The 260,598-nt window shown below is 44.3% G+C and overlaps 1 protein-coding gene and 1 long non-coding RNA gene across 7 annotated transcripts; one reads left to right on the top strand and one right to left on the bottom strand.

The window, feature by feature from the left end:
• The first annotated feature begins 18,633 nt into the window (after positions 1-18,633).
• Positions 18,634-41,374, top strand: LOC128839976 (uncharacterized). Of its 2 annotated transcripts, XR_008445580.1 has the most exons (4): positions 18,634-18,800; positions 29,458-29,657; positions 33,654-33,752; positions 41,154-41,374. It is a non-coding gene; the product is annotated as an uncharacterized LOC128839976 (long non-coding RNA). The 2 variants fall into 2 exon arrangements; XR_008445581.1 differs by lacking the exon at positions 33,654-33,752.
• Positions 41,375-55,884: 14,510 nt separating this feature from the next.
• PRICKLE2 (prickle planar cell polarity protein 2) lies at positions 55,885-241,240 on the bottom strand. Of its 5 annotated transcripts, XM_054035701.1 has the most exons (9): positions 241,157-241,240; positions 240,707-240,792; positions 111,612-111,795; positions 94,807-94,920; positions 92,702-92,839; positions 91,145-91,348; positions 85,773-85,959; positions 81,255-82,118; positions 55,885-58,852 (listed from the first exon to the last, which is right to left on the bottom strand). In XM_054035701.1, exons 1-9 carry the CDS (start codon positions 241,196-241,198, stop codon positions 57,984-57,986), a joined length of 2,688 nt encoding a protein of 895 aa, XP_053891676.1. In that variant the 5' UTR covers positions 241,199-241,240; the 3' UTR covers positions 55,885-57,983. The 5 variants fall into 5 exon arrangements, with proteins under 5 accessions (XP_053891676.1, XP_053891678.1, XP_053891677.1 ...); XM_054035703.1 differs by lacking the exons at positions 240,707-240,792; positions 241,157-241,240 and adding an exon at positions 179,702-179,744; XM_054035702.1 differs by lacking the exons at positions 240,707-240,792; positions 241,157-241,240 and adding an exon at positions 161,839-162,075.
• Between the last annotated feature and the right edge of the window lie 19,358 nt (positions 241,241-260,598).

The raw sequence follows: 260,598 nt of genomic DNA on the forward strand, positions 1-260,598 counted from the left end.
TGCTCAGAGCTTTTGGTCAGGGCTGGTCCAATCTCCAAGGACTCAGATAAGCAGGGCAGATTTAAGTGATATGGGTTGTAGGCCTTCATGTTCCTGAAGCATATTGTTTGTTTGTTCAGCCTGGGGGAAGAGCATTCCTCATATCACTGCTTGGTGCATAGAGCCTCCACACCCCAGGCCCACCCAGACAGGTTGTGGAGGCTGTGGGCCTTCCTCGCCAGCAGCCTCATGTGCCAGGTTGCTGGATCCAATGTCAGATCAGTCATCTGTCTCTATGAAGGGACAGAGCAGTCCATCTTGGGCTTCAAAGTCAGGGACAGTCCTGAGGTCAAAGTCCACTGCAGATGGATCAGGTTCCAGGGCAGTAGTGTAGGACCCAAGTCTTCTGCAGGACCGAAATCTCATTGGCACTGAGAACATCCGCTTTAAGAAGTGAACCTGCCAATGCTAGAATTCCACCAGTGCCATGGCTGATTTTTCACTTATTAGGAACCCATCGATGTGGGTCCATCATTGGTGCCATTTGCTCTGCAGGTAGCTAAGAAATTGGATACTAAGGAAGCATTCGCAGTGACAAAGATTTCTCAGTGCCAAAAGCCAGTGTAGGTCCTCACTTAATCTGCAGGTATTCACTGATGCCAAGGAAATCGGTACAAGGTCCTTGTTGTTACCGTCATCTCAGTCTCAAGTAATCCTCATTTCAAGGACACTTCAGTGCCTCTCTTCACTGCCATCAAACTAAAAAAAGTTTTAAAAAAGGGTACCAAGAAATTTTTTCGTATTGGAGCTCTGGGCACCATCTCAAAAGGGTGGGAGGAAGAAACGTCGCTATAGGTATGTCTGTAATGCAATCCAAGGAGTGATTGCAGCTCGGGTAGACATACCTGCTCCAGCTTTGCCTGGACTAGCATTGCTAAAAATAGCAGTGTAAATGTGGTGGTCCAGGCTTCAACACAGGCTGTACAAGCCCTCCTGGAACATGGGTAGCTACTTGCATTGCCAAAGCCTGTGCCACCTCATCTAGGCTGCTATTTTTCGCAGTGCTAGTGCAGGTATGTCTACCTAGGCTGTAATCACAGCGTGGGTTGCAATAGAGACATACCCTGTGAGACTAGGGACGTTGTGGCTGAGATATCTACCATGGCGCCTTTAAGGCTGAGGACTCTTGCACCTCTTTCCTGCCCCAACATCTGTCTTTGGTGCAAATGTCAGAATGGATATTAGAGCATTGCTTTCTGAATCCAGGACCATCTGGAAGCATGGCATCCCTGGCCTTTGCATTGCAAATGCATACGTGTACATACCATGGACTAATTGTAGTATTTCAGCCATTGTAGTGTCTGATATTATGCTTAAGTATCCTTTGTACAGAATGACATTCTGGGATGATTTAGTTGGGAATTGGTTCTGCTTTGAGCAGGGGGTTGGACTAGATGACCTCTTGAGGTCCCTTCCAACCCTGAGATTCTATGATTCGATGATTCTATGACATTCCAAGCTGCAGTTTCTTCTCTCAAATGCCAGTTACGTTTTCTCAGACTGTTTGAAACCATGCTGCAATGCTGGGACAGCTTGTTTCCTTTTCCAGGCTGCCCTAACTTGACTTTGGAACTGATGATACTTGAGACGTTCGTTCTTTATCTTTCAGTTCACTGCTATGAACTGTTGAATGTAGCACTAAGATCTGTCCTAGATCTATGCTTCCTATCAAATTAATATATATCTCTGTATCTTTTTTGAAACCTAGGGGGGTGTTTTGCAGAGAGTGTCTCTGAATATGTCATCTAGAAGATTGTGATCTGCTTTAATAACTGATTATTGTTGACATTTTACAATCTGTGGAAATTCTCACATCCAAAAATAATAATCTTTGTGTTTAATAAATTAAAGATACAGGACCAAAATCTCTGCTGGTGTAACTCCATTATCTGAGTGGCATTAAGCCACCGGAGTATTTATCCCACATTCTCCCATGTACATTATTAAGTCAAATGATATCCAGAAAATGACCTTGTTTTGTAATCTTTCCATCTCAAGAATTTCTTGAATCTTTCTGGGGACTGGATGAATTCTTTTGTCACTGAGTGCCCGTTCCCGGCATCTCCGTGTTGCTAATTTCATTGAACCAATCAGACATTTGTTTCAATTTAATTGGTTTGGGTTTGGTTTGTAGCCTTTTTAGAAAAAATTAGCTGGATGTTTTCCGATCAGCAAGTCCCCTTCTGTTACTTCAGCATGATGCTTTGAGATACAACTTTTCACATAGTCCTAATAATAAGTCTCTTTAAACTTTTTTTTCTGTTATTCAGTATATACGAACAAATGGCCATTTTAAGGGATTTATTAGCATGGGAAGAAGCAAACTAAACTATCATAATTAATTACAAGTTAGAGAGACCTTTGGCCTCTGATGGTTAGGAGGTGTCAAAAACTAGCTATAGATCAAATGAGTGTGAAGGAGACCCATCCACCCCTTCCCTACTTTTGTCCCAGCCACACCCCCTCCACTGATAGCATGGAGGGGGAGGGTACAGAAGCTGCAACACTGTCTCTACTCCATTATAGGATCCCCCTACAAAACTGGGGTGAACCTTCCAGGGTCTGCTATTAATTATTATTATTTTGTTTTATCGTTCCCTTATTTGTGTGATAGTAAAACCTAAAGGTACCAACAAAGATCTGGACACATAGTAAGAGACAGTTCCTGCCGAAAATTGCTTACAATCTAACTAGACAAGAGAGAAGTTTGAGAGGGGAAACGGAGGTATAGCTAGGGGAAATGACATGGCCAGAGTCACGCAGCAGGTCAGTGTCATTGCCAAAAACAGAATCCAGATGTCCTGAGTCCCAGTCTGGTTCCCTATTCACTGGATTGTTAGCTGTGTGATACCTAAGTGCGCACAGTGCAGAATCTGGGGAAAATCTCATCACAATTCTGTCTCGTGGAAATTTAAAGCTGAATTTCCCACTCACCCAAAAGGTCAGTGAATACACTAGATGAAAGTTGATCTTTATATATGTTCCAGCCAGAGGTGACACATGGGGGGGTATGCGGGGTCACGTGCCCCTCCCCCCGATTTGCTGCTGGGCTTGTACTGAGCATGCTCACAGAGACTGAGCATGCTCGGTAACACTGCTGAAGCCAGCTGCCCTCACTCCGCCCCTCCCCCCCATCGGCAGGCAAGGGTCGTCTCTGGTTCCAGTATAAAATACGGTACTTCATCAGTATAGAGTTAAGATTGTCATAATATATATATTACCAAACCAAACTAATATTAAAATGCAGGGGAAATTGGCAAACACCATTCATAAATATATACATTAAAATAAGGAAATCTCCCACTTATGCTTTTGAAATGCAACTTAAAGATAATTTTACATTTTGGACATTATATGCCAGAGCCTCACCCCATCTGAAGTTCTGGCCACAGTTTTGTGGATGCAAACTCTGAACTGTTAGAACCAACTGTTATTAGCTAGAAGAATCCTAAGGAAATGCTAGATTGCAAGTCTAAATTTCAGAAGAAGGACATTTTAGCTTCTCCTTTCTCCTAAAGCACAGATTTACTTCTGGAAAGTAACTCTCTACTCAAAGTGTAAATGGATGAACTTTGGTGGGGATACAGATTATTTTTCATATATAACAAAAGAATCTGAGCCCAGATTTTTAAAGGTATTTAGGTGTTGCTGTACTCACTGTTGCAACACCTAACTGATTTAGGAGACTAAATCTCTCAAGTTTCAGAGTAGCAGCCGTGTTAGTCTGTATCCGCAAAAAGAACAGGAGTACTTGTGGCACCTTAGAGACTAACACATTTATTTGAGCATAAGCTTTCGTGGGCTACAGTCCACTTCTTCGGATGCATAGAATGGAACATATATTGAGGAGATATATATACACATGCAGAGAGCATGAAAAGGTGGGAGTTGTCTTACCAACTCTGAGAGGCCAATTAAGTAAGATATTAAAATTAATTACTTAATTGGCCTCTCAGAGTTGGTAAGACAACTCCCACTTTTTCATGCTCTCTGCATGTGTATATATATCTCCTCAATATATGTTCCATTCTATGCATCCGATGAAGTGGGCTGTAGCCCACGAAAGCTTATGCTCAAATAAATTCTGTTAGTCTCTAAGGTGCCACAAGTACTCCTAAATCTCTCAAAAGTGATTTAGGCACTTAGGAGTCGGCACACAGTAACACCCAAATACCTTAGAAGTCAACATCCACTGAAGTCAGTAGGAATATCTTTATTGGCTTTGACGGGCAATGGATTTGGGCTTTGGTTCCCTGCTATAATTGCAAATCCCAGTGTAACCTCTAGAACGCCTCTAGAATGAAGTAAATGAGACTTTGGCATGAGTAAAGTCTGCAGCATGAGGCCCATTATTTTCTTAAATAACTTAGAGTATGCAAAAATCCATGACTCTTCATTACCATTTGCCCTCCCCAGCTGTGTGCCTATATATTATGTCTTTTTATTTAAGTAATTTGTGCAGTACACTTTTACCAAATCATTGTTCGTATTGTACACAGTTCCTTCTGGACTTTTCTGTTGATTCTGATTACTACCACATCGACTGCATAAAAATGTTCCTTTACTGTATAATTAACTTTATCTGCTTTGCTACAATGACTCTCACTGTTAATTACACGCACTTCAGTTCTTTCACTGCATTTCTAAGACTTTAAGAAGTGCTGATTACCCTTGCCCTGTCTATGTCCAAACTGGAGGGTTTTCACATGTCTACAATTATATCTTTTTTTTCCTTGCAACATTCCTGCTGTAATTTGGATATTGATTATACCATGTACAACATGATCTTTAAATAAACCATCTGCTTGGAATTCATTGGATTTGGCATTATTACACGAGCTGGAGGCAGAATGATTGCTTGAATCACCAGGTTGCTGAATTATTAGTTTTACAGTTAAGCCTTTCCACTGAGATGATCTGGACTGGAGAATGGGATTTGTGAAATATTTCAATATTTTTGTCCCTTCTTTTGGTATTTTCCAATGCTTGATTTAGGTTAGCAAGCTCACATGCCTCTACTCTGATTTCATGGAACAGTGTAACCACCTTTGCCCTCTGAATATTTTTTCCTTACAGTGTGCTGCTTTATTCTAGATATCATTGAAAACGTTGTACCATATTTCCAATTCTCTGCAAGTAGGTTGCCTTCCGAGCTCAAGGACTCTGAGGGTTTAATTTGTTTCACTGTTCTCTTTGCAAAGAGTAAGTCCTTTTCACATCCTGTAATAAGAAAGGCTCCCAGCAAAGAAGTGTTACATACACTCTCCGTAGGCCTGATCCCTTATCAAATCACACACACACACTCGTCTCCAGAGGAAGTGATGCCAACTATGCTGCAATATAATATTATCCTTTAAAACAAGCAGAATTGTAGTAGTGTTTCAGAACATTGTATTACAATAGCTGAGGATCAGGCTTATCCTAACAGTTAGTGAATTTCAGCTCTGCTCATTGCTGCAGAATGTACATGTGCCTGGAAAGCAGTTTCATAATGCCCACTGATTTGAATAAAACATTAAGTGCCTTTGGTTTCACTGACTGAGCATTATTCCTGGATGAACTCTATCCAGTGAGGGTTTAAGGGTTGTAAATGTTAGCATATCACTCAGATATCGTGTTGTTTGTGGTTATGACAGTGTGTAAGGGCCTACAGGTTTCAAACATGGGCCCATAGCCTCCCAAGCAGCCCTCACACCCTGGCCACCCCCAGATATTTCATCCAGAACTATTGGAAGTGAGGGGCTAGCAGAACTCTGACCCCTCCCAGAGCCACCTCCCAGGAGGCTCCTGATTGGGGATGATGATCGGCACCACCGATTTGTCCAACCACACTATTGAAGCCAGAAGGAAGCACAGGAAGTTGTCTGAGCAAGTGAGAAACTTCATGGTGGGCTGCTGCACTGGACCTTGATCCCTGATTCTGCCTCTGACCCCTGGATTGGTTCCTGGACTCTGATTCTGGCTCTGACACCTGTCTTTGCCTCTGACCACTAGGCCTGACCACCCCTTCTCTGACCACTAGGTCTAAGCACCCATGTCTAAGTCCCGACAGACTGTCCTGGAACATATAAACGTTCATTTTTTTGAATAGTTTATCCATATTAAATTTGTGATATCACTTTCATGACAAATTACAGGTGTTCTATAGATGAAGAGAACCCAAGGTGGCTAGGCAGTAAACCTGTATCCCACCAAATGTGTATGGGATACAATACATCAGAATAAATACACAGGAGAGGAACTTTGGAAAGAACAGGACTGGGTTTCTGTTTCTTCCTGGAAAGGGGGAGAAATACAGATTTGGAGGGAGAACAACCCAGAGAGAGTCAGTGAGTTCCAATTAATGACTTTGAATGGAAATTCTGCTAATTACCAGCCTTTGGCCTGTGTACCATAAGACCCCAATCTTACAAGGTGCTGAGCATCTCAACTCAATGGTTGTTCAGGACGGCCACTGCCAAGCAAGATCAGACCCTACATTTCCAGAACTGTAGTAGTCCAACTTCCCATAACTACTTTACTTTAATCTGTTTTTCTCTTCCTTACATGCAGCTGTAACTGACGTTCCACTTGTGTCTCCCTGTGAACAAAAGATCCTATGCTCTTGTGGGGTGAAAAGGAACACGATGGAGGAGATGATCCTCTTGCAAACACCCATGGTCAGTGAATGAAATGATTGTATGATTTGACCCTTTGTAAGCGCTAAGTTAGTATTAGTTTAAGTTCTAGCATAGTTCCTGTAATGACTGGTACTCTGGAGTTTGTAGAGTTCTGTCTTTTATGTGGGGGGAGGTGAGGGTCAACCTGTGGTCACTCTTATTTGATCAGTTTGATTTGGATTTATGCAGTTTTCTTTTTTGTTAGTAATCATTTTAGTTGTCTATTTCATCTGAAATTTCTGCACCTGCATTTGCACGTGTCAGTGTAAATCTCAGCAATTAGTTCCTGGTGGGCTTCTTATGTCGTAACTGTGACTCAAGAATCCCTTTTTGACAACTGGCCAGAGGGTACAGGAATATCTTGATTCTGGTCTGTACCTCCTGGTTCACCAAACATAAGAGCATGAAAACGGCCATACTGGGTCAGACCAAAGGTCCATCTAGCCCAGTATCCTGTCTTTCAACAGTGGTCAATGCCAGGTGCCCCAGAGGGAATGAACAGAACAGGTAATCATCAAATGATCCATCCCCTGTCGGCCATTCCCAGCTTCTGGCAAACAGAGGCTAGGGACACCATCCCTGCCCATCCTGGCTAATAGCCATTGATGGACCTATTGACCATGAATTTATCTAGTTCTTTTTTTAACCCTGTTGTAGTTTTGGCCTTCACAACATCGTCTGGCAGGGAGTTCCATGGGTTGACTATGCATTGTGTGAAAAAATACTTCCTTTTATTTGTTTTAAACCTGCTGCCTATTAATTTCATTTGGTGACCCCTAGTTCTTGTGTTATGAGAAGGAGTAAATAACACTTCCTCATTTACTTTCTCCACATCAGTCATGATTTTATACACCTCTATCATATCTCCCTTTAGTTGTCTCTTTTCCAAGCTGACAAGTCCCAGTCTTATTAATCTCTCCTCATATGGCAGTTGTTCCATATGCCTAATATTTTTTGTTGCTCTTTTCTGAACCTTTTCCAATTCCAATATATCTTTTTGGAGATGGGGCGATGTGACAGGGAGCACTCGCCCCACACTGGACTGGGAAGGGTTAACCCTATATTGTGCGCTGAGGAAGCCACGCCCCCTCAACTCTTCTGAGCATGCTCCAAATGCACCAGTATAAAAGGGAGCAGCTCAGTTCAGTTGGGGCTGCCCGCCGGAGAGGAAGGTCACACGCTGCTGGCTCCAGCCAAGGATCAGCCGAAGCCAGAGACTGTGGGAGCCAGAGATGCTGCAACCAGGCAGATGCCAGGCTACCCGCAGAGGTCTTGCAGAGTCCAGAGTTGCCGGGGGACAGCACAGCCCGGGGAACCCAGTGACAGCCGAGATGCCCAGACTGCAACAGCGAGAAACACAGTAGGAAGCAGCCCAGGGGAAACAAATAGTGGCCCGGTTAGTGAACCAGAATATTGAGTCTGCATGTTTCTGTGTTCCCCCAACCGCCGCTGACTCAGTGACATGCGTTCCTGCCACTACCAGGGCCCTGGGCTGGAGCCTGGTGGAGAGGGAGGACCCAGGCTGCCACTACATCCCTTTCTGGGCATAGCAGCCTCCTTCCCCGACTGAGTCCACTTAACCACTAGGCCTTATTGCCCTGCGAACAGGGGTGAATCCGTTGACTATGGCCATTAGGCCTTATTGCCCTGCGGACAGGGATGAATCCGTAGACTTTGATCACTAGCCCTTACGGCCCTGAGAACTGGAACAGTTCTAATTGACTTCAGCCACAAGGCCCTACTACCCTGCTAAGAGGGATGAATCCATTGACCCTGGACGCTAGGCCTTACTGTCCTGCCAAGAGGGAGGATCTATTGACTCTGGCCATTGGGCCATACTGTCCTGCTAAGTGGGGCTAATACATTGACTTTGGCCATTGGGCCTCAATGCCCCACTAATAGAGGCAAGTATATTGACTCTGGTTACAGAGATATAGACGCTGGTGACATACACCCTGCGCCTACACCCTAAGGGAGATGCCCTTACTGGACAGGGTCCCCCCAATCCTGTCACAGGCAACCACATCTGCATGCAGTATTTAAGATGTGGGCGTACCATGGATTTATATAGAGGCAATATGATATTTTTTGTTTTATTATCTATTATCTATCCCTTTTTTAATTATTCCCAACATTCTGTTTGCTTTTTTGACTGCTACTGCACACTGAGTGGATGTTTTCAGAGAACTATCCACAATGACTCCAAGATCCCGTTCTTGAGTGGTAACAAGCTAATTTAGACCCCATCATTTTATATGTATAGTTGGGATTATGTTTTCCAATGTGCATTACTTTGCATTTGTCAACACTGAATTTCATCTGCCATTTTGTTGCCCAGTCACCCAGTTTTGTGAGATCCTTTTGTAGCTCTTCGCAGTCTGCTTGTGACTTAACTATCTTGAATAGTTTTGTACCATCTGCAAATTTTGCCACCTCATTGTTTACCCTTTCCAGATCATTTATGAATACGTTGAATGGGACTGGTCCCAGTATAGACCCCTGGGGGACACCACTATTTACCTCTCTCCATTGTGAAAACTGACTTGTGATGGTTTCCCCCGGGGTGCCACCTGGAACTGGGGTACCACTGAGCCCCCTGACCCACCAGCCTGGGCTCCCTCTCACACTTTACTGCTGTGACAAGCTGCAAAGCCCTCCAGCCTGCACTTTCACCAGCATGCATACAGGTAGGGACACACCCAGCTGCAGTTACATGCAGGCTCTCTGACCAGCCCCGGCATAGGAAGGCTACAGCCAAGGCAACTCCCAGCTCCCCAGGCATGGACCCCCTCTGGAGTATAAACCCAAAATTATACTATCTTGCACTGCACAGGGAACTGTACAGTGTAAGCTCATAAAGTTTGCCCCCTCTCTCATTGTGGAGAGGAATATGCAACAGCCTTTGCCCCTTGAGCTATGATTCTCATTCACTTCACTATGACTCACTGGTTTAGATAAAGCAAAAACAAGTTTATTAACTACAAAAGATAGATTTTAAGTGATTATAAGGGATAGCAAACAGATCAAAGCAGATTACCTAGCAAATAAACAAAAACACAAACTGATATACTAGATAGGTAGGATATGAATTAACAAATTCTTACCCTGAGTAATAAACAGGCTGGCATATTCTTAAGGCACAAGCTGCCTTTTCTTTGCAGCTTGGGTTTCCCAGGTTTTCATACACAGGCTAGAAATCCCTTTAGCCTGGGAACATCACTTCCCCCCTGTTCAGTCTTTGTTCCTCAGGTGTTTCCAGGTGTGTTGGTGTAGAGAGAGTAAGGTACCATCATGATGATATTATCACCCTTTTATATCTTCTCACTTGCTGGAAAGCTCTTCTGCTGTGACCTGGGTCAAACAGCACTACACAATGGGAACTATCTCTGAGAGGTTTCTATTGTACACAGTTCCTGGGGTAATCCTTGTGCTTGTGTGCCTTTCCTCAATAATCCATAAACATTGTGTGGCCTTTTTACTGTTATACCTGAAAGGCTGCTTGTGGTTGTTTTCAACCTCACAAGATGTTTCTGTAACAGATACATAGCCAAATGTCATAACTTCACATACGAGGATAGCACATACAATCCAATGAGATATTAATGTCTAGCAGATCAAGACTGCAGTAGACGGCAGTGGTGTCCAGAGCCCCGGGCCCTTTTAAATCACCGGCCCCAGGGCAGCTGCTCCCTTTAACATTGCTGCCCTGTCCCCTCACCAGTTGGCGGCCCTGCCGGTACTGACCCTACCGGCAGGGCCCCCGACAGGGGATGCAAAAGGGGCAGGGATGTGGGCTGGGTATAGGCCGGTGCGGGTTCTTACAGAGTACTGGCCTGTACTGGCTTACTTTCACCCCGGCTTTAAATCAGAGGTGGGCAAACTACAGCCTGCGGGACCCTCCTGCCTGGCCCCTGAGCTCCTGGCCTGGGAGGCTACCCCTGGCCCCTCCCCTACTGTTCCCCCTCCCCCGCAGCCTCAGCTCGCCCCGCCGCTGGCGCAATGCTCTGGACGGCGGGGCTGCGAGATCCTGGGGCAGCACAGCTGCAGAGCCCAGCCTGACCCAGTGCTCTGCGCTGCACGGTACGTGGCTGTAGCGCCGCCAGCCACTGGTGCTCCAGGCAGCGCAGTAAGGGGGCAGGGAGCAGGGGGCGTGGCTAGAGGGCAGGGGAATTCGGGGTGGTAGTTAGGGGGCAGGGGTGTGGATAGGGGGCAGGGCAGTCAGAGAGCAGGGAACAGAGAGGTTGAATGGGGACAGGGGTCCCGAGGGGGCAGTCAGGAAGGGGGGGGGTCAGATGGGGCAGTGGAGAGCAGTCAGGGTCGGGGGGATCCGGGGGCGGTCAGGGGACAGGGACGGGTGGATGTGGCAGGGGTCCTGGGGGGGCCATCAGGGGACGAGAAGCAGGGGAGGTCGGATAGGGGGTGGGGGCCAGGCCACGCCTGGTTGTTTGGGGAGACACAGCCTCCCCAAACCGGCCCTCCATACAATTTTGGAAACCCGATGTGGCCCTCTGGCCAAAAAGTTTGCCCACCCCTGCTTTAAATACTTGCTTTTAGCTGACTAGAATTTCCACTTGGATATTGCCATTTTCTCTTGATTTGATTCTTCCTTTCAGCCTCCCTACTAATTTCCCTCCCACTCCCACAATATTTATTGCCAGTAAACCTAAGTATTAATATGGCCCTTATTGCTGGCATTCCCTGTGCATAGTGGTTTGAGTTTCAAGAATTGATTCATAGTTATGATCCATCTTTTTTATTACCATTCCTGACAGTTTCCGGTTGGAATCAACATTTAGCTCTGGCCTCATTCATTGCCACCTCCCAGTTGATCCATATAATGGTTTCCATTTTGAAGTAGCAGTGGTCATCCCAGATACACATCTTTATTTTCACTTTGTAGTTTGTAATCAGACTTTGTATTTTGGGGTCCATCTGTCTGTCTTTTTGTCGTTGTAGCTAGGTATTCCGAGCGCACCCATCACTCCATTATCTGAGAAAGCTCTGGCCATAGGGGGATGCTGGAGCGCAAAATGAAGTCTGCACACCCCCGAGGGGCTGGACTGAAAGCTTTCATGGCGCTCCCTCCTCTTGCTCATCTGAGTAATTCAGAACGAGGTTAGAACTACCTGGAGACCCGGTGTATTGCACTACCAGGTCACTAGCTCTAGAAAATGTCAATACAACCGGGGATAACCTTTAATTCCTTTTATTCTGGTCACATTTCAGATTAGGCTCAATGTTCACTTTCTTACTGCAGGTTCATACAAAAAAAATTGGCTTTTGTTTCAACATCTTTTTGTTATTTCCTCATCTACTCTTCCCCTTCTCCCACTCACTTCATTCCACCCCGCTTTGCTCACGATGCTTCCTTCAAGTGCGGAGTGTTGATCCTTTGATACACTATCTTTTTCATTCTGGCACATATAATTCTTGGCTTTTTTTTCCTCCTACACCAAACCCTGCCAACTTGTAAAACCTCTTCCGCTTTACTGTGCTTGTGTTGTTTTTCCTTGAGTTGACTGTTTTTTTCCATTTTTCCATATGCTGGTTCCTTTCATTCTAATCTATTCCCTTTTTTTCTAGCTTTCTCTCTTGAATCCTTTTACATGTAATCTAAAACACACTGCGTGTGAATGGAGGCCCAGAGAAGTATTTGCTCTGGCTCTTAACAGCACCTAGCAATGCCAATGAACTCTGAGAGAACGGATTCTCAAACCTGCAGTAAAGTGAACCTTTCCTGTAAATCCCAAAATTTGTCTTTCTCACAAACTACAGTAAAGATGATTGTCTGCCTCAAACCAGACATTTTAATCGAATTCAGTGGAGCATATTTTGAGTTTAAGCCATGACGAAACATAACTAGGCTTGCAAGGATTAGATTTTTGTTGATAAATATCGGCAAGTACTGATTTCACCATACACACCCAAACTGACAAAGATATATTTCCATTGATAATAATCAAAATTTACAGATAGGCAAAGTAAGAAAAATGCTGTTTTAGAACTCATTAGAGTCAAAATCCAGTGATTTAGACTTTTGAGTTAGGCTTATTACAAATTAACTAGCGAATGAATAGTAAAAACATGTATGATTTGTTGATTTAAGGATATTGATTGTATGTTTTGACATGTGATGTTGAAAATTTGTGTTTTAACAGTTAGGAGGTTAGGGTAATGGCAGGGTGGCTAATAGAAATAAGGATATGAAAGTGGAAATTACCACATCCAAGGTGAAAGTCAAACTCAAACATAATAATGGGACTAAATCGGGGATAATCTCCATCCAAGAATATTAAAGGAATTGGCACATGAAATTACGAGCCCAATAGCAAGGTTTTTTAATGAATCTGTAAACTTGGGGGTCATACCCTATAATTGGATTGCTAATATAATACCTATTTTTAAGAAAGGGAAAAAAAGATCCAGGAAACTATAGGCTTTTTAGTTTAGCCTCAGCTCTATACAAAGTCTTAGAACAAATTTTGAAAGAGAAAGTAGTTAAGGACATAGTGGCAAATGATAATTGGGATAAAATACAACATGGTTTTACAAAAGGTAGATTGTGCCAGACCAACCGGATCTCTTTATCTGAGAAGATAACTGATTTTTTTAGACACAGGAAATGCAGTACATCTAATCTACCTGGATTTCAGTAAGGCATTTGATATGGTTTCACATGGGAAATTATTAGTTAAATTAGAGAAGATGAGAATTGAAAAGTGGATAAGGAACTGGTTAAAGGGAGATTACAGCGGGTCATATTGAAAGGTGAATTGGCAGGCTTAAGGGAGGTTATTAGTTGAGTTCCTCAGGGCTTGGTTTTGGGACCAATCTTATTTAACATTTTTTTTAATGACCTTGGCACAAGAAGTCAGAGTGTGCTAATAAAATCTGTGGATGACACAAAGTTGAGAGGTACAGAGGAGTACAGAGGAGGATTACAATATCATACAAGAAGATCTGGAAGACCTTGAAAACTGGAGTAATAGAAATGGAATGATAGTGCAAACTGCAAGGTCATGCACTTTAGGGACTAACAACAAGAATTTTTGCTAGAAGCTGGGGACTTATCCGTTGGAAGCAACAGAGAAGGAGAAAGACCTTGGTTGATCACAGGATGACTATGAATCGCCAATGTGATGTGGCCATGAAAAAGGTTAATGCAATCCTAGGATTCATCAGGCGAGGTATTTCCACTAGATATAGGGAAGTGTTATTACCATTATAAAAGGCACTGAAGAGACCTCATCTGGCTTGTTTAGCCTAACAAAACAAAGGCTGAGGGGAGATATGATTGCTCTCTATAAATACATCAGAGGGATAAATACCAGGGAGGGAGAGGAGTTATTTAAGTTAAGCACCAATGTTGACACAAGAACAAATGGATATAAACTGGCCATCAACAAGTTTAGGCTTGAAATTAGACGAAGGTTTTTAACTATCAGAGGAGTGAGGTTCTGGAACAGCCTTTCCAGGGGAGCAGTGGAGCAAAAAACCTAACTGGCTTCAAGATTGAGCTTGATAAATGTATGGAGGGGACGGTATGATGAGATTGCCTACAATCGTATGTCGCCAATCTGAGACTGCTAGTAGCAAATATCCCCAAAGGCCAGTGAAGGGACACTAGATGGGGAGGGCTGTGAGTTATTACAGAGAATTATTTCCTGGTGTATGGCTGTTGAGCTTTGCCAAAATGCTCAGGGTCTAAACTGATTGCCATATTTGAGATCAGGAAGGAATTTTCCCCCTGTTCAGATTGGCAAAGACACTAGGGTTTTTTTGCCTTCCTCTGTAGCATGGAACACGGGTCACTTGCAGGTTTAAACTAGAGTAAACAGGGGATTCTCTGTAACTTGAAGTCTTTAAATCATGATTTGAAGATGTCAGTAACTTAGCCAGAGGTTTATGGGTCTGTGACGGGGTGTGCATACTCTGCACTGGAGAAGAAAGGGTTAACCCTCACACTATGGGCGGCAGAAGTCCTGCCCCTCAGGCCGTGCTGGGCATGCTCCAACTCTACTGCCTCGGTATAAAAGGGAGCAGCCCGGCTCATTCTGGGTGGATGGCCGGAGGGGAAGGACCTTCAGCTGAAGCTCCAGCTAAAGAACTGCCGCAGCCCTTGCTTGCAAGAACCAGAGACCCCTCGAGCTGGTTTGGAGGCCTGGAGCCCAAGGAGCCCCAGAGGACCATCCACACTGAGGAGCAGCTTCTGGAAGTACGGTAGGAAGTGACCCAGGGAGAGTGAGCAAGTGGTATCTCCCACCTGAGTGAGGTCAGCGTGTTTCGGTGGGATTCCCCGCTGACCCAGTGACGGACCGCTCCGTCACTGTTAGGGCCCTGGGTTGGGGCCCGGTGGAGTTGGGTGGGCCCGGGCCCCCCCTACCTGGGCTGTCACCCGCCCCCGGTGGCAGCCCTCACCGTTCCCCGCCATATTGACTCTAGCCATTAGGCTATGTTGCCCTGTGTCTGAGGGCTACCATATTGACTCTAGCCATTAGGCTGTAACTCTGGCCATTGGGCCGCACCGCCCTGAACCTCAGGGTTGTTAGCTGAACACTGGCCGCTGAGCCACCCTGCCCTGCACCCGAGGGCGATTACATGGATTCTAGCCGCTGGGCCGCACTGTCCTACTGTTACTCACACCTTCTTGTCAACTGTCTGAAATGAGCCACTCTCATTACCACTTCAAAAGTTATTTTTCCTCCCTTGGTATCCTGCTGTCAATTGAATTGTCTCGTTAGACTGACCTCACACTTGGTAAGGCAAATCACATCTTTTCATGTATCTATACCTGCTCCTGTATTTTCCACTCCATGCATCTGGTGAAGTGGGTTCTCGCCTACGAAAGCTTATGCCCACATAAACTTGTTAGTCTCTAAGGTGCCACAAGGACTCCTCGTTGTTTTTGCTGATACAGACTAACACGGCTACCCCTCTGAAACCTGTTACTCTGTTCAGTAGTACCTAACTGTAACAAATGTGACTTCTGCATTTTCAGAGAATGACTTTGAATACTGATTTGCCTAAGTGCTAAGCAACCCACCAACCCCTGCCTAATAAATCAATTGACTCATGGGCTCATATGAGCACAAGGGAGACCAATAGATGCCATTTAGAGTAGTAACTGAATAATGAGTGTTACTACTTTGTGTAGACACTAGCTCTTCAAAGCTCCTTGAACATTTATTCATCCTTCTAGTTGCTCTGTAGTAGTTCTGTTAGACTAAAGATAAAAGTTTTACAGCCTTGTTGGAGGAATTTATCTTTCCAAATGAAAACAAATTGTCTGAGCTTTGTGACTTTCATATGACTCTCTAGACTGTAAGACCCTTACATCCTGGTTGTATTTGTAGTAAAATAACAGGCATTTCCAAGGAGAGCCAATCATTCTAAGAGGCTGGGATTCCATTTGCAAATTAGGGAAAGATCCAGGTTGGTGGTGGTCAGTGATGCTTCATGGAGGAAGTGGAGTGAGAACTTTACAGTGTCTGTGGAAAAAAAAAAAAAAAAGCCTTTTTCTTTCTCTTTTTTCCATCAGATAGCACAGTGCGTTTTATTAATGTTTTGTTTCCTGGTTAGCAGAATTTTTACGCTATCATTGTACTTTCTTAATAAGTTATTGGTTACGGGCCCCTTGTTTGATACAAACTTGGACACAGTCACCTGCGTCTGGTTTTTTAGGAATAGCAGACAGACACCACATAACCATTGTGTCACAGAGGTGACCTAATTACAGTGGTCCTCATAAAAGCACCACAGTATTGCCTGGCAGGTACTTCTGTACCAGATATGGACTGGTCACAGAGCAAGATACAAACCAGATGTGTTTAGGGTGACCAGACAGCAAATGTGGAAAAATCGTGACAGAGGGTGGGGGGTAATAGGCACCTATATAAGAAAAAGACCCCAAAAGTGGGACTGTCCCTATAAAATTGGGACATCTGGTCACCCTAGATGTGTTCATCATAGGATGCTTTAATGTTCTGCCTGGCATAGCGGAGTTCCAATAAGCTATTTTACATATAGCAGCACCTTGTGGCTGAACAGTAAAACACATTTAGCATTCCATTCCGTTGTCTTTCCCATGCTATAGCTGTATTCACAATGGGCCACATTAATGAATACAGTGCAGTTATACTGAGGCGCACTGTATTTCAGGCACATATTGCCGTTCCCTCAGATTCCAGCTGTGTCTGTCTCTGCAGAGGAGCGGTGGTAGGGATCACCAGCTGGTCCTTAGGGTCAGCACTGTTCATCATCAATGCTGGCAGCGTCCACAGGATGCTTTTGGGTGATAAACCCGACTTTTGTGCATCCCTGAGGCCTGGGGGGATTTCCCTAACTGAGCGCTATGAACCACTCAAAACAGAGAGTGTAAGGGAGGGGGGTTGGGCCTGCTCTGTGCTTGCCTGACTTCAAATGGAGAAGAGGCCCTCCCCACAAACTCCTTTGCTCACACGAGTCAAAACTTAAAGATGGAGGCTGCTGCTAGAGCTTGGTGGGATGATGGTTATTAAATCTCTGGTGGCAGCAAAAGAGAAGGCATCAGAAGAGGACCGTCTACTCCAGCTTAAACCAGGTTCCTGCTGTCATAGTCAGGAGCAGTTCTTGTGACAGTGACGATTTGTCTGGGGTGACCTGGATCTTGCAAACTACAGATAGGTCCATTGTATGCAGGTGTGAGAGAAAACCCTGCTGGAAAGTTTGCAGTGAAACAGCCACCATTTTCTGCTTCTGTCTTATTTAAAGGGAGAAGCAACACTCATGGAAAACCAACTGATAGGAGCCCAGTGTGGGGTTCCCGTAGCTTCTATCTGTCATGACTTGTTTTTTGTGTCATGTCTCAATTTAAATGGAAAGAAGAGTCTCCCTTCTGACTGCTTGTTTGCATGTCAGATGTAGCTTGTTGCAGATAGACGCTCGCTTGCTCGCTGGGCAATCCTGTGGAGATATTTCTGTTCTTGTTTTGCTGTTCTCCAGATAGAAAATAAAGGTCATTTAATCTGAAAGCTCCGTCTGCTCTTTCTTTATGGAAAAACACCCCAGCGTGTGAAAACAAAGCCTTTGTGAGAGCCTGTTTTCCAAAATGCCAGGTGCTCACTTTGTGTGCCTTTGTGCCCTCGGCTACGCTTCAGCCATTGCCTGCTAACTAGGGACAAATGCACAGAAATGGTCAATTTTGCACCTGATTGGCCACCGGTGCCTGATTTGCATATTTGTTCATGGAACGGCATGCCAAACGTTTCTGAGATCAGGCACACGGTGTGTAACATTTGCCATCGTATAACAAAACTAATGTATGCAGAGCCTATCAAACTGTTGTTTTCACAGAAATGAGAGCAGTCACTGCCTAGCTGGAGCTCCCAATCTACAAGCATTTGGTGTGTGAGTGACTGTTGTTGCCCACCAGTGGATACAGAACCTGCTACTTAACAGGACATTATGGAGTTCTTCAGCACCATGGCTTTTACTCTCTATCTGGGGTTTTGGCACTAAAGGACATGACTCTAGTCACAGCTGCTCTCCAGGTGTGATTTAGCTAGAAGAGTATGTCTGCAGCATATGGATTTGTTACAAGCTTCCTAGATAATGCTAGAAGTCATTTCTCTTTTTCCGGGTTAGAAGGACCCCATTAGAATTTACTGGAGACTGGACAGAGAGTGCCTGGCTACGCAAAAGCAACACATATCCTTGAGAAAGTAGGAAGGATTTTTTTCATTTGACAGTTAACTGCAGAGTGGGTTTTTTTTAATAAGCTCACAAAGCTTTCTTAAAAGAAAAGCTATTTTCCCATCTGAAATATTTTCATTTCATAACTGTGTGCGACGTCTAACATTCAGAAAGTCCTTTGCATGAAAATGTAGCTAAGATGTGTCAAAAAGTGAAGTGAGCAGTGCTGGGGGGGAAAAAAAACCCTGCCAAATTTGCTCTGTGCATAGAGATTGTGTACATTCTGACCTGTCTGAACCAGAGCAACAGATAATTATATATGTGCAAAGGCTCTTTTAGATCGGGGCGAACAACAGGGAGAGAAGCCATTTTCTGTGTCTCCATAGAGCTGAAAGAAATCTCAAATATTTCTGGTTGTCTGCAGAACAGCTGGTGAGTTCTCATCTATGAATCTAATTAAGCATATTCCTTGCCACAAACACTTTTAGTTCTATTTTTGAGATGCTGAATGTCTCTCCAAAATGTATCCTGGAGCATATTGCTTTCATACAGCATGCTTCTAATCCCCATTGGAAGGCTATTTTTCTGTAGCAAAATGAAATTGCACTCATAGGCTAAGTCAAAACTCACTCAAGTAAATAATATTGATTGATGTCTGGGTATCAATAAAGCATCATGAATTAACGATGGTTGAATTTAATGCACCGGACCATGGAAGCTCCTCTTCAGCCTTGCAAGAATGATGAGAGCCAAATCCCAACCTTAAAGCCACATTTTCAAAACTTGTCTTGGGTCAGTGGTTAAGGCACTAGCCTATGGTTTAGATTGGTCCCTGCTCTACCACATGCATGCTGCCTGATCTTGGGCAAGTCACTTAGTCTGCCAGTTCCCCACAGCACTTCCCTACCTCACCAGGGCATTATGAAGATAAGTACGGTACCATTTTGGAGTATTCAGATATTATGGTAACGGAGGCTATCTGAGTCCCTAAAAAGGATAAGAATTTTGCTCACAGGGTAGGTTGCAGATGCAGTGTTGTGGAGTTCTCAGTGGTGGGCTAGAATGTAAGTCCTTAGAGGCCATAAATAAGTAAGTAAATAAATAATTGAGTGCAGATATTCTAGTTCACTATTGTGCATGTGTGCAAAATGCAGCAAGTAAATTATCCGACTAGCATTCTTTGATCAGCTCTATTGCCTGCGTGGCTGAAGATCAGGTAGTTGGACGTCCCTTACCCTGTCTTTTCAGCAGTGCAACCTCACTGACTGGTGGGGCTACACTGACATAAAACTGGCCAGGCCCCTTCTGGGCTGAGGCCCTTTGGAAAATGTGGCCTCAAATGAAACCAGAACATAAGTACTTTACATCTCTGTCGCAGCTGGTATCAGAGGATCCCAAATCATTCATTTATTCTGCTGCTCATCACCATAGTGTTTATTATGCTCATCACCATAGTGTTTGTCTCATAACTTCAGACTAATCTTACCCCTGTGAGCAAAGTAAACTGCATGATCCCCATTACCAAAAAGTGAAACCAAGGTCTAGAGACAGGTAGGGCCTTACAGACACTGGCTTGCACTGGGAACAAGGCAGAGCCACTCTGCCTCCACAGATGCACCTGCCCATAGCTTCAGACCCTGTGAGGGATGAAACATGAGCTCCCGTCACCAGCCAGTCTGCTCGTCTGGCTGTGGTATAGCGGCAGGGCCATGGCCCCACCGCTTCCTGCTCTGTTTGAGGTGGCTAGCACCACTGTCCAATCATATTGAGAGAGTCTTTTGCCCTCTTTATGGTTTGGGATTTGAGCAGTTCTCATGGCATTTCGACACCTCACTAAGCTGTGGTGATGGGTTTTTTTTATCCCTTATCTCAGAAAACAAAATAAACCGCAAATTAAGGGCTACTGCTATGGGACATTTCTATTGCTGTGTAACGAGCTGGATTCGGTGCGCTGATTTTCCCCCTCCGGATGGTGGGCAGTGGTTCAGCAGAGCAGTCGCCCCTGTGTTCGGGCTGTGTGGTCAAAGGAGTTTCTTTTACCTGAGGGAGTCAGCTTAGGAGGCAAAAATAAATATTAAGGAGAATTTTCTCCCACATACTGCGCTTTGAACCCCAATATTTATTGTTCTGGCACAGAAGGGACTTTCAAGTCAAAGGGCTGGATTGTGCCTTTACAATCAGCCCTGAGTATTGGGTGGGGTGGCCTGGAGCTGCATTGGCCCAGGAGGAGACTAGAGAATGAATTGTGACTGAGGCACCACTGCTCCCCTGTTTCCCTCTTGCACTTTTCAGGGAGCAGCTTCCTCCTCTCTTTTTATGTTATGTTTTTAAACAGTTTCTTTGCAGCAGTTTCAATCGTGTAAATGTTCCTTTTAATTTCCATGTAACTACATTTCACATTTTTTTGCCGTTCCCTTTTTTGAAGTGAAATGCTATTGTGGTGGGTTTCTTTGGTATTTCTCCCCCTACAAGGAATTCAGGTACATTATGGTTGCTATTACTGAGTGGTTCAGCTATATTCACCTCTTGGACCAAATCCAGTGGGCCACTTAGGACTAAATCACGAATTGCCTCTCCCCCTGTGGATTCCAGGACTAGCTGCTCTAAGAGGCAGTCATTAATGGGGTCTAGAAATTTTACCTCTGCCTCCCATCCTGAGGTGACATGTTCCCAGTCAATATGGGGATAGTTGAAACCTCCCATTATTATTGGGTTTTCTGTTTTTGTAGCCTCTCTAATCTCATACCCCCATCTCAATTCCCTAAAGCAGTGGTTCCCAAACTTGTTCCGCCACTTGTGCAGGGAAAGCCCCTGGCGGGTCGGGCCGGTTTGTTTACCTGCCCCATCCGCAGGTTCGACCGATCACGGCTCCCAGTGGCTGCGGTTCGCTGCTCCAGGCCAATGGGAGCTGCTGGAAGCAGTGGCCAGTACGTCCCTCGGCCTGCGCTGCTTCCAGCAGCTCCCATTGGCCTGGAACAGTGAACCGTGGCCAGTGGGAGCCGCGATCAGCCGGACCTGTGGACGCGGCAGGTAAACAAACCGGCCCGGCCCGCCAGGGGCTTGCCCTACACAAGTGGCGGAATAAGTTTGGAAACCACTGCCCTAAAGAAAGGAAAGTAGCATCAGCCTAGACAATGGAACAGCAGTGCTCCAATGGAAGCTAGAACGCAGGAGAAGTCCTCTTTCACCAGAAGGATGTTGAGAAAGGACAAATGGATCCTCCCGGATCTTGACTCATGAAAGGAGTTTCACAGATACTAAATGATTAAATAGGGAGGTGAAGGTATCTTTTAGGTAGAGGGAAATGGATCAGACCAGGGAGTGGTTAAAAAAAGCTAGAGATGACACCTGGGAAGAGAGAGATGCCCTCTGTGACAGTGTACCCCATAAGGCTTTATGGGGGGGTGCTTATAAATGTATGTATGACATAACTGGAATATGTTTTGTGCTGCCTGTGCCATGTAACATATCTCCGTAAAGGCTATGGTCTACTGTATCTATTCATCCTATTTGTACATATATATCATTTTCTACTTGAGGTTAAGAATATGGGCTGTATGCTGGCTTGGTTTCCAAGTAAGCTTTGGGAGGCATTTGGTCAGCTTCTTTAGGAAGGAATTCGCCAAGTTAAGTACCTGATCAGGAAACACTTGGGGAACAATGCATCTTGGAATGCTCCAATCCACATAAGAAGTCTTCCTGGAGACATACAAGATACCATGTGGACAATGGCTTCGGCCTGTAAAGATTGAGTCATGCAGGGACATGTGACTTGCCCAGGTGACTCCAGAACTCCATCTTGGAGCTGGACTTTGCATAGGAGTGGGGGGGGGGGGGCGGATCTCCACCCACAAGAGAAAGTCTATTTCAACCTGTGGGAGACCCCTCCATTTTGTCTTCAGCTGGCTAAGGAAGGAGCCTCTCCACCCCCCCAGGATACTTGAAGGAAACTGGAACAAAGGACAGTAACTACAGGGAGTGTGAGTGATTGCTGGACCCAGGCTAAAAGGAGATTAGCCTGTAAAAGGGAGCATTCTGGAACTGGTGAGATTATCTGTATTTAGTTTGATTAGACATAGATTTGCGCATTTTATTTTATTTTGCTTGGTGACTTACTTTGTTCTGTCTACTTGGAACCACTTAAATCCTACTTTCTGAATTTAATAAAATCACTTTTTATTCATTAACTCAGAGTATGTATTAATACCTGGGGGAGCAAACAGCTGTGCATATCTCTCTATCAGTGTTACAGAGGGTGAACAATTTATGAGTGTGCCCTGCATAAGCTTTATGCCGGGTAAAACGGATTTATTTGTGTTTAGACCCCATTGGGAGTTGAGCATCTGAGTGCTAAAGACGAGCACACTTTTGTGAGCTGTTTTCAGGTAAACTTGCAGCTTTGGGACAAGTGATACAGACCCTGGGTCTGTGTTGGAGCAGACGGGAGTGCCTGGCTCAGCAAGACAGGGTGCTGGAGTCCTGAGCTGGCAGGGAAAACAGGGAAGTAGTCTTGGTACATTAGGTGGCAGCTCCCAAGGAGGTTTCTGTGATCCAACCCGTCACCCCCCCACACACACAAATAAAAGCTTTGACTGTTGTGGCTTTGGAGGTTTCTACAGGTTGGATGGGCTGGTTTCTCATTCTCCCCACTTCTGTCAATGTAGCTTTCATGGTATGAGTAGTTCATCAAGTTGTCTGAACTGCACAACCTGGCTTATTTCATTCTTTCCATGTGGCTTTCAGGGACAATACAATATGTCGCTGTTGTTTTCAACAGCAACATTTCTGACCTTTTTTTTCATGCACAACACTTTTTTCTCAGGCTGTGCATTGATTTCAACTTGTGTTACACCGGGCATGGTGGGCAGTCTTGACATTTCAGAGGATCACTTCACATTCCAACATTGAGGCGGGTTTTACATCCATGTATTTAATCATCAAGAACAGCAGCTTAGCTCTTTAGATTTAGGTGCCTTACCTATGTCTGAAAGCATTGGCTATTATCTATCTCACTGTAGGAGACAATGGATTTAAATTTCATTTTCACTTTGTTCCCATGTCATGCTGGCCCCGGAGCAGAGTGCAGAGTGTGAAGTGACAGCAGTGATTCTATTTGCAGATCATTTGAAGTTTCTTCTTGCCTAGATTTTACTTGTTGCTCATTTCCTGGCAGGGTATTTTACACTTTAAAAGACAGAACTGATTCCTACTTTTGGGTGCGGGTCCAAAATAGGGTCCTCCCCTCTCCTGTTTTTTAACTCACAAAGGATCCCTCTCTTCCATCGACATCCCTCTTTTTAAGAGCTTTGTCTGTTGAGCTGGTAGGTCTGATCCTGCACCATTCGACTTCAAAATGAACAGGATCAAATCCTTTATCTAAGTACAGCTGGGCTGTGTCTCTTTCTATTCTCTGTGAGCTTGCTTCTTTTCCCCTGATACATGTGAAATCAGCTGGAGTAACAGCAGGACTGTGCCGCAGGCAGGAAAGGGTCACAGAGCGGCAGAACATGGAAAATGGGTGGGAATTTGGTGTCGGGGCATGTGATCAAAAGGAATATTTGTGTGGTGCGCCTATGGCAAATTCATCAAGAGAAATATAAACGTACTTCACACTGGCCCGTTTCGCAAAAGCCAGTTTTAATAAAGTGCAGACTATTATTTCATGGTTTAAAGATTTTTCTGTAGAGTCCTGAGTTTTATTTCTCCCATGGTTGGGACTCACGTGCACTATTTCAGTGTAAATGCTAAACAATTATAACAGCATATTAGATGCCACAGCCCAGATTGCTGAGGAGTTCTTAGACCTTATATGAACTTATCTCTCCCACTCCTTTCCCTGCCCCATCAATTTGTGTGGGATCCTTTAGTCCCGTTGCATAGCACTGCCACAGTTGGTGCAAGAACCATTTTTATAGCTTCCACCATCTAGACCAGCCTGCTTTTGTTTCCTCGACTTGTGACAGTGCATCTCTTTTCAAACCCCATTGCCTTGCCTGTACCTCTTAATTTGGGTCTCATTCTGTGGTGGCTTAACTCTGTGAAGTTATGTGGGAAGCAATTTGTAATGAAGCTGTTGTTCAAAATTGAGTTGCATTGTAAACACCTGGTTAAAATCATGGCTGGTGTGGAGAAAGTAAATAAGGAAGTGTTATTTACTCCTTCTGATAACACAAGAACTAGAGGGCACCAAATGAAATTAATAGGCATCAGGTTTAAAACAAACAAAAACAATGCAGTCAACCTGTGGAACTCTTTGCCAGAGGATGTTGTGAAGGCCAAGACTATAATGGGGTTCAAAAAAGAACTAGATAAATTCATGGAGGATAGGTCCATCAATGGCTATTAGCCAGGATGGGCGGGGATGGTGTCCCTAGCCTCTGTTTGCCAGAAGCTCGGAATGGGCGACAGGGGATGGATCACTTAATGATTACCTGTTCTGTTCATTCCCTCTGGGGCACCTGGCATTGGCCACTGTCGGAAGACAGGATCCTGGGCTAGATGGACCTTTGGTCTGACCCAGCATGTCCGTTCTTATGTTCTTCTAAACATTGTGATTTGCCTGTGCACCTCAACTAGTTAAATGAAACTATGTTCACTTGCATGTACAAAGTAAAGCTAAAAACAATGAATTGCCACTGATCTGTTCTCTCTCGTATAGGAAGCATGATGGAGAATAAAATATATGAGCATTCATGGTATTTCCCTCTCCCCTGTCCCTCAGTGGCATCAGTAAATATCACACACATCAGATTTTTTTATATTTCTTTGACATTTTTCCAGCGGTGTGAAATTTGCTTGATGATGTCAGAGATGTGAAAGCAGGGCTCAGAATTGGAATGCAAATACATTAACCCTAAAACTGTAGTAAGAATAGTTCACTGTTCATGATTATAGAAACAGTAACAGATTATGAGGTAGCCCATAAGACAGAAGCATCTTATGTCCCAGAGGCTCTTGAAAAATGATGAAGGACCCGGATCTTCTTGAGTGCAACCGTGTGCTCATATAAAGCCCTATTGACTACAGTGGGCCATCATGTGATGTAAGGGTTTCCCTGTACTTCTAGGATCAGGGCCTGAACTTCTCCATCAGCTAGCATTGCTTTGTTATCTAAACAAAGCAACTCAATAGAATTTCAGGTGGGTGTAATATATGACCTGGAAAATTCTCAAGGATTACAAAGAATGTGATTACTGACCCTCAAAAGAAAGCCAGAAGTGGTGAAGCTTCATCTAAAGAAATTGGTCACTGGGCAGCTTTTAGCCACTGTGTGAATCTTTGGCCTAGCAGTTTAAGTCAGGTTTCTGAAACGTTTCTCTGAAATAAAGGTGAATCTTTACCCTTTTGAAAACTGCTTAACAAATCCCATCCAACTTCGAGCTGAGCAAATGCTATGGGAAACTATTTGAAACATTCACTTGAATAAAAATGTCAAGTTTGCTCCACGCCCTTTTGTGTTCACCTTGGTTGAAATCCACCCCTTGCAGTGGGCCAGCACAAGACCTGTGAATCAACCTCTCAGAAGAGCCCTCTCTGCAAATAATCAACATGGCCGTGAACAGAAGCGCTTATAGAAACACAATTTCAATGAATGTCCAATCTGAGCATTCGCACCAGAAATGTGAGTTGAAGAGTTATACAACCAAGAAATAGAAGCGATATCATGTAACCTATCTGTCCACTCAAAACTAACTGACTTCTCTTGAATGATGAAGATTGAGCACGCTTGATGGATAGCTCATAAACTATTAGCAGAACGAGGGCTATGCACTAGAGCAGGATTTAAAAAAAAAAAGTTTTAAAAAAGGTCAGTTCTTTACCCACACACTTTCTTTTTGCTTCCAAAATTTCAATAAAAATTTGGTCAGATTGTTGAAAATCAAAACATTTCAGCCCATTCCATTATTCACCGATGCTAGCTGGTGAATAATTTTGAATAACAAATGTATTCGCCCAAATCTCGAACTGCTCTAATATAATCTGCAACTAGGCAAAAAGAATCATCTATAAAATTACTTTCTAATAATTATTTGCTTGGCTCCATAAGTTACAAAGAAACAGATGACACTAAATGCATGTATTTGAAAATGTGGGGCCCAATCCAAAGCCCATTGAAGTAAATTGAAAGACCCCCATTGACTTTAGTGGGCTTTGCATCAGACCTACAGTTCTGAAGTCAATTGGAGTCAAGGGCAATTGCAGGTCTCTTGCTTGTGCAATAGAGAAATGCTACTTGGAGCCTTCAATAGAACCTCTCTGATGCGATTATTTAGGTCAATTTTGCTTGAATGTCCCTTTTATTAGGCAGAACAAGTGAACTCATCTCATTTCCCTCAGATACGCTTTGATAAATATACTTGATGTAGCTGGCGATTGAGGAATAGGATATGAAATGTTGTAACCTTTTGAAAGCACAGGTTGGTTTAGATTCATAGCAATAATGGCAAAAATTGTAGTGTCTGAGACAGTTCTGCTGCCTCTCATTAATTCCCCATGCATTATATTGTCGCCTATTTGGAGATGACCAAGGCAGAAACTCTATTATAACAGCTACTTGTGGGTGTGCACGGAGAAACTGCAGTTTCTTATGAGTGATTATAAGTGTCGCATCTGTTCAAGTTGCTATGGTAATGCCAAGGCTGATTATAAGCTAGGTTAACCACTTCAGTGCTTTTCAATGCACAGCCTCGTCTTGTGGATCAGTGCTCATCCATCCTCGGGAATGCATGCTGCACAGCCCATCCCTTTGGCAGGGAAAAAGTGGCCTCAAAATAGACAATATTGCAGTTTGGCCAGGTGAAATCAGAGCACATATGAGTTACTGGGAACCACTGAAGAGTGTCTTAGATACCCGAGTAATACAAATGACAATAACAAGCCATAAAGCTAAGTGTTTGCAAATGGAGATGACTAAAAGAGGGGAAATCAGATACACCAAACACCTCCCCAATGCCAAATATACTGACAGATCCTTGACTAGTGAAAGTCCACATAGTTCCATTTGAATTGTTCGACATTCTTTATCAGTGAATGCTCCAAATTGCTGTGCACTTACAATCAAAATGTGGTAGACGCTTCTTGGGATCATATTGCAGCACTGAACAATCTATTGTTTCAAAATGTGGCATGTACAGTGTAACCTTAAATACAGCATTCTCATAAATTAGCTTAGAAATTTATTCTGCTGTGCAGTAAAGGTTACTGTTTGGCAGCAGGTGGTTCTCTTTTATGTAACAGCTATTCTGTCATTACTAAATAAACATATATGTGATAAAAAGGCAACAGGGTTGACACACAGCTAATCTATTCTTAGATTTGGCATTTGCTTAGGTGGGTTTCACCACATTGTATCTGACTCGCCGCATGTTCCATTTCCCAGACAAGCAGATTTTCACTGCTAATAAATTCTGATTCTCATTTAAAATTCAAAACTACTGTGTAGCCTTCCTGCATGGCGCTCTGATGTAAAGCTTCCTCTCTTACCCTGGTGCTGGTGCACCTTACGCTATCAGCAGCCTGTCTATGGAATAGATCCTTCTAGCATTTGTACATTTAGAGGTGCCACAAAATAGTCTTTCAGGGCCCATTTTTTTCTAGCTTTGGCCAACGTTGGCTCCAGAGATGAGGATGCTCAACACCTGTCAGAATCAGACCTTTGGTGAGTGTGTATCACTGAAGTTCTTGGAGGTAATATTAAGTCCCACTGGGCTCTTCAGTGGCTACTACCAAACAGGCCTCATGGGTCCAGCTGGAGCTAGATCTATTTGGAAACCCTTAATCTGAAACAAAGGCTCTCTCCCTTGGATTACAAATTTAGTGTTGCTCTTCCAGATTTCAGTCATTTGACTGAAGGTCAAGAACACTCTTTTCTTTTGAGGACTGTAATGGAAACAGTGTTACTGCATATGGAAATGGGGTCAGGTGAGCTGCAGAGAGATGGGACAGAGATTCAAATGAAATGACAAGAGCTCTAATTATGGAACTGAAAATATGTACAGAAGTAGGTGAAAATCCCACAGGAGCTTTTGTCCTCTTTGAATTTCTTCAAGAAGTTTAAGCACTCTTTGTTCATCTTGCCTGGATATTTTAAATTATACAGTTGTAGCTGAAAGAGTGAGGTTAGGGGGCCAACTGCTCTAGGAAATCCACAAGTAGGAAGAGAAAAATGTAGCGGAAAAATAAGCAAATTAAGGTTGCTTAAGTCTAAAACCAGCTAGAAATGAGTCAGCATTTCACCTCTCACAATTTTGTTAAACCCCACTCTTTGAAAGGTTAGGTGGGTGACCTTGGCAATTTAGGCCAAGGGAAAAAAGAGACTCAAAGAAACGGTAGAGGTTTCTTTTTCCCCCTTTTTGCAAGCTGTAGTTTGTCATTGCCATCCCAGGCAGCTGACTATGAGCTTACTTCCTGCTGTCCACCCACCTCCTGTCCTTAGTTTAGAAGTGAAATACGATACCACTGCTGCAACAGTAAATTCCTCTTCAACTATTTTCTTAACGGATGCATAACCTTAGCCAGATTTTTAAAAGTAGCCTTTATATTTGCACACCTGAAGTTGTGCATCCAAGTGTCTGCTTAAGTTTTTGCCCTCCCAAAACTTGAATTTAGGGCCAGAAGGGACTACTGGTAGTCTGACCTCCTGTCTATCACAAGCTAGCTACCCACATACTGACTTCAGCATTGCTTGTGCCATTGGCACTCTTATGCACAAATTGAAAACTAACCAATCAACAGACATAAATACCAGGGCAAAATGGGACCCCGTTGTTTCATAGACTCCAAGGCCAGAAGGGACCATTGTGGTCGTCTAGTCTGGCTTTCTATGTAACATAGGCCAGAGAACTGGCCCAAAATAATTCCCTTTAAACTAGAGCATATCATACCCTCTCCCCTCCACCGACCCACAAATTGATTTTTTTTTTTTAATCTTGATTCAAGAGCAGTCATTGATGGAGAATCCACCACAACCCTTGTTAAATAAGAACTAGCTTTCTGGACCATGTGTTGGGCTTGGGGAAGCGGCCTGAAACTCTTGACCCACCTGCTGTGCATCACTTGTAGTATGTCTTTTCCTCCCTGTGCTCTGCAGGTAGGTGGAGAGGCTTTGGATGTAATCTTCCTGGCCATACACTGCTGCCTGCCGAAAATTGGCTTCCCTTGGGCCTAAGCTGAAGAAGTGGTGCTGAAGACCCTGTGAGAGCAGTAGAGTCTATTCAAGAGTGAATAAGCAACATAGGATGGCAATGGAGCCAGTGTGGTTATCGGGGCTATTTGAAGAAAGCACATCAGGTATGGAATTAGATCCTGAACTTTTCACTTGAGGTTCACAAAATGGAGATTGGGGAGATACTTGAAGAGGAAGAACATGATTGCAAAAGCAGCGGCGATGTCACACAGTACCAGAGACTTTGCTTTTTCTAGGGCTAACCATGTTGTGGTGCATTACTTTACATAGGTCTAGGGATTACTGTGATGTCCCCCTGGGGATTAATGGATATAGTCTCTCATTTAAAAATATTATTTTCTTGACAATTCTTCACTTAAAATGTGGCGTGTTATGAACAAACACTAGTGGGTGTGTTCATTTGTGTGTCTTAATTATTCCCCCCTCTTGGAATAAATGAGGGGGTGTGAATCCCTTCATATTTAGGGCTGGGGCTAGCTTCCCGTTTGAAACCGATTTTCATTTTGTTCTCCCTTTTCGTATAGATTACAAATCCCGAAAGTAAAAAGCAGTAGGGAAAAGAGAGCTACAATAATGCCATTCAGGTCCTTAGTGTTGTTCCTCTGGCAGCAAAGGTAAAGAAAAGGCTCTCTGTTCTTCATTGACTCAAGGCCAGTCCCCACTGGAGATGCACTGGAGGTGCTGTATCAGGCCCCCTGAGGATTTTCCCTGGTCCTACATCACCACCTGTTTCTGGCTTCCAGCATGGTGGCCAGGGGAGAGGGACCATTGGATCACTTGATGATTCCCTGTTCTTTTCATTCCCTCTGGGGCACCTGGCATTGGCCACTGCTGGAAGACAGGCTTCTGGGCTAGATGGACCTTTGGTCTGACCCAGTATGGCCGTTCTTATGGCTGGGACATTCCTATACCCTGGCAATCTGGGTCAGATGGAATAGCCTGTTGGAGCCATGGGTAAACTGGGGTAAATTAGAGCATCCCCAAGCCTGCACCAATCAGTCCCAGAACTGTGGGGGCATCAAGATGGCTTAAATTTACCTTCTCCCACACCACCCATCCACAAGTTGTGCAGCAAGCTCAGCTCAAGTTGTCCGGGATTCAGTCTCTGCACCAGTGTGCAATACTGGTTAAAGAAATAAACCTTAATCCAAATAGGCAGCAGATTTACTTGTGCTTTTTTAAAAAAAAAATAATAATAATGCCTGCAACTTGAAATACTTTCAAATCTCCACAGTTCTTGGCTGAATGCAAAACAGAAGCCTATACTAAAGCATGTTTTCTGCTGTACATTCTGCTGAAGGAATTCAGTCTTTAACTACTTCTTCAGCTGGAAAATCAATTACCAAGGCATTTCTTTAGCAAACTTTTTGGCTTCTCTGGCAATAGCAGAGTGAGGAATCTCCTCACGGAGAATTCTAGATGCTTTGCAAGTTATTCAACAGGGTGTTTGAATTACTAGTATTATTAAATGGAAATCCTGCTGATGACAAGGATTGCTTGATATAAGCCACACAATCAGATTTGGGATTGCTAATGAGTGCTCTCCACTTTTAACCAGCTTGTGTCACACCAGGGTTGTTCTGATTGTGTAATCTTTCATAAAGATGGATCCAGGTCACACAGAAGAAAAATGGTTTCTATGGGCAACAGACCCTTTAATTTTACCATGAACAAAACCTCAGTCCTGAAGAGATTTCATACACACAGTGACCACAGCGTGGTATTCTCCCTGGGTCTGGCAAATTTCCAGACAGAGGTCTTTACAAGTGGAAAGTTTTCCTTGGTTTAGCAATTTGGCGCTTACAAGAACCTTCTGTATTTCATCTCTCTGGGTTTAACTCGCTGCTTTGGCGTGGGCTCCTACTTAGCTCTCTATTGTCTTTGCCTGTTCTTTAGTTAATTTCATTCTTCCTCTTAGTTGCTTGAAAGTCATGTGGTTTAATCTAACAGTGTTCACCAGTGTCCATATGGCGAGTGGTATGTTGCCTTTGCCATGATGAGCTGGCAGCCGTTTTCATGAGGTTGGGATTTATCATGTCATGTTTTCTAAAGAATTAATTCTCTTGAGTTGTTTTACAATATTGACTCGTCCAGAAATGGGAGGCAGAAGTTGCTGAGTTCAGCGATGTATTTTTTCCCCATTTATCATGCACCTTATGGCCAAGTCCTGCCATACGTGCAGTTTGCCTGAGGACTGAATGAAATCTGAGCAGGGATCTCAGGAATCGGGCCCCATTGTGGTTATGACTCATTGTTCAGAGTGGCAGTTACTTTGAAAAGGGGCTATTGTGCCTGCATGCTGGATGCTTTCGTCTTTTGCACAATGTTGAAAGCGTGGTATGATTGTACAGAGGTTCAACAACCGCATTTCTTATCCACAGTGTCCATGGAAATGTGTTCCGTACAACACACAAAATCATGCACCGCTGCCCTCTGGTGAGTTTTTTCCTGAGTGAGAAGGCTCTGCAGACCATGCAAGATGTTGGAGGAAGTTTGGTTTAGACTTATGGGGCCAGATCCTTAGGTGCTGTGAACTGGTGTAGCTTCATTGACTTCAGTGGAGCTATACTAGCTGACACCAACTGGGGATCTGGCCCAAGTTCTGGAGCTGTTGTAATGATAATGATAATACCTCGCTTCTAGATAGCCCTTTTCAGGCTTACATCTCAAAGCACTTTACAAAAGCGGGAAAGGGTTAGGATCATTATTTCCATTTTACACATGAGGAAACTGAGGCACAGAGTAGAGAAGGGACTTGCCCAGCATCATCAGCCATTTTACACATGGGGAAACTGAGGCACAGAGTAGCAAAGTGACTTGCCCAGGGTCACCAGAAAGCTAGTGGCAGAGGCAGGGTTTGGAGACTGGTCTGCTAAGTCCCAATCCAGTGCCCTGCCCACTAGGTGTAATGGTGGTGCAGTCCTCATTACAATATAATTAGGAAATTTTAAAACGTGCTTTTCTTTTTCTTTTATTTTTTTGTACTCATTAGTAAGAAAGAAAGAAAGAGAATATATCAAACAATGTTAACTGGACAGTGTCGCCTTTACTAACCTGAAAGCAAGCTCCCCGTACAAGTAGTTTGTTGTTATGACTCCCATCAGGTTAGTCACCTGTGATTCTTTAATTAAGCCAACATGGCAAGTGATGCTGAATGCTTCCCCTTGTTTGCTAGCCCCTCACATGCTGTATATCAAAATTCATCTCCTGTCGTACCTTTTGCAATAAATCGCTCCATTCATCAATATCCAGTGAATTCTTTGCTGCAAGCAAAACCCTTAGCTCTCACAAAGGGGGCAGTTAGAGAGATAAGGTGGGTGAGGTCATATCTTTTATTGGACCGCCTTCTGCTGGTGAAAGAGACAAGCTTTTGAGTTCCACAAAGCTCTGCTTCAGGTCTGGGACAATGACAAGTCAGGCACAATAATACACTCAAGGAGGCAAAGTTACCCAAATAATTCTAAATGTCACACAAACTACTGGGAAAAGGACTTGAAGAAAAATGTAGGTTTTATATGAAGCAGCTGCACAACGCCACTGAGTTCTACAATACTCTGGCTAGACAGTATTTCCAGAGGCGCTCAAACAATGTGCATTGAACCACAACCCATCAGTGTCTCGCTCCGCAGCCAAGTGTGCTGCTTATTGGCCTGTCACTTGTGCTCAGGGCCTTGCACTCAGTGTTTCAGGAGGAGCAAAGGAACCTCTCAGCTACTGGGGAATTGATACATTTGACTTCAGATGAAGAAAAATGAAATCACCGGTCTGAGCACAAAATATTCAATGGTAGCAGTCAGAAAAATAAGCCATGGGGGGCCAGAACATGTTAGTTTTTGAGCACACTAGCTTTGTGGAAATGCAAAAGCGTTGGGTTTTTTCGCAATAGTAACTTGGCTGCTGTTGGGACATATCTGGGTCAGGTGTGTGAAGTTTTACTGTCTTGCAGCTATCCAAGCGCAAGATCCTCTTCTTGCAGGGCTTGAGGGAACGTTAGTCCAGTTTGGACTCTGAGGACATACATGTGAATACCATTTTACCCCTTAGGAAACCTCTTTACTTACATGTCTGAGTTACCACTGTTCTTCTCTCCTCCCTACCAGCAACAAAGGGGAGTGCTGACTGCCTCTCTGGTGGACAGCAGTGCTGGCTGGCAGCAGGCACTTCTGAAGAGCTAAAGCGTGCCTAGCCTGTTCATGTGTGTAAGTATAAGGAACCTTTCTTTCTTCCCCACTTATACTTCTGATGACAAGAACAGGTACATTTGCAGTATCTGTGTCCCGGGGGGAGCACCAGGACTGCTTCCTCCTTGTACCCCCAGTGGCACAACCCACCCCACCGAGGGCAAGGAACAACGTAGAGAGCTGGTCAGATCCCAAGAGGGTAGCACAATGCAATATCCAGAGGGATGTAACAGCATGTCCACGCTCCCTGCCGGCACACCGGGGATATCCTCTGAAGGCACCGTTTCTCCCAGAACTTCAGTGCTGCTCTGCACACCCTCCTCCCTGGGGCTAGCTATCAATGAGACATTCTGGCGTTCAGGGAAGAGCTGTTCTCCTTTCCTCCCAGCACACAGGACTGGGCCTGGGCTGGAATGGCACGTCTGAGGAGATTTCCTAGGTTACACTACAGTCCCCAAAATAGACCAGGTTAACTGAAAAGTTTGCAGAGATGGAAGCATAGCTTAAAGCAGAGTTGGGCCCGCTGAAGATTTTGATTCAGAAGAGGATGAAACTTGGGTTTTGATTGAGCTTCGGGCTGGTTTGGTGGTAGGCTGAAGGAACCTTGAATGCCAAGCAAACACTGGGTGAATCAAAACTGAAGAAAATGTTCACACAAGCTCTTACAAACTGAAACGACCATGTTTCACCCAGCTGTTCTCATAGCTCAACAGTGTAATTTAACATCGGTATATGGAAAAAAGCTCTCAGAGATGTCAAGTAGGCCTAGTGTTTGGGAGAATCAAAGGTGGAGTTCAGGTTCCAAGCTGATGGCAATGAAATCTTGCAAGGATTTGGCTCCAAATGATGGGAGTCTTGCGGTATCAGCAGTTCTTGCTAACTTTTGACCATTAGAGCTGGGTGAATAATGAAACGTAATTTGCAAGTATTTCACTCAACATTTTCAAAACATTTTTTTTTAAAAAACGTTGTGAATTTTGTTTAACTGCTTGAATATATAAAATACACACCAGTGGCATAAGTTGGATAAATAATGGGGGAACCTTGCTAAATCTGCACAAATCATGACAGACTTGGTTTGATGGCAGTAATTTGACCAAGTGTATTTACTATCTTGGACTAAAATCTCATAAGGCTTCTGCCTCGGAACTAGAACCAGAAATGTTACCCTTTCAGATTTTTGGCACTGACCCAGAATGAAATTGAAACTGCATGGATGGAATCAGATCAGGGGGATTTCACTTGGAATCCTTCACCCCAATTTTGGAGTGCTTGGATTGGCTGCTCTCTCCCAGGGTGTTGACACAGGCTACTCAAGATGGCTTTGCTTGAAGAAAAATGCTACTTGGTGTTTAAATTCATAAAAGAAAAACAATTCTATAAAAAAGAGATGGCAAAAATCCAGTCACCTGTTTTCAGATGACTGATGTTTTCATAAGACGTTGAAGCTAAAGTCACCAAATGTAAGTATTTCTGAAAATGTGCATCAGCTCTTGTTCCCCTTGATATCAATGTGAGTTTTGTGAAAACCACGGTCAGCCTTTATTTACCATGGTAGTTTGCTAACGTGTGTGCCAGAGTGTGACAATACAGAGTTCCCTGTTAGAAATTAACAAGACACGAAACATAATAGGCAGTATTTTAATATTCTTGCAAACAAACTAATGAGGTCGGTAAGTTGCTATGCAGCACTTTGTGGAACTGTTGTGCATTGCAGATGATAAATAGTAATCATATTCCCAGATGTTTGGTATATGTTCCAGGCTTTGTTTTGTGTGTTGAGTTACTTGGGAACTGAAAATGTAAATACAGTAGAACCTCAGAGTTCCGAACACCAGAGTTACGAACGGACCAGTCAGCCGCACCCCTCATTTGGAACCGGAGGTACGCAATCAGACAGCAGCAGAGACCAATAAAAGCCAATACAGTACAGCACTGTGTTAAACATAAACTACTAAAAAACCAAAGGGAAATTAAAAAAAAAAATTGTCAAAGTAAGAAATGGTTTCTGTGCTTGTTTCATTTAAATTAAGATGATTAAGAGCAGCATTTTTCTTCTGCATCGTAAAGTTTCAAAGCTGTATTAAGTCAATGTTCAGTTGTAAACATTTGAAAGAACAACCATAATGCTTTGTTCAGAATTACAAACAACATCCAGTCCTGAGGTGTTCATAAGTCTGAGGTTCTACTGTGATGAGCTGCAAGGATGAGGAACAAAACAAAAGAAAGCTAATTAAACCAAGCACCAAATAAAACAGTTTGCCCAATCCAGTGTCAGCTGCCCATAAACGAATATTTGTGAGCTAAAACTGGAGATTAAAGGCGTTGACTTCCAGAAAAAAAAATCCTTTATCCAGTTGAACCGAGTTTTTTAGGATTCTGAAGGTCTCAGTGAAGCGTATACATAAAGAAATGAATGGAGCTTTAAGGCACGTGTACAATCACTGAAGTGGGAACAATAGGTGGCTCAGATCTCAGCGCCTGCAACTGTTTTTCAACAGGCAGTTCAGTGCGATGTGGGTGCAACTGGAGCCGGCTGATCCTTTCAGTGGAGTGAAGTGATGCACCGGGCTGACAACAAACAGCTACAACAAATAAAATCCATTTTTATGTGGCACTGAGGAAGAGGCATACCCATTGTGATGGTTCTCGGGGTACTCCCTTCATCTAGCTTGAGGGAGTCCTGCCTGTCGTAGCGGGGGTGTCATCTCCCTAATATCATCAGCCTTTCAGCATTCAAGCCCTCTCCTCTGTGCTTTCCTAGCCCTGTGTTCACCTGGCAGGTGAACAATAGATTGCTCCCCAATCCCTTTGAATCATTCTGTGATATCCTGCCCCTGACTCTGGTTACTCACCGAAATCCCAGATCCTTTGCCCCCAAAAAGCAGAGTACCCCAATTTATCAGTTTCACATTACACCTCACTCCTGCTAGACACACAGCACTTGTAGTGAAACCAATGAAGGTTTATTTAAGAAAGGATAGAGATTCTACTAGAAACAAGAGGGAGGGGTGGAAACAAATGGTTGCAATACAAAACAAAACCATGAAACGCAAAACTGGGCCGACACTTATGAAGCGTCACCTTTCCCATCTAACAAAGCAGGATTTCCCGCCAAAGTTCAGCCTGTTGACTCCCTGTCTCCTGTCCTGATGGCTGGACCATAGTCTTACACTTAAAGGACCTCGCCTTATTTCTAAGGTACCAGTGATGTTTTTCATAGCGGAAGATTGTAATTCAAGATCACATTCAAGACTTAATGCATATTTTATTTTATGAATGATGTATATGTACTGTGATACAATGCACATTCTTCCGGGTTTATTTAGATTGAATTAACTTGTTACATTTGACCTTGTTTGCTTGTCAGTTCCATTTAGTCAGATCTTGCTTATGAAACTGACTGTATCTAAACACTTTAAAAAAAAAAAGTACAGCAGATATTCTTGAAACATTTGCCCCCACAACTTAAAAACATGCCTGGAAATTCTTTAGCAATTGATTACATGGTTTTGTTTAAAGTAGGGAAGCAGGTACCCTGCCACTATTTCATTAGCAGGAAGCCATGCAACAGGGAGGCAAAGTTGTGGGAAAGATCTTTACGTAACGTATGCTGAGTGGCCAGTGTTACATGATGGGCACTCTAGAGTTTGTGTGCCAGCAGTCTAGACTCAGCACCCTCCATTTCTGAACCCTCTGGTGCGATACTGAAGTAGGTCCCTCCTGAAATCTCACCTCTTGCTCCAGTTCCACTCATCATACTACACCTTTTTTAGCTGCATCTCAATTACTCTGTCTGTAGACGCAAAGGTCAGAAGTGCTTTGAGCTTTGTAAAAAACTATGCTATTGAGAAAGAGAATGTGGCGGGCCGGGCACACAGTAGATTATCGCAGTTTGAACCATGATGGAAGTGCATAGAAGTCAGCTTTCTCCTAAGGAAGACCCGGTGATGGGAGCTTGAGGCTTATCTCTTTACCAGCTGTGTTTGCTGCTTGCAGTGAAGGATGAAGAGACAATGAAGAATGCCTCAACCCAGGAGCAGCTTTCAGTGGAAGGGATGGTTGAGTCAAGCAAGTTAAAGTTTATGGCTTCCTCTTGTGCCTGAGAGAATTCAGGTGATCTAGACCAGTTTCCTTGCATTAAACACTAATTGTAGGATGGCCAGGTGCTGAACAAATATGTGAGCATCTGGGAATAACTGTCTGGGTTAAGGAGAAGAGAATTATTTTCTTCCACAGTGCAGAGGTAGAAAATCATTCTGTGAAAGACTAAAGCTCTTTCTTAAAAGACATTGGATTAGATTTTCAAAGGTATTTCAGTGCCTATATTATCAGATAGCTGTCTAGTGGGATTTTCAAATCACCTAACCAGGTTGGGTGCTTACCTCCTATTGAAATCAAGGATTAGTAAATCTTTACTACTAAACCTGCCAAGAGATTCAAATAGACAAGCTAAAGGAAGTGACTAGAGACTTACTTAAGACAGACAAAGAAAGGAATTTGTAAGGCACTTGGCCAACTGAGCTCATGATGGTGCAAGAAACGTCAACCTATCACTATAAGCCACACTAGAGTTGAGGGCATCTCTATTTCTTTAAAGCCAAGGCCACAAAACTCAATGGGTAAGTGGCAAGAAGAGCTTTCCAACATCAGGAACCAGTACACTGTTATAGTCCTCTCCATTGTCTCAGCATGGTTAGACAGATCCTGAAACTAAACGTTTGCAAGACAATCATCCTGTGACCCTTGGAAAAGAGTCAAAACCTCCGGCTTACTGAATTGGTTCAGGTTTTGGCAATAGCAGAGGCCAGCATGCTCAGGGACAACTTCCAAAGAAAGAAGGGAAAACATGGACCAGAGAGCCAAGCCCTTGTCGTCGTTACTGATATCACAGGACTGAGTTGCTACTTTGGCGGCTAGATTAGAGAAGTGCCCTACAAATTCTTTATTGATTAAAAACCTCTGGAAACTACCGGGAGAACGTTCTCATTGGGTAAAGTTTTCCAACGTACCTAAGTCCCATTTTTAAAGTCATTAGGGCTGAGGCTGCTAAAGGATTTAGGTGCTTTGCAAATGGGGCTTCGGTGCCTAAGTCACTCAGGTCTAGATCAGCAGGTCTCAGCTAAAGGGCAGGCCTCTGCTGTGTGCTCGATTGATGGGTTTTCTTTGGAAGAGCTCTGGCTCTGAGCCTCGGGTGGCTGGGCCTGGGCTCGTGCACAAGGGCCGTGCACACCCGAGTGGCGGGGATGGCTGGAGCCCCACCACCCTTTCGGAGGCCTTCCTTCCCCTCTGCCCCCATCCCTCACTGGAAGGCCGCCCAGGCTCAAGCTCTGCTCCCCCCACCCCCAATCCCCGGCGGCAGGGTGCCGGCTCTCAGCCCCGGGGCGGCAGCAGCAGCGCAGAAGTAAGGGTGGCAATTGGGCACTAAGGCCACTGTGAAAAGTGCTACTGACGACTACAGACACAAAGAAGGGGGAGGGGGGCATGAAATAAGTTTGAGAGCCACTGGCCTAGATCCTTCAAAGTCTTTAGGTGCTTAACTCTCATTGACGTGAATGGAAGTCAGGCCCGCAAGCACCTTCGAGGATCTGGCCCTTAGACACTTTCTTTCAGGTGTTTAAGGAGTGGTAGTGAATCAAATGGGAACAAAGAGAACAAATTGTCCTTCGAGATCTATGAAATTGCTTTCAGTTACTTACTGAATTATCCCCTGGTATGTTAGTCAAACGGCTCTAATAGGTGACAGACATTCTCACAGAGAATGAGGACACCCTAGATTTCAAGAATAGCACAATTGTACAACAGCACCGAGAAATATTTTCCTCTTCGCGACCTAAAAAAGAACAGTCGTTGTCAGATAACGGCAAGGCAAGCTGTGGTTATCCAGGCCAGACGCAAACTCTTCTACTAGGCAAGATAAATGGGGTTGGATACTTTTTTTCCTGGAGATTCAAGGGCGCATATAGCAAAAGAGTCACCTGAACTTCTCTTTACAGCGGTCGGCATTGTATGTACAGCTGTAGGTGTGACAGCACAGCTCCATCTGCAGAACACACCCCCTGCCAGTTGTCTGACCGAGGGTAAGCTGGGAAGGAGCTCCATTAGCGCGAGAGAAAAAAAATGAACTGTTCTCCTTATATTTCTCTTTCGTCATGCTGAATACTGATGAGGCACTATTTAGTACAACCCCCAGGCAGTCCTTTCTGAGTATTAAATGCTGGTACCAAATGTATGACCTTTGCGAGAACTTTGTTTTCTCAGGTTTCCCAATGACAGGGCAGGTATTTTTGTAGCCTGCTCTGGAATTTAAGAAGATTGAGTAGCCCACTTGCTGATAGCTAAGTAGCCCTGGTGTGTTTTTGTTTTGGTTGTGGGAAGGTGGATGGTGGATTCTCTGGCAGGAGAGGTGCTGGAGGCTTGGGAAAAATAGGATTTGAACTAAAAAGGGGGTAAATGAAAGGAGCAAAACAAAACACAGCATCAGGTGACTCAACCCCACCTCCCACAAGGTGGGTGCTAGCTGACGTACGGGCAGGTCTTGGATCCCTTGAGCAGAGTTGGATTGACCATGGCCAGGACTTGCAACCTTAGAAGGCTGAAGTTGAAGCACTTAGGGTGGGATTTCAGAAGTGCTCAGCATCGGCCTCACTCTTCTCCTATTGAAATCAACGGTCAAATGCCCACTGACGTCCGTGGGAGCAAAGGTAGGCCAGCCCAGAGTTCTTCTGAAATCCAGCCCTTAAAGCCGCATGGAGACACCTAAAGAATTGGCTTGTTTTTTCCAAGCTGCTGTACACCTTCAACTCCCATTGAAATTGATCTCTGGCCCATCGCACGTGTGCACGGATGTTATTGATTGATTTTGGTTTGGTTTGGCTTGCTCTTGCACACTTGCTGGTGCAAGCCCACAATGCATTGCACCGGGAGACTGAAATAAGCGAATTTGTTCCACTTGCAAATAGCAGTTAGAGTATAACCATTTCTAGATCAATGTGGTTCTGATTATTTTAAAATCTTTTACTTCCTATTGCCGGCTCCTTTAGCAGAGTCTATGCCCATCTGATTACAATTTGTCTGGGTGAATTCACTTCTGTGTGGCTTTTGAACTCTCTGTAACTAGGACTCCAGATTTCTGGGAGTTTCCCTGAGTATTTATGGCTTCAGAGTGACAGAGAGAATTTGAAAATGTGAATCGGCCGGGGGAAGGGGGGTGATGGTTCTTGCTGCAAAGACTCAGAAGTACATTACAGGATTCACACATGCTTTAGAGAGCAGTTTATCATTTTCAGGAAGACGGCAGCAAGTTGTTCACTACAGGTGATATTGGAGCTATCTAGCAGTATCCCACAGACTCACATGGAAAAAATATTTCTGCTCACCCACTAAAATGTTCTCTGTCCTCTTTCACTTTGCTCACAGAATTTCATCCAGGTATCCCAGTACTGGGCCCAGGAACTTGCGTGTAACTAAGGCACACCTTGCAGAAAGGCATCCAGTCCTGATTTGAAGACATCAAGATGGGGAATTCACCCCTTCCCTTGGTAGTTTGTTACAATGGTTAATAAACCTCCTGGGTAAAAGGTTGTGCCTTATTTCTAATTTGTATTTGTCTGGCTTTGGTTTCCAGCCGTTGATTCTTGTTCTGCCTTTCTCTTCTATATTAAAACACCCTTTAGTACCTGTTCTTTCAAATATGCCCATTCTTGCTTTCAGACTGGTTAGTTACAGTGGGGCAGCACTGGAAAACAGGGTGGCTTTACTGGAAGAGGGATCTTTTCTAAGCCAAGTGTCGGGCTTGTTCTGAGGCCTGAGTCTACTACTCAGTTTGTTAAAGATGCCAAGAAGTAGCGCCGCCAAGAAGGCAGTGAGTTGTTGGGAGTCTCACAACGCATACATAGCTCTCAGGAGCCAGAACCGAGCTCGGGTAAGCGATTGCTGTTGATGTACCATGGGACAGCTGTACCAGCTTTTTGCTAGAGAATGGGACAACTATACTTGCATACCACATTGGAGACATTCAGGGCACGTTACACATCAATTAACTAAGCCTCACAATACACCCTTGAGGCCAGTTAGTATCTAGTCCCATTTTACAGCTGGGAAAACTGAGGTACATGCTAAAGTGACTTGTTCAAAGTCATACAACTAGTGGAAAGTAGAACACAGCACCCCGACCTCCCCAGTACCCCCGCTGCTCTAACTACTAGGAAACACTGCTTCCCCATACAAACACTCCAGGATAGTAAGTGCATCCAGTAAGAGTTGGTTTTGTGGGCAGCAATAAGCCATGAGATGAAACAATGGGCTTTAGGGGCAAGCTGCTCAAAGAGAAAATGGTATGAGAATCCTTGGTGGACCTCAGTTTAGTCCTTGGAGACCTGGACAAATATTGCAGGGTTGGATAAATATTGCAAAATAAATTCATGGCCATTCGTGTGTCACTCATAGCTAGTCAGACTAGATGCTCACAGTGGTCTTGTCTGGCTTTGGAATTGCCGAATAGCTGCAGTAGTAGCACATCCCTGTTGAGTTGCTGTGGGTAAAATGTATGCCCCGAGATAGGGCCAGCACACGCTCAATTTACCATGTAAGTGCCACTTACATCCTCTAGTCAGTTGAATAGACTTTGGGGAAAACTGCAACCACTTGACCAAAATTACATTGCTACTTCCACCTGTGTCATCACCAATGCCAAGTGCCACCCCAGGAAGCAGTTTTGACTTGTTTAGCATGGCGGGTCTGATGATGCAGTACAGAGCCAGTGACAGTGACAGTGGGAGCATGTCATGAGTTGGTTCTTCTGCCACCTGTTGCCAATTATTTTTATGGGCCCGTGTCATCGTAATCATGCCCCTTTCAATGACACATAGGCCACATGCAGAAGCAGTGGGAATGCCTTTCGGGATGCAACCGAAGCTTGACTTGGAAGACTAATCAGCTCTTTTCAGGGCACTAACTAGTGACGAGTGGTTGTACAGCTACCGTGCTTTATAAACCACAGGACCGGCTCTAGGCACCAGCAAAGCAAGCATGTGCTTGGGGTGGCCCATTTCCAGGGGTGGCATTCTGGTTGTGGGCCAGGCTGGGCTGGGTGTTGCGCAGCAGCAGGGCGGGCAGGGCCAGCAGCCAGGGCGCGGGCAGCGAGAGCAGCGCGGGGGCGGACGGGCGCACGATGGCCAGGTAGCGTTGGAAGCTGAGGCAGTCCAGGCAGAAGGCGGAGGCGAACATGTTGAGCAGCACCAGGTAGCTGCTGAACTTGCCCAGCGCCGAGCCGAAGGGCCAGTGGAAGCGCAGCGCCGTGTAGGCGGCCCACAGCGGCAGGGTCACCGATGTAGGGGTCGGCGGAGCGGTGCCTGGCCCGCGGGCCCCGCCACACGGTGACGATCACCAGCCTGTTGCCCGACAACCCCAGCACAAAGACCAGCAGGTAGCGCACGGGCAGCAGCGAGAAGGACACCTCCCAGTCCGCTGGCCACTCGCACTGCGCGCCCGGCCTGCTCTCGTTCGCCTCCCCGTAGTAATAGTAGGGCTCGCCACCCAGCGGGTCCGCAGCTCCATGGCCCCGCACTGCACCCCACTGCTGCCGCCCGCCGCCTATAAAGGGGGGCTCCTGCCATTGCCCCCAGCCCCCACTGCGGCGCGCCCAGAGACTCACCCCCGGCTGCCACTCTGCCAGCCCAGCCCGCCGGGGCTGTCCTGGGCCAGGGTCTTGCCCTCCGGCCCAGGCACACCCCGGTCCAGAATCCCAGTCCCTGACCCAGGCACATCACTTCTACCCACCGTCCAGAGTCCCCCCACCCCCTGCCTCCCAGCACAGAGCAAAGGAGGGGGGTCTAGCTCAGTGGTTCGAGCATTGACCTGCTAAACCCAGCGTTGTGAGTTCAATCCTTGAGGGAGCCATTTAGGGATCTGGGGCAGCAAAAGCAGTACTTGGTCCTGCTAGTGAAGGTAGGGGGCTGGACTCAATGACCTTCCAGTTCTAGAAATAAGTATATCTCCATATATTATTTATTATTATATAGTAATAAAGAGACAGAAAGGGAACGGTGGGGGCGGCAAATGGAATCGCTCCAAACCCCACACTGGGGGAGCCAAAACAAAAAAACACATTGCAAAGTGCAAATGTGTGAAAGCCAAAGAAAAAGGGGGGAGCAAGCAAAAAACCTAGAGCCGGCCCTGATAAACCATTACGTTTGACAAGTTCCCTGGTTCCCCCCGCCCCGCCGCCCCCCGCCTTGAATGAGTGGCTAAGTATCACTGGGAGGACTTTACATTTAATCAGGATTCTAGCTGGAGCCGGTACCCACAATTAAGACATGGGCTTTTCTTAGGCGCACATCCCACCCCTTTTATCTAGGACTCATGCTGAACTTGCTGCCTGTTTTCTTAACTCTACATGCCACTGAGGTCTTTCAGTTGGGATGCCCCAGCCCAGGCCGCAGCGCAGACATGCATGCTATGGTCACTTTGGGTGGCCCTTACCAGAGGAGAGTCGGTTTAGTTATAACCGGTCCAAGAAGACAGCAGCTGAAACAACAATTGAGACCAGAAAAAAAAAATGAACGGAAATAAGTTCTGAGCAGCTGTTTAAATGAATTGTAGTTAGGGCTGGACTAAAATGAAGGGGGTGGGGAGCTGATAAAATGGGTACTAATTATGGGCTTGGCTTGACTGTCTTAGCATCATATACCTGATCAGATTTTTAGCAAAAGGGATGCCAGGCTAGCCTAGCGCTGCTCATACTGCTGGCAAAGCGTCCAAAGAAAGCGATGGCGCGTCTTTTGGCAAAGGCAATACCCTACGCCTTTAATAACGTTTCATGGCCATTACACTTCTGAGCCATAAACATTGCACCTTTTACGGTAACCAGCGTGCCAGCACCCTTTCTTTGCTGGGGATGTGAACGTTAGTAACTGCAAAGCGATAGCAAAGACAATAACTCTTTAAGTGTGCTTGTGTTCCCACAGGGGCTCAGAGAGCCTAGCCACGGCTGGTGCAGTGGGGCCCGATGGTTACAGAGCAGAAGGTTACTGGTTTGTAGCACCAGCGTCCTAGTTCAGTGGCATTGTCAGACCCGTTTAATCATGCCCCACGTAGGCTAACAGAAAGCATTAATAGTTTTCTCATGTATAGTGGATGCGCGATAGCAGCCCATCCAAACCCTGTGGTTTCCCCCGTGCGCTACGTTTTGTATATGCTTCGTCACTGCCCAACTGTGTCGTCCTTTACAAACTGAAGCACACTCCCTTCAGCAAGGGCTGAACTCAGAGAAGGGCAAAGCCGTGTGGCACATCTCCCATCTTCCTCCAGCCAGCCCACACGCTTCCTTTTTTATGGTTGAAAACGAAGCTGGATGGCAGCTGAAACACGGCACGTACGGCGCCCGCCTTGAGGCCAGCCTGTTTTCTTGGCGACACCGCAGCGTTTGACGTGCTGAAGCTGGGACTACTTGAACAGTGAGCAGTGAGATGAACAGGTCCAGATAGTAGGTTCACATGGAGAGAACCCAAAGCCCATTAATGAAGGTGACCCTACAGCCCGTTTTGGCTTGGACAGGTCCTTTTTTTAAGTCCTGTCCCAGCCATCCTGGCAAGAGCAAACGGGACAAATGCCCGTTTTGCCAGAAACATGGGGTGAGGAGGAATGTGTGGGGATGGGGGGGGGGGGGGGCGGGTGAGCAGGGCTGCTAGCCCTGCGGAGTGTGTGTGTGTGGGGGGGCAGGGCTCACACCCTACCATTAACAGATGTGCCAGATGAAAGGAAATTATACTCAGCAGAGGAGAGGCCTCCACTGGAGTATGGTGTCCAGGGGTGATGGAGTCTTCCTAAAAGTGTCTGTCTGTTGGGGGGGAGGGACAGGAGGCCCCAGTAGGGTTGCCAACTTTCTAATCCCTGAAAACCGAACACCCCGCCCCACCCATTCCCCTGAGACTCCACCCCCCCGTCACTCACTCTGTCATCCACTGGGACTCACCTGCCAACTGCAGAGTCGAGCTAGGAGGAGCAGACGCGACGCCGGCCCACCTGCCCAATGGGGGCACAGCAGAGCATGGCAGGGGTCAGTTCCCTGAGCGAGGGGCTGGAGAGGGGAAAGCGGGGGGGTGTGTGGAGCAAGGGGCTGGAGAGGGGAAATCAGGCAGAGCAGAGCGGGGAGGGGCACAGTGAGGTGGAGGGGGTGGGGGATCTGTTCCTGGAGTACAGGGCCAGGGAACTCAGGGCACAGCTGGGCGGTGGGGGAGGTGAGGGGCCAGGCAAATTGGGCCATAGGAGGGTGGGTGTGGAGGGGCTGGGCTAACTGGGACACAGTGGGGCAGGGGTGGCGTGTCTGTCCCTGGAGCAAAGGGCTGGGCTAATCGGGCACGTCGGGGTGTGGGATGGTAGATAGGTTATCCCCACTGTCCGGGAGCAGCCAGTTCTCTCCGTCAGGCTGGGGGGTGGGTGGGGAAGAGCCGCAGCTCTTCCCTTCCCACCCGGTGGTGGTCGGTCGGTTACGGTCAGGGTCCTTTTTCAACTGCACGTTCTGGTCAAAAACTTGGTAACCCTAGGCCCCGCCCACTCCGTAGCCCTGCCCCTCCTCTTCCCCCAGGGTGAACAGAGTGTAACTGAAACAGCGATGGCTGCTTGAGTCTGCAGCCAGCCTGAAACAATGGCTTAGAGGTGTGTGACCATCCCCACGTACTTAACAGCACAGCGAGAGTACAAGTCTAACATCTAGTGCTAGCACTATCCGTATCATCCTTCCCCATGTCAGATATTCTCTGGGATGGGGAAGGCGCTGGCTGTGACCCCCATGGGGAGAAGGAGTTGTTTCTGGGAAGGAAATACAGAGGGGAGAAAAGAAGAGCCACACAGAGACAGGGAAGCGGGAGAAAAGGACAGTAGGGGAAGGAAGCGAAACAAAGGGCAGCGTAGCTGTGGTGCTAAAGGTGTGGTTCATTTTTCTCCCTGGGTGACGGTGACTGTCACTCACCCAGCATTCATGATACTGCGTGATCAGTATGCAAACCTCCCTGTGGCCTCATCGAGCTCTGCTGGGAATTGACGGGGTGAGGGCTGGAGCCCCGCTCCTCTGCCCCAGCCTCGGGCCCTCAATTTAAAATGGAAGGTTGACCCTCTCCCGCTATGCGTTTGCCCCTGGTTCTACGGCGAGTAAGCTGAGGTGGTTTATTTCACAGGGATACTTAGCAAGCCTGGGAGATTTCACACACCTCTGCCTTCTGCTTGCTCCCAGATACTGGGCCAGAAATTGGGTGCAGCGTCCGTGGGTTCCTCCACTGCAAGCGGGAGACGGGATTGCAGCACATGTCGCTAGCTCAGGCACTAAGCAGTCTGTGTACAAGCCCCCCGGGGGCCCTGAGTCAGTGCTCACGGAGGTAGCCTGTGGTGCAGAACATGCTGCTGCAGCTTCACTGCTATCAATACCAGGGCTTAGCGAGGGCAAACCTAGCTCAGGTGGGTCTACACATGCTGCGTTCAGACCTGTGCCGCGTAGACATACCCTGCTGGAAACAGGCAGCTTCCTCCTACTAGACACACACAGTTGTATTAAGCCTCTGGGGGAAAGGGCCTGCTTTCTTTCACTGCAATCTTATTGAAAAGTTCCAGCTGTCGTGCAGACATCAGTAAAGCATTAGCTCCATTTTGCAGGGCACAGAGCTCCAGCTAAAATGTTCAAAAAGGCTCCTGGAGGCAGCCCACACGAAAGATTCCAAGCAGGGCAGAAAGTGCCAGATAGCAGCCCCGCGTCACAGCCTCGATCCCTTACAGATGGTGTTGGATGTGCTTGAAAGGAAAGCAGCTGATGGACGGGGGGGAAGACACAGTCCTTCAAGTTGCATTATGAATGGCCTGGTTTCTGGAGGAGTGGCTCACCCCCCGGCTTCCACTGACCACAGAGCTTGACAACCATGCGTGCGCAGAGCTCTGAAGATCAGGATGAAAGAGGAGCTAAAACAGAGATTAACAATGGCAATGTTGCAATATTCTTAGGAAAGATGGAGCCTAATTCACTGAAAATTAGAGGGAAAATTCCTTCCACGGCCAGAATCCCGGGGTGAAATTCTCTGCCTTGTGTTATGCAGAATTGCAGCCTAGGGGCTCAGGGCAGTGCCTTCTAGCTTTAAAATCTCTGCTGTTTACTCTGTAAGTTTAAAAGGTCCATGGTATACATTCAGTCAGTCCTGTACGGCCTGCTCCTGGCAACCTACCTACAACCTACCATGGGTCGGGCGCTCGGTGCCTAAACCAGGAACCCCACCACTCGCTGAGTGATTGGGGGCAGGGAACGCCAGAGACCCACTTGAATGAAAGCCAGTATCCCTAAAGGAGCCTCTCCCTCTGGTGCTACTGCCTTGCAGCTAGTTCTTGGTCGAATTAAGGTGAGAGGTGTAAACCCTGAACCAAAGGCACAGTGGGGAAAAATGTCAGACACTTTGCACTGCAACTCAGCTCTGCCCTCTGGCATCTTCTGCCGCGGAGCTGGCTTCTGTATGTCTTGGCCTCCAAGGCTTTAGGCCCAGTTGGTACTGCCAAGGCTTTGCCTGCTTATTAGTGTCTGCCAAGGCAGACGTGCCAAAGGTTTGGATATGATGGTTACTCTTTTTGTACATGCACAGGTATGACCAACAAACAATCTAGAGGTGGTCAGTGACCCTAGAAAGGCCTCCATCATTGACTGAGAGCTGGAGAAACTTGATGTAGACATAACCGCTTCTCCAAAACCAGCCTAGTTGAGGCAGGTTTGCTACATGAGATTACATCTCGTTCTACCTTGGAAAGAGCAAACTCGGGGTGGGTTTTGCAGTCAAAATCTTATTAGAACCTGTGGTTGAATGTCCCGTTGCAACATGAATATCCATCACGGTTTGCTTTGCCATTATCACCCTTATATATGGCCCAACACTTTCCTCCACCTCTGAAGAAAAGGACTTGTTCTATCAGCAACTCAGCGGTGTCATTCGTAAGTTACCAATGGTTGAGGAACTCTATCTACCAGGAGACTTCAATGCTAGAGTTGACTCAGATCACAAGATGTGGTCACCATGGGTTGGGAAAAATGAACGACAATGGGCAAAGAATGTTGGAGGTCTGCACCTACCGAGGATTTTGCATTACCCAACACTTGCTTCCATGGTGGTCCTTGCCAGAAGGTCTGGTGGAGACACTTCAGAGCTGGACCCTGGCACCAACTGGATTTAACTGTCAGTTGTAGAAAACACCTACAGGATGTTCTCCACACTCTCAGTTTTCACAATGCAGATGGTGACACAGGCCATGAGTATGCATGTTGCAAAAAAAAAAGGCTTTCACTGAGAAAATTCCATCATACCAAAAACAGCTGTTGCCCACGCATTAACACCAACAGCACAAAAGACCAAAGAAGGTGTTTCCAATTTACTACAAATATCAGGGAAGCTACGTCATTGAGTGCACCTCCCCTGAATGCTAATGCAGCATGAAATGCACTCAGAATAAATATCCATGTGGCCGCAATCTTAACTTTTGGTTAAAAACAAATCTGTACGCGATAAAGACTGGTTTGCAGCATACTCCGAAGAACTGCTTCCAGTTACTGAAGTCAGCTGTACCACATACTTCCACCACCACATGTCCTGAGACGTGCTAAACTCAGAGCGGCCAAGAACGCATTGCAATGAACAGCAAAGCAATGTGCCCATTCACAGCGGTCGGTATGTGCAAGAAGATGCAAACAGCCTTTGAGAATGGAGATCTAAGCAGTGTATATGACGGAATCAAGACCACAATAGGTCCTTCAGCCAAGAAGCTTGCTGCACTCAAATCTCTTAATGGAGACCTCATTGACAGAAGCAAACATATGCAATGCTGGGTGGAATACTATCACTAACTCTATTTGATTGAAACCACTGTTTCTGAAGCAGCACTAAATGCGATGCCCAAGGCTCCAGCCTATTGAAGTATTGCTATAGAACCATCTATGAATGAGCTTGAAATGGCAACACCGCCCTGGCCACAGGGAAAAAAATGCAATTCCAGTTGAAGTACTGAAACAAGAAGAACAGAGTGTACTTAAACATCTGGCCAATGTCTTGCTTGCCTCCTGGAGGGAAGAAAGGGTACCACACGATACGAAGGATGCCAACATCATAACATATAAAAACAAAGGAGATCAGAGGGTTTGTAACAACTAAAGAGGAAGCTATCATTTTAGTGTTGCTGGCAAGGCATTCACATGGGTCATTCTCAAAAGACTAAGGTCTTGATGAATGTGTATATCCAACCAGTCAGTGCAGCTTTTGTGTTGACAGATCAATGATCGACACGGTCTTCACACTAAGGCAATTGCAAGAAAAGTGTCAAGACCAAGGAAGACCTCGCTAGATGGCCTTCATAGATCTTACAAAGGCTTTTGACCTGGTCAGCACAAAGGGCCTTTTCCAATTGCAAGAGCGAATTGGTTTTCCTGCCTTCCACATCTCAATCTGATTTGATCTGTCCATGGTGGCATGAAGGCTATAGACCAAGTTTAGTATGCTGATGATGAAGTTGACAGCTTTGAAATCCATAGTGCCGTCAAGCCAGGATGCGCTTTGCCACCAACATTCTTCCCTCACTGCTTTGGCATGCTGTGGCATCTAGCACCAAGGATATACAGCTCTATGCAACATCAGGTGGAATATGCTTCACCAGTGCATGTCTAAGAGAAAAAAGCCACGTCAAACTCCGGCTGATAAGAGAACTTTTCTCTGACGCTGCAGTGTTCATTGCACACAGCGAAGAGGAGCGCCAGCAACTTTGCGGTAGCTTTGCTCCAGCTTATGGTGGCTTTGGACTAACCAGCAGTCTAAAGAAGACCATGATTGCGGCACAAGGTGTGATGACTGCACCAGACGTTAGAATAGCTAGTGCACTATGCTGGAGGTTGTGCACAAGTTCTGCTATCTAGGATATACAGTGTTGGCTAACTTCACTCCAGATGAATAGCTTAATTCTCACATTGGCAAGATACCACATTTGGCCAACTGACCAAGTGCATGTGAGAAAACAGGAAACTAACCCTGAACTATTAGCTACAGGTCTGCCAGACGTGCGTGCTAAGCCTGCTGCTGCATGGTGGCAAGACCTGGCCCATGGGGGGGAGGGATAGCTCAGTGGTTTGAGCATTGGCCTGCTAAATCCAGGGTTGTGAGTTCAATCCTCAAGGGGGCCACTTGGGGATCTGGGGCAAAAATCAGTACTTGGTCCTGCTAGTGAAGGCAGGGGGCTGGACTCGATGACCTTTCAAGGTCCCTTCCAGCTCTAGGAGATGGGATATCTCCAAAAAAAAACACAAAAAAACAAAACAACAACAACAACAAAAAAACCTACAGCAGGCATGAGAGAAGGCTAAACATCTTCCACACCCATTGTCGTCACCATATTCTAATTATCAAGTGGATATCCAAAGTCTTGACAATGAAGTACTTGAGAAAGCAAAATTGCCAAGTCTAATCACTAGCCTCAGCTCTTTGGCTTAGTCATTTGCACTGAATGGACAATGGGCGCATTCCAAGGGATCTCCTGCAGGGGGGAACTTGTGGATGCTCCAAGGCCACTGGGCTGATGTAGGCTCAGGTTCCAGGATGTTTGCAAGAGGGACTTGAACACATTCAATACTGACATGACATAAGCTGGGAAGAGGCAGCTAGGAACAGGCAATGCGGGAGAGCTGCACGGCATCAGGGGGTCACAGAGGCTTGTGCTTAAACTGTCATCTTTCAAGGTGGACAGCGGCTGTTCTAGTGTAAAGGAGAAGCAGGTCCCAAGTATCTAGAGTGCCCTAAAATACACCCAAAGCAGCCTGGCCTATCAGCGAGGTCACATCTGGTACTATATGCTGTATGTGAAACAACCTTAGGGGCTCTCTAGAGAGGAAGCAATGTGTATGACGAGGCTTCTCTGTAGTAGCATTTCTCTCAAAACTATCAATACGCCAGGTCAGAGCCGTAACCCAACCAGACGATTCTGGTTTGAGAGACAAAAACTGGGTTAAAAACTGAGTCCCCCCCACCCCTGAAACCATACTTAGCATCATTCCTGGGGCTCAAGACAGAACACTCCTCCTGCTTCTTAAAACTCTCCTCTGCCACATGCCTAAAAAAATTCAGCAGCGGTCAGGCAGTGCTGAGGTCACTGTTTCTCATGCTGACCAGTACGGTCTCATTGCGGCCTTGTGCTTTCTGGCTATGTCATTGTCACATGCTTGATACTTCGATTGTAAGCTCTTTGGGGCAGGGATTCGCTTTTTCTTGTGAGCAGCACCAGGCGGCCCTGATCCGTGGCTGGAGTTGCTCGGCCCCAATAATTGACAAAAGCATTATTTGTTCTTTCTTTTCTCCCCCCTGCTTTTCTTCATCTGCAACACTACTTTAATAGATGTAACTCTATATACTAAAACAAATGATTTGTGTTGTCATAGGGCTTGGGAGCCGCAGGCATGGCCCAGAACCCCATTGCAATAGGTGCTGTAAAATCAGATCACTTGTATAGGTGCCTCGCTATAATTTTAGGTGCCTAACTTTAGCAGCCATGTTTAGATTTTTGTGTGGTGTGCCCCAAAGGGTCGCTCTGCCCCAAAATATCACTTGCCTGGGTTGAGTGGGACAACAGTCCTGCACGCCTTTGCTCTTGGGCTCCCCTTTCTAATACAACTGTATTCTTGGAGTCATAAAATTGCGTTGAGAGAGGAGGGATCTCTGGGTGTGATACAGTGCGTGTACAGTGGGGAACGGCTACAGAATCAGGCCATAAATAGGAATTAGCCTAAATATCATTGAGGATCTGGAACATGGGGTTTGGAGTTTTAGGTGGTAATCCGTGCTGTTGGGTAAATATCTTATCCTCTAAACTTTCAGAGGGTTGACCACATGGCCATAGGAACATTAGCTGGACTGTTGCTACCACGCCAAGAGTTGGGCTTACTTCTCCCCCAAACTGATGGGTTCTGTCACTCTTGTTTCTTTGATTGCTAACTGCTAAACTTTTATTGCTTCCTAGTCCCTCTGAGGGGGCCTATAATCTGAAACATATTGTGAGAACTCATAAGACAGAGGCCCGTTAAAGAGCTGGCATCCTCCCTTCTCCTACCTTATCGTGGGCCTTCCAAATATTCTTCAGATAGTAAACCAGCTCGCTGGCGTTCAACCATGGCAAAGCTTACACATCCATCAGGCAGGGAGCAGGAACTATGGCAAAGGACTTCTCTCTTGCTCTTTGTCACAGGAGAAAAGCAGGTTTCAATTGTCTATATCAGGGGTCGGCAACCTTTCAGAAGTGGTGTGCCATGTCTTCATTTATTCACTCTCATTTAAGGTTTCGTATACCAGTAATACATTTTAACATTTTTAGAAGGCCTCTTTCTATAAGTCTATAATATATAACTAAACTATTGTTGTATGTAAAGTAAATAAGGTTTTTAAAATGTTTAAGAGGCTTCATTTAAAATTAAATTAAAATGCAGAGCCCCCAAGACCGGTGGCCAGGACCCGGCCAGTGTGAGTGCCACTGAAAATCAGCTTGCATGCCGCCTTTGGCACGTGTGCCATGGGTTGCCTACCCCTGGTCTATATGATGTGACTATATGTTTGGCCTTTATTTAATTTTGTTGCCATGGAAAATTGGAGAGATGAATTTAAGCAAGGGGTAGCGTGTACATGGAACTTCTGGGAGATTGCTTTTTCCAAGTAGCCCTACATGAACACATTTGCTGTTGAATGAAGACTGGAGACATTAATATAAGGAATATCCTGGAGCCTAGAGACGCTCATTGCTCTTTTGACCTTTACCGTACCTTGTTAGCAGATAATGAATACTTTGTATCCACAAGAGATGTCAACAATTTTAAAAATTTCATAATTATGGAAAACAAACAGGGAAAAACTGATACATTTCCCACAAATGACTAACCCATTATTCAGCCACTTAAGAAGGGAGGGTCAAAACTTTTTTTTTGAATGTTGAAATTTCAAAATGAAAGTTTCAGAAACATGTCTGTGAAAATATCCCCCTCATTTGTTGGGATTGGTGCCAGTAATCATCTTGTGTTTTATACAATGACGATTGGCCTTACTTGCCTACTGAACTTCAGTGTTAGGTGACAGAAAGACAGCTGCAAGTGAACTTTGTCCGTTGGTAAGTAAGGAGATTTCTATGGAGAAATGACAACGTTGGGGAAACAGAAAAGAACAATGTGAGGATGATGGGAAATAAATTGACAGCGACCCACGGCATCTCTCTCTCTCTATCTGCATGAAACGGCAAACCACTCCTCCTCCTGCTAAAAAACCCAACTTTTCTCTTCGTCCTGCGAAGGGATCTAGGAGCTCCTTGACAGGAATTAGCAAAACAAATCCTAGGGAAGTAGTCCTGGAATTGCCTCTCTTTGCCTGCGGACACTCTCATTGACAGGGCTGCTCAGATTTGAATATATTCCCTTTTACTTTACTCCATCCTTGTAGTTTTTCTTTTAAGGCAAGTGTCAACTTCAGGCGACGACTAACCTTTCCCAAAGAGCATGGGACCCAGCTCCTCAAAATTATGGAAGTGCCTAATTCCCATTGAGCTGGGCCCTAGTCCTGACCGATGGCCCAGGTGGAGGCATCTGCTCAGGATTCTCAGCCGTGAAGCTTCTCTTGGAGTTGGGTACCTATGGCAGCCCCTGCTCCAGCAGCTGAAACCTAGATCTTTCTTGCAAAAAAAGAGAGGGAGACTGTCCCGTCCGTATAGCCAATAGTCCAGGGGTTAAGGGATATAGGATGACCATGTTTTAAGTCCTTCCTCTACCTGATTTGGAGCAGGGACTTAAACCAATATCTCCTACCTGAGTGCCTTGACCCGGTGTTTCCCAAGCAGTGTCTTCCAATCCACCAGTGGGTTGTGGGAAGGATCTAGGTTGGTCACGCATGCCCTGGAGGTGCTCCCATGTTCACTTCCCCAGGCAGCAGCAGCACAAAGAAAGCACCCCTGGGACATGTGCAGGGTGGGAACGGGCTGTGGACTGGCATGCTCAGTGGGTCTGGCTGCTTCCTCTGCCGTGCTGCTGCTGCCCAGACCCCGCTCTCACTTCCCCAGGCAGCAATAGCGTGGAGGAGAAAGAGGCTGACAGCAGCCTGGTAGTGATCGTGGCCCGGCAGCAGGAAGAGAGGGGCTGGCTTGAAGGAGCATGCCCAGACACAATAATTCTCTCATTATAGCATGGCACTGTAATGGGGGCCATATTTTCAGTACCTATGGAATGGCCCTAGACTTCATTCATTAAGGTTCTTTCTTATCTTCTGCAAAGCCAACCCATGTCAGTGGAACCTACCTAGAACAGCCTGGCGGATCGGGGCCTTAGAGAGGGATTATATTGGAAAGGTTGTAGCAATCATCTCTGATTGGTGATAAGCCCTGACCACCTGTTTTAGGTTTAGGTAACCAGCAAATGTAACCTTATAGCCACTGATTTTATCAGAAGACTTTTCTTCCCATTTTTCTGTTGGTAATGAGAAGCCACAGAGGGCAATAACCTTGCGAATTAGTCCTTAATCTGTTGGCCAAGAAATGTAAGGATTAACTATACAAACAACAGTTAATTCTCAGGAGGTTCAGTTATGTGAAGCACTTAGATCTGAAAGACAGCGTGCAGACCTAAGAGATTCATTGTGTTTTTTAATCATTGACAAGGAGTGAAAATTGTATTTTTGAGAAACAAATTATATAAAGTACCCTGTGATTAATGTCATATTGGTCATTGAGAGAAGTAAACTGACCCTACTTAACAGAACTCTTCTGGATACTATCTAAAAAGCTTGGATTCTTGGTAAGAAAAATGATTTATAAATTACAGGTCAGAGCCTCACCTGATGAAAACTGGTGTCACTCTAGATACCAAGAGAGCTATGCCAATTTTCATCAGTTGAGGATATGGCCATATATGTGTAAAACTAATGAATCGTGGTCACATTAACACAGCAGATGGCCAAGGAGCTCCTATATGCTGATTTCTCAACAAACCATCAAAATCAAATCATATAGGGTGCTATTTCTCAACAACTGGTCTGTGGACCGGCGCCGGTTCCTGAGATCTCTCTGACAGAGTTTAGGAAGGCGGCAAGCAGGTCCCTGGTATCAAAAAGGCTGAGAAACACTGATCTAGGGGATTTAGTTAGTTTTTGTGCTTTAATTATAGAACAGACTGAAAATAAATAAAAAAAACGACTCATAACTTCACAAGTTATAGGCATTCTTTAAAAAAAAACACATACACACACATTGGTCTTTTCCCCCTTTGGATCAATATTTCCATTTATTCCAGCTGGAAAAACATTTGTTGTTTTAATACTTAGTCTTGTCTCTTTTTTTAAAAAAAAATAATCATCATCACATTCTCCTTACAAACAACAAAAATTTCCTAGCAATAGTCTGTGGTATAGAGACCTCCATCTTCAAGATTTCCCACATTCGCTGCTTTTGACAGGCAATGGTTTGTTCCCAGTTACAAAACACATTACGTTAGGTCCCAATCCTGCAATGGAATCTGCCTTTGTGGCTCTAACTGCAGGAATGGGTCAGGTGCATACAGGTCTTTCAGTGCCTAACTATGCAGACAGGTGCTTTTGTAAACCCCTCTAGGTGTCTAACTCCCATTGACTTTTAGTGGTGCCTAACCTGCTTAGGAGCTTTTGAAAATCCCACTAGCCGCTTTACTGCATCTTTCGGCACCTAAATACCTTTGTACCTCGGCTCCTTCTGCCACTGACGTCAATGGGAATTTTACCATCAACTCCAATGGGAGATTGATCGAGTCCCCAAACCCTCCACAATACAGTACAAAAGCTGTTGTGAGCTGGCAACACCCTGACCTGCTGTGAAAGAAATTGCACCCATATTACAGCCCTACAGAAAATCTGCCCTCTTCATTGTCCCATCTGGGAACAGGATGTTCAGGACCCAAATGGTTTAAAGCATACAGAGAAAAACTCACATCCACCATAGCACAATACATTTGAGTCCTATTTATATAACACTCTACCATGTTGATGCTTTTGTAGATTGATTCTAGCGCCAAATAACGGGCTCAATCCCACCCTGGGACTACACACTCCAAATTCCTATTGACCTCCAAGGGAGCTTGGGGGGGGCAGAGCTCCATGCTGGAATTAAGCCCAATGTGATTAGTTTGTATTCATTTTATTATGACCTATGTAGCAGGCGGTGTTGAAGATTCCTTTTGGTAATGAGCAGCAGTTAACATAATCCAGGAAACTAGAGCACCATAAGACAATTCTATACTCAAAACAACGTCATGCTGACATCACACAATTGCACCATTTACACTTTTATTTACTCCAAATAATTGTTCAAAATTTAGTCACATCAGCATTCTCTCCAGAGATGGAACATTCCTTCCCCAACTTTGGTTGTTAAAACTTTGCAGACATTTGGTAGTTGGGTCTATTCTATTTGACAAAAAAGTCACTTTTGCAATTGTAAAGACTCCTATATGTCACTGATAGAGTAACTGAAAATCGAAGGTGTGAGCAGACTCCAAAACGCCATCTAGGCCTCTTTAAGACTGAACAAAGCATAAAATGTTCTTTTGATTTACCAGGAATGAAAAGACTTAACCCCTCCCACCCAAGATTTCACTGATATACTTAATACATTTGATGGCAAAATTAGAAGGAATTCTGAAGTACCATTTGTTTAGCTCTGGCTGAAAACATTTATGAATGTGCATGCAGTTTCCCAGTGACTCCTAAGATATAGAAATTCCTCTGATATTACAAAATACAAAAATATTTTCTCCAAACTCTCATTTACATTGCATTTACAACAATCATGGAAATAACTTAGACTCCAGCACTGACTGAGAGACAAATTACTTACCAATATGGGTAATGAAAACCAAAGCGGATTAGGAGAACACAAGCTGTTGATTATAGTGAACAGTGGTAACTAAACATATGGACAAACTGGACTTAAAGAAGTGGCAGTATTTAGGAAGAAGAGCAAAAATACTAGGTAAATATTACAGGCTAAAGTGAATTGTTTTTTTCCAAAGTAAAATGTGCAAAATATATTCACCGTGCCAATGATTTGTGACTACTTATAGAAGCCAATCTACAACCTTCTTACAAATCCCCCGTCTTCAGGTCTTTTTGTTACAATAAAAAGCGCATTGAAGATCTAAAACAGTGCAAGTTTATGAGTGAATTTACATTCTCAGAACGTGCCCAGGCACCGACACTGTTACGATATGATACAGTTTTTGCTCTTTTGTCTTTTTCGGCTGTGCAACTGTCCTCTGCCACCCAACGTGGAAGCCTTGGGCATGCCATACGATCCATATTTGTGCAGGAGCTCCTCGCTGGTAACGTATCGGAGATGGGCAGGTTGCGGGATTGGCTCCCCAAGGAAATACCCTTCATTGTCAGACTCTGAAGAGGAGGAGCAGGTAGAACACCAGTCATATTCAGCAAAATAGGGGCCCCATCTCTCCCCCAGATGGTTCTGCAAAGCAAGATCCGACACAGTCCTTGGACACTGACCATACAGGTCTCTGCGGGGGCCCTGTTCCATCGTCTCTCTGCAGCTTCTCTGGTGCATGAATTGGTCATAGTCCTCTCTGGCTCGCAGCGAGGGCCTCTCTTTCAATCGACAGCACTGTTCACTGGCCAGATGGAGGGCGTTATCCGAGCGGGAGCGTCTGGACCGCCGGGATCTGTGTGGGCGGTAACGCCGATCATCATCCCGGAGATTAGTTCGCCTGCGTGTGCGCTCGCTCATAGGGGGAAGTCTAGAACTATCCTGTCCAGGAATTTTGTTCCCTGGAATCCCACTGTCATACTCAAAACTCTGATGCATCCTTCCATGCGATGGCATCTCTCTGTAACTGACCGGATTGGCAAGGTCACGCAGGTTCGGCTCCATATCTTGGTATTGTTGCACGGACAAGAGGCTGCGGACTGACTCGGCACTTCTAAACTGCACAGAGGAGTTCAGCGTCCCTATGTTACTCATCTTCTCCGAAACGTTCATTCCAGAATCTTTGCTCAGATCAGGCATTGAGAATCTAGAGAGGTGCTCCTGGCGCTTGGCGCCACCGTCCGCAGAGAGTCCTGGTGGGGAGGAGAACAAAAAAGGCAGTTAACATGTGACTTTTCCACTGCAACAGCACAATGCGAGGGGCTGCACTTCGCTTGGCAACACCGATCCCAATCATCAAAAGCAACCAAGGCCCAGAGCCTTAAAAGGTATTTAGGCACCTAACTCCCATTGGAATCACAGCTGAGGGTCTGGACAGAGGTGATTTTGGGTGCGTCACTTGAGACACCTGAAGGAGGCGTGATGTTCAGAAAGTGCCGAGCACCCTCGCTTTGGTAATCAAGGCTGCTTTAAGGTGGTGCAAGTTGCCTCCTTCCTCCTTTTGCCCCCCCACCCCGAGCCCTGTGGCAGCTCTCTGCCCCCCCCGCCCTAAAGTGCCCCCCCGCGGCAGCTCCCCCTCGCCCTGAGGCGCCCCCTCTGCAACAGCTACTCCCCCACCGGCCTGAAGTGCTTCCCCCAGCCCGGGGAGCCGTGCGGCAGCTCCCCGCCCCAGCTCACCTCTGCTCCGCCTCTTCCCCGAGCCCTGCGGCAGCTGCCCCCACCCCCCCTCCACCCTGAGGCACCTCCCCCGCGGCAGCTCCCCCCCCCCCCGCCCGGGGAGCCGTGCGGCAGCTCCCCACCCCAGCTCACCTCTGCTCCGCCTCCTCCCCAAGCACGCCGTCGCTGCTCCACTTCTCCCGCCTCCCAGGCTTGCGGTGCCAATCAGCTGTTTGGTGCCGCAAGTCTGGGAGAGAGAGAAGCAGAGCGGGGCGGTGTGCTCAGGGGAGGAGGCAGAGCAGAGGTGAGCTGGGGCGGGGAGTTCCCCTGCATGCCCCCCCCCTTACTTGCTGCAGGCAGCCCTCCCCGCGCCCCCCCTGCCCCAGCTCCCTCTGCCTAAATGCCGACAACGACCCGGGCGGCCGAAGATCTGGACGCCGCCGAAGGACCCAAAATGCCGCCCCCCAAATGCTAGCGCCCTAGGCGCCCGCCTAAGTCGCCTAATGGGTTGCACTGGCCCTGAGTGCTACCCCTGGCAACGTTCATGCTTCTGTAGCAGTATCAGGCCTTCTGTCCTATGACAGCCCACTGTAATAACGAGTGACACGATCAGACACCATTCAGAGATGTCAGGGCTGTACCTTGTGTAATACTATTTAGCCACTAGGCGAAGACATGGCCACAAACCGTTGAGCAGACCCATGTGCCATCCTGTAGAGGACACTGGTGACAGAGGTCTTCTGGAAGGACAGAGCAATGTACTGTCACAGAGCCAAGGCCACCAGAATATCACAGTAATAGCAGTGACAGAAGCCAGACCCTGCTCCAAAAGCACAGGCCTCCGCCACTTGAGCTCAGAAACACTCTCCATTAGCTATTAGCAATATAGGGTCTACGTGACCCAAAGAGGAGCAATTCTGTCATCCAGGACAGGGCAGTGGTGCAAACAGACACTAACCCAGGGGCTCTTCAGAAGTTAATATGCGGCTCCTTGTACAAGCACCGACTCCGGGGCTGGAGCTACAGGTGTCAACTTTCCAATGTGCCGGGGGGGGGTTCGCTGCTCAACCCCTGGCTCTGCCCCAAGACCTGCCCCCACTCCACCCCTTCCCACCCCCTCTCCTGCTGTGCCCTCGCTCCTTGCCCCCAGAGCCTCTTGGATGCCATGAAACAGCTGATTGGGAGGTACGGGAAGGGAGGGGGGGGCGCTGATTGGCAGGGCTGCCAGTGGGTGGGAGGCGCTGGGAGTGGAGGTTGTGGGGAGCTGATGGGGGGCTGCTGACGTATTCCTGTGACTCTTTGGCAATGTACATTGGTAAATTCTGGCTCCTTCTCAGGCTCAAGTTGGCCACCCCTGCACGAGCCAGTTCACTACAGTGGTGCACATTGTCCCCCACGTGGGTGTGGAAAGAGGAAAAAGTTGCTTCCATGGCACCGTATACTTGCCCACTTTGTGTGCCAGGCTGATGGAGGACCTGGGGTCTGGCCAGGCTGTGGTGGGGAGGTATATGGAACCAGGCAGACACATATCCAGGGCCATGGAGATCCCCCAAGACAGTGGTGGGATTCTTAAGGACCCTAAGGGGAGCCGGACTGATACACAGAAGCAGGGGTTGCCAGTGCAGAATGGCCCTCGCTTTCTATTGATCCCTGGGGAACTGCCGAATTTGGGGGGAATTATCAGGGATCCTTGTGTAGATTCTCTGTCTAAGAGCCTCCTCTTGCAGGATGGGGGAGCCAGGCTAATATTAGCGGCGACGTACAGAATGGCAATTGGATGTGAGTTCAGTGACTCTCTGCAGCAGCAGTAGAGGGCTTGTTACAAGAGCACAAGTCAGCTCACCACCCCCTTTGGGACGAGAACTAGACTACAGCCAACGTCCTTTACTATTCCTCTGAGCTCTGCTCTCCAGCCGGAGAGGCTCGGACTATCCGCTCACTGCTTGGTAACTGGCTGTACCCAATGCTCACGTTGCATTCTCTAGATGCCACATTTCAAAACCTATTTCAGCTGAAGTATAGTTTATTCCAAATCAAATGTCGAAAGTTGACACTGGCATTTTTTGATAACCTTTCTGCGCAAACTAATTGGTAAGATCTCTGCAGCATTAGCACGATTGAAAGGCATGCTCCTTGTGCCATCGCTGAGACATTCTGACTTTGTAAATTGGTTGAAAAAATTCACAAATAAATTGCTCTGTTTTTCTTAGTAGAACTTTCCATTGCTTAATCTACAGCCTGACTTCTTTGGCATAAGCCATTTTCTGGCAAACTTCATTTTATTAAGGCCAAATCCTGTTGTCAGTAACCATGGTTTAAATCTAGAGCATTTCTGTCAAAATCAAGATGTTACTCTAGACTTTCTGCATAATTTGGTCCCTGAAAATCAGCTGTTACTTGACAGAAAACTTCAAAGATTGACCAGGATTATCAAAAGTGCTCAGTTTTGGCTTAACCCTACTCCCACTGAAGCCAATGAGAGTGTTACCATTGCAACTTTGACAACTCTGATCATGAGTCCTACAATATTTGGTGTTTTTCTTCAAGCCCCAGCTCCTGGAGTCATGTTATTATGTGAACAACAAGGAGTCTGGTGGCACCTTAAAGACTAACAGATTTGTTTGGGCATAAGCTTTCGTGAGTAAAAACCTCACTTCTTCGGATGTTATTATGTGAGAATCTCAGCTTTCATTTTAAATGAAGTATATTTCTAGACCTAATGGTTATAGAGAAAAGCTAAAAAAATGTGACTTCTAAAGACAAACACCAGAAGGCAAATAAAACAATGGTGCATTTTTATTTTTTAAGCCAATCTCATGATGGGGACGGGGGGTGAGACTCATGACTTTGGAACATTTGGGGTTGGCCACACTGACTTTAATGGGGCAGAGTGAGGCCAACCCTGCACACTTTTGAAAATCCCACCCATAATGTCTGGTTAGAAACAGTCCGGCTTTATGCTCAATGCCATTTTCATTTTTCCTTTCCTCGTTTCCCCCTCCGTCATCACTATTGATATTTTCCTGGCAAATGGATCTTTGCTGCTTGAGCAGTTATCTTCTGCTCCTTGTTCCCCACTCTGTCACACCAGTCCCTTCTATAGCAATCAGTTTCAGGATGTCACAAAGACAGATGTACAGCTTCAAATGAGGAATAACTGGCTTTTAATAATAAGGAACACCAGCACCACTTTGCATTTATATAGTTTCAAATACCTGTGTATTTCCTCAACAGCAATAGAACCCACCTCTCTTGACTTGCAGTCCCATGCTTTAAAAACACCCCATTCCTTTAATTCATCATCCGTAATAATAAAAATTACTGTCTAGGGAGAGTTAAATACAACATGGAAGTAGATCTAGAGCTGAACAATGTTTTTACATTATCCAGGAGATATAGTAGGAGCCTTAATCCCACCAAACAAGACATGTTTAAAGGAAATGCATGTGCCACTGTCCAGCTGGGCTCTTATCATGTTGGAGATATGAAATTCTAAAGAGATTATCATTTATTTCAGGTAGTGCCCATGATGCGCTAGGCCAGAGGTACTCACAAGAAATTTTTTGGTGGCCTCAGCGTGTGGCCACCAACTCTTGCTGGTGGCCGCTCGGACAATTTTTCCTAAAATACTTAACTTTAGGAAAAACAAATATGCACATATCCATGTCCAAATCATTGTAATTTATTTCAGTAAGGGTTTTTTGCTGACTCAATGACAAAAATAATGTACGATTGTCTCTATTCTTTACTGGACCTAAACAGAACAGAAACAAAATAAAGTGCATTGCAAGGTCTTGTCTTTTTTGTTATTTCTTTGGCTTTTTTGATTCCTTTTTTTAAGAGCTGCTAGCTAGTAAGTCTTCTGATGTGAAAACTGATAGTTGTAAATTTGTTGATCACCACGTTTCACAGCAGACTTACTAGCTAGGTGGGAGGCAGTGAAAAGTGATATTAATAAACATACAAATATCGCTTTCCACAGCAGACTTACTGAGCCCCGGCACAAGCCGGGTGACAACTTAAACCCCGGATGGCGTGGGTGGGAAGTGGCGGGGTCCAGAGGCAACGGGGGATTGGTGAGCCTACAGCCGGAGCTTGAAGCCCAGCAGCCGGGGGATGGAGCCCCACAGCCTGCCGCCCACCACCCCAGGGCGGAAGCTGGAAGCCCACGCACCACGGCCCCTGGGAAGGTGGGGAGCTCACATCGGCTGCCTGCTCCTTTGGCATTTGTGGCTCCAGACAGGGGTGGTGAGTTGTATGGGCCCATGTTCCAGCAAATTCAGGGCCCCAGGGGCCTGGCTCCACCAATGTTCGGGGCCGGGTCTCTCCCCCGGCCCCGCCTACTGCCCCCGCGTGCCACCCCCAAGCGTCCCTGCCTCACCTGCTCCCTGGAGAGCGGGTGGCTGCCCCCTGCGAAGGGAGCGGCGCTGGCGGCAGGGAGGAGGGGAGAAGGTGCAGCAGCATGGCAGACCACCTGCCCCACCAGGCGACTCTGAGGCTTATCCTATCTGGATCTCCTGAGCAGTAGCATGGGGCACGGGTGTGCGTCGTGTGAGTGGGAGGGGGAGGAGAAGAGGGACCCTCCCCTGGAGCTCGCTGATGCCGGTGGGGAGAGGGCTATGGGGTGTCCACCTCTCTGGCTCCAGCCCCCGGGGAACCTGCCTGCTGCACCCCAAAGTTTGAACTCCTCATCCCTGGCCCAGGCCCACCTCAGAGCCTGCACCCCCAGCCAGAGTCATCACCCAACCCCAACCCTCTGCCTCAGCCCTGAGCCCCCTTCTGCACCATGAAGCCCTCTTCGCTGGCCCCACCCCGCAACCCTCACTCCTCCATCCCAATCCTCTGCCCCATCCCTGAGCCCCCTCCTGCACCATGAACCCCCCGTCCCTGGCCCCACCTGGCAGCCCTCACCCCCCGCACCCCAACCCTCTACCCTACCCTGAGCCTCCTCACACACTCCAAACTCCTCGTCCCCACCCCATTAATTTTGTGTAATAATAATAATCAATAATGGATAAATTCTTAATAAAGTTACTCAGAGAAAAAGAACAAAAGGGTAATTCATCAAGTGAGGGCCTGAGTTCAACCCCCAGCTTGCAAACTGAAGTTATACAAAAGAAAGATGTGGCAAATCTAAAAGATCAGAAAAGGAGTTTTCATCAGTCTTGGCTATCAAGATTGACGTTGTTGGAGTACAATAGCAAATTAGACAGAGGTTTTTGCTTTTGAGGGTTACTGATCTAAGAGTGCTTGGTTGTTCCCGTATTCAAAGGAGTATTAATAACATTGATATTCTTAGTTAAATATTTTTTTCTTACAATAGTGATAGTGTGCAATATCGGGAAACTGTTAAACATTTACTGTTTCCAGTCCATTTTTACATTATTTTAAAAGACATATCAGTTTACAAGGCAGGTGTGTGTGTGTGTGTGTGGGGTGGGATGGGGGACTTGGACCCGTTCTGGGCACCACCAAAAATTATACAAACCTGCTGCCCCTGGCTCCAGAGAGGGACAGGGCCCAACCCCTACTGGCAGCCCTGGGAGAGGGGCCACTGCTTTGCTCCCACAATCACTGCCTAGGAGGCTGTGGCCACAAGAAGAGCCCCAGTGGCCACATGTGGCCATGGGGGCTGCATTTGAGAAACACTCTGCTAGGCACTTTCCAAACAGGAGAAACACAATCCCTCCCTCAAGGAGTTTACCACCTAAAGACAGTCAGACAGACAGGTTTGTGGAAGGAAGTACAACATATAGACAATGACGTTCCTATGTGCCTTTAGCGCTGTTACCCTTTTCAAAGATGTCCGAAGGAGGAGAGGGCAGGTCATTAGGGCATTGATGATTAGGTTGAAATTTGTGTTTGGTGATCACGTGGACGCCACAAGCATCAGAGGTATGATAAGATTGCTACTGACAGACATAAATTGAATGTCCAGACAGACCTCCTTCAAAACTTGGCTAGAGATTGAGCTGGGAGGGGCTACATGCTCCCATGCTCCATGTCTTGAGGATGGCAATGTGTTTCCACATTGTGCAATTGGGTCAGAAGAAAAATAAATAGCATGTGGATTTCTGGTTGGCTGCCATGTGGTCCTACTCTTGTATACTGGCAACCCATCAACCCGTGGAGCTTCAAGCCAAGAGTGTCGGTGCAAGTAACAACAGCTGTAATAGTGAAAACAAACAGAACTGCAGAGGATAAACATGGCCAACGGTTACTTGGCAACAGAACATGTGATGGCAATGCAATGCTTGCCTGTTGATGGAAAGGGACAAGAGGCACATCGCCATAGGAACTGCAGAAAGGGCATCAGGAGGAGGAAGAAAAGTTCTACAGCAAAAGATAAACGTCTGCCAAAGAGAAAAGCCCTCTCCTCTCAGATGGACTCACCAATACCCTGGGCCTAGATGAGACTCTCTATATAAATTACACAGTTAAAAATAGGACCAATTTTCCAAAAGCTAAAAGCCCCCAAAGTGCCCCCAACCAAATTTCTCCCATGCTTTCTCCCTCCCATCTCCTCACAGGAAAGCTCGGGACAAGCGATATGCCTTGTTGTACACACTGTGCATCTGCTTCATGACCTTTGCTCCCTGCTACGTAGGAACCTCTATGGCCTAGGAAGTTGGAGGAAGAGAGGGTTGGAGTTGGCCTTGAAGGTGCTTTGAGGTTCTCTGATAAAGGCTCTAGAGAAATGCAAAAGTAAACTCCATGAGATGTTAAGCAGATAAGCTATTTCGGCATCAAATGATGCAGAAAAGTGCCCACTTCTACATCTTTAGGTGCCTAATTCCCTATGGAAATCTGGCCCTGAGACAATGTGTGTATGACACAGTCACAAACACACTACAGTTAACCACAGTTACAGTAGTTAACAGCCGTTCCCCTGACGCAACCTATCGGGCAGCAGAACTACTGCATGATTTGAGGCCTTTTGACATTACTGCAATACAAATGACCATCAGTAAACTAATGGTTAACAAGACAGACGTGGAAGCTTTTGGTTTATACGTGACAGTTATCGACATCGCCTCGATGTACCTTTGAGCTGGCAGTTTGAAAGTGGCAGGTTGGAACAGGGCCTAGTACTGGGATAGTTAGATGCCTAGTTCCCGCTACAGGCCCCAGAGGTGCAAGGTGCCAGTTTAACCAGTTCCTCAGCATGGAGGGAATCCTCAGCTAATGTTGAGCTGACGTAGCTCTCAGCCATGCCCTATCGCAGCAGATGGGCGTTGGGGAGGTGGCTGGGAAAAGAGGGTGTGTCAGGAGTGCCTTTGCAATCTGGCTAATTCCAGCTGCCAGAACAATGCCTTGGGGCCATGGGCAGCCAGATGTAAATTAGAGCAGCCTCTGGGCTGCTCTGATTTATGCCAGGAGCCAGACTGGCTCCTGCTAGCTCCAGAATTGTCTCTCTCCCAGTTGGATTCCTAGTACATTTTAATATAAATTGTGTTCACTGACAAAGGTGCAGTTGAGAAAACACGAGCCTGAGTCTCCATTCATTACACGGAGTGTGTAACCATTATGGGAGTGTGTCCCCATTGACATCAATGGAGATATAAAACTGGGTGTGACAGAGCTGAGATCCAGGCTCTACCGCTCAGATCCACAAAGGCATTTAGCCTCCCAACCTCCAATGATTTCAATGGATCTGGGCCTAGAGCTTTACTTGTGCTCAGATAATTCCAGACTCTCCCCACTCACAATACACACTGAGCTATTTTTCTTAAGAACTGGAAGTCACATAGAGAAATAATTTCAGAATACAGGGCACGTGATGCAGCGTTATCCAATAGTGGGGTTTAAGCAGCACTTCTTAGGTCCATGGGATTTTGGGGCTCTTCACCCACGGAGCCTCGTTATTAAACAAACACCAAGATTTAGAAGAGTGGGGAAAATATTGGTTATCACACGAACCCAGTTCTGAGAACATCTACCGTAATTTGAGAATCTGTTTCACCAGACTATCCAGGGGCGTGGAAAAATTACTCTAGCTCATGGCTGGAGCACGTAATCACCACGAAACAATCCCAGGGTACACTACAGCACACACTCTGAGAAGCCCCCAACGCTGCTCCCAGAGGGAAGACACTCCAATGCAAACAGGAAGTCAGTCAGCTGTCCAGCAGCTGCACATCGTCATACCACTACTCTGACCATACCCGTGGAGAGAGGTTAGGCCCACCATAGCGAAGGGGGAAGACAGCTTTTCATTATCTGGCTTAACTTGACTCGAAATAACTTTGCAAAAACTAAACCAAATCTACTTGAAACTTCACCAAGACGATCTCCTGCCAGCATAATTATTTTCCTATCAAGTGTGAAGCAAATTGGAGAAGGTGTTTGTGGAATATGAGGGGTTCAAAAAAAAAATGAGGTGGGCTTCACTTTAGAAGATTTCCCCTAACTTTTGCCTCCTAATCTGTCAAAAAATAACTTGGCCTAGAAACTCCAAATTTGTTTTAATCTTGTTGACCTTGGCAATGTGGAGCGTTTCACTGGTCTGAGATTGCTGAAGGAGGAAATTAGCTCATTAATCAATGGCACTGATGCAGATATTAGGAATGCTGTGGAGCTCTTAAAATGAGCAAGGCAAGGACATATGTTCTAGGCTATTCACAACCACAGGCTGGGGAATTCCTAAAGCACCCAAAATGCAAGTGGCGCTTTGAGGTTGAGGAGATGACTTAGTGATCCAAGCACCAGGGCTGAAATCCTGTCCCCACTGACGTCAATTTGCCATTGACTTCAATAGGGCTAAGATTTCTAAAAGTCTCCATGAAGCTAGGTTTATACCTAGGCAATAGGTTGGCTCAAATGTCTTGATTGCTCTGTCCAAGCATTAGAAAATCCATCATGCATTAGAAAATCCATCATGCATCCATCACGCAATGGATTTGCCCTGGTGTCCTGTACCAACCTTTTCCTGCACCCAGTCTCACACCGCATCCTGCCTGCTGGCTGAAGGTACCCACCTCACCAGCGGCAGCTGCAGTTAAGGGCATCATATCTATCTCATTTGTAAAGTGTTTTGGGCCAAAAGGTGCTTTAATGGGATATCTCCTAAGATATTAGTCACAGTGCATGGAGTTAGGCACATGCAAAAGCCTTTTTGCAGGATAACGGCTTTACTTGAACGATAATGAATGGTAATAACTGCTCTGCTTAAGTGTTATATCTCCTGCTTGATCAAGCAAGTGCCAATAAGTGGATTCTAACCAGGTGTCACTCATTTTAACTCTTTACTATGCATAAGGACTGGGCTCCTTGTTGCTGTGGTGCTCTTACAACTAATGTGACTTTGCAGCTAGGCTATCTATGCTTTGCCTTATAAACCACAATGGCCTAGGTTCCAGGTGTCAGCAGCACCACATGTAATACACGTCTGCAGGGTTTGAGATGTTCTCAGGTCCCAGGGTATCCAGCGGTAGCGGGGTTTCATATTAGTTAGTCGCGATTATGGTCTCAGATGTGTATTGATCCTCCATGGAGGAATGAGTAATATTTAAGTAGTGTGGTGTTTCCATAATATAGATGAATGTACCATTAACTTTCCATTTTCTCTTTTTTCGGACATTTGTTTTTTAATTACAACTACAAAATCTGGGGCGATCCATTTAAATTACTGATATTCATGTACAGCCCCTTTAGCTCCAGCTTAATGATGTGTTTTGTCTGGGAACACAGTTCATAATTCGATCAAGTGAAATGTTACCCTGGAAGAAAGAGAGAGGGACCCTGCCATGCAAAGGATATTTTTCTATTAAAGAAATTTGAGAATCTGTTTCACCAGACTATCCAGGGGAGCGGAAAACTTACTCTAGCCCATGGCTGGAGCATGTTTTTATTGTACAAATATAGTTTCCCTTTTCCCCTCACCTCTGCAGGACCTTCTGAAATGTCCCTCTTGATTGGGATTAAATCACCATCTCCTGATGACTCTTCAAAGCCTCAATGTGAGGAGCTGGAACAACTGTGTAGCCTTGCCAAGCCTACTGCCGTGTGACTTGGCTGAAGGTAGATGCTCCCTGGTGCTACCAGAGCGTGGCACAGTGCGAAAGGCCAAGCATCTTGTTTTGCTGATTCAAGTCAAATTGTTGAATGAAAACACCTGTCTCATCAAGACACCATGAAATTCTAACCAAGGACCAAACTGAGTCTCCAGTGACTTCAATGGCAGCTCTGCTGGTACACGTGGTTCTTCCGTAAAAAGGCTAGAATGATGGAGGACTGCAATATCTCATCACACCCTGTAAGTTTCTAGTTCCAAAAACACTAAAGCCTCAAAGCAAGACTGACCCCATCTACATTTGAGAAATCTGGCCCCGCTCCTGCTAGGCTGACCAGACAGCAAGTGTGAAAAATCAGGGCGGGGTGGGAGGTAACAGGAGCCTATATAAGAAAAAGCCCCAAATATCGGGACTGTCCCTATAACATCGGGACATCTGGTCACCCAATCTCCTGCTGTCTCATTGACAACAATTGATCTTAAGCGACACTATTTCCAGTCAACAACTATATAGTTACAGGAGTACACTCCCCCTAATGTAGATACACTGCACAAATGTCAAGGGTAACAGCATCCTTGCGTAACATCAGAGTAAGCTGCATTGGCACAAACCCCGTTTGATGTCAGTGCAGTGAATCTACATTAAGGGTTTGCAGTGATGCTAGCTACACTAGAAAGCACAGAAAGAGCGGTTAATGTAAATGCTTCAAGGAGAATCTCAACTCATGCTGCATATTGGTAACTTTGAGGACCCAGCCAAGGACAGACCTGACTGGGGAGCAACTATCGATGAAAGCTGTAAACACTTGGAGAAAGACAGATGCACAAAACAATGAAAAAAGGGCCAAGTGTCATGCCAAGTCTTCCATGAGAGGCTCTACCTTCCTACGTGACATCTGTTCGCGACCTTGCTCCTCACAGATCGGACTGTGTGGCCACCAGAAAACACATGAGATGCCGTGACACCATTATTGGATATGGCGGATAGCCATATGCAGTGACACTGGTTCAAATGTCTCAAATGTAGGCAGGGCTTCAGTCAAAACGAGTAGCAATGACCCGTTTTCATGCTAAAGCCATGGAAAACCAGACTTTAGATGAATGCATACGTTGTCTGGAGGTCACTCTAGACCAGGCTCAAGTTTCCCTAAAAGCTTTGTGAAGCGTGTGACGACGCACAAGACACAAGGTAGGTTTTGCAATGGTTTTACGGTTTCACTGTGAACATTTTTGCACAACGCCAACTTAAATCCCACCCTCGTGCTGTCTCATTGACAGGAATTGGTGTTAAGCCCATGCTTGATGCTTTGCTGAACTGGGCAGAAAGGAGGTTTAAATAATGCTTGATTAGTTTATTATACCACTTGTGAATACAGCAATTCACTACCACTCCATTTCCTTACACTCACCACAAGGCATAGAAAGCAAGTCCTCTGTGGGGCATAGTAACTGAGGTCTGAAGCGTGTTAAATGTGTAAAGCTGAATGTACGTTTCCAAAATCAGCGTATCCTGATTAGCTTTGTTTAACTGCAGCTTCTGCAGGCAGAACAGAACAGGACAGCGTCTTTCACTTCTAACCTTCCCTCCCCCAAGTGCCCCCTGAAGCTGTTGGATTCTGGCTGTCTCTATAGTGCTAGATAGGCACTTTCCTAAGAACCCACAGCCCATGAAATGGGCTTGATCTTAAATTCCACCCCAGGAATTGAAAGGAACTTAAGAGAAAGAGGAGCAGCACTGTCAGTGACTTGTTTATAGCGCAGCTTCACTCCACTTTGACCTTGGGTTTTGCAGAACTAAACGGGAACAGTTATATAACCACTGGAAATAACTAAACGTAAACAAGGCTGGGAGAGAAAGGCAAGGAACCTTGTAATTCAGAGACAAGCAAAGCGCCTGCCAAGCCGCTCATGATTCTGACACTCAGCTGTGCAGCTTGGTGCACTGTAAATCATGACCATTTTCTAATGATTTCAGAGTACGTTTCTTGCCACAAACAGCTCGGACACCCAGCGCACTGAAAACAGCCACTATGCCAATACTGTCTGGGTGAGAGATTTGACTGGAAATTATTAATGCAGTGTGCTTGGTGTAACCTCCTCATCCGCCATGCCACATTAGTGAAGTCGCAGTCTTTGGGGTACTCAGTGGGATAATCAGGGTTTCTACACCAGTCATTCTGCAAACAGGGCTCCCCCCCGATCTATTTTGCACGCAGCCAGAAAAGACAGCCCACTTGCAGAATCCTTCTGCTGCTCCCTTTGTCTGCCTGCTTCGCAGTGGAGGAGTTTTCAACCGGAAAGAAAGCTGTTGAAAAGCTTAGATTTGCATGAGGAAGGGGCCAGTTGTCATTTCAATGCATCATTTTGGGAACTAATTCCGGTTTTTCTCCCAACAACTGATTTGCAGATGAGAAAGATGAAAGCTGTTCAGAGGAGAGCAACAGTTGAGAATGTGTGAGCAAACAAGGGAGCACACACATTAGAGAAAGGGTCCGCAGAGCCCTCCAAGTGGCCAATGCTGGATTTTACGACTCTCCACAAAACAAACAGGATTCCATCTCCTAGAACACAGCGTCCTGGGTTTGGAAGGGTGGCTGACGGGTCAGGGAAGCACAACTATTTGATGCACAATTCTTTTCTTGCAACAATATTGGGTTCCAAGGGTCCATTTCAGGTCTCGTTTTGTTTTGCAAAGCATATGCTTCTGTGCTTTTGTTTAAAATAAAAGTCAGCCTAGTGTTTACCACCAGAGATCCAACTACAGCAAACTAACATGTGCTCACGCAAGGCAAGAGCATCTCAATATACACACGGACTGCAGGCCAAACTTCCAGGGGAATGAAGGAATGGAAAACAAAAGAGAGTGCAGAGTGTACTAATCAGCGTTAATACACCTTGATATTGTCCTTGTCAGAAGGAGAATCTCAGGCTTCGCCTGTTTGATTGGGAAATGCAAGGGTATCTCTCTCTATATTTTGAAGTTGCAGCACGTCTGCTAAGTGCTGTTGCCCTAGTGACTTGAAAGAAAAGTTCCATTTTCCGGGGCTGGAAGGGAAGGGGGTGGATGAAGAGCTGGGAGAGGTCTCCCTGCCAGTGAAAAAGACAGTGACAGCTACATGGAATTGGGAGCAGTTTGCTACTTAGGTATGTACTGGATGGTACAACAGTCTGGCTTTTCATCCACAGCCTTGCCAAGAACATCCGCATCCTCAGTGGGGGCGGGAGGGGAAGAGAAAACAATACCCGAGGAGTGGGATTTTCAACAGTGCTCAGCATTGGCCGCACGGAGCTCCCCAGCTTCCGGGGACATCAGTGGGCTTTTTGATCTTTCATCTACCTTTGCAGCAACAAAGAAAAGGGAGAGGCAAGTTTGGGCCCCTGGGTTTTGCAAGTATGTCTGAACTGCAAGCAGGGCTTTCAGCTTCAAATCCCCTCCTCACCTGGAGGAAGAAAGGGAAACAGATTGAAGGCAAAGAGCCCGCCAATTCAGTGTTCCTGCCACTGCCGCTCCACTCCGTACACTGACAGACTCTCTCCACCCTCTCGCTTCGGACTCTTTGTCCGATGCAGAGAGGCAGATGGGCTTGCCAGCTGCCATGAAAGGCTGGGAACAGAGCTGCTCCAATGGGGCGAGACACTATTTGCTGAGATTCCTATGACAGTGGTCTCATCTTGCCAAATATGGCTGACTTGGCACAGGGAGATGACCTTTTTAAGAAGGTTTTCCCGTTGTAAAAGGCCCTGTGCTTCAATGCCAGCATGACTTCTATTGTGATGGTCTCACATCCCTCTCTCCCCCTCTTACGCGTGAAGCTATAGTTTGCAGAACATACTTGAGGGGAGCAGAGATGGTAATTCTCTCCCTCTCCGTTTACAGGTGGTCAGAGTTGCTACATGAGTTGCTATAAAGCTCAACTGGAATTTCCACTTTAATTCCAGAACTGGGGCTTTGTTAGACACTGCAGCCTTCTTTTATGCATAACGCGTTCATTTGACGGCCACCGTGTTTACTCCGCGAACGCCCATTTGTCTGTCTCTGACTCCAGTCTGCATTGCGCCGTAACCCTAGGCTGGAAATTCTTTTGGGCAGTGACTGCCTTTTACACCCGGTTGTTCAGTTTTTACAAGAACCTAATTGGGGTGTCTAGGTGTTTCGTGATATAAATAACTCCAGCGGACACCTGCCTATACCCGTTGAACCCAATTCTGCCCTGATTGACACCCCAGGGAATCCCACTGACTTCACAGTAGTTACTCCGGATTTCCACCTATGTCAAATGAGGGCAGGAGTTGACTCTGTTGTTAACTTACATCGAGCTGGTTTTCTGGTTAAAATTTGTTTGTCCTTTTGAGCACTCCAACAATGTCATCATTCAATGTGGGCCTAACCTCTGATACCTCCCCAAGTTGTCTGCAAACAAAGAGACTGTTATTTGACTGTGAAATTTTGTTTGCCAGGACTTCTTAAAGGGGGCTATTAGACCAACTGGTGTTTTGCTAAAACCATTGTTCGGAATCAGCAGAGAGAAGCTTTTATTGATAATTTGGCTGCTAAGTATGCACAATACTTTGCATCATCTTTGACAAGGTTATGAAACACCCATTGGAATTAACAAGACAATAGCAACAAGACAACTATTGGGCTCAAGTTCAATTCTATAAGGGACTGAACGCCTTCCAGGTTGTGCTTAATCTCTGGCAGGATCAGCTCGTTCTCATGAGATAAGGATCACCAACGCCAGAACACCCGCATCCTGCCAGTTTAATGAATGAGACAGAAGCTTTGGTGTAAACCTTTTTACGATGGTAGAATCTACTGTTGCTAATTTTGTGATGTTGGAAACTTCCACTTAGTGGAGATTCCCAAAGTTGGCTGGCCAAAGGAAACTGAATATGATAGGCTAGGAAAAAGTAGCTCCCTTCAAAGAGTGAGCCGCAAATGTCTTAACCTCTCAGCTTCTAAGCTGGGTGACCCATCGCAGAGCAACTCAGAATGCTGAGTTTACTGGAATTGCAGCTGTGAGAATGCGAAGATGCTGATATACTCCCCCTAGTGGCGCCATAATTGTTGGCCAACAAATAACTGAAAATGCAGAGTTCCTTGCTCTTCGAAGAACTCCAAAGCACAAATGTTTTAATATTTCAACACCCTGTCTGTTCACAAGAGTGAAGCCAGCAGAGAGGCTAGAAAGATGGCACAGCTGGGAATTTAAGAATGTTGCCGCACACTCTTTTGGAGGCCAAATGTTGGGCCTGCCAGTTAGGTTCTCTTATGAACCTCTCTTGGGAGTGGAGTTTCTGTAAAGTTGCCCATCTGATCTCAGTAGGACGATGCTCTCTGCCTTTCTCATAGAATTCCACTGAGACCAGGCTGGCTCCAAGCTGCACTGGAAAACTAATGCATTTCTCCTCCCGCCTCCTTCCGAGTCTGTTTCTATTACATTTAGACAGATTAGGCCTGGTCCACACTAACCCCCCACTTCGAACTAAGGTACTCAAATTCAGCTACGTTAATAACGTAGCTGAATTCGAAGTACCTTAGTTCGAACTTACCGCGGGTCCAGACGTGGCAGGCAGGCTCCCCCGTCGATGCCGCGTACTCCTCTCGCCGAGTACCGGCATCGACGGCGAGCACGTCCGGGATTGATCCGGGATCGATTTATCGCATCTAGACAAGACGCGATAAATCAATCCCAGAAGATCGATTGCTTACCGCCGGACCCGGAGGTAAGTGTAGACCTACCCTTTGTCTAATCTCAGTGAAGGCACCATAGCAATTCAGATTGCCTCACAGATTACGACTGATATTGGGGCCAGGAAAACATTTAAACAAATCACAGTAAAAATAAAATGACAGGGAAATGAGAGACAAAAACTACAATCAGGAGTCTATTTTCCTTTGCTGGTGTGTGTGGTTACGTCCCATAAATGTTAATGGAGATTAGACATGCCCAGCTAGGAGAGAACAGACCTCTAGTGATCTAATTTAAATCCACAAACAGAAAGGAAATGCAGGGTTATGGCTAACACTGCAAATTCAGTGGTCTAACTGAATCTCAATATATTAGTATACATGGTGTGACAACAGAGCACATCTAGACACTTAGGGTGAGTGCTTAGTAGGTTTGCCCTTAACATTAGTGTTAGGTATCTTAACTAACTCATTTGAATGGGCTCTAAAGGGATTAACTAGAATCTGTTTAGAAAGAACCCCCGCAGGATTTCATGCCATTCCCACGGGTGAAAAGTCTGGCTTACAAAAGTCACCACTGGTGCATACTTATCCAGTACTTATTGTTCATCCAGTGCAACCATTTACTAGGTAAATGAGAAAGATCCACTTGATGCCCATGCACTGGACTGAGACTCAGGAGATCTGTGTTCAATTCCCACCAGTGGCACAACATTCCTGTGTGACCTCAGGCAAGTCATTTAGAAGAGTCTGATCCAGCGAAGCACTTAAGCGTGTGTGTACCTCAAAGTTTGTCAGTACCCTGTTGACTTAAACGGGATTGCCCACGTGCTTGCTGAATCTCTCTGTGCCTGCATTTTCCACCTGTATGATGGGCACAATACTACTTTGTTTTTCTAGCCTTTGTCTGTCATTTAATTAGACAATAACTCTTGGGGGGGGGAGTCCCTTCCTGTGTGTTTGTACAGCACCTGGCACAGTGGAGCCTAGATCTCGGTTGGGGTGTCTAGGTACTATTGACAGCAATGCAGATATAACAGTAACAATAACTTTTCACAGGTGGATGACACAGGTAGCTTTTTACCCATAGAAAATGGACTCTAGCCACACACCTGGTTTGTTATCTGCTTTCCCTGGCACCTCCAGCTAATTACTGGTTAAGCTTTAATAGAAACATCACAGCAGAATTTCCACAGGATGGAGTCAGTCAGATTGTAACATGTGCTGTGCAGGTCAGAGACTGTTTGCCCTTCAGCTCTATATAAAATAAATGTTTTCAGTGATGTCATAAAAATATTGCACAGATTCAGAATTAATCACTCCACAGTGTATTTTATAAGGTGGAGCAACTGTGTGGAGACGGAATTTTAAAGGGACTTTTTCAGTGTTTTAGTACAAAGGGAAACGCTGGAGTGTTTTCCAAAAAAATGCACTCAAGCTTTCTTGGTGGGAGTTGCAAATTGCATGGATGGAGTGACCCTACACGTTTACTTCGCTTCATTTAGGAGAGCTGCAGTTTAGCGCTGTGTCAAGGAGTGCTCTGAAGCCAGCGGCACCGTAGGCTGGTTCTGATTTGTGACATATTTACTGTGGCGTTTGCTTTGCAGGGGGTCTGTACTGAGTGCTTTCCAAAAGCCAGGCTGAGCCATCATGAAAAGTAAAACACCCTGTGGGAACTGCACGCTGTCTCATGGGCTGAGTAACAGCAGCGGTAAGAGTGGGTGGGAAGAAGGAGCCCTGCCTCTGAGAGGAGAAGGCAGCTAAACAAGGTAGCGTGTGAAGTACTTCGTTTTCTCTTCCACTACTCTACAGAACATAACCTAGCTGGCTCCAATTCCCAGCTCTGCTACCGATAACCTGCGTGACCTTGGGCAAGTCACTTAAACTCTTCGTGCCTGAGTTTGCTATCTATTAACTGGGAATAACAATCCTTTCTTTCTTCTCCCAGGCAGAAGACAAGTTGGCCTTGTCTCTTCAGATAGTGAACAATTTGGGGGTGGATTGCCTCTTATTCTATTTGTTCTGTGCCTAGCACAATGGAGCCCTGATCTCAGTCAGAGTCTCTAGGCACCATTGTAATACAAAATACCCTTGAAAACGATGATCACCTGGATTTCGTAAGTACTTGTTTGACACCTTCAACACAAACCTCAGCATTCTGAGCTACTTCTCCAGTAGAGAAAACTACGCAGGAAGGAACAGATTAATTAATATACATTAATAGAGCACGTGTTTCGAAGGACTGTTTGATTTTAAGGGCAGATTTTCAAAGCTACAATTAGGAGTTGAGTGCCACTGAAAACCTCCCCGTAATGCTTTAAAAAGGGATGTCCTAAGATTAAATATAGAGATATTTTTGCATTGTAATAATTAAAACCTTTTTTAAAACCCGCCTCTTGATCTGCGGCCAGATAACTTGTTACATGTAAGCTCCAAACGATGAAATAATTATTTAAATAGCAGTACATTGGCTGCATGCTGCAAATCCAGCAACAGACCTCAGTGTGGCTCAAGTTTATTTATGCTAAGAAAGTTTCCATATCAGGAGAATTAAGATGTGGGTCTGAGGCGCTCTCAGATTGCTTTCACCTACACACATGCTTACACCGATTTCTGAGAGCAATTTATTTTGCCTTCTCTGTCCTTAATTTCCGATTCCCTTTTTGGACTGTATATAGGGCGGGAAGACTGCCTTCCTCTTATGTCCTATTCTGAGCTTAATTTATGGAAGTTGAGCGAGGATCTGGCCGGAAACAGAGTATTTCAACTCCAGGTATGGCGCTGCAAACACACCAGAACCCATAAACTTCTCCTGAGGGCAGAGGAGTAACAAAAGAGTCCTGTCGGTTCAGGCCGAGGAAATTCATAACCCTTCTAAAATTCAACTCAGTCTCCACTAACCCCTCTCCGCTCTCGAACCCGGATGCTACAAAGGGGCTTCAGAGACACCTCTAGACTTGTCCCTACTGCGTTTCCTGAGTGGGGTTGGTATGCTCTGAGCTCTCAAGGGCTGGACAGGGCCTCGCATCTGTTGCACGGTGCCGAGCGTACTGCCAGCACCTTGTAAATAATAACAATAGCAGCCCATGCAACTGGACTCTGAACCATTCCTAGGCAGCTAGTTATGAGGTGAAAGCATGAGAGGTGGATCAGATTTTCCGGGGGGAGGGGACCGTACATGCCTCAATCCAAACAAAGCTTGGCCGAAAAGAAAAAAGCCGGTGGGGGGAGGGGTGGAGGGAGAAAGGGGGGATGGGGGGGAGAAAAAGCAAAGTAAATATCTGTGGCTAACAAACCATACTTGGTATTTTCTTTTCAAGGAGGTTTCATGCTTTAGGGACTCCTGAGGAAAGGCCGTTAGCTGCGCCAGATTAGCGTGGTCATCTGATAACGTAAACTACTGTCGACTAAAGAAAAACTCCATTGCACTGGGGTCTGAATCAAACATAAAGCCTGTTTGCAGACTAATGTGTTATATCTCCTAAGCCCCAACAGGCTTATTCCACACACACGCTTTGCTGCAGCCAAGGAATGAAAAGCAAATGTAGTCAGACCAAGCGAATACTGAATATTTCATTTGGATACATTTACAGTTATGGGAAGCCAGCATCATCTCTGGTTTTGTGACTAGTTATTACAATACAATGAAAAGACATGCATGAGGGGGAGGGAGAGTGGTGTATATAAAAAGGAAAGGCTAGTAAAATACTAAGCACCATAATGTTCAACTTAAAAATAACAACACTACACAAATGGGGGCTTATTGTGGGCCTGTCATGGGTTATATTTCAAAGGGTTTTGAAATAATTTTTGGCCCCAGCCACTGCTTAGGGGAGCTCCTTGGCCTCTTGTGGCTAAAATCCGGCTCTTCTCCAGCAGCTGGCATTAATGATTTTCCTTCTTTTAAAGGAAGGATTAAAGAGCAGTGATGGGTTTGTTTTGAAATACATTAACCCCTCCGCCCCATAGAAATAATTATATTTAGTAAACAAATAAGAGAAATCCAAGTGAGGTGAATTCGCGGTCTTGCAGTGCTCAACTGTCTTATTAAACCTGTAAATTCTGGGATTTCCCCAGTTAAAGCGGACAGGACACTCTATTACTTGCATGCACCTTTGTCTTACAGACTGTACGGTACTTTCTAGGTTCCAGGGAGGTTGTACTGCTGGCTGTCACATATTGTGTTCTCACTCTTATCTCTGCTTGGTATCTCTGCTTCTGTATAGCTAGACCTGAAGAGGGGCACAAGCTGTCTTCTTTCCTCGCTTGGCTATTCTCTAGACACAATAGGGCATGTACCTCAATTTTCCTCCATCCTGCCCTTCTCTCCTAGTCCCGATCAACTAGCATTTACATTGTAAAGACACCTCTCAAATAGACGCGTGGTGCATGAGATCAGCGAAGATGCTCTAGCCACTGGTCCCCATGGGAGAGAGAAATGGTGGTAGGCTGGTCTCTTGACCTTGTTTCCCCCTTTTGGTCTGACAGCACCCAAGCCTATTGACCATCAGGGCATACTGCAAAGCTTGCCATATCCTCAAGGGTTCTGCGAAGAGGCGGAGTCAAAAGTGGGAGGGTTAATGGTGTTAGACAGAGGAGTGATTTCTGGATGAAGCTGAACAGGTGAGGGGTGTGTGTAACTTCTTCCCTTAAGCAAAGTAAGCTGTCATGGGATAAGAGGGAAGGTTCTCTCATGGATCGGTAACTGGTTAAAAGATAGGAAACGAAGGGTAGGAATAAATGGTCAGTTTTCAGAATGGAGAGAGGTAAATAGTGGTGTCCCCCAAGGATCTGTACTGGGACCAGTCCTATTCAACATATTCATAAATGATCTGGAAAAAGGGGTAAACAGTGAGGTGGCAAAATTTGCAGATGATACAAGATAGTTAAGTCCCAGGCAGTCTGTGGAGAGCTACAAAAGGATCTCTCAGAACTGGATGACTGGGCAACAAAATGGCAGATGAAATTCAATGTTGATAAAGGCAAAGTAATGCACATTGGAAACCATAATCCCAACTATACATATAAAATGATGGGGTCTAAATTAGCTGTGACCACTCAAGAAAGAGATCTTGGAGCCATTGTGGATAGTTCTCTGAAAACATCCACTCAATGTGCAGTGGCAGTCAAAAAAGCAAACAGAATGTTGGGAATCATTAAGAAAGGGATAGATAATAAGACAGAAAATATCATATTGCCTCTATATAAATCCATGGTACGTCCACATCTTGAATACTGCGTGCAGATGTGGTCGCCCTATCTCAAAAAAGATATACTGGACTTAGAAAAGGCTCAGAAAAGGGCAACAAAAATGATTAGGGGTATGGAACGGCTTCCGTATGAGGAGAGACTAGTAACACTTGGACTTTTCAGCTTGGAAAAGAGACGACTAAGGGGGGATATAATAGAGGTCTATAAAATCATGACTGGTGTAGAGAAAGTAAATAAGGAAGTGTTATTTACTCCTTCTCATAACACAAGAACTAGGGGCCACCAAATGAAATTAATAGGCAGCAGGTTTAAAACAAACAAAAGGAAATATTTTTTTTCACACAATGCACAGTCAACCTATGGAACTTCTTGCCAGAGGATGTTGTGAAGGCTAAGACCTATAACAGGGTTAAAAAAAGAACTAGATAAATTCATGGAGGATAGGTCCATCAATGGCTATTAGCTAGGATAGACAGGGATCGTGTCCCTAGCCTCTGACTGCCAGAAGCTCGGAATGGGTGACAGGGGATGGATCACTTGATGATTCCCTGTTCTGTTCATTCCTTCTGGGGCACCTGGCACTGGCCACTGTTGGAAGACATGATACTGGGCTAGATGGACCTTTGGTCTGACCCAGTCCGGCCGTTCTTATGTTCTTTTGTTTGATCCAGTTATTTAGGGATTTTAGGAGTATGTGCACCTAGCGCAACGGACAGTCAAAACAGAAAACAAAGTATCCATGGAGGTGCCCTCTGGATTCAAACGCAAGTCACCGGCTCCACCACATAGCCGCAGGGCTTCAGACTCTGATTTTTGCATTGCAAAATCAATTAGATTGTTCAACCCCAGAGGCATCCCTACCTTTTCATCATCATCCACATGCATTCCCTATGCTGCTGCAGAGCTCTGCAATTCTACTTCCATACAGCAAACCATCATTTTGTTTTAACGGGTGGATTCACCTACCTTTCTGTCTGGCTGCAAGATTAACAACAGAACATTGTACTAGCCGGTAGTGTCTTACCTGTGGCATTTGAAAGGGCGAGGGACTCCATTGAGCCCCGGGGCGTTTGCTCGGTGGGTGTTAGGTCCTCAGTGAATTTAAGTGCGTTGATTGGATGCCTTGTTCGACACTGTTGGGTAGACCTCCCGCCTTCTTCTTCTTCATCATATTTTGGAACTTTGACGTTTCCTCTGGTTTCATTAAAACTCTGGTTAGACATATCGCTGTAGCTTTCTTGTGACCTAAGCCTTCCTGAGTAATAATCTTCTCTGCACTCCTGGATGAAGCTTCCATTATGACCCTTCATCGCTATAGATGAACTTCTCTTTGGATTGCTGAAATGTTTGGACCATAAATCTGGTTGAGTGCCTGGGACCTGTCCTGGGTTATAGGAAGTCCTTATATTACACTGGCTGAGAAGTTGCAAGGGGCTTTGGGATTGACTTTGCTCCATTTGATTTCCATAATGGTAGAGTTCATCTCTGCTCCTCCATATGTGCTCTCTATTTAGGCTAGGAGTCTGACTAGACAAACTCAGCAAATCCATCTGTAGCGACAGTGGGTCCACATCTGCAGAAAGTCTATTTGAGGTCACTTGCAGTTGACTGCACTGATTTAACATGTTTTCCTCCACTTTCCCTTTGTTCTTGCCAATTTTGGCACTGCGGCGGGACTCCTTTGCTCTTGCGTTCTGAAATGCTGAATCGGACGAATCCGAGCCGTTAGGGTCATCGCCCACGCTGCATGCCCTCGAACAGAATATCTGCCCTTGTTTTGGTAGGAAAGGTCGACCAAGTAGGGATTTCTTGCACTGAGCACAGCAAAAACAGGTTTCTGTAGCATGCCAATGTTGGCCGTCATAAGTCATCTGGCCCTGGTCTATACCTTTGGGGGAATAAAAAAAACATATAGAAAGTGTAAGAGCGATGTCATGAATTGCAAGTTACTCCCCAGAGTATAAGTCTTCACAGGTTCAAGGCCGAACCCAGGGACTTACTCAATGTGAGAAAAGGTGGCACAACTGAGTCAGGGGTCATTTCATTTTAAATGGTTATTTCATATTTACAATGGCAGGAACACGAAAGGTTCTTCACAACGTTGTTGAAGTCAACGCAATAAAACCACTAGCTACTTAAAAAACAACAACCCCAAAACCAACAACCCAGAAGAAGTATTTTGTGCTGCTTTCCCAGTTACGAGATGTAGCCAAATATAAACCCATCCCTGTCCTTGACTGCTCTATTCCCTGTCGATTTTAAGACCCAAACTTATTTTAATTAATGTCGCCTCTTCTCTAAAGAGGAGAGGGTAAAGAGACTACGTGAACAATCACCTTGGCTTGCTTTATAGTCAAAATCCATTAGGTAGCAGCCGTACAGGGGATGAAGTTTGCCTTCACTCAGCCCTGCCTGGCTTACTGAGCGAATTAAATTCCTTGTAGGCCTAACAATGAGAATCTCCTCTGAACAAGCAGACTCACGAGGCTTACCAGTCATAGGTTACACTAGCTGTAACTGCAATTGATCACCACCATATCTACCCAAGAATTATCCCTGCCACGTTAGCTCTTCTTTGTACTCACAATGGGAAGCTGGCTTTAAATCATCTCTATTCCCTGAAATCCTCTTTACTAACTGGTGTTAAAGTCTTCACTGCAGACTCATGTGCCGTACCTCCACTCCCCCACATCAGGGTTCAAATTTCAACAAGGTCTAAAGACAGTTTTTTTAAAAATGGGGTAGCCAATGGGAGAGCGGGCAATGGGCAGTCTATCCGTCAGCACTTAACCCACATAACCATTAAACTGAAACACAGTCATTACGTTGTCATTCCAACTTCCTGGGACTCCTGTGGGGAAAATTCAAAATGTCTTTTCATTAACCCTTCCCCGCCACAACATGTATTGCAAGCAGAGAGCAGTTACTTTGTATTTATGAACAGAAGAGCCTAACACCAAAAGAATTACAACAGACTGGCTCAAAGAGAGGCAGACAAAGAATGTGTGCGGTACATACGTGGCGGTCCTTTTTTTGGTCAAAGATATATGTATTTTTCAGGGGGGTGAAAACAGCTACTGAAGCCACAGTTATAATTCATATTGTTATGTGTCTGGTTACATTGCAATTCTCGGGAAAAAGTAGTTACCTTAGTAACTGCTGCATGATATACCGAATGCTGAGGGCTAAAGAACATTATGAAGAACTCAATTATACATGTGTGTGCAACACACGTTTGCACACAGAGAGTACATTTGACTAATTATATATGTGTGTGTGTGTATATATATATTCCCATTAACCCGGGGCGGCCAATCTGTGGTTCCGGAGCCACATGCGGCTCTCCAGAAGTTAATATGCGGCTCCTTGTATAGGCACCGACTCCGGGGCTGGAGCTACAGGCACCAACTTTCCAATGTGCCGGGGGTGGGGGTGCTCACTGCTCAACCCCTGGCACTGCCCCAGGCCCTGCCCCCACTCCACCCCTTCCCGCCCCCTTCCCTGAGCCTGTTGTGCCCTCGCTCCTCCCCGCCCTCCCCCCCCAGAGCCTCCTGCACGGAATGAAACAGCTGATCAGGAGGTGTGGGGAGGGAGGGGGAAGTGCTGATCGGCAGAGTTGCTGGTGGTTTGGAGGCTCTGGGAGCGGGGGGAGCTCATGGGGAGCTGCTGACGTATTCCTGTGGCTCTTTGGCAATCTACATTGGTAAATTCTGGCTCCTTCTCAGGCTCAGGTTGGCCGCCCCTGCATTAACCCATTAAAATATACCCATTAGACCATTTTACTCCAAGCTAGAGCTGTTTTCAGTGTAACTCTTTTCTCCAGTGTAACAAACAAATCACTTATATTGCATCTGAATGCCAAAGGGAGAAAAGGCAGTGGTCAAAACATCTGCAGTGCACTCTATCAGCTTTTTATTCCGCCACATAGTGCCCTCTCTCCTGAAGCTACCTCCAGGAGAAGCAGGAGGGTTTCCCCCCATCATTTAGAGGCCCTGTTATACACCCCAGTTCTGCAAAGGTCTTAAGCTCATGCTTAGTTTTAACTGATATGGGGCTTAAGCCCATGTTTACATTATTAATCATTTGTATTGCGGTAGCACCTAGAAGCCCAAGCCCCGCTGTGCCAGGCAGTGTACAAACCTACAGTAAAATACATCCCCTCCCTTGAAGAGCTTACAATCTCAGGAGAAGACCAGAGACAGACCGATGGACAGCACAAGGTAACAGCGAGACCAGTGTGATAAGCATAGCAGCTGCTTCTCCAGTGTTGAGTGTTCTGAAGACATCAGAGCAGACATCAGTTTTAAGGAGGGACGTGATAGAGGACAAAGTTAAGCACATCCTTAAGTGCTTTGCTGAAATTTTTTATTCCTCTCTGTTGACTAGTTGGTCATTTCATGTGAGAAAAAGGGTTCCCCACCCCCACAGTGCGGTACTGCATAAAAACGTGCACTTACCTACGGGGACAAATAAAGGCCTGTCTGTGCATCCATCCATGTAAAGAGTTTTTTTTTTTTTTTTTTTTACAATGCACAGCACTATAGCCAGGCAGATTCCAGAATGTAGTAACGTTAGCTGCCAAGCTCATGTTAACCATTGTGATTAGTACCAGCTTAAGGAATGTTAATGTATCCATGTTTAGGAAAGAAATTAGCTAGCACCTAATGTACAAATGTATTTTTAGAACACCAAAATATCAGCACCAGAAATCTAGATTAAGTCTGCGGTTGTTATTGGTTTTCTTTCTCTTTTCTTCTCTCTCTCTCTCTCTCTCTCTCTTTTTTTTTTTTTTTTTGCTGAGCACATCGCATCTATTTGTGGATTAAAAAAGCAAATTGAAATGTTAATGATTTCTAATGAACACACATTTCCCCTTGGAACAGCTCATTAACCCATATGCTCCCTTTGAAAGCCGGAGTGAGGAGGATCAGCTACAACAAGTGCAAGAGTATTTAAAAGAAAATGTTAAAATAGATGGTAAATGAGTCAGTGAAATTCTTTGCTATTATCTCCTGAGACTGCTTTCCAATGTTTTTCCTGTTTCAAGAAATCCCTCCCTAGCACAAAAGGGGATATGATCAGCCTCTTTTTCTCCTCCCTGTAAAAGCAGTCATTTAAACAAAGAAATTACCTTTCTTGATTCTCCAGGAAAAGTCAGATGTTTGCATCTATAGTTATTTCCTTTCTATACAATCCACAGGGCAGGGACATGGCTGGCGGCAGCTGTACATAGATTTTCCTCGCACTGCGGAAATGCGGCGGTATTGACTGAAGTCCCATACAGACTCCTGCACTGCCAAGTGCTTGCCGAAGGATTTATTGAAACAAGTAACAGTGCCAGAAATGTCCTTTCAAGTAAAAGTCATTTCAACAGGTTGCCTCAGGTGTGTTTTGCTCAAAATATTACCAAAAACAATGAAATAAAAGCAACAGCACAATAAAGCACTATATCACCATCGCAAATGAACCCACATCAAAAGGTGCATGACTTCATTTCCCCCCCTCTCTCCTGTTGACGGCTGGCAGGGAAGTTTGCCCTTACCTATGTGTTGTGCGCAGGTGTCGCAGTACTCCGCGTACAAAGATTCAAAGCAGTTGCAGCAGTACGGCCTGCCTTCCTTCATGATGTACCTCTGCCCCCCCAGCACTGTTTCGCATTCAAAACAGCAAAAGTGCTTCATGTGCCAGTGTCTCCCTTCGGCCTCGGTGCATTCGTCTGCAAAAATGATCTGGGAAAAGCCGGAGAAGGAAATGAGCCAACCAGGATCGCAGACAGACAGAGAGAGGGCATGGAGATCTGTGTTACACTGGTCATGCCGCTCACCACCACCCGCTTTGTCAGTTTCAGCCTCCTGTTGTGTACTGCCCAACATGTGGACTGGGAGCTCTCTGGGGGCAGGGAGTGTCATCTTTGTTATTTGTCTGTACTGCACCTAGCACAATGAAGCCCTGCTCCCCGATCAGGATTTCTCAGCACCACCATAATATAAATCGTGGGGGCTGGACATGGGATATGGGGAGGAAATCAAAGTAAAAGAGATGCCTTGGTTTTATTTATAGCCAGGGGGATTGATTTTAATTATGATTTAAATCAGCAAGCAGGAAACCTTGATTTAAAATATCGATTTTAATCGTGTTTTGCATTTCTATGTCTTAGTTATTTTCTTAAAGACATGTTGATTCGCATTGATTGGTAACCCTAAAATACGCTGAATTGCACCTAAATCTTGGCACTAAATTTGGTGCTTCTGTTTGCTACGCATGCGGAGACGTTCTAGCTATACACCTTTATTTAAACAATTGTTTGGCTTAACTCAGAGGTCCCCAATCTTTTTACTAAGGTGACCCACCAACGGCCATTTGTCTTTCTTGGGAGTAAAGTAAAGAATATCTGTAGTTAGTGAGCTGAACTGATTGTTTCTGGTCACCAGGCCCTTCAAAGTTTTAGAACCTGTAGATCTCATCCTCTCACACCACGGCTGTATCCAGAGATTGGAAGAGGAAAACAGGCTTTCCTGCTCTTTCAGCTCCCAATTGGTTTCTTGAAAGAACTAGTCATAGAACTGAATTAGTGGAATAAACTGAACTGAAGAAAATATTCTCTTTGCACCTGCCAAAAGTGGCGACTGCTGTCAAAAGCTGACTTAGTGTTTTGACAAATTCTGGTTCCAGGTTTTTAGCCAGTGACTTCCACCAGTTCCGTGGTTTGACTCTCTTTAACACTTGGAAGCAAACATGTATTGCTGAATATTTATTTTTGCATTCAATTTAAATGATTTTAATACATTATAAAATATTTAGGTTTTAACACCAGTTGTCAATTTCAGAATTTAATTTTAAATAGGTTTATTTTTAAAAAAATAAATCTGGATTTAATTTAAATAAAAAAATCCAATTTGAATAAAAAACTTTTTTTTTTTTAACTTTAAAAAATCATCACATTTTATCCACCCTGTTGATAGCACAATATTGCAGGCAGGAACAGCACTTCACAGGAAAACAAAAAGATTAGATCCTCTAACTGGGATCTTACTGTAGTAATTAGGATCACTGCACGAATTACAATGCAAATAAAGTCATGTTTTATATTAAGGTTCCATTTGTACCTGGTGTATGAAGGGTTAATGAATGATTCATAGATATGGTAAACATGTTACAGACACGAGTAGTATGAGTTGTAGATGCTTCTGAGCACATCAGTGGATGATATGAAGTCAAAGTAATAAGCAACTTATTGACCTGTGGGACTCTGTATTAATAACTGATTAACCATTTTTTAAAACATCTATTAATCATGTATTCACCATTTATAAAGGGAAACAAACAGGATGTGAGAAGTGAGACAGCAGCAGTAACAACAGCAATGTGTAGCACCCCGACAATGCTTTTCATCCACAGACGGCCAATTATTTTACAAAAACGAGGAAGAATCAACATCCCCATTTTATTGATGAGGAAACTGAGGCACAGAGACATTTGCTGACTTATTTGAGGTTACACAGTGAGTGAACAGCTGAGTTTGAAATAGAGTCTAGGCCTCTTGACTTCTAACAACACTCCTATTCAGTTAGCTACTCTGCTCTGTGACAGAGGGCTAGGAGCAGTACAGTATATTCCATGGAGCAGGTTAATCGGAAGCTTTGTTTTGCGGTTATTTCATATTATTTGTGATTATTGTTGGACGTAGAAGAAGTGTTTTAAAGAGGGAATTGAACAGGTATTTGTACTAGAATTTGTAACAGGACTTTGCAAGGATAAAAATACATGAAAAAAAAATTACTCTGCTTAAAAGAACCAGAAACAGGGCCATTTCAATGGTTAGGAGTTTGATTTGTATTGGTAAAATTACAAATCTAATTGGATACATAAGGCAATGCTCTTTATACTTGATGTGGATATACAATGGGATTTTTATTGTATACTTGCACAGATGGGATTTAGGATTTTTATAATACTTATGGTTTTCCACACTTCAGTTTTCATAACTCTCAAAGCCAGAACAATTTCCTTTGCCAGCCTTTAAACTGAGATTGACACTTGAGGAATATCCAGAATCAGCCTTGAAGGTTTTTTTGTATATTTGTTCAGCTTCTCATATCCCTTTAATCTCCTCTATTAAGGTCTATTTCCAATACAATGTAGGGTCAAACTCTACATATCATAAGATATAGAACGCTCTCTTCTCCAGTGCAAACGTGAGGTTTCTTCTGGTAGATCTGTGTACAGTGGAGGCACCACCACCCATGACTGGGCTGAAATTGCACCGCTTGGTACGTCATTACAGGAAAGTTACTGAAAAGTTCTCCAATGCCCCTGACCCTGTGAGTGAACCTAGACCTAGGCTAGCATGACCCTGGGCTGATTTGAACCTCCCATTGCGAATCAAGTGCAAACTTGAAACCAAAGGGAAAAATGTTCATGAACCCTAACAAACTGAAACCACCAAATTTGATATGGCTTTGTGTGTTTTCTCTGGTTTCAGAGTAGCAGCCGTGTTAGTCTGTATCTGCAAAAAGAACAGGAGTACTTGTGGCACCTTAGAGACTAGCATATTTATTAGAGCATAAGCTTTAGTGGGCTACAGCCCACTTCTTCGGATGCAGGAAAGCTTATGCTCTAATAAATTTGTTAGTCTCTAAGGTGCCACAAGTACTCCTGTTCTTTTTGTGTTTTCTCTGCCACTTAGTGCAGAAGTTGAGCTATATCAGGTCTACACACACACACACACACACACACCCAGGCTGTTAGAGGTACACTGTTTACATTGAAATGGGACTCTGTAGTTACACACAACGGAAGGGAAACCTCACGCCTTCATGAGGAAAATTCGTTGTTTTGCCTGCATATGGTGCTGCACCTCAGTCCACGAAACTCAGAGCACTGCAGTGTGAGTTTATTTTAATGTTAGTTGCCGTGTGCAGAGAGTATCCCACCACCAGCAATCCCATAATACGGTGATTATTTTTCTAAAGGAAGAACCTATCTAGAGGCGAGATTTGACTTCCGCCAGACCCTCGTAGCTCAGCAAGCCTGACATCGTTTTTTCGTTTAGCATTTTGGGTCTGTGCATAAAAATCTTTGCCTTTTATAGGTAACCAATCACAGTCCATCTTAGAGCTGAGTAAATAATTCATAACAAGTCATTTACTTTATGAATCAGCCCTTTTTTTCCGGTCTGCAAACACATTGCAAGTTTCTCCGATTTATTCATGATTTAACATGCGTCACATTTTTTCACAAAGTTAGTTTTGAGCTCGGAAATCGGAGCAGCATTGCCTAGTTGTGCTTGTCATAGACGCTGGACAATATTGGTTCTGCTCCACGACTGGATGAGCTTCAACGCTTACAATCAGGCTTCTGGTGCAAATTATTGTGGAAAGAGAACTTCAGCTCCATGGGGAGGATTCAAATAGTTCCACAATCCTTGGTGCTACTAAAACACAGTCCCACGAACGTTCATGGGAAGTGAATGGCCTTTAAAAATTGCACCGGGAATGTTCGGCAGTATTTGCTAAGCTCATGACATTATAGAAGAGGGGAAATGATTGGCAGTCAATGCAAATTTGCAGCTCTCAGCTACCTTGAACACAAAAGTACTATGAGGCTCTCTCCATCCAAAAGTCTCCATAGCCATACTGTTCATGCGAGGCCAACCAGGAGGCAGAAGTGGACTGTTCAGTGGACAGCCAGGTCAGAGGACAGGTGAGCTCCTGAGAATCCCCCACAGTTCAGAGTTGCTGAACTGGTAAATAAGCTTCCCTCACCTACACACCACAGCCCCTTATCATGGGCCTGGACTCTGTTTCTCCCCATGGAGTACACAGTGGTTTCTACAGCCCTCCTGCTGTGAGAATCCCCTTGCAAATCTCCCTAAAGAGAAGCTGAGACATGGGACTGGTTTGGCCTAGGGACCGTTCAAGACTACCTGCCTGAGCGGCGGGCCCATTCTCCCACCTCCCTGTCCTAGGAGAGACGTGGTGCTGGCTGGAGTGAGAGTTGGGACCTACTGACATTGCTAAGGAATTGGGGTCTGAAGGGACCTGAAGAATTCAGTCTGATAAGCCCCTCTATAGCCCTCCCTGACCGAGTTCTGATTTAGGGCTCAGCCATCTCCAGGCTGCGTTGCCACGTTAAAATGTCTCCCATGGCTGACTGTCACTCCGAGTAACAAGCCCATTATTCATGTCTCTCTGGTGCCCCCCATTTCATGGGGACATCACGCATTGAAGTCCCCAAATCAACTGAGTTCCATGCAAATGTGGTGTCTTCCCCTTCCCTTTTACCGGTGAAAATTACTGACGGCAGCAAGAAGGCAATGTGGGTCAGAGATGACCAAGAGGGACATGTGCTGCAGGAATGGAACCCGCAGCACTTCTTTCCTGCAGGAATAATTTGCTGGTCCCCCTCATTTTGACCCACACGGCTCCCTGCCATTGGACTCTGGCTGTAGCTGGAGAGGCAGGACCCTCTCGGTTAGGATGACGAGTCTCCAACTCTCATGGCCAACGGGCTGAGCACCGGCTGTAATTAGTAGAGGTGCAGACTTGAATGGCCACAGGATACCCCAAATCAGTATCCCACAGCAAAACAGACAGTGGTGCTAGAAGCTAGGCGACTTCCCCCATCCAGTAGTTTCACAGATCACATGGGCCAGTAGCCACGGAGGCAAATTTGGGATGGATGAGCTGAGTTTTTAAAGAGGTGGCTCAGTGCTCTCAGAACTGCTCATGTATTAACGCAAAGTAGCACAATCCTTGAGGGGGCCACTTAGGGATCTGGGGCAAAAATCAGTACTTGGTCCTGCTAGTGAAGGCAGGGGGCTGGACTCCATGACCTTTCAGGGTCCCTTCCAGTTCTGTGAGATAGGTATAGGTATAACACAAGCACCGGACATGAAGTTGAGCTTGTTCTTACCTCGTCACATGCTGCGCATCGAGGTTTCAGGCATTCAGCGTGGTGTCTGCCACAATAAATCTTCCCCTCTTGATAAAAGTAGATCAGATCGACCAGCAGCTCATTACAGACCGTGCATATGAAGCAGGGCGGGTGCCAGCAAACGCCGTGGCCTGCTCTGGAGGCAAATACAGCGATGTCGCCTCCACTGATCTGGCCCCCACACTAGTAGAGAAGAACAAACAGGAAGAGGGCTTGTTTGACACTAGTCCGAAGAGGCGCGCCATGTTTCAGAAGCTGATTTACACAACGTGATAAAGCAAGAGCTTCCCCCCGACACCCTCCGGCTGACAGCTCATATGTTTGCATCCATCAAATGAAACCTGATTTTGCTGTCACCATCTCTTTGATCTTAGGCTGTGGTTTAGGGAAGCCCGGAAGATCCCTAGGCGTTACAGCTGTCGCTCTCTGGACGTTCAAGGCAGCAAGTCTGCACAGTTTCTCTGGAGGACAAACACAGAGAATTCTTGGGACACTAGTCGGCTACGATTACTACAGTGTCCCAAAGCTGGCTTGACTCCGGCTACCTTCTGCCGCCCCCGGCTCTGTGGCACTGTCTTTGCGGGCTGGCCAGTCAGATCCCACGGGCAAGCGTGGTGCCCTCAGGGCACGTTTCCTCCCTAGGCCTGTAAGGGGAGATATGGCCTTCCTGGCACAGCTGAGTTTCCGCTGCTCGGGGAACTCTATGGAAGAGCCAAATGGAGTAACCACCTTGGCCACCTGGTCACATATCACTGCGCTGCAAAACCAACTGCTTCTGACGACTTCAGATGTAACAATACTGCCCTTTCGCCTGCAGCTTCCTGCACTGGGGCCCCATTCGTCCTCCCTCCATCTCCTGGTTTCTCCCTCTTCCACCAGTCGCCCTTCCCACAACCCACTCTCTAAATGCCCCAAAACCAACCTCCGCTACCGATCCAGGCTTATTCCTCAACTCTCCCCTCTGGCCCGCGCTGGGCTGCTTCCCGGTGGTTTTCCCACTCTGGCTTCCAGCCGGTTCCCTCATTGACACGCTGGGTGTGAGCTCAGCCTAACTGCCTCAACCCTGGTTTGGGGTCAAGAACTGGTGTTGCAGGAGTGGTTCCTCTGGGGAGCACAGGCTGGAGATTAACCGGGAGTATTTCCAGCTGTGAGGGAGGCAGGATGGGTTGGGACGCCTGCATGAAATTGACACCACTGCCTGCTACCTGACCTGGGAAACCCCGAAAACACCCAGCCCGTTCCCACTCGGGAGCTAGTCAGTTACCTAAGGGTTAAATTCAGCCTTCTGGCAGGAGAACCTGGATGCAGAGGTAGAGAGACTGCAGGCATGCCTGTGAATACCAGGTGCATGCATTCCTTCTCCATAGGCACAGGGGGATCAGACTTCCCAGGGCCCGACACAGGGACAAGAATGGCTTACTCTCATTTACAACCTAAGCTAATGTATATCCGTGCTTTCCACGAGGTAGTAAGCCCCATGTGACTCAAAGGATGCCACTGGGCAGAACAACAACATGTCCCGTAACTGGCACTTACCTGTTCGCAAATGGCTCCGGTCATGGTGACGGGGAACGGTCGAACATTGCCTCTCCCTAGATTCTCCCTTTTCCTTTGATTGCTGAAGAGTTTGAGCTCCCTTTTCTCTTCCTCATCCAATGAATTACAATAGCGGACCTAAGAGTCAAGCAGGGATATTTTGCTTTACCATGAACAGAACCACAAACGGACCTGTTGGTACTGTGCCTGCTATTTTCAAAGCTCGGTTGATTTACCGCCAAGTGAGAACGACTCCCCTGAGACTCGGCAGGGGTGATCTGGAGTAAAACGCAGTTATGCTGATTCAGGCTGGTTCAGGAACTGGCCCAAGTTTGGAAAGGCTGAGACCAGGAGCGCTCTTTATAATCCAGTGGCAGGATAGTCATTTACTTCATGCCGGAGGTATTAGAGCAGCCCGGTAATGGTTCAGCCATGGCTCTCCTGTGACACCCACTCTTCGTAAGTTTATGACGCGGTACTAATTATTTGCTATGGGATGAAGACGCTATGTCCAGCTTCAGCGAAGGATGTATTAGAGATTCCAATTGTTTGGGGGGAGGGTGGGCAGGAAACGGGCGGATGTAAACAATCAAATTTATAATCTCACCAAAAGTTCGGCGCACGAGAGGTTTCCACAGCTCAGATATTATTTTCGTGCTTACAGATTTGATCGGAAGCTAATTTGATCCCAATGGAATCGGGTTATGGCATTTGGGGAGAAATGTTACCGCCGTGAGCAGTAACAGGCCCAATCCCACATTCCTTACTCACGGGAGTAGAGTCATCGAATTAACTGAGTTTCAATGGGAAATGGACGCCTAACTCCCTCCCTGGTTGCAGAAAAATTCCAGGATCAGGCCCCTAACTTGTAACAGCAACTGACGTATTTAGTTATTGCCAGGCACTGCAGATTGTCAGCGAGCTGCTCAAGCTTAAGGCCTACAGGATTGGGCCCTGAAGGATTTGATTCTGTCCTCACCGGTGTTCGGAATTCTCCTGGATTCTGATAATACTGCATTGTATTAATATGGCATCTTGCCAGGCACAGACAAGCACATTAAAATATGGCCTAGATAAAACAAGTTACGGACATGTCTTTCGCAGAGGAGCAATGTGAGGATCATTGTTTACACAATGGAACTTCATGAGATATTCAAGTTCAACATCCGCACTCATAAGAAAAGAATTTAAAAGATGAGGCCCTTTTTTGCTGTCTCATAAATAACACAGGCTTTAGAAATTATCTGAATACACGTTAAACTGCTGCAAATGGTTTTGACTGGAAACTCAGAGTTGAAGTTCGGCGTCTATAAAATCACAAATCTTAACTCATCCTCTAGCTGTTCAGCGCAAATACAAAATCACTCCCTGTTTAGAGACATTTGCAAGCCCTAGGTGAAACAAAACAGGACTTTAGACTTTTGGAGTTAATTTAAAATCTAGCTCTAGTTGATTTAACCGGAACCTTAATACAATTGTAACAAAGTTTTTGCCTTTGAGTGTAGAAAGGTTTCTTCGTTTTGCACCCACCCGATTTTAGGAAGATGAATTTTAAAAATTAAAATTAAAGTTAAAACTTGACCTTTAAAAAACAAAACAAGAGCTTCTAAATATATAATGTATCTATCACCTTAATAGGGACTTAATGAGTAAGGATCTCAAGAAATTAATGTTCTATAGACATTTATTTATGAATATGCAGAGAAAGAGCTCCCCTGTCCACAGGTTTTTTAAACCATTCTAGAAAACGTAATAAAGAATTGGATACTTGTTATCGAATGCTGTAGGTTGGTTTAAAAGTTAGGTTATTAAATTCTAGAGGAGTTTTGCATAAGGGAGCTTACAGCAATATGTGACAGTGAAAGGCACCTGGCCATACCATTTTCATAGCACAATATTCCAGATAGAGGATAGAAAATGTAAAAGTTTATTGGTTCTTTTTAAAATGAAATCAAGAAAACTCCAACTGAAAGCTGCAGTAACGTACACAAGATTCTTTCAGTGGATCGGCTAATCACGACACCAACGCTAAATCAAAAAGGTGCATTCCCCTCACCGCCAAATATGATATATTGCCATGTTTAAATTATTTTTAAACCACTCACCTCATTGTCATGCGGCGGCAGTTGGTGCAAGAGCTGCTTAATGCGCAATTTCTCTCCAGGACTGTTCACGTAGGGCACTTTGTCTTCCGGGAGGCAGCTGTAGTACTGGTGAACCTAAACATTAAAAAAGGGCACTGCAGTACAATTCCTTGATTGACTTTGACACATTCTCCTCAACTGATAGAACAAAACACTTGGAGAGCAAGTGGTCACTAAAAATGAAAGGTGCAAATGGAAAAAAAAGCCTTTAAAGTTAAAACATCCGGTTATTTTACATATATATATATAGAAACAAGCAACTCAGTTTGTTTTTAAAAAGAGAGATAGAGAAGATAGCAGGAGTTTCACATCTAACCTAACTCTCAGGGGTTGTTCTTTACCGTTTTCTCTGTTAACGTCCATACTGTTAGCATGTTTCCCTTGGCCGGGAGAATGTGTTCGCACCTGCCTTTGCTACAGAGGTTAACAATGCTACTTCCTGGCACCCAACGTATTACTGGGTACTTCAGCCTCCACCTACTCTGAAACCCTCAAGGTCTTTTCTGTAACAATTTGTGAAAATAATCAGCAGATAGAACCTGTTGGAAGGCTTGTTTTTCTCTTCAGTCTCTGAGTATATAATTAAAACAATTATTTAAAAGTACAGCACGGTGGAGCGCAACGTGCCCGCCTCCTAGGAGATTGTGCCCGCCTCCTAGGAGATCCCGTGCGTGTGTGTGTGTGTGTGTGTGTGTGTGTTTGAAGTACATGCACAACTCCAGCTCATCAGTCGTCTGGCTGATATTGGGACTTGGGTGAGGGCTTGCTGGCTGAGGCTCAACTCAACGGAGGCTGGGGCGATGTTTGAAGGCTTGGGAAGAGCACCCAGAAGGTTTGACAGAAATTAAATTGTTCCCCTTTGGCCGAGGGAACATGCTCACTGGTCAGCTCTGAAAATTGCAAAGAATCAGCAGCGGGTAGATGCTCAGCTGGCAGCAGCGGGCCGGATGGGTCTCTTTAATCTGTGTTTGGTTAGAAGGGTGCAGATCTCAGCACGGCTCCTCGTGCCTTCACCACCTTAAGGTTAATCTCCAGCTGTGCCTCTCTACTCTACGATACCGTAGAAATTGAATCTAGAGCAAGATGCGGCTGCCTGCTAATTTAGCAGTGCTTCGCTCAGACAGCATACCTTCCCACCAGTTCCTCTGTGGAATTTAAGTTGGGTTTGGCCTATGAAGTACCAAGGGATCTGACCTTCCTGAGAGACCACCTCTCCCCCGGTGCCACCCCACTGCAACAGCAACTAGGGCAGCGGTGCCCCAGCTAACAAGATCTTTCAAAGGACAGAAACTGGGGAGAGGGTCCTTTACCCTGGAACTCTCCATCCCACTGGTGCTTTCAGGTGGCTGCTGCCCGACTTACCTCTTCTCTTGGGGGCCTTTTCCCAAAGGGCGAGTGAGGAATGAGGAATGCACGGCCAGCGGAGGCCAATTTATATTTTGAGAGTAGGACAGGTTTGAGGAAGATTTTACACCCTTTAGGTGGCCTGCCTTCCTCTAGCCCTAACGCGCTTATGGACACCCCGCATCCCAATCACCAAACGGAGGCAGCAGGCACAAAAGGACAGATTGGGGGAGCCATAGCATGTTAAGGGGGAAAGCTGCCAGCACACCTAAGGGACTGATCTCCAATGAGGCTTGTGCTTCTGAGGGCTCGTTCACACATGGCGTTATTCTGGAATAGCTATTGTACTTTAAGGCTAGGTCTACACTACCCGCCTGAATCGGCGGGTAGAAATCGATCTCTCGGGGATCGAATTATCGCGTCTCGTTGGGACGCGACAATCGATCCCCGAATCGACCAGCGGAGGTGGGAGTAAGCGCAATCGACGGGGAGCCGCGGAGGTCGATTTTGCCGCCGTCCTCACAGCAGGGTAAGTCGGCTCCGATAGGTCGAATTCAGCTACGCTATTCGCGTATCTGAACTTGCGCATCTTAAATCAACACCCCCCTCCCCGTAGTGAAGACCTGCCCTTAGGACACACCCTATCTTAATCTGAAACAACTTTCAAGTGACTTAGGTGCTTCTGAAAATCTCCCTCAGCCTCTTTATTTTGGAGTCCTTATCTGAAGCAATCCTAATCTCCAACCCTCCCATCATTGCTTTCATACTGATGATGAGTTTTTTACATGCCTCCATATGTATTTTTTCTCTGCTGATGGCGAGGGTCTTACATGCAGAATGGACTGCTGGATCCCGAGAACCCGTTGGGCAATACGCAATGATCCAAACAGATGGCACAGAATTAGTTTCGCTAATGCAACAGCCGGACAACCAACCGTCTAGTGTGGAAACCAGAAAAGAAATGGAAAGTTCCAAATAACTCTTATTTCAAAATAATAAATCAAATACTAAATACAGTAATACTTACTTTGCATTTATAGAGCATCCTTCATCCCAAGGATATCCAAGTACTTTACAAACAATTAAGCCTTACAACACTCTGTCAGGTAGGAAATACGGCCCCTTTAGGAAGGGCTAACTGACGCGTACAGATGTTAACTGATTTATCCAGGGTCACGTAGCTAGTCGGTAGCAGAGTTACTTATACATTCCAGCAGGAGCTCTGATTGCCATATCTTTCATCTACGTGCTGGGCTATACCACCCTCCATATTACTGAGGTCTGCTGAATTCTCTTTGCAAGATTTCCACTCAAGTGTCTGTACCGATAGCTTAGCCTCTTTGCTCTGTATCACCTGGGCTCAGATTGTTGTAAATGAAGATCTTATGCACAATGTGTCCTTGAAGTTGAAGGAGTCCAGAAATAATTTCTTCTTGACTAGCTGCCAAATTAAATTATGTTGTTCAGGTCCCTCAAGTAATGAGCTGTAAGACACACACCATATGCTAAAGGGGCTACGGATCTAATGCAGGTCTGCAATCCGGTGTCTGGTAACTAGGTGTTTGTTTCTTGGCCATCAGACAGAAAGATCCGCGCGTATGGCCATTAGTGCTTCCTCTGGGGATTTTTCTATTTAATCTCAGGAGGCTCGCTGGAGCCAGCTCCCATAAATTTAGCAAAATATTTCTGTAGGGATGGGCAAATTAATTTGGAAAACAAAACAAAATAAAACAAAAATAGCAGGCCCAGACCTGCGCGGCGTTGCCTAAAATGAACCTGAAACATTTTGTCATATTCAGATCAGCTTAGGCAGGCCTTCCACGCGGTATCTGTCGATCTGCAGAGTCAGCGGAGGGACTGTCCTCACGAAGGCAACTGTCTGTTCCCTATGGCAATGACCCTCCTCCCTGGGGAGGTAATGCCTTGGGACCGCCACATGATTCAGCATGTGGGATTCTGCACAGTCATATTTCCCCTGGCTGGTATTTCTGCTTGTATTTACCCAAAGGGCCAAATCCTTGCCCCAAATAGGTGCACTCTAACAATGGAAAAACAGAGCGGTTGTTATATTTTGCTGTTGTTCGTGCCCACAATGCACTAGGTGCTTTCTAGACATTCAAGAAGGGACGGTCCCTTTCCCAAGGAGCTCATGGGTGAGGGACATGGAGACAACTTGGGGGAAAGGGAACAATTAGGGTTATTTAAAAAAAAGTTTGCTGGATTCTCAGGAGACAGCACTGCAGGAGTGAGTCTTTAAACATGGTTAACCCCATGCATTCTGTCCTCCCCGCACGTCTCCCATGCTAATGACTAGCACCTGGAAGAGGCCATGGGAAGGGTTCCACACCCAGACACATGGCTATCGTCCTACCCTGGAACACCAGGAGGGTCTCTGGAATGTCAGCTTCCTGGGTTTGGGGAAAATCAGGTTACTCACAACCTGTCTTATAATAGCTGATTTTGTGAGTGTGTGTGTAAGAACAAAGCCAGAATCCAGCCCTTGGACGCCTTTTGTCTACTGTTTTTTTTTAAGGAAAAATATAATTTGTTTACGGCTTCTGGAGCAAGGAAATGGAGATGCAGCTTCCGAACTCTTGATGTGCTAGGAGCTGCTTTTAACCTTGTGCATTTATATAAGGGCTGGTCTACACTACCGCAGTAAATGGATTTAACTTAAGCAACTTCAGTGACGTGAATAACGTCACTGAAGTTGAAGTAGTTAGATCCACTTACCACAGCGGCTACACTGTGCTGTGTCGACGGGCGAGCATCTCCCATCAACTTCTCTTCTCGAAGAGGTGGAGTACACTAATCGATGGGAGAGTGTTCTCCCATCGATTTAGCGTGTCTTCACCAGACCCACTAAATCAACACTCGCTGCATCGATTGCAGCAGTGCCGATCTACCGGTAAGTGTAGACAAGCCCTAAGTGTCTGACACCTTAAGTGAAGGGTCACAGCTAGGTACTGAGGGGGAAATCCTTCCAAGGGTAGGGAGGGCACCGTGACAGTGGACCTGGTGTGAGAGGTTCCATTGGGGTTTTTGGAGAAGGTCGTGCAGGTGATGGACTCTGGCACTCTGCCCACATGGAGTACAGCTCTATGCCCCAATGCAAAGGAGAAGTTGCATCGGAGCTGGGAATCTTTCCTATGCAAATCCCACCCACCCCCATCTTCCTTGCAGTGGTGGGGACTTATTACACATGCAGAAATTGTAGGCTGAAGCAGCAACCGTGGAACAGCTCTGTGGCCTGGGGGAAGAAAGATTCCTTCCCCTAATGCATCCCTCAGCGATATGATGTGGGCACAGGACTGAATTCGTTTCCCTAGGACTGGGCCAATCACTGAGCCATTGAGCGTTCATGGCGGTGTAGAACAGATGCTGTCTGTATCCATCCTACACAGCTTTTTTGCAGATCATGTAGTGTTTAACACACACAGAGGTTGAAGTCCCGTTATCTGAGGCATTATTGAGTACAGTTGGGCAATTTTTAGTGTGTGCACCACGTAACTTGCTGAAAAATGCAGCTGAGGGACGACAAAGTGCTCATGAATTCGGATTGAATTTGGTGAATAGTTTTGGCTGCAAAAAATGGAGGAGGAAAAATCAAAATAGTCAAAACATTTTGACTTTTCATTTCAAAATGAGATTTTGTTTAGAAATGGACCTAGATTTAACTTAAAAACAAAAAAACAAAAAACACTCCTGAAAATGTTTCATTTTGGGTTGGACAAAATTGTTGTTTTTGTTTCAGTGAGAAACATTTTTAAATGGTCATTTTGGATTGACCTGAAGCAATTTTTCTCCGGATTTTGTTGGTGTGCCACTGAACCAACATATCCGTTATTTGCCCAGTTCCATTACTGATTTGTCGGCCTCGCTGGGTCCTGACAGACTGCACCGAGATTCAGCCAGGTTGCAGCAGGAGAGCATAAAGCATTTGTCTCACCCAGTCTGAGACAAATTCACGTGTGTGAAAGAGAATCTCACGTTTGATGGCAATTCTCTCTCCATATGGAAGGTTCACACGGTGGTAGGGAAAAAATAGTTTGGAAATAAATGGGTTTTCAACTTAGAGCAAATGTGCCAGGAAATGAAAGTTTATACCAAGGAATATGACAAATCCTTGGTGTTAACCTACTTTAGAAGCTATCACAGTTCTCTATGTTTAGTCTATTGTTTAGCTGTTTACTGTATCCTTAATAGCTTCTATATATCAGTTCACGGCTGGATAGGGTTTATGGTTTAATGGTTAGAGGAACCGTGAGGCAGGAATCACACGTTCTATTCTTTTGGAAAGGTCACCAAAGTGAAGAGTTTCAACAACATCCATTAATTTGTGGGGGCCAAATTGAGATACCCAGGGCCTGATTTCAGAAGCGCACTAGCCTCATTGAAAACTTTGTTTTTCTGAAAGAAAATGGTATTTTTGATTAAACAAAAAACTTTCAGGGAAAGCTTCTGTTTTCTGTGGAAAACTTCAACTTTTCATTGAAAAACCTAAAACGTGTCAGTTTTCCTTTTCTTTCTGACAAAAAGTCAGAATTATCCCCAGACTCTCCCCCGGCCCATTTCCAAACAGCTCTAGTGCTAAGCACTTCCAAGTCTGTGAGGTCAGTGAGAACAGTGAGTATTCAGCACTTCTGAAAAGCAGGCCCTAAGTGACTGTCTATTTGTTCTTGTTTGTACAGAGCTAGCTCAGTGGGGTTCTGGTCCATGACTAGGGCTTGTTGGCATTAGGTAATGCTAATAAATAAATAAATAATAATGTTGGAGAATTCAAGATGGGCACCCCAAATAAGTAGAGACATCTGAAAATTTTGTTCTTTCCAAGTCTCAGTCGGCTTAACTGTGAAATGGGTATAATGTCATTTGTCTGCACACAGTGAATCATTGTACTTTTAATTCATCACGTGTAAAATACAGATGGAAGATGCTATGTAAGGACTTAATTCAAAGCCCACAGACATGAATGGGAGTCTTTCCACTGATTTCTGCAGGCTCTGGGGGAGGCCGGAAATGTATATAAGATTTGATTACACCACAGAATCGTGTTGTAGCGTAACCCAAATAATGTTTTTTTTTTAATGTTAATTATTTTTAATTACTACATTATTCAGTACTTTTGCCACATACATCATAAAAGTTCAGTTTTGTGTTATTTCTCTTTGTAACAACCTCCTTTGTCTGTAGCTATTTTAGCAAGCACTGTTATAATTCATAGGCTCTTAAGGAGGCGAGGTTAGATTTCACTCTGAATTAATCTGTGTTCCTCTCTCCTCTGTGACTGGTGTCCGATTTGAATTAGATCGACCGTGAAGGAATTTAAAAGATCTCAGGCCAAATCCTAATAAAAGTTAACCCACGTCACAGACCCCAAGATACAACCTGGACCAGTAACCTGACAGTAATGGAATAGAAAGGCATTGTAGGGTGGGACTCAGAAATACTGGCAAGACAAGGGGAGTAGCTTTAACAGGCCTAGTCTTGCTTTTAAGGAGGTCTCTCTCTCTCTCACACACACACACACTGAAATTCACAAAACAAGCAGAGGAAAACAAGACAAAATGAAAGATTGATCTTTATACTGATCCTTCTTTTCCCAAAGTATGTGGTCTCATCTTCCCCCATCCACCTCAAAAAGTAGATCAAACAATATACATTTTAAAGAAGACATTACCAGCAAAAAAGCTAATAAGTATTTTGGAAATTAATAGCTCCTTCAAGAGAAAAGAAAAATCCTCGTAAAATGAAACTAGGAAAAAAAAATTCTTTTAAGTTGAGCCAACTCTGTTCAATTAATTGAGGGAAATAATTACATTAGTACACAAATGCTTGTATGTTTTCCAGTCTTAGTTCTGGGGCTGTTTTTCAGTTTAATTCCTCAGTTTAGAAGTTTAACCTTCAAAGTATGAATAAATGATAACTTCAGATTCCTTTGGTGAATCTGTTTTCTTCTAGTGACTAAGTATGCAGAACCTCTTTCAGAAAGAAAAGGTTGCACACACACTGCAGGGATTCAAGCTATGGTTTGACAAAGACATTCCATGTGCAAGACATTGGGAGTAGCATCAGCTCTCTCTTTTGCCTTGAGCTGCAGTAGCAAAGGGGGGCTCAACCATTATTTTTTCCTCCCATGACAAGCTCTGGATGGTATCTGAACATTTACGATTGAGTGTTTAGAAATATAAACTGCATCGGCTGGTCTAAAAAATAATCGCTCTCCTGTTTCTACAGCCACATGCCAATGAGACCCTCTTATTTACTTATTTCTCATTAAAATGTCAGTCTGGGATCTGGTTACTCACATTGCCAAAATAAAGCCCTTTTTACAGTTCAGACTAGTCCTCTGCTTCGGTTTCATTGGGATCATTGTAGCAACAACCATCCGAAATACAATTCCACAACATAAATAACTTTTTAATATTTAAAAGCTTTATTGCTCTTAAAACATAACACAGGGATACTGATCTCCCTCTGTTTTCTATCCAGATAGCTGCATGGTCTTCATTACTGTAATATCAGAGCCTTCAATATCAAAACCACGACTCTCTGACTCTGGGGCTACAGGAGAACTTGTTTAGCTGTGAGAAAGTAACAATATTCTAGTGGCTGGCCAACACAACTAAAGGAGACGTGATCACATGGGCAGTGTGTTACATAGTTGGTATTTTCAACATCTCAGCTTCAACCCAGCCTGTCCCTAATGCCTTTCTTAGCATGTGATGTATGTTGCCAAAGTTCCAAGATCATTAATGCAGGAAGCTTAAGTACCTGGGTTTGGTTGATTTAGACACTGAACATGGGTTTTAAACAGCTCCCAGGCTTGTCTTTTGAAGGTGTTGTGCAGGTTTCCTTTGAGGACAAGGACTGAGAGATCAGATATGGGGCGATCGCTTTGTGAAAAGATCACATACGGATGATTGGGTGTTTTTGTCGGTTATCATTTTTCTGGGCAAGTCCATTCAAGAGCGTAGTGATTTTCTGGTTTCACCCGCATAGTTGTCGTTGGGGCATTTAGTGCACTGGATGAGACACACCACAGGTTGTGATTGGCATGTATAGGAACTGTGGCTCTTGAAGGATCTGTTGTAGGGGGTCCTGATCCTCGTACCAGTGGAGATATTATGTCTGCAGGTTTTGCATCTGTTGTTTGGGCAGGGTCTGGTACCGCTTTGATTTGATGTGTCCCGATCTGTGGGGAGCTTGCTTCTGATGATGAGCTTCACTCGTGTGCTTAAAGTCAAGCACATGCTCAAGTGCTTCCTTGGATCATGGCCAGCACACTCAGAACTTTGCAGGATCTAGCCCTATGCAAACTAAAAGCATTAGGTATAGAACTGGGTGCGGATCTGCAGCCTATTGTTCAATCAGGAGTTACTGAGAGGCACACATTTATATCCTGCCCATGGCTCTGTGCAAAATCCATGAATGTCAGCAGTCAGGCAGGCAGCAGGATGCATTGAAGTCCACCAGTGACAGTGAGATGATGAGTCACATCTTACCTGTGACTAATCAGGGACCAGGAGGGGACTCATGAGAGAGCGCTAGCATTGCTGCAGGATTTGCTTATGCAGCAGAGAGCTCCTGATTCTACAGTCCTATCTGGGAACATATAGAGCTCTTATCCCTCCTCACTGACCCCTCACCGAAAGTGAATTTATCATGTCGGCATGCAGAGCTGTTTACATAATGAGGTGTGGGGCCGTTTCTGCTGGTACATGTGTGTGTATGTGAAATCTGCTTGTGGCCTCATCTCATGACCCTCTGTGTGAGAGCTTGAAAATGAACATTGGCTTAAGTGGGAAGAATGCAACAAACAGTTTAAACAAGTCTGCACTGGCTTGAACTAGCAAAGCTGCTTCTGGAACTCATCCGGTGGAGCATTTAAAACTCAGGGATCCAGGTTCTAGTCCCACTCTGACTTCTCCCTGAAGACTCACTTATTAAATGGCATTTTTACAAGATGGTTCATGGACTTTAATAGTGTGTGTTTAAAACTGACATACCTCTAAAGAAATGAACACTGTTCTCTTGCTGTAGTTGGAGTTTATATTTATATGGTTCAGACTGGGCTAAATTAAAAAAATATACCTCCAGAATTTTGCATGTGCCCTTATTTACATGTCCATGGAACACAATTCTACAACTTCTATGCATGAAAATTACAGCATCTGCAAAATTAGAGGAAGGGTTAAAATCCCTCTGAAAATTTGGCCCATCATGTTTCCCCATGAATAGTATATGATACAATATATTTTGACAAATAGCCTTTGTATTAAGTCAACACATAAACAGCTAGTCAGATACCACAGACAGATGACTAGTACTTACTATTCATAGCAGTCGTACCCCAATAATGTCTAGGTTCCCCTCACTGAGATCTAGGCCCATGTGCTAGGCACTGTACGTACACATAGTAAGAGAGAGACCCTGCCCTGAAGGGCTAACAAGCTCAACAGACAAGACAGAAAGGAGGTATTTATATCCTCCATCTTACAGATGGAGATCTAAGGAGCAGTGAGATTAAATAGCTGGCTTACGGTCACACAGGGAGTCTGTGGAAAAGTCAGGAGTTGAACCTAGATCTCGACTTCCAGATCCAATGGCTTAATCAGAAGACCATCCCTTCCCTCACCCACTTTCTGTCCAGGGCAGGGGCTGGACACTATAATTAAATCCAAACTAGGAAGGCAAAACGTTTTGTGAGGCCAATTATTTTTTCTATTTTAATACACAAAGACTGGATTTTGGCGCGAGCCTCTGGAATCTCTCCACTTAATTTCCTCCCTAAACATTCCATACTGGGCTGAACCATTGTTCTGGCTCAGAGAGACAGAGTGTGTGTGTTGGGGGGTAAGAGGACATGCACAGGGGAGTGAACTAGATTCGGATAACAAGTGTGGGAATGGACCTAGCGATAAACACCTACAGAGAACAAATAAAAACTCATCTAAGATCGGGGTGCGACCACAAACAATTTGACTAGCTAATGGAGCCCAGCGGCGATCACGCAGGAAGAATAAATAAATCTCTCTGGCAGGAAAGAAATCATATTAAAAGAATCCTTGTATGTTTGTTAGTATTTAAAACCACATTAATCCATATTATAATTGAGGAACACCAAGGTGTGCATATAATCCCATGCCTCCGGCGCTGGAAATCATTCTGTCTTTGATTTTAAGCCTCACGGTACAAGACAGGTGTACTCGGGTAAGGTGTATCGTAGATGAAAATCCTAGGTGGGATGAGAACTTCATCACCCTATAAGTCTACATGCACCCTCCAGGGCCCTTAGAAACTGGGGCTTTAAAATTCTGGAGGTCTAATGGCAAAGCACAGGTAGATCTGAATTATCTGGTGTACATCATGGGTCAGATTCTCAGCTACTTTAAAATCAGAGGCCATTCCTCCCCCATCAAGACACCCAGGGCTGCAGAGAGGGTGGCATAGGACCAAATGGAGACCCCTCAATACGCCAATTTACGCTAGCAGAGGATCTGGCTCTTTTTATGGGGATTGCTCAGAACTCTTATTGGCAAATCAGAATTCTGCCACGTTTCTTATTCAATCATTATCCGGCACTGTTGTTCCTGTTGTCTTTCTAGTCATATTTAAAGGGACAGAGACAGTTCAAAAAAATATTAGAGTTAAAAAAATCCCTTTGTTACCAATGACCCCATAAACTTTTCGCTGGTTTTACTTTTTCCATTTCTCTTGGCATGGATGGCAGAGGTAGATGAGTCAGTTTCAGTGGTGTTTTACTCCATCACACTCCGTTTCTCATGCTCTAGCCGAACTCTGCAAGGCTTGGTTTGCAAACATTCTTTAAGCAAGCTGACTTCACTGGCATTACAGAAAAAGAATGAAATCGTGGAAAAATATCGACTAGTGTTAGATTTTGTAAAAGCCTGGGAGGGAGACAAGGAGGGGACAAAACCTAACTGTAGCCTTACAATGACCCTTTAAGATCACTTGTAAAAATGATTAGCAGTTATTTTATGCTGGGATCTACCAACTCACTGCATCAAAACCCCTCCCAACAGCACTAATCCCAGGAGCCTGCAAGAACTGGGACAATCATTTACTGCAGGTACCGTAATGGGCATGTTTAGAGAGTCACCAGAGTGCCCCAACTGAGAATTCTTCCGTATTTACAGTAGAATATAACACTTGGAGCCACACCGTAACATGCAAAGGTAGCGGATGTTGCATGCTGAAATAAAGTTCCTGTAGAATGTTAGACCTAACACGGTGGGATGTGTCAATTTTAATTTCCCTGTCCTTGATATTTCCCCTGCTTCTGACCTCTGCTGCCCAGGACACTTCCAGTTTCAAAACACTTCCAGTTTCAAAACACATAAACTCCTTCCAGTTTCAAAACACGTAAACTACTTTAGATTCCAGTTTAAAGAAAAGAAAAATAAATGGAGAACCATCAGCATCTGGTTTCTGATGTTAACGGTTTATACAAACACGCTAATGAACTCCCTGATAGTACAAGTCAGGGAAGGGAAATTCCACAAGAATCAAACTGCTCCAGCCATTTCCATCAGCTAAGGAGGACCAAATTGATCCCACTGAACAACGGGTTGGATTCTCCGCTTTATCGTGATTACATTCAGTGAAGCAGAGAGAGAGGCAGGCACCATGAACAGGGTTACTGTTCCCGGATTCCCAGCATAGCCCCACAGCACGTTAGAGGATGAATCTATAGAGACAATAAAACATATTCCAAGTAAAACAAATCTATGACTCTAGAGCAGCGTGAGGCAACTGTAACCTGTGCCAGCTGGCAAAGGGCCCCAAGGGAACATCTGTCAGAACACGGCATGCCCTGGCCACTTCTATTGTCTGCCACCAACACATCCGCTGCATCGGGGCTGTAGCGAGGGATACCTGGCTATACTGGCCTTTTCTCTGTTGGGAACCCCCCGACCCTGTGCAATCTTCAGCTGGGAGATGGGGTCTGTTCCTTTTACACAACCTGAGCAATGCACCGGTAGCAAAGCAAGGCAGAGCATCTAAAAATACATTTTCCTTCTCCCATATGCAAAGCTGCAATAGTTGACAACTTTAATTTAGTGGTTAAGTCTGCGAATTTGACTAAAGCTATAGGAGACCCTTGCCTGTTCTTTGCCCTACAGTTTAACGGCTAGAATAGCTACTGTTGTAGCTTGAGGGTATTATAAACTAGGCCTCCTTCGTATGTGTCTAGCCAAAGATACAAAACAGAAGCCACTGAATGTATTAACTATTGAATAGATTCTCTGTGACAGCTGCTCATTTCACACCATGTTGCAAAGCTCTCAAGGCCACGATTGCAGTGTTCGTTGTGGAAGAAATCGGTCTCATGACCCTTAGCACTATTAATATTACCTTAGATCATATTTTTATAACTTTTAAGGGATTTGTCCTGAGCAACTGTGCTATCAACAAAAGGGGATTAAATTTTTTTGCTACATAAAGGGGGGTTTCAGTCTGGGAACGACAGAAAACCCAGTTGGAGGTTATGGGGCAGTTGAAAGAGAGGACCACTAACTACTATCTTTTGTTCAGCTTACAGAACATGCCCATCACATCCCCTTATCTCATATTATTGAGGCACAGTACAGATGCCAACATTAAGGCTGCGTCAAGCTTTTGACTTTGACGGGGCTTTTAAATATGTCTGTAGCTCAGTTTATACGACATTTCTGAAAAATTGGAACCAGCACTGACGCCGCTTTGAATTTCGAAAGCCACTGGAAGAGCAAACGAGTGCTCCTGTAACAAGCTATAAACCCCCCACAATCCCTCCTAGTCAGAAATGAAGTAGGGATGTTAAACCTTGGTCTAAATTTCTCTAGCTAACAAACCACAGCCCCTGGGAACTCCAACCCCCGCTCTCCCTCCTGCAGTGTCCAACCATATAGAAACTACACACTTACAATTTTAAATGTATGCCCTTAATGGAACATACCTGCAGGGAGCCAGGTGAAGATTTAGCTAGCAGAGCACCAGCTCCAGCCAAGACTTTGACTCCTGACACTGTCTCCCAGGTTTCCTGAGTCAGCAGAGAGTGCTTGTCTGTGATTCCAATTTACTTGTCTCTATTGGTTTTTTAATACTGAGATGCAAAACACAGATAAGAGTAATGAACTATGGAGGAACAACAAATACTGCACAAAACCGGTCTTGGACTGGTAGGCCTTCCCTAGAATGGTTCGTCCCTAGCCATCCCACATACCCCTCACAGGCATATCTGTGTTTTCCTTCACCTAAGAGATAAATTCCTTTCCAAGAAAAAAGACATTTTCAGATAATCTTATAAATCAGATGCTCACAGAGGCCTTGATCCATTGAAGTCAAATGGGTTTTGGATCAGGTCCATGAAGCGATTTCTTTCAGGCCAATGTTCCAGTCTTTTGAAATTGGGACTTAAGAGCTTTTCTGTCTTCTGAGATCAATCTTTTTCCACCGCTGAGGTCAAATGATAGCCATTTTGTACAAGACTTTGTAGTCCCAGGCATTGAACACCATCGTTTAGCTAATATGGTTTTAACCCAGCTGATCAACACAATTCTTATATTATTATTTATAAAATCCTTGACCCCAAATGTCTATTACTGTTAAATAATGTGCGTCAAGTTACCAACCTGATTCTTACATGGTCAGCACGCATCATTTTCTAATTGACCATATTTGAACAAGTTGGCAAGAACCCAACCCATTCTTCGTCTGACTGCACCGACTCTCCTTAAGATATACTTAACAAACATCTAGGTATAGACTTTTTGGACCATCAGAATTCTGTAATGATATATCGAAGCTGTCAAAACCCGCTACTGTATTTGTGGACAAGGGATTTCTGGATTGGCCATACATGAGGATGTGACCTCATATTCATTCATAATTTCATCTACTGATGCCAAAGGAAAATGGAAACACTTCTTTTCTTGTAGACCTTAGATCTACTGGGGGAACTAAACAGAAAAAGGAAACATTAAATCGCTGGACAGAAGCAGTAGTTTAAGACTAATTGGTCATGAATGATGGATGTTGGCCATCTCCTCCTCTGATAGCCTTCAAAGACTCTTAGTAAATTATTGTGTCTTACTGAGATGGAAGCTCTGTGCTCCAAACATATCAAGAAAGCACTAGTCTTCCACGGGATTATTTCCTAATCTACTCAGACTTTTTTATTTTTATTTTTTTTAAAGAGATTTTAGTAGAGTTGAAAACTGAAGAAAAACTCCCTCCACCAGCATATCAGAGAAATGCTATAGAAAAGTAACAAAACACATGGAAACGTTCACTGCCTGCAAATCCATATTTCAGTAGATTTACTCCAGATTCACAGAAGCGAATCCAGACCAGATCAGAACGTGACCCATAGCTAGTTTAATGGCTGCCTTAGGCCTATGCTGTTGCATAAGACATAGTGCTTCCAGGGACTCCACATCATGTACACACATCTGACTTATCAGCCAGGAAGCCATGTGCCTGGTTGCAATTATGTATGACTCCAGTACCAGCAAGTTGCTGCAGAGACTGAATCCCCTCATTGAGCAACCCCAGTTCTGCCTCTTGGTAATTGTGCTTCACTCCACCTCCTGATCCATTTAGGGGGAAATCACCCAATGGTTTGGAACTTCACGAATGGACTGGGGCCAGAAGTAGGAGTCAGGGCCTAGTAGACAGGAGGCTGCAGGATGGGGGAAGGGACCGGTATCGTGTGTGTGGACTTAAATATGGCAGCACGCCAGGGTCCCACTTGTTGCTTTTCCTAGAGAGCCTGCAAAGTCAAGTATTGGCCTCGTTTTTCCACAGTATAGATGAGTCAGACCATGACGCTGTGCCCTTAGAGGCCCATCAAAAATAGGATGGGTCCCAAAATGGCTCCTGGCTAAGGTCAGCAGAAAGTCTTAAAGCGTCCATCTTCGCAACAGCAAGTTAGGTTCACAGCACTAGACTTGGTTCGTTCACAGTACGTATTCTGTCTATGTCATCTCCGTGGTGATTACAGCCAGACCTAGAGTTGCACATTTGTTAGTCTGAAGATCAGAGAAGGTGGACCGAGAACCATAACTAGAAAGTTAATATTCATGTCAAGGAGCAAAGTGACCTCAAAGAGAGGCACAAGCTGGAAGCTCATAGACTAAAATGGATTAACCTGAGCAGTAAGTCAGACTTTCAACATCCCCGGCAGCATTTTTAGATGACTTGCTTTAAAAGATCCTAAACCAATGCTCCATGCACATGCATTATTTCTCAGGATGTGTCTGCAGTCAAAGCATCTTGGAAATAAAACAAGCATCCATGCAAGGGGCTGACCTCAATGTTCTTTTGGAGTATGTGCCACCATTATATTGGAATTTGGGTTCTTTTGACTCTAAATGTGTGTCCTCCGAGTCTCTGGGAAGGCACAAAGGAAATCTCTCACTTGTGAAAGCTGAAAGAAAACAATGCTGAATCTGAACTAGCCCAGCTCGATGGCAATAGATGAAATGTAAGGTGCCAAGGAGTTTAAAGCAGGGATTGGGCATTGCTGTAATGCTCGCAGAGACAAGAAAGAAAAATGCAACTGGATTTTCTCCAGTCCGACAGATCATATTTACAGCCTGTGGGTGGTGCCAAAATATTTCAGGAAATGCCGAAGACTTTCGGGATAAAGCTAGGGAAAACAGAATATTTAAAGACAGCTAGCATAAGACTAAGAATATAGGCTTCCCACCCTATTTCAGCCTCCTTACTTGATTTCAAAACGATCACCATAGCAATTATCAAGGCTAACCTCATTTCACAATCTCCTCTGGAAATTAAGCTTTAAGTCTAAAATGTAAAAGCTCAACATAAAGGCTAAACAAATCAAGTAAACTGCAAGTAATCGAAATAAATGAACATTTTACACTGACAACGTACTGGGATAAATCCATCCTATTAATTTCCTATCTAGAAATACGCAACCTTCATTTTAGTCATTTGAGTGACTTTATCCAGTGAGTTATAGATAGTATGCCTGAGAAACCAAACCCATACGGGGAAAGTATGAGCATTTGTCCAGATCTTTAGAAGTGCTGGGTACTCGCATGTTCCTTTGGTCTTAGTGCAGGAAGTCACACACTTACTTTGGTTCGTTATGTGTCATGATATACAGACTCAGTTTTTCTTAAAGAGGAGGCATTAGAGAAAACAGCTAGTGACCAAAAAAAAAGAAAAAAGAAAAAAAAAAAAAGGGGCAGGTTCCACACAGCACAAGTCCCAGCTTTGTCTCACTTGTTTACCTAGGCCACACTGTATCTGTTACACTACAGCACACAGAGACATCTAGTGGCTGAAGAACATACTGCAGGTGAATATCTCCTCCTACTCAACACCCCTGAAAATCAGGCTGTTTCTACAGGAGAGTTTTAAAGTACATTTTAAACCAAAGGTTTTACCTGTTCTGGTTTCAGCCCTGGAGGCACCCATGCATACTCTTCCAAGGCACAGCCTGAGTCATCATCAGAAGTGGAATTCCTCTGAAAGTCAAACATGAGCTTGGTCACCGTCTTCTCCATCTCCAAAGGCATTACTGTTACAAAGTGCTCTTCTTGCGGGCACTTACAGTGAAGGCAAATCTTCCTGCAAATTGCAAAGAAACAGATCCAACTGTGAGTTTCATTTTGAAAAAGAAACAATCTGAGTGATCGCTGCCAATCAGCAGAGCTCAGATCCCAAACTATAAACACATGCTCATTGGCAGCATGCCCCTGGCAATAACCCAATTCATCCAGAGCAGTTTTCTAATTCAGTATTTATGTCTTTCCTGGGGGAAAAAAGTCCAGACTTGCTAAAACAACCTCGGAGAGTCAAGGACTGTACCAGATTATTGAAGGTAGTCGGAGACAGAATTGTTTCCTCCTTTATGCTGAGAAATAAACTTCCACAGGGCTAATAAATATGTGTAGAGCAGATTCTCAGCTAGTTTAAACTGGCAGACCTGCAGTGACTTCAGACTGACACCAGCCGAGGACCTGGCCTGTACTATTAAATATGTAAAATGTCAGTTGAAATGGAAAGATGTGAATGAAAAGTTCCTTTGCCATTCTAATCGCATACATTTGCTTTAAAATGGCATAAAAAGGTCTTATAATCTAAGCATGTTAAATTAAAGGATGCTATGAAACACAATCCCACGGCAATAGTCTCTCTTTCAGTTACTTAGATTGTAAGGTCTTTAGGGCAAGAATCATCTGTTATATGCGTTTGTACAGCACCTACCACAATGGGGCTCCAATCTCTGACTGAGACCTCCAGGTGCTACTGCAATACAAATAACTAGTAACGGAATAACCTACAAGTTGCCATTCAGAAATGCACTAGTTTAATTCATCTCACGCATCACCTTTTTTTAGCTCATTAAGCCTGATCTTGCATTATTAAAGTCAAGGAGAGATTTTCCATTGTCTTGAACGGGAGCAGGACGCACTGGGGAAAGGCCAAGAAGATGTATAGTACAACTCCATTTACCTGAACTGCTTCAAGGACATTAAGTACATTCAGTGAATGGAGTGATGGGAGACGGTGTAACCAGGGAGGTTGCTGGGTATGATTCACACTGGGGGACAGAGAAAAGGGAGTAGAGTTCGGATAAACTGGGCTGTTATCGGCGGTATGGGAAGATAAAATGCTTTCCTGTAACATGGCCTATCAGTGTGTGCTTTACGTTTAACGTGTAAGACTCTGTGCTCACTTGCACTATTAACTTCAGCTAAGATTTACGCTACTGCAGCAAGGGCAGATTCAAGCCTGCTACCTGTTACTCAGAAAACGATGAAGCAATACAGAAACAAGGGCGGGAATGGGTTTACAGTTTGCTGGTTTCTTTTGCTATAATTTACAGCCAAGGAAAACCTGAAAGCAGGAACAGGTAGACTCTGTGGCCTTTTTCTCCCAAACTTCTTTATTTCATTTTAGCCATGGCTTCAAAGAGAGCTAATATTATTAGCACTCTGATCCAGTTTTTGTCTAAATTTCCACAGAGCCCTTCCACAACACAAAACATGCACCCTCACAAAAGTCAAGAGGCTCCGTTAAGTCAAGCCAGGGAGATCTGCCAGATTTTCCCATTTCCTACTTTTCATCAGATCTAAAATATACACCGACCAAATGCACAGAGCGCATCTGGCTTGCATCCAGTCCATCAAAGGGGCTCAGTACAGCCTGTGGCTGTTACCTTAAAAAATAATCCAGGCACAATTTCATGTGAATACTTTAATTAATCAGCTACTGTGGAAAGGCAGAGCAGCTGGTTTCACAACTGTTTCCATCTCATTTTATGATATGATTAGAAGCAGCTCAATATGCGACAATATGGTCGGAATAAATAATGTCGTTAGAGGCTAATACTTAGCATTTCCGAATTTGACATGTATTCTAGAGCAGTGGTTCTCAAAGCTGGTCCGCTGCTTGTTCAGGGAAAGCCCCTGGTGGGCCGGGCCGGTTTGTTTACCTGCTGCGTCCACATATTCGGCCGATCATGGCTCCCACTGGCCGCGGTTCGCCGCTCCAGGCCAATGGGGGCTGCGGAAAGGGTGGCCAGCAAATCTCTAGGCTCACGCTGCTTCCCGCAGCCCCCATTGGCCTGGAGTGACGAACTGCAGCCAGTGGGAGCCGCGATCGGCCGAACCTGCGGACGCGGCAGATAAACAAACTGGCCCGGCCTGCCAGGGGCTTTCCATGAACAAGGGGCGGCCCGGCTTTGAGAACCACTGTTCTAGAGGGTTTAGTTCTGTTTACGAAATGTCATTCTCAGTATAGCAATCACATTCTTCCAGCCAGCCAGCCACACGATATTTTCATTGTGGGGAACTAACAAAATAAACTCCAATATCAGGGGGCAAAATGAAGACAACGGTGAAGGTAGAGAAGAGAACCAGAGCATATAGCAGATTTCTCATTGACTGAATTCATAGAATCATAAAATCTCAGGGTTGGAAGGGACCTCAGGAGGTCATCTAGTCCAACCCCCTGCTCAAAGCAGGACCAATTCCCAACTAAATCATACCAGCCAGGGCTTTGTCAAGCCTGACCTTAAAAACCTCTAAGGAAGGAGATTCCACCACCTCCCTAGGTAACCCATTCCAGTGCTTCACCACGATCCTAGTGAAAAAGTGTTTCCTAATTAATTCCTGGCTGTCTCTCTCAACAGAAGAGCAGTTAAAAGGAAAGATATAATCAGCAGATATTAAAATAGCAGTAACGTAAGAACAATGGAAATGGGTTTTACAATCTCTCCCCATACTGCTCATGTCACAAACATTGTCACTTTCAGCCAATTGGTTATTACTAGTAGTAGGCTCCGATGCTACTTTTAATGTTCTATTTTCTTCCGGTTTACGTGTCATGGGCCCCTCTCACCAGGGGCCTGATCCTACTCCCACTGAAATCAACAGCAATGATCCCATACACTTCAGTGGGAGTCGGAGCAGGCCCCAGTGTGAATGTTTAGACTGTTATAGTTCTGGCTGTTAGTTTCACTGTGGGCTTCTAATCACATCCATTCTGGAGGAACTGGAGTAGCTCACATTGAAACCAGAACACTATCCTAGATCGGACCGCCTTTTATACCAGGTACAGGATTGCGTAATTGTGTCATTGTCCGGACAGCAAGATTTTTGAAAGTACAAACATTGTAACATTAAATAAAAAAAAAAAAATCTATGCACCCCCGTCCAGCGATAGGGCCACAATATTTAATGGGACTTAACTGCCAAGAATGTGACTAAAGTTTCCAGTTATTATTAAATGAGGTAAACTAGGCATTTATGATGATTTTTTTAAATGAAAAAGTGTCTAACAATAAGAAGCGGCAGCAAAAAAGATGACTGGTCAGTCAGAATCCTTGCTTTACTCGACTTGGGTCTATATACAACTCAGCTTGTGAGGAAAAAATCCAGGAAGCTTGTTCATACATAGCCTTGCTTCCTACACATTTCAGTTATTTATTATTCTGATATTTGTATTACTATAGCACTCAGAAGGCCATGTCCTGGATCCGCACCCCGTTGTGCTAAGCGCTGTACAAATGCAGAACACAAGGATGGTCCCTGCTGCTACCGTACACGTACACTTTCACCAATTAAGGGATCCCGGCTGCAGATCTTCACTCTTATGGAGAGGACTCAGTTTATCCTTGGTGCAGCTACACTAGATGAACGTGTCCCTTCCCTTAGGGATGCTGCTCATTTCACACTGTAGTCTGTGTATTAAAAATAATCTATTAAGGAAGGATGTTTTGTGTCCCAATGACTGTGGGTCCGTGCAATCTCCTAGCAGGAAAACGTCTGCCTGTATAAAGAATGGTTCATATAATCAGAAGAGCTGGAGAGGCAAAGATGAAATAGTTTATCTAGTTCATCTCCCCAGCCGTGTGGAATTGTTCTGGACGCTGAGTTTTCCAAGGCTTTGCCCATTTCAGTGTTGAATGTCTCAGAGGATGGGACTTCTGTCACTTCTCTGGGAAGATTTTACAGATGTCAAGATCTTGCCATCAGGGAGTTGAATTTTCTACCTTTCCTCTCATTACACCATCCTTAGCCAACCCCACTTTCCAGTCTCTGACTCACTAGCATCTTGTCAACCAGTATACAATGATCAGTCAGGCTGGGCTGCAGCCCTATCGTTTTGTATAGAATGCCCTTGGGTCTGGTATAGCTGAACCCGTTACCATTTACTGTGCTACCAGATAATTGAAAGCTGAGAAAATAATATTTCTGAAAACCTTATTTTATGAATGTTGGGATCTGATGTTTCATGAAGGCTATACGCAATACCCTGTGGGTACTTTCCTTTACTAAAATATAGTTCCCATTTGTTCTCTATATGGGTAGACATATTTATCTTTGTTTTATGAGCTTCTAGCCCAATTCAATTAAAAATAATCTCCCTTGGTGCAAATCTGAAACGTGTAGATTTCAAACTTCACCTCTGTGAGATGAAACTGATGAGGCAAAGGCAGAACAATGATTGGTGCAATAAGCAGATACACCTCTAATTATGCAGAGAGATGATGAAAATGAGAAGACAGTGCCAGTATTCTATTTGAAAGGCAAAGGGGACCCAATTCTGACGCTGGTTTCACACTGGTGTAGTTCCAGTGACATCAATGGAATTAGTTCTCATTTGAACCAGGCCCTGTGAATGCTCACCTCTGTATACAGTATCACTAACACCATGTCCTTGCAAACCAAAGCAACTGGAACACTCATTGACCGTTGCAAAGATGGTGTTTAGCCAGTTGTACATATGAGGTAAGAGTATGAGAGTCTGGACAAGCTCAAGGTTCGTAGCTAGCAAGCCAAATACATTACCTTATAAAGAGTAACACAACGCAGGTATAGCCACATATTTCACTACGGGGTAAACCCATTAACTTCATTTTGTCCAGCCAGCAGCACTGACTTAACACTAGTGATGTTTTGATCGAGAAAGACTTATCTTTAAAGTTCTGGGCAGAGCGTAACTTTTCCACATATGCAGAGGAACCCAAGGCTGTCTGAGAAAACAGTGTGTGCATTTGCTAAGGAGAAGAAAATTAAGCCAATCACTCAGTATCTTTCTAGAAATCTCATCTTCATTCCAAAGCAAGCCTTTTTGGCATCAGTCTTTTAATAGTAGGGGTCTAATTCTGCCGTGGGATACACATATACAATCCCCACTGATGGCAGTGGGGGGTTGCCAGGTTGTATTAGGGAAATGCTTGCCCTCTGGTAATTAATATGATGTCAGAAACTCATAAGTAGCTATTTTAACATGCTTTTAAATTTCAGAGATGCGTTTGGGAGACAAGATCAACATGGCCAACTTCAAGCATTCAGAAATCACAAGTCAGGGCCCCCAAAATCACGAGATTGGCTTAGAAATCATGAGAGTTTAAAAAAAATAATTTTGGGTTCTTTTTATTTACTTTCTGTTGGGTTTTTTTTTTTTTTTTTGAGCCTTTCAGTTTCACCTTTTCATGTTTTTCTGCAAAACCAGGAGGACTAGAACTTTTTTTCTTCAACTGATAGCTGAGATTCTCATGGACACACCTGTCTCCAGGAAGTGGGGCTTTCAGAAAAACACCAAATATCATAAGACTCGCAATAAAATCATGGGCGTTGGCAGTGCTGCAAATACACGAATGGATGCGGGACCAACTGATGCAGGAGGCTGGGGAAAATCACTGGGTGTGAAAAATATGAATAGCTTGTGAAAGGGGAAATAAAGAAAGGAGGAAGCAGGATGCCGGCTGCTCGGGTACTGAAGCTTGAGATACAGAACAACCTTGGTATTTCTAGTCTATAAGGAGCTACACACTTGTTTGCCCTGCAGCAGGCCCAGGAAGGAGGGAGGTAAATAGGGAGAAAATAACATTTCCTGGTTTCATATTTTGTTGGAAAGAAGCCCTCGTTGAATTGACTTCACATGGTACCAAGATGTAACCTCCCTAAACACATCGAAAAATTTGTTCTACCCGGGGTCAACAATTCATTTGACGAAGTTACAGGATGGATGCATTTTATTTTCAACATCTGTCTTTCTGTTGTTTTCCTGGTATAACTGCTGCTGCACTCTGCAGAGAAGGGACTAAACTCTGTTCTCAGTTACATCAACACACTCCCCACTGGCCGCAGTGGAATAGCTGAATACAATCTGGCCATGGGCTTCAAATGAAAGGGGACCTACTTGCCTCTCAGCAAAATAATCAGCATTCATACAGTTACCGCACGGCAAGAATAGCTCGGACTGGCCTGTGGAGAACAAGGGCCCCGTGCAAGCTCTCTTGAGAAGCCACACTAACCCCACCGCATTGTTGTACAGCTCGGCTGCCCCATGAAGATTACGGTAACAGTGAGCGGATGAGAACAAGAAGAAAAGAATTCGTAGCAACGATGGGCCCAAACGACAGAGTTTGAGATCTGGATCCAAGCTCAGGGTTGCAGCCAGGTTCACAGTGTCGGGCGCATCTGTTTCTCAATGGCTTCACTGATCTTTGCAGTAGGGGTTGTCTTTCGGTAGATGTTTGTACAGCGTTTAGCACGATGAGGCAGGCCTCCATGTCCACTGGCATCTTTGGGGGCAGTGTTCCAATAGAAGCAGCAGAAAGCTAATATAGGGGGAAGATGTTTATCAGTACTAGGGAGTTATTAAGAGGATTGTAAACAGGCCTGGTGCTTCATACAACATAAGGTGAGACAGGACCTTTGCTCCCAAGAACCTGCAATGACTTTTAATTGGATGAACCTGCAACTCAAACGACAGAGGGGCAGAGAAGAGATTCATGAAGGGGGTGAGCTTTAAGGTGGGATGTGGAGAAGAGAAAGAGAGGCGGCTACTTTACAAAACCTCTCATAACTCGAGCACTAGAGTCTGCCAACGTGACTTCTCCCTGGATGGTGCAAATGTCTAGCTTCCCCAGAGAAACCTGGTGGTGAAAATGAACCACCTGGTTGTGCCAACTTCTGGACTGCGCTGCTTAGGGCAACGGGATTTTATACCCCTTCCTGGCCTGTCATTGCAGCAACCCTAGTAGCTCCTGCTGTGCTGAAAACCTTTTATTCTGCCCTGTCCTGGTTTAAAACCTTAATTTTCTGGCCAAAGTTATTTTCAAGGCATCATCCACCAGTTTTGTCATGTCTGGTAGCCTACTGCATAGTCACTGAACCACTACTAGCTCCAATGGTAGCTTCTTTCATTTCTTCAGCGTTATTACAAAGATGGTGGGCAACTGAGTCTGGGAGTGAAAAAAGTCTAAAAGGGAAGTATTTCCAGATCTGGTATCTTTGATATTTCATTAACGGTGAGCTGCAAAGCAAAGACTGAAGTAAGCCCAGATTTATGGGCCAGATGATCCTACCGACCAGGCTGATGCATTCTGGGATATGCCCAATAACCAAATTGCAGCTAGAGGGTTTCGGAGATGGGGAAACTAATTTTGACCATATTAGTTCAAATTGATTTCTGTATTGGATTCCTTCCTGTCTCCAACACACAGCCTCTGATTACTAGACGCATTCAGCATAGACATCTGTCCTTAACTCAGGTTTCTCTTTGCAGGTCATCTTTAATGAAATATCACAGATCCCAGCGGTGGAACGTGCCATTCTCTTTAGGTCTCTTTCACTCCTGTACTCTGCTGTTTACCATCTTTAATTAGGGAACAGCTGTGAATGTGTAATGATTGCAAGCAGGCCCCCGCTAGCCACATTTTTCCATCTCCTGCATGATCCTAATGACACGTTGCAACCATTCTGCAGCCATAAATCAATAAAGCTACATGACACTCCTGTGAACAGATATGCGATTCTCCTACGTGTGCCATGATTAGCTGCTGGGGTCAATGGAGATCGACCCTTGTCATGTAACCCTTGCCAGCAAACCTGTGTGTCAGTATTATTACAGTACCCATTCTGCAGACTGGTAAACTGAGACATGAATGATAAAGCATGCGACTTGCTTAAGGCAATATCAGTCCAAGCCAGGAATAAAAGCCAGGGTCCCTCTGTTCTAGCCATGATAGGGGAACACAAACCTCCTGACGTTTGTTATGTTTCTGCAAGTGGAATCCTGTTCTACTTCACAGAGCAGGGGAGAGGTGTGGGGGCAGCAGGCTGACACCTAGTGGATACAGTAGGGCATAAGCATTCTATATTTTGATTCCAGTCGTCAGTAAATCCTACCGCACTGGATCACCGTATGCGTGGAATGTACGAGTCTGATCTTGTCTAAAATGGAAGCAGCAGCAACAATCAAGGCAAGATTGATTGTCAAGGCAGAGAGGTTAACATCACTCAGGCTGGACAAGGGACAGATCAGGAACACTCAACATTCCTGGCATTGCTTCTCCTTCCTCCCTTGTCTCTTGTGGGACAGAATTCAGTAAATCAGATCAGACAGAAACTTCGTTACCGGGAGAACGTGCAGCAAATACGATTCCCTGACTCGTAGCACACGCTACTGGTTTTGCTCATATTTGATGCACAGGGTAAGGAGAAGAGACAGTCGTACCATCTGTGTAATAAAGGATCTGCATACATTTGTGTGCATATTAATATGGGAGGTTTTGTAATCCCTTTAAAACCAATTCTCTGGTTTCTGAACAAAAATTATGGCTGAGTTCCCATCAACTACATTTTGCAAAATTAGTGGGGTGCTTTTTAGCCTGCTTGATACGTGCATGAGTCCATGATCTTTTGCAGTACTGGACAATGTTTTGATTGTGAGGAAACTCTGAGTCATGTTACATTAGTCAGTGTATCATGAAAGATTACTGGAAAGTGGCCTGATCCAACACACATTTCTCAGGCACGGTTCCTTAGGGTCCAGTTCTGTTACCCCTCCTGCTGAACACGATTATGGAACTATTAGGAGAGCTAATCTGGAATTAGGAGGGATGGTGTCCTCAGCATGCGTCCATCTCTTCTGACTCTGCCAGGAGAAGGAATAATTTACGGAGGCTAAAAAATTACCATAATTAGCTGTTGTATAGCACTTGCAGCCAAAGCATTTTACAAAGCAGAGTAAGCATCACATTCTCCTTTTCCAGATGGGGAAACTGAGGCACGGCGAAGGAACGTGACTTCCCCAAGGTCACACAGCACACCAGTGACAGATCAAGAAAGAGCAACCCTGTTTCCTGACTCCCACATCTATGGTTTACCTACTAGACCATGCTGCTCTAAAGTATGGATGATTGGGACATAGATGAAGACTAAGTGGCTAAGACAAGTCTGAAATGTTGCTTTGGGGTGGATAACACAGCTGGGAGAAACATCCATGTTTATGTCAGCACCCCAGCGATCTCTGCCGATCCCGGTAGCAGCGGTTGCCAAAAGAGCTGCAAACAGTTCTTGGCAGGAAGGTTGAATTTTTTTTGCCCCGATGTGTCCCTTGCTGCAGTTACCCACGTCTTTGCCACCTCGAGATTGGGTTACCACGACGAGCTTTCACCTTCAAGCTATTCAGAAATCACGGCCAATTACTGAATGCGGCAGTCCGCTGGCTAAGGAGCCTGTCAGCAGACAGCACGTTACACTGGCTACCAGCTGATTTCCAAGGGAAGTTTAAGGGGTTGGTTTGAACTGAAGAGCTCGAAATGGCTCTGGTCCCAGCTGCGTTAGAAGCTGCCTCTCTTCCTGTGTGAAATTACGGTAGTTGCCTTCGTCCAAGGTGCTGTGATGTCCCAGGTCTTGAACCCAGGCCTGGGAGGTCCCAGACAGCTGCCACAGCCTGGCATCCGCCCAATGGCTACTGGAAGCAGATGAACTGGGAAGCTACTACCAGGGTTATAGCCCCAGCCCAGGCACCACCCATGGGTGCTCTGATTGGAGGATCGCCTGGCTCCACCAATTGGTCCAACTACGCTATTTAAGCCAGGAGGAGGAACAGGAAGCTTGTCTGAGCAACAAGGTGGTTTCCTGTTGTGGCTGCACTGGACCCTGCTTGTGCCTGACTACTGGACCCAACCCTGTTCCTGTTCTTCATCTGCCTCACTCCTGCCTTCGCTCCTGTTCCCACCACATGCCTGCTCCATGCTTGATCCTTGCCTTTCCCTCCTGCCCCTATGCCTCACTCCAATCCTCAGTGACCAGTCCTGGCTCTAACCCTGGTCTCCAACTACTGACCCTTGACTCCGGCTTGACCCTTGGCTCGGACCCTTAGTTTTGATTCCCGGTTTCGACTCTTGGCTTGAGCCCGCCTCTGGTAACTGGCAGTTGACTCTGGTGCAGACCCTTGGCTTCATTCCTCCCCCTGGATGCCTTTTCCACCCACTAGACCTGACTCCTGCTCTGACCACTAGGCCAGTCCACCTACATCCTAGTCCCTAACAGATGCTCCAGCTACTAGCCCCTGTGAATTAAATGAGAGAGGGCTGAGGGCAAAGTGGTTGGGCTTTGGAACTCACGTCTCCTTGTAGGTCCACCAGTGCTGGATATGGCACATGCTGCAAGCTCTGTCTGTGGTTTCTGAGTTGCGGTTGGTTCTGTTCTAATGTCCCTTTTTGACATGGATTTCACTATTGCCTGTGCTTGTAACACTGCACCCAGATAGTGAAGGAGCAACCGAGAAGACTCTAAATAAACCAATGTATGGGATGTTTTGCTGGGGTTCGTACCTCACTCCATATGGCTTTGTTTAAGCAACTTGAGTAATATTAAAAAAACAAATACCACCCTTTGGGTTGTGCCCAGTGAAATTTTCTGTCTGTAGCCTGGCCTGGCTGCATAGAAATGATCTGTCAAATATGGAGGTCTAACGTTGCAAAAGTCTATGGCAGAGAGACTGAGGAAGATTCATACATAAGACGTACCAGGAGAGCATACAAAAATAAATGTGTGGCATTTAAGACATTAGCATAGCCAACTGGAGGCCAGATCCCACACTGCGGTCACCATAAAGTACAAAGTCGCTCCTCAGTACCCTTCTGGAACGAAAGATTCTGAGGTATCAGGGACTGACACAGAAATGCCAAGAAAGGAGCTGGCAGTCTGCCCAGTGGAAACGCAGTGCCAAGAATTACCATTGCAGTTGCTCTTGACACCGCAGACAGAGGGATTTTGAATATTGCTGCATTAACCCTGCAGTTGTGGATGGCAACAGGTTTCACAACTGAGCTTGGCAGTTCAATCCACAGGGCTGGAAGCAAATCATCCTCTGGATATTGACATAGAGGCTGGGTGTTCAAACTCCAGCATGCAGTCAACTTCAAGTCTATTGTCCTAATGCACCTTGAGGTTCACCTGTGTAAATCCAGGATGCTTCCAACTTCACCGCTATAAAATTCAGCCCAGAGAGATTATTTTGCTCTAAACAGTTGTAGTTTGCGTCCCTGAATAATGTTTTACGTGAGCTAATTGTATGATCTCTCTAATTAGCACAACTCTTTCTGTACACCTTTATATGCACTTTTGACGTGATTCCTATAGTGATCTGGTACAAAATATGTGCTGCACTGGTAAAGGGCAAAACCTGAAATAGGATTTTTAAATGGCTGATCAGTAGAATCGGCCTAGGAGTATCACGTGAGAGATCAAAAGAAGAGCAGCCAACTTGAACCATGTATTGACCCTTTGAGTTCTGCCAACCAGAAATGTTGGATCCCTCCTGATCCCCCTCCAATCTTTTCCAACTGCATTCTGACACTGTACTTAGTACCAGACTCTCACAGCTCTTATCCACCCCTCTGCTGGGAGGCTCCAAAGTGACCACAGACTTCAGCTACAAAACGAGTCGTTTTTGGACAAAACATTTCTTTGACTTCACACATCCTTCGGTTGTTCATTAGTATGACACTATCGCTTAGTAGAAGAAAGAGCTAATAAACATATACAATAGTCCATTTGTAATAAACATGTACAAAAGTCTATACCATTTAAAACAATTGGGTTTTAAATGGGATAGACGTCGAGTATTTATCTGCAAAGGGGTATCGTAAGTCTTCCTGAACAAGGAAGCAGAAATAAAGCTACCACTCCTCTACTTTAGGAAATTCGAGTTGCAAAAGCAGCCAGCAAGCTGTGGTTTTCATAGCATTGAGTGTTCATGAAACAAGGAATTTGATTTAGGGAAAAAATGGGCAAACCCTTCCTGTGGCAAACCGCCCTGTAGCCCCTCAGAACACACATATTCAGACATGATCATTTTTGAATTACCCAATAACCGCTTCAGGCAGTTGAACGAGCTTTTTTGGTTTGCTCAGGCAGAGTGACAGAGGACAGTGTGAACTCTACGGCCTGGAACCATTTTGAAGCCAGGTAACAATCAGGACAATTGTCACGCAGCGTGCAGCTCGTTGGTTACAAATGGACTCCTGCAGACATGACTTGGCTGGGTTTACTAGCATGAGGAGTTGCTTACCACAGTGAGGACTCCCACTGAAGTCCAGAGGGCGCCTTACGATTGCAACCACTATGTCCTCTAATGAGTTTTGCATGGCTGACACCTTAAATAGTAATTCTTCACAGTGGGATTCATTTTGCTTTGGTGGCCACCATGACGCATGCACACTGATTGCCATAGTGAAAAGCAAGCTCAAAAATTTGGCACCTGCACAACAAAAATATACAACAAAGACAAAGGGTGGTGAAGCACTGGAATGGGTTCCCTAGGGAGGTGGTGGAATCTCCTTCCTTAGAGGTTTTTAAGGCCCAGCTTGACAAAGCCCTGGCTGGGATGATTTAGTTGGGGTTGGTCCTGCTTTGAGCAGGGGGTTGGACTAGGTGACCTCTTGAGGTCTCTTCCAACCCTGATAGTCTATGGTTCTAAGACAATCAGCAATGGCAGCAGAGCACCCTGGGCAGCTTAGGACACGGGGGTACCAGGATGTTCTAAGCAACCTTTACATTTAGCTGGTCCTGGGCCTGCCCCTGAAGTTCTAACTTGCACCAGCCACTGACAAAGGAACAGTCTGGCAGCTGGGCATTATCTGTGGGCAGGAGCACTAAAGCCTTAATTCCCTACGTCAGGAGCCAGGGGTGGTGAGATTGCCTTCGTGCTGCTACATTCACTCTGCGCCTCCTACCATGGAGTGATGGATGTTGTAGGTCCAGGAGTTAAATGGCAAAGCAACTGCAGTGCACCACAGGAAAGTGATGCCGTTTGCCTTACTGTTTTATGAAGAGCACCATTATCTATATACACTTCTACCCCCATAGAACGCTGTCCTCAGGAGCCAAAAAATCTTACCGCGTTATAGGTGAAACCGCGTTATATCGAACTTGCTTTGATCCGCCGGAGCACGCAGCCCCGCCCTCCTGGAGCGCTGCTTTACCGCGTTCTATCCGAATTCGTGTTATATCAGATCGCGTTATATCGGGGTAGAGTGTATGTTAAAATACTAACAGAAGGAAAAAGCATCCTGGTAATATATGAATAATTGTAGTGGCTACCAGAGATCATGCATAGCTGCACATCTCAAGACAGGATTTGCATTGCATGGGCTGCCCTTCTCTTCCTAGAAAAACAAAGCAGGATGACAACAAGTGACAGGCTGTATTTTCACTGTAAACTTTAAATGTCCTTGGTTTGGGGATGTAAGACATACCCTTCATGTTCCCTGGATTTAATTCCCTGTGACTTTTATAATGGCAACAGCAGCTTATGTTACAGCTAAGCTTATGTTAAGTCTTTCATTATAACTAGGATATAAGATTTTTATTGGTAAATGTTGGAATACATCAATTTCGTCACACAAACACAAACCAAGGACAAAATATTTCCATCGATAACAACTGCCGTTTACAGAAATGAAAAGTGCTGCTTGAGACCTTATTAGCATTTACGGATATTTACTTTGTATATTTTGACATGTGATGTTGACAATTTGTGTTTTAATGGTTATTAAGCTTTAATTTTTGAATCTCATCAGCTACCATCATTAAATAATTACTGTCTGATGCCCCTCGATATTTCCCGCAACTGGGGAAATTTAAATGGAAACAAATAGAAAATAATGCTTAAAACCCATAATTTTGCACACCTGTGAACATTTAAATCTGTAAAAATAAAAAAAAAGGTTTAAATAGAAACATTGATAGCAGTTGTCAACATTATAAAAATAAAAATTGAATTTTGCCAAGCTTAATTATAACTTCCTTTCTAGGTGTTGATAACTCTCTGAAAAATTCCCCTTTCTGGCTGAAATTCTCCTGGTCTGAGACCAAGCAAGAAATTATTATTTAAAAGAAAAAAAAAATTCAGCAAAATCCCTTCACCTGTGATTTATTTTATGGAAAGGGGAAAAAATACATTGTCCCCCTTTTAAATCTATTTTAAGAGACCTTTTGCTCAGGAGGTAACCTGTGTATGGCTGAAACTGACAATATGAAATGATGTTTCAGTTAGCTTGTTTTCACTGTGAATTACGTCTTTCAATTCATGCAAAGGATGAAAGAGACAGGAGTCCCTCACTGCTCTACTCTTCAACTGAGCACTAGAACAGAGAAGGCTGGGGGCAAAGTTATCCTTAAACCACCACTGTGCTCCCGTGGATTCTACATCTTACTGGGGGACTGCACAGTCCCTGGCACGTATTAGAGCAGCCTCAAGGCTGCCTTAATTTATGTTCTGCTACTTACGGCCTCCTAGCCAAGAATAGTTGGAGCAGAGAGTCTGGGGAAGCCCTTTATGCACTGGGACTATTTGTGCCTTATTTATAACCTCTTCTACACTACTGCAGGAGAACCAAGAATAAAACCCATGAATGTATGAAAGCTCAAGACCTGATTCTGCAGCACCTCGTACCTTGTGTAATCCTGTACACCAGTGCAGAGTGAGTTCAGAATAGGAATGTTCTGATTTGTTCATACACCCAGGAGTCAAACTGTGACAATAAGTATGAAGTATATGCTGGATAAAGATGCGGAACTTGTAACAATGATAAATATGCAACTTTTACACAGCACTTTTCATCCATAGACCTCAAAGCAACTTGCAAAGGACATTAAGTATCACTGCGACTCATTTACATGTAGGGAAACTCAGACACGGGTAGACAAACTGATGTATGCAAAGTCACACAGCAGGCCAGAGATAGAGACAAGAATAGAACCCAGGTGTCCTGAGTCCCAGTCAGCCTCCCAGAAGACACATGGTTTGTGGGAGCCAGTCCTTTCCCATGGAAAAAAAAATTATATAAACTACCCATAGCGGAGGGAGGTTGTCAACTCACAATTTTACCATTAATCTCATACCATTTAGTGTTTTCTTCAAGCCCCAGCTTCTGGAGTCAGGTGATTACATGACAACCATCTTTCATCCAAAAAATAAGATTTTAGCCCTCAAATTGTGGAGAAAAGCTTGAAAATGTGATCCTGAAAGGCTCAAACCCAGAAGGCAAATACCCCCCATGTCCCTTCCCCAAAAAATCATGGTTTGAAATCCTAGTCCTGGTGAAATCAATGGCAAAACTCCCACTGACGTCAATGGAGCCAAGATTTCACCCACTATTGGTATTATTATTGTTTAGATCTCATGATTTTTACACCAATCTCATGATTTTTCAGGGGCCTGACTCATGAGTTTTGACCCCCTTGTGACTGGCATCACTACTGAAGTTTCCCATATGGCAGCACAAACACAGTTCCTAACCTTTTTATGAACTAAACAGACCCTTTCAAACGCATAATGGCAACTCCAAACACGCCATTGTCTGGGCTCTACAAACCTCATTCCAAGTGCACTGAGAGCATCAGACTTACAGAATGAAGACTCAGCGAAATCCTTTACTAAACGCTCATTCTCGTTTTAATTCCACAGCCCTCTACCCAAGAGAGCTCTCAGTCATTAAAACATCAGTGTCCCTTGAAAAGCTTGCACTGTACCATAGGTTATCTTTTGACATTTTTAATTACACCATTCGGCTGCTTTTCAGCTCAGCAAGATACAGCGCTGTAGTCCAGTCTCAAAGGATGTCTTTATATCGCCTAAATAAGGGAGAAGATTGCTTTCCAATGTTTGATTCTACCAGGGTTTATCCTTTAATTTCTAACTGAGCACAGCACTCACTGAGCTCCAGACAGACAACAGTGGCCTTGCCAGCATACGCAGTCCTTTATTTGTAAGTTTGCATAATACGGACCTCTCCAAAGTTATTTCATTGGCCCTCCCTTGTGTACCATCACATTCTAGATTTCATTTTTTATAATGAACTCTGTCAGTTCTATTTTAAATTAAAGCTGTTGCACTATGACGTCTCCATGGTGCTATTTTTGATTTAAAAGGATATTTATAGCCTTTGGTGTGTAGCAGGCAGGCAGTAAACATGGTTCCCTTTTAACATACCCTGGACTCAATATTCCAAAGAAAGAAAATTTGACCAACACACAAAATACTCAGAAATATTATAAGCAATGGCACACTAAGAAATAGAGGCTTACCAGAATTACTGACCCATCTGTGAATGCTGTCACCTTTTTGTGCATGCTGGCTAACACTGGCAAATACTGTCTGAAGGAAACAGGCTAAACCATTTCATTTTGTTAAGTTCAATAAAGTTGTTTAAAACAAACTACAGGAGAAGATTGAAACACGAAGCAAAATATAATCTTGTTAACTGCAGACAGTTTACTGAATAAATCTTCGCCACAGATTCAAGTCAATACCCTTATAAATAGAACACACTGAGGTCAGACATTTAAGCACTCACACAGTAGGTGAAAATAATCACTGAATAAAAATGAGTAGGGTAAGGTACAAGACAACAGAGCTAAAACTAAAAGGATGACACTGCATCTGGTGTGAATAATTATTCTGGCATTATTCTGTCCAACGCTAATCCTCAATGGTTCATAAAGGATCAATCAGTCTTTAGTATAGCCCAGGAATCATGGCTACAAAACAAAAAAGTAACTGGATTAAAATCTTTACATAGTCACAGGTCATCTCTATGTCACAAATGGCTGCTTAAAGGAATATAAAGAAGAATCTACTAAAAGAAAATTACACTAGAGAATATAATGTCCTGGTTTAAGGGCTAGCTCAAACTACAGAGTAGGTGTTCTGGCAGTATAACAAAGATGCAGGATGATTAATATTTGAAAACTGTTTTCAGAATTAGGTCAGTAAAATAATAAAACAAATACCCCTAATTGTAATGTCATCATCTAGAAACCTATACTGTATACAATTTGCTTAAAATATCCAATGCTTCCAGACTTCCTGAAGCTGAATTTACCAATGAGAGATCAGCATGTATTTCTATTTAAAACCTTTCATAATTATTTTTAAAATGAAAAACATGTTAATGACGCTGAAGCATTTCTCTTTGACTTCCTGCAGCTGTAAACTTCAATTTAACAATTAACCTTTTTCATTCATAAACAGCAAGAACAGCAAGGTTTAAAAAAAATCTCTAACGGGTACCGATAACAGTATATCAGCAAAGTTATCACATCACTACATGTACACATAGCATAGCTGCCTAGCCGCTCTGCCCCCCTCCCCACATGCTTCAGCGTCTCTCTAAAAATACATAACAAAATAAAAGTTGCTAATAAAAGGTCATTTCTTACCTATTCTCACCGATGATTATGCCAGTCGGGGGGGGGAGAGGGGGGGATCCACTAAATTGTTCTGCTATGTTAGTTTTTACAGTTTACTTTCCAGTGATATGCTGCTACCAAGAACACAGACAGCACTGCAGTGTGATAAAACATCTTGTTTTCTTTCTCAAAACTGTGTGGCATACACTGGTAGGAGCCCTCTTGAAATGAGCAGCAGGATTTTGCGAAAGCCGTTTAGAAGAGACACACACAAAACATACTGTTGCTTGAAAGAAAATGTGCTGTGGAAACCATCAGCGGGAAAAGTGTGATTTTTGCCCTGTGTCTGGATGGGCTTTATAGCTTACATTGCCTTCCTCAGAATTCCAGCTTGGTCGTTTTGCTTTTTCCCTACCATATCCTCTTCCAGCCATCCAAACGCTTTCAGCAGACCCCCCAACGCTGCCTTTGGTAAATGACCCTGAGAGGCAGCAAGAGTAGATTCCATTTGCTCTCCAAAGCACAAGACATTAACAAGGAAAGATGCAGCCCATCGAGAATCATTGCCAGCTTGATAGCTCAGCCAGAATCTTTACTGTTGCAGTGCTCTCATCTCCTGCATGCTAATGAAGCAGTGATGTCAGCAAGTCAAAGCCATTGCATCTGGACAGTTCAAATTGTCATTGGCCAGTGTCTATAATTTATTTACATGTAAATCAGGCTGTTCTTACCAATCAATAATCCCTGCAGGCTGTTTAGAAAAAGACAAGAAAATCCTTTTATTTGGCTCACGTGTATATGACAAATAGTTGTCTAGGTACCAATGATCAAAAGTGAATGGTTTGAAGATACCAATTATCCTTCTAGACCTATGATCTTATTTGTTGCTGACCAAATCTCAATTTGAGTCACTGCATCCCGTGTAAGCTGTTCTAGCCCATTATCTAATATTACAGCAGGCTACTACAGAGACCAATTTTATAGCTCATAACAATTTATTTTTCTCCTAACTTTCAATGCCCTCTTAATTTTATTCCCCACTAATTTCCTATGATGCCCCACTGATCTTAGATACAGCAGATTTGCACCAGCAGGGCTAAATATTCTGAGTAATACACTTTATTATTAAGGTGGCATTTTGTTTAGTGCATATTTTATGACCTTTACTTATCTGGCCGAGAGAGTCATGAGATTTTCATCTTTTGTGTATATCCCAGGTACATAATCCGGACCATAGGAATAAACTCACATAGTCAATAGAGAAAGAGAGCATCCCCATCGCATGACTTGGTCTTAAAAGAAGAGAAACCATGCAGAGAAAACTGTGTTGTCAACTCTTGGGCTTTCATCACAAGACTGGCAATATTTGGTGTTTTCCTTAAAGCCCAGCTCCTGGAGTCATGTGATTACATCAGAATCTGAGGTTCAATCTAGGAAAAAGTTTCTAGCCCTCATATTTGTGTTTCTAGCCCTCATATGTGAAGACAAAAGCTTGAAACTGTGGCCCTAATAGGAAAACAATTGAAATAAAAAAGAATCTAAAATGTATTACTTTTGGACCAATCTCATGATTTTTCGGGGCCTGACTCAGGATTTTGGGGCACTTGCTATTGGCAATGGTGAGTAAGTTAGCAAACCCTGTATTTTGCAAATGAACAGCCATGAGTTTCCAATGCCATAAGTGATGGATTTTATTATGGGATATAAATTTGGTTTAATTATGTGGCATTATACTCAATTTACCAAGGGCCAGATCCCCAGCTGACCTAAATCAACATAACTCCACTGACCTCAGTAGAGATCCTCTGGGCCAGACCTTACTGAAATAAATATTTATGGAATTAGCAATTTTTAAAAAAGAAAGTATCATTTTATTTAAATGACTGGTGCAAACACATGGCCCTACATAGTAAGTTATACGCTCTAGTAAGGAATCAGGCTCTGATCCTGCAGTTGCATTCATGGAGGCAGAACCCTAAGGCTGCTGCAAACTGGCCCCTGGCTCTCCCGAGGGGTGTGTACTTATGTATATGGGGGACGAGAAACACAAAGTTGTCTTTAAGCCACTTTTGTCCCCTCTGCCGGGTGCTGTGCTGAGCTCAGTTCAGCAAGACTCAAGGAACTGAAACCCTTTGTTTATTACAGTTCTCCATACAATTCTACTAAAGAATAACAGTATCAAATGCTTTACTAAGGATACACTAGGGATTTGGGTAGGTTTTTATCCCCTTCTCAAATTACACAATTCAACAGTGTATGTAGGAGAGAAAACAACCTCCCCCGGACATACACTTCCACTAAATAGCCACGTTTTATCTGTTCCTGCTTTCATCACTGTATAGGCAGGCTGGCTGTAAACTCAACCCGGAATGGTTCATGTGGATATAGCATAAGCATTTGGTAGAGCCCTGAACAGTCGGCCTGCCAAGGCCCCCAAATGACATATTTTATCTTGAATGCAGGATACGATAATTCAGATATGTAGTAAATGAGACAAAACTCCACTGGGCAAAGAGCAAAATGAAGTTTGTTTACAGACTGATAATTTAAAGCAGAAACAAATTATATTTATTTACTGTAACAATTTTCTTTGGAAATATTGTTAAAACCACATTACATACAGGTAAAAACGGGCTTCATAGAATCATAGAAGATTAGGGTTGGAAGAGACCTCAGAAGGTCATCTGGTCCAACCCCTGCTCAAAGCAGGAGCAAACCCACTAAATCATCCCAGCCAGGGCTTTGTCAAGCTGGGCCTTAAAAACCTCTAAGGATGGAGATTCCACCACCTCCCTAGGTAACCCATTCCAGTGCTTCAACACCCTCCTAGTGAAATAGTTTTTCCTAATATCCAACCTAGACCTCCCGCACTGCAACTTGAGACCATTACTCCTTGTTCTGTCATCTGCCACCACTGAGAACAGCCGAACTCCATCCTCTTTGGAATCCCCCTTCAGGTAATTGAAGGCTGTTATCAAATCCCCCCTCATTCTTCTCTTCTGCAGAATAAATAACCCCAGTTCCCTCAGCCTCTCCTCATAAATCATGTGCTCCAGCCCCCTAATAATTTTCGTTGCCCTCCGCTGGACTCTCTCCAATTTGTCCACATCCTTTCTGTAGTGGGGGGCCCAAAACTGGACGCAATACTCCAGATGTGGCCTCACCAGAGCCGAATAGAGGGGAATAATCACTTCCCTCAATCTGCTGGCAATGCTCCTACTAATGCAGCCCAATATGTCATTAGCCTTCTTGGCAACAAGGGCACAACATTTACTCATATCCAGCTTCTCATCCACTGTAATCCCCAGGTCCTTTTCTGCTGAACTGCCACTTAGCCAGTCAGTCCCTAGTCTGTAGCAGTGCATGAGATTCTTCCGTCCTAAGTGCAGGACTCTGCACTTGACCTTGTTGAACCTCATCAGGTTTCTTTTGGCCCAATCCTCCAATTTGTCAAGGTCACTCTGGACCCTATCCCTACCCTTCAGTGTATCTACCTCTACCCCCAGCTTAGTGTCATCCGCAAACTTGCTGAGGGTGCAATGTATCCCATCATCCAGATCATGAATGAAGATGTTGAACAAAACTGGCCCCAGAACTGACACCTGGGGGACTCCACTTGATACCGGCTGCCAACTAGACATAGAGCCATTGAGCACTACCTGTTGATCCTGATGACTTAACCAGTTTTCTATCCACCTTATAGTCCATTCACCCAGCGCATACTTCTTTAACTTGCTGGGAAGAATACTGTGGGAGACCGAATCAAAAGCTTTGCTAAAGTAAAGATATATTACATCCACCACTTTCCCCATATCCACCGCACCAGTTATCTCATCATAGAAGGCAATCAGGTTGGTCAGGCATGACTTGCCCTTGGTGAATCCATGTTGACTGTTCCTAATCACCTTCCTCTCCTCCAGGTGTTTCAAAATGGATTCCTTGAGGACCTGCTCCATGATTTTTCTGGGGACTGAGGTGAGGTCTGTAGTTCCCCAGATTCTCCTTCTTCCCTTTTTTAAAGATGGGCACTATATTTTCCAATCGTCTGGGACCTCCCCCGATCGCCATGAGTTTTCAAAGATAATGGCCAATGGCTCTGCAATCACATCCGCCAACTCCTTTAGCACCCTCGGATGCATTAGATCTGGCCCCATGAACTTGTGCATGTCCAGCTTTTCTAAATAGTCCTTAACCTGTTCTTTCACCACTGAGGGCTGCTCACCTCCTCCCTATGCTGTGCTGCCCAGCGCAGCAGTCTGGGAGCTGCCCTTGTCTGTGAAGACTGATGCAAAAAAAAAAAAAGCAATGAGTACTGCAGCTTTTTCCACATCGTCTGTCACTGGGTTGCCTCCCCCATTCAGTAAGGGGCCCACACCTTCTTGACCTTCTTCTTGTTGCTAACATACCTGTAGAAACCCTTCTTGTTATCCTTCACATCCCTTGCTAGCTGCATCTCCAATTGTTCTTTGGCCTTCCTGATTACAACCCTGCATGCTCGAGCAATATTTTTATACTCCTCCCTAGTCATCTGTCCAAGTTTCCACTTCTTGTAAACTTCCTTTTTGTGTTTAAGCTCACCGAAGATTTCTCTGTTAAGCCAAGCTGGTCGCCTGCCATATTTGCTATTCTTTCTGCACATCGGGATGGTTTGTTCCTGCGCCCTCAATAAGATTTCTTTAAAATACAGCCAGCTCTCCTGGACTCCTCTCCCCCACATATTAGCCTCCCAGGGGATCCTGCCCATCAGTTCCCCGAGGGAGTCTAATTCTGCTTTTCTGAAGTCCAGCGTTCATATTCTGCTGCTCTCCTCTCTTCCTTTTCTCAGGATCCTGAACTCGACCATCTCATGGTCACTGCTGCCCAGGTTGCCACCCACTTCTACTTCCCCTATCAATTCTTCCCTGTTTGTGAACAGCAGGTCAAGAGGAGCACGGCCCCTAGATGGTTCCTCCAACACTTGTACCAGGAAGTTGTCCCCAACACTCTCCAAAAGCTTCCTGGATTGTTTGTGCACTGCTGTATTGCTCTCCCAGCAGATGTCAGGGATTCTTCAGTTCAAAGAGTAAATGCCTTTCCTATGAGAGCTCCTGGTGTGCACTAATTTTCACTAAACAGATGAGTCGAAGGCTTGTAGTTTATCTGTATTTACTATTGAGGAGCAAGGAACACTAAATACACACACTTCTGAATGGAGTGGCTCATGGTATTGAGCATTACACTCCCTACAAAGTCTTGGCAGGAGCTTTTAGCTCTTCCCCTAACTGCATGCATCCAGCCTCACACACACAACCATACATTTGGGTTTCCCTGGACACGACCTCTTTTTTCTCCTCCGTCCGGGAGGATTTTTCTGCTCCAGGCTTTGCAGCTCAGAAAGGGCCATCTCTGCGACTGGATTGGTCCTTCCCCTGCATCTGCTGGATCCCGCCGGCCCTGGCCCAGCCTGACAAGTAAGCGGAGCTGCCAAGTGCCTCTTGACAGTCTGCCTGCCCCACCACAGGGCCTCAGAACCTGGTCAAGAGGGGTGACAGGGCCAGGTCCCTGCGCCCCGCCCTGGGGAGAAAAGGGGCTGAAAATTTAGCTCCCATAGTCAGCTTGTTCTAGCCCCGCCACTCATCAAGTCTAACTTCTGTGGCCTATTTGTTTGGCTACTTATGTTGTTAACCAAATACTGCTGGAAATGGTAATTACATGCAGAATTCCAAGATTTTAGGTACTAGTTGACACACAATGGTACAATGAAGGTGCAGGTCGTGACCTCATGTAACAGCCCCATAAAACAAATGTTTATAGCCATGCAGCTAACCTAGGGGGTTAGCTAAGAAGAAGAAACCTTTGCACCACAGGAGAGCATATATTTCTCCTCACTCCTGGCAGATTTCCTCCTCCAATACTTGAGAGACAAAGTATCCGCAAAGTACAATAATTATTGTACAAGAAGTACAATTATTCTGAGACAAACCAGATGAGATTGTTCAAGTTTTGGTTCCAAATTTCTCATGAAAATGTACTTTTCTCTTCTGGGAAGGTGCTGAATGGGTTTGTAATCATCACTTTCATATTAACTGCTCTACTGCCTGTGAAAACACCACACATGTTCCCGTAACTCCAGAGGGCACATTGTATTCCCTATGACCGAGGCCGTGCATCATGCAGTTTAAAGGGGTGTTTCATTAAGGAGAAAGAAAGGTGCTGGCCAAGCAAACGGAGCTTGTTTCATAAAGGTCACTTGAATGACTTTTACAACTACGGAGATGGATCTTGCCAACACTCTGATGCGATTATTGCTCCGAGCTCCCATTTTGTTCAGAGAAGAACTTCGGGACGGGATTTGGAAATTTAAAAAAGGACAAATATTATAATTAAAACTTAGAATCCCATTCCCAAATTAGGCAGTTCAAGGGCAATAATTATGCCAGAGAAATGTGACATCCTTTTTTGCTGTTGTTAAAGCAGAAAAACTGGACTCTATAATGGTCACTAATTTGTACAAATTCATCCCTACAGCTAGCGTTCGGGAACTGTCATTTTAAAAGCACACACGCTTTTTTCAACAGCTCGGTTTACTGATTACTTGTCAATCAATGCGGATTCATGTAACATTGTTTATTCTTTAGACTGCAAAAGATAATACACTACATGGCAAGTGGTAGCCGTGGCAGGTAATCATCAGTGAGGTCACCAGACTCCTAAACCAGATGGATGTCAGATCAAGTTGCCTTTCTGAATTATTTAGTGAACATCCCCTAAAGAGGCTGACCACGCTTGTCAAGGCAGCCTGCTACAGAAAGAATGTGGTCGCTTGCGGATGACTCACGGGCTAGGAGCTGCCCTCGAGGCTTCCTTAAATGGCGCTCAGTGAATATGCAGCACCAAGTAGCAAATTCTGCTTCGGAACTGGATTGCTGGCACGTTCTCCTTAGCCAGAGTAAAACTGCGGCTGGTCAATGATCACACGCAGCTCTGAGAATCAGAGGAAGGCACATCAATGAGAGAATGCAAAAGGAAACACTGTTAGATAAAAGCGGCAGTGACCTACTTACAGTACATTTCAGACGGGACATTACCACCTTTGGATAGGAAAAAAACATCTAGCTTCCAATGCATGTATCTTCAGAGGAGATACAGACCGAGGAATCTACAAATACCAGGCGCCAGGTTGTAAAAAGCCTTGCCCTAAACACACAGTGCTAAGCAACACTCCTGATTTAAACCTACAAAACAATACATCTATTCAACAGCATGTACTGGCTGGAATTCTTCTTGCAATTGTGGTGGTGACTGTTGGTGGCGATGGTGGATTATTTTGTTGCTGTTGTGGTTTGGGTCACAGTACTCCATCACCGATCCTTTGTTTGCTCACAATAAGCCTCTCAAACTTCAGATATACACAACAAAAGCTCACTTTCTCCACATTATTTTATCCACAAAAATGCAGAATTAGTTGTTTTACAGTCATTTTTTCGGTCCCCTCCTCCCCGCTCCCACCCTTTGCAATTTGCACAGAAATTCGGATACATCTGATCATAAGAATGTCACAGTAAGTGACTTACATTGCAGAAGCACATGGTGCGGTGATAAAGCACTAGATTGGGAATCCAGAGCCATGGGTTCTAGTCCTGGCTCTGCCACTGAGCTGCCGGGTGGCCTTGGGCAAGTCACTTCCCCCTCAGTGCCTTTGTGTTCCTTCCCATTGCCTGTCTTGTATGTTTACATTGTACGTTCTTCAGGGCAGGCACGATCTCTCCCTCTGGGTTTGTACAGTTTGCAGGAGGGGGCACTGATCTCAGTTGAGCCTACTGTAATGCAGCAGCAGCCAGCCTTATTAATCAGAGCCGCAAGTCATTCTGCAGCATGGCTAGTAAATAAATACTCTCTTGTTCTTGCCTGCACCACACCCACCGTGTTCCTTCCTAAGGGATCTTCAGCACTACAGGGGATGTGTTATTTCCTCAGTAATGTGGACTAAAGAATGCAGTAAGTTGGTTGGTGAGTGGTTTTCATAATGAGTCACTTTCTTTTCAATTCCTCTTTTCGTGACCATTTGCAAGTATAGTGTGTCCACTGGTAGGGTCAGAAGGGCACGCCCATCCACAGGAGACAGCCAAGGTGGGTAGGATCAGAGGTTGGACAAGCACAGGCTGCTGTTGGCAAAAGCCGAAGGAGAAACAACGCAGTGAAGCAACTTCCAGGTGCCATCAACATCCTCAGAGACTAGTCAGCAGTGTGCTGGTCTGAACGGTAACCTCAGCTCCTGGCTATGACCACGCAGGGAAATGAAGACACGAATACACCTTTAGATTCTCGGAATGAAAATCCCCAACTGAACGAGAGAAAAAGTGAGCCGCTGGTAGACAGAGAAGGACTGATGGCGTCAGAGGAGAAAACATCCCATTTAGAACTAACATGGGTTGGAATGATGAAAGCTAGGTTTGAGGGACAACAAGCTAACCACAGAAAAATGAAGACTTGTGGCCTTGAAAGAAAGTTGGATCAAAACTGGCAACTCTTTTTGTTAATAGTGGCCACTAGAAGCCCTGGAGCCTAGATCTGACTAGAGGCCTCAGCTCCTTCCCTCTCCAGATGCCCGAACTAAGGGATTTGCCTCCCAGTTTAAAAATAAAATGTCGCTGAGTAGGCAAAGAGGCTGCACCATCCTGATTTCCTTCAGTTCTGCTTGTGGTTGCAAAAAGCTGTTACAAGCTGCAAGAAGAAGCAGTGAGATCTAACAGGAGGATTCTTTGACCTGATTTCCTCCTGATTATACCCCTGTCTTTGTAAGGAGAAGTCAACGGTTTTGGGGACATGAAACGTTGTTTGGAAGACATGGGCTATGAATACACTCTTCCTTTTTCAGACAGACTAGGTTTTGGTTTTTTTTTCTGGGGGGAGGAGGGGTGTTGTCACAGACATTCCCAATTTCAATGCCAGAGGGAGTTTTGGCCTTTTTGATCAATGCATTAAAGAAATTGCAAAAGTAAATGGGGAGGAGGGGAGAGAACAAACTTCAGATGGTGACAGTGTATCCTGAAAACTTGGACTTTTTATATTTTTGCTTCAGTTTGCCTAGGACTCAGGCTTTTTTTTATCTGTATGTTGGTTAATGCCTGGCTTTACACGTTACTCCCGCTGTTATAATTGCTACCTTTGATTCGAAACGCAGAGACATGCGTAGAAGAGAAGTTGATGGCTGATTTTCTAGATGTTAACGTGTAACACTGGTTGCAGTTTTTCAATATTATGTAGTTTGGCAGCAGGCCGTATGAGGGGGGCCTCATGTCCTCTGCACCCAGTTACTTTCAGATCTGTAATTCTATTTGTAGAAATAATTATTTACATATATTAATAAATTATCCAGTAATGTTTGCTCAGTCCTGCAAAGCCCTAAGCACCTTCAACACCTATTGGGTATGGGTGAAATATACCCTTGTGCAGAGGTCCAGCAAAAGGCCTATAAACCACTGAAGTCCTAATTAACATCTCAGAATAGAGTTTACATGGTAAATAGGCCTAATGCTGTACTGGAAGAATTTCTCCCTATATTAGTAACAGATTAGTAATACTGTAGATCAGGGGTTCCCAAACTTCATTGCATCACAACCCCCTTCTGGCATTAAAAATTACTACACAACCCCAGGTGGGGGCCTGTAACCTGAGTTCCAACATGCAGGGCTGAAACCCTCAGGCTTCGGCCTCGGGGGTGGGGCTCGGGCTTCGGCCCTGGGCCCCAGCAAATATAAGCCAGCCCTGGCGACCCCATTTAAATAGGGTTGCGACTTACTTTGGGGTCCTGACCCACAGTTTGAGAACCGCTGCAGATGATCTCTCAGTATTTGGATAGATAACCGTGATCTGTACTGAGTACAGTAGGTTTTCTTGGCTCGTTGGCTACTGCTCATGGTTATTCTTTCCCCAGAGCACAGAGGACTGTGTTCCATAAGGGCGCCATATGATTCTATGAGCACAATGAAAACAGAGCCTGTTTTGGGTTGCTGTTTTGTGGGAGGAAGCAGGTTATTAGGACACAAAGCAATATCGGATCCTCTTCTTTTGTACTGCATTGCGTGATCCTTGTCGTAAGGCAGTTGGATATGCTATCGGGTATCTGATTTGCTGCACCTACTGAAGCTGGTTAAAAATGATTTTATATTTACACAGAGATACACACATCTCACCCTCCCCCCGCACATCTCCATGCTGAATTAGGAGTCAATCGGCAGCCAGTGACATGAATCGACTCCAGGTTGAATGTGTATTTTCTTTTTCTTTTCTTTCTGGAGAAATCATCAATTCCTACTAAAGTTATCAACTGTCACTTTAAAGCTACAAATCCTAGAGTAAAAACAAATACAGTGTCCTCCTGTGGCCAGCTGTCAAGGGCTCTAGTCCCAGTGTGGAAGGGTTTACAAAGAGAGACCTGGCTATCACTTGGCTGATCTGGGGTGGCTAGAAAAGCTGCTGCAGTGGTAGGAACCTAGGGGGAAGTGCCTGAGTTCTTGTTCCTCTCAGTTTGCTGTAAAGTGGAAAGGGCTGTTACCCAATTTTCTGAGTTTCTTTGCTCTTGTTCTTCATCTTCTTTTTGTTAATAAAGCTAGCCCCGAGGAAAGGGCCTTGAACTGGGCTGTAGTTTAGGGCTTTACTTTGCCTTATCTGGCTGATGTAAGCTAGTGGGTAGATACATCTACCAATATTACGCCCCGGAGGAATTCTGTGCCAGTGCGCAATGCAGAATTTTGCAGAAATTAATGTTGGGTGCGCAGAATTTCCCCCCCCCCCCCAAAAAAATGGGCTGCAGAAATTTTGGCCGCCACTAGGGATCGCTGGACCCAGCAGAGCCCAGCTCACAAATAGAAGACAAGCCCAGGGGGAGGGAATTGGAGGGTTCCCGGCAGTGGCAGTTCCCAGCACACCCTGAAGAAAGGAGGCAGCGGGACGCAGGAAACTCTGTGTAAGCCTGGGACCTAGCATCAGGCTTTTTCTCCATCGAGATCCCTGGGGGGCTCTAAGAGGGAGGTGATGTGAGTGTCTGGGCTGGGAGGGCTGCGGCTGGGTTCTGTGGGGGGTAAGGCATGTGAGTGTTTGAGCCTCAGCTGGGTTTGAGGGAGAAGGTGTGTGTCAGGGCCTGGGGGGCTCCCGCGGCTGGCCTCTGGGGGAGGGAGGAGTGTCTGGGCCGGGTGGGGGCATAGCTGGGCTCTGGGAGGGTAGGGGTGAATGTCTGGCCCCCCGGCTAGGCTCTGGGTGGGGCAGAGAAGCAGGAACTGGGTTGTCGTAGGGATTTCTTTAACTCTCTACTCCTGGGGGAAATTTTGTGCGTGTCTGTATTGTTACAGACATACTTGCTGACAGGTATTTTGAAATAAATTCCCCATATAAATGAAACTGGTGTCATTAGGTAGTGTTATTTTGACAAATAAAATTTGAAGAATTTTAAAATACCGTGTGCAGAATTTTTGGCGCAGAATTCTCCAGGAGGACAATATAAGTAACCTCTACTCCCCAAAACGGATAGTGTGTTATTTAACCCCACTTTGTGGGGGAGGAAAACAAGCCACAACACCAAAGTCAGGCCCTCATCTTGAAAGCGAATCTTCATGGCCACCACAGGTTCAACTGAACGAAGCAGCTTACAGTATCGGGGTCTTAAAATAGCCAAATTACAACTCTCACTTAAAGTGCCAAGAGAGATGAATTGCACAGGAGATGGGTGCATTTATTTGCCGTAGGCCTGAGTACGCCGGCTCAAGTCAGAGCTATCAATTTCTCTTTCATTCGCATCACAATTCTTCACTGTGTACAAGAAAAAGAAAACAGCCCATGCGGAGTATAAGATGGTTACTCCATTTTTAACCCGTCGTGCTGTACCAAGCTACTGCAGAGGGCTTGAGATACTGGCGGCTTTTACATGTCACGTACACTGCTGAGACACAATGGAGCGAGATATGGACTGAATTTCAATCAGTCACTGTATCTTCTTTTTTTATAATCACCTTAATACTAGACGCTTAGAGCGCTTAACAGTAATAAGCCTTCTTCATAGCCTCCAGCCTTAACTATGCATTACTATATTTTTTGGGTTTGTATTTTGGTCAGATTTTGAACAATGGTGATGTTTGTTTTTCCCCCTCTATCCTTCTTTTAGCTTGACAGTATTCTCATTTTAGGAGGAAAAGATGGTCTCTTTAACAATATCTCCAAAGGTCTAGTTAAAGCATGTATCTGAATTTAAACTAAATAAACTTAACATTGTCTTTTTTTAAATTAAATATTTTTCTTGGGGCCTTTCCATGGCCAATAAAGCTTTCTCCAAAAACATGCAATGAAGGAAATTCATTAATCATCTGCTTATCTTGTGGGATGTTTTCCAAAGATCTAAACCTTTGATCAGTTACACAAATTAATTTTCTATTTACATAAAATTACAAATTTACAATAAAACTGACTCGCCTTGAAAGTCTGTTTTGACATATATCCCAGCAGCATTCATTCTTTCAGTCTAGAAGCAGTTTTTACCAGCTGATGTTGTCTGGGTCAATGTCACGTTAGACATTTTTGGTTTGAAACATACCCACTGGGGTGTTTCGGGGCAGTGCTTATGCCTTGAGCTCATCTTCCACCATCCATCTTCTGTCCCCTTTACTGCGGCCCCATCCTTCCAGTGGGTGCGGCCAGGAGATGATGCCTTCTGGAGTCCATCAACATACTTCCTTAATCAGCAGACAGGAGTGCTCTTGAGTGGCTTTCCATGTTGTAGGCCCTCACAGGATGCTGGCAGTTCACTGGCCCAAGAGCAAAAGACTGTTCTGAAGATTCCAGTTAGCTTTCCTGCAGAGCAGGCACCCAGTCCCACTAACTTAGATTGGCCAAGGTCAGCATTATTATATAACTCCATAAAGGTGTGCTGCAGCACGGCAAGAAGACAGACCTAATTTTCAGTGGCATGCATTTGTCCCTCTGTCTCCTGTGGAGAAATTCTCCCAACTCTCTTTCTTTTCGCCTTCTCTCTTCTGTTCCTCTGTGTGTATGAATGGGTTCTTAATGTCATGTTGTGTGCACTGACTTACCCAACCCGTGTGAGAAAATGTTTTTCATGTACATTTTGCCTGGACGTGCACAAGCCTCCGCTACTAGAAATCATATTTTTTGGTCCATTAAGTCCGCCCAACAGAAATGAGAGCAATGCCACGAGACTCTCCCTAAGAGAAGCAGAAATCTCAGCAAAGGCCAAAATATACCATGGCTAAGAAAAGCAACATGGTGATCATCTGGAGAAACAGGAAAAGAACAAAAACCGCCTCCCATAAGCATACAGCGATGCAAACCAGGGAGTTTTCCTCATGTGTTTGCCACATGCCCCCACATGAAACAAAAAACTGTCGCTGTTGACAGCACCATGACTACAGAGAGATCCCTCATTTGCAGTGTTTGACACTGGTACAATAGCTTCCAGATCACTGCCTCCATCTGTCTCCTCAGCAAGGTGTGAATATTTCAGTAATGATGTATGTTCATTTGCACGTGCGCGCCTGAGCGTCTCCATGCTGACAGAGGAATCTCTGGCCATTCTGGATGATGGAATGATTGTACAATTTCCTGAAGTTCTTTTTAGAATTAATCTACTGGAGCTGGGTTACAAATGCTAGGGAGGATGACGGCCCTGATCCAAAGCCCCTTGAAGTCACCGGAAAGTCCCATTGGCGTCGGTTGGCCCAGTATCCTCCAGGGAGGTTGCAGAACCAACCTGATACTCTTGGCTGGAAAATATCTCTTGTGACCAGAACACAGGCAGAGCTGCTTGCATGCTCAGATAGGTGACCACCCTAATGCTCAGTGATTGCTTTGGCAAAGCTTTCTGGATAGTAGCTAATCCATCTAGGAAGAGGAGATTTCCTGCATGACTGTCTTGATTTGCACAACTTCTGTGACATGAGTGTGACAGACTGACAATACTCTGTCATATTCTGAGCTGCCCATATAGAATTAAGATAAAACTTCACTGAAGTAAGTCAAACCTTATTGTGCAATTTTGTACTAGTCTCTAGTAGGGACAGGGGATGCTAATCTCTTTCCTCTGGATCAGCCTTTGATGCCACCCCATACACCCGGAGAGAGATGCATAGACTAGTTCCAACTAGATTCTCCAACAGACAAAGAAAATACTTTTGGATAAAAGCCTGGGTTGTAAATGGACTCACGGTTTTCTTCCTAATCCAGCACACAGACAGGACCCCATGGCCATGGAGGCCCCAGTCCTTAGGGAAGCATTGGAAGGACTTGGCCTACCCATAAGACCATGTGCTTCTTCTGAGCTGAAGCTCCGATGATCTTGTAATCACAAAGAAAGCCTGAAAATGGGGTGATGCCTGGTAAGCTTATTAGCAAACATGTAGGTTCTTTTATCGGTTTTAGTTTGTTTTCTCTGTAATGAATAAGAATAAAGTAGGCTTACTTAGATCGAACTGTGTGGTAGCAATCGCTGTGTTGTCAGTCTCTGCAAGGAAAGCAAGCAGGCCTGGGTAGGCAGACTGCCTGTGCTGGGAAATGCACAGTGAAGACAGGGAACTGTGCAGTCTGGGAATACCAAGGTTAGAAGGGAGAGAGAGAGAGGAGAGTAACTTACCTGGTGTTTGTAAATAGCATCTTCCCAGTTTAATAGCACTGGCATTTTTTCTGAGCCCTCTTAATATGATTAGCAGGAAGTCAATTATCTAGGGACAATGTATTGCCTTCCTGTTAGTTTCCCAACAGCCCTAGTATTAAACTAAATCATAACATGCATACAGCAAATATTCCAACCCAATATAGCTATAACAACTCTTCAAGAACCAGGTCACATACAGCATTCAGAAATCATTACAGAGCAGCACCAAGCACTTTGCAGGCAGGATAAGAACCTATAGAAAGGAAAAGAAACAGAATTTGAACTTTTCGTCTAATATTTCTTTGTCTCCTACTAGTTGAAGCCACTTATATTATTTGTGCTATTACCAGTCAATTTTTCATAGAGTTAAATCTCCTTGAAAGCTTTTTCACCAGCTTTCTTTGAAGAGAATAAGTTGTCATGATACAAAATTGCGATCTGGTTTTTGTTTAGGGACTCTAGCCCATTTCCACTGATGTTACTGGGACCGTGTCACATTTAAAAGACTTTTTTTTTTTTGGTTTACCTTTGCAAAATAATAAAAAAAAAACATTGATTCAGAATCTAGTTACTATTATTAGACGGAAACAGTGTATTTGCTTATCACAGCAAATACATAACCAAGCACTTAAAAGCAATGAACAGCTTAGAACATCTCAATTCTTATCCTACCCACATAAGAAAAATGTATGCGGCTTGTTTAATGCCAACTACAAAGAAAAGATACTTTTTTGGGAGGGTTACTATAGGTCTTTGGGAGAGGTCCCATGAATACAGGAATAAACACATCATGTATTGTGCCCTTGGGGGGGGAAATGAAAAACTTGTTCATGATGACTTAGTTGGGGATTGGTCCTGCTTTGAGCAGGGGGTTGGACTAGATGACCTCTTGAGGTCCCTTCCAACCCTGAGATTCTATGATTCGATGATTGATTCTAGGATTCTAAATAAGAGTGGATTCACACTATGCTTTTTATAACCTCGTAGGGGTGTGTGTACACATGCATAGGGCTTATGAAAATGAGGGACTGAGAATACTGCTTAAATCCAAGCATCCTGCTCTACACTTCAGCTAAGACTTTAGAAAAATTAGTGCATACTGTACTGTTAAGTTCCTAAGCCCTTATTTAGGCTCCTAAATAGGTGACCTAATTTTCAAAAATGCCGAGCATTTCCATGGGAGACGCTGAGTCCACAATACATTTAAGAACCAGGCCACTTACTCAGGGGTTTAAAAACGGACTTAGATGCCTAACTCTAGGCACCCAGGTTTTGAAAGGCTTTTCCTGCATTCCTATCCCATTTACTGATGTACTTCACTGCTCCTTTACTTTCACAGATCTTGGGAGACAGACCTGTCCTCGCTTACAGACAACCCCCCAACCTAAAGCAAATACTCACCAGCAACCACACATCACTGAACAAAACCACTAACCCAGGAACCTATCCTTGTAACAAACCCCGATGCCAACTCTGTCCACATATCTATTCAAGTGACATCATCATAGGACCTAATCACATCAGCCATACCATCAGGGGCTCGTTCACCTGCACATCTACCAATGTGATATATGCCATCATGTGCCAGCAATGCCCCCCTGCCATGTACATTGGCCAAACCGGACAGTCTCTACGCAAAAGAATTAATGGACACAAATCTGACATCAGGAATCAAAATACTCAAAAACCAGTGGGAGAACACTTTAACCTGTCTGGTCATTCAGTGACAGACCTGCGGGTGGCTATATTACAACAGAAAAACTTCAAAAACAGACTCCAAAGAGAGACTGCAGAGCTAGAATTGATATGCAAACTAGACACAATCAACTCCGGTTTGAATAAGGACTGGGAATGGCTGAGCCATTACAAACGTTGACTCTATCTCCCCTTGTAAGTACTCTCACACTTCTTATCAAACTGTCTGTACTCGGCTAGCTTGATTATCACTTCAAAAGTTTTTTTTCTCTCAATTAATTGGCCTCTCAGAGTTGGTAAGACAACTCCCACCTGTTTATGCTCTCTGTATGTGTGTATATATATCTCCTCATTATATGTTCCATTCTATATGCATCCGAAGAAGTGGGCTGTAGTCCACGAAAGCTTATGCTCTAATAAATTTGTTAGTCTCTAAGGTGCCACAAGTACTCCTGTTCTTCTTTTCACTGCTAATCTACATCTGCGGTATGGGTGGTGGTGGGCTCGTCAAACTACAGCATGTGCAAAGCATGTCAATGGATTTGGTGGCATTGTGATGCAGACAACTGTTCAACTTCACCCAGCATTCTGGGCATGCTTGTGAATGAGGCTGAATCATAGAATATCAGGGTTGGAAGGGACCTCAGGAGGTCATCTAGTCCAACCCTCTGTTCAAAGCAGGACCAATCCCCAACTAAATCATCCCAGCCAGGGCTTTATCAAGCCTGACCTTAAAAACCTCTAAGGAAGGAGATTGCACCACCTCCCTAGGTAACCCATTCCAGTGCTTCACCACCCTCCTAGTGAAATAGTGTTTCCTAATATCCAACCTAAACCTCCCCCACTGCAACTTGAGACCATTGCTCCTTGTTCTGTCATCTGGTACCACTGAGAACAGCCGAGCTCCATCCTCTTTGGAGCCCCCTTTCAGGTAGTTGAAAGCAGCTTATGAACTCAGATGTCTGTCAGGTAGAGGCCAGTATGGTATATTAATCACATTGGATGCCTGCTATTTCTTCCTTTCCCCAGTGTTTTAATTAGAAATAACATTGTTATCTTAGCTTGAGTTTTTTTCATATTTAGGAATAAACTGCTTTATAGAATTATATGTTGAGATTTCAATGTGCTTTCTGTGTTTGTATTAGATTTTGCTAGCTTATAACAAACCATGAAATTCACCACTCCTGCCACAAGTGACCCATGAAATATGCCACCCAGACTGTGATTTATATGGCACCGGACTCATGGAAATTAAAAGGCTTTAATATCCCCTCTAAGAACTTATATAACTGAAATTGTACACAGCTGAATTTGTAAAAAATATGGGGGCACAAACTATTTCATTGTTTTATCTGCCTCAGAGGTACGAATATTAAACCCAGGATAAAAATAATGTGCTCAATATTAACTAATTTGAGTGTATAATTTGAACAGCCTTCTTGATAATACGCTTTCTAGTCTGCAAGCTATTTCATTTGCTTCTTTTCCAACCATTTGGCAATTATGTAGAGGAATATATTTAACAATGCAACTTCTTCAGGGGTAATTTACTGCTAGTTAGGCAAAACATATTCTGGCTGAAATACAGTAATTGAGAATTGTCTCTGCCTCATAATATTTAATAGGGAAAGGACAGTCCCTCATAATCTATAGGCCTTTCCCAAAACCACACCAGGAACATCCACCAAATACAATACACAAATAGGCAGCTGCATCAAAATCATTAAAAAAGCCCCATGGGCCACAATGAAGAGGTCACCATGTCAGCTGTCAAATCTATGATTCAGCCTTATTCACAGCTGCACGGTTGATCTGTATTTCAACCATACAGCCCAAACCATTGATCTGTATGGTTGAAATACAGATCAATCCCAAATCCACATCAAAGGGGACTAAGGCGAAGTCAATCAAACTGCTGAGTTTGAAAGCTGAATCCCTTTGGTATTATAACACATCCCTTTTCAAACTCTGCTAAACCAGTTTCCGTATAACAAAACGTGACAAAACTTTCATCATATCATGATCTACGGGGAAAGTAATCAGCACAGTAAGGGAAGATTAGGATTGGGGGCGGAGTAGGACTACATTGGGTCTGAGTCCACCAAAATTTGGACACTGTTTTCAATACACTCCTCCCTGCACTTGCTCCTTCTCTGGAGAATTAGCCATGTGGTCACTAGATCATCCAGTCGGACCTCCTGTCTATCACAGGCCACCCACATCCACACACTAAACCCAACAACTAGGGTGGCCAGGTGCTCAGTTTTCGACCAGAAAGTCTGGTCAAAAAGGGGACCTAACAGTGTCCAATCAGATCTACTGACTGGACACCCAAAGTCCGATTATTGCGAGCGTGGGAGCACCAGCTCCACAGGCAAGTCCCTCCTGGCCCCGGGCAGCTGGAGGTGGGAGGGGAAAAGCAGCAAGTGACAGGGGGAAGGGGGAAGAGGAGTGGATGGGGGCGGGGCCTCAGGGGAAGAGGTGGGGCAGGGCTGAGACTTTGGGGGGGATAGGCAGGGCAGTGGGGGACCTCGGGGGAAAAGGCGGGCTAGGGGAGGTTCCAGCACTCTTGCTGGAGTGCCTGGTTTTTAAATATTACCAAGTTGATAGTCCTACCAACGACCAAAATGAGACCAATGTTTTACAACCCACACTGCCTGCTCTTTCCCACTCCCCTCACTTCCCTAGCTGATACAGGAGATATAGCCCTCCGAAGACAATGCAAAGACTTCTATTGAAGCCAATCGATCAGGATCTTGGTGTATTTCATCCAGCTTCTGCCCTGTGGCAGAGAATGGCTGAACAGCACCAAGCAGCTACGTGCGGTGTTGTCTGCTGCACATTGACCCACTTCCAACCACGGGGCTCAGATCTCGAAGATCCCGCTTTGCAATTATCCCTGTCCTCTAAGGTGCCACAAGTACTCCTGTTCTTCTTTCTCTGAAACCCTGTCCCTGAGACTCTGAGGGCATATTGACCGTTGTGAAGTGAGCCAACAGTAAGCACAAGAACCAGTTGTGAAATCAAATTGCCCAGCATAAAATTGCGACTTGTATTTAACATAAAGGGCAAAATCATTATTTAATACTATTGCTGCAATGAGCTATTATTCGTGAAGCATGCTGAAAAACCACAGGCCATTTTTTCATATTTTTTCCCACCCCACTGTGCTGCATGCAGCATTATCTTCAAAGGGTGAAACAAACATGTTTGCTAAACATTAGCAGACTAAATTCATCAGCCTTCTAAAAGTAATTACGGCTGCCAGAGATTCTGTTGATCTCGCTGTTTTGTGGCTCCGAAAGTATTTTGCCGACTGCTCTAGAATGGATTGTTCTTCACAGGCAGATCTTTCTGACAATGAACAAAACATTTTTCTAAAAAGCAATAAAAAACAGGTGGAGATCAGAAGGAATCTTTTGCTTTGCAAGGATTCAGCTTTGCAACCAAATCAATAACACAACCCATTTTGGTTGAAACGAAAATCACAATTGCAGTCGGTACTGCAAATTAGCTTTACAATGGCACTACATGCTGCCATGTTATAGTTACCATTGTATAGGTATTCATACAATGCCCCCTTATTTTAAGGGCTTTTAGTTGAACTATAAAAATTCCTTCTATGCAGAAAGTATTATCTCTATTGTATATTGCAATAGCAGACAAGAGACCCAAATTAGGGATTAGGGCCCCACTATCCTAGGCACTACAAGCACACCATGAAAAGACAGTCCCTATCTCAAAGAGAAAAGACAACAGGTGGCTAAAACAGACAGAGGGAGCTCAAGGTATCAGCAAGACCATTATAATTAGCGTTGTGAACAGCACTCACAGCTGCCTAGCCACGGCTGAGTATCTGCGGTGCTTGGCAAACAAGCCTTCCGACAAGCAGGATTCGTATCACTAAATTTCTAACAAACCTATTTTGCTGGTTTTACAGTTATTCTAGAGTGACACATCAGAGGTTGCCGATTACAGATGCCTTCATGCAGTTACAGAACTCAAAGAATTTGGCTGAGGAAGTATCTCCTGGTACTTAGAGCAGAGAATTGGAATGAAGAGGACCTGGGTTCTGTTCTCAGTTGTGGGACTGACACCTGGTTTGATCTTGGAGTAGCCACTTCACCCCTCTGAGCTTCAATTTTCCCATTTGCAAAATGGGGATAATCCCATTTACCCATCTTCATAACGTGCTTTGAGCATCTCAGATTAAAGGCTCTCTAGAAAAATGCAAAGTCTTATTAAATTGTTCATCACAGAGATTGTCGGTCACTCATTTCTGAAGTGGCTGGGTGTACTGTGCATGGCTGGCACTCGGGCACAGCCAATTCCCATGTAATACTCTGACATTTGCTCCTGTCTTGCCCCCGCTCACAACTTCAGAAAGTTAGCGATGAGGATAACAGAAGAACTTAAGAACATAAGAACGTCCATAGTGGGTCAGACCCATGGCCCATTTAGTCCAGTATCAAGTGATCCATCTCCTGTTGCCCATTTTCAGCTTCTGGCAAACAGAGGCTAGGGACACCATCTCTGCCCATCCTGGCCAATAGCCATTGACAGCAGGGGAAGCGGATCTGGAACTCAGTTTAAAAAGCCTGGCCCAACAGGTGAAATCTTAAGCAGAGTCAGGCTCAGATGCGTATCTGACAGTTTCAGCTTCCAGAGGCACATGTAATTGTTTTTTAACAAAAATGCGGTATTCCTTTATCATAAGGTTGAACTATTTTGGGAAGTTGGGAAAAAGATAATTGAAAACGGGGTGTTTAGAGATAGAAATGAATGCCGTCATGGAACTAATAACGACCCACCAGATTGCACATAGATATCCCTTTGATGTTGAAAGGCACTTCCTGTAATTGAGGCAACATTTTGGTTTTGGGGCGATCTGCCCATCTCTGCTCAGAACCAGGGAAAAAAGGAATTCATTTGAATCTTTCCCTGCTAGCAACGCAAACGTTGTTGGGTAGTGCTGGTTGTGAAAAAGGGTTTCCCCATCTACTCTGCAGAAACACTTGGTCAATATTCAACTCATAGCTACACCACGACTATGGTAGGTTCAAGCATATATTTTTGGACAATGCTGCAGTATGGGGCTAGCTGCAGGTTGAACACTGGCCATGTGTATGAAACTCATACTAGCTAATCAAAGAGGGTCAGATTCCTCCTTGGTTAAACCTATGCAGTTCCACTGATGCCAAAGAATTTGGCCTGGAGAAGAGAATTCCTACAGGAGAAGGAAGTGGTGGATTCTCCATTGGTTGGTCTTGAATTGAGATTCCATCTTTCTGAAAAGAAAGCTTCTAGTTCAACAAGAAGTTACCGGGTTTGATGCAGGAATTAGTGGGTGAAATTCGAAGCCCTGTGTTATGCCTGAGGTCAGACTAGATCATCATAATCCCAACTTCTAGCCACAAAATCTATGTATTCAACTCTGATACAATGGATGCAGTTTCCACTGATTTCAGTGCGGGTTATACTTATGCAACAGAGCAGACTTCCACTCAGAATGGGCTCCTTCATCTGTTTTCTAAATGTGAATATACACAAAGTCCTCCAACTCACACAAATCACCATTATATCTGAGCTGGCAGACCAGCATCACACTAGAGAAACCAAAGATTCCTTCAATCCCAGAAGCCTTGGCCAACAGTTCACTAACTGCTAAGATTGCACAGTGTTTGTGCTAGTTACACTTACCGAGATGCTGAGTTCCAGTATGTGTGAGCCATAAGAACAAAAAGAAAGGCACATTGCATCTGCTCGTCAGCTGGGCCATGCAGCCTGTGCTGTGTGGCTCCTAGGTTGTGGTATGGCCTCGATAAAAGAGCAAATGTTTGACATGCCTTTCCCTTTACTTCAAATTTGGGCCACGTGCCACAAAATTCTGCAACACGCTCTCACATCGAAGGTAGCCAATGCTTAAACAAAAACCGGCTAACTGACAGGTCTCAAAATAAGAGAGTAAACAGGGATTCGTCATCGAGTGGGTGTGTTTCCATTGGGGTCCCGCAGGGATCAGTTCTTGGCCCTATGCTATTTAACATTTTTGTCCGTGATCTGGAAGAAAACATAAAACCATCACTGGTAAAAGTTTGCAAATTACAGAAAAATTGGGGGAGTGGTAAATAATGAAGAGGACAGGTCACTGATTCAGAGTGATCTGGATTGTGTAAACTAAGTTGGGAGAGTAATTAACCAGGGGAACAGTTTACCAAGGGACGTGGTGGATTCTCCATCACTGAAACTTTTAAAATCAAGACTGGCTGTTTTTCTAAAGGATCTGCTCTAGGAATTATTTTGGAGGAGGCCCGACTAAATGATGACAATGGTCCCTTCTGGCCCTGGAATCTATGAATAGAATTCTGTGCTGGTCTTTCAGAAAGCAAGCTGTGCCCCATTTGCTCATCCCAGGAGTTGGAAATGTCAGTGGATAATGACAATTTACTTTTCGGGAGTATAATGGATATAAACCAGGATGGTCCTGTAGTTAAGGCCCTGGACCGGCACTCATGAGAACAGAGCTCAATTCCAGGCTCTGTCACAAACTTCCTGGGTAACTTTGGGCAGGGAATGACTCTAACTATGGGTATGTACAGTGCTTAGGGGGCCTCTGAGTGCTACTATAACACAAATATTAATAATAAAATAAGGTTAAGAGGCTGGAAATATTTAGTCCCAAACTGCGTTGCAGAGGGCAGTTTCATTAGCGAGTGCATACTGGTGGTGAAATAATGGAATTATGATGCCAATGAACTCTACATGAAAGGCTGAAAAAATAAATATTTGAGTTTGAAGCCAGAACAAAGATTCTGCAAATGTTTTAGCACAAGAAAATAAATGTGTAATTTGAATGACAAACTGCATGTTTAGAGAAACGAGAGGGGAAAAACATTACAGCTTTGATCGTCGTTAGACAAATTCTGAGTCATCCAAAAGAAATCCGGACTATTTCAAACAAGCGACATCCACTAACTCGCAAATTCAGTAAGTGTTCTGCCATCATCATTGCCAACGATCCACACAAATGTTAGGAATCAGTTATTCAGCGGAGGGATAGAAGGCAGGTTAATCAAACACGTCTAAGCATTGTGTTACACTGCAACAGTTTACATGAAATGACAAAACATGACACAACAGAAGTTGATGCATAGTGAGAAATTCTCAGCTCTGTGAGAGCAGAATGAGCCATGCAATTTTCATTAATGTTACTGGGAGCTGTAAGGTTCATTTCTCATGCACTGCAGGAAAAAAATAAATGAGACCTTTGGAAATTACAGGTATATTCATGTCTGTTACTTGCAGCGTTTGACTCTGCAGTTCTGTTCTGGTAAGAATCCAACCGAAATTAATGGGAACACATAGGGATGGCAAAATCAGCCCCATCATGTCTTTCAACTTCCTTGCTACAATAAGCACATGTCTCCCCTATATCTTTTCACCATTTATTATAGGTACCTCACTTTCTCCAACTGTCAAATTAAACAGCACACTTGCATTTTGTTTCCAAAATTATCCTGAATGCTACAAAGCCACCGTCAAGATGAGTTTAATATTAACCTTGGTCTTTTTTCTCTCCTCAGAAATGTTTAATCTTCGTATTAGTTTGCAACTGCTTCATGCACTTTCATTTATTACTGAGGGATACATATTGACACATGCCATTACGCTATAATTAATTATACTATCACAAATAGTCAAATACACTTCAAACACTAGCTAGCTTACTATACCAAGTGTAAAATGTGATTTAATACACGGTAATGTTTTATAACTTGTGGTTTCATAACAATTGCCAAATCAGTAAGAGTGTTTATACCACACTAACACCATGTCTAATTTTAGGGCATAATTTAGTGCTCGAAAATAATACTGTCCATAATTTTGCACCTACAATGGATTGTGGTCATTGGCCTTGAATCAACAAGGTGGTTTTCAGAATTACTGAAAACTCAAACTCTGAAAAATCTGGCCCCTTTAACATGTCTCCAAGTTGAGCATTCTGAAACAGAAGTACTCCAAAATCACTAGTCACTTGCAAATTTAGGCCTATCTGCCTAACTACCTGTCCTGTCCATGAATCAGGAAGTGTGATGTCCAAGTGCTACTAATTGTGCCTGAAAAATCTGAAGCCAAGTTGGTGCAAGTCAGAAAATCAGGCCCAAAATATTTATCATAAACATCCCCATAATGGTAATTTACACATCTGATATAGTGCCATTGTTGTTAATCCAAAGCACGATTAAGATACAAGGACTATATTAGTATAACAATGTCAGAATTCATAAGCTTTCTGGACTAAAACTCTTTCCAGCTATTTCACTACATGACATAGGTTTGAATTCTCAGGAGAGCTTTGCTGTCCATTGCAAGCACAGCGAAAATGTTACTGAATACAATCCAATAAATATTTAATGAATACTTCCCTTTCAGTCCTAATGGGATTAAGCAGCAACCTCATTACCAAAGTCTACCTTTTTCCTTCACTTTTATCCCTTCACAATGCAGTACGAGCTGGAAATATGGACATATAATGAAATATTGGAAACATCAGCCCATAGTCCAAAGCAGGAGGAGAAAAATCCAAACCCAAAGTGTCAGGTCATGTAACAGATTTCAAATAGTAATTACCTCGCTCCACCTTACATCCAGAGTTTGTGCAGAAAGGCTGAAGAGACAAGCCAGCAACAGGAGTTTATGGATAAGTCTTCGGGCCAAAATATTATCATTATTCATTTATTTATATTCTGGTAGCCCTCAACCAAGATCAGGCCTCATTGCGCTAGCTGTGGTGCATACTCGTAGCAAGAGACATTCCCCCCCCTAAAGAGCTTACGATTTAAATAGACAGACAGCGGCTATCTGAAAGGCAGCGTTATTAATCCCGATTCAAAGGTGGGCAACTGAAAGGCAGAAAAGTCAAGTGAGTTGCCCAAGGTTACCCAGAGATCTGTGGCAGAGCCAGGAACTGAATCCAGAACCCCAGCCCAGTGTCTTAACCACAGACCCATCCTTTCTTTCTATTGAATTCTGGCTTCATTTACACCAGTGCAATTCCATTAACCTCAGTGAGACTGCACTCTAAATCTGCCTCTAAAATGTAAACAATAAGAACAATCCACAACCACAGCTACATTTACCCACCTAGACAACCTCTACTGCACCAACCCACTATGGGAGAATCCAGCCTGACACACAGCAGAGGCATCTTATACCTACAGTACAATATTTCCAATCAAGCCGTCAGCATTAACTCAGAGTCTTCACAGTGATATCTGAGCTAGAAGCATAAAAAATGGAGGTAATTTCAGAGGCTGCTGTATGCTAACTATGGGAAAATGTTGATTTTTTAACGGCGTTCATTGTCCCTTTCTCCAACATAATTTTCTCCCATTGAAACTACACGTATACATACAATAATGGTAAGAGATGGGTGAAAGAGACAGACAAAATAGTCTTCAGATGCAGTATTGCCAACCCCGAGCATGCAAAAATCATGAATCAGGATCTGAAAATCACGAGATTGGCTTACAATCATGAGATTAATCGATAATAATAATAGGTTCTTTTTATTTGCCTTTTAGATATTGAGCCTTTAGAGTTCATGCTTTCAACTATTTCTCTGCAATCATTAGGGCAGAAAGCTTAGTTTAAAAAAAAGGAAAGCTGAGATTCTCATATGGTCATTTGATTCCAGGACCTGTGGCTTTAAGAGGAACCCCAAATATGTAAAGGCCAGTGATAAAATCATGAGAGTTGGCAACACTAAAATATGGTATTCTATAGCTGGTGAGACCAACTTGTATTGACTGCCAGATCTGACACATGGGATTTCTAGGACAGCCATGTGCGAGTTCTCCAGCTGGAGCACTCTGACTCTAGCATAGAGGTACTGGGTCTGATTTCCCACTGCATTACTCCAGTGTTACGCCAGTGTAACCCCACTGATTTTGGTGGTATTATACCAGGGTGAAATTGGAGTACTGCACCAGAGAATCTGACCTGCCATGTTTCCGGCGTAAAGTTCCTTAAGAAAGAGAAGAATGTGGTATATTTAAAATTTAGTCATTGCTAAAAATAAAATAAAAAAGCACAGACTAAATCCTGCATATTGTACAACTCTTGATAATCCATCCAGAATATATAACTTTTTTGGCACACATGTTAAGATTTCTCTGAAGGTCACAAAGCAACCCTTCAGTTTTGTTTTAGTTGGGACAGTCCCAATTTGTGTCTCTTTTGGCTTGCATTTCAAATATGCAATCAGCCTCGTTCTACATGGTACATTTCAGCAAGTCCTGCATAACTTAACAAGGATGGAGAGGAAGTATTAAGGGACTATTTAGGAGTAATAGGATGAAACTAAGAGCAGAAAAAATGAGGCTTAATGTCAAGCCTGTGAACTGTCATCTTGACATCATCAGGGACCTTCAGAGCTAAGAACATGAGCCCCTACAGTTTGGACTCCTAACCGAGAGCTCTAGCAGAGTTCAGTGCTCCAGGCACAGAAGAAGAATGCATAAGCACATACTGAGTAGAGGTTAACCTAGAGCAGTGGTTCCCAAACTTTAACAACCTGTGAACCTCTTTCACTAAAATGTCAAGTCTCGCGAACCCCCTCCTAAAAATGAATATTTCCAGGGATTTTCTCCTTTACCTGAGTATAAATGATAAAAGCAGTGATCTTGGAAATATAAAATATGTTTTTAGGACATGCTTATTACACACTATTATTAATTATTATTTATAATTACAGTATTTTTATTACATTATGAAAACAGCAAAAATTTCCAAGATCTCACTTCCGTAGCTTGTATCACTTTGAATAAGCCTGTTACAAGACAAGGCTCCTACGTTTCACCAAGGAGTATCAGATTTGAAACAGCATGAAGGTATGTAAGAAGCCAACTCAAAGGGTTTCTCCTACATATGCATTCAGGTCTTGAGCAGTCCAGGCAAACAACGCACGTTACAACAAAGCTTCAACTTGTTCTTCAGAATAATTTTAAAAACAATCCTAGCTGCCTATTTCATTTTAAAAACAGCATAAAATATCCACCTCCCTTTCCATTTCTTGAAGTTTAAATCTCCTCAGTATGATAGATACGCTTGCTTTGATCTGCTTAGCTCTTGGAAGTCCAGGGGCTCCAGGCTCCCGTGCTGTCCGGGGTCCCTAGGGACAGCTCTGTCCGCCATTAGGGAATGTTTTCCCGAGAACCCCCTGTAACATTTCGTGAACCCCCAGTGGTTCACAAACCCCAGTTTGGGAACCACTGACCTAGAGGGATGCTCAAACATTTACAGAGTGGACAATCCCTTGATGTAACCTCATGGACATTTCTCCTACCACAGGTGATCAAAGAACATCCCTTGGGCAGCCACAATTCCTTACATGGTCAAGTCAGGTTAATAATACATTATATACTTGCCTAATTTCTCTTAATGTGAAGAGAGTCATCACCACGGCAATGCTCTGCGGACCAATGGAGGTCCACGGACGTCTGTTTGGGGACCACTGTATCAGACAGTTGAACATTCTCCAAGACTAGTAATGGAAGGCCCATTGCATGGCATGGGTAAAATAGGATGCCAAAGTACTGGAGAATATCCTGTATAGAATAAGCCAATGGCAGGCCCTAAAGCAGTGGTCTCCAAACTTTTTTTATTGTGCACCCCCATCAGTAAAAAATTTTTGAGCACACACCCTGCCGCTCTGCCATTTTTGCCGCCCCAAGCAAAAACAAACAAACAAACAAAAAAAGGCGCTTGGACTCCCGCCCGAACTGCCGAAGTGACGCCGCTCCAGCGGCGCTCCTCCTGCCGTGCACCCCACTTTGGAGACCACTGCCCTAAGGGATGAGCCAAGTGATCTACTACAGGGGCTCTCAACCGTTCCAGACTACTGTCCCCCTTTCAGGAGGCTGATTTGTCTTGTGTACCCCCAAATTTCACCTCACTTAAAAACGACTTGCTTACAAAATCAGATAAAAATACAAAAATGCCACAGCACACGGTTCCTGACAAATGGCTGACTTTCTCCTTTTTACCATATAATTATAAAATAAATCAACTGAAATATAAATATTGTACTTACATATCAGTGTATAGTATATAGAGCAATATAAACAAGTCATTGTCTGTATGAAATTTTAGTTTGTACTGATTCCGCTAGTGCTTTTTATGTAGCCTGTTGTAAAACTAGGCAAATATCAAGATGAGTTGAGTACCCCCTGGAAGACCTCTGTGTACTCCCCCGGGGTACGTGTACCCCTGGTTGAGAATCACTGATCTAATAACCACTTCTGATTTCATGTTAAAAGGCCTCATGTGTCAGTCAAGCCCTTGGTAGCCAAAATGTAAATATTTTGAAACAGAAAATCCTTGCAGCCTTAGAGGGTATATGATATTATGCTGCAAGAAATTTCCCAGATACCTCTGTGAAATATGCTGGTTTGCATGATGACATGGAGAGGAAAGATGATCTTGTGGTTAAAAGCTCTGGGCTGGAACCCAGGAGATCTGTGTTCAGTTCCTGTCTCTGCCACAGTCTTCCTTAGATAGCCACTTACTCTCCGTGTGCCTCAGTTCCCCATCTGTAAAATGGGGATAATAATCCTTGCTTTGTCTATTTAGACTGTAAGCTCTTTGGTGTATGCGGATGGACAGTGCCTACCACAATGGGGCTCCAATACTGATTGGCACTTCTTAGTGACAGACAGGCCCCCAGCTATGATGCTATTTTTAAAATAAGGAGATGGCTCAATACTGATAGCTAACTGAAATTTGTGTGTCAGAGTACGCTGTCCCCTCCCCTTCCCCACTGGGTGAACACAAACAAAACTGACCCTGCACTAAGTAACATTTATGGCTACTGTGGTATATTCATTACTACAGACATAGTACATCTTCAGTGGGTTTCCCACAGGATGGTATCAAAAGTTTTTCCCATCAGCACAGCTGAATGTGCTAATTTGACAGTAACTTGCGATTTCCGACAAAAGCCACTAGGTGTGTGCCTGCTAGCACTGCGTGGGAAAGACACAGTGCTGTGCTCTTAATTGGAGGAGAAAAGGTGTTTTATTATCTGGAAAGTATGTGCTCCGTGACTTGGCTGGGTGCACTTCCACAGAGCAAAGGACCCGAAAAAGCATTGGAAGATTAAACACTGTGTATAATTTCCAAAGAAACTGTTAATGAATTGGCCCAGGAGCTCTGATAACTCCCTGGTACTCCTGCAGTACTGGACGGTGTGATAGTAATGCATGACTTCATTCCACCCATGCACTTTCCCCCTTACCAACAGCGACCATCTAAACACAGTTGTTAACGCAAGCCGAGTGCAGCGCCCCTCCCACCTCAGCCTCCAACACTTTACCAGATACACGATGCAAAGAGCTATACCTACATTTCGGGCTGCGTTGTCCCCGGCCTTTGCACGGGGGCAGAGTGAATATGGGTGGAAAAAACCTTCCCCTCTCTCTCCCATGCATCTTGTGTAAGGCCCAGTGAATACTCCACCCTCGCACCCTACAGACTGCCCCTACAAGACACAGAGCTGGCCCAGCTCATTGGGAAGAGAAGGATGCACCTTCCCAAAGGATAGTGCAGACAGCACATTTCTCCTGCATGCTGGAGAATGTAGGAAGGTCCAAGGACACAACCCCTTCCCCAAGCTGTCCCACAGATGGTGCACGTCTACACACATCCCTCCTGTGGCCCTGTGCCCAAACAACACAGCTAGTCTAGTTGTACTGCATATCGTTTTAAAATATTTTCCCTGGTTGGGTTTGAGACAGCAACTCACCTCCAATTATGGTATATAATTAATGTATTTAACATGCCCATTTCTAAAACACGCTTTGCAATTCTGTTAAATCCTCGCTCTGTTTGAGAGCAACTGCCACCAACTGATACAAATGACTGATCTGTTTTTCAGTGACACATCAAACAATGCTGGGTAGCTGTTTGCTCCTTCCCCCGAATCCAGAATTTGAAATGTCTGGGTGCATATTTAGGTAGCCTTCCACCAGCGCTGTGCCCTCTGGTCTATTTAAAATCCGCGGAAGTATCTTACAGAAATATTTTAAGCACATACGCATCTTCTCTGGAGAGATGCATTCTAAAGCCATACTCTCTCACGGACTGGGATCCTCTGTAGTTCTGAATTATCACTGACAAAAGAGAAAGGTCCCAAAGAGATGCCATTTTGCTTCGCCTCACAGGGAACAGCTCAGTGCTGTTACAAGACTGTATTTTCAGTTTCCTGTCCCCCCTGACATCTTTACTCCTTGTCTGTTCATGAATGATGCGCTCACTGGTAGCCTGGGCAGCTTTAACAATGCTGTCCTTATTTCCCACTCCCCAACCCTGCAATGCAAATGCCATAAACAGTCAAACAGAAGTGTTATGTGTTGGCTCAGTAATGCTAGAGCCCTTTAATTTAAGCTCTAGTGTTACCTAAGAAGGAGAGAGTCACCTTCGCAAAACTTCATATAGATTCTAATCACTAGAAGAGCAAATAAAATAAACTCATTGAAGGTATAAGTAGATCAAGCAGCTAATTAAGGAAATAAGTGATAACTTAATCAAGATCATTAGAGAAATCAGCATGTTGCTGCGATTACTTAAATGGTAATGTAACAAAAATACTCTTGCGTAACCAGAGCTTTGAAAGACTCAGGGAGGCCTGCTCTGGCAATAGGCAGCGAAGCACAGAAAGATTGCCCTGTAACAGTACTTTCTTGTTTTACACCAAAAGCTGTGTCCCATCTGAGGCTGATTCAGGAAAATACTCAAATCCCCTGGTAATTTCCTGCAGAAAGAACATTTAATCATCTCCAAGCCTTCACCACAAAAATCCAAAGTAAATGATTCACACTTTGAGAGGAATTTGCCTTGAGAACAAGAATAGTCTTCTGCTCCAGGATGGATCAACTATTTGTTAGTGCACAAATATTTTATTTCCCTTTCTCTCAACAGAAATAAAGTCAAGTAAGTCTGGCCATAGCTTTTCTCTTTTACCTTTCTTACATCAGCCAACTGCTCCTCCGATTGGGATTATGTGCAGTTCTGTGGGTAGAGGCTGTGCACTGACTCAATGGATACATAATATTGGATCATTTTTATTTTTTTTTATCCCCACTAAGGGGCAGTTGTAATATGATGAACAGAATTAGAAACATACAAGGTTTTCACTGCTCCAGCTCACTTGACACCTTCAGTTGCCTAGCACTGTTCTCAAGTTTTTGCCACTGATTATTTTAAGAATTGTCCTAATCCACTCCCTCCCAAGTGGATATTTGCTCTGTCTGTACACACAGATCACTAGTCTGCCTCTCCAATTACTCCGCCAGTTGCGCAGATAAACACATCTGCTTGAAGAAAGCAGGAATCCCAAAGCATACAAATGATTTAAACTGGCTAAATGAATGCAAATAGAGGAGGATGTTAAACATATCTATAGCAGCAAATAGCCAAAGTAACTTAATGCAGACCAGCATTCTGTAAACTGCGTGCTAGTTTGTATTTGCAAGAAGTATCTTTTTTTCACCCAAACGTCTCATTTATGACTAACCAGTGAACATGTGAAATGTGACTTGCTAGTTGCTTAATTGCAAAAGTATTCAAAAGCCATTAAGTTAAGTAAGTTTCATTAGATACTTAAATATCTTTGTTTTACTTGAAAGAAAAAAAAGTGCTTTACTTTGCATGAGAGAAAGTCTACATTCCCTTTAGAATTCATGCTAATATTTTTAATATAAAAATTCAACATCCAAGAGTTAAAAATAACATTTTAGCCTGTATTAAACACAGCTGTCAAAAGGTTCAAGATTTGCATTTTGTCATTCCACACAAATCCCCACAGCAGCTGAGATGACATACGCTACATTTTGAAACTAAGAGCTAAAGATAAGCTTCAGACTCCCACAGTGTTTTACATTTTAGACTCTTAATGCACTAAAAAACTACAAGTGGTCTGGAAGTTGGTAAGAGAAGCTGTGCAAAGCCCCACGGTTCTGTCGGTTTTACAACTTGCCAAGGTAAAAAAAACAAAACAAAACAAAACCCCACTAGAAGTATAGATATTAATATCCTATATTAGAAAATCAAGTCTCTGAACTGTAATGTAGCAGCAGTAATTAAATGAGACCAAAATTCTCTACATTTGAGCTAGTTAGCTCAGTTTTCCTGCCTAATTGTAAAAGCAACCCTGAGTTTACAGCTGGATACAGAATATTACAACTGAAAACAACTTTCCAAGTATAAATATTAGTCTCCGATTAAATGGCTTATGCTTTCCTATGTTACAAACTGAACACGATTACTTACCCCGACTAAACAGCCATTTATTTCGCGTGCACAAAAACCACTGCGTCAGTGGGAAGGAGAAAGGAAAGAGAGAAAGATGGAGAGAAAAAAGAGAGACGTCTCTTCAATGTCTTCCTAATGAGAAAAGTGTGGTGGCTGAAGCAAAGAGCAAAATGCTTACTGAGGCCCTCTGGGGTACTCAGCGAGAGGTGGAGAAGCATTCTTACACAGCCTGACTAAAACACTGCCATTTGGAGTGGCTTTGCTGTTCAAGAAGGCTGTTCGGAGCTGCGAGTCAGTTAAGTCATTTGGGGAGTTAAAGCACTCAGGCTGTTTCCAGTGACGCCCACCGAAGTTTTAGCTTATTGGCGAAAATCAGGAGGCATAACCCAACCCTGTCCCTCTAACCAAATTCTGATCTCAGGAGCCAGCATCCCTTACAGCTTTAACTAACTAAGGAAAAGTTACTTTGCCCAATGCAGCTCATGGCTGTACGTCAGTAGAAAAAGGTTTATAAGCAGCACATAGTTCTAAAAGTAATAATGAGTCTCACAGTTAACTATCATGCCGGGCAAATAACCTGAATACGGTTCACGTGTGTTCTTTTCGATAGAACCTAGCTGTAAAAGAGGTTCAGTTCTTTTCACTGCATACAGATCTACATGCTTGATCACGGTACTAACTCTTGATACTTACACTAAACGAGGGGCTACTCATAAAATTATAAACTGCAGAGCTACAACATGTGCCACTTCCTGCAGGAGGCAGGATCACCTAGAAACTTTCTGTTCATTCCCAAACAGGTCGGCATGGAAGAAGATACCGGCCTTTTATGCTCACGTGATAAATTTTGATCTTGTACAGTTGTGTAAACCTGGAAAGATTCTGCTGACATATTGTACCTGCAAAATTTAGTCGAAAAGTTTAGATACATTCGAAATAATAGTTGTAGTTATGGCAGTAGTTTTCAACCTGTGACCCGCGGACCCCTGGGGGTCCGCAGACTATGTTTAAGGGATCTGCAAAAGGTAACTATGAAAATAAAAGTTTCAGAACTCAGAAAAGGCATTCCGTTTTTGTGATCAATCAGAAGTATGCGAATACCCCCACCTACAGGTCAAAACCTGGAAGTGTTGTCGTTACCATAGAAGCCCACAGTTTAGCGCCCTTTCTCACGCTATCAGAGGGGTAGCCGTGTTAGTCTGGATCTGTAAAAGCAGCAAAGAGTCCTGTGGCACCTTATAGACTAACAGACGTATTGGAGCATGAGTTTTCGTGGGTGAATACCCACTTCATCGGATGCATGCTGCTTTCTCACGCTGCGTCAAATGCCGGGCCAAGTACATGTAACATTTATAGTTGAATTCTGTTGAGTCAGTTTTCAGTTTAAGACTTCTATGGTAGGGGTCTGCAGACCACAGGCTGTATTTTCAATGGGTCCACACTGGCTTTTGACATTTTTTTAGGGATCCGCAAATGAAACAAGGTTGAAAACCACGGCCCTATAGTGTATACTCAAGAATATTGAATTGATGTACGAACTGCAGAAACCAGCCTTAAAGTAGTTTTTTCCAGCTTGGCACAGGCATGTGGATAAAGCCAATGAAGACTACATGCGAGCAAAGGAGTGAGGCTAGAAAAACCATTTAGCTATGGTATTCCCAGTTTAACTGTAATGGGCTGTTTTGCATTTAAAAGTATTACCTTGCAGATGCAAAATATGCATTTTAAATTTAGAAAAGGAACTTCAAACAAAAGTTCCAGAATAACCAAACAACAGTCAAGAAAAAAGTACGTCTTTAAAACTTCAGCGAGATCGCTTCAGGAGGAGTGAGAGTAGGAAAGCAAATTTCACTTCCATTCATTTTCAAGATGATGGAGAAAAATCAAGGGCTGGAAGATCAAAAGAATGCTTGAAAGAATAATCATGATTATCTCAGCAAGCAGGCTTTCAGAAACTCGCTCCTTCTGATTGTTGGAAGCACCCCGTTTTCCTGCAGCTAGCTCTCACCAAAATTAAGTGAGTAGAAAAGAGTCTAGCAACTTCAGACCTAAAAAACACACAGTTTACCAATGATCTTCCAGAGCATCAGAATTTGGGGCAGGCTATTATTGCTACAGAAGGCTAATGAGTGTCCATGGTACTTTATAATCAAATGTCCCTTTACCAAGGAGTTCACAACCTCGGTATGATACATAAGATACTAGTCAAAGTACAAGAACACATTCACCACCAGTACATCACCATACATTGGAAGACTTCACAGACTAAGGGTACGTCTTCACTACCCGCCGGATTGGCGGGTAGTAATCGATCTATCGGGGATTGATTTATCGCGTCTCGTCTAGACGCGATAAAACGATCCCTGAATGCGCTCCCCGTCGACTCCGGAACTCCACCAGAGTGAGCGGCGGTAGCGGAGTCGAGGGGGGAACCGTGGCTGTCAATCCCGCACCATGAGGACCCGAGGTAAATCGATCTAAGATACTTCGACTTCAGCTACGCTATTCACATAGCTGAAGTTGCGTATCTTAGATCGATCCCCCCTCCCCAGTGTAGACCAGCCCTAAGTAGGTTCTAAGGAAGAGTTTGGAGGTTATCCTGCTCATTCAGGAGTCTACTCAGAGCAACCAATAAGAGTCAACTTGCGTCTGATAAAATCCCCAAATAAGTTTTTACCCAGCCCTCAGTTATACCACACAACTGGGCTTTACTGCGGCTGTTGTTTTAATTACGTGAATTCTAGCGCTCATTATAACATGATAGCAATGGAAACTGACGTCTTCAGGGGTATCCACAGAATCAACAGAACTGTGGGCCAGCCCTCAACACATTGCTGTGGTCTCTCTGGATGGAGGGAGGACAGAGTGCAAAAGGAGGGAGTCTGGTCTCCTTCCATGTTCAGTCCTGGGCCTCTTTGTTGAGGCTCCCAAGAAGCAAGGCGCTATTTACAAGAGGCATTTCCCATCTCCGAAAGTGGAAACCTGTCTGCCCACCAACAGAAGCAGCTGCCCCTCCACTGGATGGGAATGTCTTTCAAGTACTATCGACCTGAGCAGCAACCAAATGGAAGAGAACGGTTTTGTATCCATTTACCAAGCCCCAGTACAAAAGTCTACCACCTGAAGCCTAGAGGAGAAGCTGCCAGCTTCTGATTCTGTTCCACTTGTTTTGTAAGCTGCTCTTCAGTTGTACTCCTCCGCTCGAAGAACCTATTCAGCTTGTCAACCATAGCATTTCATCTGGCCCATAGCAGCACGCTAAGGCCCAAGAGGATCTGCTTCAGGTCCAGGTATTTGGCTCCATTTGCTTACACGGCAGGATCTCCTTCAGAGATTGGGTAGCACAGTCTTTCCTCTCCCGCCCCTCTGTTACCCAGACACACTCCATGTGCCAGCAACATCACCTAAGCCAACAACCACAGTCCAGGCTCAGCAGGGATAAAAAAAAAATAAAAAAACCCTCCGTACTGCAACCCAGCAACTTAAAACTCCAGCCTGGCAACTTCTTATTTCATTAAAACCACATTAGGAATATCCACAGGAGCTGATTTTACTAGAAGATGTCACGAATATTTATGCCGGATTTTTGTTTAGCAGTGTGTATTGTACAGCTGAGCTGGGTTTTTTTTCCCCTCCAAGCCACAATGTTACTACAGCACAAATGTGTGTTTGTTTGTGCTTCTCCTGCGGTACTCCAGAGCAAAGGTGGGGTGTTGCAGTGTGATTTTTCAGTTCTCCCATGCATTTACTGAGGAGGACAGCATTGCTGCACCGAAAATGCCAGATGCTTTTCTGCAATCCAGCCCCTTTGCAGCACTGGTGGTGGCAGAAAAGCCACCGCATCTACCCACCTGAGGATTCTGCTGGCACAGCCAGCTCTGCCCCGCCCCATTATAGAAGGCGGGAGGGAGGGGGCGTGGCCAGGGCCCTCTTGCAGTCTGGCTACTTTTGGCTGGTGTTATAACCTGTTGGAGCACAGCGAGCTGAGGACATTTGGAGCAACACCTCTCTCTACGCTGTGGCTGGTGTAAAACCAGCCACAGAATCAGGGAGCCACAACTAATTCCACCGCAGCATCCACCACGTACAGGGCACAGAGACAAATCTGGCCCAAAGTGTTTCCAAGAGAGCGCAAGGACGTTGGTGGCTGAATCTCACGAACATAGCAGCTCTCTCTTGGAGCTTGGTATGGGGTTGGGTGGGAAAGTTGCCTTACTTGAGGGTTTCCTTCCTCTTTAATGTTTGCATTGCTGAGAGGAAATAGGTTAGAGCAACTTTAGCTCAAAATTAACTAAGTTATTTTTTGTCCAGAGATGCTCAAACTCATGAACAATATCAATTTGTTATCCTGAAGGCTGTGGGATGCGATTTCTCTCCAGGAGGCAGCAGGACTCAAACACTAGAATTTATCAGATTATGAATCCTTTCCTATCCAAGCTCTTTTACTGCTCCATAAATCATTTTCTCATTGTCTATACAGTTCACCCCCACCAATATTGGATTAGCCTGAAAACCAATAAACATCCTTTTTAAGATCCTCAGCTACACATATGGAATGGATTAAATGATATTTTATTTTCCATTTACTAGTGCTAAAGAAAATGTGTTCATTGAACCATTTTTATTTTGCACATATAAGCAATTTATTCCTATTTTATAAAACTATTTATCTTCTAGCCAGTACTCCAAACATCCATCTATAAATTCATTCTGAATGTGCCCATGACAGAACTATTTAAGTGCAATTTGCCAAACTATGATTCAAAAACATCATGTTCAAAAATCTCTCTCTCTTTGAGATGTGTGTACAGGCACTCAGACACACGCAAACCACGTTTTTGATATTTAAGACAAGCTAATCAGTCCTTTCTTTTAGCCTCACCAACATAAAAGCATGTTTATGGACTCTGTGGGTCCTCTGTACTGATAAGGTATTTTATTTCTACAGTCAAAATGGATCCATGGCATTTTAAAGCAAACCTCTGAAAAGATGAATGAGAAATGCTTTGTGCAGTCTCTACATAAACTCACAGTGCTCTTTGGCAATAACCTGCCAGATCCACAGGTGGTGTAACTGTGAATGGATCCTTTGATGTCACTTCACTTCAACTGCGATGTTCCAATTCACATCACGTGAGGCTGTGACCCCTAAAGACTATGGGGATGGTAACAATGGAATTGATTTGGCCTGTCTTGCTGAAGTGCTTCTCTTTCTAGAACCCCCATACTCTTGCAAAGTATGCACTTGCTTCTTTTTTTAACCCCAGGAGTCTGGCTTCTGCATGTTGCTGACCTGTTTTCAGTGGGGGCTTGAGAGGGTCCAGAACCTCCCAGGATCCGGCTTTTAACCCCTTATTCACACTCCTCCGGTTTTATTTCTTGCCTCCCGCCGCAAGCAACTCGGTAACTGACATTGGGTCACTTTATCTACAGCTGTAAGGGCAACACAGGCTGCTTCACTTTTCGATTCCCCTTTGAAGCTGCTCTCTGGGCACGTCCGAGACCACTGTCTCGACTACTTAAAATTTCCATTAATTTTTGGTTATGATTAGCAGGTCAGTCCTCGCAACTCCGATAACAGCAGGGTTGATAAGTGCAACTACATTAAAATTATCTATGCATAAGGGAGAATAATTAGGGGAGCAAATTCTTGCCAACACTTATCAGCTGTCTGCTGACTGCTTGCTTTTGTACTGCTAAAGGCTTCAGAGAGCCAGGAAGGCTGCACTGTGCCCTAAATTTCATTGCTCCTCAACTCAGTGTCCCCAGGCAGACAAATCTCTCCTCCAGTGTGGGCAAGATGTTGATTGTAAAACCGTGGAGGCAATCACTCTGGGAGGCAGGAGCACAGAGAAATTAGAGGAACATTCTCCTCTCGGTGCATCTGTGCCACTTCCTTTTACGCAGATGGAAATTATGCACGCAGATCAAGTAGGTGACTAGGTTTAGAAAATTCAGCTCTGGCCTTAGGAGCAGGAGGCCTGGGGGGAAGGATGGCGAGGAAAGAAACACAATGTCTGCTGAAATCATGAAAAGCCGTAGCTGCTTGTAACCACAGGAACTCCTGCAAATGCTCAGTCCTGCACCCTCCAGCAGACGTCATTAGTCAATGGTAGTCACAATGGCGAAATTGATCAAGATAAAAAGTGGTTGAGACAGTCATAAAAGACTTGTAAAAATGTTTAAGATCTCAACTCCTTTGAAGCCATCTAGAGCTCTGCTAAGTTGCTTATTTTATTTGTTTTCTGGTAAGGGTTAGCTTAGTTTTCAGCTAACAATATTTATTTTAATACACCACATATCTTGGCCTGTAGGTCAAAGCCACTGCAGCCATGCGCAATTATTTAGTGTGAAATTAAGCCCAGCACTGGGGAATGCCAACTTCTACTCCCTGAAATGATAGAGGGGTTGTAGGAGTTAGGGCATTGTCTACGCTGCAATCACATGGTTTTGCCATTGACCCCATGGGAGCAGGTTCAGGACTATATCTGAAAGAGTCTGTTCCCTTTGCAAATGTTCTGAAGCGCTCCAACAAAGTTCTGAATGTGAAAACCGGATAACACTGATAACGTCACAGGCCAGATCCTCAGCTGGTGTGAACTGTAGAAGTCAACAGAGCTAGGCAATTTACACCCGTTGACAATCCGGCCTATTCTTTTTAAAACTGCCTTTCCCAGACAGCTCTTTATAGCACCATTTATTCTTTTCCTTCTGTCACAGTCAGTTTCATTATTTGCATTGGAATAATAGAAGAAACATGCCTTGCCATGACCTCTCCGTTTCTTAAAATAGGCAACTGTAATGAAAAGTTGGACTAATGAGCAGAGGTACAGCTCAGAGCTTCGTTGCTAGAACTGTTCATCTTTATAGTCCTGACCCCAAAACTACTGACTAGGTGGCATTATAAGAAATAGCCATAAGACCTATGAATGTAGCTTGTAAAGCTCTTGTGTTCAGCTAGTTAAATTGCTCAACTGGCCGAGCATTCCAAGGGATCTGTCTGTGGATGCTTCTGAAAATGCCCTCTCAGGGATTGGAACGGCTCTTGCAGTGATGAACTGTTCAGCTGTTTCCAGCATGAGTGCGTTGTGTGTCACATATTCTGAGGGGGCTTTCAAATACCATAAATTAATTTGGGCAATGGGGCCTGTCTCTTTCCCTTTAGTGCAGGCAGGCTAGAACGGTTCCACTTTGCAATACAGTCCAGGCCACCTGCCTTTTTTGTTTTGTATTACCAGAGTACCTATTGCTGAAGGACACCACCCACCCCACGCCCCAGAGTACCAGAGTAGCTCACAAGACATCACTCCAGGGCACGTATCAGAGGGGTAGCCGTGTTAGTCTGAATCTGTAAAAAGCAACAGAGGGTCCTGTGGCACCTTTAAGACTAACAGAAGTATTGGGAGCATAAATAAGCTTTCGTGGGTAAGAACCTCACTTCTTCAGATGCAAGTCCAGGGCACGTGTTAACATACAGAAGAACGTACAATAGTACGAAGACACAGACGTGCAAATTAGACAGCTAAAATGCTTCCAAACAGAACTAGAACATTCCATTTTTAATGTGTCAAATTATGAAAAAGAAGAGCCTTCACTTCCTTGTGTTTAGGACACCTTACTTCTCTCTGCCTCTGCCATGTCTTTGGCTTCACTGGACCCTACCATGACAGGAATTGTTTAATGAATTAGGGAAATGAAATGTAATTGAGTTCTATTGGTGGCAGTTACTGGAATTCTCTTCCTGAGCACTCCAATTCTGACTTAACTGTCATCATGTATCATTACATTAAAACACACCCCTGACAAAGACTATAGGGCCATCTTTTACAATGCAAGCCATTTTGTTTTGTTTTTTTATCACCACACTTGAGGACCAGATTTTCATTACTGCACACACAAACTCTGTACAAGCAATTACTGCAGCTGGGTATTCTGCATGTGCACTCACTACAGTTTGCTGATGCTTACATAATCACAGCAGCACGCTGAAGTTCTTCACATGTATTTCTGCGGACTCAACTCCACATGTCATCAGCATCATAGTATGTGGAATCACAACTCTTTTTAAACAGGAGGCATTTTATTAATAAAGCAGCTACCCCGATCAAAACACACTAACAGGCTTCCGGAGAGCTTGAGTTCCCGTTTGTCTCTCTTGTTTACCAGGGAGCCCATCCTCTCTGGAATTCTATACAGCACACAGAGACACGTAGTGGCTGGATGATAGTCTGCATACAAAAATGTCATTTGATACAGTAGGACCCTTTATTTAATTCTCCTTTGTTACACCAAACTATGTAAATGCTGTATCCCTTTATAAAATACAGTGGAGGATTGCAAGTTCTTGTCCCTGAAGAGGACCCTAACTGCTCCCTGTTTCAATGTTAGTCCCACTCAGCCTTGGATGTTTCGGTTCCTCTCCCCTGGTGCTCACAAAGACCCTGCCCGCCCCTTATCAAGGTGCACAGTTGGGAAGGAGGAGAACACAAGCAGCCTGCCTTCCATAACCCGTGGCCTGGACCAGGGCCAGGTACAGTCGTAGTCATTGTGCTTATGGATTGCTCCATCCTTTCATCCCTATTCGCCGGGCATGCTCAGTGCCCAAAAAGGGGCTTTGAAGGCTAGGACATTGGTCCCACCCCTCCCCACTTATGCACTAGATGGTGAAGCTGGCCGGCCACCTGAGGGGGAGTGAGTAGTGAGCTGCACTCTGAAGGGGCGCAGCAGTGGGTTTCTGCAGACTGAGGGGCTCTACAAAGTGTTCCAGCTCCCAGTGCTCCACTTCGGGGAACGAGCCATGGGAGAATTCTACTCTCTAATCCACACAAGGCACAAATGATCACAAACAAGCAAAGGGGACATGGGAGACTTCTGGGTAGGGTGACCAGACAGCAAGTGTGAAAAACCAGGCACAGTAATTTCACACAGTGACTAAACACACAGTTATCAGTATTAAACCACCCTCAAACACAAATACATCCTGGGCTGCCCATACACCCCGCCACCATTCCACGCCATGGGTAACAATATCAGGGACATCAGATCTGCACCATCAATAAATACATTTCACTCGTGCAGGATTTTTAGAAAATTAAAACAGAAACACGAATTTGCCCATGTAGATGAATCTAACGAACGATGCCCACAACAGCTTTTTTTCTGGATTTGATTAAATAGAGAACACAACATACCAAAAATATTTTTCCCCTTTACGATAAACTCTGTATTCTAAAATTAAACCCAGCAGGGTAAGCAAGATCCTGTATAGCTTTCAAAAGATACTGCACTCTTCTTCTTCTTTTTTTTTTGAAACCCTGCCTGCACTGTAGACACACATTGCGAAAACTCTTGAGTACCTCTGGCACCAAATGTAAACACTATGAGAGCTAAAAATCATGTACTGTTTTTATCTTGATAGTCTACACCACAGAACACAGCTGCGGTTCGCCATTTCATGATAAACCACTCTCGGCTTTAGATCATTTTGAGTGTGTAACTGTGGATGCGAAAGCAAGATATTATCATAAAAAGACAAAAAAAGAGGGAGATGGAACAACCAAAGAAACGTGGAAATTAAAAAAATGAAACAGACTTTTTTAAAACCCATTTCTTAGACATCAAAGTTTGCATTTCCCTTAAAGACAACTGAACTCTTTTGTGAGTATATAATAAATCCTAAAGAAATTCTTGATCTTTTGTAAATAGAAGGCTCCTGTATGTATTTTTCAATTGAGATGACTGTATCCGGGTTTCAGCTTTAATAATGCACATGATTACTTACATCTTCTGTAGTTATTTCTACTGCAATGGATAACTGGTGCTCATTAGAAGAAAGGAGTAAACCTTTCACTTTTTTTTTTTATAACACTCTCCTACATATAATAGTGGTAAGTAGGCTATAAGATCAAAACAATGTAAGAGCACTGTCTAGTGGCTTAATTAAATCACATAGAAAGGAATGATCTCTATCCCTGTCATCGCAGAGTGAAAGAAAAGCCAGGAAAAGTGTAGTGAGTGTTCACTATTGCCAGTTCGTACAATTTTAGTGAGAGTCTTGCAATATTTGGTGTCTCTCTTGAAGCCCCAGCTTCTGGAGTTAGGGGATTATGAGAGAATCTAAGGGTAGGTCTACACTTATCTCCGGGTCCGGCGATAAGCAATCGATCTTCTGGGATCGATTTATCGCGTCTTGTCTAGACGCGATAAATCGATCCCGGAAGTGCTCGCCGTCGACACCGGTACTCCAGCTCGGCGAGAGGAGTACGCGGCATCGACGGGGGATTCTGCCTGCCGCGTCTGGACTCGCGGTAAGTTCGAACTAAGGTACTTCGAATTCAGCTACGTTATTAACGTAGCTAAATTTGCATACCTTAGTTCGAAGTGGGGGGTTAGTGTGGACCAGGCCTTAATTTTAAAAAGTAATTTCCTAGTCCTCCTGGTAATGGAGAAAAGCTTGAAAATACGGCCAAACGCCACTGACTTGAATGGGGCTAGGATTTCACCCATAGACCCTACAGGCTCAAAAACCAGAAGGCAAGTGAAAAGAACCCACATTTTCTCTCTTTTTCTTTTTATAAACTACGTCTCATGATTTTTAAGCCCATTTCCTGATTTTGGGTGGCCTGCCTGATGATTGTTGAGCATTTGGGGTTGGCAACATTGGATGCTTGAGTGGAGGAACTCCTGCGGAGATGGAATGCTTCAAAACTAGCATGTGGACTTTGCTTTCTGTTTGAGTCAATAATAACAGTTTCCAGTTACACAAGCTCCCCTCATTTCTCATCTTTCCTTAATTACGGCTCCCCTGGAAGAATACACAAATGGCTACTTACAGCGGAAGAAAGCAGTTAAATACTCTTGAACAGTAGGAGTTGCAATTGGCACGTTAATGAGATCATTATTGATTTTTAATGTACTTGTTTCAAAATAAAATTGCATGCATTTGTACAGACCTAGCAGCTTCCCAATGTGGGGGAAACCATTTTTAATGCATGTTACCTCAGCGCTGTCTTGAATAAAAACTGATTTCTCCAGTGCCTTCCAGCTGTTTGTCACACTTCCAGAAAAATGGCACCTGACCGGCGGGGCGTACACTGTTTGAACAAAACCTAAAAAGCGCTGAGTCATTTCAGCTATCATTGAGGTCAATGGAAAGTTAGGACATTTTGCACCATGACGTTGCAGAATCAAGTACCATATTCTATCGAGGTTCTTATCTCTTCCTATATTTTCATGCACTTCATTGACCTTTCGCATACGGCTTATGACCACCGTTTCTCCTGACATGAAGATCTGCGCTGGAAACCTTCAGAGCTAAATCCATGAGTCTCTTCATCTCAACCTGAACCAGCACTTTGAAGCTGGAGGTTGTAACAGACTCATGCGCTCTTTGGATCAGGCACAGAGATGGACATCTAACAGACCAGTGGGAAAAGTTAAAGGAAAAGTCACAGTGAAATTGTGACCTCCTGAAATTGCAAGTCCTCACAGAGCAAGAAAGCTTCATCAAGGCATCTTTAACTTATTTCTCATAGAGAATGGGGCTTCAATGGGACTAAAAGTGCCTCAAGTTAAGCATGTGCTTAAGTGTTTTGCTGGATTAGGGCCTAAAGCCCATTTTATTAAATGGACAAGCTAAAGGTGGCCATGCAGTTTTCTTGCTCAGTAGAGGTTGAAAAGACTAATACAGGCTTAGCTAATAGAACTGGGTCATGTAACTCAAGCAGCAGAGGTTCATGCTTTCAGAACCAGATGTCCCAGACTCAGTCCCCACTAATAACAACCCACCCACGGGTGCAGCATGACATGTGCCCATATAGGCCAGGCACGAAGAGTCAGCGGAATGCATGAAGGAACTGGAAGATGTAAGTATTTATACCATGAGTTCCGTCACACTGCGTCACATTACGAGGCCCATTATAATCTCTACTGCCTGTCATAAAGGACAATATGTGCTGCTGTAGTTCTGAGGAGCTCCCATATGTCTGACTTATCACTGGTCACTTCATAGCATGTTGAGGGTCACTCCTAGAAGTGCTGCCACCTGGAAAACTGGCGTTTTGTGAATTATGTCACACCATGAGCCGATGCCTTACGCTGTGATGCAATACTCAGAAGCGCTGTGTCTGTGGCAAGACTTCTAGGAATATGGATAGCCAAAATGGTGGAACTCTTGCTGGTTTAGAGGTTCAAGAGGTAAAATTCTCAACTCTCCAGTGTTAGGAGATACTTGTATCAAGGTATCCCAAACTAAGTGAGGTCACCTTAAATCTGAAATGTTCTAGTTTCTTTGAGGAAAGGTTAGATTATAATCCCTCCGCATTGTTTTACAGCTTTTAACAGATATATGACCAATAGACACGGTGTATTTATTTCTTTTTCTGAAACTGAACACAAATAGAGGCTCCTGTGCACTGAAATCGGTAGGAAGTTTAGCATGGGCTTGGCTTTTACAGAATCATAGAAATGTAGGACTGGAAGGGGCCTTGAGAGATCATCCAGTCTGTCCCCTGCACCGAGACAGGATTAAATATTTCTGGAAGCACTTTTGTGAGTTAAACTGCCTTCAGCAAGGAACCCTGCAGTACTATCTAATTCATGACAATCAAAAGCAGTGAGCAGCCGTTCAGAAGAGAGGCCATGATGCTTGCATGACAGAGATCTATTATTAGGGATCTACTCTTCCAAATGGATCCCAGTTTCACCTCGCAGCTCCTCTCTGAAAGGCTACACCACAGCAGCTTCTCTTTCAGAATCAACACAGTTGTTTGCGTTGCATTTTTCTCTTTCTTACATGTCTCAGCTCCTTTCCTGTGTCCCTAGAGTGTTACGCGATTGTTAGTGTGAATGATCGTTCTCTAGTCATAATTCCTTTAGCCACACTAACACCGGAGACTGATCAAAACCCTGGGTTCTCCATTTTGAAGCACAGTCATGAGGCAGCTTTTACAAACTCCACATCAGATGCCAATAATCATCTGCAGCAAAAACGTGGGAGGCTAACGGGTCAGCTGAGCACAGGCAATAACCTTAGGAGAATGTGAGTAACCATGCAAGGTACAGCGGCTTCATTTGCATCATGTAAAATTCCAATGGTCACAAAATGAAACCATTAATGCCAAGGCACTTCACTTAGGCCTTCCCTCACCACCTTTGCTTTGCATTAATGAAAGGGTTCACCCTCATATCCCAGTAAATTAAAGGTTAAATTGCCACAGTTAGCCACTACCCACAGCAGGATGTAAGTGGAAGTGTGGGAGCTCTCAGAGATGGACCCAAGCCCCTGGGACATAGCTCCACAGCTTTAGATTGGGCTCACACTGTTCCTCTTACATTCCAAACAGGCCTTGTTATATGGAGCCTTGATAGCCTAAAATCTCCAGGAGTGAAATCAATGGGTAATATCGACTTCCAAACTAGCAGAAAATAATTCCAACATTATGCAAGGGCAACATTGACAAGTGAAGCCCATTGAAACTTAAGTGTTGTGGGTCATACAGAGTCAATAAAACAGGCATTGTAACTCAGATTGTGTGTAACTTGAGGATGTTACCGGTTATAATGCCTTTGAGTTTTCATACCCATGTAGCAGCATTTCTGATGTAATATTTTTGAAAAATCAGAATCAGTGAATAAACATAGAAAAAGGCACAGCTTCCAAAACGACAAGGCAAAGTTAATTTCCCCAATCTTTGCCCTTATACAGCATTCATTATAAGCCAAGGTACTCAACAATTCAAAATGGACTCAACAATTCAGTTTTACCCTCCTGGTTACTTATCAAGGGACAATGTCATTTAATATTTCTGTTATAATAGTGAATCTTCTGAGATCTTTGGAAAATAATCCAATTACATTTCACATTATTAAGTCATTTGTTACACGAAACAAAGCTATGGATAATAAATATCTATACAACTCAGGAGGAAATTGATTAAAATGCATTTTATTGGAAACTATAGATAGAAAAAATATTCACTTTCTTGATTATATAAATAGAGAAAATGCATTACTATTAACTCCCAGTCTACAAGAGGAGTATTGGTTTATCTCAATCAAGACTATAAATATATTCAGCTATTAAAATATTGCATACTTTCTCACTTCATATAACCTTCAAAAGAAGGCAATAATCAAATCTTTATATAGCCTCCAAAATATATTAAATTATTTAAATGTAACTATGGAAGCCAATAGAATATTTTGTATCACATGTAGGAATAAAATAATTTACAGTCAGAACTAAATATCCAAGATGGATTTAAAATAGGGGGGGGAAAGTTCAAATCCTCAAAATCAGCCTCATATATTCAGACCAGATTTTTGGTTTTGGATATTAACTGGATATAAACAAAATTACATAAAGTACTTCTAATACTATCAAATCTATGTTTTGATAATACTTGTAATTCAATTAATCCCAAATTGTTTGAATGTCAAACCGACTTTAGATATTGGGAGAAAAAAACTAATTGATTTAATAGATTATTACTATTGAAAGTTGATTTTCACTTGTCATTCTGAAGTCACTCTCCCTGAGTAATCTAGCTGGTATTAAAACAAAACCAAACAAAACCAAACAAAAAACAAAACCCATTGCCAGATACTGTTATTCTTATATTGAAGAAAAGGAGAGACGCTTAGAACTCTCTTCTAACCAATGGGCACCTTCCCTATTGAAAACACACGTGTGAAAGACATTCAGAAACAAAATGTTTCAACTAATTTATAACCCATTCGGCATCCGGTTGAAAGAATGATGGAACAATCATTTAGGAAGCTCAGACCTGGCTGACCCAAATCTTTTCTTCCTCCTTTTTAATTTCTTTTCCTGTAATTGTATTATTTGCTATTTGAAGGTTTGTCTGAATGTCCATATTTTTTTGTAATATATATATTTAAGGCTGGAGTTTGCAGTGGAGCTTTAACTGAACATCCAGTGATTTGGGTACCTAAATCCCAACCTAAATCCCGTGGAAGTTCTGATCCAAACAATAACAAATAATCCCTCCCCAAGACAGAAAAGAGCAGCTCCCACCACACCCTGCTTATTTTCGGTTGTATATGATGTATAGACCACTGCCTATATACCCTTTAAGAATTTGTAGGTATCATTGTTTCAGGCTTATGATGTTTGTTTTAAAGGCACTACAACCAGACATTTTAAAGCTGCAATGTTCCAGCGATGTGTTACGACTTAAAATGCAGTGACGTCTCGGGATTCAGCTTTGCTCAAAGTCTTATTCAGGAGACAGTCAAATATTAAAATATAATGGGGGGAGGGGTAAACATGTGGGGTTTTAACCAAATAACTCCCATGGGAAACACTTCTGCCATGCTGAGACTCACAGACATTTAAATCTGGGGGTGAGAAAGGGGATTATTTTAGATCTTTTTTCTTTAAATATAAATCAACAGTTTTAGAGTTCCTAAAAGCAAAAACAGAATGTTAGCAGGGCCTAGTCCTACCACTTTTTCTTTTCTTTTTTTTTTTTACCTGCAGAATCTGATCCTAAGATCTGCTAAACTCATCCTGCAGGACGCTGAATGCATTCAGCTGTCCCTGAGAGCAGAAGGTACCAGGCACCCTGCAGGTGGTGCTAAGCAGCTCACTGGATCAGGCTCCGGAGCAAAGTTGTCTAGCGGTGGCAAAGTCTCTAATTTCACAGCTCTCCTACAAACGACAGACACTATTTCAACATGCGATACCCCAGTATAACTGTATTTTATGCACACACTATGCATGCATACACGCATACAGATCTGCACATGTGTCTCCCAGTTCAAAGCTCTGCAAATCCAGCTAATGGAGGATTCCCCGTACATACAGAGCTAGAGCCTACGGTGGAAAGGGGTCACGACTGGGGTGTCCATGTGCCCCAGTGATATGCGGGTGTTGGCAGCTGGATCAGATACTTATCTTCCCGGGGAGACTGGAAAGGTGTAAACGTGACCTACAACTACCTTTGTCTTTCCCTTCTCCTCCTGGTCTTGCACTGAGCACTGCTTAGCCAGGCGGGGAAATCTGGCCCATACACACCCATCTGTACACACATGCTTCAGAGACAATGATTTGCCCAGCTCCCACTGCTGAGACTTATAAACTAAAATGCACCTGGGCCAAGAGTCAGAACTGCATTCCTTGATCTTTTACACCAAGACTGCAGATCTCCACATCAACAAACGAGCATTGACTGCGTGGATCTATTATCACTTCAGAGCCTGCTGCTGCAAAAAGGCTACATGGGCTATTATAAGAGGTTATCATCAAATGTGCAAGTGTTCATGGTGAAAGATCTTAGTGCATGCAGACCAGAGAGTGAATGGCTACTCAAGAGCTTCCAAATATGCAATCCCAAAATGGAAACTCCGCAGAGTTTGTATTAATTTTCACTGAAAACCCTTTGTAGTCAAACTCCAGAACTAGCCACATCTATGAAGACAAAAAAGCCCCACCCCAACATCATGCAATTAATCAACTTATAAGTACCCCACAATTCCCCTTCACAGCTATAGAGGCCAAGGACACCTGAAAGTGGGAAGGTAAAACTGAGTGATAAAGCCTGGCTCGGTGCCAGTTTACAGCACGGGGCAAAGATCATAAAGTGTCTGACTCAAAACAGATTAGGCAAAAGTCCTCCCTTGATGAGACTTGCCTGTGAAATGGTTTCTTTCTGGCTACCTTTAAAGTAGTGGGTTGATAAGAGGTCTCTGCTGACTTTTGACTCTCTCTGATAACGAGGGACCTGACTCGACATAAAGTCAACTCTTGGCTGTTATCTATGACCCCGATTCACTATTGCATTGATGCATGTGCTTAACTTTAATCCAATCCCCACAGTTGGTAAAACTTCAAACACATTCTTAACTTGTGGCAAATGCATAAGCCCCATTGCAGCCAATGGCACATAAGCATGTGCTTAAGGGCTTTGTCGAATCAAGGCCCATGCTATGACACCATCAACATTTTAGGGGTTGCACTGTTGTGCTTTTAAATTAAAGGGCAATCCAGCCTTCGTTGTAGTATCGGTCATATACCCCTGGAGCAACCACCACAAGCTCTCTCCCCCTGCATCTTCAAAAAGGCTGAAAACTATTTAATTTACATATTTTAGGTATTTTCTATTTTAACTGCCAGGCCTCCCTTTGGAATCATGCGACTTTGCTTGGTTTTTTTTTTTTAGTGCTTTATTTGCTTAATTTGCGCTGACTTTCCGCTGACATGGTCTTAAAAAGACAGGTTCACTAGCTAATAGTACAAAAATGTGGCAGTGTTTCCTGATGTATAAATTCTGGGCTTTGTTCTCTATTGACTATGACCTTCTGTAGTTATTTACAGCTGGGCAAGGAGAGAGTACAATGGGCATACAATGCAAATCAAAAATGGTCGCATTTTACAGCCACTTTAATTACTCTGGGGTTGGTCAATGTCTGCTCATGGCCCAAGGTCCTGGAGAATGAAGCCCAATATTATTATTGTTACAATGTATCTGAGCTCGGACAGAACAACCCAGTCCTTTGAGGGAACAGAGTATTTACAAGTGGTCAGCGGAAGAAGAGCTGTTTGAGAGAATTTCTTTAGAAAAGGTAAATATTTCTATTTACACAAATAGCTACACAAGATGGTTGTCTTTTAAAACCAGGCAAACACAAAAGCAAAAGTATTAACACCCAACACATAGCTGTAAACTATTCTAAGCTTCTTATTTTATTCTTTTAAATATAAGGAGTTTCTGGTGAGTTCTTCCATACACTTGTGTTTCTGTAACCATTTAATAATATCAGAAGACAGAAATCATTTGGGAAAGTATTTTTAATAAACAATCCTATGTGGCATAATCTCAGTGTTAAACACTAATTACAAAGTTTTAATCAAATTTACCTGTGACAGGTCAGAATATCTTGATCTGTGGGTGAACGTCTGATGTCTTATCGGCTTTGGAAGGTGCCTGGCTTTGAGTGACAAGAACCAGAAACCCGTATTGTTCAGATGCCAATTTCAGCAGGAGTGTGAAAACTGTACAGTAATTGCGGAACTGCTCTTCCTGCCAACTGAAGAAACAAGTTGTTCCAGCCACCTTGCTGGGGAACAACATTGGCATGGTTACCTGGATACCTGTTGCTGAGGGATACGTACACTGCAGTGGAATCTTGGCAAGTTAAAATGCCTGATGTGTCACCTAAAATGAAAACCCATTAGAAATCTTACTGGAGCAAAACAAATGCTGTGACCCAAAACTTTTGAAAGTGAATGGTGATTTGAGGGTACTTCAATTCCTGAGTGGCCAAACTGAGGGTCATGTCCAGACTGCAATCACAAGGTATAACTGCAGATCACGTAGATATAAACAAGCTAGGTTTAATTTAGCTATACAAACCCACCTAGGAACTTGGATAATTATTCACGGGGCTAGACCATGCTGAAGCGTGAGCACACGAGTTGCTGCATCTTTATTACTCCAGGACTTGAGCTAGATAAATTAAAGCTAGCTTGGGTTTGTCTACTCACACTGCAACCGCACCCCAGGACTGCAGTACAGACACACATCCTAAAGGGGCCTGACTTTCAGGGACGGGCATTCTGAACTTTCTGAACAGTCCCTAATCTAGGATTAAGCAGTCAATAAGGATTTAATTATTTTGGCAAAAGTGTGTTGGTGGAAGTGGGGTTTTCAAGAAGAAAAGCAGCTGACAAACCCAATTTTGAAGGGAAGGGCACTGGATTTGCAGAAATATTAAAGATATTACATGACATTAGAAGTGTAGCTTTCTTGAATAGTCCCAGTTTTTAGAAAAACAGGATCTTGTAGATTGATAGATTTTCAGACCAGAAGGGGCCACATTTAGTTGGACCTCCTACATAATAGAGGTAACAGAATTTCACTCAGTAATCCTTGCAGGGGAAGTGATTACTCATTCTTGCAGATGAGCTGGTGTGTAAGAAATGCCTGCACTCCGAAGAATAAAGGGGAAAAAAAACATAGGGAAGAAGAACCAAATACTAAACCAGAAATGACAGGCACAATTGGCAAAGCGCCCCACATACGAAGCTCTCCCACTGGCTGAAAGGTCTGTAGAAAATGTTCCCACAGTAATACAGAATTGGTAGAATGATTCCCAAATATCGAATCGAATATCCTTCGAATGGGAAGGAGCAAGAGCTCAGCCATTTACTACTATTTTTTAACAGGATTGCTTGGTGGCTAAAAATAAAAAACAGCATAAATGGCTTTAATATAGCGACTCAGACAGCTCATTAGTGTGGAAAGTGAAGACTGTGTGTTTTACTGGTATTGTCAAGAGTGCTCATGTCAGCAGCAGAGCAAGAGCGAGTGTAATCGATCCTAGTTATTTAACAGAAATTGAGTTAGATTTCACCACATGGGAGGGAGGGGCTCCTTCTACAAGGGTGGAAAACCTGACACAAAATCAAGCTTTCCAAAAACCACAGATGCAACTGGGGGAAAATAAAACCCCGACACAATACTGCCTCAGCAATATTTTTTTTAGGATTTTAACATATACGTGTGTCTCTGCTACTGTGCATATCAAAGAGGTTGATGCTAAGTAGCACTTACAAGCACTAAGGAAGTTTATTTTAAAAAATACAAATAAACAATTGTTAAAAAAGTCAAAGGACTAACCCGTTGTATTGCCCTTGAAATTGCTCTGCCATGACACAAGCCTATTGATTATACATAATCGCTCGCTTCAAAATTCCAACTGTAAACATTCATCTCAGTCATTTTCCTTAGTCTATCGTTTTTCTTGTTTAATTTTTCCCAGCAATATTCTTTAGTCGTAATTGCATGCCTTGGTATGGTTATGGACATAACTATGAACAACTGTGTTCATTATGCCATCAAAGGCTCAAAGTCCCAAAGCCTCTCTAGGGACTTTTAAAATAAAACAAAGCTATTTCCCAATTAGTCAAGGATGGGGGCTCTTTGTCTCTTTTCTAAAAGTAAAGCAACAATACGACCTGCCACCCTCAGCAGCGTGGCAGTACTTACAACTAAAACATTTGCTGCCGTTTCAATTTGGTCCGGATGCCCTACTACTGCCAGAGGCCCCAGACCTACTGGGAACCTTGGAAAAGCTTCATAAACTCCTCAGGCCAATAGCACTATGTATGCTTTACTAATGAAGAGGAACTCCATTGCAGTTCTTTGTGAAAGCGCAGGACGGAGTTTTCACGGCTTTTCAAGGAACCTCAATGGCAGAGCATATTATTACACCTGGTACAGCAAACGATTCTATTGGATGCCACAGAGGCTGTGCAAGTTGGGGGGCCTTGTCCTCTGATGTTTGTGAGCTCTGTAATAAAGAAAAAGGAAGCCTGATGCATATGCTACAGGACCGTCCAACAGTCAGGCAGCTGTGGAAAAAGGTGGACACAAGAGTGAAATTGGCGCTTGGCTTCAGTAACCAAACCTCAGCTGAAAATTATATCCTAGGTCGGGGGTAGCCAGAGGTCCTCCAGGGGACACATCAACTCATCTAGCTATTTGCCTAGTTTTACAACAGACTACCTAAAAAGCACTAGGGAAATCAGTTCAAACTAAATTTTCAGACAGACAATGACCTGCTCTATATACTCTACACAGAAATGTAAGTACAATATTTATATTCCAATTGATTTATTTTATAATTATATGGTAAAAAGGAGAAAGTCAGCAATTTTTCAGTAACCGTGTGCAGTGACACTTTTGTATTTTTATGTCTGATTTTGTGAACAAGTCGTTTTTAAGTAAGGTGAAACTTGGGGGTATACAAGACAAATCAGCCTCTTGAAAGGGGTGCAGTTGTCTGGAAAGGTTGAGAACCACTGACATAGGTTACGTACTTACCCTGCTAGGTTAACTGTGCCACAAAGCCTCTGGTTCTTGAAGGCTTCAATGATTACCAAAAATGTAGGCGTAGGCCTAGGCCTACAAGAAAGTAGTGGTATTTGGACCTGTCTGAATTTGCAGAGGAAGAATAGCTTAATGACACAGAAAGCAATTATGTGAATTTGTACAAATTAGGACCCTGTTTCTTGATACATTTGGCTAAGGAATGCTGAGATAGCTCAAATAATTCCAGACTTTCATTCTACCCAACCTCTCCACTTGTTCACAGACCCCAACCCCTCAGTCCTCTCCTTCCCTTTTAAGGAGTATCGCAGAAAGTGATCTGGGGGTCATAGTGGATCACAAGCTAAATATGAGTCAACAGTGTAACACTGTTGCAAAAAAAGCGAACATCATTCTGGGATGTATTAGCAGGAATGTTGTAAGCAAGACCCGAGAAGTAATTATTCCGCTCCAGTCTGCACTGATTAGGCCTCAACTGGAGTATTGTGTCCAGTTCTGGGCACCACATTTCAGGAAGGATGTGGACAAATTGGAGTCCAGAGAAGAGAAAAAAAAAATTAAAGGTCTAGAAAACATGACCTACGAGGGAAGACTGAAAAAACTGAGTTTGTTTAATCTGGAAAAGAGAAGCCTGAGGGGGGGGACATGATAACGGTTTTCAAGTGCGTAAAAGGTTATTACAAGGAGGAGGGAGAAAAATTGTTTTTCTTAACCTCGGAGGATAGGACAAGAAACAATGGGCTTAAATTGCAGCAAGGGTTGGACATTAGGAAAAACTTCCTAACTATCACGGTGGTTAAGCACTGGAATAAATTACCTAGGGAGGTTGTGGAATCTCCATCATTGGAGATTTTTAAGAGCAGGTTGGATAAACACCTGTCAGGAATGATCTAGATAATACTTAGTCCTGCCATGAGTGCAGGGGACTGGACTAGATGACCACCAAGGTCCCTTCCAGTCCTGTGATTCTATGTTATCTCTGTATAATATTGTCTGATTTTGTACTGTGTGTCCTGGGAAGCTTTGACAAGTTGTAAAATGGTGCAATTTCATAATTTTATTGGCTATCCTGTAAAACATGCAGTATTTGGTAACATATACAAGCTGTAAGTCATTTATCTTTCTGTATTTTTTACTCTTTGTTTCTTTATGAAAACTAATACATTAATCACAAACAAAAACAAGATGAGGCTAAACATTAAGGGCAAAATTCCGGTCCCATTGAAATGAATGGGAATTTTATCATCGACTTCAATGAAGTCAAGACTCTCCCCTAAACGTTTACTGTAGGGAGTAGTCCTTCACTGACAGGCACGTGTGTTTTCTATCTCTGACTGCCATAATTCTATGGAAGCAACATCGTGTTTTACTGTATGGACCAAATTCGTCACTGAAGTTGCTCCACTAAATATGAGTCAAACAGTGTAAAACTGTTGCAAAAAAAGCAAACAAACATCATTCTGGGATGTATTAGCAGGAGTGTTGTAATCAAGACACAATAAGTACCGGTAATTCTTCCACTCTACTCCATGCTAATTAGGCCTCAACTGGAGTATCGTGTCCAGTTCTGGGCACCACATTTCAGGAAAGATGTGGACAAACTGGAGAAAGTCCAGAGAAGAGCAAGAAAAATGATTAAAGGTCTAGAAAACATGAGCTATGAGGGAAGATTGAAAAAATTGGGTTTGTTTAGTCTGGAGAAGAGAAGACTGAGGGGGGACATGATAACGGTTTTCAAGTACATAAAAGAGGGAGAAAAATTGTTCTCCTTGAGGACAGGACAAGAAGCAATGGGCTTAAATTGCAGCGAGGAAGGTTTAGATTGGACATTAGGAAAAACTTCCTGTCAGGGTAGTTAAGTACTGGAATAAATTACCTAGGGCGGTTGTGGAATCTGCATCATTGGAGATTTTTAAAAGCAGATTAGACAAACTGTCAGGGATGGTCTAGATAATACTTAGTCCTGCCATGAGTGCAAGAGACTGGACTAGATGACCTCTCGAGGTCCCTTCTAGTCCTATGATTCTAAAGCCACGAGGGTTATTATCAGGGATGAAAAAGAGATCCTCTCTCTGAAAGCTTTAATCACAGTTAAAACCAATATTAAAATGCTATTGAGCTACAGAGTCCCAGGTGTCTGACCTTGGTGTTAAAATGACATACCAAGGTTTATAGCTCCTTTGTGGTAGCCATACTGAGTAGCACCACTTTGTAAATATTTCACTAAATATTAAAATCAATGCAGACAATTTCCTCTGTAACCCCAGGCAAGTCCCCGAAGATTCATCAGAAGATACTCTCTGTTAAGGCAACTGCAATCTAAGACACACAATTTTGCTATCATGCTTCTGTGATAGCCTGTGGGTTAGAATACGTAAAATGGATAATTTCAGATCAGTTCTTGGAACTGAGAAAATAGATCCGCTAGCAAAGTTGAATTTGCTTGTGAAGGTAAATGTTCACACAACAACGTTCTCCCTGCAAGCAAGATAGAGGCATGCTAGATTAGCTGTGTTTATCAAATCAATGTACTATTAGTAATAGATGCAAGAGTTGAGACACATTCAGAACTAACCACGCTGGCTACTCTGGAAAAGCCCTGGACATCTTTGTCAGCAGCCCAACTCTGGTCCATGCACAGCAGTGATTTGAAATGGCAAACAAAATGTTAGAGTGCGGAGGAATGGGATAGGAAATACGGAAACTATTACAGTGCCATTCTGCAAATCAGTCATCGCTACAAACTAATATGGAGGTCAAGAGCTTAATAAAGATTAGACATTAATATAGATAATGAGAATCTGCGCAGTTACATTACACCGGATACAAACATTATTTCTGGTTTTTACAAGGGCTATAAATCCTCATGCTTCAGGATGCAAACCAACCAATAGCTGATGGCGGTTAGGAAGAAAACATCACCAGTGGGCTGATTATTCCATAGTTATCCATTACAGGGTTTCTTACACCTTCCTCTCAAGCATCTAGCATTGGGCTCTCTGAGTGTATCCTGGACTAGGTGGACCACTGGCCTCCGGTAGCTCCTAAGGAAAGAACAAGCCGCGGCATTCATCCCCTGAAAAGGGCAAAATCTAAAAAGAGGAGACCATAGTTCTACAACTGGACCCACTGCTTGTTGACGCAAGCCATGTGGAGCACCAGCCCCTCCTAGATGGCTGGTACTGGTAGTGTGATCTGCGTACCAGGAGCTCAGAGTTAAGTTAGGTACTCCAGGACTAGGCCCGACAGGCTGCAGCCCTCGGAGGAGTCCATAAATAGTCACATGTTCTGAGTAAAGGAGGGGCTTTGTTAGAGCTACCAGAAATTAAGAAGTACTCATGCCCTTGCCACGATGATTTTAAATTACAATGGAAGAGCCATCCAATGGTTCCTAGCTCAGCCCCTGGCGACAGTCCAAGTACTGGGGTCTCCACACATGCAGTCATCCCTGCGCCTACTGCTTCCAGACCACTGCATCCTCAGGCCTCGGCTACTGCCGGCCTCCTGCCAGCACCAGAATGCCTGTTACCCAGCCTTGTCTCCGCAGCCAGCTCCCAGGATTATGGAGCCGTCTCCTGGTTAGGACAGAAGTTGAACTGGGAAACGGAGCCCTCCACTAACTGAGGGTGCAGGGAAACTACCAACACAGTAGGGATCCAGAAAGTGCATTAAACGATTTAATACAATTATTTGTTGAAGTCTCACAACTCGCCCAGTTTATCCAGCTACAATTCAGACCAACGTCCACAGCTAATCTGCAGTACACTTTAGAAAAGCCATTCTTCTAAAGCAGTCAGGATGAGTTTGACCAAAGATAAAATATTCACTGCTTTTATGGTTACGGGAAGCTAGCAGGAGAGAGTTATTTCTGGGATAGGTATATTAGGAAGATTCTAAGCCAACATCTGATGGGAACCTCAAATGAGGCAGGAGGTAACAGACACCTATATCCCTGTCTGGCCATTTGGCCTCCCAAGGGATGCCTATGTGCATACTGAGCCTCAGGTGAAAGAAGAGATGGCGAAAGGAAATCTACTAGATGAAACAAAGAGCGGGGGAGGGGGGACCGTCCTGGTTATGAATAAAGACAAAGGATTGTTCTGGTATATCTTGGGGTGCAAGGGAACACATGGGATCCTTCACTTAGAGTCAAGCTGACAGTGCATCTGTCTCACGTAAGGAGGGTCACAGCCAACCTGGCTGCAAAGATTTTGGGTGAGCAATACTGAAGAAAACAGGAGATTATCTCCAGAATGCATTATTTCATATGCACTCATTTGTCGTCAGTACTTCTGGTTATCACTTGAATCTCTACGCGTTGTAAAATAAACGTATACTTAATTTCACTCTGAGCATATGTAGGGGTTGTGTGTGTTAAGCGGCGCAGGGATCTGAGGTGGAACTGGTAAGCTGGGGTGTACTGTGATGTTGGAAGCAGCGAATCTGTGAACACTGAGCATTCAGTGGAGCAGGGGCTGGACACTCCAGGGAGATGCTCAGAAGGCTTGAGCATTGGGGCGTGCCTATCGCTAACCTACAGAGTAACAGGAGGGCTTGCGAGACCTCGAGGGCAGCGCTTGTGTTGCCAGTAGCTGGTGGAGCTGAAGCATGGCAGGCACACACAGGGCTCCCTTAGGCCAAGGGCAGCTGGTAGCGAGGGGTCTCACCGCCCTGGGTACCTCGGTCAACAACACAGGTGTATCTCCTCTGTGTGTTACTTGTGTTTGCAACCTGGGAGTCTGTTTAGATTCTCAAACATTGCTGGATTGTCAACCTTTGGCAGTATCCGAAATGGACATCTATCACATGTGTATGGCTGGAACACGGCGACTTTTCCTCTTTGACGTGGAGGCATCATCACCCCAATTCAAGTCTTTGTAACCAGAGGATCAGACTGCTGTGATGTGCTCTACACATGGCTATGCTGCAAATCATTCAGAAACGGAAGCACACTCATAATGCAGTAGCTTACTTGTTCAGTACATACTAAACCACTGCTCCAAGATGTACTGCTGCCTGTGGGTTTCCAGGTGGAGTTTAAAGGTTTACTGACCTATAAAGCTAAAAACCGAAGAGTTTCAATTTGGAAATGGTGCCACAGTGCACCATGGGGGTTGTAGTTCTGATGTTCATGTCCCCATTCTCCTCTATGGCCTGGACTCCTATAATGCACCATGGTCTCCCTTGTTTCTGAGCTACGGTGGTGCATCCTGGGAGTAGTACATTGTGGGAGGCGTAGTTCGGGTGGAGTACCCAGCCCACAGAGCAGAATGGGGGCATGAGGCACATAATGCAAAACCTTGACAGTGACCTCAGCAGTGTTAAGGCAAAATAACTTCCCACATGCATGGAATGTAAGAGTCAGCTGTGCTGATCTGATGATGTAATTGCTATACAAGCTTAAGGTTTTGCATTTGAGTACAAGTCTGACGAAGTATGGGGATGAGGGTTGTGGGAGTCTGATTTAGATGAGAATGCATTGCTTAAGGGTATCTGCTGGAGATGGAAGTAGAAACCTTATATAGCATAGGAGTCTGGGCAATATGAAGGTAGAAGGAGATGCATAAATCTTTCTCCTTAACTTCTGTCCATGCTTTTAAGATGTTGGATGGATGTGGTGTGCCATGCTGCAACCTTAATCACCACCTAGTACAGTAAAAGCTTTGTTATCCAGCATGGTGGGGGAAGCAATCTGGTTAACTAAGAGTTATACTTACCAGTAGAGGGAGGGACTTTGGGTGTGGGAGGGGGCTCAGGGCAGGGGGTTGGGTGTGGGAGGGGTTTTGGGGTGCCGAATCTGAGTGGCGTTCACCTTAGGCGGCTCCCCCAAGCTGCCTCCGCCCAAAAGCACCACCTCCGCAGCTCCCATTGGCCATGGTCCCTGGCGAATGGGAGCTGCGGAGCCAGCGCTCAGGGTGGGGCAGCGCACAGAGCCCCCATGGCCATTCCTCCACCTAGGAGCAGCAGTTGGTAAAGTGCCGGATAATACAGCGTTTACTGTATAGTGTTTTTTTGCTAATTAGATCAATGTCTCATCTGGAACAGTGATAAGCAAAATCTCTATCAACAAAATGCTTCTTAAAACAAAGCCAGAAAGAACATTTCAGTTTATCTATTCTCCTTCAAGCAGATTTGCCTTCTCAGTGTTGTTGTTGTAGAGAATGTTAACCTTTATACTGGGCTTTGAAGTGGATTCTATTTTTTAAAAAAAAGATGAACAATAATATTTTTGGTAACTTACATTTCAATTAAAAGATTCCCACTCCATGAATAAACCCTGCATAAGAGCATATTATCACTTCCCAGAAAACAATGTTCCACACAGTAAGCGGGCAGTGAAAGCACCATCAAATCGGGGGAGGTGGGGAGGGCGAACCCAATCACATTTATGTAGCTTATTGGGTTATTTTAGTACAAGAACACTAAGCTTTTACCTTGTCAGCTGCTACAAGCATTTGACATTGTGAATGCAATCCAATAATGCAGGACACGAAAGGCAACATTCCAGGTCTCCAAAGGGATAAAATTATATGCTATTTATACACAGTAATATGTGTGTATTTTTTTCCCAAGCAGTTCATGTTTCTTTTAACAAGCTGCCTAACATAATTGTCTAAAGTGATTTAAATAGAAACTGAAAATTTCCCCCAAAGGGCTTAAACTGCACTGTCCAATTTGTAAATATCCTGGGTTCAATGGAAGGTAGGTAGCGTTAATATAGGAAACCTCACTGATATGGACAGAAAGTTCTCATTATGGAGTTTTCTTGAAATGACAATGCTCAGAATCACAAAATAACCACAAAAGTCTGCTTTGGATTAGAGGAAACTGTTCAGTGTTACCATTATTCTTTGCTGTTTCTATGGTTCTAGTTCTGCAATACTTTACAGACAAATGTAAAGATGAAGGCTAAAATCCTGGCTCCACTGAAGTCAATGGCAACATTGCCATTGACTTCAATGGGGCCAAGATTTCATGCAAGGTCGTTGCCCTGGTTAGTTTACGAAGAGCCTCTTTCTACAAGCACTCGTGCATGTGAGTAATTTTACTTCCGCGAGCAGCGCCCAGCAAGGGGAAGGAGATTGGGGTTCAGTTATCATGCAAATGCTGATATATGGTTTTACCAGTGTTGCTTTTTGTGGATCCAATTAGAACTGATTTGGGGGGGGGGGGCACTGGAAAAAGCACAATAATTATTTTGTTTCAATTAAAAACTTCACAATGAAATCTTTGGAAATGAAATCATTTGCCGGTCCATTTGGGGAAAAAATTGTTTTGAATTTGTGGACTTCATGTAAGTCAGTTTCGTTTCACCCATGTACACCAGCTGAGAATCCGGTTCCATTGTTCGCACGGCCTGACCATTCAGCTCTCTGCCGCGAGCATGCTTAAACTGTAACTTCAACACGAGAAATGAGATACCATAGAACAGGGGTTCTCCGCCTTTTTCTTTCTGAGGCCCCCTCAACATGCTATAAAAACTCCACGGCCCACCTGTGCCACAGCAACTGTTTTTCTGCATATAAAAGCCAGGGCCAGCGTTAGAGGGTAGCAAACAAGGCAGTTGCCTGGGGCCCCACGCCACAAAGCTACATTGCTCAGGCTTCGGCTTCAACCCTGAGTGACGGGGTTCAGGGCCCTGGGCTTTAGACCCATGCGGTGGGGCCAGGGCCAGCTCCAGGCACCAGCGGAGGAAGCACGTGCCTGGGGCGGCACATGCTAAGGGGCGGCACTCTGTCCATTCTTGGAGTGGCACAGTCCGGGCGGCTTTTTTTTTTTTTTTTTTTTTTTTTGGAGGCAATAGAGCCGGCCCTGGGTGGGGCTTCGGCTTTCCGCCCTGGGCCCTAGTGAGTCTAACGCTGGCCCTCTTGGCGGACCCCGTGAAGCCTGCTCGCGAACCCCCAGGGGGCCTCGGACCCCTGGTTTAGAACCACTGCCATAGACTAACAAAACCATTTTCAGCCATCATTCTAGGAAATCTCTCTCTCTCTCAGTGTGTTTTAATCAACATGAGGCTATTTTGACTAAAAATGCAATCCATCGGGTCAGTATTTTACAAAATTTATCCAAATCTAAGTGGGAGATGATAGTCAATAGTCCCATAAAAATGTGCATATGTGGTTTACTAACCCAAGACATTTGGCATGCATTTCTTTTTGCTACAAGGAATGACACTCAACCATACAAAAGAGATGTATCCTTGCAAGCCAGTTTGTGCAGTATTAATGAGACAATATAGATGATAAGAAATAGATCCAGTGTCTGGATACAATGTATGCTCTGGGGAACAAAAGTCATACTAAACTGGAAAATAATGATCTATTGTGTATAGGTTGTATGTTTGAATGAATGATTTCCAGATGGGACCACGCCACTCAGAGATAGCAATTGTAGAAGGCTATTTTTAATATCTGTGTTCATGCTGTAGCTTTTGTGCTTTCAAAAACAATTTATAAGGAGAATTTGTAGCAGCTTAATTGTAATTAAGAATTGAATGTTCACTGTGCAAATATTTAGATCTGTAATTTTCAGTGAGTTGTTTTTTTTGGCGGGGGGGGGCTGGTTGCAGCTCTGTGTAGAACAGGTTTTTTAACTCAGATGAGAAGAGATTAAAGGAGCATTACCAAATCTTGCTGTATATACTGCCAGATCCGATAACTCTCTAGACAGCAAAGATGCATTCACAGACTGGTGCTCAGACGCTCTGTGTCTGAATCCTGGAATTTCTTAGTTTTATGGCATTCCTATATGCATCTATGAATATACTCCGTGTAACAAAATCATCGCTGAGCATGAGGAAAAAATAATCAAATGTGCACGGATTTAAATAAATGCATCAAGCTATCAGAATATGAAAGGTATTTGACGCAGCCCAATCAAACTCCGAAAATTACTGAAAGATCATTTAATAAGGCCACATAGAAAGATCTTTACTAACAAATCATGCTAGAAGATCATAGTAGCAAAGAGCAGCACGTGTGTTTTGGAGAGACTGGTAACTGGAGACAAATGCCATTCTAAAACTTGATAGAGAGGTTATTAAAAAGCTGATTAGTTTACTGTGCACAGTGCTGTTGAATGTCTCCCAGCTTGTCAATGAATTTTAAAGGAATTTTCAACAAGGTTTGGAGTTACTGCTGAAAGTCAGATAGGCCAAGTCTTCATTGTGGAGTGAACCTGGGTGATTGGCACCTCAGGCTGAGAAGCTGGGTTTGTCCTCACCCAGGTGCAAGCATTCCGACTGCAAAGCCCTGTTTCTGCACTTGGCCATGTGTGTTTGGGGGCATATCCCATGGTTCTTTGTGCTGAACTGCTTTAGGATTCTTTCCCAATCAACCATGGGAGAACTTGTCTGTCCTTCGGAGGGGAATGATGGGAAGGCTTTGGAGGACTATCGGCACTCAAGTGATTTAGACTGTCCCCTCACTGCAAAGCAGGTGGGTTCCCACTCAAGTTAAAGCACCAGGCTTAAAGCACCTCCATGCAGAGGTTTTTCTATGCGAATGGCAGTGAGTGGGCTGGGCTAATACACCTCTACCCCGATATAACGCGACCCGATATAACACGAATTCGGATGTAACGCGGTAAAGCAGCGGCCAATGTGGCTGGCCTGGGGGCCGCTCGACCAGCTTGGGGCAGCCGCTGGGCCAGTCGCTGCTGGGGCAGTCTCAGGCCACCGCACACGCCCCCAGCAGCAGCAGGGGTCCTGGGCTGCTGCGCCCCTCCACCCCCAACCCCAGCAGCGCTGCCACCCGCCCACCCCCAAGCAGCAGCAGTAGTCCCAGGCCACCGCCGTTGCTGCACGCCTGCCTCCCACCCCTTGCACCAGTGGGGTCCCGGGCCGTAGCTGTGCCCCTGAGCCACCCCTGTCCACCAGAGCACCCAAGATTTAGTCAGGGGTATAGAATACAAGTCATGGACTGGTCACGGGCCGTGGATTTTTGTTTACTGCCTGTGACCTGTTCACGACTTTTACCCGTGACCAAAATGTACTTATGAGCTACCCTACAATAACCAACCACCAGAACCTCTTACTGATGTTCTGGCTGCACTTCTCCCCACACCCCTCGATCTTGGCCTACGCTAGGACTGCCAGGTGTCCGGTTTTTGACCGGAACTCCCAAACGAAAAGGGACTCTGGCAGCTCTGGTTAGCACCACGACCGGGCCATTAAAAGTCCAGTCAGTGGTGCTAAGGAGGCTAGTCCCTACCGGTCCTGACTCCGCACTGCGCCCTGGAAACAGCCAGCAGATTCGGCTCCTAGGCAGGGGGGTCAGGGGACTCCACGTGCTGCCTCTGCCCCAAGCACCGGCTCTGCACTCCCAGTGGCTGGGAACCGCAGCCAAATGGAGCTGTAGGGGCGGTTCCTGCAGGTGAGAGTAGCGCGCAGAGCCTCCCGGTCCCCCCGCCTTGGAGCCAGACCTGCCAGACCCTTCTGGGGTGCAGCGCGGAGCCCGGACAGGTAGGGAGTAGCCTGGCTTAGCCTTGCTGTGCCGCTGACCAGGAGCCGCCCGAGGTAAGCCCACACACCAACCCAAAGCCCCAACCCTCTGCCCCAGCCCTGAACCCCCCAAACCTGGAGTCCCCTCCTGCACCCCAACCCCTTATCCCTGGCTCCACCCCAGAACCTTTACCCCCTCCCACACCCCAACCCTCTGCCTCCACCCGCAGCCCCCTCCTGCACTACGAATCCCTCAGCCACACCCCTCAGCCTGGAGCCCCCTCCTGCACCCCAACCCTCTCATCCCTGGCCTCACCCTAGAGCCCGCACCTCCAGCTGGAGCCCTCACCCCCTCCTGCACCCCAACCCCCTGCCCCAGCCCAGAGCCCCCTCCTTCACCCTGAACCCCTCATTTCTGGACCCACCCCCAGTTGGAGCCCTCACCCCCTCCCGCACCTAACCCCATGCCCCAGTCCAGTGAAAGTGAGTGAGGGTGGGGAAGAGCAAGCCACTTAGGGAGGGGGAATGTAGTGAGCGGGGGTGGGGCCTGAGGGAAGGGGCGGGGCCTTGGGGAAGAGGCAGGGCTAGAGTGTTCTGTTTTGTGCAAGTAGAAAGTTGACAACCCTGGCACACACTGACGGGACCTCCTCGTCAACCTTCTCCTGGTGCTGGCCAAGATGGCCGTCCACCGTACCAGGAGGATGAAGTTCTATGGGGGGTTGGAGGGTGTTCTGTGACTGTGGGGCCTATTTCCATTTCCTTGTGTAGTCACACCTCCAAACACTTCCTCTGGGCGGTGTCCACTGACTGCATAGACACCTTTGAGGAGCAGTGGGTGCTGTCGGTGGTTCTCTGCTTGGTGTCCCCTTCTGGTTCTTTGATTTTAACCCTCTGACCTTCACTCCCATCCATTTTTTCATTTGTTGTCGCCAGTATTCAATTGTAGCCCGGGTCCTCTGGTACCTCCCCCCCTAACTAAGGGGGAGTACCTTTCACTATGGGTGGTTCTAGGCCTGCCATCTCCCGGTACCCACTACTGGTACAATAATCAACCATTCATTGTACACAAGCTAGCATATTTTTGACTTTTATAAATATAATTTAGTAGCTGACAGCACAATGTGTTTTAACACCTGTCTGAGGATTGGTATGCGTTTTGACATGTGCTTGGTCAAAACAATAGACTGAAAAAATTCAAAAGACCTGCTTCTGATCTTATTTATGCCAATATAAATGAGAAGTAATTTCCCCAGTGGCCAATGGACTTATATCAGTGAAAAGGTGGTGAAAAATAAGATCCCATTTCATGAAATTCACAAGTTTCAGCCCCCAACACGAGTAGAACTAACATAAGTTCTGTTAGGTTCTTAAAAGACCACATAACAAAGCAAAATCCCAGTGCAAAGAGCCCTGGGTGATGCTATGCAAGGTGCCAAGTTCTAAAAGAAAGAGTCAATGCCCAGTGACAGATATTTACCATTTTGCCTGAGATTCTGAGATACCTGTTCAGAGACTGTTCTCAGCAAAGGATAGCATGTGAAATGACAGCAAAGACGTGATATTAGTGCTGAATTCTGCAACAAATGTGTGTCACTGATAAGCTGCCTTTGTAAAAAAAAAAAGAAAGAAAAGTATTCCCCCCATCATTGGACGGGTAATGAAAATGTGGGTTTGTACTTTAAAAAACATTCCATAGGGAAAGGTTTTTTTAAATTCTAGATAACCTCGGTTTTACATTGGTAACCACTCCGGTAACCATGCTACTTGTTTATGGAACTGTTTCTTTGGTTACCAACATTTTCAAAGATTTTAAACCATTTGTCCGAAAACTACTAAAGGAGTTTTTTTCTTTTTAAAAACACAATATCTCGTGGCCGCTTTCATTACATCACTATACCTCCTTATTCCCGGGAAAGATCGATTCAAAACAGAGCTGAGCTAGTGAACGTCTGTCTTACAAAGAGGAGAGAAATCTGAACTTTTCCTGAATATTCCTGACACCGGCACAACAAAATGAACTACAATGCTTCCTCTGAATAAGGCTCTCTTCTCTATCTCAGGTATAAGAGCTTGGTCCCCATAGCCACTTAAGTCTAATATAGACTCTCCAGGCTTGGTTTTGGTTTCTTTTCCACTGGTTTCTACAGAGGAGTTAAAAAGATCAGACAGAACCACACCCACTTTATAGATTTAAAGAAGAGTCTTACCAGCTCACCAGCCTGGTACTGTAATTAGTTACACTGAATGATTCCAGCAATAGCACTAAAGCAGAGGACGACCAACCTATGAGAAATGTTGGTAGATTTCAAAACTTAGTTAAACGCTGATTCGAATTGGCTTCTTTTTTTGTCTTCTATGCAAACTGACTTAGAACTCAGAAAATAATTTAAACCCCTTCTCTACCAGCCTCTGGGCAACACCCGCAGTGGCTGATGAAACTCCATGGATAAACATACCATGAATTCCTTTGTGACTAAGGCTGGTGACTATACCAGCCCGGCTAGGGCGCTGTAGCTATGCCAGCATACCATATAGCATAGACAAAGCCTATACGAACAGAAGGGGTTTTCCATCGGTGTAGGAAGACCACCTCCCAAACGATGGTAGTTACATAGACAGAAGCATTCTTCCATCAACATAACTGTGTCTCCTCTGGGAGTGAGCTCAGCACAACTACCTCAGTCAGGGATGTGGGTTTTTCATGCCCTGACCTACATAGCTTTGTCGATCTAAATTATACACATATACCAGGCCTTAGTCTGAGCCCAAGCTAATTAGCTGACTGGATTCCTTCCTCTGTACTGTGTTTACTTAGTGCAAAAAGCAGTTACAACATTCATTTATTACAAATTCATGAGCCAGAATCAGCAAACATGATGTAATTATAAAAAATAAGCTGACTTGGAAAATCCACTTAGAAAAGCATCCTTGAGGGAAAATACACTTCTTGATAAAATGCTTCCAAAAAAATTACTTAAAAGCATCTTGACAACAACACAGTAAACAACCTAGAAAGGGATTTAATTTCATATTGGGCAATTGATACTCCAGGCAGCTCAAATTGCATACACAGCAATACTGTGTGTTCGGAGCACAGCAACAAAGGACCAGGTCCTGCAGTGAGCGTCATGCATGCAGCCTCCTTCCATTTTGTGCTCGGTAACAGCTCACCCATCGCTATTAGAATCTATTGTGAAGAGTGAGAGAATGGCTATCGCTCTCTGCTTCACAGGAAATACTAGGGGATCTTCAACTTCCACTTGTTCAGCCTCTAGAGACAAGGCAGAAGAGACTTTTGTTTAACATCTCATCCAAAGCATGACAGCTTCTTTTCATATGCTCGAATGATGTCAAGTCAAAACAGAACCAATGCACTTTTTAACACTAATTTTTAGAAAGCTGCCCAGCATTCTGGGCACTTCAGAATGGTGATGCTAAACCAGAGGGAATTGAGAAAAGCACAACAAAATTATTGGGGGATATAAGAAGGAAGATTAAATGATAGGAATATATATTGCTTGACTATATTGAGGGGGAAATAGGATAATGCTCTGCATTTAACCTCGTGGTATTCGAGAAGTGCAAACAAATAACGGAAATGAATTACTTTGGGTAGCACAAGTGCATAACTCACAAGATGAAACTGACCAGGGGAAAATTTAGATTGAATATCAGGAAATAATTTCCTAAACAGAGAGATCTATTAGACTGTGGAATAGCAAGCAACGGAAGTGGTAGAAGGCTTGAGTCATTTAATACCAGACTGGACAAAGAAACAACTGCTTGAGTCATTTTCAACTAGGCTAGACAAAACAATTGAGAACACACAGTTGTTAGGAAGATGAACAAGATGAACTAATAGTTCTATTCCAGCTCTAGTTTTTAAGAGTATTTTTTGTTCCACAAGGTTTCTTTTAGCTTTTATTGAGCATGTACATGCTAATCATCCTAAAATTACATTTTAATTGTCCTAAACTCCAGTTACCGAGATCCAGAACATTTGTTAATTTCCCTTTTATCATTAGTCGTCATCTAGCCACAAGCAAGGCTGGAAATAGCTGTATTTATTTGAACTGAAGATAGCTGGCTTTTTTAATACACAGTGTCACTCTCAGTTTTCCTTTTTCCATTTGCAACAGGATTTCCATGCAAGGGATAATAAAACCGCCAAGAAAAGCTTTGCACAATACGTGCCCTTCGCATGGTCAGGCTATTATATTAGATCTCTCAGCAGCTCATGAGAGCACCAACCCCCAAGGTTTACTGACTTGCCCACAGGACCTGACAAGAGTGGACAAGGTTATTCTTCTGTGGCTCCTTTTCTTCATTTCCAAAAAACCTTAAAGGGTGGTGCTGGGCAACTGCTAATCTACTCTGAGGGCTCCACTGAGTCATGGCCTCTTGTTCAAAGTGGGGGTCACTTGAGGAGACCGGGAAGTATTTTGGGTTGCAGAAATATCAGCTTAATCATGCCACTTAACTGCACTTCTCCGATATGTTAGAGCCAACAGCTTTCTTTCATTTCCGACAGCTTGCAAACACGGAAGCCTGGATGATACCTGAGATGGAGCTGGATAAGGCTGAAGCCAGTTTATTATTTGTACGACAATAGTGCCTAGTAATTCTAGTTATGGATCAGGGCCTCACTGCACTAGGCATTGAACAAGCACATGACATGGATCCAATTCCTGCCCCGTGAAACCAGGATAATTCTAGCTGGCAGGGAGAAGCAACTGGAGGAACTCAAGGGGCGTCCTTGCTTAGAAGCTCTCAAGATAGGTCTGTCCTCCTCTCCTGTCTGCCCTGGCTCCCTTTTAAACTCCTGGTCCAGCTGCAGAAGGCTCTGCAGGGGAAGTCTCACCTCAGCCCAGAACTGCTCCTTAATCCTTACTGTCCCAGTGTGGTGTTTATATACCCCATCACAGGCCCCTAGCCATTACCTGGCTGAATTTAATATCTCTCCACACCTGAATAACATTCTGTGATTTTGCAGAGAGTGTCTATGGAAACATGCACAAATAAATAGATTAAGTTGGGCACCATGGGATCTTACTCGCTTTCAACATGATTCCCTTTTACTTTTCTCTTCCTTGTACTAATTGAATTGCTGCTCCTCACTCAGTTCAGAATAGACTGCGCTGAATCTCTTGGCAGTTTCCAGCCTTTGTATTTTCCATCGGGTCCTCTCCTATGAAAAAGAAGCAGGTCATTTTTGCCTTCCACTGGACCAGCAGAGCAAGGAAGCACAATTGTTGCAGGTCTCCATGTGTGGTCTGTATTTAAGCGCCATCTGTCTTGAGTTTAGCACAACAACACTGCAGTATAAGCAATTAAAACAAGCTGCTCGAGTTAAATCCTACATGAATGCAAAGTTAAGTAAATGATCAGAGGTAAAGATAAATAGAACTAGAATTCTGGAGTGACAGAATGTATTATACAACCAACACGAATAGGCTAACACAGCTGAGAAATATTTTGGCTACCTTCCATTATGAGGGTACTTGCTACGCTGCCTCTTGAAATATGTGGCAGATCGACACCACAAAACCCCACACCAGTGCTTCCAAGAAAGTGGCTGCGGTTCCTGTGATTGAGCTGTAGACTTGGAGAAGGAGTTTTTATAAAAGCATGTATGAATAGACAAGCTGTACATTTAAGTAGGCAGATTAAAAACAAAAAATATCAAAACCCCACTCGGGTTTCAAGTCCCTTCTGGCTGCAAGAGCTCAGATCTTTCTGAAGGTTAGCTGCCCGTTCACATCCCAGATTTGAACACATGTTGGTTTGCCCGAACGTGACAATCGCTTATCTTAAAAAAACTGAACAGAAAACAAAACTTTACAATGGACTTGGAGTGTTTCCAAGATAATAACCAGGAGATCCTCTAATCAGAGGCTAGTAAAACATGGAAAAGCCCAGGACATCCAAGACTCAAGGGACTTGATTCCTTATACACTTATGCCACTTTATAAACCATTTGTTTCAGATGAGCTTATTCCTGATTTAATACCAGAGCAAGAGAAGATCCAAACCCTACATTTCTAAGGGACTGAGGACTAATGACAAGGATGAAAAGACAAGCCACGTTCCAAATGCTCCTGAAAATCCCCAAAGCAAAACAATTCTGGGCACATCCATTTCCCCATCCCATCCATTAGTGTTCCAAGATCCCAATGAAGTTAGGAGACTGGGTTTAAAATAAAATTGCAGCTCTAACAAGTACACTGATTCCTTTTCATTTTCTCGCAGCACAAGCATTAGTCAAAGGAGGGAGGATGAGCATGAGACGTCACTCTTGAAAAGGCAACTGACTGGCAGAGCCCAGCGTTAGTGGAAAATGACAGTGAAAATGTAAAGCCGGGCTTTGCCACTGAGGGACTAAGCCCATGAGTTAAAAGCAAGCGCTGGTTTCACTGATGGAATTCCAGAGTCCCCGAGGAGCATCTAGGTTTTTGCCTGTGTTTCCCCCCATTTTTGACAAGGAAAAGAGCAGGAAAAAAGGATGTGGGGAAAGGATAAAAGAGCAGTACTGGCCTTCTGAGGCGTTAGCATGTGGCCAGAGAGATACAGTATGAAATGGTGGCCATGAAATCCACATTTGGAATGAACCAACCATCTGTACCGGTTTGGAATATGAACATTGCTGAGTCAGGTTCATCTCTGGACTCATGTCACCATTTGATGTGGTTTCCACCAAACCTTTAGTTACATCCATGGCTACAGCTGACCTCTATTCGTTTTTTCTTGCACATTCTGCTTTTAAAAAAAAAAAGTCTAGTCCACAGTTTTAGTTAAGTTATGTATAGAAAAGTAAAGCATGATTAAAGTAAGCGGAGAGTGGGTCAGGTTTACACAACCAGAGATACACAGGTCAGAGATTACACAGGGCATTAACTGTCCTTTACAGCACATTCCAGGCTGCCAGCTCTGAACGACTTTGTCCAACTCCTTCAAACAATCATCTGGAAACATGAACCGCTGTGCGTTAAAGGGCTTGAAAAAGACCACACTGAACTCAATATGCTGCGGGAGATAGAACGTCAGCTAGCTCATGGCTTACTCATCATGCCTTGGAGTCACTGTGTCCTACAATGGTGTTAATAAAACTTGTCTAGTATGGGAGGGCTATTACATACCCCCCCCCTCCACCACCTTTAAACACTGCTTAAACTTGCTGAACAAAGGCCTTCCTGTGCGCTGCAAGAAGCTGAGCACTTGGAAATATATCTATCGGTGTGAATAGTTCACATACTCTGCAAGGAATGAAAAATCCTGAACCAGTAGCAGGAATGGAACAAACATGTTTCCGTGCTGAAACACAGGGAGCAGTTCCAGATTGTCGTAGCTGAACTAAGCATGGGACATATTCTAGTCTTTTCTCGAGCAAAACTCCCACTGAGACCAACGCTGGGAGCCAATGGAGTTTTGGGGAAGGGCTAAGAAAAGGCTTTTGGAGCCGTGCTACTGAGGTCTGAGGGGAAAAAAAAACAAAGATAAACCAACTATGTTGCCAAAATGCCTACAAAAGCAGCAAATGGGTTGTCTTCCCTTTTGCCCACTAGAATCCTGTCACTTAACTTTCTGCGGCTATTGGATTTCTCAGCACATGAAGGCTGGCGTGGGGAAATGACCCTAGCAGAAACTAATCTGTCTTGGGGTTTTTAATATGGACTAAATGTTTGGTCTGTGGATCAGCCCTTGCCTTTTGTTTCTTGTAATTATTCCTCAGTCTCCCTTATTCCCAGGTGTGTGTCACTGGGATTTCGAACCTTTTGATCCTACTTATTTAGTTTCTGCAGTTCATGCAGCAAACAGATGGGACCCACTACTGCAGTTACACTGACGGAAGCATATGGCTCAAGTGTCTTCATAAATACATAATCTGAAGTGTGTGCACCTGCGTCTGTGAGGAAAAGGTTGAGGCCATAGCTTCAAAGCTATCCTTCCCATCGCAGAACTGGTGGAATGTTTTGGAGGAAGTGACACTGCTCAGTGCACGCGCTCAGGACCAAGTTAACACCACTACTTCTACGCTGTATGGGCGGATTGTTGAAAGAATGATTTATGTACCACGTCCTGGAGGTTTTGCATTTCTCTGCCTGCTCTCAAAATAGACGAGCTTCTGGGGATTTTAGGAGATGCAAAAGTGACTTGTGAAAGAGTAAGAGGCACAGTGACACTATTAGACCATTAGCCAGTCAAAAACAGTTATGTTTGCCTTTGCCTTAACCTAGGGCTCACTGCCATCACCCCAAAATGCATCAGGATCGTCCAGGCAACCTGCCTTGCTTTAAACCAGTGGGGAAATGTTTCTACATTGAAAGACGCACAATAGATTACAGGGATGTAGCCGCCGCCGAAGTGCCCCGAAGACCCAGAGCGGAAGGACCCCCGCCACCAAAGACCCCAGACCCCCTGAATCCGCTGTAGCTGTGTGGTAGCATCCCGATAGTTAAGGTTGAGACTAGCTTACTGTTCATCAGCTGATGTTTCTAAGTGCTCTGAAATCCACCCCACCTGTGGGCCCGAGCTAAATCTAATGGGAGTCTTACCATTGACTTCATTCGGCTTTGTATCAGGCCACTTTTGCATAAGATCCACTGCTTCCATTTTGTTGGCTTAAGAATTGCAGGTGTGAGCTGATCAGCACAAGCAACAGCAGAACAAATTCTCACGTAAGGGCTGGGAGCACAGAAAAAAATCATCATCACGCTACAGCCGAGTGGACCACCTTAGGAACCGTAGTCAGCCAAACTCTGGTCACCTGTATCCTACATTATATGATCTATAAACATAATATAAAATATCCCAGTGCTGATGTCTGTGCAGTAATGTAGCTGCTTGTATTTACCACCCACAGACTATTTTATTCAGACATAATCAGCCTCAAATGAGCACTGCTGCCATTGGTGAAGTTTATTTTAATATATGGTTGACTCGGCCTAAGAAAAACATGTAAAATACATTAAAACCTGTTATTCTTGCCTAATGGTTTTTATAATTTTCTTATGCCCAATATACACATTCCAAACATGGGGGGTAGGTAAAAAAAATATTGTATCAGTCATAAGGTTACTTGCTAAGTGAAAAAGTACTATATTACCTTTGCATTAGTCCAAAAATGCTAGTGCTGTTTTAATTTTCAATATACGAAGGGTAATTTGTGGTTTCATAAATTCTGTTCACAACATCATAATTCTTACATGGTAACAGCTGTCAGAGGTAGATATGGTTTACTACGGCTAAGGACTTTTAAGCCAGAGATGGATCGCTCATAGAACTCACAAAGAATGTAAAATGTAGCTAAATGATTCCAGTTTAGAAAAGGCCCAGATAACATCCTATTCAGGATGAGTCACTAAGGTCACAATTCAGTGAGGCACTTACGTACTGCCTAACGTTAAGCATGAGAGTAATTTCATTGACTTGGGTTGGTCTAGTCACGTGCTTAAAGCTATGCACATGATTAAATACTTTGCTGTGTAATCAACTAACTGGCCATCATCTGCAGAGTTAATGTCTCTTAAGAAATGTCCTCCGAGCAGCATCTTTTCCCAGTGCTGTAATCTCATTCGCACAAGTACTGGAGGTAACACCTGTAGGAATGACACGTCACTTTCTAAATCTGGGAGCGATGCGATCACAAATCATCAGCCTGAACAAAGCTGAACACTCCAGTGCTAGAGAAAATTATCTTTTCCCAAACTGCTTTCCGGCAGCCAATTACTATCCCCAAAGTGTTTGACATGATGTTAGACCGAATGAATAGCCCTCCTAGTTTCACTGCTAAGCACCTGTAAAAAATCATGCTTGCTAATTCTGTGCAGCTATGAAAAACTATAGTTCCCCAGTCTTGGCCAACTGCAGAATAACCACCACTTTAAACACTGGAATTGTCCATGTGCCTGCAATGCATTTTGTTTTGTTTTTAAGATCCTTGCCACATTTTGACAGCGTGGGCTGATGAGGGTCTAACATTTATTACCTTCAGTTGTTCACTAAGGTATCATTCAGAGACTCCTTGTTAAACAAACTTGCCAGTTGAGTTCCAGCAATGGTCCTGAAAAGACACAGGAAGAATTGCCTTGTGGTTAACACCCTGAACTAGGACTCGGGAGATCTGTGTTCAGATCCCTGCTCCATCACAGGTTTGTGGGCAAACCACAATCTCTCTGTGCCTTAGTTCCCCATCTGTAAAATGGGGATAGTACTTCCTAGTCTCAAAGGGGTATTGTGAGATGTTCAAACAGTGCCCATTGCTGTAGTATCTGGATGCCACACAAAACACCACCGCACCAACTGTTCCCAATAGCCAGATGGTGTATAAAATCGTTCCTCATAACCAACTCCACCTATTGCTGGAAAAATTCCTAGTTGCAAGGGATTGATCATGCATAATTTATCATAGCCAATAGAGCTGCCTACATAGGTCTTCTAAACGTTTCTTGCTTTTCAGACTGTCAGAAAGCAAACTTTATAGGCATTATTCCTACGTTAAAGCCCACTGTGCATTATTTAATGGAATGTATTTTAAAATATCAACTTTTGTTTCTTGACAGATGAACCAGAAAACGACTCTCTCTTTTTATGTATATTTGAAATAGGGATTGAACTAAGGATTCAGTGGTTATTTAATACATTCCCCTCTGAATCTAAGGTTCCAGCCCAGGATTTAAATATTCACACTATGAGATGAATTTGCAAGACAAGTTTTAAACTGCAGTAAGCACATTCTAAAAACGGAATAAAATAATCAATTCCACACGCAAATCTCTGGCTTCCCAGTAACCTTATTGACCCAAAGAAGAGTGACACCATGACTCGTTAAAGTCATTTAACCCTCTGCCAGCTCATTGCCTGAAGAAAGTAAGTTAATAGGTCAAGATAAAAACATTTCCCAATTTTATAGGTTTGGGTTAAGACTCATCAGAAAACAGATGGCAGGACTAGCTGGAAAGATGAACTTGGAGGATACTTGAGTTGTCTGCTTTGTGCATACACTGCATACCTTGGTGCATTCTTGATGTTCTGATTCACATCCTGTTTTGATCTAGTCAGAATGCTACTTAACTGCTGTTTGCAAATTTGGCAAGTTCTAAGGCTGATCTATCAAAGCCCTTAAGCCTCTGCTTACCTTCAAGCATATGAGCAGTCCCTTTGAAGTCAACAGGGCAACTCAGGAGCTTAAAGCTATGCACACGCCTCATTGTTTTGCTGGATTGGGATCTACAGGAGGCCAGGGCCAAATCCTGTAAGGTGCTGAGCACTCTCACCTTACTAAGAGTCCTGAGTTCCTTGCAGGAACCAAGCTCATAAGAAGATATTTAAAACTGTGCTCGGTTAGTGCTCCGATCAGTCACATTAAGTTATGCTTTGCTGCTACACACAATCCAGTGACAGAACAGAGAAATCTACATTCTTAGTACATAGTCCGTTTGATTTGGTTTAGGGTATCCATGTGGAAACAGCTACACCGCAGTACAAGGGACAGAGCTCAAAAGGAAACCAGCGTTGGCTACATCACAGAGAAGCCCACCACCTCTGACCGCACACTAAGGGGGTGGTCACTTCTCATGCAATGCTATTTGTATCATCCGAATACACCCTATTCTCATGGGAAGCTCTCAAGATTGATCCTGTGCCAGCTCTGGGTTGTCATTTTTGTGACCCGGCTCTGTTTTTTTTTATAGAAAGAAGAATTATGGCTTTCTACATCCAGTGAATCACACTCCTTATAATTAGGGTTGCTGGTTTCTATGGCAACAAGGAGCCAACTCTGTTTTATGGGAAATAAAAAAAATTTTTTTTTAAAGAATAGCAACACTACAGCTGTTGGTGTGGTCTGGGCATTGAAAGCCAATAAAGAGATTTCATTACTCGTTCGGTAAAGCCAGAGTATTTAAGCATATACGTCCTGTCTCTGGTGTCAAGGTGCTGAAAAAACTCAGCCCAAACTCATTTTTTTTATTTGATAGCCATTGTAGTTCAGGTTCCTCAAGCTTCCATTTTCCTCTCTCAAGCTGGGCTTGCTGGTTGGACTATATCTCCCTTGATACATCACAGTCTCCACTCTTGGAAAGTGGATCATGGGAATCCCTGGTCACAGAAGATATAGTCTAGCGGGGGAGCCAGGCCCATAGGGGAGAATGGGGACATGAAGAAATCAAACAACAACTCTCAGGAGACATTTCCAAATTGAAATATTGCCATTTTTGGACATTGTTTTTTGACAAAATTACATTGTGCATGGAAAGCAGACGCTTTTTTGGGGGGCGGGGGGGAATCATTTAGGTGAAAACCCAAGTTTCAGTTGAAAGACAGTTGTGCCAGAAATTTTTCAACCAGCCCTACTTGTGAGTGACCAGTTTATCCAGCAACACTTTTTGTTGGCTTTTCTTCTCCATCTGGAAGTATGCAAAGTATGCCATCGATCGCAATGTCTTGCACTGCACCTGGGATCTGTGGGTTAGATCGAATGGGGAAAAACACACACACACAACCTAAATTTACAAAAATGACTAGTGATTTTTGCATGCCTGGGTGTTTGAGTGCCCTTCAAAAAAGGCTCGCTTTTCAGAGGTGGGGACCTTCCCTTTTAAGGAGTCTCAAGTCAGGCACCAAAAACACTAGTCACTTCTGAAAATGTAGGCCAGGTTATTTTCTAACATGGCCGCTAACTCTAATCCTGCTTCTGGTGAACCTGAACCCAAAGTAGGTTCACCGTTGGATTTGAGCACATAACAACCAGATTTGTTCCAAGCTAACACTTCTAGTATTCCATGTACCTATGCGGAATGTACCCGACACAGAAGTTTGCAAGCCCACTTCCAATTATACATTGAGAAGGGTGCACATAGGTCCAGTCATGAAGTGTCAAACTTCCAGATGTCATGCTAAAATTATATTTTATATACATATTTATTTTTAAAAGAGCCTGGTTAGGTTTACTCTGGTATGACAGTTCTTAAATACAAATTGTTCTTGCTATTTGCACAGAAGTTAGAGAAATGGTTTTGTATTTGTGCTGCAGGATGCCTTTAACTTTTGAAGGACTTTTTTAAAACAATGTTTTCATTAATTTTGCCCTTCACCATATCCAAGCCCAATGACTTTTCCTGTCACCATGATAAATATCAGTCTTAACAACGATAAGAGTATGTACATTGATCAAAAAGAGTCAGGTAGTTTGTATGAGAAACACTAACAAGCAGGTTAGGCTAAAATATCTGATGGTCTCTATAACTGGACACATATGTCAAGTGTTTGCACTGCTAACTGTCCAATTTGAATATGTAAATATCCATTTGTGCAAGAATTTGAGGGCTTGTATATACCAATGGATTCATCTTTAAACGCCACACATGCATTTTAGGAGGCTGTTACATATTTAACCCTCTAAGGTTAAAGCAACATGTCTAGAGTAAGCTGGTATTTTTTATGAAAAAACTCAAATTATTTAACAGTTATAGAGACTATCCGTGGTGAGACTATAAATGTTACATTGGAAGAATTAATATACATTCCCTTTGCTTCATGCAATCTAAACAGATTTTGGTGTTCTCCCCAAGTTTTAGCAGGTTACATACACCAATGCCAGTAACGTTTTTTCATTTTAAGACTAACATTAAATAATGATTGAATTCCTGGGGCACGCCTTGAATGAGTCCAGTGGGGGGAATTATGTAGTGCGATTCACTTGGTTAATACACCAGAGAGGAAAGCCATCCTGATCAAAACAAAACTTATATTTTTTTCAAAGTTACCTTTTTTTTTTATCAAGAAGGAGAAATTTTTAGTAAGTCTTCAGGAGAAACTATATTTTCTTGTTGCTATGACGGCTAAAAGAAAATTACACATACAACTAATAGCATTGCTGAACCCTTCATTAGAAGCAACATTTCTGGCTCTTGGTGCTTATAATCTGACACGGATTTAAAGAACTCAGTTGCAAACTGGCAAGTCACATCATACAATCTCTGCAGTCTATACGTATCTACCTGGGGAACAAATATTTAATAATGGGCTTTTCAATCTAGCAGAGAAAGGCATAACATGATCCAATGGCTGGAAGCTGAAGCTAGACAAATTCAGACTGGAAATAAAGCATTAATTTTTAATGATGAGAGTAATTAACCATTGGAACAATTTACCAAGGGTCGTGGTAGATTCTCCATCACTGACATTTTTAAATTAAGATTGGCTGTTTTTCTGAAAGCTCTGCTCTAGGAATTATTTTTGGAAAGTTCTCTGGCCTGTGCTCTACAGGAGGTCAGATTATACTATCACAATGGTCCCTTCTGGCCTTGGGATCTAGGAATCCATGGAACAACCAAGTGCCATTGAGGAACAGAAGCGCCTAGTCTACAACTTGAGCAGCTGAAATCAAGCTAAAGGTGTTGGCTTGAATCTACACTAGGGGGGAAAAAGAGTAGCGTTTATGTTGGATTTAGCTAACATGGCTTAGCTAAACCCAACCTCAATTCAACTACCTTTCCTAGTCAAGGCAAATGCTAATTCAAACAGATATGATACAAAGGAGAGGGTGGAGAGGAACACCTTTAAACCGCTAGATTAGAAATTATTCAAGAAAACAGGTCTCTCTTCCGAAAGGAGCGGGAAATGGTTTTCAGAGTTGTAAGAAACTAACCTTAGTAGCGTTACAAAAGATGAGAAGAAAGAAGTTCCGTTCATTTTGGGAATGGATGCCATGGGACATCTGCTGAACGAAACAGGGAATACAGCTAAAACTTACAGCCCTGGTGAATAAGGGGCCTGATCCAAAACTCACTGAAGTGAACAGATTTTTTTCCCCAGTGGCTTTAATAAGCATTGGATCAAGCCCTAGATGAAAAACAACTGCCACGAACGATAATGGAAGATGCACCTCTAAGCCAACATGCATAATGTTGAAAAAATTATATCCATTAACCATCAGTAAATATGGCAAAGTTCCCAAAAAAGGCCTAAATGTGTAATCATTTTTTTCTGACACTCCCCTCCCATGACTATCAGCCTTCCAATACTAAAGCAGTGCCCAGATGAAAAAAAATCTTCTTTCCCTTAGCAACAGGGCAGAGTAGGCTTTTTTAAAAAATAAGAAACAAATCTCAAGCTAACACAGATGATTTCAACGGCAATAAATATAGTACGTGGGTGTAATCAAAATCACTGAAACGCAAATCACACTTTTTAGCCTGGATTATTTTAAAGCATGAGTAGAATTGCTAGTGATCTGCAAAAGAAAAGAGGACGGGGGGGGGGGGGGGGGGAGAGGGCTGGGAGGAGAGATCTTGTGAGTATGGAATGATATTTTACATTCTTCTTAACTAAATCTCAATCCTTTATTGTTGATGAGATGTTGGATATTTGTCTTCAGCACTCGGTACTTTCTCAAATTTCAGCAACATATTTCTCTGCCTACACATTGCAAAGGTCAAGTACAGTCAAAATCTGTTAAATGCATAACCTTGGTGCACAGCAAACGTATTCTTTTCACAGCTCTATTCCTTTAACAGGTCGTTTAAGAGAGCCGTGTTGCATTTTTCCATTTGGTGTTGGGAAAATGTTTTCTTTCACTTGGCTTTGATCCCAATTCAACAGAGAGATTAAAAAAAAAGCCCTTCTAGTTTCCATGGGGTTCCGCAGTGCGGAAGCCGGACACATTTTTGCTTTAATTTGGTCCACTTCAGTCTTTTGTCAGATATTTGTTTAGCCCTCTTTTCCCCTTTTCTTTAGCCGTTTTCTTCCCCTTGTCACTTAGTGGATGATTTAACCCTTTGTTGTTCAAAGTCTACCTTTACCAATGGTAACAGCCAAGTGCAAATTCCTTGTGCTGCTTTTCTTGCTTCAAGTGTTGGAAATCTTAGGGCCTGATTCCAATCACACTTATGCTAATTTGACTGCATCGATTGCAGTGGAGTTATTCCTGATTTACACCAGCATAACTGAACAGAATCAGGATTGGAATCCTGGCTCAACTGATGACAGAAATTTTGCCATTGACTTTAACAGGGCTCAGATTTCACCCCAGATCCAAACTTATCCAATTTGCTTTGAAGTCAATGCAAGTCTTTCCGTTCAGTTCACTGGGAGTTGGATTGAGCCCTAAATCCATGCCGTGCCTTCTCCAATTTCTAGTGCTCAGAAACATCTTGCACGGCACATCTCTGATTATATGAAGGCTCTCACAAATGGGTCCTACATTTCTACTGCTAACACCAAAGAACCCCGGGGAGGTTGTAAATAGAATCTCTGTTTCTCTCTCTTGATTGACACACTCACACAAGTCTAAATTCCCTCCTCCATCCCACCCACCCAGCTAGACCACATAACACAGCACGGTTTCTAACCCAGAACTACACAAAGTTAAACACCACTGTTTGTGACACATCACCACAACATGGTCTGTCATAACATCTAAATACTGGCCTTTAAACACAGCTATTCACACAACCTGCGTTGACAAACCAAGACCCCATGAATAGCCCGGAACCTGCACCTTTCCTCATTTAACCCAATGGGGCTTTGTGCAGGTGAAAAGATCTGGAATGGAGTCATTTGCAGGCTCGGGTCATCAACAGGAAACATGTTAGCAAATATGATCTGGACTCATGCAGAGATCTTCGGAGAACTCCTTGTTCCTATGCTGGTAAAGCAGTTTGAAGGGCACATTAAATAAATAAATAACAGTACTTTAGACATGTTTTCCATTGTTTTTGACCACATCATGGCCTTATCTTATTGTGCAACTAATACACAGATGAGAGCTTTCCCGAATTCTCAAACAGTTAGAAAAGATGAACCAGTTATTGCTGTAGTCTCATAATTATTCCGCCCAGAAAACAATTCCTGTTGTCTTGTATTAGCGAAGCTGTGCACCAGACCCTGTGCATTCTGCGGTAAGATCAGCCCAATTCTGTGGTACAGTCCCCGGCACTCTCATGTGGCAGATGTGGGACTCCTCAGTCTTCGGGCAGAAGCCTTGAAATTAAAAAGTTGGAGATTTTTTACTAAATAAATGAAGCATTCAGCACAAGCCCCGGCATTCATTGCTATATTTTCTGTCTGCCATGTGGGAAAGATCGCAGCACTGACAACACACAGCTGCAGGAAAGAAGTTGTCAAGGGAAAACCAGAGGCTTCGGCAATCAGAGAGAAGGACAGTTGAGGCTTCTAGCACTCGGGAATGCATATGGGACTCAAGGATAAACTATAACAGGGAAGATCACAACACTTGGAGCTTTTGTTTCAGGTTCTCTTCAGACTCAGGAAGACAACGATATATCCAATTTACACTCAATCCCTGAATGTAAAAAGTTTTCTAGCAATCATTAGGGATAGAAAAATAGCTTTAGTTTTTCAGTTAAAGTGAAACAGGAGTACTTGTGGCACCTTAGAGACTAACAAATTTATTAGAGCATAAGCTTTCGTGGACTACAGCCCACTTCTTCGGATGCATATAGAATGGAACATATAATGAGGAGATATATATACACACATACAGAGAGCATAAACAGGTGGGAGTTGTCTTACTAACTCTGAGAGGCCAATTAATTAAGAGAAAAAAAAAAAAAAACTTTTGAAGTGATAATCAAGCTAGCCGAGTACAGACAGTGTGATAAGAAGTGTGAGAGTACTTACAAGGGGAGATAGTCAACGTTTGTAATGGCTCAGCCATTCCCAGTCCTTATTCAAACCGGAGTTGATTGTGTCTAGTTTGCATATCAATTCTAGCTCTGCAGTCTCTCTGAAACTTGTCAGTTAAAGTGGAAATTCTGGATTGCTGTATCACAACCAGGGAATCACAGCTCAGCTCCTCCGGCTGAAAGAGCGTGCAAAAAGCTTGCCTGCCTGAAAACTTCTCCTCCCTCTTATTCTCATACAATTTACCAAGTGCTTTTGCCTAAATAACTGCCAACTTTGGGGGAAGTCCTTGATAGCATGGATTAACTAAAAGCTAATTCTCATCACATCAGGACACGATTAATCTCTCTGAGGTCCCATATGTTGCAAGACCACAATATATCTGTGTGTGTCTATATCTATCTACTTCAGTAGAGCTATGCTGACTTACACCAGCTGAGGGTTGGGCCCTTTTATGTTTACCTACAATATGTGTATATGAAATCCCTAAACCAGAAGTAAAATAGTTTGAAAGCTCCAACTCTAAAAGGCAGATTTGCTCCCAAATCCTCATCCTTTTCGATCTTAGTCTTCCTATTTTTCCTACATTCAATGGACCCTTACGGGAGGGGTGGGGGGGCGGATTAGGTGGCACGTGATTACGTCTTATCTTCGTTATGTTCATAGCGACTCATTTCCAAATCTTCACCAACTTTAATTAAAAGCTACGGGACCAACTCGTGTTGAACTGAGAGACAGTCGCAGCGAAAATAATTTCTCAAACCGAATTTATATCTCGAAAGCACCCTGGTGTGCGGGCACCTCGGGGCAATGGCATAAAATCAGCTGAAAGATACAGCAGTATGGAAATCAAAGCACTCATAATATTAAGCAACAGAGGGTCCTGTGGCACCTTTGAGACTAACAGAAGTACTGGGAGCATAAGCTTTCGTGGGTAAGAACCTCACTTCTTCAGATGCAAGTAAATTTAATTGAAGAAGTGAGGTTCTTGCCCACGAAAGCTTATGCTCCCAGTACTTCTGTTAGTCTCAAAGGTGCCACAGGACCCGCTGTTGCTTTTTACAGATTCAGACTAACACGGCTACCCCTCTGATACTTCATAATATTAAACTTCCAGAGACCAGCAGACGACTGAGATCCCTATGTTCAGAGAAGAGGGGAAAAAATAGTATCTGACAAAAAAAAATACTCAAAAAGTAGCAATTTGTAAAGTAAGAATGTCAGTCAAACTCAATAAGCTATGCATGTATGTATGGAACCACAAACTATCACACTGAAGAAATGTTAAGGGTTTGCCTTAAAATGGAAATGGAGAGTTAAGGCTCAGTTCAACCCCACCAGGCTGTTTTGAAGTACTGCAATACATGAGAGGATATATTAGATCCTCTCAAGATACCACTATAACTCCCATTAAAGTTAATGGAACTGAAGTGTGCAAAGTACAAGATGGATACATATAATTGTATGCAAGATTATACCACTACAGAAACTCTTGCACTAGCGAGCCACAAGAGAGTGAGTTAAGAATGAATAATCAGTCTGAGCTCCAAAGTAAACATCCCCAAAAGTGATCTTCGAGATCTGCTGGAATTGTAAGTTTAATGTGATTTATTTTAAACGGGATCTGATAAAAAAAAATCAGATCAGGTCCTGTCCCCCTTCTGGACACTGTGCTTCAGCCCAGACAGACTTTTTGCAGCTGAGTTCACTGGTCTATTACAGAAATACTTAATGAAATTTAATTGGTGCCAGTGACTGCAGCTATAATACTAATATTATAGTTTATAGAAACTACACATGAGTAATGGCCATCCCAAACTCAGCCCAATAAAAATATTTATACCACAATCATCATCATGGTTATATTTTAGAGGTAGGACGATGCCAAAACGTTGACTGTGAACCCTTTCAAAATTCAGGGATGAGGTTTTGGACTTGAAGTGCTCAGGCCCAAACTCATGTCGTCAGTTCTGGTTCCAGGCTGGATCTGAAGTTGGAAGGGTCTAAAACCAAAAGGTATCAGCAGAGGCACTGGAATCATTTTTATGGGGGTAGGGGGGATGCTGGGAGCCATTGAACCGAACTGTAAACCCTGTATCGAATGGAATCCACTTCAAGCCAGGGGATGCGGCAGCACCCCCCCACACACACACACCAGGGCCGGCTCTAGGTTTTTTGCTACCCCAAGCAAAAAAATTTTTGGCTGCCCCGCCTCCCTCCCTGCCAGCCCTGGGCTCTCTCTCCCTCCCCCCCTCCCCAACTGCACCCTCCTGCCGCCCCAGGCCTGGGTCACTGGTAACTTGCTCCCAGGGCGGGTCATTCAGCAGGAATTTTGGGTGTGCACAGAACACAGACAGGATTGATTCCCATATGGTTACAGAACTGCAGTAAAGTGGAACAATTTTCAGCTTGTGTGATCGGAGGATATCTGGATGCATATTATAAGACTGTTCTACATAAATGAGGAAAAGTTGAGGTGCCTTTATTATTCTTTTGTTCCACTCTTTGTTTCTATAGGGAATTTGCCAATGCAATATCACTGTCTTCCTTTTAAACAAAACAAACAAAAGGCAATGGCTGTTGAAAATAGCAATTCCAGTCCTAATAACCACTGGGAAGCATTTCTTGCTCAATTTTATCCTACTTTTTCTACAGCAAGTTACAGTGGATCAGTAGATTTGATTTGGGGGAAATGAAGTAACAGCCGCCCAAACTGAGCTTGAGCACTCCTGAATGTTGAGGTGTTCAAATCTGGAAGGCAGGTGCTAGATTCCCTTTCTGAATATTAGCTAAATCTGGAAAAGAAAAGTCAATTTCTACTTCCATGGCTCAGAAGTGTAAATCCTCCTATGTGCCTGGTACTGTATCTAAAGCTGCCCAGGTCCAGAGCCTCCCCTCCCTTACTTTTCATTTTAAATTCTAGTGGGATCCACGTACCTCCCTTGCTAGGCTTCAGATAGAGAGGTGCAATGTCCATTTAGTCCACACAATTCTTTCTTTGGGGGAGAGCCCAGGGCTGGGGCGGCAGGAGGTGCAGGTGGGGGCCAGAGCTGGGGCAGCAGGGGGTGCGGGTGTGGGGGGGGGGAGAAGAGCCCAGGGCTGGGGTGGCAGGAAATGCGGGTGGGGGGAGAGCCCAGGGCTGGGGCAGCAGGGGGTGTGGGCAGGGGAGAGTCCAGGGCTGGGGTGGGGGCGGCAAAAAACCTAGAGCTGGCTTTGTCCCTACCATTCACAGCAAGCTGCAGCATGAGGTTTCAGTTCCACACTCCTTCCCCCTCCCTTTCCTGTTAATTGCGGCCAAGGGAATGCTGGGAAATGTAATTCTTTCCCTGCTCCAGGGCTGGCTCTATAGGCAGGGAGCTAACCAAGGAACTACAGCTCCCAGGGCCCCCTGTTGGTTCTCAGCTCCCAGGCTGGATTCTTGCGCCCCTGCAAATTTGCCGCCCCAAGCAACTGCTTGCTTTCCTGGTGCCTAGAGCCGGCCCTGCCCCACACACATCCTTAGTTCCAGCACCTATGGTAGGTATCAGTTACCAAATTCACGTCCAATCTGTAGCCTGAGCATTACCTCTGCAGTCCATCAAAACAAAACAAAAACAACCCTTGTTAGGAGAATGTTAAGGATGCAGGGGTACGACCTCAGAAGTCAGGTGACATCCAGATGAGGGCGGCACACACTCTTAATTCATGCAAGGGGAGCGTGATCATCCTTACCTGTGTCTCTTAGGTGAAATTCACACACGTGAAGAAGGGACAGCACTATTCAGCCTTGTCCCACTGAAGTTCTTAAACTAGGGCTTTGGTAGGATTTAAATCACGCGTGGCCTTTGGGCTTGCCCTCTGTGCCGCAGTGAATTCACTAAAATGGATTGTGCACACACTGTCCTCAAAATGTCGAAGTATTATGGGTCAGTCAAATCAAAAGTAGTTTTCCCTGGAACACACCAATGCATTTCCCAGGAAAGGCTATTTTCATGCCAAATTTCAACTTTCTATCCCCCAGTCATTGCTGCTGAAGGGCTTCCAAAAGTAGTGACAAGTATCAGAGGGGTAGCCGTGTTAGTCTGGATCTGTAAAAGCAGCAGGGAGTCCTGTGGCACCTTTAAGACTAACAGATGTATTAAGCTTTCGTGGGTGAATACCCACTTCGTCAGATGCGTGCGTGGGTATTCACCCATGAAAGCTTAATACATCTGTTAGTCTTAAAGGTGCCACAGGACTCAAAAGTAGTGAGGTTTTCTTTATTAGAAATCATGGAGACGTTCTTTAAATCCTCATTATGCTCCAAAATACTCAAATGTGTCAAAAATAAATGATCTTCAGGCAAAGATCAAGGATGAAATCCAGGTCCCATTTCAGTCAGTGGCAAAACTCCTATTGACTTCAGTGGGGGCAGGATCTCCTATCAAGCCTGGACTGTTTCAGGACAAAAAGGGTAAACAGTTATCGTGAGTGATTGAAAAGAGGAGTTAGAACAAAAAACATTATGGAACGGTTGCCAACACCCTGATAAATTGTATATTATAGGACCCTAAGGTTAAGGAATCCACTTTTTTCTTTATGCAATATGGTGTAAAGGGTCTGCTCCATGAATCTCTTAACAATAAGGGAATGTTTCATTGGCCCCTTTTTTCTACTTTGGGGATTTTTGCAAGTTCCAGCATCATCCAGAAAAAACCTGAAAGAATAGAAGATCAGCTTAAAATAAATTAAGTGATAAAACTTGGCTGGAGGATTATCTATTACAAAGGTTTTGGCTGTCACATAGTAATGAAAAAAACATGATAGACTATCTAGCTGGACTTCACTGCACTAAGAAAACAGTGCAGCATTTCCTTGACCCTGTCACTGGGACACTGGGGGGCTGAAGGTGTGAATTTGGTACGCGGAGAGGAAACTGATGTGCCCTTTGCATGTATGAAGTACACTTGGCAGCACTCGAGTGGTTAATGCTGTGAGGTTTTTAAAGCCTTTTGTATGTATTGCATGAGGGTCCTTTAAATGATTATAGTTAAACAGTAATCTTGCATGGAGGTCCACACTTTAATATAAGAAAATATTTTAACTGTGTATTTAGTAGTTTCACGTCTATTGACATTGGCAAAGGTGAGTCTTTAGACTAGAAGGTCTTCAGAACAATGCAGGGCCGCCATTAGCACAGTCATTCTAATGATGTGTTGATAAATATACATTAATGCTAAAAAAAACCCCTATGAAACTATTATAAATCCTAACCTCCCAACTGGTCAATATTCTGAAGCACTCTTATTTTGCTACGTGTGGTGTCTCATGCAGCTCCCATAATGCGGGGGAAGCCTGAATGGCAGGAGAGGAGACAACCAGAGACTGTATTTTTGTTCTGTATTTGTACAGCACTTAGCAAAATGTGGACCTGGCCCAGGAGTGGGGCTCCTACACACACAATAACAACATCATCTTCTAGGGTAAGGAAATCTATCGCAGAGTTACACAAACAAAAATACAGACACTACTGAGTTCACATATAGACATATTTTTCTACGCAGCTTTGGATTTCTCCTATCTATACCATTCCCAGGATAACAGTATTGTAAGTGGTACCAGATATCAGGGTCTATCAAGTCATCCTCCTGTTGGAGGTGAAATCAGTTATATGGAATCAAGGTATATTCTCAGTTCAGCTTTGTTTAGACTATATTCCCTAGTCCTGGAACAGAGGTGGTTACAAACAGCATGCAAGAAATCCCCTGCTATAGGAATCTCAGGTAAATAACCAACACCCAGTTCCCAAGGAGCAACTCTGCCTCCAGAACTGACTCTAGGTAGAAAAATGTAGGCAGAGAGCAATTCCTTTATCCATGCCACAGCTCCACCCCAAAACATGCTGCCTCACAAAACTAACACTACAAACATTTCCTAGAAGACTGAACAGTGTTCACGTGAAGATGAAGAACTTGTTTAAAAAAAAAAAAAGTGTTAAAAAAAAAAAGAGAGACCTATCTGTAACAGCACCATCTGGTGACTGCTCCCATAACACCACTCAGACTTTCATAACAGGATAAATGTTAGCATATAAAAGACTTTCCGGCACAGAGTGTACTGTGCAAGGTTTACTAAACTGTTATTATTTCAAATATTTTAAATAGAAGGTATTTTCAAATGTCAAATATCCATATCTGAAACATGGGCAATAAACCCCCCCCCCTTCCCCCCAGTCAAAACTGATTCTTCATCTGCTCCTTGCTATGTATCAGCATGAGGGGAAATGAGCCACAGAAGTCGTTTTTGCTGCTGCTGCTGGCACTGGTTTCCCGTTGTTATAGTTAATTCCTTCCAGCACATCACTGGTAACTCAGCTCTCGCCTCCAAGACCCCAGAAGAAAAACCGAATCTATGGTCACAACCGCAGGCGTGGCCTGTTATCTCAACTAAACAAAACTGGAACACAGGAATTGCCATGTAGGATCCGAACAACGGGGCCACCTGGTCCAGGATCCAGCATCTCCAACCGCGGCCAGTACTAAATGATGCAGTGAAAGTTCCAAGTGGGCAATTACGCCTCAGTCTAGCAAAGCACTTAAGCAGCTCCATGTCTTTCTGCCTGCGAGCAGCCCTGTTAAAGCATATGGGACGACTCATTCTTGTTGCTCTTCTCTGGACTTTCTCCAATTTGTCCACATCCTTCCTGAAATGTGGCACCCAGAACTGGACACAATATTCCAGTTGAGGCCTAATCAGTGTGGAGTAGAGTGGAAGAATTATTTCTCATGTCTTGCTTACAACACTCCTGCTAACACATCCCAGAATGATGTTTGCTTTTTTTACAACAGTGTTACACTGTTGACTCATATTTAGCTTGTGATCCACTATGACCCCCAGATCCCTTTCCGCAGTACTCCTTTCTAGGCAGTCATTCCCCATTTTAGTGTGTGCAACTGACTGTTCCTTCCTAAATGGAGTATTTTGCATTTGTCCTTATTGAATTTCATCCTATTAACTTCAGACCATTTCTCCAGTTTGTCCAGATCATTTTGAAGTTTAATCCTGTCCTCCCAAGCACTCCCAGCGCGGTATAGTCTGCAAACTTTATAAGTGTAGTCTCTATGCTAGAGAGTGGTGCACACTAACGTAAAACCTCTTCAACATTTCCATATTTCTCTAACTGTTCTTTACAGTCCACAAACATACACATAGCATGAAATTTTGGTTATCTTTGACTACAAGGACTATCACTATAGTTACCAGTCCCCCTGTTCAATACAATGATGTTCATACTTTCTGCACACAGTCGGTGTAAAGCCCTTAGAGACTGTTTTGATTCTGAACAATTTGAATAGAAAGGGGCTGGTTGCCAAGGGGGAATGTTGAAATCCTTCTAGATGAATGGCAAATTCTAAAATTCGGTATGGAATTCTATGGGTCCGCCTTAAAGTACATGGGCCAAAGTGTGATATCAAAAATGCAGCTGTATTGAATATTTAAATACGCCATAGTGAAGTAAAACAATGTAAAGTTTAAATTGAACACAGGCTTGGCATTTTCACAATCACACAACTGCTTGCTGAACAAAGGCCAACACATCTCACTTCTTCAACTATGCACAATATGAAATACAGACCATTTGAGCAGGGTTTTTTCCCCTCCCCCTTAAAAGAAACACTTAATATATATGAAGTAGTTCAATGAGAAACAGCATCAGTGTTGGATTTACTATTTAAAATGGTGTGTTTCTGTCTATGGCACTGCATTAAGCTAGCTACAGCCTCGATTTTGACTTCAGCAGGAATACTCAGTGTGCATAATGAATTACTTGCCTAGGTCTTTGCAGGATTGGGGACTTAACTGACATGTTTGCGGTTTGATGAATTTGCACGTGTGAGTAACTTTATTAACAGAAAGAGCCCCACTGACTTCAGAGTGACTACACATGTGAGCAAGGTGGTGAGACAGTAAACATCTTAATTAAGGCTCGATCCTGCTACCCTTACTCACAAGTAAGATTCTACCTACCAGGAGTGCCACTGAAATCCATGGGGGTATTGGCAGAGTATGGCACTTTCCCCACGAGAAAGGTGGAAGAGTCTGGACATTGGATTGGAAGATCTTCTTGGCCAGGACCGTGTCTCCCTTTTCTGCTGTGAAGCACTTCTGACACTTCTGAGGGTACATCTACACTACAGCGGGGAGTCGATTTAAGATACGCAAATTCAGCTACGTGAATAGCGTAGCTGAATTCGACGTATTGCAGCCGACTTACCCCGTTGTGAGGACGGCGGCAAAATCGACTTCTGCGGCTTTTTGTCGGTGGCGCTTACTACCACCTCCGCTGGTGGAGTTAGAGCGCCGATTCGGGGATCGATTGTCGCGTCCCGAGGGGACGCGATAAATCGATCCCCGAGAGGTCGATTTCTACCTGCCGATTCAGGCGGGTAGTATAGACCAGACCTGAGTGAAATACATATAATCTAATATTGTGTAGATACCGTTCAAGAATTCTCTGATTTGTAATAGTGCCCACAACTATACCCGCTAGGAGGGAAAGACTCCTTCAGACATATCCCTACAATGCTGACATCTTTCATCATTACTCCTCTTTGTCTCTCAAAATGTATCTTTCTTAGCTTTAAACCCCTGAAGCTTGGTATACCAACAGGCTGAACACTAATCAATATGACAAGCTACTGAACCAGCTTCAGGGGTGGCCACATATATTATATATACAGCCGCACTGTAATTAATTTCTAAAAAATATGATTCAAGCAGTTTTTTTCCCTTTATACAGATATTAAGCAGAAAAATACTCAGCTAAGCATTATATGGTGCCCTCTGCTGTACATTGATACACATGCTCCTTTATTTAAAATGAAGAACCAATGAGCGATTTTAATATTTATAATTTTACTTTGGATTAAATGTTTATTAAAGTTAAATGTTTGTGCAATTGAGATGCTGAGCATAATGCTAGTGCCTGGAGATTTCTCCCATTAGACACTTTCAAATATTCATGTTTCAGATGCCACAGATGCATCACCTTTGCAGAAAGTAAATACAGTCTCTACTGGAACTTTGTGATGTGCAGTTTGGACATGATTTATTTATATCTCTGAAAATAACAAGGGAAAATCAGAGCAAACAATGTGGCTTTATTATTCCGGAATTTGCATACTTCACCGAATTTCACATTTATTACAGGTACAAGCTAAATCCATCACATGACAATATGGAACCATATTTCTTCTGCAAGAACATCATTATTCCTGGTATTAGGAAGAAAAATCACCATAATAAAAACAAATTCAAATGCATCTATTTAAAGCCTTAAGTGAACAATATTACTACTCTGTACAAACTGCAACGAATAATAATAACTTTTATTGTATTCACATTTCTCCACCTTCCTTAAATCTGACATTTAAAGGAGATACAGTTCCAGCACATTTTCTTTATGGCACAGAATACAGATTTAATACAGCAGGAACGCAGCTTTGTTATAAATGTTACAATTAGTTCTGCGTGTGAGAAGAGAAAGCAATTCTGTATCTTGCATTGTTCTCGACTGATTGCCTGTTCTTTAATAGTCCTGTATTTTAAGCAAAAGCCTGACTTTTAGAGCTACAGTGATTAAATTATCTGTCGAAAGTAAAGGCATCGTTGTTAGGACTCAAGTCTATTGGGGTCTGGTAAAGCTGGCCTATTTTCATCATCAGGCACATGATGCAAACACCATCTGATTTGTGCCTTCTATGTAGAAGACAAACAATAGTTACGAACTTTGTGGAATGGAACACAACGGGCAAGAGAGATTCCTTTCAGCACAGGCAAGAAAAGTCCTTCAGTCTTTGCAGCCTGACACATTGCCCTTCAAATGGCACTTTGCTCAAATAGGTTCATTGCCATAAACAATTAGTGGTATTTATGATTTGTTAAGAACTAAGGGTATGTTCAGCATAGTACGTATAGACAAAATTACCGTCTGTGGCCCAAGGAGCTATGCCCATTGCTCCATTTTCCTAGTGTTTATGAGTCTATTATAGATTCCCTTCTACCGTGCATAGTTCACGACTAACAGAAGTGCACGGCTACTCAACCATAGCCAGATTAGGTTTGCTGAAGTTTCACAGCACCCAGATTTTACTTTGAGTTTCAGGTTTACGCAAACCTAAAACTTGTCATAACAAAGCTCATCTATTTAATTAGGAAATCAACTACATTCTCCCATATTCTCTTCACACATACATTCCAAAAAGGCCCGATATCTCTTATTCCCTCACTCCCAACTGATGCAATCTTCCCGGGGAAAGGGACCGCACATGTCAGCATTAGCCAGAAAATTAGAGTTTTTTCCTGCAAAAAAATTTAGATGAAAACCAAAAGAATCATTTTTTGTCGATGGAAAATTTAAATTTTTGATGAAAATTCAAAACCCCAAAATATTTCAGTATGGAAATGCCACCACAGTGCCCCTATGGAAGTTGTAGTTTGGGTGCCTTCTGGTTCCATTCTCTTCTATAGGATGGATTCAGAGATGAGACTTCTCACGATGCACCATGGTCCTACACTTGGAGAGGGGAGGTGGTACATCATGGGAATCTCTGACCACAGTGCATCATGAGAGATACTGTCCAGGCAGGGAGCCTGGCCTAGGGTTGCCAATCCTTCAAGATTGTCCTGGAGTCTCCAGGAATTAAAGATTATGTCATCTGATGAAACCTCCAGGAATCTGTCCAACCAAAGTTGGCAACCCTAGCCTGGCCCCCAGAGGAGAATGAGGATGTGAGGCAAAGAAAATACAACTCCCATGTGGCATTGTGGGGGAATATCCAAATCTAAATATTTACAGAAAAAAAGTTTCGAGGGAAGTTTTTGACCAGCCCTAATTGCTTCTCCGTTCCAATAGTCAAAAAGGGACCAGATCAAGGGCCTTCACATTATTAGACACCCTCTCGTCAGAGGCTAATATGAAACAGTACAAGGTCTAGGGGCAGCTGCCTCACAGAAATCCCAGCTACTGGAGTTGATGACGGCTGCCCTGTAGCCTCACAGATGGAGCTCTACATACTCTGGTCTTGTAGTAGGGAACGGTCACTGTGACAGAGTGGGATGTGCCTGGGTCAAAGTGTGAACTCCATGTTGTACTTCAACTTCCATTTTGTGTTACATGCTGAACTCATGTCTGACCTGGCCCAATGCAAGGTTATCACACCATGTATTTCAGTCAGCAGCCTTGCCCCAAAGAGGTGTTTGACATCTCATTGAAGGACTCTCCTGGAGTAGCCATCACAGAGCAGATCTGAAGCCATCAACTGTGGTTGCTGCTAAACTGATGGTCCAACTCCAGGGAACAATGGACTCTCTGTAAAGGAGCCCAGAGCGTGGAAGGGATAAACATGGCACAAGAGAACATGGCAAAAGGAGACAGAGACTGTATTCAAGGGTGAGTGCTTTTCTGTGGAGTGGGATCTCACCATGGCCACAGGGGAGCAGGAGAGGAGAGGGCGGGGGAGGAAGGGGAATCTGCCCAGTCTGAAACACTGACAAGACTTTGGACCCACACAAGTGGTCAGATCAAACAAAGGGAGGGGGCATCTCAAGACTTCTGTTAGTGTTCAAAGATCAGTAACTCTCAAGTGCTTTTAAAAGTTAAATGACTATGGTTAAGAAATTCCTTTGCTAAGCCTGGGTCCGTTGCTTTCCTGCCACACTGTTCCTAAAGGAGTTAATAATAATAAATAAATAAAGATATCCTTTCTCCTAGAACTGGAAGGGACCTTGAAAGGTCATCAAGTCCAGCCCCCTGCCTTCACTAGGCAGGACCCAGTACTGTTTTTGCTCCAGATCCCTCAGTGGCCCCCTCAAGGATTGAGCTCACAACCCTGGGTTTAGCAGGCCAATGCTCAAACCACTGAGCTATCCAGAATGCCCACAGCCTTGTTGTAGCTTTAGGGTTGTATGTGTAAGCAACTGAGGGCCTCGGGAGGTCTGACAACTGTTTTCAAGGTCTTGGGCAGCTGGATCGCAGAGTCCCACATCCCAAGGAAAGATGTCAGACAAAAGGCCTGAGTCTGGGAGTGTGCCCTGTGGATCCAGAGCTAGAGACAGGTTAGACCCAGTTAATTTACAACCGCATGGAACCCAGAGGTTAGGTCGACTTACAATAGATGGGGACCCTACAGAATGGCACCGGGCCAGGGTGTAATACTCACACTATGGAAAAGTAGAATTTCCCATCAAATGCAAAATGTCAGTTCCACATAATTATCATCATCATCTCACCAGCAGCAAGCAGTATGAACTGTCAAACTGCCCTGCTGAAGCAGAAGTTGAATTTCACCCTTCCCCCGCAAATATCAAAAAAAGCCTGGTGGAGCTGTTTTTTATTTTCCCCTGTGGAGCAGCAAGGACTGGCAGTGCCTCGATATTTGTGCCAGCGTCCACTGAGGTGACGGGGAAAGGTGATGACAAGTGAAGACCCTTCCTCCAATGCCACCGAGTTCTCTAGCCTGACTAGTTTATGCATGCTTCTCTCCACACATCCGTCTTCTGCACAGCAGCCCAGGTGTGGAATTACCAGCACTAATGCTGTCCCTGCAATGGCCAAGGTACAAACTGAACAGTGGTTTGTAAAACACAGCAGATGGAAGGAGGAAAGAGCAGACCCGTATGCTTGTCATTGAGGCAATATATATTTACGGAGATTGTAAGCGCCTTGCAGCAGGGACTGTCTGTTCTGTGTTTGCACAGTGCCTAGCACAATGGGGTCCTGAGCTATGGCTAGGCCCTCTAGGTGCTACCACAATACAAATAAATAATAATGTATGTTTTTGGGGTAGGGAGGGAGTGAAAAGATTTGTATTTCTGCCTTGTAGGGAATAACAGTAATTGTACTAATCATTAACGGAATCTTCCCCTCCTCCTCATCTGGCTAACGGTGATACCAAAACATAAGTGGCCTGTTCCCCTCCCCATAATGTTCATGCCTAGAGCTGGGCTAAGTATTTTTTATTTTTGCAAACAATTGCCCTTTTCCCAGTGCCAGGATTGTCTGTGAACTATCTGTCTAACTCTAATTTGCACCAATGGTTTCCAATTCATTATAAGGATTAATTTAGAAGCTTCATTTCCACACTAGACTTGCTTTTCAGTTCAAGTTTCCTACATGCAGCAGTACCCAAGGGACCCCTCCTCTGAATAGGTCCCAGAGAAAGCGGGTGAAAACATTCCCTATTTCAATTTCCTCATAAAACTTTCAACAGAATGTCTACTTTCAACAAAACATGTTCATGGCATTTTCACATTTTTTTCTTTAAATCAGGTTTGTCCCAGATTCTCCATCCTTGCTGAAGGATAAACATTCCATCTCTTTTGCCCACCCTGGGTGACTGTCAGCTCTCCAAGGACTGTGTTACTCTGTGTTTGTACAGCTCCTAACACAATAGGGTCCTGTTCTTGGGTGGGCTCTAGGCCAGTGGTTCTCAAAGCCGGTCCGCCGCTTGTTCAGGGAAAGTCCCTGGCGGGCCGGGCCGGTTTGTTTACCTGCCGTGTCTGCAGGTTCGGCCAATCGCAGCTCCCACTGGCCACGGTTCGCCACTCCAGGCCAATGGGGGCTGCGGGAAGTGGCGCGGGCCGAGGGATGTGCTGGCCGCCGCTTCCTGTAGCCCCCAGTGGCCTGGAGCCGCGATCGGCCGAACCTGCGGATGCGGCAGGTAAACAAACCGGCCTGGTCTGCCAAGGGCTTTCCCTGAACAAGCGGTGGACTGGCTTTGAGAACCACTGCTCTAGGCATCACAGTAATACACAATAACAGTTACAGTAGAACCTCAGAGTTACAAACACCAGAGTTACAAACTGACCAGTCAACCACACACCTCATTTGGAACCAGAATTACACAATCAGGCAGCAACAGAGACCAGCAAGGAAAGCAAATACAGTACACTACTGTGTTAAATGGAAACTACTAAAAAAAGGGGGGAAAGCAGCATTTTTCTTCTGCATAGTAAAGTTTCAAAGCTGGTACTAAGTCAATGTTCAGCTGTAAGCTTTTGAAAGAACAATCATAATGTTTTATTCAATTACGAACATTTCAGAGTTACGAACACCTCCATTCCCGAGATGTTGGTAACGCTGAGGTTCTACTGTATAGTAAGTCTTTGCTGTACCAGAAATGCATCATCTTTCTAAAATATTATCGGAAAGAACAGAGAAAGATAGCAAAAGGGAACTAGGTACTGGGAGCCGATTCCCTTTTCTTTCTAGAGCAATTAGCATCAAACGTACAATGTTCTTTGCACCCTTTGCGTGCGCACAGGAGTCAGACGATAACTGTGAAACTTCATTTCTTCTAACAGATCCTCCTACAAAAGCTTTTCTAGCCAGCTAAAGAGAATTAGTCACCACATCTTGGTTCCCCCACCCCCAACCTGTGCAGTTGTGCGAAAACATTCCAGTAGGCTTGAAGGAATGACAGACTTGAGGTGACATCAGCCAAGGGGCACAGCAAATATTCTCGGCCATTTGCACGGTTACAATGTGCACAAAATACCAGTGATACTCGCTGTTCCGTTTGCAGAGTACACAGTTAAAATAAAGGAGCCAGGAACCACACAAGACACATTCAGAAGGTTTCCTATGGTTACTGCTGCCATGGAAATCATTTTAATCAGTTTGGCCTTGGAAATTTCTGGCTACACAACTAGAAAACATACTCCAGTCCCGGTTAAAAAAATTGGGACCTACAAGAAGAAATGGAAAATAAAAAAAAATAAGCTTGAAACTTGGGTCTGGTCTACAGTGAGGGTTTTAGCCACCAGCCTAGTTACTCACAGACTTTAAGGTCAGAAGGGACCATTATGATCATCTAGTCTGACCTCCTGCACAACGCAGGCCACAGAATCTCACCCACCCACTCCTATCACAAACCCCTAACCTATGCCTGAGTTATTGAAATCCTCAAATCGTGGTTTAAAGACCTCAAGGTGCAGAGAATCCTCCAGCAAGTGACCCGTGCCCCACGCTGCAGAGGAAGGCGAAAAACTCCCAGGGCCTCTGCCAATCTGCCATGGAGGAAAATTCCTTCCCGACCCCAAATATGGCGATCAGCTAAACCCTGAGCATGTGGGCAAGACTCACCAGGCAGCACCCAGGAAAGAATTCTCTGTAGTAACTCAGATTCCACCCCATCTAACATCCCATCACAGGCCATTGGGCATATTTACCTGCTAATAATCAAAGATCAATTAATTGCCAAAATTAGGCTATCCCATCATACCACCCCCTCCATAAACTTATCAAGCTTAGCCTTGAAGCCAGACATGTCCTTTGCCCCCACTACACCCCTTGGAAGGCTGTTCCAGAACTTCACTTCTCTGATGGTTAGAAACCTTCATCTAATTTCAAGTCTAAACTTCCTAATGTCCAGTTTATATCCATTTTATATCCATTTGTTCTGATGCAAGCCCGTAGCATAGACTTGACAAACACCAACACAGTGCAATGGGCACTGGGCAACTTCTCCTGGTTCCTATCTGGGGGTGAGCTGAACGGGTACAACTCAGGCTTCACTGGTGCAAATCACATCTGTGTACATTTGCACTAGCTCAGCTACCCCAGGGCTAAAATACCTACTGTGGAAAAGGCCTTAGAAACGAACTTGTAAGTGTTTTGAGACCTTGGCAGCTCTGGGTAATTGGATGCAACTCCCAATAGTTTATGATGAGGCTGAATTTGTTCCTGTGGGTAAGTTGGTGAAAGAACAACAGACCTTTGTAAACCTGTTAGCCACAATGGCTAATGCAACTGCAATTTCACTAACTCCACGTGATTTGCTCAAACCTCTAATATTCTCACTCCCCAACTTGCTAGGGGCTTCCCTTTTCTCACTCATGAATTCCAGTGGATTGGTGACAAGAAAGAGGAGGAGGAAAGGTGGTGATGGTGGTGGGGTGGGTAGCTAATTGCTCACAGCTGTGACCAAACAGCTCCAATTTAGTATGCCAGAAGCTACAACCAGCTGGAAAGTGTGCTACAGCGAGTGGTTAGCATGCCGGTTAGGTGGAGGTTTATCCCTTCTCTAGGGCATAGCAAAGTTCCTCAGGAGCATCCCTTGCAGATACAGAGGCAGAAGGACTCATCTATCTACAGGCTTTCCCACCCCCACCCCGCAGAGGGACTTCAGTAATTACATTTCTATAGCTTCCTTATCTCCAAAAGCAGCCATTATGTCTTTTATCATTGGAGCAGCAGCATGTGCACCGGGGCAACTGATACCGAATGAATTATTTGCCGTGATGACTGAGTGCTAAGCATCACCCTCCTTAGTGATAATAATAATAGTGATGCTTAGCATTTCAAGCGCCAAGCTTTGGAGTCAGATCACTGCAGAGCGTAAGAACCGTACATAGAGGAAAAAATAGCCAGGCTCTTTCTGCCTAACGCAAGAGTGCATTGTCATTTTGGCAGCTCCAGCCCAACTTCTGCGGGCCCCGATCCTGGCTGGAGCTCAATTTTAATGGACCTCTTGGGGCCTAGACGGAGCACCACTGACTTCAGCAGCACTCCATGGGGGTGCAGAGCTCTGTGAGAATGAGGGCTTGGAGTCCAAATTCACACAATGTCCTCAGCTCCCTTTGAACACAGGGATCGGACCGTCGTCGGAGGCGGTCAGCGCCTTGCAGAACCTGGCTGTATGCAATGGAACAGCCCGTGCAGCACCAACGGGAGTACAAGTGAACAACAAAGCGAGTGATTTCCAGCTGAGAGATCATTTCCCTTACATGGATCTAAACGAGAAGCAGCTCCACTGAAACGAATGGAAGACTAGATTGGTGTAAAAAAGGTGCAACAGGACCATAAACAGCAACAAGCATTTTACGGCACATGCAGTGCTATGTTTTAAACACCTAGACATACCAAAACTTAATTGGAAAGACTGTGTGTGTAGCAACAGTCATGCCTGTATGGCTTACGCAGAAATTAGTTTGCTTTATAATCAGACAAATTACAAATAGCATCACAAATTCCTTAAATGTTAGCTAATGACCACAAATCAGCATCATGTCAGGTGCACTGCTTACAGAACCTTCACCTCTGATTTCCTGTGTGACAACCGCCTGGTTATTCATGGTAGAAAAATTAAATGTACCGTTGAAATTCACAAACAAGCTATTATGAGACCATCAGGCAAAAATCTGAGCTGATGCTATTTGCCGTTACTTAAGCTTTTCCATATACTTAGAGGACCAAGATTTCTATAAGGAGATAGTATTCAATTAGAATGTAATAGATTATTAAAGTAGTGAATCACTGATACAATCATTAATGGATGACAATTGAATGTACAATTGAAAACTGAAAGAATGCGGGAAGATTTTTAAAGATAAACAGTAGACTAGGGAAGAGACTCTCTGGAAAGAAGTGAGAACAATGATCTGTAACGGGGAACAAATTAAAGACAAGGGCCTGACTTCTGCTGATGGAGCTCGGGGTAGGATCTGGCTGCAGAAATGTTTTTGTCTTAAGAAAACGAATCTCGACTCTGTATGAAAGGCTGCAAAGTGAAATACTGGCCAGGGAAAAAGTGATCTTTTTTAGACTAACACATTTCAGTTTTTTAAGTCCCTTCTCTCTTAGGCTATAAGCCCTCTATTGGAGGTGTAGGAGTTTCTCTCAAAGCATAAATGCCCATTCGTGCTACAATCCCCACCGCTGGTGGAGATAATGATACTAATACTGAGCCCTTTTGATTGGGCCTTACGCATTGTGCACTGCACAAACATTCATTAGCCCCCTCAACCACCTCGCAGAGAAATATTACTATTTCCATTTTCCTGGGTGGGGAAACAGGTATATAGGGCTGCATTGTAGCTTTCCCAGATTCAGCCATGCTCCAGGGGTTCCCAAAAGTATTCTCCCTGCAGGGGGTTGAGAAGTGGAGGGTACTATGTGGGAAACCAAGTGAGAACACACGGGAGAACAATCTTGAAAGGGTCCAATGTACCCTCCCTCCCACAATGGTCCCAGAGCCCCTCCCCACCAGCCACAACCCAACCCAGCTAACAGGCTCCCATTTGGGCTCACAAAGCACAAGGTATGGGATTCTTGGAGGCTGACAGTGAGTCAAGTAGAATTAGAATCCACGAGTTCCCCGTTCCCAGTCCTGTGCTGACTCCACTAGACCACGCGGCTTCCCAGGATAGGTCTACACCGCAAATGAAGTCTGGCTGCAGCGTGGATAGGCATATCCCCCGCTAGCTTTCATCTAGATAGCATGGGCAACAAGAGCAGTGAAGACAAGAGAGTGCGGAACCCGGAGCAGGCCAGCAACCCAAGTACTTAGTGTCCCCGGTGGGCTTGGAGTGGGGCAGCTAGCCTGCGCTGGTCACATCCTCACTACCACTGTTACCCACGCCAACTGGACGAACGCTGGCTCGGCTATCAAACCTGCATTTGTGCTGTAGACGTACCCTGAGACGCAGAGTCGATTTACCGAATAAGAAAACTTAAATAAACAATTAAAAAAACCACAACGTACTCACACATAGACGGCAATAAACCACAGCTGCACTACGATGAGCCACTAAGCCAAATGACATCTGCAACAATCAAGCCCTTATGCTGGTGTAATTAAGGCCAACTAAAAGCCTAACAAAATGTGTACCCCTTACCATCTTAAGGACAACTACACCTGGACTCCGTCAGAATACTGGAGGAAGTTATTAATTATTATAGCATTACAGACAATTACCTAGAGGCATATTGTGCTTGGCACTGTATATGTGTGTACACCCCCCACACACGTGGGCGAAGATGTGTTTCCTTTCCCAAAGAGCTTGCAAAGTGAAGAGAAAACAGAGTGGGAGAAAGGAAGTATTATCCCCATTGTCCAGATGGGAAATTGAGGGATCATAGAGAAGATCTGGAATTGAATCCAGACCACCTCACTACCAGTCCTGTGGCTTAACCACAAGATCATCCTTCTTTTATGGAAGTGAGCACCACACTGAAGGACCTTCAAGGCTAAGGAAAAGGACCTTATACTGGAAAATTCACTCCTGGGAATTGACAGCAAGAACACCTGAGACAATCTCAAAGGCTTCTACCAGCCAGGAGAGACTCAGGATCCAACTCTGCTCTGAATTACACCAGTTTTACACCAGCCACATCCCATCTCTTGTGACTTCACAGGAGTAATTCCTAATTTACAGCAGCATAAGTGGGAGGAGAATCAAACCTTATCCTCTTGTATCAGAGGCCTTCAAAGATCTTTGCAACATGGACCATATGTTAATAGAGAGAGAAGTTGTCTCATGGACGTCTCCCACTGACAATGTCATGGACACCCTCTCATTCCTATTTGTTATCCCATAATGTCCTGGTGGCAACTACAGACATTATTTCCAGTGAAAAGTAATACTGGGGAAATACTGAATGTATTTTTAGTTGACTTTGGTGCAATGTGGCACCTAGAAACAAAAAACTGCCAGCATCACGTGGGCTGACAACTCTCCAGGGCTCTTCACCGAGTGCTAGGAGGGCCACCAGTGGACCACAGCCTGAGAAACACCATTTCAGTAAACCACGTCCTTTAGATGTCTTTGCACACCCTTTTAATTGTGTTTCTCTTCTCTGTATGTAGGTATTTTTCTCACCAACCCACTAGTGTCACTCTGAATCTTTTCACTGAGGGATCTTGAATTGCTAATTTAAAAACCACTATGCTATCCTAGAGCAGCAGTTCTCAAACTGTGGGTCGGGACCCCGAAGTGGGTCGGGACCCCATTTTAATGGGGTCGCCAGGGCTGGCTTAGACTTGCTGGGGCCCAGGGCCAAAGCCAAAGCTCAAGCCTGAGGGCTTCAGCCCTGGGCGGCGGAGCGAAGGTTACAGGCCTCCTGCCTGGGCTTCAGCTTTGGCCCCCCAGCCTGGGGCAATAGGGCTTTGGCTTTGCCCCACCCCCACTGGGGTGGCAGGGCTTGGGCAGGCTCAGGCTTTGATCCCCCTTCCTGGGGTCCTGTAGTAATTTTTGTTTGTCAGAATGGGGTCGCAGTGCAATGAAGGTTGAGAACCCCTATCCTAGAGGAATAGCTCCCTTGACAAAACACCTCTCTTCTCAGCAGGCTACAAACATCGCTGTAAAAAAAACGTTCCAGCAAAGAATCAGCTGTGAAAACCATCAAACCAGAAGAATATGAACCTTTAAATAAATGAGGTCAGCTACAGCCAACGTTCAAGTGATCTGAATGAATGAAGGGCTATTCGATCCCACAAACATTCGGTCAGCGATGGCTGTATTAACTTCCACCATCCACGATGGCGCTCTGCTTCTAAAGCATTGGGCACTTCTCAAGAGACGGCTCCTACTGAGAGAACTCGGCCCCTTCCATGAGTAATCTTTCATCGCTCGTTGAGCCATGTGGCATTTGAAGTGCTGGTGATAAATACAAGGCTCAGGCCCTTTCAGGAAATAAACGGTAGCCAACTACACATTGTTACTATGCAACTCGGAAACCTGACTTGACAATTAGAACAATATCACTGCAATAGCTCTACAGAAGGGAGCTTTGCTACCGAGTACTGGGACGTCACCAAAGGCAGGTTCTTGTGAGTAAAGATGTGAGATGCCTTCAGATCCATCTACTGGCTGAATCCCCTCAACAACCGCACAATAGAATAGCGGAGAATTCAGATAAAACTTTGACCAAAGCAACCAGCCTCCCCAAAAAAAAAAAAAAAAAAAAATTCTTCCACTTCACAAGTTCTCCAACTGCTGCTAATCAGTTCTTTTCATACCAAGCATTACTTCATTTACATGCACCTAGCACAAAACGGCCTTGATTCCCGATTGTGGATTCTAAGCAATACAAATAAATATCAAGCTTACTAAGGGGTAAAACGACACGTCTTCTCAATTACTCATAGGAGGTAATGCCTACTCAGCACAGCAAGCACCCTTCGTCTACAGGGGGTAGCAGAAATAAGAAAACTGATTGCCTTCCCCCCACTCCTCTTGAGAACTTGGTCCAGTATGCAGATTATCTGAAGCATTAACGTCATCGCTGCAGGAGAACCTCATGAAACAAAATGTAATGGCTACAATTTTTTCCTCCTGGCACCCCATAAAAGAGAGAGGCTAGGAGTCAAGGCTATGACTTGAGAAAACGGTGCTGTATTGAAATACGAACCATGCCAACAGGCAGAGACACTGAAACCTCATCCAGTCCCACAAAGGCCTTATGAGAAGGTAGGCACTGAGTTATACCTGGCCACCAAAGAACTATTTAATAGTCACAGATTCTTATTCTTGGCATCCAGAAATTTGCACACTGCACAGTACTAAGAGTAAGTCTTCTCCAGACATGTAATTCCAGATGAAGTCTTTAGCAATAATGGGCCCCAATTTTCCAGTGTAGATTTTAGGCAATTTGCCAGACATGGGGATTTTCATCTCAAAAAATCAAAGTCTAAATTACCACCAATTGTATGGACTTGTGGAAAGGTCCAAAAGGACAGTAAAGAACCTTATGAAGAAAACTTTTGAGAGTGGGGATGATTTGTATAAACTTTACTGGTTTACTGAAGTACACCTCTGGAGAATGGCTTTTCTCCAACTCAGCAGTTAATGGGAAGAAGGATCCAATCTAATTCAACCAACTTCCTGAAATCTCATCACAATGAAGCCATACGGAAGATGAAAGAAAATCAGAAGTGGAAGCAGAAAGATTATTTTGACAAAAGAGCCCATGATCTCCCATCTCTTTCCTCAGGCACACTGTATGACCTGGGTTATCACATCTCTAATACTTCCCTACTTCACAGGGTGCTGTAAGGACAAATACATTAAAAATTGTGAGGCACTCAGAGGCCCATATAAGTACCATAGATAGATCAATAGTATTAACACTGGTTTTTCACTGAAAACTTACAAAGAGAAGTCATAAAATAATAAATTAGGTCCCAATACTACAAACACGTCTACACATGCTTATCCTAACACATGTAAGTAAATGGGACCATTGAACTCACATGCTTAAAGTTACATGCGTGCACAAGTATCTTGCTAAATCGGGTTTCTAGTTTATGTCTCAGAACAGAAGGCTGAAGAAGAACTTCAACTTTGGCAAGAAGTTATTTTCCCTTTCTTAGGGCTCACCGGTTGATGGATCAATTTTACAATAGCTGAAGACAATGTAAATGTTTTTCTTAGAAGCATTTTATAGTGTTCAATAAAAATACATTCATTTACGTTTGGTCGGTCATTTGAGTTGGACACGACTACTGTTGTATGTCAGAGCGTTAGCTTGCTTCCAAGGCTTTATAATTCATACATACAGTTTAAAAAAGAAACAAACTAGTATAAATTCTCACAGGTCTGTGGCGATAAATTGTCCCATTGGGGTTAATTTTAAGTCCTGATGCAAAGTCAACGGGCCAAAGCAGCAACTCCAATGAATCTATAGACACCTGTGGCTGGCCCATGCCAGCTGACTCAGGCCTATGGGACTGCAGTGTAGACTTCCGGGCTTGGATTGCAGCCTGAGCTCTGGGACCCTTGCAGGTCTTAGAGCCTGGGCTCCCAAGGCATTTAATGGTGCAGAGCAGGAACATGAAGAAATTAATGCCGATAGACTCAACATTAACTGCAGAAGATATAATGTCATGTAGAACAGCTCTCCATGAGATAGACCCTGCTTTACTCACTCCTGTAGAACCCCCAAACACATGGCATTCCAAGGGATGGCTTCTGGAGATGGGAATGGAAGGGTATTCATGGTCATTAGGTTCAATATTCTTCCCACCGGTACATTTTTTCTATTTCAGCAACCCACTGCAAAAACTGAATAAGAGAACATGGCCTTGAGCTACTGCAATGGAAGTGATATGAACAGAAGCTCAAACAGGATAAGATTGTGTAAGGTATGATCATGGTCTCCACACTAAAAGCCTTAGAAATAAAAACGCAAGGACGTGTAGAATATCTGAATCCTAAAGGAGATAGAGATGCAAAGCATGTTTATTCATGAAAGGAAACAACTGCAAGCAGTGTACAAAGGCTGAAAACATATGGAAGCAATAATCTGTATTTTCTTTTCTTTCCTTTTTTTTTTTTTAACCAGAGACAAATGCTTCAAAATTCATTGTTATTCATTCATGTGCTATACTGAAAACATTGTTGTTTCTGCTCTTTGGAAGCTACACCAGTAATCAAACTGAAGACCGAAAGCTGGCCAGGGACAGGTACATCCCCAGGGAAGAATGTGACTCCACTATATGCAGATTTGGGTTATGTACAAATATAGAATTACTAATTACTTTACTAATTATTAATGGTATGTTAGTCCCTAGGACAGTGGTTCTCAATCAGGGGTAGATGTACCCCTGGGGTACACAGGTACATCACCTCATCTAGATATTTGCCTACAACAAGCTACATTAAAAAGCACTCGCAAAGTCAGTACAAACTAAAATGTCATCTAATGATTTGTTTATACTGCTCTATATGCTGTACAGTATTTATATTCCAATTGCTTAATTTTATAATTATATGGTAAAAAGGAGAACATATGCAATTTTTCAGTACTCGTGTGCTGTGACACTTTTGTATTTTTATGTCTGATTTTGTAAGCAAGTCATTTTTCAGTGAGGTGAAACTTGGGTACACAAGACAAATCAGACTCCTGAAAGGGGTACAGTCGTCTGGAAAGGTTTAGAGTCACTGCCCTAGAGGACTCAGCTGAGATCAAGGACTAGGCACTGTACGAACACCCAATTTGTACAGTCCCTACCCCCAAAGAATTTACCACCTAAATAAAACAGACAAAGATTGGGCCTGTCACCACACAGAGATGAGGTGATTTCCCCGACATCACACAGCAATTAGGTGTCTTGACTCCCAATCCAGTACTCTGTCCACTAAATCACACCACCTCTATATACATCTAGGGTCCTCTTTCCTTGAGGCATTGGACGCTTTATAAACACAGTGAATGCTTTCAACAGCTCTCTCCGCAGGATTTCATTCATTAATGTTAAATATTATCAAACCGAGAAGACGGTTGAACAAATGGTTTCCCTTCTTTTAAAGATTCTGCTTTACAGTGTCTTTTAAAGTACTGGGCAATGCTTGTTACATAAGCATAAGCCAAAGTTATGGAGACTGTAAAACAATTTTAACAGGCTACTTGAGGAGAAGTGGAACTTTTGACCCTCAAAATACGACTTAGGGAAAAAATGTTGCAGCCTGCTATAGGGACAAGAGTTCAATAAACAACACAAATGTGATTTCACAGCAGCCATCAAAAACTAAAAGCATTAGCATCATTTTTATGGCACATTTATTACAGCTATTTAAAGCTGTTGCAAATGAGAAGCATAACTATGGCAACAAAGATTTTCTGCAAGAGTTTGGCTAATTTTAAAAATACTATCTATCTTAGGGTTTTATACTGCCACCTGTCAGCACAGTATCTGGGCACCTTCCATGTAAACACAATAGCAACAGCAAGTCTCTAGTGGACTTCATGGAGTCTCTGGCACTTCTCCATTTAAGAACATAAGAGTGGTCATACTGGATTAGACCAATGGTCCATCTAGCCCAGTATCCTGTCTTATGACAGTGGCCAGTGCCAGGTGTTTCAGAGGCAATGAACAAAACAGGACAATTCTTGAGTGATCCATCCCCTGTTGTCAACTCCCAGATTCTGACAGTCAGAGGCTTAGGGACACCCACAGAATGGGATTGTATCCCTGGCCATCTTGGCTAGTAGTCACTGATGGACCTGTCCTCCATGAACTTATCTTGTTATTTCTGAACCCAGTTATAATTTGGCCTTCACAACATCTCCTGGCAATGAGTTCCATAGGTTGAAGTTGTGTGAAGTATTTCCCTATGTTTATTTTAAAGCTGTTGCTTATGAATTTTGTTGGGTGACCTCTAGTTTGAAAGTAAGTGATGGTTTAAAGTAAATAACACTTGCCTATTCCCTTTCTCCAATCATGATTTTATAGACCTCTATCATACCCCCTCTTTTGTTTCTTTTCCAAGCTGCACAGACCCATTTTTTTAAATTTCTCCTAATATGAAAGCTGTTCCATAACCCTAATCATCTTTGTTTCCCTTTTCTGTACCAGTGCTAATATCTCTTTTTTGAGTGGGGTGACCAGAACTGCACATAGGATTCAAAGTGTGAGCATACCATGGATTTATAGAGTGGCATTATGATATTTTCTGTCTTATTATCTATCCCTTTTCTAATGGTTCCTACATTCTGTTGGTTTATTTGACTGCCAATGCACACTGAGTGGATGTTTTCAGAGAACTATCCATGAGGACGCCAAGATCTCTGTCTTGACTGGTAACAACTAAATTAGACGCCATCAGTTCTTTACTGGATCAGGCCTATGGTAAGATGAATATTTATTAGGAAATTATGAGGTTAAAACTCTGCTTGGAGTGGGGGGGTGTTGAGTGTGGGAAGACTAGGTGTGGGGACTGGGAATAAAAGGAGTGTTTGACTTGTGAGGGTCACTGATGGTGAAAAGACTCTCTGAAAGAGAAAACACATCTAAACAATACAGGGCTGTAGATGATACACCAAAATCAGACAACATGTGGCAGGCAGTATGCGTGATTGTATTCAACAGTATATTTTAAAAGCGGTACTAAAGCAATTTCAAGTATAACTTTCTCCAATATCCATGTGAAAGGACTATCAAAAACTTCAGGGTGGCAAAAGCAGCATGAGCCGTTCTCCTGATTGGTACCCATTTGTCACCTTTAAGGTTTGCATATTCATACTAATTGCATTAGGAATAGGCTATAAATTCCTTTCCCTTTTCTCTCCTCTGACCACCTCTTTTGCAGGCTTTTCTTCGGCCAGACATTATGCACAAGACACTTCTAATGGCTATTCATTCACTCAACTCCAGTGACAGCTTTATTTAATGCAAAGCTTGTTAACAAGTTGAATGGCAAGCAGTTTAATGTAATGCAGATCTGATTAGGAAACAGCAACCAGACTCCTAAGGAGTTGGAGATTTTATTGAATAAGATTTCACTTTCTCACACAACGCCACCTTTCAAGTACCAGCCTATATTAAATACTGAATGAGGAATCTGTTATTTACATTATTGGTCATTTTCAGGAACACAGCCATACACAAATATTTGTCTTTTTATACATTTAATTCACAGTCTACTGTAATAAAAAAAAAACATGTTATTAAAGTAAAAAGTCACTTTGCTGTTCAAGACCACTGGGAAATTGCAGGTTACAGTAGCTACTGTTTGATAGTCATGTCTTTGGAGGAATGCAGTGCAGAATTGATGTCTAGTGATGACTAAATTCAGTCTTGATTCTTTTAAATAAAATAGTCTATTTTTCTTCTCTTTTTGCTAAATCACTGCAAACTGAACTTTTAAATTCTGAATTATAATAGGTGGGGGATCCGTGATGCACAAACTTCCATGGACTTCATATGGGTATTGTGCATCTATAAGGGCCCAAATTTAAAGAATATGTTGCATATGATTTATTCTTACTTGCATCCATTGAAATACATATTAAAAATGTTGGCACATTAACATAGAAAATCCACAAGTTTACATGAATGTGACATTGTGATGTAAAGATATGATTAATACAATTCATTCATCATTATAAATCAAGATTTTTTGAAAACTCCTTTCCTTTTAAATTATTATTTCCCTTCCGCTAAATTAGACACAGTGGTCTTATTCTGAAGGCAGAAATAGTTTGGAAGAATATAATTTATTTATGAATGGTTTCCTTCAAACAGGAAGCATGCATATGCTTCCAAGAATGATAATTTCAATCAATAATCAAAATCAACTCCATACCTAAAAAAAGTGACTTTCCAATTAATGTAAAAGCATAAAAAATCTCTGAGATCTGACAGGACACAATTTTGCTTGCTTGTTAACATGGACATATAGATCATGCCCCAAACTGCAGTTAATTAGAAACACACAATTCCACATAATTATATATACCACACAAAGCTTGCCTCAGCAACTGGGATGAATTCCACTTTCAGTGTCTGCATGCTTATAAATTCCTCTCTCCCTGATGTATGCTGTAAATTCCCATCTTTGAAGCCCAAGTCCAATTTACATTTATCAGCAAAAGTACACTGTTAAAGGATTACAAAAAGGCTTACGAACCTCTAGTGGTTAATTGATATGGGCTTGTATCCTTAATCCGTACATCCCCTTGAAAACTATTGTTTCTTTCAATTTCACCCAGCGGTTTAATATATTCATGAACATCCCCAATACTAGTTAAATATACTTTTTTCCATATTCAGCAGGTCTATTCTCCCATGAGTGTGTGACCTACAAAAGTAACTTATTAATATTTGCCTACTTGTAAGTCCTAGGCACTAATGGGAGAACAGACCTCTCAAAAGTAAAAATGAATGTATGTCCACTGTATATATTTATTTAAGCAGGCAAATTAGCTGGCTTTATTTTACTTGATTATATATTCTTATATTTAGGCAATTAAAATAATTATATGGGAGCTGGTACAGTCACCAGTGTAACAAAACAGCTAAAAGAAGTTCTAACTTATGCAAATGGGCTATTAACATAAGAACATAAAAACGGCCATACTGGGTCAGACCAAAGGTCCATCTAGCCCAGTATCCTGTCTTCCGACAGTGGCCAATGCCAGGTGCCCCAGAGGGAATGAACAGAACAGGGAATCATCAAGTGATCCATCCCCTGTCACCCATTCCCAGCTTCTGGCAAACAGAGGTTAGGGACACAGTCCCTGCCCATCCTGGCTAATAGCCATTGATGCTATCCTCCATGAATTTATCTAGTTCTTATTCCAGCAGCCAGGGACAGCCAGAGTTCATAGTGCAATTGCCACACACCCCATGTCCTTGGGAACATCCCGGCACCGGCTGGCATAGAGGCAGTGTGTAAGCTCCACTGTTAAACAACGTGGCCAACAGCCTTGCATTGCTAGAGCATTAGAAAGCAGCTGGAGCAGGGGTCAGAATCTGGCCCACTGATTTCAATGGATTTACTCCTGATATACACTGGTGAAAGAGAGGTCAGAATCAGGCCTTCCATTAGGATATAGGAAATAACTCTCTCCACTGATATGGTAGCCTTTCCTTTAGAGCCACCACCATCCACTCCCAGTGTGCCAGAAACCTTCATTACGGCTTGGAAATTTCGAGAGAGGACGGCTGCTGCCATGTTAGTGCAATTTTATGGCAAACCAGTCATCCACAGAGATTAGTGCAATGCCATTTGACGTTGCAAAATAGCATCACCAAATTGTGACATTAGGGAAAAATGGCCTGCAAAGATGTTGATAAGTAGCTGCAGATTTTGATGAATAATGAAAATATTCATTTAATGACATAATGAAAACCAAACCTGTACACCGCACAGCTATTTGTGATGGTTAGAGACAGACAGGCGGTAACTTTGCAGGTTGCCTCTATCTTCATGTAACATATTTATAAGGTCTCCCTGCCTCTTTCTAACATTATGAAGCATCTTGCAAGCTTCTGAGACAATACCAAGTACCACATACCGGAGATCTGAAGATGCCTTTGACAGCTAACAAAAGCCCTTTATAACCCCTGGAAAAAGATGCACGGGGTGACTGTACAAACATATTATGACACATATGTGGCGGATCAGAGTATGGGAAAAGCAACAGGACACTGCAGCTGCCTGAAGAGAACAGGAGCAAGCGTTGGGCAGACTGCTTCAGGCAAAGGTTGGGGCGTGCAGCCAGGAGACAGCAGTCACCATGGGAAAAGGCTGCCAGTAACCCTCAAACCTGCAGTACAGGACATTGGGACATGGAGCATAATTGCTCATTTCTACATTGAGAAACACCCAGTAAGGGGCAGGTTGGAGTGGAAGAAAGGAATGATGGTTAGTATCCTGCCTCAGTTTAGACCCAGATTTGCCTCTGTCCTACTCAGATCTTGCAGTACTTTGCTTTCACTATTGTCAGTCGGATATAAACACAGGATTAAACTGAGGGTATCGAATCATAGAATCGTAGTGGAAGGGACCTCGAGAGGTCATCTAGTCCGGTCCCCTGCACTCAGGGCAGGACTAAGTATTATCTAGACCATCCCTGACAGGTGTTTATCTAACCTGCTCTTAAAAATCTCCAATGATGGAGATTCCACAACCTCCCTAGGCAATTTGTTCCAGGCTTCGTTCATGCCAAATAAATTAACCCTGCTACTCCCAGCATTATGCCGTTCATGTCCCTCATTTTCCCTCTGCAATTCAATCTGATGAGTGAGACGCAATTGCTAGGGGGATGGCAGAAGCTGCAAAGATGAGTTGGGCATGTAGAAAGCAGTGGCACCTGAGTGGGCAGTTCAGAAGCAGGCAGCCGGGGACCATCATTCTAGCGCACCGGGGGGAAAAAGAAGTGCTTAGAAATGTTGGTGTTTCTCTTGCTCTGGGTGTGGGATGGATTTCAGTGCTTTACAGTCCCAACGCATACTATCACAAATCCACCTGTGCCCCAGCAGGGAAACACCTTTCTTATGAAGAAGACAAAACCGACAGGACGTTGAAAATGACCAAACATAACAGGTAGCAGATCTAGGGTCCCAATTCAACATTCACAATTGATTTAAATAAATTAAAAAAAAAAAACCCTTTGTGACATATTTTCAAACTGGAGATGAACTGTAAAAGTTCTGAAGCACTGTATCAATGAAAGGAGACTGAAACCCCAACCAAAGGACACAGATAAACAGGCTGTTCACACATGGGAAAGGAATCTCCCCGGGCCACAAGCCTCATTGAATGGTGCCACCGCTGCAGCTCCTCTGTGATCCTTCAGGTGGAAAAACGAAGTGAGGAAATTCACACACGAATCACCCCCTTTTGCATTCCTTCCATGCACTTTGTGGCCTGCTCTTGAGCCAGTTAACTAGGAAACTGTAAGACATGCAGGGGTTCCTACCTCCATTTATGCAAGGCAAACCCAGGGCACTGGTCACCACAGGCGTTGCAAGGCTGTCCTCGCTCTGGCTCGCCCAAGGCAGTCAGCTTTGAAAAAAGAAAGCAAAGCAACGTGTTTCCCTCTCCAACCCTCAACCTGAATCCTTCCACCCCACCTCCCCAGGGGCTGGCCAGGGCTGAGCCGGGCGCGCTGCTCCCACCCAGGTAACACTGAAGCCGGTGCCCGGTAGCTCAGGACAAAGGCAGGGCGAGCCCCACTGCATGCGGCTCTCTCTAGGTCCATGCCCGGGAGCCACCTTCTGCGGCACCTGCAGTGCGCGCCGCGGGGGGAGCCGGAGGGGCAGCATTGGGGGGCTGCCGGGGCCAGGGCGAGCGGCTGCCGCGGGGCGCCCCCCGCCAGCAGGGGCCGGTCCCCGAGCCCTGGCCGCAGCGGACCCCGGGGCGCACTCACCGATCTGCTGGAGAGCCGCTTCCGAGAGCCCCGGCTGAACATGGCAGCGCCCGGCCCCGGGGCTGCTGCTCCCCGCAGTCCGTGTGCGAGAGAGCGCGGCCGGCACAGCCCTGCGCCCGCAGCCCGGCGAGCCAGCGCCCCGCCCGCCTGCCTCCCAGCCTGCCTCCCACTCGCTCCCCTGGGTCCCTCCCTCCCCGCCTCCCCGGGCCCCTGTCCTGCCCCTCGTCCGTCCCCTGCCCCCTGCCCGACCCTGTCCTGCCCCTCGTCCGTCCCCTGCCCACTGCCCCCTTCCACTGCCCCCTGCCCGACCCTGTCCTGCCCCTCGTCCGCCCCCTTCCACTGCTCCCTGCCCGACCCTGTCCTGCCCCTCATCCGCTCCCTGCCCACTGCCCCCTTCCACTGCCCCCTGCCCGACCCTGTCCTGCCCCTCGTCCGCCCCCTTCCACTGCCCCCTGCCCGACCCTGTCTTGCCCCTCGTCCGTCCCCTGCCCACTGCCCGACCCTGTCCTGCCCCTCATCCGCTCCCTGCCCACTGCCCCCTTCCACTGCCCCCTGCCCGACCCTGTCCTGCCCCTCGTCCGCCCCCTTCCACTGCCCCCTGCCCGACCCTGTCCTGCCCCTCGTCCGTCCCCTGCCCCCTGCCCGACCCTGTCCTGCCCCTCGTCCGTCTCCTGCCCCCTGCCCGACCCTGTCCTGCCCCTCGTCCGTCCCCTGCCCGACGCTGTCCTGCCCCTCGTCCGCTCCCTGCCCACTGCCCCCTTCCACTGCCCCCTGCCCGACCCTGTCCTGCCCCTCGTCCGTCCCCTTCCACTGCCCCCTGCCCGACCCTGTCCTGCCCCTCGTCCGTCCCCTTCCACTGCCCCCTGCCCGACCCTGTCCTGCCCCTCGTCCGCTCCCTGCCTGTCCCCTTGCACTGACCCTCGCCTACCCCTGCCCCCTGCCTGCCCACCCCTGCCCCCTTCCACTGCCCCCTGCCGGCCCCCTTTCACTGCCCCTCACCAGCCCCCTGCCCCTCGTCTGCTCCCTGCCTGCCCCCTTCCACTGCCCCCTTCCACTGCCCCTGGCCTGCCCCTGCCCCTGCCCCTCCTGTCCCCTCCTGCCACTGCCCCTCACCTGCCCCTTCCCACTCCCTCCCTGCCCACTCCTGCCCCTCACAACTCCAACCCTGCCCCACTCCCTTCCTGCTCCCTCTTGGCCGCCTTCCACTGCCCCATCTGCTCCTGCCACTGCCCCTCACATTCCCCATTCCAACTCCCCCTTCCTCTGCCCCTTCCTTCCAGCTCCCTCGGCTGCCCCCCCCCCCAGGTGCTCGAACAAGTTTTATAGTGGGCTGAAGACAGACACCATGCATTTGGGTTGTTATTACTATTTCATGCCAGGGGGTGCAGCAGCACCTCTAGTTCCAGCACCTATGCCTGCCCCCCTTATAACTCCCCCTCCTCTGCTCCTGCCCCCTCCTACCACTGCCCCTACCTGCTCCCCCACCTCCTCTGTCCAGCTCACTTCAATGTCCTGCCCCTTCATCCAGCTCACTTCCCTGTTCTCCTTCCACTGTCCCTGCCTCTGCCCCCTCCTTCCAACTCGCTCCCCTGCCACTGCCCATCCCCCCTACCGCCTCCTGCCACTGCCCCTACCCACTCACCCTGCCTGCTGCCTCCTCCTTCCAACTCGTCCCCGGCCACTGTCCCTGCCCATTCTCCCACCCCCAACTCAGTCCCTCAGCTCCCTTTCCACTGCCCCTGCTCCCGTCCCACACTCTACTTACTGAATGGCCAGTAGATCTCTGCCCAGCTGATGGGGTCCCCTGCAGCTTCTCAGACCTTTGTCAAGCCTGTGTGCTGAGCTGCCAGCTGGACCTACTCCCTACAACAAGGCCCCTCTGGTCTACAGCACTCTGGTGGAAATTGCAGCAGCTTCAGTTCAAGTTTTTGGCTTTTTAAATGAGTATTTTATTGAATTGAATATGAAAATAAATAATGCACTCAGTACCATAGCCTTTGGTATGTTATTCAATGTATTTTATGCTGTCCTCACAGTTCCAGTTGTCAGTAAGCTACACCATGTTGTCATTAAGTTTCAGAGTTAACAGCCTGTTATTCTTGTTTATACAGTGTAATCAAATAGCTGCAGCAGACCAAACACCAGCACCTGCCCTAAGGCCTTTGCAATCTGAGGGGTTAGCTGGCACACTACAGGACAAAATGAAATGTACAGAGAATGTTGTGGGGCAATCACATTTTATAAAACAGGGTTCTATAGAAATGCTTAGAGACAGAGGATCAGGAGGAGCTCACCTCCAGCCCAGGTGATGGAGCAACATGTCCATTAGTATTTCGTAGATTCACCCCTAGTATTTCTTGTCCCTCACAGTGTCGTCTCATCTCCCTCCTTTCCTTTGTGTTTGTTCTCTTCTCTGCCCATCTCACTCACTTTGGGACCTGTGTCTCAGAGCTAGTCAAAAATCTGTTTATCAGTTTCATAGTTTTCAATAAAAATGGAACTTTTTTGCTGGAATTGTATAATAAAAATCATTTTTAATGTTGCTCCAAATGTCCCGTGAGCATTTTTTGAGGTTTTGGTGAAGGAAATGAAACCGAAAACCTTATTTCTGGGTTTTTATGTATTAGTTTGAGTTAAAATGTTCGGTTTTCAGGTCAAATGGTTGGTTTTCCAAGCCATTTTTTACCAAAACTGGACAATTTTTATCCTAAAAGTTTCTGTAAAAGTTATGGAAAAGCCAAAACATTTTTCTCAAAAACAGAAATTTTGCACAACATTATATTTCAATAGAATCATAGAATATCAGGGTTGGAAGGGACCTCAGGAGGTCATCTAGTCCAACCCCCTGCTCAAAGCAGGACCAACCCCAACTAAATCATCCCAGCCAGGGCTTTATCAAGGGCCTTGAAAACCTCTAAGGAAGGAGATTCCACCACCTCCCTAGGTAACCCATTCCAGTGCTTCACCACCCTCCTAGTGAAAATGTTGACCACCCCGTTCCCTGTCTCCCTTTCTGTGCTTCCTTTACCCTGCTACTTCCCATTCCCCAAACTTCCTCTCTCCCTCAGTCATTCTTTCCTGGCTTTCTCCCTCTTTTCCTTTGTCCTCCTGGATTCTCTCTCATCTTGTTAGCTGTGAGAGTGACTTCTGAACAGACTGTAAGCTGTTTGGGGGGCAAGGACTGTCTTTTGAATACGTGTGTGTACAATGGGGCTCTGATCTCTGAATAAGCTTCAAGTTGATACTACAGTACAAAGAATAATGGGACATGGTAAATAACATAGTAATAGGTCGGTGCTGAGCGCTCTCATCTCTAGGTAAAGTCAGGGGGATTTCATGGCACTCGGCACCTTGCAAGACCAGGCCCTAACTTTATGGCATTTCAGTGCCCTGTATGAGGTATAGATTACCTAAAATGTCAATTTAAACCTGCCAAAAGAAAATCAGCATCAGAAAAATGATTTAAAACCAGAGTCAATGTGCTATGGGAAATGTTTTCCAGGTTACCTGCAAATCATTTTTGGTTTAATTGCTTTTGCTATAAGGTTTGGAGTGCCCTCAATAGTCTGGCTGGTCAGGACACGTGCAGTAGGTTTAAAAATTTGTATTTTAAAGTAATCCAGACTTCTAGGGCTAAATTCCCTGCTGGCGTAGCTGCACTGAAATCAGTGAAGTTGGTTGCACTTAAGCAAGGGCGAATTTAGCCCTAATGTACAGGCTGTCCCTCTTGGCTCAGTTACTGGGAGCATATGGCAGGAATTGCTACAGATGGTTCAGTTTTTTAAAAAATTGTGCAGTTCATTCTTAATTTAAAATGATATGGGTCCAGATTCTCTGCTGCACCTCGCTGGGAAGCAACGATGGCTCCATGATCTTCTGCTCTAGCCCCAGCCTGGAGGCTGCTCTAACTTGTCCCAGCTACTTATGGTCCCCAAAGGTCCCTATGTCAGTTGGGGATCATCAGAGCACACTGTGCTGAAGGTGTGCTCCCTTCCCGGCCAGCACACCCCTTCCTGCCACCAACACACCACCTGCACTGAGGGCTACCAGGATGGAGATGTACAAGCTTGCTGCAAAGTTCTTTGTGACCGGGGAATCCGCATGGGGGACTTGTGGGTGGCTTCCCCAGCCTTTCTAGTGCCAGAGTGGCACAAAGCATATTGGAGGACTGGCTTAGCACTCAAAACAACCTTGGCAAATTAGAAAATTGGTCTGAATTCAACAAGATGAACGTCAGTAAAGACAAGTGCAAAGTACTTCACTTAGGAAGGAAAAATCAAATGCACTGCTACAAAATGGGGCATAACTGGCTAGGCAGTAATGCTGCTGAAACTAGTATTTGGGGTTCTAGGGAATCACGAATTGAATGTGAGTCAACAATGTGATGCAGTTGCTAAGGAGGAGAGCAACAAAAGTGATCAAAGGTTTAGAAAACCTGACCTATGAGGAAAGGTTTAAAAAAAACTGGGCATGTTGTCTTGAGAAAGAAGACTGAGTGGGGACCTGATAACAGTCTGCAAATATGTTTTATAATGAGCATGGAGATCAATTGTTTTCCATGTCTACTGAAGGTAGGGCAGGAAGTAATGGGCTTAGTCTGCAGTCAGGGAGGTTTAGGTTAGATATTTAGAAAAACTTTCTAACTGTCAGGGTAGTTAAGCACTAGAACAGGCTTCCAGTGGAGGTGGTGGAATCCCTGTCACTGTAGGTTTTTAAGAACTGGTTGGACAAACATCTGTCAGGGCTGGTCTAGGTTAACTTGGTCCTGCCTCAGTCTAGCCCCGTGCACTGAGGCAGGACTAGATGACCTCTTGATGTCCCTTCCAGCCCGACATGTCTATGGTTCTATGAAAGGGAGTTGAACAGGACAGAGAACCTGTCCTCTGGTCCCAGTAACCTGCTTACAGACCAAATTCATAACCAGTGGAACTCCACTAGTAACTCTAATAAGGTCGGCATCTGGGGCATTCTACAAAGCTGGATTCTTCAACTGGTCCAGAACACGGGGCCCTCTCAACTCCTAGTACCGTCAATGGGTTCTCTGCACCACACAAGGATCAGGCCCATCATAATCCGAGCACAAGACTGGGATCCAGGAATCCTGGGGGGGGGTTACTGGGTCCTGTCACTGACTTCTTGGGCAACCGTGGGCAAGTGACGCAACTTTTCTGGCCCTCTTTTCTCCCACCTGTAAGGAGGGGACATTTATCCTGCTTTCCTCACATGGCCTTAAAGGATTAGTGTTAGTGAGACCTGAAGAAGAACTCTGTGTAAGCTCAAGAGCGGGTCTCTCTCACCAACAGATGTTGGGCTAATAACAGATCTCACCCACCTTGTCTCTCTAATATCCTGGGACTAGCATGGCTACAACACCACATACAATAGTGTTTCCAAAGCATTTGGAGCTCCTGAGATGAAAGGAGCTAGAGAAATGTAGATTGTAGGTTACATTCACGGCTATAGTGCCAGCTCCCTTCTGCAACAAAAATCACATTGTGGTGACTTCCATTTGCACTAGGGCGATATTTCCCCATCCTCTGGGGCCTGCCCCCCGAGGCCCTGGGAAGGGAAGGGGGCATGGACCTACCTCTTAACTGTTCACCACTCTCAGCTTTCATTAAAATAAAGCCAGTCTCTAACTGTTAGGGTTGGAAAGAAAAGCTTCCGAATGTGACCGGAGTGTCGCCGGTGCAGAGGTGTCTGCCTGCCTTTGCAGAAAGCCTGAACAATAAGGCTGTGCTGTGCATTTCAGAGGGTGCTAATTCAGATGCCAATGGTGAGGCTTCAAACATTGTATATGTTGTAGCTCAAAGCATGTAAGAAAAGAAAGAGGAAAGTGCATATTATGAAGATTTACAACAGCAGGTCTCAGAAAGTGGGGTTTGCACCCCTTGGGCATGAAAGATTAGCTGGGGTGGGGGAAAGACGAGCTAGAAATTAAAATCGGAGTTTGATTCTTGGCTTTGCCACAATGTCCCTGTGTGAGGCTGGGCAAGTCGTTTAATCCATTTGCCTCAGTTTTCCATCAAGAGAATGGAGGTGGCCATCCTGCCTTACCTCAAAGCCCTCCTTTAAGGAGCCATTCATTAATGTTGGTGAGATGCTCGGATACTACAGTGCTAAGGGGGCCTCATAAATAGAGAGATGGGCCCGGAGAACATCTGTGAGATGAAGTTTGGGAGCGCTGTGCATTTTGGGAGGAAGAGGGAGCCAGGAGGCAGCCCCTCACCAAACCCGCCCCCCAGGAAATCCACTGTAATTAGAAGGCCACCATCCCTGTCTCCCCATACCCCCATAAACCCTCTCTTTCCAGAGGGAAACGCCCTGGAGCTATCTACAGAAGTGTCATCCTTCTGTGGGTTATTCTGCAGAAGGGAATGAAATTCAGAAGCGGTATTATTGTTTGGCGAGACAGACACCTCCAGCAATAGGCTCAGAAACAGAGCTGGTAGAATAATATTTGTCAGAGGCAATATATTTGACACATTGTTGGCTTTTTTTGTTATTTAAATCGTTCAACAGGTTTTGCCCCACATCATTCCACCAGCCCTGTGCAGAGCTGTCAATTCCAATTACTGCCCGTCTCATTTTTAAGTCTATTCCCATTTTTCCATAGCAAGCCGAGCTCTTGCTTCCTTTTGATGTTTCAACCTGCTGGGATGAGCGAAGTGGCAGGACAGTTCTTTGGACCCCTTCCCTATTGTACCTGGTGTATACAATCAATGAGCTCCAGGGAAGGTTGAGGACAGTTCCTGCCTAAACTTTAATTACCAGGCTGGGTGGCGCTCAGTTACACTGCAAACATTACCGAAATCACTTCTGGGTACAAATACTGCAGTATGCCTATTACTTACCAGCTTTACCAAGGCTAAACTGGAATTTATTCAGGAGTTTTTTTTTCTCCTGAGCAATTCACGCAATGTTTCTTCATTCTGATTGGTCAGATACGTCATATGGTATAGTTCCTATTCCCTGACTGGTTGAGCACACTTCTTGCGTGAAGTTTTGCAGAGCAAATTTAAAATTCTGTCTCTGCAAACATTTCTGGCAGCAAAAGTCAATGGTGTGAAGGTGCGTGGAAAGCAGACTCACACGGGGGGGTTGAACAGAACGGATTTGTTTAGGGCTCGATTGTGCACTGACTTTGGCCCAGCCCTCAGAGTCACATTTCACTGCCTCAGACACATCGCCCCCCAGTGCTCTGGAGAAGCATGCAGGACGTTACACCCGTTTAAGTGGTGCAGCGTACGAACACTGTGCGCCTGTGTGTGAGGGAGGGATGCAGGTGGAATCAGGGCGCTGCCTACTCTGTGCCTTCCCCTTCCCCTGCTAGGGCACCTGGCAAGACAGGGGACTAGCTAGAGTGCCATCTCTGAACTCCCCTGCAGGGGGCACTGGAATTCGGTCTGGCCTTTCAGGGCCAGTCTTAGGGGAAATGGCACCCTGGGCGAACTTATATTTTGGTGCCCCCGGTTCCTGCTGCCTCCCCAGGCCGGACCCATCCCCCCTGCTTCCCACAGCCCCACACTCATTCCCCCATTCCCTTACTGCATCTCTGGGCCCCACTACCTCCCGGCCATTGCCCCAAACTCCCTTCTGTGGCCTCGCACCCCAGGCTCACCCCGCTTCTTGCCTTTTGACTATCGTGCCTCTCCCCTCGACCACAGTGACTTGGGCATTTGCCCACTCATAAGACTGGCCCTGCCTTTACAGGGCAATGCAAGGAATGGGAGGTTCCTAATTCCCTTCTGCTGCCCACCCCATACCATACCTGCCTTTACAGGGCAATGCAAGGAATGGGAGGTTCCTAATTCCCTTCTGCTGCCCATCCCATCCCATACCCGCCTTTAAAGGGCAATGAAAGGAATGGGAGGTTCCTAATTCCCTTCTGCTGCCCACCCCATACCATACCTGCCTTTACAGGGCAAAGCAAGGAATGGGAGGTTCCTAATTCCCTTCTGCTGCCCACCCCATACCATACCTGCCTTTACAGGGCAATGCAAATAATGGGAGGTTCCTAATTCCCTTCTGCTGCCCACCCCATACCATACTTGTAAAATCTAGACTATCACCCTTCAAATTTAGACAAATGTTCATGGAAAATGTCTAGTGTTATTCACCCAGCTCTCCCCATACTTCTCCCCAGGCGCTGTGCAGGGCCAATCCCTGTCCACCTGCCTCCTGCCAGCAGCCCCACTGAAGTCAAATAAATTGCATGAGCAAGGCAAGCAGAATGTGGCCTTTCTGGAGAACATTTAACGTCAGCTGCTGATATGAATAAATTACAAGGCAGCGGACCAGATCCTCAGCTGGAGTAAAAATCACCATAGCCCCTTTGTACTCACTGGAGCAACACTGCTTTACGCCAGCTGACGAGCTAACCCCCACAGCAATAGTTTACATCACAAATGACGCTGGAGTCAATGGTGGGCCCAGCTGCTGCTGTTCATATATTGCTCAGTCAGCCCTCTTGTGGCTCTTGACATGAAGAGCTTCAGCGCAGGTGAATTACAGCCCTTTATTAATTCTGCAGCCATCTACTACCCCACTGATAATAACCCTCTGGCTGGTATTGGCTAAGCCCTTTCAATAACAAAAGGAGAGTTAGAACACCAACCAAGGGTCTCTAAATGCCATGCCGTTGAAGGACTGGGCTATAAAACAGGGATCTATTTTATGGCAGTGTCTTCTGCTTATTCACCAAACCCTTTTCTTTGTGGCTAAATGTGCCCTCACTTGGGTCCTTTATTAGGGAGACAATGTGATGCTTCCACTCTGGCCTGACGACCTTACGGTTATTGAAAATAGAGATGATTATGCCTCAAGACAAGGCTGGGGAATTTCAAGCTGTGCCGTGCAGAACAGCAACTCAAAACAAGATGAATCATGCCATATTGCTTCGTTTACTTGAATTCATTTCGTTATTGCACTGTGTAGGTTTTCTGTTGCATAGTCCATTAGCTTTCTCACACTGGTAAAATGTACGTGGAATATTTATATTCACTCCACCGTTATTCTGCGATACACACGCTTTGAATGCCTGAAACAACAGCAAAGTAAGCCGAGAGACTCATCGAGAGCACTCTGTGTTCCGTCCATACCTGCTTGTCATGCTCATTATCACAGCCCTCTTGCTTTCCCACTTGTGTCACATTGCTGGGGTATTTTGATTGAAACAGCTTTGAATAATTTTACAGCAGTTCCCTGCCTTGATCAATACAATCATTTGTAACTATCACATGAATTTTCTTTGTCCTCCCATCCAGGAATGTAAAACTAGGCATTATGTACACACCAAGGTATTTCTAAATAAGCCCCCTCCTTTTAACCTTTGCATTTTAGTGGGTTAGTTGCTAGGTAACTGACTAAGATTTATAGTCATCTATTGTTAATTTCAGAGGCTGTCTTCAGTTTCACCATAAATAGTATTGGGGAGTCAACTTTGCAACAGAGCGTAAGAAAACCTACCAGCCAGTTTTTACCATGTTAAGATAAACACACTCCATGCAGGTCAGAGCCAAGCAAAACCAGAAAAACTGCACCCCCATTCCAAGGATTTGCATGGCCCCTCAGAACAGATCCCGTAATATACCTACGTTCAATCAAATCTTCAGTGCCCTCTGGCGCCAGCTCATTGAAGTGCTTGTTTAGCTTAGCATCCAGGGTGCACTCGGTCTGACTGCATCCTGTTTACCACGCTGTTGGTACCTCACCTCCCACATAAATACCCACCATTTGTCCTTTTAAGCTATTGCTCACTAACTAGCAGAAATGACAGGAAACAGCTCATCAGAGAATTGCATTCCTCTGCCATAAAGAATAGGCAATTCTGAAGATAGCTACATTTTGCATACGTTTCTCTGTGGGTTATGCTATTTGATGCATTTGTTTTAATTAGGGATTTAAAGCAAAGGTTAAATAAATATACAGAGATGGGTCAGCAAAGGGGGCTTTTTTAGCCATATGTTGGGAGTAATAAAGAGAAATGCAATGTATATAGTTCTCTCCCTTTCCTGCAGTGACCTCTAGTGTGACCTAGCAGGACTACTTACTCGTCGGTCTCCTCCCGTACTACCTTAGTTTTGGATCTTAACTGAAGCAGAAAGATCTGAGATTTGGGCTACGTCTTCACTACCCGCCTGAATCGGCGGGTAGAAATCGATCTCTCGGGGATTGAATTATCGCGTCTCGTCGGGACGCAACAATCGATCCCCGAATCGACGCTTGTACTCCACCAGCGCAGGTCAGAGTAAGCGCTGTCGACGGGGGAGCCGCGGAGGTCGATTTGCCGCCGTCCTCACAGCAGGGTAAGTTGGCTCGGATACGTCGAATTCAGCTACGCTATTCGCGTAGCTGAATTTGCATATCTTAAATCGACCCCCCCCGGCCCTCCCTCCCCCCCGTAGTGAGGACATAGCCTTGGGGAAATCCATAGAGATGGAAGCAAAGGTGAGAGGAACTATATTAAAGTATTTAGGGCAGAGTTATTTTGATGTTCACTTGGGAGTGCAATGGAAGAGCCAAAGTCACTTTATTCAGTGTCTCAAATTAATCTTACATTTTTTTTAATCCTCTTGGAGGTTTTCCCCCCACCTGCCTTTTAGGAATAAAACACAGTATGTTTTTCAAGGCAGTAACCAAATGTACTTAGCATACAGACTGTTCTCCCTGATTTTTTGGAAAATGTGGGAGTAACAGAAGGTAATACGTTACTCTAAGGAAGAGCTGTATTTCAGAAACCTTTTTTTCCTTTTGTACATATGACAAAGTGAGAATTTTTTGTAATAATTCTGTGAATCCTACTTGTGCCTCAGTTTCCCTATATAATTTGAATGGCCACCCAGTGGGGGATTCAAGAGTTAAGTCTGCTTTGGGGGGCAGCGCAGGACATAAGAGGTGGGTGTTGCCTTGCTGTCTGGCTACAAGGCATGAGTCATTAAGGAACCAGATGGAACCTTCTGAAAACAACGCAATCAATGCAGAAAAAAGACAACAGCTGGCCTCAGTGACCAGAACATTAACACCTAGGAAACCAGAATCCAAAGGAAGAAGGTTTCCCCCTGACCTCTCAGCTGGGAAGCTGTCCAGAGACCAGCTCAAGAACAAAGGACTGAGAGGTGACAAGCAGAGGATAAAGAGCAGAGAAGAGCCTGGGACTGCCAAAGAGGTCAGAAAAGAGACAGAGCCTGAAATGTTGGCTGGTGGATTGCTATGGCTTGGCCAGATGGCCTGCGTCTTAATGTTGATTCCTCTATGCTACCCTAAGGACTTCCGACCTTGTGTTACGCTGACTAATCAATCCTACCATTTTGCAAACACTTGCTGCATCGCATCAGTCCCTGAAGAGTGCAGTCTCTAACCCCGCGTCTATTTCAGTTGGATTAGCTGGGCTGAGCTCATGGCATGAAGGAATGCTGAAGTTGTGGAGGCGGAAGGCTGCGTGGCCTACCATGAAGGAAGAGTAGGACCCCTTGGGGATCCCGCACACTGAAGAGATTCCTCTAAAGCAGGGGTGGCCAACCTAAGCCTGAGAAGGAGCCAGAATTTACCAATGTACATTGCCAAAGAGCCACAGTAATATGTCAGCAGCCCCCATCAGCTCCCTTCACCCCCGCTCCCAGCGCCTCCCGCCCACTGGCAGCCCCTCCCGATCAGCGCCTCCCCTTCCCTCCTGATCAGCTGTTTCGTGGCGTGCAGGAGGCTCTGAGGCCAGGGGTTGAGCAGTGAGCACCTTGAAGCACACTGGAAAGTTGGCGCCTCTAGCTCCAGCCCCGGAGTCAGTGCCTGTGCAAGGAGCTGCATATTAACTTCTGGAGAGCCACATGTGGCTCCAGAGCCACAGGTTGGCCATCCCTGCTCTAAAGAGACTGTTTAAAAGCCAGGGCATAGCTCCAATCCTGTGGATCCGCAGTGGTACTATGGCCACGACTTTCAAAAAATATAGAAGCCTCAAGTTAGGCTCCTAAATCATTATTCCTGCTCCTAAATAAGAGACTTGACTTCAGTGGGAGCTACTTTTAAGATTCAGGCCACTAAGATGCTTAAATAAGGGCCTATGGTCTAACTTCAGGCACCCTGTTTGGAATCTCCTGGCCTACATTTTGTTGATGTGCAGTGCAGTGCGTTGCCGGGTTTTCAATCTATAATTTTTGTGAGACAATTTGAACATGTTTAGGTCACCTATATTCAGAACTGCATAATATAAAGAATCAAAGGTGGGTTAGCTTGGAACTTGGTGTTTGCTGGGCTGTGAATTGAAACCTATTAACCAGTGGGCCTAACAGCCAGTTCAAAGAAGAAGTTTGTAATGCAATAGACATTCGATCCTGGTCATGATGATTACGTTACATTAGCATGTGGAGGCCCCAATGTGCTAGGTGCTGTATATACACATAGCAAGAGACACTCTCTTCCCCAAAGACTTTACAGTCTGACTTGATGAGCCAGCCAAAGGGTGGGAGGAGAAACAGAGACTTACACAGCTCAAGTGACTTACCCAGATCACACAGGAATTCAGAGGCAGAGGTGGGAATAGCTCCATGGTCTTCTGACTTTCACGCCGGTGCCTTATCCACTAGACCGGTGGCTCTCAACCTTTCCAGACTACAGTACCCCTTTCAGGAAGCTGATTTGTCTTGTGTACCCCAAGTGTCACCTCACTTAAAAACGACTTGCTTACAGAATCAGACATAACAATATACAAGTATCACAGCCACACTATTACAGACAAATTGCTGACTTTCTCCTTTTTACCCTATAATTATAAAATAAATCACGCCTCCCCCCCAGGTTAAGAAACACTGCTATAATATATAGAGCAATATAAACAAGTCATTGTCTGTATGAAATTTTAGTTTGTACTGACTTTGCTGGTGCTTTTTATGTAGCCTGTTGTAAAACTAGGCAAGTCTCTAGAGGAGTTGATGTACCTGCTGGAAGACCTCTGCGTACCCCCAGGGGTACACATACCCCTGGTTGAGAACCACTGCACTAGACCATATATAAAAGACATAGAAAACTCATTCTGTCAAATGAAAAACCAAATCATGAAATCAAAGTGCCCCAATTTATGTCACGGAATAAAATCTTCTCACACATCTTCCCCAATACAGAAATAAATTCATTAAGGAGAAGGCAATTATCAGCCTAGCAAGGCCACATAATTAAGAGGCCCTCCACTGTGCTAGCATGCATTCTTATTAATTTCAGTTACGCCAGCAACCATGGAAATGAACTAGCTCTGGAAAACCCTATAGTTTGTTTTCTATTACACAGCACAGATCCGTGGATGCCGATAGGGGTTGTTGGATGCACTTTTCTAAGAGGATTGAAAGGGACTGGTACAATTTGGTCAGCACAGTTTACAAATGCGAGTGTCATTTCAAAGGAAGGAATCAGAAACAAGTGCATGCTGGCCTAATGATGAGCTAAATTTTCATCTTAGTTGGAAGAGGAAAAGTTGCTTGGCTTGGAAGCCAGCAGTACCGTGTCATGGCACTGCTTGATCCTGTTGTACAGATTTTGTTGTTCTGTAAGATATTTGTGTTTACAGAGATATGATATAGGGGGAAATCCATGAAGGAGGAAGAGTCAGCAGACCAGGCAAGAGGGAATGAAGGTGTCAGGGTTCCCCCACACGCTGAACACTGGGGTACTGATGTGGGGACCTGCATGAAAGACCCCCTAAACTTATATTCTATCAGCTTAGGTTAAAACTTCCCCAAGGCACAAATTCCTTTCCTTGTCCTTGGACAGTATTGCTGCCACCACCAACTGATTTATACAAAAATTCAGGGAAGGGTCACTTGGAATCCCTATCCCCCCAAAATATCCCCCCAAACCCCTTCACCCCCTTTCCTGGGGAGGCTTGAGAATAATATCCCAACCAATTGACTTAGCAATGTGGGCACAGACCAGACTCTTTGTCTTCAGGACACTGAAAATTAATCAGGTTCTTAAAAAAAACATTATTATAAAGAAAAAAAGTAAAAGAATCACACCTGCAAAATCAGGATGGAAGGTAACTTTACCAGGTAATAAAAAGATTTAAAATACAGAGGATTCCCCTCAAGGCTCAGCTTCACAGTTACAAAAACAGGAATAAAATTACCTCTGTAGCATAGGAAAATTCACAAACCAAAACAAAAGATAACATAACGCATTTCCTTGCCCTACTTACAACTTCTGTGATTTTAGATGGATTATTCCAGATATATTTTCAGGAGACGTTGGCTGCTTGGCTTATCTCTCTGTCCAGAGAAGGGACAAAAAACGGGGAACAAACAAATCCCCTGCCCCCCCCCCCATATTTGAAAGTATCTTCTTTTCTCATTGGTCCTTCTGGTCAGGTGCCTACTAGGTTATTTGAACTACTTAACCTCTTACAGGTAAGGTGATTAAGTACAGTTGCCAAGGAGGGATTTTTATGCTACCCCTCTCTCTATATTTATGAGAGAAGGCAAAGCTAAGATTTTCCCTGGAGGTGGAGTTGGGGGAGTCACATACATGGGAAATATCGTGGCTGTAGTGGCAGATGTATTAATTGTGTTCTAGTAACAGCAAGAAGCTCTGTGGGAGCTGAAAGTAGTAGGAAAAGGACACTGTAGTCTCCACTCTTGTAGAGAAAAGTTCAAATTTACTTTCTTGTTCTCTGCTGGCATATTGAAGCCAATGGCTTTGCACCCATTTACTCCGGCAGAGAATTTGGGGCATAGCGCACTTGGCTTATTACTTATGAGTTCAGTTAAGCGTTTGCAAGTTCAGCTGAAACAGCAACATTTCATTTGCATCTGAATTTATCTCACGTAGGGCCATATTTTCAAAGTCTGGCCCATATAGCTGTGTACATGCTGCTATATCCGTCTAATGCACAACCATCCCTGGTTGAATGGCCACACTGGGTAGATGCGCATGGAAGCCAGGTATGTGCAAATGAATGTGATCAGTTGCATGCTCCGAACGCTGAAAAAAATGGCCCATGCTGTAAAGGTCTGGCATGACGTGAAGACTGTAATACAAGAGACATGACATGTATTTATATGATGGCCACCATCTTGGCCAACACCATGGAATGAAGCAGGGCACTCCCGAAAAGCATGAACTGCCGTAGCTTGAGCTAAAGCCCTCTAGCTGGAGCTATAAAAGACTCAGATCCTCTGGACTGGCCACAGAGGGAAGTCTGTAACACACACTCACCAGTGGATTAGATATACACCATTCCTGATTAATCACTAACTCCTGGCCACTCACCAGGCTGCTGTGATGAGATCCAAACGCTGAACCCATAAGCTTTAAGCCTCCAAGTCCAGGCCCGGCCCCTGCCTTGGGATCTCTCGGCACACTTTTGGGGTGCAGGATCTCTAGCGTGCTTTCCATCCTGACAGCTGAGACCTCCACAGTCCAACAACCTCAAGCCTGGTACCAGTGCTGACACCCAGATTTCCCCATTGCTTAAACACACCCACTCCCAGAACTCTGGGTCTACAGATCACCTCTTCAAGGGCTGTAAGATAGCTGGAACACACACACACACACACACACACACACACACTTTGCACAGAATTCTAAAGCACCATTGCTCTTTCCTTAAGACTTAAAGCACAACAGAGACCAGATCATTTAGAAAACAACAAACACCCTGCACACAACAACCCTCACTCTAGCTCACCCTTCCCTGGGGACCATCCAAGTTTAGGTAGGCAGGGTCCCCTTCATGCCTCTAGGTGGAGCTGGCAAAAATGGCAAAAGCTCTCAAATAGAGAAGCCTTCCATTTTATAAACTTGGTCAGGTGACTCCCAGCTCACCTTCCTCAGGTGATCACAGACCCCAACCAGGTGACTTCATTGCTGGGCAACCTCTCCCCTGACAAACTGTTTCTCTTTGGTGTGAGCCAGCGTATTCTCTAGGTTATTTGTATTTAACTAGAGGAGCATTCCAATGTAAGGGCCCTCTGGTGTCAGCCCTGTATCACCACCCTTTGGAATTTCAGCCCAACACAGAGGTGAAAGGACAACAGAGAATTTGCAGCTTGGTAAAGACACATACAGAGAGTGCTTAAATTATGGGGAAAAGTAGGGGCCCCCTAAATGTCAAGTGGCTCACTTTAATTTAAACAGTAGAGGGAAGTAAGGAGGCCACAAGACAGAAGTGAGGTAGTCTGTAAAAGAAGGGGGCCCGCCCCATTATCCCCACCCCCAGTGAGAGTAATTAACCATTGGAACAATTGATCAAGGAATGTTGTGGATTCTCCATCACTGGCAATTTTAAAATCAAGTTTGGATGTTTTTCGAAAGATCTGCTCTAGGACTTACTCTGGGGCAGGTCTCTGGGGCAGATCATCAGGAGGTCAGACTAGATGATCACAATGGTTCCTTCTGGACCTTGGCATCTATGAAAATTCACTCTCACCCCACTAATTCAAGTGCCGCATACAGAAAGTTCACAATCTCACACAGTATTTGTAAATTGTCACACCCGTATTCTTACATTTACCATGCAAAGGTGTAATCTGCACTATGTGTTTCTGCATTTAAAAGTATTTCTGGAGACTGGGACAATCTCCAGTACTGAGAAACGCTGGTGCCGAATCTGTGCAATTACTAACGTTTTCCCGCTCAGACATTCTTGCAAAAAAAGGGAACATTGGCACAGGTTAGTTCTTGCTGTTGGGTTGGCAGTGTGTTCCCAGGAAATCAACCATCGTTCGCTGCTCCACTGAGTGAGAGCAATTAATGAGCTTTACTTAAAATATTCCCTTCTGTGTAGTGCAAAAAACCTAGCAGTGAGCAGCAAACAGCTTCAAAGAGGAAGGTCAGCAGCTAGCAAGCCTGGATTAATATAGGACAATGAGGCAAAAACCTGATTAATTTAATTGTTCATCAGAAGTGTAGTTAAAGATTATAGAAGGATGATGAAAATGATCAACATATGAATGGAGCCAAGTAATCATTTTTATTTAAGAAAGAATACATATGTAACCCAACCCACAGTCACACACACAAGGACTTTGCACGCAGGGATTACTCTTTAGACATCTGGGTTTTGTCCCTAGCTTTCTTGTCAAAGATGAATACTTTTATACACCAACCACTAACAAATGCGTAATTAGTTGCAGTTTGATATTGTAGGCTCTGATTCAGCAAGATACTTAAAGCCAGGCAGGGACTTAAGCAAGTAAATAGACTTCACATGCTAAAGGTTAGGCACATGCCTAAGTGCCTTGCTAACACCAGGACCTTAATGGTGAAAATGGACAATCTTAAGTCACAGCTTTCCACTTGCCTAATCAATGCTTTCATATGTGCACTACACCCCATCTAGATTTTGTCTTAAAGGAACAGCTACTGGGTATAGGAATCAATGTTTACATTAGAGAGAGGTAAAAATTTAAACAGAGTTTGATACATGCTTATATATGATTTATTTTAGCTTTTAAGATGCAGTCTGGAAAGAAAGCTTGTGCACATTCATTCTATCGTATGTCCAACCATTTTAGAAGTGATACTTCCAAGTCAAGCTGTGTGGAAACCAGAATTTCTGTTTCATGGGAAATTCTGCAATTTTGAAATTTGAAACCAAAGAAATTGGAAATTTCCAGAAAAAATTCATTTCTGGCCAAGGAAAATGTTGTTTTGATAAATTCACAATGTTTTTTTTTCTGATGTTGACTTTATAAATTATCAAATAAAATTTTAAAATCTAATCTGAAATGAAACACATTTCTAAAACAAGAGAGAAGGTGGGGGAGGTAATATCTTTTATTGGACCAACTTTTGTTGGTGAAAGAGACACGTTTTTGAGCTCCACAGAGCTTTCCTTCTCTGTGTAGCTTGAAAGCGTGTCTCTCTCACCAACAGAAGTTGGTCCAATAAAAGATATTACCTCCCCCACCTTGTCTCTCTAATGCCTTGGGATAGGGTTACCATATTTGACAAATAAAAAAAGAGGACCCTCCATGGGGACCTGGCCCCACCCATTTCCCCACCCCCAGCCCCGCCCCAACTCCATCCCTTCCCTGCCCCAACCCCGCCCCCTCCTCCATCCCACTCCCAGCCACGCGAAAAGGGCTGCCCGAGCGCTACCAGCTTCACGGTTTGCTGGGCAGCCCCCAGACCTTTGGGCAGCATAGGGGCTGCCCAAAGCCCGTAGCGCTCAGCTCTTAAACAGAGCCGAAGAGTCAGGGGAGGAGCAGAGCTGCCGTGGCCGGAGGCTCTGCTCCTCCTCTGACTCTTCGGCTCTGTTTAAGAGCCGAGCTGCCCAAGCGCTACCGGCTTTGGGCAGCCCCCTTGCCTCCGGACCCTGTGCCGCCGGAGCCCGGGAGGGGAAGTGCCCGGCTGGGGGCGCAGGGTCCGGAGGCAAGGGGGCTGCCTGAAGCCCATAGCGCTCGGGCAGCTCGGCTCTTAAACAGAGCCGAAGAGTCAGGGGAGGAGCAGAGCAGCCGTGGGAGGGGAAGTGCCCGGCCGGCATTTTCCCAGACATGTTCGGCTTTTTGGCAATTCCCCCCAGACGGGAGTTTGATTGCCGAAAAGCCGGACATGTCCGGGAAAAACCGGACATATGGTAACCTACCTTGGGACCAAGACAGCTACTACAACACTGCAAACAATTTCGAAACCAAATAATTTCAAAATGAAAGAGTGAAATATTTCATCCCTACAAGATCAAAATACCCTTATCACAATACCACTTCTTTTACATGACATTTCACCAAAATCAACATGTTCCTGCAGAAAGTTTCAATTTCAACAAAACAATATTTCTGATGGGAAAACGTTCTGTTGGAAATTTTTCAACTGACGACGGTATGGCCATAGCGCGGTTTAAAATTAGCTCGAAGATAACTAAACTTATGCAAAAATGCAGAAGCTGGTCGAATAAAATATATTACCTCACCCACCTTGTCACTCTCAGGAAAAATAGGGCCATTTTCAGAGACTGTTATGATTGTGACGTTTATGACAATTTCCTGCAATTGCCTGGACCAGCCTCACTGAATTAAATTAAACCTTACTGAATTTAGTTGCAGTAGCATAGGTGTTCTCTGTATTAAAAAGGCAAATATTTGTGTAGTATTGTGGGATTGTATGTAACATCTCTAGGGAGGAGAGCAGACTAATGTAAACTCCGGGAAGTTATAAGCTTCAAAGGCCTGTTTGAAACAATGTGAACTTTTAGAGTTAAGTGGGTTTCCTAGGAAATACTTGGAAGGGAGTGTGGAAATGCCATTTTCCCACCTCCGGACTGAGCTCTTTGAAGCTTCGCCCTGAGGAGGGGCCCTTTTGTCTGCTGACCACCGGTTACATGAGGAGGGATCGAAGACCCAAACAGTATAAAGAAGTGACTGAGGGCAAGTCTCCCTTAGAGATGCTAGAGACACAGCTTCAGCTTCATGGTGGTAGCGTAGTACCATAGCGTGGTAGCGTAGATCCTTGCTACAGCAGCA

The sequence above is a fragment of the Malaclemys terrapin genome, chromosome 7 (genome assembly GCF_027887155.1).
Source record: "Malaclemys terrapin pileata isolate rMalTer1 chromosome 7, rMalTer1.hap1, whole genome shotgun sequence".
NCBI lineage: Eukaryota > Metazoa > Chordata > Testudines > Emydidae > Malaclemys > Malaclemys terrapin.

What these genes read in the sequence shown, in the direction of transcription:
- PRICKLE2 (XM_054035701.1), bottom strand. Translation starts at nt 241,198, where the DNA reads ATGTTCAGCCGGGGCTCTCGGAAGCGGCTCTCCAGCAGATCG. An exon ending in CCGGAGCCATTTGCGAACAG is followed by an intron (nt 91,349 to 92,701) that starts GTAAGTGCCAGT and finishes CTTCTCTACTAG; the next exon opens with TGTGGGGGCCAGATCAGTGG. An exon ending in CGCCCTTTCAAATGCCACAG is followed by an intron (nt 58,853 to 81,254) that starts GTAAGACACTAC and finishes CCTCCCCACCAG; the next exon opens with GACTCTCTGCGGACGGTGGC.